The sequence below is a fragment of the Pteronotus mesoamericanus genome, unplaced genomic scaffold (assembly GCF_021234165.1).
Source record: "Pteronotus mesoamericanus isolate MK-2021 breed Mesoamerican mustached bat unplaced genomic scaffold, CSHL_Meso_final contig_33, whole genome shotgun sequence".
Lineage (NCBI taxonomy): Eukaryota > Metazoa > Chordata > Mammalia > Chiroptera > Mormoopidae > Pteronotus > Pteronotus mesoamericanus.
Genome location: NW_026555135.1, coordinates 12,352,250 through 12,596,042, shown reverse-complemented (window position 1 = coordinate 12,596,042; position 243,793 = coordinate 12,352,250). Strand labels below are relative to the sequence as shown.

The window sequence follows — 243,793 nt, the reverse complement described above, 5'->3', positions numbered from 1 at the left end:
CTATACAAAGAGGCACCTATTTTAGAAAGGGCTCCTATTTTTTCATCAGATTCTCAAAAGAGCCCAGGACTTTCCAAAACATTAAAAGCCACTGAAATAGGAAACCTGTTGACACTTTAAGCTGGCCTGCAGGGCCATAGTTCCGGAAATGACAGAACCTGATGATAATTCAAACCAATTTAGAAAAAAGACATTCTAATTTGAGTCTGGCCTAATACAAAATTAGCAGGTATCAGTTAAGATCAGGGAAGGAGATACCAAGTTATGAAACCCTGTTTAAAAAAAAAAAGTTCATTCTTTATTGTATGAAATCAGCTATTTTAATGAAGGACTATAATAAAGTTTGACTCTCAAAATGGTTCAACGGTAAAAACCGTATTACGTTTCATAACCTCACTCACATAACCAGGTCTCCATCTTAGCCTTGACAGGGAGAAGCACAGGGCCTTGACATCCCTTGCCATGATCCCTTATTACTCTTCGCCTAGTTCCTATTTCCTATCCTCAAAAATTTGGGGTAGGCCTCACCTCCTCCAAAAGCCTTCCCTCTCCATGCCAGGCAAAACTGACTACAAGAGCTCCATTTTGCTGTTCCGTAATATCAAATGCACGGTGCTCTTAGGGGTTTACCTTGTTAAATGGAGATCTCCTCGTCACTTCTCAGCTCCACACTACACAGTAAGTGCTCGGAAGGCAGGCGGGGACTGGTGACACCTTCATCTCCAGGTCACCGATCAGCTCGGTGTTAGGCACACATGAAGAGTCGGCAACACTACCAATGATGATAAATTGTAAGCACCGTTCTTCCAGTAAAAAATATCTATGAAGTTACATCTTTTCACCTAAACATATCAAAATTGCCTGAAGCCTTTTTTCTTTAATAAGGTCTATTTTTAAAAAATTAATGCAACACTTTCAGTCATTTATTATATATGAGAGACAAAGAAATATTCCAGTGACGCAGCAGATAGGGACCCCAGGCAAGTTAGGGCGTCCCCGGGAAAGGCTCTTGTTTTGAATATTGGTTGGTGACGATTGGATCTGCATGGAGCGATCTTCTGAGGAAATGGAAGGAAGTGGCAGAGCTGGAAGCTTGGAGGGAAAGGGTCCAGACAATTCCAGTCATCGGCAGCATGCTTACTGATATATAGAAAAAGACAACATTAGCAACGAACTGTGTCCAACATCAATTTGAGTGAACACTTTCCCGCGGAACTGTTTGGGGCTCAAAATATTCCTATTGTGTACTTGAGTAAGAAAAACAATGTTTCAGAAGTCTCCCCACATACACTTTCCCATTTTCTAAGCAAGGTGTGGCAGACAGGAAGTAAACACTCAAAGGGCCTTCCTGACTTTTGTATGTCAGAAACCTATACTCTGGCTCTACTTTGTTCATTGTTTTACCTGAGGTGGTTAGGACAGGGCAGAGAGAGGAAAGCTAAAGAGTGAAGATAAAAACGTTTTTTGAAAAAAATTTTTTTATCAACACCCATGCCTTCCCTGAAAATCAGTCCTTCGATGGGAATAGAGCCCTCTCCCCCAGCGGATACAGTTTAAGAAAGGGTACAAGTGAAGCCAGGAGAGGCGGTGGCACCGGGCGGGCCAGCCAGACTCCCCTCGCAGCACACACTTATCCCAGCAGTAACCCTACATCTGTGTGCGGAAATCACTGAACAGTGGCGTGCTCCCCAGAAGGTAAAAGGGAACATTGGCCCCCGAAGTCGGAACAAAGTCCCAGGTGTCATCAACCAGGAAACTCAGGAAGCATCCTCTGATCACCTGAGGAGTCTATATAGCCTAACCTCCCTCTGGGATATTCACACACACCCAGTCCTCTGGAAAAATCTAGAGCTGGGAGGAGGGATGGTAAAAAGTATCAGTATGAATTGTGATACACAGGCAGGCAGGTATAAAAAATTTATTATGACATTATTCATTACAGATGAAGAAAGGATACTGTTGTTTACACAGTCACAGGGGAGTGGCAGGGCTGGATGAGCAGCACCGCCACGGCCGGCCGGCCGGAATGAGGCTGGGTCCCATTCCCAGCTCCGGTGGCAGCGGGGCTCCATGGTGTTGGGAGGAAGACAGAAGAGGAGACCCGTCTACGTGACTTCAATAAGCAGTTAAAAGCAAGCTACTCCCAAAGGCACCAAAACCACACAACATATTCTTTCAAACATTAAAAACATAAAATCTTCTGCCAGGAATCACAGGTCCAAACTTTGGGTTTTACACAAACAACCGGGAGCCACGCAGGTGCTTGTTCAGCAGCCACAGGTTGCTGTTGCCCACGTTGGAGGTGCAGCGCTGGCACTGCCTGCAGCGCGGATACCTCTCACACTGGTCCAGGAGGAAGAGCTTGTCTGAGGCCCTGAGGAAAGGTGAGCAGAAGCAGCCGTTAGCAGGCGGTTCCTGCATTCATGCTGGGGACCTCGCTAGGAAGCCGGCGCGGTGGAAGGGACACAAAAGGAAAGTGACCCCTGGACCCTACCCTCTGGGAACCTACCACCCGCATGTCATCTTCTACCTGCGGTCTCTCCTCCTCCATGCCGCTACCTGAAGCTCACCCTAGCCTGGCATCTCCAGCTTCCAAACCTCTGGTGCCTCCTCATTCCCCAGTGAATTAAGGGTTTGAACCTGATGCCTTCACAGTACTGACCCACCCCTCCTCCCCAGCCACAGCCACCGAAAGCCTCAGAGAACACATAACTCGCTCAAGGTCACAGAGCCAAGCTCCCAAGCCTCTGTGTTTGCTGCTTTGCCATGTAGGTGCACCTTTACCTGACAGGCTCCCGGGAGACAGTTTGAGAGGGAGATCAGGCCGTTAAAGTGCTGGTTAACAGTTAACACCCAGCAGACAGTTAAGAGTTCACTAAAAGTCACAGGAGGCAAGAGGCCTCTGGAGAGTTGAGCAGGCGAAGGGAATGGAGACAAAGAGGGAGAGAACAAGAGAGGCTCGAAACAGAGAGGAAGGGGTGGAAGCGACGGATTTTCCACTCCAATAATTTTTCTTGATTAGGCAGGACAGTGCCTGGTACATTCCCCTACCCCAACAAAATTTCCACATGGGTGGAATTCTGTAGAAAGCAGCATCAAAGATAACCTTCAAATGAAAAAGAACTATCTTGGCAATAAGCAGGGGAAGACCTGCCTGGCTCACCTTGGCAACAGTATGGAGTATCATGCGCTAACTGCAGACTTCTGAACCTTGTGTTTTTTGCTTTGCTTTCTCTTTAAAACCAACCAATTCCTTCTTCCTGCCTGCCGCCTGCTGGAGTCCCTGCCCACAACTCGGCCTAGGTCCTCAGGGAACAGGCCTGCTCTGCCATGTCGTTGGAGCAGCTGCGTTATCCTGCCCTGCAAGGTTACTTCCGGCCGCCTCTATCCTTGGTCTCCATGTTGGCCGGACACTCTTCCAAAATCCAAGATCCTCCTGTCACTGATCTCACTGTCTTTTACCTGCTTTCCCCCAACACGGAGAAAAGGGCTTGAAATCTCCAACTCCCCTTTCCCGTCCTCTTTCAAACCACCACACAATCCCACTTTCCCTTTGGAACTTACTCTCCTTGTCCCAAAATACGGACTCTACCCATTACAAAGACATCCAAAAAATGCCTTAAAAAATCCAAAAGGAAAGGGAGAGTTACAGATCAACATCCATCATAAGAAATTTTACCTGTGATAGAAATTAGTTAAGAATTAAGATCTTATTTTGGTATATATTCAGGTATTTCTAACATTTGATTGCACAGGCTTGGCCTGTTTTTTCAAGTTTTTAACAGTCTATGAACTCATACCTTACATTGGCAAAGTAGTTCCACTTTTTTAAGAGTAGTACTTTTCTATCTCCTTATTTGATCCCCCAAACTCCTGTGTTAGAAGTCAGACAAGTGTTTACTTTCCCTATCTTACAAATAAGAAAGTCTTAGCTGCCTCGCCAAAGTTAGTGTTCATTTTCAAAGCTGTCAGTAGATTCCCTGACTCTAGATTGCAAAAAGGCAGCTGTGGAGAGGGAACAGGGATGGAATAATACGCTACAGAAAGATGTTTATGGTTGGTGCCATAATGGGTTTCTCACCGTTGCAGTCGCCAACCTCACCCAGCCCCTTGCCTCTGCTCTTAAACGAGCACTCTGTAAGCCTTGGGTGTGTTCAGATGGAAACTCAGTCTCCCTATCTTCACCTAGTTATTGCCAAAGGGAATTCCTTTCCTCCTCCCCCAATGCCTCCCCACTGTCCACAAAAAAGAAAATAAAGCCGCCTTATGCAGAGGCAAGATTAGGACAGAGATGGCAACTATATAAAATACCACACAATATTCTTCAATCCCATATTCATAACAAAGATCAGAGCAGTTTTTCCCACTGAACCTAGAATTATTTTCTCCATGAAGTCCTGTAAGCAGCCACTACTAATCAACTGGAGGTGGCACTCGAAGCCCATTTGCCCCCCCATTATTAGAGGAAAGTAAACAAGGAGCAGAGGGGATTTTCTTTGCAAACAAAGAACCTCTGGATCCGATCAGGTATTACCGCTCGAAAGCCTTCTCCTCCAGGTCCCGCTGCCTCTTCATTTCAGCACTCCGCTCCCAGTCCTCCTGCAAGTTTTGGTTCATTCTGTTCACTCGCTCCATCTCTGCATTTCTGTCTGCCAGGTGCCTGGGGAGAACAGAATAGTCAGGTTCCATTCACAACACTGGGAAGGGCATGCACCAAGCTTGGGAGCCCCCGCTCCTTTCATGGGAAATTAAACAAAAACCTTCTGGTTTTGTTTGCTACTCTTTGAAATGTACTAACAGGCATGAACACAGCTCTCAAATAATATATGAAGATCTTTCATCTTTAATCCTGGTTTAAGATAGCAAGAATGAAACCTTTTTCCAATTAGCAAATTCAACCTTTTAAGCTATTAATTTCCTTTGAGGCTAATTTAACTGCTCTGAAGAATCATCTCAAATGGATTTCTGACACTTTGTGTTTTTTACTGCTTATTCAAACCTCTCAGCTGTCAGTAATCAGCCTACCAGTTGCTATAGGCATCTTACAAGACAAAGTAGACAGGTGTACAAGAGAAACAAGAAACATAAGTGACCGGGCAAAAGAAAGTGGAATTGAGAAAATATCTAACATTGTAAACATGGTAAAACAAAAAACAAGGGGGATGAAGGTCATATCTTCAAAGGAGTGACTACTGTATAATATCTCTTCAAGTACAATGGTTCAGTATTTCCAATGTTAAGTGCTTCTATTACTGGTCTCCAAAGGTGTAAGTCATTGCTGTTGTGAATCACCTGAAACCTGATTCAAATTATTTATGTGGGCCTATTTCTTGCCAAACTGAAACTCTTACCATTAGTTCTTAATAAAGTCTTGAAGGGTCTTCGCTCTTTGTGACCCTCAATTTAGCCTGCTCTGAAGGACTTTGTGTTCCAGGGAGCAACCACCATGAGGTGTCAGGACCCTCCAGTAAAAATCAATAATGTGCTCTGTGCTGGTTCACTTTTCCTAGCAGCATGGCCACGTTTTCCTCTAACAAGCATAGTTCAGCAGTCATTATAAAGATTAAATGAAATAATATACAGAAAGTACCAATGCCTTCACACAATGGGAGCTCAATGACTGAATGGTACTTATTATAACCTTTTATTTTTCATAGTTCAATTGTAGTTAAAAACATATAACATAAAATTGAGCATCTCAACCACCTCTACGTGTGCCGATATATGGTGTTAATTGTATTAACATCATTGTGCAACCAATATCCAGAACTCTTTTCACCTTGTAAAAATGAAACTCTATACTCACTAAACAACTCCCCATTTCTCCCTCCTGCTGGCCCCTGGATATCACAATTCTACTTTGTTTCCATGAATCTGACTACTCTAAATACTATATATAAGTGAAAGCACATAGTATTTGTCTTTTTGTAACTTAGCCATTATGTCCTAAAGTGTCATCCATATGTTAGCATGTGTCAGAATTTCCTTCTTTTTTAAGGCTGAATAATATTCCATTGTATGTGTATACCACATTTTGTTTATCTAGTCATCTGTGGTTGAACATTTGGGTTGCTCCCATTGCTCAGCTATTGTGAATAATTAATGCCAATACGAACATGAGTGTGCAAATATCTCTTTAAGATCCTGCTTTCAATTTTTCTGAATGTACATCCAGAAGTAAAATTATTAAATCATATTGCAATTCTATTTTTAATTTCTTGAGGAACCATCAAACTGTTCTCCATGATGGTTGATGGGAATTTTAAATTCCCACAACAGTGCAACAAGTTTCAATTTTTCCACACCCTTGCCAACACTTACTATTTACTGCTTTTTTTCATAGTAGCCATCCTAATGGGTGTGAGATAGAAGCTCTCTCTCTCTCTCTTTCTCTCTCTCTCTCTATATATATATATCTCCCCCTTTGTCTTAGTTTTCTTTATTTTTCTTCTTTACATCATACTTGCATTTTAATGATTTTGTCTACCACTAAACAGATAATTTTATTTCTTTCTCTCTCATCTTTTGAATAATTTAAGAAGTACTTAAGTGTTTCATTGTGTGTGTGGTTTAAAAAAAATCTATAATTGTTCTTGATTTGTATATTTAATAAGGCAATCAAATCACATATATTATTCAAGATAAAGAGTGGCATATTTTATTTTTGTATTTGTGAAAAATTATTATACTGTTTAGCAAATGTATAAATGTTTTCTTTTCATAAGCCTTATATGTTCACATTACATTGATATACATATATATCTTAAAAAGCAAAAGACTTTATCATAAATCTACATAAGTGAGTTGCAGGGGAAAACACGAACAATTTGCTAACTGCTTATTCCATTCAGACCACCATAGAGTTGACACTCCAGGATATATATATGATCAAAACTAAATTTTTAAATTGTATAATATAAAACACATGTTTTAAATTTCTGCCATCTTTACCCTGCCATCTTTACCCTGCCATCTTTAATCACTGGAGTGGAAAATTGCTGTATATTAGGTTCTCATAAGTTAAACATTCAATAAAATATGAAATATCTCTTATTTGGGAAAGGCAGAAATGTAGTTAAATGCTAAATGACCTCTGTTTCAAACAGAGCAAATGATGACAGCTGATGGCTGAATAAGACTCACTACAGACATTTCACAGAACGTGGAAACCATTTGTCAATGAGCAGATATCTCATTGTGGTTTTGATTTGCATTTCCCTAATGATTAATAATGTTGAATATCTTTTCATTTGCTTTCTGGCCAATATTATACTATCTTTGAAAAGGGAGGTTAAAAAGTCAATTTAATTTAAATGCCTAGAAAGTAAGAAAATGAAGTAGGGTGAGCGGGGAGACAACTAGTATTCTCACAAAACTGCTGGTGGAAGCAAATTGCTATTCCTTTTTAGAAAGCAAACAGTCAGTATCTGGTAATATTTAAAATCTTCTTATAGGATTGATCTAGCAATCCCACTTTCAGGAATTCATCCAATAGAAAGCAAAACATGTGTGTGTGTGTGTGTGTGTGTGTGTGTGTATAAAAAACAAGTATATATTTAAAATGTTTAATAAAAAAAATTGTTACAACAAAATATCTGGAAACAAAATGTTTATTAATAGCACAAAAGTTAATTTATAGTAATTTATATTATTGATATTATTCTATTAAATTAGAAGAATGAATTTTATATATATGCACTGACATAAATATAAATTAATGATACATTATAAGATTAAAGAAAGGTTGGTTGTAATGTATAAGAGAGCTCATAGGTCTCATTTTCATTTACAAAACTGGAGGGGAAATATATGTGCATATTATTTTAATATATTTGTAAGAATAGGGAAAAGTATAAAAGTTTACATATTAACCTTAACACTGACAACACTTGGACAAGGGAAATTATTTAATCTGTTTTTTACTGTCTTGACCAATTGACATTTTAATTAGCATGAGTCGTTATATTTTTAAACAAAAACAGAAAAGTTCTTTTAAAAACAATAAAACAAGTAAAAATAACAGGCCTGATTACGCAGACTAAGTTACACACTCTGAAAGAAAATGACCTTTTTTTTGTCGTAGAAAGACCTAAGAGCATACCTTGAGAAGGACCAGAGGGCAGGGAGTTAGAAAAGACGAGAGAAGAGGGAGAATCTGGAATAAATAATAAAGGATATAGAACTGGAAAACAAGGCTCTGGCCCATACAGAAAACAAAGTCTAACTAGCTGTGGTCACAGAGGTAACCAAATAAAGACCACAGTTTGTATTTGTTCAGAGCTTTGAAGTTTCCGAAAATGCTCACACATCCATAATCTCATTGAATTCTCATAGTAAGGATAGGTAGGGCAGGGGTGATTATCCTTACTTTTCGTATGAGGAAAAGAGGGCTCAAAGATCTCGTGTGTGGTTGGGCTCAGATCCTACGGTGTCCGAGTGAGAGGGTTTACCCTCCTATCTCCAAGTTTAGGAGACTAACTAGAGAAGCCAAGGGCTAGAAGCAGAGGAGGCAGCTGCAGTAACCTCGCAACAAAACGCAAAGGGCGCTGGAACAGGCTGCGACAGCAGGCATGGGAAGAAGAGCCACCATGGGACGGACGGACACGAGAGAAGGCTGTTAGCTGTAGAACAGAAGCTATTTACAAGAATTATTTCACTTAACCCTCAAACACCCTGGAGGTAGATATTTGTATAATCCTGAACAACTGATAAGGAAACCAATGGCCTCACAGGTGTGTAACATGCCCGATATCCTGCTAGTGAAATGGCAGAACTACACCAATCAACCAGCACGGATGCTGGAAGTGGTCCTGGAGACTCCAGGTATGCATCCAGGCGGGGGAAGATCAGGTGGCGGTGGGGGAGGGGGCCCCAGGGAGGGGTTGGGGCAGCCTGGGCAGCAACGAAGGGCACTTGTGGTGCTTGAGGCAACAGCTCTTTTTTAAGAAGTATAAAAATATTTCAGTATTTTAAGAAATAGTACAGACATACAAATATGTATTGCCCTGGGCAGATATCCCACCCTGACTTGACGCTAAAAGCCATACATTTAATTACTCTTAGCTCCCTCAACTAACACAACCCCCCACCCTATCACCATGTACTCCGTCTTCCATCTACGGTTCCACTTACGTTTCGTGTCTGAGCCTACATCGTATAGAACATAACAGGCCTTTGCACCATCCCACTGACCATTTATAAAATTTTAATAAAATAACTTTTTTTCTCTAAGTACAACTGCCTTCTAAAAAGAGAACATTCATTTGAAGAAAAGCTCTTTTGAAACTCTGAGTACTTTAATAATTTTATAAAATCCCCATTGGCGGGGTGCCTAATTAGGCCTTTTAAGAAACTAGGTGCCTGGTGATTGAATTTGAAAGTACTTGCATTGGTATGGCACGAAGTCCTCCTCTGCCTACCTGTCGCCTTCACCACACGCCCCCCGCCCCAGCAATCTTCCATACAGCTTACTACGTGCCCAGCTCTCTGAAGGAAGGGGGTTTAGTGCAGGCTGAGAAAGGGCCCGAGTTTCACATCCGTGTCGACTTGAGCACAACCGCACACTTGTGCCTCACACTGTATTTCCAAAGGACAACTATTTGAAGATTTTGCACTGAAAAGGGAAGGGAAAATATAAAGAGGTAACTGGAGAGAGAAACGGAACCAAGAGAGTTTCAGTGGTTTTTTTCAAAGCTCATAACTTTTCTTCATAGGGTGAATTATGAGGATGAAACAAGATGAAGCATATAATAAGCTTAGCACAATATTCTGCACATAGTAAATCCTCAATGTGTTCACTATTATTATTCCTTCTCTGGGGCTGTATGAGAAAGAGAAAGAGTGAAGATGGAAGAAGGGAGAGAAGGTGGAGGGGAGGACGAGGAGGAGGAGGGAAATTGACCCGGGGTCTCTTACTCTTTTTTCGTCTTCTGAAGCATCTGCAGGTCCCGCTTTTGGTCCACCAGTTGGCTGAGGATGGCCTTCCTCTTGCGGCAAGCAGCTGCCTCCAGCTGGTGCTTCATGTAATGCTGCTCCCGCTCCCGCTTTTCTACCACCTCCAGCTCATCGTCATCCCTACCAAAGATGGGCTCAGAAGAGTCTGGCTCATAGATGGGCAGCTGGGGGAATTTGTTCTTTATCTGAAACAGGCACACACACAATGCAGTTACAATTATACCAGGGAACAAACTTTACACACAGGCTGGAGCACAGTAAAATACCAATACCTTACAGGAAGGAACAGGGGCCTCAAAACCACCAAATGGATAACACATTACAGTATTTGTACGTATTTTTAGAATGCTATTGGAGCACTGCATAATTTTTAACTTAATAATTGTTCCCTTACCTGTGCACTCAAAGCTCTCTTGTAACACTCTGTTTCTTCCATCTTATCTTGTATATACTTGGCTCTTTGTGCAGCAAGTCTGACAGTTAAGAATAAAAGAAGATGGGCCAAAGTTTGTTACCGAGTCTTTAGAAATACAGATTTTAACGTTATCAAAACGTGTCTAATAAGTATTAATAGGAACAAAAGCTTGGTAAATAAAAAGTGGTATTTCCTTCCAGCAGCTTTCATTTTAAGAAAGAAAAGAGTAATTCAAATCCATAGGCTAGTGGACAATGCACTGAACAGCACTGGACAGATAAGACAGGTATAAGCAGGTGACCAACCATATTATACAAATGCACTGCTAAGACAGGCACTCTTCTTCCCTCCATGCTTTCAAAAAAAAACCAAAAATCTAGATAGAAAAACAGGAAGTGTCTATTCATTCTATAAAATCATTCATCTTAAGATTCCTTTTAAAGAAAAGTGACCTTTCCTACTATGCATTATGATTTGTCTCCAAGGAACCCACAAGATCAATGCAATGGGTATAATGGAACATATGCATTCATAGGCATATAATTTTTTGGTCACAGAAACTAGTTTTATTTGTTTAGAAGTCTCTCTCACACTGGATTAGCCTTCTTAATTGCTCTCCTAAACTCAGTAGCGGGAGCATGGCCCCTTAGCAATGTTTGACCCCTGTGGCCCTGATCCTATCCTGGGCCCCAGAAGACCCAAGCAGGACAAATCAGATTCTCTTTCCTGAAAATCTAGAACTAAGACTAACACATCCACGTTTGAGCTGGAATAAAGATAAAGACAATGTCATTTAAGGAGCTGTGGGTGTGAGCAGAGAGAAAGCTTTTATTTCATGGCTTTTTAGTTCCCATACATTCCTGCCCTTGGTGTCCACAGGGCCTCCCTACCTACTTATCATAAAACCTCAGTTTCGCCTTGAAATCACCTGGGAATGGCTAAGAATCATGCCCTGCTCAAGACAAGTCCCTTCCAGCATTAGTGATGACAAAACAATACAAAATGAGACTCTATAATAATTAACGTAATTGTAGTTGGCAACCATTACTGCAAAGATAATTATAATGGTTTTTTCATTTTCCTACTGAAACCTTAGCTGCGGTACTGGCTGCTAGCTGGATTGGTTTGCTCAGTTGGCTACAGTTGTGCGAAACTACCAATGCTGATTAAATCCCACGTGAAAATAAGCTTCACGTGAAAATTCCAGTCCATTTTCCTGAGCGTGTCTAGCTAGACTCACTCCTCTGTGAGTTGCACTTGTTCTAGGCGTTCCATCAACTCTTTGTTTTCTCTTTGTTGTATTTCCTTTTCCCGTCTATTATCCATTTGTTTCAGGAGACTTTGGAAATATTTCTCTTGCTTTAAAGCCTTAATCTCAGGACTAAATGGCCGTTTATCAAATAGGAAGGATTTCTAGAATGAAAGAGAAGAGATTTATTTATTCTAGAATACCAAAAAGCAACAAAGAATAAAGGTAATCATTCAGAAGGTTAAAATCAATCAGGTAGTATTTACTAATTTGTAATATTTATAAATCCTCAACACAGTAACCAGCTAATAATGAGGTAACCCACAAAATAATATGAACATGCTCAAGGTTAAATCTGAGCAGCACTGACCAACGCCCACTGTCCGAGAGAGAGGGGAAAGAGGACTTCATGAAGGAGGTCCTGAGCTAGTACATACAACACAGAGGTGGAAAGGAGGAGGAGTTCTGAGTGAATGCAAAACATGAGCAAGGACAGAGAAGAGGTGGGGAGAGGGAGAACTGAACTCTCACTTTGGGCCTGACCATTCTAGACACCAGTGACTCAATAGTGGCCAAGGACAGAGACCCATAGCCAACCTTGCTGTCATCGAGCCTGCATTCTGGTGCAGGAGGCAGAAAGTGAACAAGTAATCAATAATATAAGGCAGTGGTAAATGCTATGAAGCCCTTATCATAGCAAGTGACTAGGTGGGAGTAGGATTAAATTGGTTGATTATTAGGGAAAGCTTTTCAGTGGAGATGACTGAGTCGCTGCCATTGCAGATATCAGGAGACCTTTGTCCCATACAGTAGAAAGAGCAAATGCAAAGACATTAGGTAAAAAATAAGCTAGGTATGTTTTAATAGCAGAAGGAGGCAGCTGAGGTATAGTGGGCAAGGGGAAAGTAGAAGTATAGGAGCCCAAAGAGGGTGGCAGGGGCCATATCATGTAGGACCAAATAGGTCAAGGTAAGTTTAAATTTTATTTTAATTCAATGGGAGGCCATTAGATGTATTTCGGTTAATCATTTTGAAAGGCTGCTGTGTGGAAAATGGTGGAAGGCTAACCGCCAGGCTGATTAGGGAGGGTATTGCAGAAGCTCAGCCTTATAATGTGGCTGGGACTAGGGTGGTAACACCGAAGATGAAGAGATGTTAGATACATTGCGAGTAAAGGCAGGCAGACTCGCAGAAGGTGGGACGTGGGGGACAGAGGAGGAGGAATCTGGAATCCGGTGCGTGGGACTCTCCACCTGGGGATGCCACTTACTGAGATGGAAAGCTGAGCGAAGAACAGGCTGAGAATCGGAATCAAAAAGTCCTGTTTTGGTCTTTTTAAGTTTAAGACGTCTACAGATACATCAAAGAAGAAATACTAAGTGAGCAGTAATAAATATAAGCCCAGAATTTGTATCTAAGAGTAAAGAGACACCACGCCTCACTCTCGAAAGCGCAGCGCTCCCCTCCCGCCTTCCCTGCGGTCCCTGCCTGGGAAGCTCTTCTCGCGTTCCTGTCTCTCCCTAACTCCTGTGTGTCAGAAGGTCTTTCCGGGTCTCGGGTCTGGGTTGAGTAACTCTCCTCTTTGCTTACCTACTGCTATATTTAACGGCGAATCATAGCACTTAGTATACCCCACTCTTGTTTCATTAAATCTGCATGCCCCCCTCTCCCCGCTGCCTTCTCTAGACCTCTTTAGAAGGGACACTTGTCTTATTCATCTTCGTATTCCTGGCCCCCAGTACAGTGACAAACACATAAAAATTCAGTAATAAGTGTTAGATGATAAATAAAGTATATTCTGTTAGATTTATGGCCAGAGTGCCAGACTACCACCTAGATAGTGAGTGAAAGGAGAATGATTCAGGCAGAAGTAAAAGTAGGCCCATAATGATCGAAAACATTAAATCAATGACAAACCAGGTAGCTCACAGAAATCTGAAGCTCGGTTTCTCAAACTTTAATGCCCCCACAGATAACCTAAGTATCTTATTCAAATGTACATTCCCATTCTGGAAGTGTGGAGTGGGACCCTAGACTCTGCATCTCCAGCAAGCTCTCAGGTGACTCTGGTTCTCTCTAGATCGGCTGTTCCTGGGCAGGACTTTAGTATGTTGCTCTTACCCCTCGCCCCCACCCCAGCTCCTGGTTGAGAATTTCTATCATTAGCAACCACTGTAATGACTAATAGGAACTATATTGGGAATGTGAGTGGTGTGGAGGCTGACACTGGACCACTCCTGCCCTAGAAGGAAGGAAGCTTCAGCCTTGCACAACCCACTTTTCACCTCTGCCAGTTAAAAACCGGCACAACCTGCCATGTGGTGGGAAAGAAAAAGGAACCATGTACCAAACATGACAAGCTCCGAGGAGCCACATGACGGGCCTTACAAATTCGGTGATCAAAAGTAACCATGCAGGATGGTCTCATCACAAGCTCCTAACTGGGCAGGTCAGGTAGCAGGTAGTCAGGATCCAGGCCTAACGCTTCCTTAGCAACGGTCAATGTTTACCTTAAGTAAACTCTGTCCATTGTTCTTATGCACCTAGGATAACATACCTTCAAAATTTCAGAGTAATTTTACCCCTTGAAAGCACTGGCACCAGAGCACGCGACCACCGAACCCCACATTGTCACCTTGCTCCCCGCCTACCAACTCAGTGCTGTGAATGTTCATTATTATCCTGCACCAGTGTTAAAGAAGCATGCGTTCCTCAGTTTTGCGTTTTAACCAGTCCTAGAGATTTCTGTGCTGTGCTTTCTCCCACCTCCTTAATCTACCACCAATCTACCACCCCCAATGGCTTTCAAGTAACCTTCCTATGATTCTGTCCTATGATTCTAATGTATAAAATAAGCTGCAAGATTGCCATTCTCCAGAGCGTTTTCTCAGTCCCTTCTGATTTTGCTCCTAAGCATGTCCTCAAAATTTTGGCTCTAATAAACTCTTAGGAAAGTTTTCTATAAGCTGGACATTCTTTTGTGGACAGCAGAGAGTGGACCCAAAATTCACAGGGTGGGTCAGGCATTCACAATAGAAATTCTAAAAAGACCCTTACGTAAAATTCAGGTTTCTCATTCTTCTGGATCCTCACAGCTTCAGCAACTCCAAGATTATAGGCAGCATTTTTTTGATTCTGTTCTCTAGTAGCCAGACTTCTCAACTTTAGGGCAGAAAAAAATTATAACACATTAGAATACAGCCTTTAAAACTTTTAATTCTAATACAGCAAAATAATCTAACCAAGGTAGGAACCAATGTCTTCATAGATTTATGAAAGTGGGTTGGGGGAGTTTTTTTTTTTTTATTTCCTGTACTTGGGCTTCAGGCACCACTGCAGGGACCCCAGTTAGGAATGGAAGATTTTGTAAGTGGTTACCTGATATCGCAAATGCAGGAAAGGGCAATGGGGTCAATTATTAGAGACCACAGACCAACTAGTGATAGTGCAAATGCAAAGGTGCCACACTGTCTTTGCTTCCTGAGATAGGCCATGAATTTGAGAAAAAAAGCCTTGACCAGGATTATATTTTACCAGAAATCAAAAAATAAAGCCATATAAATTCAGAAATTCCACCTTTAAAATTTAGTCCTTAGCTAGCTTCAATATTCATCCCAGTGTTGTTTATTATTAGCAAATCTAAGTTTTAGTTCTGTAGCACATAAACAATTAAATATGTTACCATACAGGCAATAGGATAGAACTTTTTTTAAAAAAAGATTTTACTTAGTTTTACAGAGAGAAGGGAGGGAGAAAGAGAGGGGGAGAAACATCGATTTGCAAGAGAAACATCAACGTACAAGAAAAACATCAATAAATCGCCTCTCTCATACTCCCAACTGGTGACCTGGCCTGCAACCCAGGCATGTGCCCTGACTGGGAATCAAACTGGCATCCTTTTGGTTTGTGGATGATGCCCAACCCACTGAGCCACACCAGTCAGGGCTGATGGAACTTTTAAAATGGTATTTTATAATCATGTCCTACTGACCCATGTTAAATACTCTTTAAACAAGGTGTTGAATTACCTGGTGTTTGACAAAAGTCTCTTGGTCTTTCAACATCTGATACTGCTGTAGGAGTCGCTCATCTTCCTCCTCTCTCCTCTTTCTCTCCTCACTGTAGTACAATGGGGAATTTCGTTGTGCTCGTTGCAAACATACGTAACACATCTCCTACAATAGCAAGTTTTAGGACAAATTAAGTTTTACCTTTTACTTTTTTGCCTTCACAAGCTCTCCAAAGGTTGGATGTATCATATTGGCAAAATGAGATTTGCAAAGTGAATCCCACATATATGCAAGAGGATTTACTGAACTTTCACTCAATAGATTGAAGTATCTATAGCAACTAAAAATTAGTAAGAGATTTCCCACCCCTATTTCTGTTAACTAGTTGATTTTGACTGGTAGATAGATCTATCACAGTCCAATTTCAGGTCCCGAGTGTAGGAGCCATGCCCATATATTAAAAGGGATTCCCAGAACTCTCACTGAGAAACAGAAGTCAAAGAAAGATTCTGATTAAGTTTTGTTTGTTTGAAGACACTGTACCTGTCCTGCCCTATTATGATCCTGGCAAGCGGTGGCTGGAGAAATTTTAGGTTTCATTTCATTGCCATTTTTCAGACACCTTGAAAATGAAACGGTATAAAAACAATGCAACATTAATGAACATTTAACACGGTGTGACATCTAGAGCAATGATAATTTTAGAGGCAAGTGTAAATATAAAATAAAGAATAAATATGTCACTGGTTTTCTTCAAAGCATCTGTATGTGTAGAGATTAAGAGCCTATGCTTTGTGTCAGGTACACGTGGGTTTGCCAAGGGTTTTTGCTTACAGGCTAACTGGCATTACACCAGCTGGGTAGTCTTGCAAAGCCTCAGTTATTAGTTCTGGGAAATGGGGATAAAAGTTATTCATCCTACAACAATTTATTAAGTGCTTACTATGTACATTGTTTTCAACGTGGGAGATGCAGTGAAGAACAAAATACACACAAAAAAAAACAACATTCTGATGGGGATAGACAGACAGCCAATAAACAAGAAAAATAAGTGAACTATATAGTATTTCTGACTGTGATAAGTGCCGCACAACGCTGGAGGAATGGCATCCTCGGCAGAGTCAATGAGTGCAAAGTACTTGAAGTGGGCGCATGCCTGTGCTCAGGGCAACTAGAGGGAGGTCAGAGATCAGGCAGGATCCCGCAGGCCATAACAATGCCTTTGGCCTTTCCCCTGGGTAAGAATGGGAAGCCACTAAGGGTAAAATGTCCAATATTAGCAAAGCTGTAGGGAAGACAGCAGTCCCTCCTATTATTCCTTCTAGAAAGGCAATTTGGTACAATCTTTTTGAGAAAAATTGGTAATGTGCACCAAAGGCATAACCAATGGTCTTGTCCCTTATCTCTGGAATTTCACTTTAAAGTTTTTATCCTGTACAATATTCAGGTATTCAATGTGCAAGGATAACATTATTTAAAAATGAAAACTCATCTAAATATCCAATAGAAGATTGATTAAGCAAAAGGTTTAACCAAAGAGAGGATATGCAATCATTTGTTTCTGTTCTGGAGCAGTTAAAGCCATGAGGAGCTCAACCACTTATTGTTAAGTGTAACAAAGGTTCAGATGATCTCAGTTTTATTTAAAATGGGTGTATATGTTGCAAATATATGTATATATTGTATAAGCATTACAATGGAAAACATACATCACAATGTTAACAAAGATTCCTCTATTTAGTGGGATCATGGGTCTTTTTTTATCTCTTGCTTTTTCTCATTTTTTTCAAAATGTTTGTGATAAACATGTATCTCTTTAGTAATCAGCACAAAGAACATTTGTTGGTCAACTTCTATAGGAAACCTTCACTAACAATCCCCAACAATTACTTTCTCCTCCTTGTAGCCTCTCTTGTTGTCTTTATCATGTGCATTACTTAGTGTCAGTCCCCCTACAAGACTATAAATTTTATTAGAGTAGGCTTATATGTCTTTTATATGCCTTATAGCTCTGTACAGTCTGTATTGGAAACTGCCAGGCACACGATGGTGCTCAGTGTTTGTTGGATTGAAGTAAATTACAAAGTATTAAATATTTAACTCTCAATTATATTTCATAACACTGAGGTCTAAAACAAGCATGCTCAGGGTTGGCACATGACTTTAGTAATCCAAAAAGTACATAAATTGCACACATGAGAGCTGATACCACTGTGACACATTAATAAATTGAAAGGTAACAGCACAGTACAAGGTACCTTACTAAAAGTACTCAGTAAATACTTGAGTATGGTTGACTGACTTGAAGTCTTAAAAAGTATCCTTACTCTCAAAGGGAAAAGGAGAAAATATAATTTTTTTGACATAACAAGAAAAAGACACAGCTATCACACGTTGCAATATATTCATTCACTCAAAGAGCATTTAGTGAGTCCAGCCATGTATGGCAAAACTGCGCTCTAATTTGATCTAAATATGAAACTGCGTCAAGTCATAATATCCAAGCACTTAGGAAATAGCAAGGGAAGTTTACCCAGATCCATAGGAAAGTTAGATATTCCCTCCTCTGTGCTATTTTGTTTCCACCTGTGTCATAACATTTAACCTACTGAATTTATTGCTTTATGTATTTCTGTCTTTCCACTGCATCGTGAGCTCTGACTGTCTCTCTTATCCCCATCATCTAGTACATAGCATGTACTCAAGAACACTGGATAAAGGAATGAATAAACATTTTATTAAATACTCTGAATCACGAAATGACTCAAAAATATATTTAGTAAAGTGTAACAGAAAAAAATACCAATGCATTACCTTTCAGGGGTCCTATTCTTCTCCTGTCTCCCACTCTGCTCGAACTTATTTGGCAAGTTGATGCCTTTCACTTCGTCAGAGGAGACAGCTTTTCTATCTGTAAGTTTCTTGGGTGATAAGATCTCTGCAGGATGATTGTAAGTGAGTTTCCTTTCACCTTTAAATGGGTATTTTGTACTTAACACAGATCTTTAAACTCATAATTTTACCAGAGAAAATCTTCACATAAGATACACTTTCTTATCTTTAACTTATTTTCCTTCTCCCTAGTGTGGTTTAAAAATACAGGGTGGAGCAAAAGTAGGTTTGCAGTTGTGAGTAATGAAACAGAGTTTATTCTTTCATTATCATTGATTATTATAATATTTTCCGTAAGAACAACTGTAAACCTACTCTTGCCCCATTGTGTATATGTTTTTGCTGTATACTTATGACATGCAAAGCACTGGCTGGGCACTTTAGAAAATACTAAGAGGCAAGTCTTCACCCTTAACTATCTTTCAAAAAAAAGCTATAAACAAAGGACATGAGAACTCCCATTTGTGGAGGTCTTACTATATGCCAACAATGTTAAGTACTTCATATGCATTGCATAAATAGCAACTCAGGACAATAATGCAAAATGTCTAAATCCAAAACACTGTTGTATTTAAGGGTCTGACATGTTCAGGGAAGAGAGAAGCTACTTCAGAATCCAGTGATGAAAGAAGTGTTCATGAAGGAAAAGAGATGTGAAAAAGGTGCGAAGAGGTGAGGAGGACTAGGATAGATTGTAAGAAAAGGAAGAGCATTCTAGGCAGAAGGAAAAAGCGAACAAAAGCATGAGGTCAGGGAAGGGGAAAGCATGTTAGAACATGAATAGACAATTTTGCTCAAAGAAGGAGTCTATAGGGAACAGTGACAAACAAGGCTAAGGAAGTGAAAGCATGTGACTATAAAAGCGTATCTGTGATACTGCAAGCCATGTTACAAACCAATGTCTACAAACCAATCTTTACCCATTGATGTGTTTTGTTTGGTCCAATCGGCCTTTTTGGTTTCAAGGTCAATTTGTTGTCAACATTTAAATGCAATAGATAGCAGGATCACTGCTTCACTTGAAAAATTAGAAAAATTGATACCACTTTGCTCACATTTGCACAAATCAACAATCTGATAGACGAAGTCCTCAACTGGTAGTCTGGCAACCCCTGCGAATGGATCCCTAGGACCCTTTGAAAAGTCTTTGAAGTTCTAGGTTGTTTCATATGCTTCAACCGAAACAACGAATCACAACAGATAAATGGAAACACAGATATGAGAATCCACTATCTTCTGTTAAGCCAGATATCAAAGATGAAAAATTGCCACTCTTCATTTTTCATAAAAATGATTATTTATGGTAATATGTCTCCCTATCATGTTATATCCAACCGATTTTACACATTTATGTTATCTGCCTGGACCCTGTAAGCATCTGAATTTTGACCCTTTTAGGGGAGCCAGCAAAGAGATCATAGTCTAAGAGCCCAAGAGTCATAAAGTGGTTAAGGTGAGATACAGATTCTAGGAATAGGGATGTTTGAGAGAAGAATAAAGCGATTATTCATGAATCTAACTTTATTTACTCTGGGCATAGGAGTTTCTAAGCAATATGGCTAGGTTCATTAAGCAGGAAAGAGTGACAGATTATACCACTGGCATACCTCTGACACCTCCTTTGTCTCTCCCGTCTTTTAACTCGCACTTTCTTGGCTCATTCTTTCCACCTTCTTCTACAATGGTCTCCATAGGTGGTTTGTTCTCCATCTCCTTAAGCTCAATCCTAGGAACAAACCAAGATGTTTGTCCATCTGGACCTGAATAGGTGACTGTGTGAACACTCAATTCTGAGCAGCAGCCCAGCTAGCTTGCTCATTCTGAAATAAGCCCACTTCTCTCAAGACAGGGAGTGTTTTGGTTTGCTACATACAGTTCATCAACTCACCCACTATCTTTGAGGCTAAGCCTGGGAGCTGACCAAAACCTTCCCCCCTCTACACTGAGGGCTCAAAAGCAGCCCTTGTGTAAATTGCTTTGAAGGCCTGGATTTAAGTTGTTCGTTTTAGTTTCAGTTTGAATTTGCCTGTCTTTACCAGTTCTGTAACCAGATGCCATAGGGGTGACAGAGTAAAAGGTGGTTGTTGGATAGTTTGAAGGCAAGGATTCACAGCCTCAGAAACAGACTATGCCCAGATATAACCATTACACCCCTCATTCTTTCTTCTCCCCATTCTCCATCCTTTCCCCTGCAAAACTGAGGGACTTGCAAAGGCACAATGGGAGAAGGGGTGTGTTTCGTTTGTGTGTGTAGTCGTAGATTTTCTTTGGTCTCAGGTATGGAGTGTTGGGTTAAAGTTTGGGTGGGGGTGGGGGTGGGCATGGGAAACTTCCAGTAAATTCAGGGGCCAAACTTCAAATCAATAAAACACCTACAACGGTTTTAAGTATTTGAGTCCTTGCATCCATTTCTAAGATTTCTAATTTTCCTTGACTGACCGTAATTATTTCCCTCCTGGAATATAATCCAAAACATGTCCAAGGGGAAAACCAAGTTTGCCTTCAAAAATATAATCATAAAATTATTTTTAACTCATTGATTTATGTTTAATGAGTAAGGTGATTTGGTACAATTCAAGAACACTGGGACAGTCAGGAGCCATAGCTTTATTTCTGGCTAGGCCACTAATTAGTTGTGTGACCATTTCATCTGGAAGACAAGGGGGTTGGACTAAAAAATCTCTAAGGCTTATTCTGGCCTTCACACTGATTTTGATGAGAAATGTGTCATACAGTCCTTCCAAGAAAAAGTGCTTCCAAGTCAACAAACAAAGTGTCACCAACTGAAAAAAATAATGAGAAAATAATATTCTTAGAAGCTGGTTGTTATTTCCTAAACTTCCTCCACCTGAAATGGACCCTAGTTAATGGTACAGAAATTAACATGGTTAAGGGACTTCCGGCCAAGATGGAGGCATAGGTAGATACACTTTTCCTCCTTGCACAACCAAAAAAAGGACAAGAAATTTAAAAACAAAAAATAACCAGAACTGTTAGAAAATCAAACTGTATGGAAGTCCAACAACCAAAGAGTTAAAGAAAAAACATTCATCCAGACCAGTGGGAGGGGCAGAAATGGGCATCAGGCAGAGAGGACACGCAGCAAGGCAGCAGCTAGAGGACCAGGCAGATGAGGTGGCAGCTGGCAGACCAGGCCGTCCCATGGTTGTGTGCAGATAAACCAGAGGAACAGTTGGGGAACAAGACAGACTGCACAATCCAGGGTTCCAGTGCAGGAAAAGAAAGCCTCAAAAGCTCCGGTCGTGGGGGTTGCGGTGGCAGGAGAATCTCCCTGCCTCACAGGAGAGTCAGTTAGAGAGACCTAAAGGGTCCTAGAACGTACACAAACCCACCCACCCATGAATCAGCACTAGAAGGGCCCAATTTGCTTGTGGGTAATGGGGGAACTGACTGAAAGCCAGCCAAGAGCTGAGCAAGCGGCATTCTTCCCTCTTGGACCCCTTCCTGACATAAAGCATCACAACACAGTGACCTGGGTTGTCCTGCCCTGGCGAATACCTAAGGCTCTGCCCCTCCGAATCTAGCAGGTGCGCTGAGACAAAGAAATCTGGCCCAAATGAAAGATCAAATCTCCAAAAATAGAACTAAGCGACAAAGAGATAGCCAACCTATCGGATGCACAGTTCAAAACACTAGTAATCAGGGTGCTCTCAGAAATGGTGGAGTATGGTCGCAAAATGCAGGAAAAAGTGAAGGCTATGCAAAGTGAAATAAAGAAAAATATACAGGGAACCAACAGTAAAGGGAAGGAAACCAGGACTCAAATCAATGATTTAGAGCAGAAGGAAGAGATAAACATTCAACCAGAAGAGAATGAAAAATAAGAATTCAAAAAAAATGAGAAGAGGCTTAGGAACCTCTGGGACAACGTTAAATGTTCCAACATCTAAATCATAGGAGTGCCAGAAGGAGAAGAGGAAGAACAAGAAATTGAAAACTTATTTGAACAAATAATGAAGGAAAACTTCCCCAATTGGAACAAGGAAATAGACTTCTAGGAGATCCAGGAAGCTCAGAGTCCCACAGAAGTTGGAACTCAAGGAAGGACACACCAAGGCACATCGTAATTCCATTACCCAAGATTTAAGATAAGGAGAGAATTTTAAAAGCAGCAAGAGAAAAGGAGACAGTTACCTACAAAGGAGTTCCCATAAGACTATCGGCTGTTTTCTCAAAAGAAACCTTGCCAGCAAGAAGGGGCTGGGCAAGAAGTATTTAAAGTCATGAAAAGCCAGGATCCGCATCCAAGATTACTCTATCCAGCAAATCTATCATTTAGAATGAAAGGGCAGATAAAGAAAGTGCTTCCCAGATAATATCAAGTTAAAGGAGTTCATCATCACCAAGTCCTTATTAAGTGAAATGTTGAAGGGACTTATCTAAGGAAAAAAAGATCAAAAACTATGAACAGGAAAATGACAACAAACTCACAACTATCAACAACTGAACCTAAAAATAAAAAACTAAGCAAACAACTAGAACAGGAACAGAATCATAGAAATGTAGATCAGAGGGGAGAGGGTGGGGGAGGAATGGGGGGAAAGGTACAGGGAATAAGCAGCATAAATAGTAGATACAAAATAGACAGGAAGAGGTTAGGAAGAGTATAGGAAATGGAAAAGCCAAAGAACTTAAATGTACAACCTGTGGAAATGAACTAAGGCGGGGGGGGGGCGGGGGGCGGACGCAGAGTGGGGGGGAATAAAGGGGAGGAAAAAATGGGACAACTGTAATAGCATAATCAACAAATATATATATTATATATATATATTATATATATATTTATATCATGATTAAGAACACACATGAGTGAATGATGGCCAAAATGGAAGTAAAACCCAAGTCTCCTGATTCTTAGTCCAGTGTTCTTAATATTGCACCACGTTGTTACACTTGTTAAAAAAATTAAAATTATAATTAATTTTTGTACCTCTATAAAATGGATAAAATTATAATACATACCTAAAATGGTTGTAGTGAAGATTAAATACAATAATATTTAGAAAGTGCTTAATAGTACCTGGCATCTATGAAGGGCTTCACAGATATTAACTAGTTTTATTATTTGCTGTTGTTATTATGATCATTGTCAGCAGCAGCCACCAGTAACACCCACCCCACTGCACGCTTGGGGTAAGTCTATTACTAAAAAGAGCACAAGCTACTAAAGGCTGAGAAACACTGCTGAATTAGAAAGGCACGGATTGCTGGTGCCTGGAGGAGCCTGTGAACCAAATCACTGACCTCGGAAATGCAAGCACATTGCTAGTCTGTCCCTTGAAGTTCTCTCTGCTCGATAACACCGAGTCCACTGTGCCAGGCCTCTGAGGGACAGAGACAGAGAAGGATGACGCCTGGGTTGCGGTCCAGGACACAGACAGATCAAAGCTACAGGGTATCTCAGAGTCAAGGCTACTGTGATAATCTTTATTGTTATATTTTTATTTTATTTTTTCTATCGTATTGTTGTTTTTATTTAGTGCTTAAAGTTTAGAGTTTCAAATCCAAGGAGGAATGATCTAAGTTGCCAAAATAGTCACCCTGGGTAGTCACATAACAATGCCAATGATGCTGCCTTTCCTCACACCATTTCCTCTTTGGAAATTGCCCTCAGAATTGGCAGCTTCTGGACACATCTTTAAGAGGATAGCCAACTTACTGAAACTCTCAGGAAGATGAGCAAAATGACAAATTCCTCTCTGGACTCAGATAACTCTAATATTGCACCTTGGATTTTAAAAGGAGGGTTTGGATCCAGGTGGACTCATACTCAAATTCCCACACTGCTAACAGCTATGGAGACCCCAGGTACCTGAGGATAATAATAGGGTCTAATTTATAGGATTTTTATGAGATACTCTTTGGAAGTGGCCAGCCCATAGTAAGCACTCAGAAAATAGCAATTATTATAATTATCATTACATTATAAAATAATCACACTATTACATTATACTAGTATAGAATAATATATAAAAGTATTCTTTTTGGATTAATGATATAACTCCCAAAAAGCTTTGAAGGGAATTCCTAGAAAGAGGTTTTTAAAATGTTTTGTGCAAAAGCAGCATCACTGAAATAAGCACACAGCTTCCCAGGGGAAGTACTCCGAGGTCAGCAGGTCAGGGCTCCGGTTAAGAAACAAGACATTTGCGGGGTGGGGTGGGGGCCACGGAGACCAATCACTCTCACCGCTTCACAGCAGTTTCTCAAAATGTGTTTTAGAGATGTTAATGAGTATTGGATTAACCTAAAGTTTCCTGATTAAATACATTCAGGCAGTTAAAGTGGCTTCTTTGCAGCCAGACTTCTCAGATCCCTCAACATGCTCTGTCCGTAAGTGTGATACATGCAACCAGCTCCCCATCTGCTTTCGCCTCCAACCCCGTTTTTCAGAGACTAAATCTCAGGACTAGTTCTTTTAGCAAAACGCCCCTTAAAAATTATGTCTTAGAGTGCAGCTGGTCAATTAAAAATGTCATCCTCTCTTTTAAACACATGTCAAAGCTACAAAATTCTGTAGAGTCCTTCCAGCGCTTTGGCCTTGCCCAATTTTGCAGGTCTTGCCTTGCATATTTATGGGAAAGAGAGGGCTGTAGCTGTGTGTGTCTCCACTTTCCACACACAGGCTTGACAGACCTCTTAACAATCCTGCATGAAGCCGCTTGCAGGGAAAACACTAAAGGCCCATTATGCGCAACCCCATCTCCCAAGTCTGCTCCATGAAAGAAGTTAGAGGGTAGATTTTAGGCCATATTTATAGCCTTTCATTTTATAGATTTTTCATTTAAAAGTCGGGCTTTTGCTCTAGAGGGACACAGAGTTATCTAACATTTGTGATAATGCAATTCACTCACACCAACTCAGTTCCCAGAGATGCATAGAAAGCACACTATTCAATTAGTCCTGTTGACTGATTATTTCATTGGCTCCTTAAACTCTATTTACAACTTAACATGATGGCCACATCAGCTACTTAATGGTTAACAATGGTGGGTCAATTATAAAATTTCTTCTACAACATGGCAAATTAAAAGCTAAAGATCCATCTCCATGACTTGATTCTGATTTTATTGTAGATTTTCATTAAAATAAAATAGTATAACCAGAAAAAAAAAAAGAGTGATTAAAAACCCTGGGCTTCAATTTCAGTTCCACTATTTATCAATACCCCACCTTCATGCTTCCCAAGAGACCTGTCTGAGCTCCTGTTTCTCTTATTTGTAAAATCAGGATGATGATAAATGCTGGTTTTATGTTCATTTGAGCTTTGAGACTATAATATAGTCTCAAATAATAATAAAAGGAAATAATATATGTGGAATAACTTTTTAAACTATAAAGTACTATAAAATGTTCACAATTATAACAGTTTCTATTACAATTTATATTTTTCAGTTGGTATTGACTCAAAACTTAAAGTTCATTTTCCCTTCTAAACTTTTTGTCAAAGAGTTAGCATCTATACATAAGCACTTCTTTGCACTTGGGGTAACTGCCATTTAAAATATGTCAACCTGAATTTTCCTTAATGAAGACACACAGGTGATTCAGAGCTATAATGGGGAAAGAGGTTAGGAGAAGGAAAACATTAATTTACATTTGCTAGTGCTTTTGCCAGAGCACCACTTCCATCCATTTTAAAAAGGAAGTCCTTCAAAAATCTCATCTTCACCCTGCCGTCTCTGATCACGAGGACCCCGATTCCTTTGAATGTAAACTCCACACTTTGTTTGATGGAAATGGATCGTGATAAAAAAAGCAACGTCTCCTTCACACATCCTTCCACTGTATCCCTGTTAAATGAACCCTGCAGGGATATCATCGCAAAATTAAGTGGAACAATTGGGATATCACCTAGAGGAGAAAAAGACAGTGGGGTGGGGGAAAGATGTGGAAATTACAACAAATCACATACACTTAGAAATCTTCATGTGCTTCTCAATACTCAAAAATAGAATTGTCAATATGAAGCCTTTAGTTACAGCCAATAAAACTAAGAACTAGCTATTAATACCTATTAATCAGTACAATTTTCCTAAAAATGTAATGTTTTTTGCTCAAAGTAAGAACAATTAGTTTTCTAAGCTATACTTCAAACAAGCTTTAGATTTTTCTCGTGGATACATAGCACTGGGTTGTCCGAAAAGTCCATTTTTCATTTTTACCACTAACTTTGATTTGGATATTTTGAGTATGTTGGCTATCTCCTGTTTGGTATAATGTTGATTGCTCTCAATTAACGTTTCAATTTAATTGCTATCTACTTCAGCTGTCCTACCCAACTGTGGAATATTGTCCTACGAGAAATCCCCAGGAAGAAACTTCGCAAACCACTTTCAACATGTTCCACATCAGTCACAGCATCTTCTCCATATGCTGCACAAATCTTTTTTTGTATTTCAGTTGCATTTATACCTTTCTTAAAATAATAAAGCAGAATATGCCAAAAATGTCACATATTTCTTCCATCTTCAATATTAAAATGGCTACACATTTTGATAATTTTATAATTCATCAATTTTGATAAGTTTTTTAAATGCACGCTGATATGGCAGCTGTCAAAATACAATCTAACAAAATTGTTTCAATTGAAGTTAAAGACAACTAAGCACTACTAGAGAGCCATCTTACAGAAAAAACAAAACAAACTTTTTGGCCAACCCAGTGAGAAACGCTCCTCGTCATCAGAGGGTTTTCTGAATTTTTCAGCCCCTTTCTCTTTCAAGACATGCTGCAGCAATATATGTCTCTCTCTTCCAGTTATCATATGGTTTTTAAATGATTATACATCTCTACAAACATTAAGTGTTTTGAAAAGATAGTCATCTTCACTAGACGTTACCTTTCAAATGAAAATGGGTCTCTTCAGAGGATAAGCTTGCAGAAAGATTTTGCCCTTTAACGAGTCCATAAATGACATTGCAAAGGAATATGCTCACACCTGGCTTGAAGGAAGCACAGGGTCTACTCAGCTGGAACAGTTATAGAGCTATGCAAGGTCCTCAAGTCAGAAACGGGGTAAACAGCAAGATCAACATGACAAATCCAAAAGAAGACATAAACAAGGCCCACTGATAAAGGGACAGGATAGAGACAAGATCACATTCTAAACAATCATTCAGCAAGCATTAATGTCCAATACTGCTGGACAGCAACGATTAACAACTCTGTAAGACACAAGTTTCCCTGTATTAGCCCACTGTCTCCTGCACAATTAATGGTGAGTCTATACCATCTCCCTCCATTCCATCTTTTAAAATAAACTTCTTAAAAGAGAAAGCTACATTGTCTGCCTCTAGATTCTCCCTCCCATTTACCCAATGCCTCTCTGCAACCTGTCTTCTGCTGTACTTACCTCAGGAAGGGCACTATCATCTCATGGTAAACAAGCCAATGGATATGTTGCAAATCTTACTGCCATGCCCTCACTTTAACTTCTGTTAACCATGGCCTCTCTTCTCTACTATCCATAGTGCCACTCTTGATTCTCCATTTTCTTTCTCATTGGTCTCTTTTGCTGGCTTCCTCCCTCTTCTATTTCTTATAAGATGGGGGCTTGCTTATTTTACAGGATTCTTCCTTTTCTATCTCTTTTATATTCTCTCCTGGGTAAACTTATCCAAATCTTGATCTCTAATCTCTACCCCTCTCCTGAGCTCTGGAATCATCTCTACCTAAATATCTCTATAGAAATCTCAAATTGCCCAAAAGCAAACTCATTACTCTATTTGCCAAAATACCTGCCTTTCCCCTTTCATTGCCTATGGCAGTTAATGGCATGAGTTCTCATCTTTTGTCCAAGAAATCTGAGTCATCCTAAATACCTTCCTTCCTCTTGCTACCCAATACTTCAGTTGGTAACCAAACCCCATCAGTCCTACATCTGAAATGTCTCTTGAGTAGATTCCTTCATCTTCCCCGAGTGCCGCTGCCTTCACCAGGTTTGTACCATATTTTACCAAACTCCTGTAATTAAAAGAGCTATTTTTCTAGAATAAAAACTGGACCAGTACAGATAATCTCCTGCTCAAACACTTTCAATTGCTCCTCAGCGCCTACCGGATGAATTCCAAAGTCTTTATCACATCATTTAAGGCCCCTCCCAACTGAACCCTACCCACCATTTTTGTTTTACCTCCCTCCACTCGCCTGCACATTCATGTGCCCTGGTCACACGGACATCCTTGACAGCCTTCACTTTTGCCTGAATAAGGACTTTTGGATTGTCCACACTGTTCCTGAAATATCTGCCACAGCTTCTGTACAAGCAAAGTCCTGTCATCTTTTAAGACCTCCTCACATGTTATCATCCTGAACGTTCCCCAAGCAGAGTTAGACAATTCTAGCCTTTGACCCAGTGGTGATCAAAGCTGCTCTGATAGCACTTAACCATTTTGTATCATTTGCTTATATATCTGTCTCCCATGCTAGGTTCTGAGTTATTCAAAGTATGGACTATGTCAATAATGCTTGGTTAGAAATCTAGTTAATTAATGATGAAGAATCATAATCCCAAAGCTAAACTGTGGACAGAAATGTTTTTGTGAACTAATTCAGTCATATATATTTAATTCTGACATTTTCTCAACTTTATGAAAAAAAATCATTATAGACCTCAACTACTTTTCTGGACTACATTACAAGATACCAAACAAAAAATAAGCTCTAATTCTAAGGCACAAATATTTCTGCCCAAAAAAATAGGCTTTATTTTTATTTCATTTTGTAAACTTTTGATGAATTAGGATATTTCTTCTGTCAAAACACTATAGGCAAAAATGGCTGAAAAGTCTATCAAATTCATTGTACTGAATACATGCATAATGAATTCTAAATATAGTTTATGTTTCTTCAGTATACTTTTTTGATGGAAAGTTACCCTGAAATTTGTCAGGAAACTTAACACAAAGTTGAGTGTCAATGTTTTCACCTGCTGACGTTGCAGGTAGACACTCTCTCTCTTCATCCATATGAGTCTGATGCGGAAGGACATGGTAAGAAAGATCAAAAACAAAGCCAGAAATCAGGCAGAAAGCCCTCCAAAGGCCTCTGAGTACCCAGGGCAGGTGTCACCAAGGCCACACACTAAGGGTGAAAGGTAAGCCCCCTGTAACAGGCATCATGTCCATTTATTTACCACTGTATCTCAAGCACCTGGACCCAGGCCTGACACATCGGTGGTCCTCCATAAATACTAGCAGAAGGAAGAGAGAAAGGAAGGCAGGGAGGGAGGAAGATTTTAGGGTGTGAAACGTATACAAGTTATTCATTTACTCTCTATGGAATTATTAACCTAACTTTCAAATTTTAGTAACTTAGATGATATATATGATAGATACACAGTTATTGATCTTTTTCTGTATTAATGACTGTAATTCTTCTCTACTTTATAACCATGTTTAATTTCTTAGGGTCTGAAATATGAATAAAGTCTGTACAACACCGTGATATGGCTTTTATATAAATTTGCCTTGACGTCACAACAGGTCTTCTCATGCCTGCCTGCCTCTTAAGCTACGGAGGTTTACCATGGCCTGCAGGACGACTGTGTGTTGTGTTTCTGCCTTAGCTCTCCCTCTGCCAAAGGTAACACATGAAGAGTAAACCCCAACGGACCAAGTTTTGTCCGCCATTCTCATTGCCAGGACAGTCACTCTCTGGGAAAATCTTAAATATTAAATGTATTTACCAGGAGTATACACTTTGTTTTGTTTGAGTCTGTGCAGCTGTACTAACTTCTCCGCCATGATAAATACGGGCCTCTGAAACAGAATAAACTTGTTGTTTCCCACCTCAAGTTTTTGCCTCATGAAGGTAAAAGTTCCAAGTCCTGGAATCTGAACCCCCTGAAAGGAAAAAAAAATAGCACTTTACTAAAGGGGTGAAGAAAAACAATCCTTAAGTACTGTTATCCAAAAAAACACTAGGAGAATTAATCATAACCCTTAAAAATTCAATAATCCTACAATGCGTTACAGCCACAGCTATAGTAAGTTTAGTATAAAATGTAGTATATCAATCCATGATGCTTTTGTGACATCAGATCCCTCATCTCCATGATGTTCAAAGGCTGTGAGAACTAAGAAAATGTGTATGGGATGCCATAACAGCTTTTAATCTATATCTAAGTCCTAAATTGTGGGACATTTTAAATTTTAATCATTTGCCATTGGAGGGAGAGAATTTAAAGGGTCATGAGAATCTCTGCTTTCTCATTCCTTCTCTTAAACTTTATGTCCCTTACCTAAAATCTGACAACCCAGTGCCAAGGCATATGCTGCAGTGTGGTGATCTTGGCGAGTGGAGAGAAACAAATGCTTTGGGTTCTCAAACTGGTTCTCTGTCTCTCTGGAAATATCATACATCAGGGTTTACAAACTCAAATGCCTACAGGGGCCAAAAAAGGATGCAAGCACGTGGGCAAAGGTATGCAGTCAGGGAAGGTGGCAGCTAGAGAGTGCATGCCCCCTCGAAAGAGGATCAGCCCATAGTCAGCTCCAGCCAAGTGGCAAATACAGGAATGAAAAACTAGTATTATTAAATCTGACTTCTGAGGAAAAAAATCCAAAGTTTTATTAAGCTCTCCAAATTGTAAGTGGTGATGACTAATTCAAATGATCAGAGCAAACAAAATTAGTTTGAAGGATGAATTCAGCCTAAAGGTTGTCACATAGGGACCTCTGGGTAGGGTATAAAAGTTTCACAACCTCCCTGCTCCCTCCAAACTCCCCAAATCTCTGTCAGGAGGAAACAGTCCACCCCTGAGAAAAGTTTCTCATTTTTGGCAAGTTGAGTTCATCCCTAACTGTCTTCTTATATTTCAATTAAAATCCACTCCCTCAACGAGGCAAAATAAGAAGTATTATCATATCCTTCTAGAGTTAAGCCAGGAACTATCTGATCACAGATAAACAGAATTCATCTAGTCCCTCTCCACACACACATGTGTATCACTAAAAGAGCAGAACATACAAATATCTGCAAGTCCTAAATGTGATCATCATAAAATGGCAAGACAGAAAGTTAAACTAGGTAGCTCTAAAGTCTGCTATCCTGCCCCCAGAAAAATCATGAGATTAAGATGAAAAGATTCTTTGGACTCCTACATTAAAATTAAAGTATAAACCCTACCTTGTGTAGGGATAGCTGTCGTTCCACAAATTCTGATACATGCTCCCAAATATTAGAGACCTCTGTAATTCAAAACAAACCAAGAATCATTTATTTAAGTACTCATGTGTTAGTATCTTACTGCTAATAAATAAAAATATAAATATTAAATAGAGGATCCCAATTAATTTATAATTAATAGAAAATAATGGCATTTCCCAAAATTAATTTTCTGGGTAAACTAGTGCTTACTCCTTTAAGTTCCAAAACTGTGATTAAAAAGCATAATAATTATAGCCCGGGCCAGGTGCCTCAGTTGGTTGGAGCCCCATCCTGTACACCAAAAGGTTGCGGTTCAACTCCCAATCAGGACACATACAGGAGACAACAGATCGATGTTTTTCTCTCACATTGATGTTTCTCTCTCTTTAAAATCAGTAAAAAACACATCTTCTGGTGAGGATTAAATATATATATATATATATATATATAATTACAATAAATTTTTGAAGAAAATCTTTCTAGAATAAGGGGAACTCTGTCACAAATTTCCCTTTATGCTATAAAGTTAACTAAGTATAATCTACCCTTTCTTAATGACCCACTCAACAAAATGTGCCATCTGACTAATGTGAACATTCATTCTTATACCATTCTATAACACAGGCATAAAGCCAAGGGACACTAAGACATGAAAGATTGTTGCCTGTACATTAACTGTCTCTATACTTTTATTTTTGATTAGTCCTTGATTTGGCTCTTCATTCTCATTTGTCACTGTTAGACTACCAACTTTCCCTTTTCTCTACTACCAGTGCTCTGCGGGCGTCCTGCCCAGTCCTTATTCACTGTTTCTGATCTCCTATGTTCTTGATTTCAACAAATATCCTATTACTATGGCTAGAAATAGTATTTTTTAAAATTATATCTTCTTGACTATGCTGTTCCAGTTATCCCAATTTTTCCCCTTTGTCCCACCTAGTACCCCCCACTCCCTCAATCAATTCCCTTACCTTTGCTCATGTCCATGGGTTATGCATATAACTTCTTTGTCTACTCCTTTTCCTACACTGTACTTTATATCCCCATGGCTATTCTGTAACTTCCTATTTGTAATTCTTAATCCTCTCACCTCTTCATCCATTCCCCCAAACCTCCCTCCCCTCTGGCACCCATCAAAACGCTCTCCATATCCGTGATTCAGTCTCTGTCCTTCTTATTTGCTTAGTTTGTTTTTTTATGCAATTGTTAATAGGTATGTGTTTATTGCCATTTTATTGTTCATAGTTTTGATCTTCTTCTTTTAATAACGTTTTTATAATGATGAACTCCTTTGATGAACATTAGTGTTTTCTTGTCTGGGAAGCTCTTAATCTGCCCTTTGATTCTAAATGATAGTTTTGCTAAGTAGAGCAATCTTGGCGATAGGTCCTTGCTTTTCATGATATTAAGTATTTCTTGCCAATCCCTTCTAGCCTGCAAAGTTTCTTCTGAGAAATCAGCTGACAGTCTTATGGGAACTCTCCGGTAGGTAACTAACTGCTTTCCTCTTGCTGCATTTAAGATTGTCTATTTATCTTTAACCTATGGCATTTTAATTATGAAATGTCTTGGTGTGGGTCTATTTGCAACCATCCCTCATTTGCGACTCTCTGTGATTCCTAGACTTGTATGTCTATTACCTTCACCAAATTAGGGAAGTTTTCTTTCATTATTTTTTCACACAGACTTACAATTTCTTGTTCTTTCTCTTCTCCTTCTGGCACCCATGTGGTGCAAATGTTGGATCGCTTAAAGTTGTCTCAGCACCTCCTAACACTATCCTCGTTTTTTTGTATTCTTTTTTTCTCTTGTTGTTCTGATTTGTTGTTTTATGTTTCCTTATGTTCCATATAATTGTTTTGATTCTCAGCTTCATCTACTCTACTGTTGATTCCCTGTAAATTGTTCTTTATTTCCATTAGTGTCTCCTTTATTTCTATGTGGACCATTTTTATGCTGTTCTGATATTCTCCAAGTTCCTTGCGCGTTCTTATAACAAGTGTTTTGAATTCTGTGTCTGATAGATTGCCCATCTCCATTTTATTTAGTTCTTTTCCTGGAGTTTGATCTGTTCTTTCATTTGGGCCACGTTTCTTTGTCTCCTCATTTTGGCAACTTCACTGTGTTTGTTTCTGTGTTAGGTAGAGCTGCTATGACTCCCTGTCTTGGTAATGTGGCCTAATGTAGTAGGCATCTAGTAGGGAACAGTGGCATAGCCATCCCTATCACCCAAGCAGGGTGCTCAAGGTGCATCCTTTTAGTGGGCTGAGTACACCCTCCTCTCATAGTTGAGCCTTGGTTGCTGTTGGCAGGTCTATGGGAGGGATTTGCACAGGCCACTCAGCAACAAGACCTGGCTGTGACCCCAACCACAAACCTCCGCCCTCCATAAAGGATCAGCTGTGAAGGGCAGGGCAGTGGTGCTCCGACACGGTCTGTAGCTGTCCGCTGGATACACAGACTCTGAGGTTTCCAGAGTTGTGTAGGCCAGGGTCAGCCACCACCTGTTTTCTGCCTAGGACCACCTAGCATGAGCTACCAAGCAATCTGCATATGGCTGTTACTTGTTCTGGGCTTAGAGGCTCCCAGGCAAAGTCAATTTGCGATCCAAAGCTGGCTGCTGCTAGTGCTGGGCCTGGAGCCACTTAGCCAGAGGCACAGGGTCTGGGAGCCTGCTGAGGCTAGCAGTTGCTTGTGTGAGAGGATTTAGGAAGATGTCTAAAATACTAATTTTTAAAGACAGGTCTTTGGGAAGTGACCTTTAGGGGCTTTCGCTTTACACTGAATCGGTGCATATATTTTGCCCTCTCTGTTTTGAATGATCAGAGGGAGACTTTCTAATTTATTTTCTTGTTCTGAGCTGTGTTTCAAGAACACTGTGGTAGAAAAATAAGTTATCAATAACTGAAGTGTTGATGTGTGACTTGAAGGTATACCCTAAGTATAACTAATATTTAGAATATAAAAAATTACATCTGTGTTGGCATCTCCATTCCAAGCCTAATCACATGTATTAAAGATACTCTTCAGTCAGGAACTCCTTGCAAATCAAAAGAGTATGATTTAATTCTCAGATTAAAAATCAAGAACAGTGACATTTATCAGGTTGCCACTGTGGGACATAGATGAAATCGGTAACAAAAGACCTATTATTTCCCCACTTGGGGAACTGCTTGATTTATTGGCATAACTTTTTTTTTTTCCTGATGGCTTAAACCACTATCTAAAGCAGGGAAATTGTAGTCTCTTAATTCCAGTACATCCATTAATAAAAATATAAATATAATTTTTTTTATTAATGTACCAAGGAAGGGACAAGTTAGACAATGAGAAGTAACTTTCATGGTCACCTAGGAACAACTCAGGTGATGTAAACTTATTCACTCACCAAGAAACTGAGGACTGCATGGTACAGAGAGCCAAAGGTCAAAATTCTGCCCTTCGCTCTGAATCATGGATATGCAGTTGACTATAATCAGGTATTTATTCTTCCCATCCTATTATTTTCCCCACTCCTCCCTGCCCCCATACGCAAAGTAATTCTACTGCTGGCTGCTAAAAACTATATTCTTTCACCCAGTCCCAACTATACATTGAATTAAAATCATGATGACCAAAAACCTCATTAATTCATTAATAATACAAAATCTCAGTATCTAGATTTACACGGAGGCCTTTCAGAGTTAGGTCAAAACTGTTAAGTCTTTCACCTAGACTCTTCACAAGCAGCTCAAATTTCAGAAAAACAATCTACACCGAAAGGAAATGAGTTCATTAGGGTCAGGAGAAACTATATAGCCTGCAACCAAACCTTAGTGAAAAGACTTGATGGAGTTCAATTGGGAATTTGAGGATAGTCTTTCTTCACTTATATGATACATTTAAGTCCACTGTGTTGTTTTACTCTATAAAATCTAATAGGCAAAGTTATATAAGAACAGAGTTTATCATTCTAAGCTGAACTTTGCTATTTCTCACTGAATAAGAAGGAAAACATGCAAATCATCCCCTTTAGGTAGTTTTCAGCCTTGTAATTCAATTAGAATAGATTTGGAAATTTTACACACTGTGAGTTCTAACTTTGATCTTTCTGACATCCTAAAGTATCACAGAAGCTATCACTAAATCTCAAAACAAAAATAATTTTAATCCACTCTAAAAAGCAAATTAAATAATATGCTACTCTATTATTTTAAGGAAATGGTATTATGTTAATCAAATACTGAAATACCAAGAATCACTATTATAAGGAAATAATGTTTATATTCAGTTCTAAAGTTTTTGCACTCGAAATTATATTTTAAACACAGTACCAAGTTGCAGGAATACTCTCATATGTGATCATTATAGAAAAGAATTAAGTACCCAGTGTGTGAATTATAGAATGACATAAATGCTTGAAATAGATGTTAATATCAAAAATGAAAAATAAGTTCCCTGACTTTATAAAAGATTTTATAAAATTAAAATACTGGTATACAAACAGAACAAATCATTACTGAGAAATCTGAAAACAAAAACAAAAACAAAAATGTGTTTCCAGAGCATAATGCAGTGGGAAGATCAGTGTGCTGCATGTCTGAAGACCTTCCTGCCTCCATAGTCTTCAATAGTTTCATCCAGTACACATCTGTAAAATGATGATGGGACCTTCTACATACTGTAATTACATAACATTAAACTTTGGTGGTGAAACATACAGAAGCAGTGGGACTTCATGTATACAATTGTGGAAAGTTAGTTTATGTGTTTTTCTGATGTTGGGAGTTCCTCACCTCCTTAACAATGGTCATTGGCAAAAGTTAATAGGTAGTAGTTTGATTTCTGCTTCTGTCATTCAACCAACAAAGAGCTCTTACTGAAGTCACCAATGGCCTCCTTATCAATAAAATCAACAGACTTCTTTCACCTATCTGACCCCTCAGTCAGCTCTGACACTGGTGACCACTTACTAAGTGTAAGTTTATATTAATTTCTGTATTTACTGAACGTGTATCTTTCCCCAGTAGACTGTAAGTTCTAAGGTTTTTGCTCACCATCAGTTCTCTAGCGCCCAGCAAGCACATAGCACATTCTAAAATTTATAAATATGGCAGATATTTTTTAAATCCATAAAACCATTATCTTTGATGTTTCTTTTAGAATTATGTTAACAGGGAAGAATAGGAGTGATGCAGAGAAAAAGAGAAAGAAGATGCATCTACTCATTTATTTGTCTCCCGGAAGCATTTGGTGAAAGCCGAGGCAACTTCTCTAGGTCACGGTGAATTGACAGTAACGGCAGCTTCCATTTCCGAGCACTTTTCTTCTCAAGGGCTCCTGTCTCTCACAGACCGATCTCAGTGTCACACTGGGGTGACTCTTCTAAGAAACTATGCTTTTAACCAAGCCTAGTAAGTTTCCTATGAAAAGCTGTTAGGTCTTCTTTCAAACACCCACTTCTTTTTATGACCATCTCACCTTCTTAACACAACCCCAAAATATCAAGGGCAACCAAAGTAGCTGTGTTTTTGCCTGAACTCTGAGAAAGAGCCGTTTGGGGGTGTTGTAATAAGCTAACATTTACTGAGCATTTATTTACTTTGTGCTAGTCCTGGAGCTAAGCGCTATGCATATATTATCTTGTTCAATCAAAACCCTCGGTTGGCCCTGCCCCTTATGAAGGCAATCATTAAGCATCCAGCCTGAGCTTGATGTGATTACCAGCTGGTCGACACGGCCACCCCAGCGGATAGAGAGGAAGGTCTTCCACTTCGGCCCTCAAGCAGATAAAGGTTCAGCCCCAGGGCCCCCACCTCAAGTAGCTTACCGTCCTGGCTCAGCAAGGGCAGCGTGGGCAACACATTCCTGCCCAGGTCCTGTAGGGAAGGGACGAAGGTGTCCAACATCTCCAGTCCCCAGCTGTCTCTTGCTCGGTCCTCAACGGTCCTTTTTCTGCTTTCTTTATATGGAGCTCATACAAAAGTGATTTTTCCCACCCTCCAGGCCCCTCTCCTCGGAGCTCTGGATGATCTTTAAATGAAAACAAATAGCAAATATTGAAATTTTTGCTTCTTAAACCTTTTTTCTCGCTGTTTCTCCCCCAGCTCGGGCTCTCCCTGGCAGCTCCCACCGCAGGAAACCCGAGAGCTGAATGGCACCAGAATCAGAGTGTGCAAATAAATCCAAGCACTGCGCGCCACTGAGAGGCCCGTGAGAGAGTGAACCCGGGCGCCGAGCCGGCCAGCCTAGGGTGGGGAGGGGCGCGCGGCTGCAACGCAACAAAGGGTCGTTCCGTTGCTAAGGCCTTGGTCCGCCCCCTAAGGTGGGCCCCAGGTTGTCCGCGTGATTTCAGGAGCTCCAGAGAGCGAGGTTGGGAAGTTAACTTAGATGTTTTTTGTTTTTCCCTTTCCCTCTTACCCAGGGCAGCAAAAAGACTCAGTCACTTCTGCAGTCACCTTATACAAATCTGGGAACACCTTTTGTCCCGGGTGATGGACATTTCAATCTCCTGATCTGTTTGAGGGTTTAAGTTTGAGCTGGAATCTGTTTCTCAGATTTGGTTTTTCCTGGGCTCCCCTCCTAGGAAATGAAGGACTAGAGGACTGGGGAGGAGGTTGCCCTTCTTAAAATTACAGTCACTTTTTTCACTCCCTGTACACTTTATGAACCTCATCCTTTGGAATGGTTTTTTTTACTCTCCCTCTGCTGATAATGGATTATCACAAAGTGAACACACATGTAAACCCCACCCCACTGGGATTCTCTCAGTAGCACAGAAGCGCATCTCATTCCCTCTCCAGACATTATGCCAAATAATACTATACACTCGTTTTGCCTGTATTTGAACTTTTAGAATTATATAGTATGTATTCTTTTGTGTGTGGCTCTGTCACTCAACATTTTTTGTGAGAGTCCTCCATGGTTTCTGTAGTAACAATTTGTTCATATTTGCTGTTGCATATTATTCCTCTGCATGACTATGTCACAATTTTTTTAATCCATTCTATTGTTAAGGAGACATTTGAATTGTTTCCGCTTGGGGCTATGAAGAATAATGTTGCTCCCTGGCTGGGTGGCCCAGTTGGTTGGGGCATCATCTCCTAGACCAAAAGTTTGCAGGTTCGATGTCAGGGCACGTACAGGCAACCCATCAATGTTTCTCTCTCATACTGATGTTTCTCACCCTCTCTCTCTGCCCCCCTCCCTCTTCTCTAAAATCCATGAAAACATATCCTCAGGAAAGTTTAGAAAAATAATGTTGCTGCAAGCATTCTTTTTTATTGAATTTATTGGGGTTACATTGGTTAATTATAGAGGTTCCAAGTGGACAATTTTATAACACATCATCTGTATATTGTATTGTGTTCACCATCCTTAGTCTCCTTCCCTCATCATTTACCCCCTATTTCCCCTCTTCTACCTGCCTCCACCCCCCTTTCCCTCTTGTAATCAACATACTGGGGTCTGAGTCTATGAGGTTTGGTTTTGTTTTTGCTTAATCGCTTCACCTATTTCACCCAGCCCTCTGGCCCCTCTCCCCTCTGACAGCTGTCAGTCTGTTCTCTGTATCTATGAATCAGATTCTATTTTGTTTATTTTGTTCATTAGATTCCACATATAAGTGAAATCACGCGTTATTTGCCTTTCTCTGACTGGTTTATTTCACTTAGCTTAACACCCTCTAGGTCTGTCCATGCTGTCCTGAAAGGTAAGATTTCCTCCTTTTTTATGGCTGAGTAGTATTCCATTGATAAATGTACCACCGCTTTTGTATCCACTCATCTATTGATGGGCACTTGGGTTGCTTCCAAATCTTAGCTATTGTAAATAGTGCTGCATTGAACATAGGGGCACACATATTCTTTCAAACCAGTGTTTCGGGTTTCTTTGGATATATTCCCAAAAGTGTAATCGCTGGGACATAAGGCAGTTTCATTTTTTAATTTTTGAGGAAACTCCATACTGTTTTCCACAGTGGCTACGCCAGTCTGCATCCCTACCAGCAGTGCATGAGATTTCCCTTTTCTCCACAGCCTCACCCAACACTTGTCATTGGTTGATTTATTGATAACAGTCATTCCAACAGGTGTCAGGAGATATCTCATTGTGGTTGTAATTTGCATTTCCCTGCAAACATTCTTGAACAAAACTTTTGATGCACATATGTACTCATTTTTGATGTGTATATAACTAGAAGTAGATTACTGGGACCCAGCAAATGCTGATTTTGACAGATAATACCAAGCAGATTTCCAAAGTGCTTGGGCATCACCATGGTGGTGAGAGGGACAAGCTGCTGGCACTTAATGTGAACAGAAACCAGGGGTGCTCAACGGCCTGCAGTGTACAGGACAGGTCTTCGTGGAGAAGACTGTTACACATTTTGTACCATTATTAACATATTGTCAGACTTCCATTAAGAAAAAAAAAAAAAAGACTGCTCATGAGCCTAGAAAAAAGTCCACTTTATGTATAAATACAAAGATGTTTTTGCTCAATTTAACATTATTTAATTTCCTAAGAATTCCATTCCAAGTAAATTGGGGCAAAATTTTATTTTTTTTAAGGATTTAGGAAACTGTATCACGACAACCAGTGAGGCTGGTGGCAGCTCAGCAGCCGACACACGTAAGCCAGGCTACATTCGTAGCTGTTACACTCACTGTGATTCTCCCTGTAAGTATGCGGTGACTTCATCTGCCTTCCCGCAGAGTCATGCCTATACATGGACATATTAAAATGTGTATTATTTTACTTACCTTTAATTTCTCTAATATGCTAGACTTGTGACTTTATATTCATTTTTACATAGTATAGGTAGGTATGCCTCATACCTGATATCCTCATATCAGGATAGCAACAAGACATTACAAAATATTTGTTGAATTTTTTTAAAAGTGTCTAATAGGACTGAGAACCTCTGTGTTAAAATATGGCAAGCTCTATAACTCAGCCTCTTTATCTTGTCTACTAAGAAGGTCGGAAGTAAGTTTTGGGCCTTTCTAAAGCTAGTTTCTTGGAAAAATAATTTCCTCCCAGTCTCCCTTTTACTGCCTGCCTCTTTTCCTCTATTCTGTTCATGGTGTTTAGTTTTGAAGCACTTGTTCTTGCAGAGAAGGCCATCTCAAATCCTTTGGGGAAATAGGCAGAGAATAAATATTTGTTGCATGGGTCAGTAGCAAGCAATGGGCAAACTACTGCCAAGCCAGCTAATTTTTAGTGGAAATATTAGCATTATTGTTCTATCTTAAGATAATCACGGAACTGTAAAAACATTAGTTTCTTAGATTAAATTCTGAGTTAAATATGGCGATGACCCTTTTAGTGTTTAGAGCAGCTGTCTTCAGTGTCAGAAGATGTTATGGATGGCTGCTAATTATTAGTGAAACACAGATGGTAAAAGGAGGATCTGCTAACAATCAAGACAAAGACCTTTCTTTCAAAGCCTCTTTTCCTTTTGTCATAGGTCTCTTGACAAAACAAGCTGTGGAGATACAGGTGACCCTGTGTTTACTAGCAACTTCCAATGAACTATAAACACTATATATCCTGAAAACATATACCCTTCAGTTGATAACAAAGCTCAGGGAAACCATGCAGTTCCCCTGCTGAGCACTTGCTCTTTAGATATAACTGAATGATATGTACAAAGACATATATATATGCAACATTGTTTGTAATGCTAAATCTTAGAATGAACCTAGGATAATCATCAAAAAGAAGTAGTTAAATTGTAAATCTGTACTTTGGAATACATATTTAAGAGTTTGCTTAAAAGAAAGCTATATAATTATGTGCTGATCTTTTTAATTTTTATTTATTTTGAGAAGCAGAGGGAGGGAGAAAGAGGGGAAGAAAAACATCAAGGTGAGAGAAACATCAAACATCAACTGGTTGCCTCTTGCACACCCCTCATTGGGGACCTGGCCCACACCCAGGCCTGGGCCCTGACCGGGAATCCAACCAGTGACCCTTCAATTCATAGGCTGACACTCAATCTGCTGAGCCACACCAGCCAGGGTTTATGTGCTGATATTTTTAAAGTTTCAAAATATATTAAGTGAAAGCCTGTTGCAGAATAGGAGTAATATGATCCTATTTGTTTCAAACATACATGTACATGTAAATATACATGCATATTCATGTATGTTTGTAAATACACAATATTTGAGGAAAGATACACAAAAAAATGTTAGTGATGGTTATTTTTGGAGAGTGCGAAATTATGTGTGGAGGTGGAAGAGTTCAGAGAACTTTTATACCTTTATTTACTGTTTACCAAGAGCATGTATTACTTTAATAATATTCTAATGATAATTCACCAAAGACAGAGAGACAGAGAGAGAGGCACAGGCAGAATGCAGGGATTTATGCAAGTACTGAAAGGAAGAAATGGGTCCAAAGTTTTCCCAAATACTACGATGTAAATATACTTTTCTACAAGTTCTAACTTGCCTCGCAAAACCCACATTGAATGAGCAGTCACTTTACCCAGGCCCCAAAGAGTACACAGTATTATTCGGTGGCTCATAGTACAGGCACTTAGAAATCTATTAAAAAAGAAAATATTTACAATACTCTGTTCTAATAATACACAGAACCAGAATAAATATTTGCAATAAATAATTTAACCCACGTCTATTGAGGACCTCATTTACATCAAGCACTTTGCTGTTCACTAAGAGAAAACGTTTACACGTGAGAAGTACACAATTCATTCACCATTTAACAAACATTTATTGAAGAAAGTTCTAAAACTAGGATTAGGCTCCAAAGTCAAAGTGTACATGGAAAATTGGATATGAGCAAAATTATTGTAGAAATAAATATCTTCTTAGAAAGACACCGTGTTGGAGACCCACGCACCATCTCTTGGTTCATAGACACAAAACGGCTCGTCTGTCCCTCCCACATTAGGTCAGATCATTTTCTTCAGGTGACCATGTAATGAAGCAGTTGGCTTCCAATTAGGAAATGAGTCTTACTAAAAAAATTCAACCTAATAGTAGAATTGCACCCAGCACTGAGAGGTACTTGGGAACTGCGACAGACTGAAAAATATACCAGATGCATATCTTCAGTCCCTTGCTTACTCAAGGACTTATGCAGAAGTGGACTTGTGGTTTTATTCCATGTCATTTAGCTGAGATAGGACTGCATTTCCCAGGATCCCCTTCCCTCTGTGATTCCAGATTCGGGTTAGTTAAAAGAGAAATTTTCATGAGATTTGGAAGGCAGCATTTGCAAAAGACATCATTATGCTCTGAAAATCACTGTAGGGTCAGACACCGGCCTGCTGGCTCAGGGTGCCAACAAGGGCCAGCAGCCTGCCGGTCCCGCAGCTCTCCAGCTCCTGCCAGGTCTCGCCCAGCTTCTCTGAATCCTCAACGAGGTGCCTGACCAACACAGTGGCCAAAGGCACTGCCTCGCCCTGAAAGCCATTTATATCCTTGCAGTTGGCTGTCATGAGAGACAAAAGCAGGTTCTAATTTGTTCTCACAGGTTCTAGTTTGCCCTTGTGGATTGCAGCTTGTCCTCACCAGTTCCAGCCTTTCCGTAATCTCCACCATGTTGTAACCATCTTTCCTTCCTGACTGTGGAGCCGGCTGCCTTGAGGCCCAACGCCAGACAAAGGCCAATACCACACAAAGACTGTCCAGCTCCCACAGTTATGTAAGAGCTAATGCCCGTAGCAGATCCCATATTTTCTATCATTTATAGGGTTCTGTTTCTCTGAACCCTAACTGATGCAGGACTGGTGGTTAAAACTCGAGTGTTTAAATTTAAATTATTCTCTTGCAGCTATACTTAAATTTGAATTCACATAAATTAAGTGTTTGTACATTGCAACTCTTGCAACGATACGTTAATTCATGTTAGAGGCATGAGGCAATGTAGAGAATACAGGGGAGGAAGGTTATTTCTGAGATGATTGGTCTGAAGGCTTAACAAAGAGATTCGGGCTCTATTTGGAAGGGGTAGATGGTTTCTGAAAGTCTTGGAATATGAAGATGACCTGATCTCTTACAGATTATTATGTACTCCACTATTGTATTAAAATGAACGTCGTTTCTCATTACGTCGTATAAAGAATCTATGTGTTAGATGGCAATTATAATCAGAGAGATTTCTGAGAGACAGGAGGTGAAGACACCAAATAGCTAAGGGGGTAAGTGCCGGTCATGGGAAGGCCGGCCATGGGATGATGGATGTCACTGAAAATGACAGCTGTTTATAAATTTTTGATGATGAAACAGAAAAGATGCAACACAATTGAAGAAAGGTAATTTAACCAATGTGACAAATGAGAATACTTTGAGACTAAGCTATGGAATGATCCCCCAAGGAAGAAATATAGGAAAACTCATCAAATCAGACTATTGAAACATAAACCATATCACATAATAGACAGCACATGGTCACCATTTTGCCTGGACTACCTGTGGGATAAAAGTCATACAATAGAACTTTTACATGTTTAATAGATGTGACCTCAATGAATAATAAATATAATAATGATATCCATGTACATAACATTATATATTTATGAATAGAAAGTTAATATTTATGCCATATTCACCTGATATGCCCTTTTTATAAATATTTTGCACCTTTATTTGATTTCACATATGGTAAAAAGAAATATTTGGCATTTGAAGACCTGAGTTTATACCTGATATTAGCATAATTTGTATGACTGAAAAAATTAATATTTCTGAGCCTCTATTTTTATTGATAAGATGGCAATAATGTCAATAAGTGTTAATAGAGGAAATTCCAGTTTACTTAAAGAAGCAATGGGAAACATTAAAATGTGGAATATTTTTGGCTTCCAAAAATTCTAAACCTGCAGTTACTCATCAAGTTTTACCATTGTATTTTATTCCATTCTGCATAGGCAAAACAAAATGTACATTCAACAGAAAAAGGAATAGCTCTTGACTAGTTTTGTAACTGGAGACCACTGATAAACATACTCCAAAAAACTGAAAATTACATGACTTGAGGCTATATATAATATGGTGGTCATCCAACTTGCCTCACACAATACATAAAGATTAACTTAAAATGAATCATAAATCTAAATCTAAAAGTAAACACTCTAAAACTTCTAGAATAAAACATAAGAGAAAAATCTTGTGATCTTGGGGTTAAGCAAATATTTCTTAGGACACAAAAAGCATAAAAGTTAAAAAATTAATAAATGGGACTTTATTAAAATTTAGAACTTTTACTCTTAATATGACACTAGTAAGAGATGCAAAGGAGCCCTGGCCAGGTGGCTTAGTTTGTTGGAGCATCATCTCATAAACCAAAAGGTTATGGGTTCAATTCCCAGTCAGAGCACAGATCTAGGTTGCAGGTCCAGTCCCCAGTTGCATGGGGCACATATGGGACTCAATTGATCAAGGTTTCTGTCTCACATATATGTTTTTTTCCTCTCAAATCAATAAACATATCCTCAAATGAGGGTTTTAAAAAATGAAATGAAAAGGAAAGACACAGAACAAAAAAAAATATTCACAATACCAATATCTGACAACTGCTATACAAAATACATATTTTTAAAATCTTACAAAGCTAAATATACATCTACAATAATATAAGACCCACCCATTCCAGTTCTAAGTATTCAATTGAGAAAAATAAAAATATAATGTTCACACAAATTGTTATACACAAATATTCAAAGCACTTTATTCACAATAGTCAAAAATGTAAAATGGCCCATGTATGTCCATACAATGCAACACTATTCAGTCATGAAAAAGGATGAACTTACTGATACAGGCAACAATGTGGATGAACCTCAAAATCATTATACTGACTGATAGAAAACAGTCACAAAGAGGCATACTATGTGACTCCATTTATATAAAAGTCTAGAAAATTAAAATCAATTTCGAGTGACTCAAGCAGATCAGTGACTGGCTGGGCTCAGGATTAAAAGGAGAGATGAACTGCAAAGGGAATGAGAAATCTTTTGGAGATCAGGGAAATATTCTGTATCTTGAGTGTGGTAGTAATTTCACAGGGTATACCACAGTAAAACTCATCAAAATATACTCTTTAAATGGGTTCAGTTTGTTGTTCATAAAATCTAAAGAATTTTTAAAAAGAAGTAATCCAGAGTTCTGGTGGAAGTAAGCTTAAATTAATTCATAAGCAAACTACAACTCAGAGGGGGATTTTAAGAGCAGACTGAAAACAGCATATGTTAGGATTAATTAACTTGAAGGAATTATCCAAACTGAACTGCAAAGAGGGAAGTAGATAAAAAGAACCTAACAGAGCAAGAGAAATGTGAGAAAAATGAAGTTCTAGGAATAGAGCAAAGAGAGAATAAGACGTAGTCATTTCAGAAATAATGGCTGAAAAGTTACTAAACTGATGGAAGACATTAACTATAGTCATATATTGTGAATATTTAAAAAAGGCTAAAAGTAAAGGCATGACAAAAAATATACCATGCTAACACCAATCAAGAGAAAACTGGAGTGGTTACATTAATATCAGGCAAATTAGATTTCAGAGCAAAGAATGTTACCAAGATAGAGTGTCATTTCATAGTGATAAAGATTCGACTTATAAAGGAGATGTAAAAATCCTAATTATTCTACTATTACATTTATATTCTTAATAACAGAGCTTCAAAATACAGAAGCAAAAACTAGTAAGTTGGGTATCACCAGTTTTCAATTCTCTTAATGTAAAGACATAGATATAGCTTATTATTTTAATTCATCACTTAAGATAAAATAATATATAATTTTAAAAATACAAAATACATCATAACCAAGAGGGTTTTATTCCAGGAATAAAAGGATAGTGTAAAATTTAAAAATTCCTACAGTATAATTCACAACATTACCAGAATAAAGAAATAGGGGTAAGCATAATCATCTCAACAGGTAAAAAAGGGACACAATAAAATATGCATTCTCGACTTAAGAAAATAAATCTCGACTTCTGGTCAAGATAGAGGTGCAGGTAAACACAGCTCACCTCCTCACATAACCACCTCAAAATTACAACTAAACTATGGAACAACCACTACTCAGAACCATCAGAGAACAAATTAAATAGAAGTTCAACAACTACGGAATTAGAGAACCCACATCCATCCCGACTGGTAGGATGGGCGAAGACACAGACAGATGAAGAAGCAGAATGGGCTGGTCCCACACCCACATGGTAGATAAAAATCGGGAGGGATATCCTTGGAGCAAGGGACCCCTGCCCCACAGCAGGCCCTCCAGCACAGGGTTCCAGTGTCAAGAAAACAAGTCCCCACAACTTCTGGCTGTAAAAACTAGCAGGAATTCAGTCTGTGGAAGATGCTGCTGCATTCCCAAGCAGTTCCTCTTAAAGGGTCCACACATAGACTTACTCATACTCCCTCCCTCTGAGCTCCAGCACCAGGGCAGCAGCTTGAAAGGCACCAGTGGCATAGAGGGAGGAAGTGAAGTGTCTGGCATCAGGGCGAGACCTGGGAGGCAGCTTTCTCCCAGACAGAACCACAGAAAAGACTACTGTTCCTTATGTGAACATTCATCCCACAGAGCCACAGGGCTGGCAAGGAGGTTCCATATCTCCTTCAACCTGGCTCACACTACCCTGGCGATTACTTGAGGCTCTGCCCCACCGAAGTTTTGGACCCACTGCTGCTGTTAACAATGGCTTTTCCATATGAATGGCTTGTCTCAGCTCCTGTGTCAATCTTCCTAAATCCTCTCAAACAAGCAGCATCCAGCCTCAGCGAGCCCCCACCAGCCATACCTCTTGCTAAGTGGACCCAGGACTGGCACCAGGAGCAGCTGGCCTCAGCTCACGGCCTGGCCTCACTTGGGCACCCCCAAGCTCCGCACAAGGAGCGGCCATCTGCAGGTCACTTTATAGCTTATACCAAGTGGCCCCAGACAGAACACAGGCAGTGGCTGTCTTTGGCCTGCATCACCTAGGAAACCTAGAGCCTCTGCACCCTCTGGAGAGCTACAGGACACATCAGATCACCACCACCCAACCACCCCGACAAGTGACACAAGGGGCAAACTCAGAGGGCTCCAGAGCCCTGCTGAAATAAGTCCTCCTCTGTGGAGTGGACCCCTGCACAGCTGACTTTACACAGAAGTCAGAGATTGATGGTCAGTGGTCACAACCAGTCCTTGCAGCTGACTGGCCGGGGTAAATCCCTCCCATTGACCTGTCAACAGCAATCAAGGCTCAAGTACAAGAGGAAAGTGTACTTAGCCCACACAGAGGGCGCACCTCGAGTATCCAGCTTCGGTGAAAGGTGAGGCTGTGCCACTGGATCCCACAGGACACCTACTACCGTATTTTGCTGTGTATAATGTGCTCCCATGTGTAATGAGCACCCATGATTCTGTGCGCGTTATACACGGGATTACTATACCAGTTATTATACCCATGGTATGTGATCATTATAACCATGTATAATGTGCAGCTTTGTTTTTCCCGCAAATATTTTGGCAAAAAAGGGAGCATTATACATGACAAAATACAGTATATTAAGCCACACTACCAAGACAGGGAGTCATAGCAGTTGTACCTAATAAAGGTATCCCTCCCGATTTTTATCTACCATGTGAGTGTGGGACCAGCCCATTCTGCTTCTTCATCTGTCTGTGTCTTCGCCCATCCTACCAGTCGGGATGGATGTGGGTTCTCTAATTCCGTAGTTGTTGAACTTCTATTTAATTTGTTCTCTGATGGTTCTGAGTAGTGGTTGTTCCATAGTTTAGTTGTAATTTTGAGGTGGTTATGTGAGGAGGTGAGCTGTGTTTACCTGCACCTCTATCTTGACCAGAAGTCGAGATTTATTTTCTTAAGTCGAGAATGCATATTTTATTGTGTCCCTTTTTTACCTGTTGAGATGATTATGCTTACCCCTATTTCTTTATTCTGGTAAAAGTTGTACACAGAAACAAACACAGGGAGGCTGCCAAAACAAGGAGACAAAGAAATATAGCCTAAATGAAAGAACAGAACAAAACTACCAAAAAAAAGAACTAAACAAAATGGAGGTAAGCAATTTATCAGATGCAGAGTTCAAAACACTGGTTATAAGGATGCTTAAGGAACTTAATACCAAAGTTCCTTATACTTCAGTACCAAACTTAATACCAAAGTTTGTTTATACCTCAACAGCAAAAAAAAATCCAATAAAAAACGAAGGATACACTAATTGAAATAAAAAACAACTTACAAGGAATCAACAGTACAGTGGATGAAGCCAAGAATTAAATTAATGATTTGGAACATAAGAAAGTAAAAACAATCAATCAGAACAGCAGAAAGAAAAAACCAATGATAGTGTAAGGACCCTCTGGGACAAAGTCAAACATACCAACCTTCATATCATAGGGATACCAGAAGGACAGGAGAAAGAACAAGAAATTGGAAATCTATTTGAAAAAATAATGAAAAAACACTTCCCTAATTTGGTGAAGGAAATAGACATGCAAGTCCAGGAATCACAGAGTCCCAACCAAGATGAATACACAGAGGCCCACTCGAACTCCCATCATAATTAAAATGACAAAGGTTAAAGATAAAGAGAGAATCTTAAAAGCAGCAAGAGAAAAAAGCAGTTAGTTACCTAAAGGGGAACTCCCATAAGACTATCAGCTGACTTCTCAAAAAAAACATTCAAGCTAAAATAATTGGCCAGAAATATTCAAAGTCATGAAGAGCAGGGACCTAGAGCCAAGATTGCACTACTCAGCAAAGATATCATTTAGAATTGGAGGGCAGATAAAGAGCTTCCCAGACAAGAAAAAACTAAAGGAGTTCATCATCACCAAGCCCTTATTATATGAAATGTTAAAGGGACTTTTTTAAGAAAAAGATCAAAACTATCGCCAATAAAATGGCAATGAATACATACTTATCAACACTTGAATCTAAAAAACAAACTAATCAAACAAGAACAGAGATAGAATCATGGATATGGAGAGTGTTTTGATGGTTGCCAGATGGGAGAGGGGTGTGGGGGATGGGGTGAAGAGGTGAGGGGATTAAGAAGTACAAATACATAGTTAGAGAATAGCCATGAAGATGTAACTAAAATACAGTATAGGAAATGGAGTAGCCAAAGAACTTATATGCATGACCCACGGACATGAGTAATGGTATGGGGATTGCCTGAGGGCGTGGCGGGGAGGAGGGTTGCCGGGTGGAGGAGGGCAAAGGGAGAAAAACTGAGAAATTATAATAGCATATTCAATAAATATAATTTAGAGTTCCGGCCAAAATGGAGGCACAGGTAGGAACATTTTATTTCCTCACACAACCAAAAGAAGGATAACAACCGATTTAAAAACAATAAACAACCAGAACTGCTAGAAAATCAAACTGCATGAAACTCCAACCAAGGAGTTAAAGAAACTTCATTCAGACCGGTAGGAGGGGTACAGATGGGCCGCCGGGCAGACAGTACCAGTGGCAAGGCAGTGGACTGCATGGGTGAGGTGGAGGATTAGCTGACTGGGAAACTAAAGACTCACAAAACTCTAGCTGTAAAAATCTGTAGGGGTTGCGAAGGTGAGAGAAACTGCCAGTCTCACAGGAGAGGTCGTTGGAGAGGCCCAGGGAGTCCTAGAATGTACACAAATCCACCCACCTGGGAATCAGCACCTAAAAGGGCACAATCTGCTTGTGGGAAGCGAGGGAAATGATAGAAAGTGAGGTGAGAGCTGAGTAAGTGGTATTCCACTCTCTGACCCCTCTCTGATCCCTTCCCCTCTCTGACCCCTCCCCCACAGACAGTGCCACAACACAGCCACGAGGGCCCCTCAGCCCTGGCAAATACCTAAGGCTCCATGCCTTACAATGCAACAGATGTGCCCAGACAAAGAAATACGGCCTAAATGAAAGAACAGATCAAAACTCCAGAAAAAGAACTGAGCAACAAGGAGATAGACAACCTATCTGATGCAGAGTTCAAAACACTGGAAATCAGGATGCTCACAGAATTAATTGAGCTCAGTTGCAAAATGAAGGAAGAAGTGAAGGCTATATAAAGTAAAAAAAAAAAAAAAAAAAGGAAAATATACAGGGAACCAACAGTGAAGGAAAGAAACCAAGACTCAAATCAACAATTTTGAACAAAATAAAAAAAAAAAAATTCAACAGGAACAGAATAAAGAAACAAGAATTCAAAAAAATGAGGAGAGGCTTAGGAACTTCAGGGACAACTTTAAGCGTTCCAACATCCGAATCATAGAGGTGCCAGAAGGAGACGAGGAAAAGCAGGAAATGGAAAACTTATTTAAACAAATAATGAAGGAAAACTTCCCCAATCCGGCAAAGGAAATAGACTTTCAGGAAGTCCAGGAAGCCCAGAGAGTCCCAAAGAAAATGGATCCAAGGAGGAACACACCAAGATACATCATAATTAAGTTACCCAATATTAAAGATAAGGAGATAATCTTAAAAGCAGCCAAGAGAAAAGGAGACAGTTACCTACAAAGGAGTTCACAAAGTCTATCAGCTGATTTCTCTAAAGAAGGCTTACAGGCAAGAAGGGGCTGGAAAGAAGTATTCAAAGTCACGAAAAGCAAGGACCTACATCCAAATTACTCTATCCAGCAAAGCTATCATTTAGAATAGAAGGGCAGATAAGGTGCCTCCCAGATAAGGTCAAGTTAAAGGAGTCCATCATCACCAAGCCCTTATTATATGAAATGTTATAGGGACTTATCTAAGAAATAGAAGATCAAAAACTATGAACAGGAAAATGACAACAAACTCACAACTATCAACAACTGAACGTAAAAACGAAACAAAAATTAAGCCAACAACTAGAACAGGAACAGAATTACAGACGTGGAGATCACATGGAGGGTTATCGGTAGGGAGAGAGAGGGAGAGAATGGGGGAGAAAGGTACAGGGAATAAGAAGTTTAACTGGTAGGCATAAAATAGACAGGGGGAGGTTAAGAATAGTATAAGAAATAGAAAAGGCAAAGAACTTATATGTACAACCCATACATATGAACTCAGGGGGGAAATGCTGGTGGGAGGGAGGGTACAGGGTGGAGGAGAATAAAGGGGAGAAAAAAATTGGAACAACTGTAATAGTATTATCAATAAAATATACTTAAAAATAAATATAAAAATAAAAGAATATATAATTTTAAAAAGTTAAAAATTTAAAAAGACCCTAAAGCTGAAAGAAAAACTCAACAAAGTCTAAATGGAAGAAAAATTCCTTGATCTTAAAAAGGTTATCTAGCAAGGAAATCCTATAGCTACATCTCAATGGTAAAATGGTCAACAGTAAAATAGTCAAAGCTTTCTCCCCAAGGTCAAAAACAAGATAAGGATGTCCTCTACCACAGTTTTTATTCACCAGTGTACTAGAGGCCCTAGATGGTGCTATAAGACTAGAAAGAGAAATAAAAAGTATAAGATTGGGAACAAAAAGTAGAAATAATTTTTATTTAAATATTACATGATTGTAAAAACAGAAAATTTAATAACTACTGAATCAATAAGTGAATTTAGCCAAAAAACCTAGATAAAAGGACAACATATTTTAGAAATCATATTTTTATATACTAGCAAAAAATGATCAGAAAATACAAATTTTTTAAATACCACACAAATTTAAGAAAAGTTCCAAAAGGCTAATATTGAAAACTACAAAATATTATTTGTATTATAAAGAGAAAATAAGGATGACCTAAAGAAATGGAGAGATATATCACGTTTATGAATCAAAAGACTAAATATTGATAAAATGTCAGTTTCCCCCAATTTGATGTATAAATTTTGATGCAAACCTAATCAAACACCCAGCAGGAATATATGGTAGATATTGACAGATTAAACCTTAAATTTATACAGAAATGTAAAAAACCTAAATAGTAAAGAAAAGCTTAAAGAAGAATAAACTTGGAAGATTTATATTATTAGAATTCAAGATTCACTGTAAAGCTACAATAATTAAGACAGTGGTATTAGCGTTAGAACAGACAAATAGCACAACATAACAAAACAGAGTCCAGAAATACTCCTCTACTTATATAGACTCACTTGGTTTATGACAAAAGTATCACTACAGTTAGCAGGGGAATGGTGCTTCAACAACTGCATATTCATAAGGGAAAAACAAAAAGCTCTACCTCACACCAAACTCAAAAATTAACTCAAGATGGATCACAGACTTAAATGTGAAAGTTAAAATATAGAGTTCTAGAAGAAAACATAAGAGAGTATCTTCACAACTCTGGGGTAGGCAGAGATTTCTCAAACATGTCAAAAAAAAAAACACTAACCTTAAAAGACAAATCTGATAAATTTGACTTAATTAAAATTGAGAACTTCTATTATCAAAGAAATCAGTACAAAACTGAATAGGCAAATAAATCACAAACTGGGAGAAGGTATTTGCAATACATGTATCTGCTATACCTTCATAACTCATAGAGAACTCTACAGGTCACTAAGAAAGCTTTTAAAATGGGCAAAGTAGTTGAATAGGCACTTCTCAAAAAAAGAAAAGCTAAACATACATCTCCCTTATGATGCAGCAATTCCACTCCTAAGTATATCCTCCTCTAAATAACATATCAAGTGCATATGTCTGTAAAAACTCATACAAGAATGTTTGCAGTGGCTTCATTCCTAATAGCTAGAAACTGGCAACAGCCTAAACGTCCAAGAACAGGTGAATGGATAACAAGTTATGATATATTTATACAATTGAACATGGCATAACAATAAAAAAGGTAAAAACTACTGATACATGCAATATAGGTAAATCTCCAAAATATTATGAGCAAAAGAAATGCCAAGAGTATAAACTATAAACAACATTTCTATAAAGCTGAAGCACCAGCAAACTAATTTATGTGATAGAAGTCAGAAAACTCACCTCTGCGAGATGGAGTATCAACTGGGAGGTAATACAAATAGTTTCCTTGGGAGCTAAAAATGTTTTATATCTTGACCTAGGGGGTGGTTACGCAAGATATGTATCTGTAAAAACTACATACATGCTTCAGATTTATTTTACTATATGTACATTAAACTCTTAATTTTTAAAAAGTGTGGACCAGTCATGCATATATTACGTGGCACTTTGCATGCATAGGCTTTGTGCAGCATACTCTTTGGTATCAGGACATTTAAAAATTAAACCTTCTTAATCCTATCTGGGGGTAGAATATAGCACAGTGGCCAACAGTTTGGGTTTGAGCATCAATCCTTCGACAAAAGTTATTGAGCTACTTACTATGTGCCTGACTGTGTTCTGCACAGTGGGATAACAAACAACCAAGAGCTCCCTATCAAGAGATCAGAGCCTTGTGGGAGATACCAACAACAAAATATAAACAGTGTAATAGTAAGCACTACAAATGAAAATAAGTCAGGACAACTGGATACAGACAGAGGAGGCCATATATGGAGGCTTCTCTGAGATTGCATTTGAACAGAGGCCAGAATGATGCAGAGAAGCCAACCGTGGAAAATGAAGTCCTAGACCTTTAATTTTCTATTCTTTAAACCTTGGACAAGCAACTTAACTTCTCTGGGTCTTAGTTGCGTCATTAGTAAAATGAAGATCATAACTCCAGTTTGTATTAAGAACTGAATGAAATAACATGTAAAGTGCTAACACAGTCTCTGACGTATCATAAGGACACAATAATAATTGCTTAAGCCATAGAATAAGATGCAAGCAGGATGAATACATCAGTTCTATTGGGTATGAGCTTTGTTAAATTCTTCTACATACACAGTGTAGGTGTTCCATAAACATTTGGGGTTCAGAGTATTTGGATGTAACACCTGTTTGCAATGAGTCTGTTTCAATACAGCTCTAGCACAGAAAAATAAAGGACAAGAAAATGGGAAAGCTGGGGAACAAGAATTGGCAAAGGAAAATGGAGAATTCCAGGGAATAGAAATCATAGTTATTCTAAACAGGCAGCTTGTTTTTCCAAGTTCAGGTCACAGGGTGCAAATTCAAATGAACTAGATAACAGGGGTAAAAATCAAATAGCCATAGTTGAATCTAAACTTATGCATACATATTTCACACCTTTGTTCATCCTTTCCTCCACTTAGAATATTCACCACATCTCCATTCCCAAACTACCTCCTACAATTCCTAAAGACACTGTGCTTTCCTCCAGCCTCTCTACCTCTTTGATGGTTCTTTTAACTTGGAATTCCCCTCCTAATTTACTATCATGCCCTTGTGCCCAACTCTGAGCTATTTTTAGGAAACCTTGCTCTCTCTATCTGTACAGAGAGGTTAGATGGCCCCCGTCCGGCCTCACATTTCTCATCTCTCAGAGGAGCTCAATGTTTCCTGAATGATTGTTACGCAAAAGCACTTAGTAAAGAGCAGGTGTTTGTGGACTGCCCCAGGATCCGTCACACCATATGTTAGAGCACCATCTGGTGGGGAAAAATGACTATACCTCCAAGTCGCCACGGTGAGCTTCCCGAGAGCTTTAAAGGTCATGTTAGACCGAAAAAAAAGAAAAGAAAGAAAGGAAGGAAGGAAGGAAGAAAAAGAAAGAAAAAAGAGGAAAAAAAAAGCCGATGACTTGAATATAGATGTATCTGTTGCCAAATTTTTTTTTCTTGAGGAAACGTGTCATGCTCTTTTACCTACCCCCATTTTTTTCACCCGCCGCCTATATCTTCCCATGCTTATTTCTAAACCCCTTTCTCCTGCTTTTCAACTGGACCATTGAAAACAGTTCTGGCTGAAATTACCTTTGTTTTGGCTGCCCTAAGAGCATCCAGATTTCCTTTTGGAACTTACACATCCAGACTGTGGGTAGCCTTGGTGGGGCAATAAATCCGTGTGACTACATTCCATTACCAAAGCTGAAGAAAACAGATCCTTACCCTCCTCATATTTTTACATACTAGCAAAAAATGATCAGAAAATAAGCAGGATCAGGGGCCAGCACGTGACTCAAGCTCAGATCTCTGCTGCTTTCTTGGGCCTAGACTGTTGAGCCAGTGACAGAAAGAAAACAGAAAAGTCTGGAATAAATGTGTTGCAGGATGGCACACACTCCTCACTATCCAGCTTTATGATGACTGCCAGGGTTCCTAATACCCAGCCCTCCACCGCCCCCTGGATTCCTACCCATTTCCCAGTCTGATCCTCCCAGCTCCCATTACTCCGAGAGCTTCCTAATACTCTTCCAATAACTCCCTGCTCAAGTTAGTCCAAGTCAGTACCTGTGGTCTTATCGGCTTACAAGTTTGTAAAGCAACTAAACATCAGATTAGAGTGGTGGCATAAAATGAGACTACCCATCCTCCCATCTTATTATCAGGGAATAAATTTGAGGATTACAGAAAGACACTTAAATCCCAGCTTTAGTTGGTCACATGGATTAAGCAGAGCAGTGCACTTAACGTGAAGGGCATTTGAAATAAAAATGAGAACAAAGGCAAATGTCAACAGGAAGATTGGACATTTCTACTGTAGATCAGATTGGGTAGTCCTGGGCTGAAATTAACCCTTGTAATAGCACAATAATTTGGAGTATTTTAGAGAACAGCAGCTGTAGCTGGGAAGCACTCAGTGGACTCCCCCACTTTAACACAACCTTCCTCCCTTAGAAACAAATGGGGTGGGGAACAGAAAGAACACGTGCCTCTGCTTATACTCACACGTGCCAGTGAGTATATCATACAGGAGAAATTATGAGACCCAAAAGAAACTAGGGGCTAAAACTTCTTTATATGTGGACTGAAGTGTCTCTGGTCCAAAAGAAACTTAGAGAATCTCTCCTGAAATCTTGTCACCTGATGGCTTTTGCAGTGAGGTCCTCCTGCTCTTAAGCAGGGCAGGGGAGAGAGTTAACCAGACCAAAGGCAAACACCTGCTCCCTGTCTATATTTGGAACATTCATTTAACCTGTTAGCAAAATTACCACGAGGGTCTAGTGTGTATGCAGAGAGAAGAACCTATTTGGAAAAGAACCCTACTCAATGGCTAACAGCTTATCACATATTTCTTTCATGGATCTTAATTTTGGTGTATCTAAAAAGTCATTGCCAAACACAAGGTGAAGATTTTTTCCTGTTATCTTCTAGGAGTTTATAGTTTGGCATTTCATATTTAAGTCTATAATCTACTTCAGGTTGGTTTTTGTGAAGGGTGTAAGATCTTATGTCTAGATTTTTTTTTTTTTTTTTTTTGGCATGTTGATGTTTAGTTGTTCTTGCATGATTTGTTGAAGAGACTATCTTGGCTCCATTGTATTGCCTTTGCTTCTTCAGTAAAAATCAGTTAATTGTATTTATGAGAGCCTATCTCTGGGCTCTTCAGTCTGTTTCACTGATCTTACTTGTCTTTTGCCAAAACCACAGTCTAGATTATTGTAGCTTTAAAGGAAGTCTTGAAATTGGGCACTGCCAGTCATCCAACTTTCCTCTTCTCCTTCAATATTGAATTGGCTCTTCTGGGTCTTTTAACTCTCCATATGAAATTTAGAATCAGTTTGTTGATATCCACAAACTTGCCAGGATTTTTATGGGATTGCATAAAATCTTGACAAAATTGCATCTTCCTACCCCATGAACATGAAATCTCTCTCCATTCACTTATTCTTTCCTCAGAGTTTTAGTTTTCCTCATACAGATAATGTACATATTTTGTTAGACTTATAGCTAAGTATTTCATTTTGGGGTGTTAATGTAAATAGAAATGTTTTTAATTTCAAATTCCGCTTGCTCATTGCTAATATATAGGAAAGTAATTGACTTTTGTACACTAACCTTGTATCCTGCAAACTTGTTAAATGATAACTTAGTATTCCAGGAGTTTGTCAGTTCTTTCAGGTATTCCATATAGATGACCATGGCATCACCAAGATTTTATTTCTTCCTTTCCAATCAGTAGGCCGTGTATTTCCTTTTCCTGTTGCGTTAACTAGGGCTTCAGTATGATACTGAAAAGGACGGTGAGAGGATATCCTGGCCTTGCTACAGACCTTAGCAGAAAAGCTTCTGGTTTCTTACAATGACGCATGATGTTGGCTATAGAATATTTGTACATGCTCTTTATCAGGTTGAAGATATTCCCCTCTATTCCTAGTTTGATGAGAGTTTTTATTATGAATGACTATTGGATTTTGTCAAATGCTTTTTCTGTATCTATTGCTACAATCATGTGGTTTTTCTTCTTCATCCTATTGATGTGAAGGATTACATTATTTGATTTTCAAATGCTGAATCAGCCTTGCATAACTGGGATAAATTCGACTTGCCTGTAGTATTTGATTCAATTTGCTTATATTTTATTAAAAACTTTTGCATCTATGTTCATGAGATATTGGTGTATGGTTTACTTGCTTGTAATGCCTTTGTCTGGTTTTGGTATTTGGATGACACCCGCCTCAGAACTAGTTAGGAAGTATTTCTTCTCCTTCTATCTTCTGGTAGAGACTGTAGATAATATTTCTTTCTTTCTTACATATTTGGTAATTTTACCAGCGAACCCGTCTTAGAAAAAAAAAGATGAATTGAACTATATCAAAATTAAAAACTTTTGCGCTGCAACTAACTCTCATCAAGAAAATGAAGACAACCTATGGAATAGTAGAAAATATTTGCAAATCATGTATCTATCTATCTAATGGGGAACTTGTATCCAGAATATATAACTCTTACAACTCAATAAAAAGACAGGAAAATCCAACTAAAAATGGACAAAGGATTAACATTTTTCCAAAGAACATAAACAAATGACTAATAAATCAATGAAGATATTCAAATCATTAGTCATTAGGAAGTTGTAAATCAAGACCAGAATAAGATACCACTTTATACCCACTGGATTGGCTAGAATAGAGTCAGTAACTAATGTTGGCAAGTATGTGAAGACACTGAAACCCTCATACACTGCTGATAGAAATGTAAAATGATGCAACTGCTTTTGCTTTGGAAAATAGTTTAGCAGTTCTTCAAAAAGTTAGCGTAACCATATACCAAATTAACTCCACTCTTCAGTATACACCCAAGAGAAATGAGACATATACCCACATAAAAACGTGTACATGAACATTCATAGCAGCATTAATTTATAATAGCTGAGAAGTGGAAATAACCCAGTGTCCATCGATATACAGATAAAGTATGGTATATTCATACATGGAATATTATCAGCAATAAAAAGGAATGGGTACTGACACATGTTATGGCTTGGTTGAATCTTGAAAATATGCTAAGTGAAGGAAGTCAGTCACAAAAGTCCACATAGTGTGTTCCATTTATATATATCACCTCAAAAATGCAAATCTATAGCCAAAAAGTAGGTAATTGCTGAGAGCTGGGTGTGGGGTTAAGCTGCTGAGAGCTGGGGATTAACTGCTAATGAGTACAGGGCTTCTTTTAAGGTGGATAAAAATGTTCTAAAATTAGATTGTGATGATTGTTGCAGAAAGTTGTCAAAGTACTAAAAAGAAAACCTGGAATTGTACACTGAGCAAATTTAATAGTATGTGAATTACATCTCAATAAAGTTTTTTAAAAAAATAGGCAAAGGCTGAAAGCAGGTGTGTATATAGAAGATATAGAAAAAGATGCAGAAATGAAAAAGTATTTGATCACTTTAACTCGTGATTATAAACCTAAAAACGAAAATGTCTTAACGGCTATGGAGTTAAGACAGTGGTTGTTTCTTCAACAAAATTATTTGCTGTCAGTTATCAATTAATTATTCATGTATTGCACTGTGATGATGCAAGTATAAGAACCAGAAAGTAATAAAAAGGTAGAATCTATTAGCGATGTATTTGAAATCTAGAAACAGCACTTGTATGTTCCAGATTCATCCATGACAACTGATGCATAGTTACATTCCGAAGACAATGCCCTTACTGGGTATACACACCATCAAAACTATGAAAATAAGAAACACATATTTGGGTTTACTATTTCATTATTTTAAGTTCTAAAAAAGTTCCTTACTATCCTTTTTTTTTTTTTCAGTAAGTTATTCAAAAAAGTAACGTAGCAATGCTTTTTAAAAATGGATCTACTAGGCACAGACAGAAATGCTATTATTTTTCCTGAATATAGATACTGGTTGAGACAATTTCCTTTGAATATTTTTACTTACGTTCTCATCTCCTCTAACAACTCAGTGTTGTCTTTCCCCAACTCAGGCATATAAAACTGTTAAGATGTCTTTTTTTTTGTCTAAACTCTTTGGGCATCCTTCCCTTTATAAAAGCAGTAAGAGGGGCAACTGTTTGGCATTTTCCAAATTTTGTTAATTCAAAACTATTTCAAGAGCTCTTTAAAAAACTCAACTTAAAAAATCTTGTCAAATCGTAAGTTCAGACTTCCTAGGTTAAACTATGCATGAGTAAAATTTGTTAATAAAAATGTCACTGTATCTTAGTCCAGTCAAGCAGCCATAACAAAATACCACAGACTGAGTAGCTTATAATCAACAGAAATTTATTTCTCAATTTTGAAGACTGAAATCCAAGATCAAGGTGCCAAGATGGTCAGATGAGGGCCCTCTTCCATCTATCACAGACTTCTCTATGTATCCTCACATTGTTTAAGAGGCAAGGGAGCTTTCTTGGCCCCGTAAAGGGATTAACTTCATTCATGAGGGCTTACGCTCAGGACCTAATCACCTCTCAAGGGTCCCACCTCCCAACATCATCACAATGGGCATTAGAATTTCAATGTATGAATTTTGTGGGGACATAACACATTCAGACCATAGCAAATGACTTTGTACGTTTCTGGTAAAAAGAAAAAAATTCCTGTTACTGTACAGACTGATACAATAACTGTCTACGAAAAGATATACTTTATAAACTAAATGACAATCACTGTCCGTAATGTCTCGTAGTTAATTATAACTTATATCAATCTTATAAATTAATTGTGCTCCACCTCAGTAGTAGATTCCACTCTCCTCCATTCTACAGAAACATTACTATCTTTAACATCCTCAATCTTCAGCAAATTTAGTCTTCTGGAAGAGACATCAGAGAAAAACTGCCCTCAATGAAAAATTAGCTCAACAGATATTATACAACTAGCATGGCAATAAAACTCTAAGATACTGATTCTGGATTCATTTTCCCCAACTAAATCACAAATATCTTCTCCAGACAGCTGGACCACCACTCTATCGTTACGTCCTTAAACCTGGGATTCTTAGGAATCCTCCAGAAGCCCACATCTTTGGAGGAAAGCTACTCACCAAGACCCTCAAGTCAAGCAGATGACAACAAAAAAATAGACAGCTTCTGCCCAAAGCAAAAAAAGGTTCATTTTCTGATACCTTTGCTCTTTTTCCTTCTTTCGCTTATTTTGGTTTGGCATTTCCTAAAGATCACCCAACAGGTTTCCTAATATACTGTTATATCTTTTTCATTTTACTCTTAATCCGCTATGGTCTCTATTGGTTACTTTAAGAAATGCAAACATTTCCAGCAATTTTCTCAGACCGCAGCAACTCTGAATCTGTTGAATTCCGCTGTAAAAGATTTAATAATCATCCCTTTAAATTCCTGGGATCAATTCCATCCCAAAGATTCCTTCTGATATTTGAATTTTCTTCATATCATTTGCCCCAATCTTCATCCTTATAAAAACTAAAACTCTTCTCCAAGTTAACAAAATGCTTATGTTATAATCCTTATGGCACTGTCCCAGAACCAAGCTCACCACAGGAAGGAGCAACACTGGAGCCAGTCATTTTCTCCTAAGACTTTCCAGATTTCCACGCAGGAACTGAACTCTGAGAATGTACTCACCTTAAGGAAACAATTATTGGCTCATCCCTGCTATAAAATATATTTATATTCCTAATATCATATGCAGCTGACCAGGGATTACTTATGTCAACAGCAGGCTTTCATCTACCTCTTAAACTCAAACACATCTTATGTGTTTAAAATAATGAAGAGATGTTCAGATATTTAAAGCCCTTTCCTCTCCTGTGTAGTTTTTCTTGAAAAGGATAACTAGAAGCTTCCAAAATGAAGCATATATTGGCTACTCCAGAGGACCCTCAGAAGAAATAAGTAACTCACTTTATGTATACTATGCAAGACTACCTATTCCAACAGCAAGAATACTACAACTAAAAAAGGTGGTCCAAATTTTAACATCCTCTGCTATGGAAGGTGGTTCTAGTTTTGACTCACTCTCTGCTGTGCAAGCCCAATAAACCAGTTTACATTCACCACCCAGAACTGTCATGGAAAATCACACACACAGCATTTTATTACCTCTCAGCAAGCCAAGTAACAGTTTGTATTTAGCACTTCCTGTTGTAGCTCTATGAAGATAACTAGATATATGGAAGAGTCTTTGACTAGGCTAAAGGAAAATTAGACTGGACCCAGATGGACTATGGGACATGTTATTGTATCGAGGGTTCTGGCTTTGCATTCTAGTAAATAAATAATCATTCTGCTTCTATTAATTTTATTACAGTTGGCTGATGCATTTTGCACAGTCTTAAGTACTGCTGTGTAGCCACTGTCAAGTTGCATGATTCATCAATGGCCAACCATTTTTAGCATAAAGACTTGAAGCTAATGACTACCATCGAATATTTGACACATAGTAAATAGCAATACAAATCTGAATTGATCGTAACTCCAGAAGATAATGGTCTATCCTTTAACTTAGGCTGAGGAAAGACCAGAAGGGAACTGGGAATTGAGAAAGAAAGTACATTGAAAGAGAAACTACAATTTGCAAAAATATACAACTTGCAATATGTGTAAGTCTACCAAACTATAACAATGCAAAATATAACCTAACCTCAAATTCTTAACACCAGCTCAATCAGATACATGTTTCAAGACCACGTACTGACCTAACAATAATCCTGCATAGGTTCAAATGTTCTTAAAGAGAGTGACTCTACCAGCAACTCTCTACTTGCCAAATTTTTACCAATCTCTGCTAAGATAACCCAAAACTAACTGCAGTCCCAAGGTCCCAAACTCTTGTATGTACCCTTCCTTTGGTGTCACTGCACAGTTTACACACACACACACACACACACACACACACACACACACACACTCACTCTCCCTCTCTCTCTCCCTCTCTCTCTCTGTTTGGTACAGCAAGCTAATAAACCTAGCTTTGACTACAGGTGAGATCCTGGTGGTTTTGGTCAATGGAAGTCACCAGTGCAAATGAGTCAGAGTTCCCTTTTGAATGAGACTCAACAGCTTTATCTCCATACACAAGGTAATGAATCCTATATTCTTAACACAAATGTCTAACAACATTGCCAGTATTAAATAAAATCTCATCAGTGTTAACCTTGGGAATTTTGTTAAATAAATGCATATGTATGAATTTGCAGATATAAAAAACTGACAACCAGCCTGTATTAACTAAAAAAAATAAAGCCTCTAATCTTAAGCAATACTAACTGAAAGTTATTTCTCCATATGTAAAATTATGTATTTGATATTTTAAAAAATTCCCCCAAATTTTGACATGGTTGGTTTTTAACTATTCTAACAATCTAGTATAAAAATAAATAAAAGATTATAAATGCAATGGTATTTGACACTATCATTTTAAATATGTTTTCTTTTTAAGTAAAAAATGAATTGTAGCCAAAACAAAATGTTTTGCCTCTGAGTAGTATTTGAAGCATAACGGGAAAAAGTCACTAATGAGAAACATATTTTCATTTTCAATGTTTTTAATTTTTTATAAAGATTTTAAATATGCTTCAAAGTCACTAAGCAGTTTTGAAACTTAGGTTTCATGACCCTTTTAATTTCATGCTTTTAAATGAAGTCATTATCTTCAAAACATGACAAATTTCAGAAAGCTTTAAAAATTATTTTATTCAAATTATGTTTTCCAAAAGAGAGGGTTCTGTGCCAGTCGTCTTTGAAAGTTTTCATACCTACAAAAGGAAAAAAAAAACATTTATAAGAAAATTATAGTTTTTCATAATTTTCTAAATGACTTATCAAAAAGCAAACAATTTTACATGCCATTTCTAAAAAGCTAAGAACTTAAAAAGCTAGAAAGTTAATCTGAAAGTTTAACTATTAATTTATAAGAAGATAGCAAACAGTGATTTAAGTAGAACCGGCTTGTATCAAAAAGCACAAATCGTAATAAATTTTATTGTTTATCTTCTGCAAATCGGAGAGCTAGAAGGGACCTAAAGAAAAAAATATCAAATCTAACTCTCCTTTCCTCATTTCACAGCTAAGTATATACTATTCAATATATTATAAACAATTATATAATATATTAAATTATATAATATATTCAAGGTCAGATAGCTACATTGTAACAAAGCTCAAACCTAATACATTTCAGCGCTATTCATGCTTAACCATGCTCCAGCTTCTCAATAAACTCTCCCCATGCATTCCCCCACCACTGGAATAGTCTAAGTGGAAAGAAATATCTAGAAAATGAAAACACGGGAAAGCTGGGGAAATACATTTATTAATCATTCATGTACAGGGGGTAGTATAAACCACCCTGATGCCTTATAGATATTTATTTTAGGTCAAGACATTCTAAACTTACAAAAAATTAGGTTCTGATTGGTATTTCAAGCCTCATATATGGTACTTATAATTCAAAATATAAAAAAATTACACTCTTTAATTGCAGTCTTTAAAACACATACAATTGTGTTGTTATTTCTTTATAAATTCAAAATGACCACTATATGAGAATATTTAGGGTTAAGAATCATTCCTAATCTGAATCTATAGTATATACTTTTTAATGGCATGCAAATGTTAATATATAATGTCCACAATAAAAGAATGTTTAAATGTCAAAGAAGAAACACATTCACAGGCAAAAAAATATATATAGTTACCAAAATATTAGAGACAAAAAATGCCCCATACCATTTCAGAACCACATTTGCTGGAATGAACATTTCAGATGGACTTGGTGTCATCTGGGCCTGAGAGATAGCAAATGATGAAGCGAAATTGTAGAAGTTGTCCAACATCTTTTGTGTGAACTGAAAGTTAACAATGAATAGATTAGTGTATTACACTAAATACTCCATTTAGATCTCAATATTTTAAATACAATGCCCTGGCTGGTGTGACTCAGTGGACTGAGTGCTGGCCTGCAAACTGAAAGGTTGCCAGTTCAATCCCAGGCGAGGGCACATGGCTGGACTGCTGGCCAGGTCCCCAACTGGGGACAAGCAAAAGGCAACTATCAATATGTTTCTCTCCCTCTCTTTCTCCCTCCCTTCCCATCTCTCTAAAAATAAATAACTAAGAACTTTAAACTTAAGATATTCCTGCATTAACTCAGTTTTAAGGACTGAGTTCTAAGTTTAATGTTGGTTCTAAAGTTAAAAGAGGTCATAAAATGACATCATGGCAAAAATATAACAATCTGCCTTTAGTACATTCTTTGTTACCTAAAAGAATTTCTGTTACCAAATATTTTATGCTCCTAACATTCATTTTGGGGGAAAAAATGTTTTTCCTTCCAAATATCTTCTTTTATCCCCATCTCTATATCAATGATGATCATCTCCTCAAAAATCACCCTCCTCAAATCAACCTATTTTCTCATATAAAGCAGTAACCATGTCCAAAAAATTTTTTTCTTGTCCTGGTTGGTATGGCTCAGTGGATTGAGCGCTGGCCTGCAAAACAAAGGGTCGCCGATTCAATTCCCAGTATAGGGCACATGCCTAGGTTGCAGGCCAGGTCCCCAGTAGGGGGCGTGCAAGATGCAACCACACATTGATATTTCTGTCCCTCTTTTTCCCTAAAATAAATAAACAAAAATCTTTTAAAATCTTTTTAAAAAATCTTTATTTTTCCCTTCTCTAAAAATAAATAGATATCTTTTTAAAAAATAAAAAGAAAGAAAAATTTTTTTCTTGCCAGAAAGATAAAACAAAAAAAAAAAGGAGTAACTGGTTACTTGCCATCAACTGTGAAGAAAAGAAAGGTAACACTATTCTATTTCCTGGCCTGTTTCTTCTCATTGATCTTCAAATGGGCAAATCCACTAATATTCCTGACATCTGGTTTATGCACTAAGCCCAAAAGTAAATGAACTGCTAAAGATAATACTACCTTCAATTCACTCAAAAATAATCTTCCTAACACCACTTTCTCAGGAACACAAAACTAGCCAATAAGGCTCCTTCTGTCTCTTTTCTAACATGAGAGGAAATATCACATTAAGGGTTTTGTTTGTTTAATAATACCAAGGTAATTTAATCCAAGAGGATCTAGTATTAAGACACTTGAAATATTGGGTTGGCCAAAAAGTCCATTTAGTTTTTGCCGTAAGATAAAAGACACGTTTTTCATTTCCACCAATAACTATTTATTTGGATATTTTCAGTATGGCAGCCATCTCCCGTATGGTAGGACGCTGATTGTTCTCAGTGAATGTCTCAATTTGATCACTATCAACTTCGACTAGTCTACCCAAATGTAGAGCATCGTCCAGTGAGAAATCTCCAGCATGAAACTTTGCAAACCACTTCTGACAAGTTTGATTAGTCGTAACACCTTCTCCGTACACTGCACAAGTCTTTCTGAGTTTCAGCTGCGTTTTTCCTTTCTTGAAATGGTAAAGTATAATATGTCAAAAATGTTGCTTATATTCTTCCATCTTCAATATTAAAATGGCTGCACAAAAATTCACGGATTTTGATTTTTTTTAATGCACACTGATATGACCGCTGCCACAATACAATCTAACAAAATTGTTTCCAATGAAGTGAAAGACAACTAAGCAATACTCAAGCCATCTTACTAAAAAACCAAAATTTGTGGCCAACCCAATAATATCAGAGTTCAGTAAGAGCACAAAAGGATCAGTATAAGCAAGGGGGGTGGGGGCATCAACAGCAACTCTACACACTAGCAACAAAAAAATTTTATACATTAACTTTAAAAGATCCAATTAAGAATAAAACAAAATTTTTAAAATACCTAAGGGGGAAAAAAAGATTAAAACAAGCTGATAAAACTTGTGGAAAATATTCTAATACTCTCTTGAAAAGAAAACAAATGAAAGGACCTAAATACAATGTTCAGTGGAAGGATAAAACATGTTCATAGGTAGGGAGGCTTAATGTGTTAATGGTAGCAATTCTCCCTAAACCTATAAATCCAATGTTATTTCGAACTAAATTCCAAGGTTTTTCATGGAACTCAATATCATGTTGTTAAAATTATTGTGAAGAATACCTAAGCCTATTTTGATAATTAGGAGAAGGGGCTTAGCCTATCAAGCCTTAAGACTTTTACTGGCAAAGGGACAGGCAAATAAACTAATTGGAATAAAAGAGAGAGCCAAGAAACAAACCTAAGCATTTGTGACAACATGATATACAGGGTCCAGCAGGAAGTAACGTCTGCTTCAGTGTGGTTGGTAGGGTAAATAATATGGGTATAAAAATTTATAGGTTTTATCTGATCATTTCACCTAAAATGTCATATGGTGTGCTTGAGTGTGATATTGCTATGTTACAGAATTACATGCTTATGATTTTGTAATAAAAAATGGGCATTATTTATACCAGACCCTGTATAACAAAGATGCTATTACTTAGAGTAAAAAAATAAAATAATTGGACTAGCCATTTAATTAATGGGACTAGGACAACTAGTTTTCCATAGAGGAAAATGAATTTAGATACGGGCCCACACCATGCATGAATGCAATTCAAAAGGTAGCTCAATAATGCTTTAAGAACTATAAGAGAACATAGCAATAACATCTTCACATATCAAGGTAGGAAAAAAATTTCTCAAATACAACAAAAATCACAAATTGTAAAGGAAACAACTTACAAATCTGCATAAAAATATATTAGGTCTGTATGCAAAAGATACTATACACTATATTAAATGACAAGGAACATGCTAGAAGAAATTTGCAACATATGTAACAAGATTATTATCCTGAACACATAAAGTCCAAAAAGATACACTAAGTGCCCCCCAAAAAAACACACAATAGAAAACTGGGCAAAATATATAAACAATCAATTCCTATTAAAAAAAATAAAAATATGGACCAGAATATGAAAAGAAGCTCAACTTTACTAGTTGTGAAGAATTACATACCAAAACAATGGTTATATTCTAATTTCACCCATCAGTTGGGCAAAAATTTGAGGTCTAATAAATATTACTGAAAATGTATAAACATCTATCAGTATGGAAATTAAGAAACCAACTATGGCCCTGACTGGTGTGGCTCAGTTGGTTTGAGTGTCATCCCTCAGACAGAAGTGTGGCTAGTTCAATTCTACGACAGGGCACATGCCTGGGTTGGGGGTTCGATCCCTGTTTGGGGCGTGTATGAGAGGCAACCGATCAATGTTTCTCTGACAACATCGATGTTTCTCTCACTCTCCGTCTCCCTCCCTTCCTCTCTGTCTAAAAATAAATTAAAAACAAACAAACCAACCAAGCAACCTATGGCTCATTCATACAATGGCATACTATACAAGTAAAACAAACCGTATGTCTGCCATGTATCAACACAGATAAATCTTTAAAATAATGTTAATATTGAGTGAACAATAGCAAGTTGTAGAAGTCTGTGCAGTTTAACATTTAACATTTAACATTAATATATGTTTAACATATATTAACAAAACATATAAAAGAGTAAATGAGAGGAACCAGAGAACAAAGGATTCAACATAGAAAAGAAATAGAAGGAATTTCTACAGTGACGGTAAAAGAGAATAATACCTTGAAACAGCGGTGCAACAAATAATCGGTCAACAGCAGAACAAAAAAAGAAAAAAAAAATATTTCCAAAGAAGATGCTTTGGAAAGACAAATTTTAAATTGCTATGTTTAAATATGCTGAATGGGAATTTACACTTGGCAGAGTTTGGGCATAAAGTAGAAATGAAAATAGAAATCCATGCAAAAGTGATCCTTTTAAAATTTAAGTTAGATTACATTTCTCTTTTGCTCAAAACTCTCTTTCTTATGTTTTCTCCTCCAAACAGAATATAAGCCAAAGTCCTTAAAAAAAGCAATGAGGTCCCATATGATTTATCGTGCAGCTACCTCCCCCATAATCTCCAACCACATCTCCCATGACTCTCCCTTGCTCATATTACTCCAGCCACAAGGACCTACATGTTATTTCTCAAACATAACAGAATTCTACCGCAGGATTTGTGTACTAGCTATACCTTTGCCTAGAACCTACTCTCCTTCTCAGGCTTTTGCCATACAGAGGTTAAAAGTCAACTCTTACAGGATTATATCCCTTTAAGTTCCATGAGGACAAGGATCTTGCTTATCAGGTTCACAGCTGTATACCCACTATCTAACATACTAATTGTGGGAGGGGAAAAAGAAAAACTTATAATTAAACCCACATTTATCACTATAAAAACATAAGTCTCAGATATCCAGCCAAGATGGAGGCATATGTAGATACACTTTGCTTCCTTGCACAACCAAAAGAAGGACAACACATTTAAAAACAAAAAACAACCAGAACTGCCAGAAAACTGCACTGTATGGAAGTCCAACAACCAAGGAGTTAAAGAACAAACATTCATCCAGACTGAGCCACAAGGCAGAGATGTGAGTTGTCCCACCCTGACGAATACCTAAGGCTCTGCCCTTTCCAATGTAACAGCTGCACCAAGACAAAGAAATGTGGCCCAAATGAAAGAACGGATCAAAGCTCCAAAAATAGAACTAAGTGACAGAGAGATAGCCAACCTATCAGATACACAGTTCAAAACACTGGTAATCCAGATGCTCACAGAAATGGTTGAATATGGTTGCAAAATGGAGGAAAAAATGAAGGCTATGCAAAGCGAAATAAAAATATACAGAGAACCAAAGTAAATATACAGAGAACCTATACAGTAAAGGGAAGGAAACCAGGACTCAAATCAACGATTGGGAGCAGAAGGAAGAAATAAACATTCAACCAGAACAGAATGAAGAAACAAGAATTCAAAAAAATGAGGAGAGGCTTAGGAACCTCAAGGACAACTTTAAATGTTCCAACATCTAAATCATAGGGGTGCCAGAAGGAGAAGAGGAAAAGCAAGAAATGGAAAACTTATTTGAGAAAATAATGAAGGAAAATTTCCCCAATGTGGTGAAGGAAATACACTTCCAGGAAATCCAGGAAGCTCAGAGAGTCCCAAAGAAGTTGGACCCAAGGAAGCACACACCAAGGTACATCATAATTACATTACCCAAGATTAAAGATAAGGAGAGAATCTTAAAAGCAGCAAGAGAAAAGGAGACAGTTACCTACAAAGGAGTTCCCATAAGACTATCAGGTGATTTCTTAAAAGAAACCTTACAGGCAAGAAGTGGTTGGAAAGAAGTATTGGAAGCCATGAAAGGCAAGGACCTACATCCAAGATTACTCTCTCCAGAAAAGCTATCATTTAGAAAGGAAAGGTAGAAAAAGTGCTTCCCAGGTAAGGTAAAGTTAAAAGAGTTCATCATCACCACGCCCTTATTATATGAAATGTTAAAGGGACTTATCTAAGAAACAGATCAAAACTATAAACAGTAAAATGACAACAAACTCACAACTATCAACAACTGAATGAAGTGGAGGGAAAAAACAGGACAATTGTAATAGCATAATCAATAAAATATACTTAAAAAAATATAAGTCTCATGAAAGCACTTACAAATTTTAAAATACCTATAGAGAAAGCAGACAAGCTGAAAATGTCCATGGAATCCAGTAACTTATGTCATATACAGGGTGGGGCAAAATTAGGTTTATAGCTATGAGTACACAAAACAGTTTCTCTTGTATTATTCTTTATTAATTATTGTAATATATTTTCCAAACAAACAACTATAAACCTACTTTTGCCCCACCTTGTATGTTGGCCCGTATTTTCACACGTTTTCTACCACCAGGCCAATTTTTAATGCACATAATTATTTAATTATTTTAGAAAATAATAAAACGTGAATTGAATTACCTGAGTGAATGAGTCAACTGAGGATACAGCAGCATTACCTACAGGAGTCTGCTGAGCCAGACTGTCCAATAATTCCACTGAAATTCCAATCTGAGCAACAGATGGAGTCCGGACAATATTCATGGCTCCAAAAGGGTGTTGGCTTCCTTCTCCTGAAAAAAATTAACATGTGCCACATATTTCAAGTTTAACTTGTATTCCACACAAATTGCTTTGTAAATATGTAAAGACTCTCTCATCTATGTCTCAAAACAGTTCTGCTACAAGAAAACTTGTCTCTTCAGATAAATGTAAAAGCTACCTAGTTTTTACCCAATTAACACAGAGTAAGAAAACTAAAATTTTCCCTACCAGAAAAAAGCTGTTACCTTTCTAAAGCATTAAAATGACTGCATCTTATTAAAAAACTTATCTAATGAACAAAATAAACTGAGAAACAAAACAGAAACAGAGGCAGGTATACATGGAACGGACTGACAGCTGTCAGAGAAGAGCAGGGAGAGGGGGTACGGGATGAGAGGAGGTAAAGGGATTAGCCAACAAGAACATGGACACAGAAAACAGTGTGGGGATGGCCAGAGGGAAGGTCAGTGGCGGGGGGTGGGGGGTGGGGGCAGGGGTTGGGTGCAGGTGGGCAAAGTGGGTGAAATGATGACATCTGTAATAGTGTCAACAGTAAAAATAAAATTTAAAAAAATGTTAACAATTTTTAGTGGCGGGGGAAAAATATTATGATTAAATTTCCATTAGAAATAAACAGAATTAGAGAGAAATAAATGAAAGAGCATTAACTAGATTAAAGATCCTCAATGCTAACTCTGAGGGAATATTTTTTAAGAGCTTTGGAATTAGCTTTAACATTTTCTGATTATTCCACTAAAGATCTTTACATTCCATTACTAATAAACAACATGGCATATTTTACTAAATGTCATGGATCACTCCCCCTTAACGCCTGATGATCTGGAATCAGATAGGCAATAAAGAAATTTGCCACTTATTCACAAAACATATTTAATAGCCTTCCCCTTTATATTTGATATTTTATCCTTTAAAATATATCAAGGATACATCTGATCCTGTAAGTGCCAGCTAACTTACACATAAAAAATATAGGTCAATTTTATTAATCCACATAAGACATAATCAGAAAAGTTGGCCAGATGATAGGGAAAAAAAATCATACAATAAATAGATTCTGGGATTATCTGCTATTTCTTACTGACTATAAAATAATTAAATAATTAATAATAAAATCTGGGACAATACACATTACTAATAACTAGAACTCATTCCAACAATCAAAACTCTTCTTAAGTTTCCAAGCACAGGAATAAAAATTTATTAATGTATTTACCGTGCTTACAAACTACACAAACACATTATCACTCACTAAGACTAGCTTAGATATTCTCAGTATTTTTAGACTGTTGAAATTTCCACGCATTTGTGAATTTTCCCAGATTTAATTCAATTATTTCGCATTTCTATCGATGTGGTTGGACACATACTTTGTAAGATTTCAGTATTTTAAACTACACTGACACTTGTTTTGTGGCCTAATACATGGTCTATACAAAAAAAGGTTCCATGTGCATTTAAAATGTGTATTCTGCTATTGTTAGGTAGAATATTCTATATAAGTCTGTTAGGTCTAGTCGGCTTATAGAGTTGTGTAAGTCTTCTATTTCCCTAATAATCTTCTATCTAATTGTTCTATTCTTTATTGAAAGTAGGGTATTGAAGTTTCCAACTATTATTGCTGAACTATCTTTCTTCCTTCAATTCTGTCAGTTTCTGCTTTATTTATTTTGAGGCTCTGTTGTTAGGTGCACAAAAGTTTGTAATTATTTTTTTTCTGTGGACTGACCCTTCTATCATTATACAATGTCCTTGTATCTCCCATAACAATGTTTGTATTAAGTCTATTTAGGCTTATTTTACTACTGCCACTCCAGCTCCCTTTTGGTTTCTGTTTGCATATATATATATTTTTTTAATCCTTTACTTTCAACAATTTGTACCCTTGCATCAATAGTCAGATCATCTTATGTTATCCATTCTACAAATATCTGCCTTTTAATTGGTAAATTTAATTTTACATTAAACAGAAACTTGCTAGTGTACCACTTTTTTATTATGTATTTTCTGTTGTTTTCTTAGTGTCTGCACTGGAAATTACAATTAACATCTTAACTTATAACAACCTAGTTTAGATTAACACCAATTTACGTTCAATAGTATACAACCATGCTGCTCCTATGTAACTCTTCTTCCTTGTTATTGTCACAAATTACACATTTATATATAATATGTCAATAAACATAGACTTATAGTTTTTGTTTTATGCAGTTGTCTTTTATATCAGGAAAAAAGAGAAATTATTAACACAAAATGTACAGTACTTTTATAATTACCTAGTTACCTTTACCTGTGTTTTCTCAATGTGAATTTGAATTACTGTTTCATATCCTCGCATTTCAGCCTGACATTCTCTTTTAGCATTTCTTGTAGGCAGAGATCTTCTAGCACAAATTTCTGGTAAGAAATCAGCTATACTCTGAAGGATCCTTTTATGTAATGAGTTGCTTCTCTAGCTGCTGTCAGGATGCTCTCTTTGTCTTGGGCAGTATGATTACATGTCTTCATGTGGAGTTTACCCTACTTCTAGTTCATTGAGCCTCTTAAGTATGTAAATTAATGTTCACCAAACTTAGAATAAGTGTGAGGGCATTATTTCTTCAATATTCTTTCCACCTCTTCTGTTTTCTCTCCTTCTGGGACTCCCAGTATACATATGTTGGTACACTTGATGGCATCTCATAGGTTCTCAAAGCTCTGTTCATTTTCTTTTATTCTTTTTTCTTTGTGCTCTTCAAACTAGATATTTCACTTGGCCTGTTTTCACTGATTCTTTCCTCTGTCTACTCACATCTGCTATTAAAACACTCTAGTGAATTTTTCAGTTATATACTTTTCAGGTATATAATTTCCATTTAGTTCCTTTTTATAATTTCCCTATTGATATTCCCTATTTGATGATACATCATTCTCCTAGTTTCCTTTAGCTGAGTATATCTGAGAGAGTTTACTTTATTAAAGTCTTTGTCTATTGAATCCAATGTCTCTGCTTCCTAGGGACAGTTTCTTTTCATTTCTTCTGTGAGATGGCCTTTCTTTGTTTCTTGCACACTTTTTGTTGAAAACTGAGTATTGAATATTATAATGTGGCAACTCCAGCAATCACATTTTCCCTTCTTCAGGGTTTATTGTTACTGTTTGCTGTAGCTGTTTCTTGTTTAATGACTTTTCTGAATACTGTGAAGTCTGTATTTTTTTATTATGTGTGACCACTTAAGTCTGTTTTATTAGCTTACTGGTCAGCTAGTGATTGGAAAGAAATTTCTTTAAAAGCCTGGAACAAAAAAATCCTCCCAGTCTTTGCAGGTGGGCCCTGCGTGTTCAGACATGCCTTCAGTACTCAGGCAGGCAGTTCACTCCTGCTTACGCTGAACCTCCATGTCAGCCACAGGTGAGATCACAGGACTTTCTCAGTTCTTTCCCAAGCACATGCACAGCTCTGGTCAAGTGTGAGGTCCTTTTAGATTCCCAGGTCAGAATACTTCAAAGTCCTTATTCCCTTTCCTCCCAACCTTTTTGGTTAGTGTATTTTTTTTTTCCTTAACTGCTGTCACTTTCTCAGGCAGCATTTGCTTGTAAATATTTTTGACACACACTCCTATGGTAGTCACTTTAGCACAGGAAGAGTTTCAAGTTAGGTGAGATAAAGGCCAATCTTTTGTATAAGTTTTCCAGGGAGCCACCAGACAGAGCAAATTAATTACAGTTCATTGTGGATAAAGTCCATTCTGCTCCCCCTATTTACCAGTACCAAGAACATGAGCTGTTGTTTACAAGGAGACCGTTAAGCTGAAGAGCAGGGGATGGGACTTAACCAGGGTAAGTTAAAATGCCATAAAGTTCACTATTTTAAGCAAGATTCAGTGGTTTCTCTGGACTAAATGTTCCCTTGGTTGTTACAATCTTTTGGTTAGTTTCCAAAGTCCTGAAAAAGTAGATTCCAACAGTTTTGGCCAGTTTTTGTTGTTGTTTTTACAGAGGGATGGATTTCTGGTGTTCCTTATTCTACCATTTTAATTGTTTTAAGTCCAGTTACGCTTAGTTCAGAAAACGCACTCCTATTTGTCTGCATAACAGAGTCCAATGATCTTAGCCAAGGGAAGTGGTTCAATACAACCTTCTATTGTCTTATAACTATATAAGGAGTGATCTGCCCGAACAGAGCGCCTTGTCATCTCCAACCACCATCTTTTATCACACACAAGCTCTTGGTAAATGAGTAAGGCTCCTAAAAGTAAAACTGGCTAAGACCCATTATAAAAGATGGAACTAAGAAAATACTCTGACTTCTTCACTTTAAAGCTCTCTGGAACTAAGACAACTTAAGAAGAAACAAATGACTCAAAAGTCTTCAGCAATCTTTATATTGTCAGAGATCCACTGTGCAATTATATCATTCCTTTAATGACTGTTTATTCTCAAAATGGGCTTGACACAACTGATACTCTCAAAGGTTCTTATTTGCAAATCATAAAACACTGGGAAGAAACTCTGGAATGTAATATACAAATTTACATGTTTAATTTTGGATCTGAATTCATGACAGCCAGAGTTTAAATAAATAAAAGAAACCACGTCAGATGATCAGTTATACTGAGTAGTATTGCCAAAAATTAAAAATTAGCTCTGGCTGCTGTGGCTCAGTGGATTGAGCATCAGCCTATGAAATGGAAGGTAGCTGGTTCGATTCACGGTCAGGGCACATGCCCGGGTTGTGGGCCAGGTCCCCACTTGGGGATGTGCAAGAGACACCCAGTCAATGCTTCTCTCACACATTGATGTTTCACTCCCTTTCTCCCTCCTTCCTTCTCTCTAAAAATAAATAAAATCTTAAAAAATAAAATTAAAATGTCTTTAAAAAACTAAAACAGCTGAGAAACTAAAACATGTGAGCTGGTCTTCAAATACAGAAAGGAAATAATACAGTAGATAAAGTCCTTAATAACATCATAATAGTAAAAGAAGAAGCAAATTTTTTAGGGCTGTTTCTCAAAGTGTCTTTCCTCAATGAAAGTCAAGAGCCTAACACAAGGCACAACTCAAAGAAAGGAAACCTACAGGAAACTAGTCCTTTACAGTTGGTAACAAAAAAAAAACAAAAAACAAAAAAAAAACCCAGCAGCCATGATCATTTACTACCTGGGTCTAAAAGGACTCTTTTTAATTATATATACATTTTCCAAAGAATTATACAACGGGATTTTTAAAAAAACAAACAAACAAACAAAAAAACAGAGGCTAAGAGGCAAGACACTTGGGTTTTATTTCTCCTTAACATTAACTGGCCTTTATACTGTTTGTTTTCTCATCTGTAAAATGAAGCAGTTGTAGTAGATGACTTCAAAACATCCTATCCCAGTTTTGGTGATTTAAAATAATACCCCAGTCTACTCAAATATTTACCTATCCCATTAAACCAACACTTTCTAGAATAAAAATGAAAACAACAAGTATTTATTAATCTCTTCATAAGAGCCAAGTATTAATATATCAATTGCTGGGGAAAATACCCCAATACAACACAATGCAATCCAAAAGAATGCTGGGTTTCAATTTTTAAAGTGTGTGTTTAAGAGTGTGAGGTGGGGGCAAGCCCTATATTTCTTATTGACATTCTATAATAAATTGATATGATGCATCAACTATACATACACACACTCACATACACACATATTTTAAGTCATTTTACAAAAAAAAAAGTTCTGAAGAATAAAGAGTGAAAAATAACTTTACTAGAATTTTACGTAAGCAAACCCAAATATTCATTCCACATTTCCCTGGTGTTTAAGTTATACATAGCCAAAATGAACCACGTTCTCTGAAAACAACTGTTCAGCAACTCTCATGGCTCAATGTGGAACATATTCATCTTATAAATCGGACTCCCAATTTTAAACATATCTCTAAAATAGATTCCAGCTTATCATTACTTCTGGTTCTTTTTCTGGCAATTGCATTATCAATGTGCAATACCCAAAACCTTGAAATTTTGAAACTTTTTAGTTCTTTTCTTAGTGCTCTTTAAACATCTTTACTGTATTTTTCCCCATTACCATTTGTCCTCCTTATACCCTCATCCACCTCCACCCACCGCCCACCCCCCTACAATCACCACATTGTTGTCCATGTCCATGAGTCTTCTTTCTTTTTTGCTCCATACCTCCACCCCTTAACCACGTCCCCAACCAGAGCTGTCAACTGCTCTCCATCTGTAAGTTTGTCTCTATTTTCCTTGGTAGTTCAGTGTGTTCATTAGATTTCACATGTGAGGTATTTGTCTTTTTCTGACTGGCTTATTTCATTTAGCATAATGTTCTCTTGGTCCATCCATGCTGTTGCAAAGGGTAAAATTTTCTTCTTTTTTACAGCGGAGTTGTATTCCATAGAGTAAATGCAACCAATCTTTTAAGGGCTCATGATTTCTTAACGAAAGGATGGCCATCTTCCTTGACCCATAATTTGCAAAACATTGTCGCTTTTAGATATATAAACATTATTTAGAATTGTCCAATTTATTTTTTTTCATTTATATACCTTTTGCCTTTATATAAATACCAACTTTCATCATTTACACACTGTATCCAGTCAATTTTGGAGCACAAACATAAGAGGTAGAAGAATTATCCTTTTACCACATGTCCAAGATTTTGTCACAAAATTTTGATGATTATTTCCTTCTTGTTGAATGATGAAATAGGTAAGAATACAATCTTCTTTTGGTCCTTAGAAATATACTGATCATCACTTTTCTTTTTTAATTTGAGAAAATTCTCCTGAGAGATTATCACCTGAAGACTCACAATCTGAGATTTTGCTATGATCAGCTTCATCATCGTTAGTGCCTAGAAAACTGCTATTTTCCTCTTTGTATTTATTTTCTGATTCATGCAATAATTGGGAAACTTATTCTTCTGTCAATTTTCTTTTCACAGCCATTATAAACAAAATATGAATATTATGAATTCCTCGTTCTGCTCAATAACAGTGAAAAGCATACAATTAAGATGGTGTCCCCAGTCTCCTCTTATATTTCTTGAAAGATTACATAATACTTTGGACAATACAATATGAAAACTATGGGAAAATGCAATGGCAAACTAAAGTACTCAGGCTAAATCTGACCTATGACCTATTTTTGTACAATACTAAAATTTACTGAATATGTTCTATATGCTAAGAGCTAAGTATAAGAATGGTTTTTACATTTTTTAAAGGGTTGTTTAAAGAAGAGCATGACACAGAGACCGTATGTGGACCACACAGCCTAAAATATTTACTGTCCTACCCTTAGAAAAATGTTGGCCGACCTCTGCCATAATTCACCATCCTTCCTATTTCTTATTATTTCAACCTTTTTTTTCCCATAGTTGAGAATGACCGGTGAGTAATGATAAAATAACTCTTTCAATGAAATAGCAAGATGTAGGAAAAATAAGATCACTCATATACCCAAATGTATCTTAAAATTATAAATGAAGTTGTCCAGTGGACCCATATAGTAATTGGTAAGATAAAATGAGTTTTTAAAATATAAGTAAATGTTCTCTTTGTTCTTTGGAAGACCTCCACAAAGGATAAAACTCATGAAGTATCAATCTTTCTAAGAGTTATAAGTGCCCAAAAACCAAAAGTGAGCCCTGGCTGGTATGGCTCAGTGGACTGAACATCAGCCTGCAAACCAAAGGTTCGCTGGTTCAATTCCCAGTCAGGGCACATGCCTGGGTTGCAGGCCAAGTCCCCAGTAGCGGGCACACAAGGGGCAACCACACATTGATGTTTCTCTTTCTCCCTCCCATCCCCTAAATATAAATAAATAATCTTAAAAAAAACCCAAAAAACTAAAAGTGAGTCCACTCATTAAGATATTGTAGGTATTCATGGCAGCAAAGAGAGGAAGTCTAATAAAAAGTTATGTCAAAAGTAAGTCATTTATTCTGAAGTGACACTTGAATGTGATATATACTAAAAGGCTATTTAAAACCAGCTTAATTATGTCTGTTTAAAAGCATTCTTAGTATTGAATATTTCATAAATATTTAGAAATCACATATACAGGGTAAGGCAAAAGTAGGTTTACAGCTCTTCATAGAAAAAAAATAGTTAATAATACAAGAATAAACTGTTTCACATACTCCAAACTATAAACCTACTTTTGCCTCACTTTGTATTTCTGAAGCCTCTTTCCTTATTTCCATTGATAGCCTGACAAGCCTGAAATTATACTTTGCATATTCTAAGAGCTATGTGACTCTCCAAGGTTTATCGACAATATTTAAAATCATATAAAATGATAAACTTATTTGACACTGTAATATGTCTAGAATTTGGATGTCTGAAATTTATTTAAACAAGCGCTATTTTCCAAGTATCTAAAGCCAATCACTGTGTTCTATACACTCTAAAGAACATAAAAGCTACAAACAGTCCCTATCCTCAAGGAGTTTACACTCTAATGAGGCAGTAACAGTTACTGAACCTTTCTGCACAGGTTTCATTATCTCGGTGATTTTTAAGATCCCTCTTAGAGCTATCTTTCTATTCTTTTATAAAAACATAATAATCTCAAGCATGAACTATGTGTTAGGTGCTGTTCTATGTTTTGCATTCATTATCTCTAATGCTTGTAGAAACACTTGAACTGTAGGTACATTTTAACCGAATTCTTCTCTAAGGTAAAAATAACTTGGTCAAGACTACCAGCTAGTAACAAGTATCACCCAAATTCAAAACAGGTCTGTTACTCCCCATAGGTGATGCTCATCACAGTTCATTATCCTACCTGTTTATACCAAATTTTAAGATATAAACTCTTAACTGATTGTAATTCATTACTCACTTCACAATAAACCATTCAAGAAAGCAAGTCAAGAAAAGTCAGGAAGTAAAAGTTCCCATTCTGGCTCACTAGCTCTGCTTCATGTCAAAAGAGTAACCAACAGTATTAACTTTAGCTCTTCTTGTCCTTTCTAATCCCCTTGACAAGCTCAACCCATTTTTAAAATGAAAACTAAGTTTAAAAGTATTGGATGGGCCCAAAAGTCCTTTTACTTTTTTCCGTACAATAAAAGACATATTTTTCACCAATAACTTTACTGATTTGGATATTTTGAGTATGTTGGCTATCTCTCGTATGGTAGAACACTGATTTTTCTCAGTTGATGTCTCTATCTGATCGCTATCAACTACAACTGGTCTACCTGACCATGGAGCACTGTCCAGCGGGAAATCTCCAGGATGAAACTTCGCAAACCAGTTTTGATACATTCAGTCACAGCACCGTCCCCATACACTACACAAATCTTTTTCTGAGTTTCAGTTGCGTTACATTTCTTGAAATAATAAAGCATAATATGCCAAAAATGTTGCTTTTCTTCCATCTTCAATATTAAAATGGCTATACAAAAATTCACCAATTTTGATGAGTTTTTTTAATGCACGCTGATATGACAGCTGTCACAATACAATCTAAGAAAACTGTTTCCATTGAAGTTAATTAAGTGCTGCTAGAGCCAGCTTATAGGAAAAAAACAAATTAACTTTTTGGCCAACCCAGGATCTTCCTGGCAACTGAACTAAATGAAAAGAAAGGAGACCATATATTCACATGTAGAGAAAGCCAAAGCAATGACATTAAAGTATGGCAGCAAGTCTAAAAACAAAAGAGAAGAATTATAAAAAAGAAATTCAAACAATGATTTATAATAAACTTTAACATTCCTTAAAAATTTCTCTTTGGCGTTAAGCTTTTTTTCATGTCAGTATCATGAAATACAAAGAAAGACTGGACAACTGTGGCAGACTTAAGACTACAGAAATATGATAATTAAATGTAATGCATGATCCTGACTGGATCCTAGATGAAGGGAGGGGGGAATTGTTATAAAAGGCATTATTGGAAAAACTGGCAAAAAACTTTAATACACACAGTATGTTACACAAGAATATTGTATTAAGTTTGCTGAATATGATAATTACACTGTCATTATATAAGGGAATACACTTGTTCTAGGAAATACATGCTAATGTATTTAAGAGTAAAGGGGCACGATGTCTACAACTCATTCTCAAAAGTTTCAGGGAGAAAGAAATACACACACATCTCCAAAGAATAATAAATAACGCAGCAAAACTAATGAATGTGGGAGAAGAATATAAGAAATTCTTTACACTATTCTTATAATTTTTATCTAATTATCAAATTATTTCAAAATAAAGTTATTTTAAATTCCTAATGCAAAAAAAATTACTTTAAACATAAGAACTGATTCTTTTAGAATTTCATTCCAAACTAACACAACCTGACAGTAAGGCCTTAACCAAAAAAAAAAAAAAAAAAAAAAAAAGAATAAAAGGTAAAACCCTACCATTAAAATGCCCCACTCTGAAGGCCTAAAACATAAAATACTAATTAGTCTTTTTTTTTCATAACAAGAATATTCTACAAAGCTCTGCCACATTCATTACATTACTGACAAGAACATATATAATCCCTCTTCTTTAAACCACAGGTGATTTGATCAACTATTTCTTATTAAGTATAATCACATATTAAAGTGTTATGCATACAATAAAAAATATTTGTTAAGTTTCACATAAGTGTTTTTATTTTATCTGACCTAATGTCCTACTCCCCCACCTGCTCTTCCAATCTTGGCCTCTTCTGTTTCCCATCTCCACATAATTCTCCATTGCAGATGTTACTGGAATTCTCCCTGCCTGAGGCACTGAGCCATTTCCTCATTGGCTCTTGAAACACTTTACAATTATTTAACCTACAGAGAAAAGGAAGGTTTTCAGTTGAACTTTGTGTATATGAAAAAATATGTAGATGTGGCTTTAACAAACTCTGAATAACATATGAACTCTACAAATATTTACCTTTGACACATATATGCATATAAATGTGTATAATATAAATTCAGTTACATGTATTTGGTAAGAAACTGCTTCCACCTTCCAATTTCAGAATCAAGTTTTCAAACCTTAATTTAAAAGACATTGTACTTATGTTCCTTATACACCAGGAACCAAAACTTTTTAAAATTAACATTACATGACATCTCACAATTCATAATTGTTACAGGTTTTATCAGATGTTTAAGTGATTATAAGTAGACACCAGCACCCAGCTGACCTACTATATGAATGATGATTATTCTTACGCATCTTACAGTTTAACGATACTACTAAGAATAGATACCACTTTCAGCTTTAGGCCCTGAAGCTCTACACGTTCAGCTGCTTTTAGCAGGATGAGCTCAATAGGCACCGGGTATGACCTGTTAGCTTCTACATTCTCTCCTGATGGAAGAGTTTTTCAAATTGAATATGCTATGAAGGCCGTGGAAAATAGTAGCTATTAGAATCAGATGTAAAGATGGCATTGTCTTTGGGGTAGAAAAATTAGTCCTTTCTAAACTTTATGAGGAAGGTTCCAACAAAGGACTTTTTAATATTGATCGGCATGTTGGAATGGCAGTAGCTGGTTTGTTGGCCAATGCTCATTCTTTAGCAGACATTGCAAGAGGAGAAGCTTCCAACTTTAGATCTAACTTTGGCTATGACATTCCCCTAAAACATCTTGCAGACAGAGTGGCCATGTATGTACATGCATATACACTCTACAGTGCTGTTAGACCTTTTGGCTGCAGTTTCATGTTAGGGTCTTACAGTGTGAATGATGGTGCACAACGCTACATGACTGACCCATCGGTTGGTTTCATATGGTTATTGGGGCTGTGCTATTCGCAGAGCCAGGCAAGCTGCAAACACAGAAACAGAAAAGCTTCAGATGAAGGAAAAGACCTGATGTTGTTAAAGAAGTTGCAAAAATAATTTACATAGTGCACAACAAAGTAAAGGATAAAGGTTTTGAACTGGAGCTCAGCTGGGTTGATGAAATAACTAAAGGAAGACATGAAATTGTTCCAAAAGATATAAGGGAAGAGGTGGAGAAATATGCTAAGGAATCTTTGAAGGATGAAGATGAATCAGATGATGACAATATGTAACATTTACTTCAGCATTTATTTTAAATTTCTAATACTGTCCCCATGTAACTATTTTGCCTCTTGGATTATTACATACCCACTCACCAATTCTCATTAAATTTTTCTCTCGTAAACAACAACAACCAAAAAATAGATACATTTTCAGGAGTTAAGACATTTTAAGAAAAAATTTCAAAAAGTACTGCAAAATCTAATAATACTAATATCAAAGAATTAGAAATACTTAAGTGTTTGTGGAAAACAAACTTATAACTCTAATTACAGCTGCCTCTGTGTTAATGAGGTGGAAAAATATCAAAAAAAGCAGCCTATCTCCCAAAGAACATCACTGAGACAACTAAAAATGCAATCCATTGAGAAAATTCCCGGTCCAACCTGAAGCTTATCGTGAAATGCTGCTTTTTTTTTTTTAAGATTTTATTTATTTATTTTTAGACAGGGGAAGTGAGGAGAAAGAGAGGGAGAGAAACATCAATGTGTGGTTGCCTCTTGTGTGCCCCCCTACGGGCAATCTGGCCTGAAACCCAGGCATGTGCCCTGACTGGGACTTGAATCAGCAACCCTATGGTTCACAGGCCGGCGCTCAACCCTCTGAGCCACACCAGCCATAGCATGAAATGCTTCCTTAGACCTGATAAAGTCAAAGTAAAGGTGAGTATATACTCCTTGCCTATGTGCTGAAGAATGTGAAAATTCTCAACTTCGAGGAACATAGAAGAGTATTTATAATAGCCCTTTTGGCTTCCTATTGTCCATATCTGACTCTCGCATGCTATTAAGAGTTACACTGTTGAACACTGGTATGAAGATAATGAGGATGGAGATCAGTATCTTTAATCCAAAATAAATCACCAAGATGTGATTTTTGCCCTAAGGTTTTTGTCATTATATTCAGAATTTCACCAAGTAGATTGACATAGCAAGAAAAGCTGAAAATGAAAGCTCTATAAAAATGACCAAATCCAGGGTCATAATGGTCATAGATGTTTGTTAATATTAATTCACAGTACACTGTGGAAAGTTAACTGAAACATAATCTACCATAATCCCCAGAAGAACCACTAAAAAACTAATGCAAAGGTAGATAATTAAAAAAAAAAAGCAGAAGAAATAAAATTTAAAACTAATCCAAAAGAAGCCCCTCAAATAAGTAAAAAAAAGAAACAAAAAGGTAATTCTAAAATTACCATATCGATAACATTAAATATTTATTGACTAAGCACTTCACTTAAAAGGCAGAGACTGTAAGAAGAGGTCAAAATAAAGAGGTAGCACCTAACTATATACTGTGACCACTAATCCTAAGAATGCTGGAAAACCTACATAAGAATTAGACAAAGTGAACTTTAAGTCAAAAGCATTATCAGAACAAAGGCCATTTCATATTGATGAAAAGGCCAATTCATCAACCTTGCTCACTCATAAAACAGAGGAAGAGAGAACGACTGCTATGCCTTTTATTGCTTGTATTCAACATGGTGCTCAAAGAAGGCCCAGGCAATTCAATAAAAAGAAATAAAAGGGCCCTGTCTGATGTGGCTCAGTGGTTTGGGCGTCGCCCTGCAAACTGAAAGGTCACCGGCTCAATTCTAGATCAGGGCACACATCTGAGTTGCAGGCCAGGTCCTTGGTTGAGCGCATATAAGAGGCAACCTACTGATGTTTCTCTCCCTCTCTTTCTGCCTCCCTTCCCCTCTCTCCAAAAGTAAATAAAATCTTTAATATTAAAAAAAGCATAAAAATTTGAAGGAAAGAAGTAAAAAGACTTTCCACAGACATTATAATTATCTATATAGAAAACCCTAGAAAGCTACTAGAACTAGTAAGAGAGTTTAGCAAGATATTCTACATACAGAGGAATAGGTTTACAGTTGTTTGTGTGGAAAAATAATACAAAAACAAACACTGTGTTTCATGTACTCACAACTGTAAACCTACTTTTCCCTACTCCTGTCATTACCTTTTCTTCACCCTTCAGGATACAGTCAATATACAAAAATAAATTGTTCGACCACACCAAATGCTGACAAGTACGTGAAGCAACAGGAACTCTCACGCACTAATGGTAAAAGTGCAGATTGGTACAGCCAGCCACTTTGGCAGACTCATAAAACTAAACAGACTCTTACCAAATGATCCAGAAATTGTACTCCTTGGTATTTACCCAAAGGAGCTGAAAAACATCTGTGCACACAAAAACCTTCACATGGTTGTTTAATGCAGCTTTATTCATGTCAAAACTTGAAAGCAACCAAGATCTCTCTTTGTAGGCAAATAGATAAATTCGTATATTCAGACATTGGAATATTATTAAACATTTCAAAAAATGAGCTATCAAGCTATGAAAAGACATGGAAGGATCTTAAATGCATTTTACTAAGTGAAAGAAGCCAATCCGAAAAGCCTTCATACTGCATGATGCCAACTATATGACATTCTAGAAAAGGCAAAACTATGGAGTCAAAACAAAAAGTCAGTGGTTGCTGAGAGTAGGGATAGGGTGAAGCAGTGAATAAGCAGAACACAGAGGACTTTCAGGGCAGTGATAATACTCCATGATATCATAATTATGTATACATTATACATTTGTCCAAACCCATACAATCTGCAACAGCAAGAGTGAACCTTAAGGTAAACTGGAGACTATGGGTAACTGCAATGTGTAGACGTAGATTCACCCTTGGTAAAAAAAAAAAAAAAAAAAAATGTACCATTCTGGTAAATGATGTTGATAATAAAAGAGGCTAAGTGCGTGTGGGAGCAGGGGTATAAAGGAAATCTATGTACCCTTCTCTCAATTTTGTTGTAAACCTAAAACTGCTCTAAAAATAAGTCTAAAAAAAAATCAGTTGTAGCCAATGCCACCAACAAGACCAAGATGGCCAGGAGACTTGCCACCTTTCTCAAGAATGAATGCCTCAGCCAAGAAGCCGGTGTTGGTGGTGCCCTTCACCATCAGGGGCCTCACTGTAATTGTGCCGCCTCAGCACCCACAGCATGTGTGCTGCCGGGGTCAACTAGGTCACACCCTACAACTACCCAGTGGCCATCCATGACGATGGGAACATGCCCGACGAGCCCCACCGCCCCCAGGCCTCCCGAGGCCCAAGCTTGGAGTGGCTAAAAAAACTGCAAACACTTCCCGTGATGTGGGTCCCAATAAAAATGTGAAAACCAAAAAACAAACAAACCCCAACTGTACTTCTATGTACTAGCAGCAAACAACTGGAAAAATAAAGTATGTTCAGAGATTTGGGGGGAAAGAACCAAATGCCCGACAAAGAAAAGGTCATCAAACTATAATTTATCAACAAAATACTATACTATACTAATGGAAAAAAGGGCAGCATGCTCTATCTACTACATCAGTGTTTCTGAAGCTCATGTCATTAAATAAAAATAAATGCCTTTTCTTTTTAAATAAAAATAAAAATCTCATCTATTTCCTATTAATAGTAAAGGAGGGAAAGAAAACGTTTAATACTTTTTAAACACATCAAAATTTCATAATCCATTATGAAATATTAAGTAAAAATTGCAGATATACACATAAAACAAAGGAATTTGAATGTAATTTTCTCCTTAAACTCACTGTGAAGTTTCTTCTTGTTGTTGTTGTTGTATGTGTGTGGTTTTTGTTTTTTTAGAGCGAGAGGAGGAGAGGGAGAAAGAGAGGAAGAGAAAATCAGTGTGAGATAAACATAGGTTGCCTCTTGCACACCCTCAACCGGGGACCTGCCCCACAACCCAGGTATGGGCCCTGACTGGGAACTGAACCTGCGACCCTTTGACCCTTTGGTTCACAGGCCAGTGCTCAATCCACTGAGCTATACCAGCAAGGGCCTTAAACTCACTTTGGAAGAGGAAAAACCCTACTAACTTAGAATACTAAACTAAAATGAGTATCTGGATCCTAACCTCTGCTCTATATTAGGAAAACATTCTAAAACTTTCTAGATCTCAAGAGTCTCAACAGTAAAGTGAAGGATTAGGTTAAATTATTTTTAGGGTCTTCCATTCCATATACTCAATGGCTTACTCTGTTAACCTACCTCACAAGAATATGTTCTATTAGTTTTTTACATAGTACCAAGTACACTGTACCTTTATTAGGACTTTCTAAAAACTGCCTGAAAATTATGATCGATTATCCACTTTCAGTACCCTTTTACCAAGCCTCCTATACCATTTTTTAAAAGGCCATATTAATTCAAGAATTCGGTTCCTCTTCTAAGAGTTTCTTCTACAGAAATACAGTGCTAAAAATATGTATAAAGATATGTGAAGAATATTTATTGTAGCATTGCTTGTAAAATCATAAAAAATAGGGAAACAACCCAAATTTCCATTAAGAGGTATTAAATTATCGATTACCAAATAATATAAAACTGTCTGAAAGAGGTAGACATATATATATACTGCCTAAAAGTTAGCCAACTTTCTACTTTGAACAAAAGATTAAATTTCTCTCACATGTAACCTCTTGAAAACTAGACACTGATAATAACTACCTCTAAATGCTGAAGATTTAAAAAATAACACACATGAAAGCCTAACCGTGTGCATTGCACAGATATTCAATATGTTAATGCTTTCCTTCATCATTCAACTATTATAAAATCTTCCTGACTGACTTTCCTGGCTCTAATCTCAACAAGACTCTCCAGGCCATCCCAGACAATGATTTTCCTAAAATAACATTTTTAATTACCTGACACAAACTACAACATGACTCTAAAATAATTACGCTGTGTGAAAGAAGCCAGGTAAAAACAAGTACACACTGTATTTCATTTATATAAAACTCTAGAAAATGCCAAGTATTTTATAGTGAGGGAAAGGAGATCAGCAGTTGCTTAGGGTGAAGGCGGAGATAGGAGAGGGAATTACAAAGGAGCCCTAAGAAACATTTGGAAGACACAGATGCATTCATTATCTCGTTTGTGGTGATGATTTCTCAGGTGTATACATATATCAAAACTTTCAAACTGTACATACTTTAAATATGTGTAGTTTATTCAATCATAATTCAATAAAGCTGTTAAACTGTTAAAAAACAAAAAGTTAATTTTCTCTGTTCTTTGGAAGATTTTTTTTTTTTGAAAGATTAAGTCATGAAATATCAGTATCTGCCTAAAAAAAGAGATGAAAAGTGAAAATCGGGTCCAATGGATCCTGATGGCATACCAATCGTAAGAACACCTCAATATAAAAAATACACACAGTCATATACCCGTAATTACATAATTCTTTAAAAAAATATTAACTGCTTCTGAAGGTTAGGGATCAACTCACTTTTTTGACCATTGGTATATAATGAGAAAGAATCAGGTATTTATCCTGCCTTTCCTTAATGACTCTTCCTCTGGATAACCAAATAGTATGCAAGTGTCTCTTTAGAGCTAGTAAATGAAATGATACAATTAGAATATGATCACTTTGAAGCCCTACTGAATTAGCAAATCTAGGCATTGCATATAAATGGCTAATTTGACAAAAAGAGAGATAACCATAAATGTACTTCCTGATCAAAAAACACACCACTATATATGATAATCCTCCCAAAAAGTTTTAAAATTGAAATAAAATCTGATTAAACCTCTTAATCCACTCAGAGAATACATTTTATCGTTTTTATAAACGGTACTTGAGAGAGCTATCAACCAACTACAATGCAAGGACCTTACAGATGGTGGCTGAAAAGTATTGAAAAAATTTAAAATATATAAAAATAAAACTTCTGAGACCATTGGAAATCTGAACGCTGATTAGATAATCAACATTCAGGAATTACTGTTTACTTTTAAGTATGATAACAATATTATATTTATGTTTTTAAAAAAGACCTGTTCTTTTATTGGCACCTACTAATATATTTACAGATTACATGCTGCAATTCTGGGATCTGCTTCCAAGTCACATGAGAAGGAAGAAGTGTGTGAGAATATAAATGAAATAGCATTTTCCATGAGTAGGCCATTTTTGAAGGTGGATGATTAGAGAGGGGTTTAATATTTCATTTGATCTTCCTTTGTATATGCTTGAATTTTCCATAATGAAAAGTTTTAAAAAGTAAGATACTTTGTTAAATTTACTTTGTAACTTTTTTACAGACATAGATGTAAAAATCCAAAATAAGTAATATTGGCTTAGGCCAAATTTCCTCTCTCATATTGCCTTTGTCCTTTTTGATACAAAGGTTATAATAGCTTCAAAATACAAACTGAGTAACTTTGCCTCTTTTCCCATTTTCTGACAGTTTATAAAAGATAAAAACAATTTGTTTCATAAAGGTTTAGTGGAACTTTATAAAACAGTCTGGGCCTGATATTTGCTTATGGAAGCGAGAGGTATATTTTCAATAACCAATTTTAACTTTATTGATATTATATCTATTCAGGATTTTAACTTATTGTTTACTCAGTTTTCAGTATATTTTTCTAAAAAAATAGCCAATTTTATCTGTTTCTTTGTCATTCTCAAATGTACTGGCATAAAATTCCTCATAAAAATTATAATCTAAATCATCATTTGAAAACTTTTCTTAAAAATAAAATTCTACTAAATCACTGTCTACTAATCTAAATCATTTGAAAACTTTTCTTAAAAATAAAATTCTACTGAGTCTGTCTACTAACCTAAATCATTTGAAAACTTATCTTAAAAAAATTACTGTATTTATAGTTATATCCCCATTTTTATATTTTTAAAATTATTTGTACCTTCTTTTTCCTCAATATACCTCTTGAGTGGCTCATCATTTTATTAGCATTTTCAAAGAATCAGATTTTTATTTAAGCCCCTCTGTTGTTTCTTTGCTTTCTGTCATTAATTTCTATTCTTAACATTATCATTTTCTTCTATTATCTTTGGGTTGCTTAAGTTAAATAGTTAGCTCACTCATTTCAATCTCTCTTTTTACATATATTTTTTACGCATATTTAAGCCTATGAATCAATCGCTTTAGTGTTATCCTGCATTCAAAACATCTGATTTGTGATGGGGGGGTTTTGTTTTGGTTTCTGCAAAAGTTTATTTTCCATAATCACTTCTTCTATGACCCATGACTTATTTTTAAATATTTTTAAATTTCTAAACATGACAATATTTCATCTTTTGATTTGTAATTACATCACATCGTGCATTGTATGACTGTCTGCCATTTGCTGCTGCTTGCTTTGTGACTTGGTATGTGGTGAAATTTTCATAAATGTTCTGTGTATTAAAAATGTACCCAGCCCTGGCTGGTTTGGCTCAGTGAGTTGAATGCTGGCCTGCAAACCACAAGGTTGCCAGCTGAATTTCGTCAGGGCACATGCCTGGGTTGCAGGCCAGGTTCCCTGTTGGGGGCGTACAAGAGGCAACAGATGGATTTTTCTCTCCCTCTTTTTCCCTTCCTTCCCCCCTCTCTAAAAATAAATAAAATCTTTAAAAAAATGCATAGAGTGGGGCAAAAGTTGGTTTACAGTTGTGAATCTGCGAAACACACACATTTCGTATTATTATTTTATTCTTGTATTATTATTTATTATTTTATTATTTTCCATACAAACAACTGTAAACCTCCTTTGCCCCACAATGTATGATCAGTTGCAAAAGTCTATAAATATCCATTAGTTCAAGCCTGTTAATTCTTTTATTCAAATCTTCCTTCTTTTTTAATAATTTACTTGATGTTAATTATTAAAATGTATATTGAAATATTAACATTAGGGTTGTCCATTTATCATTCTGCCAGTGTTTTCTTCTTTAAATATTTGAAGTTATGTCATATATATACAAACTCACCTTTTCCCGGAAATACTTAAATCCTCCTAGTGAATTCTCATTCCTAGTGAATAAATCTCTTAATTTTTGATAATGCTTTGCTTTACTCTAAATTTTCTTAAGATTAATATACATATGGCATCATTTATTTTTGGTTCCTTATGTTACAATGTTTTAGACCCATGACTCATAAAGAGCAATGTACAGTCATACCTCAGTACTCATCATACTCATTGGCTCCAGAACTTGTCAAACTCTGTATCTGTGCATTTTGACAAGAAAAAAATGTTTCAGCACACAGCGCTTGCTCAGGACTCATTGCTCAGGACTCACTATGTTTGCTTGAACTTGTATGAGTCACGATGTCACAATGCTATCCCCCCACCAAGAGAAAATGCTTCATCACTCTTTGCTTGTTTGGTACTCGTCAGTTTCAGCACTCCTCGGGAGTTCGGGAACGAATTAATGACGAGTATCGCGGTACCACTGTATCTGTTCACTGCCTAAAAAAAAAAAAATATTCTCCCACCCTATGGTCTCCACCTTTTCTCTGGTAAATTTAGTCTGTTTGTATTTATTTTGATAATTAATATAGTCGAAATTATTTCTGGCACCTTATTTTGTTAATATATTATGCTATTTCCCTCCTTTTTTTCTAGTTTTCCTTAAAATTTTAACAGAATTACAATATTATTATTCTTTCTAAACAAAAGCACCTCAGAAAGCTTTAACTCAGATCACTACCCCTCCTGTCACATATGCTGTTTTCTAGTACAGTATTTAATTCTGTGCATTTATTTATTGTATTGTTCTATAAAATCAGGTTGTCCAAATTTGCCTACATGTTTACGAACTTCTTTGCTAACTTTGTCTTGCATCCTCTTCTACATTCTGGGTCCCATTTCCTCCTGTAAGTACAAATACCTTTAGTAATTCTTTCAGTAACGGTCTATGAGTAGTAAACTCTCTTATCTCCATTTGAAAATACATTTCTCCCTTGTTTTAAAAATGAGTTTTCTCACCCTGGCTGGTGTGGCTCAGTGGACTGAGCGCCAGCCTGTGAACCAAAAGGTCGCCAATTCAATTCCCAGTCAGGGCACATGCCAGGGTTGCGAGCCAGATCCCCAGTTTCTGTGTGAGAGGCAACCGATAGATGTCTCTCTCGCCCATCCATGTTTCTCTCCCTCTCTTCCCCTCTCTTGAAAAGTAAATAAATAAAATCCTTAAAATGACAGTCTTCAGAATTGTTTTATTTTTCCTTGGCACTTTGAGGATAGTAATCTATTGGTTTTTTTTATCTCTATTTATGCTCTTGATATATCTGCTAAACTAACTGCTGTTCAGTTATAAATGACTTGGCTTCTCTCTCTGGTTCCTTCATTACTCTCTCTTCGTATATAATGTTCATTAATTTCACGAGAATGTATTGAGTAGTCTATGTTTTTCCTACTTACAGACTGCCTATTTAGTATTTCTAGGCACAGTCACAAAGAAGAGAAAAACTGATCTGAGATTGACTGTTTTGTTAATTTCCGTAAAGTTTGTTTAGAACTAATACTATGCAGTATGTAAAAGAGGCATTAATTCACTGCATACAATGGATGCCCTCGGGCAGTGGTTCTCAAACTTTAGCATGCAACACAAACACCCAAGAAACTGATGTAAATACAGACAACCAGACTTCATTCAGTTTCTGACTCAGTACATCTGGATTCTTACCAAGAATACACATTTTCCATAAGTTTCCAGGCACTGCTTATGCTGATGCTGCCGATGAGGCAATCAGGCTTTAAGAACAACTTCCTTAGGGATTGGGGATACTAATCTCAGAGAATAGTCATTGAGAAGGACTTGGGGATTTGACCTGCATCTGAAATCTAGAGTTTAGTATTTGTCCCAAATCCTAAACAATTTTTAGCTTTAAATATTGCCCTCTCCCATTTCTTCCTATACAATTGCAACTATATAAAATCATCGCAGCTAACAGTCCATCGTCGGGCCTGAAGTGCTCCAGTTCCTTCTTCACACAGTCCTCGGAATAAAGAGTATTTGATCATATCATTCTTCTACCCAAAATTGTTTACTGGCTCCTCTATACCTACCAGAGCAGTTCTTTATGGGGAAAGATACAAGGATGGGCTTCAGAGTACTTGCAAAATTTTTAGTGTTTCTATCATGTTACACATACTTTTTAAACTACTATCAAACAAGGTTGTGATCTAAGCATGTTAAAAATTGCTGACTTACTAAATTCAAATGAGTCGATGTGATACATATAGCTTTTCATGATCCGTGCCTGCTTATTCCTACCTTCATATACCCTGCCTGTGCCATCCTGATCATGTCATGCTTTCACACTTTCAAAATTATATCCCTTTCCTCCACCTATGAAAAAATGCCCAACAGGCCTGACAAACTCCTCCTTATCTCCAGAAGAGGTCCAATATCATCTCCTCCAGGAAACGTTTCCTAACGTACTCAGGAGTTATTTGTTCTCTATTCTAGGCTCTCAGCACTTTGTATAAACGTCCGTTATGACTTTATACCCTTCTAATTACTGGTCTACAGAACTATCTTCCTTTAGGAATGTGAGTTATCTCAGGCAACAACTTAATATCTGTAAATCCCCACAACAGATACCCAAATGTTTGTTAAATAAATATGTTACCTAAATATATTTTTCCTTTGGACTCTATAGACAATGTCTAGGAGAATGTATATTTATATTCTAAGAATCTCTGCCTGTTTTCATTTAGATTTTCAAAGCAACCAGATATTCAATGGGAATAAATGGTACACCATTTTATTCTTAAATTTCTTCACAAAATAACTCAAAAGCATCAAAGCAAGGATTATGTCCCTTTACAGTCTAAAATCTGCAACACCAATACAACCAACAGAACACTGAAGGAGTAATCAAATCTAAGCATTTAAACATCTTGATAGAAAAAAATGACTTATTTTATTTCCTATATGAGTCTATTGGGTTTATCTGTTTAGTTAAAACACAGATGTACATATTACAAATTATGACAAGGTTCCTCTTTATTAAAATACCCATTAATTCAGAAAAATTCCTTCACAATGGTATATACCACACAAAGAGAATGACAGTGAGTGGTTCTCTCCAGGAAAAGAGGATGGGAATGTGAGGAGCTAAGGCATTTCATTTACTATTTTTCAAATGTTTCAGGATCACCTTTTTTTTAAAAAAAAGTTATATATTTCTACAGCAAACAGAAAAAATATATTGAAGTTTTTTAAATGCCATATTCTATGGTATGGTGTTTAAGAAAACAGTTTAATTATGAAACTATTTCAATATATTATTCTTACCGGATTTAAGACCTGAAATTTTGAAGATGGCACTCGGTTTCCCGTTCGTGAGAAATCCTAGGAGTTGCCATACTGGCATTCCATTTGAATCAGGATAGGAAAAGTAGACAGATCCTCCCATTCCCTCAGGAAATGGGATTGTTCCCAGCATAAAAACCACAACATGGTTGATATTTTCATAATCAGGCAAGTCAAAAACAAATTTATCTTCTGCCACTTGCTGTGCCACTGTTTGCACCTAGAAAATAAGAAACTTGTCTTAGTGCAATAGTTTGATGAGTTTTTATAACCCTTATAGAATTGCTATAAGCTGTTACCACGTATAATCAATTACAGTCATTATATCAAGTATAACTTTGGGTTAATCTGAGACTCTAATTATGGAATTACCAAATATAACATAGAATACTAATATTAACAGTGAATTCTATTAAAGCACGGGATGTAAAATACAGCAACGGGAATATAGTCAATAATAGTGTAATAACTATATATGGCGTCACTATGTTGTATACCTAAAACTAATATAATATTGTATGTCAACTGTAACTGAAAACTTAGAAATAATTTTTTATAATAAGGAATCTGAAAATACTTAGCCTTAAAATAATTTCATTAATGTAACCTTAAAAATATAACTGAATTATTTCAGAAGTTCCCTGGAAGGATTTTACATATGAAAGTAAATCACCACAGCTTCAGAATGTTATAAAAGTGAAAGGCGGTTCGCCCTGGAGAGGTGGCTCAGTTGGTTGGAGCACCATCCCTTACACCAAAGGTTGTCGTTCTGTTGATTCCCAGGCAGGGCACATAACTAGCTAGGTGCAAGTTCAATACCTGGTCAGTTGGGGTGGTCGAGCCTACAGAAGGCAACCAGTTGATGTTTCTTTTCCTCTCTCCCTCCCTTCCTCTCTCTAAAATTAAGAAATATATCCTCAGGCTAAGATTTTAAAAAATAAAATATTAAACATTTGGATTTTTTTTTTAAGATTTATTTTTAAACAGAGGGGAAGGGAGGGAGGAAGAGAGGGAGAGAAACATCAATGTGTGGTTGCCTCCCACGTGCACCCTACTGGGGACCTGGCCCACGACCTTGGCTATGCCCTGACTGGGAATGGAACCGGTGACCCTTTGGTTCACAGGCTGGCGCTCAATCCACTGAGCCACACCAGCCAGAGCAATAGTTGAATTTTTCTTAAATGAAAGACTGTTCAAAACACACTACCAAACTTTTTTCTTCTAATTTGAAGGTAAAGAAACTCAGGTAATTAAAATGGGTAAGCAACCCAGAGGTATTTAGTCAATCCTCATTATTTGCAGATTCCTTACTTGCTAATTTGCCTAGTCACTAAAATATATTTATAACCCCACAATCACAATTTGTTGCACTTTTAAAGCAGCAAAAAATTTGAGTTGCCTGATGGATATGTACCCATCTGCGGAACAAAACTACATTGTGTCTTCGGGTTTCAGCTCTCATACTGTAAACAAGTGTCCTTTTAACAGTCTATTTAGTGCCATGTATGTTTGTATTTTCATCTGTGATTTGACTGTTTAAAATGGCCAAGCTGAAATAGTGCCCCTAAGGCTAAGAAGGCAGTTAGGTGCCTTACTGAGAAAATATGTGTCGCATAAGTTTCATTCAGACATCAGTTACAGTGCTATTGGCAGAGTCCAATGTTAACTAATCAGTAATACATATTAAATAAGATGCCTTTAAAAAGGAACACACATAAAACAAGAGAGAGAAAATTGAGACCAGACGCTTGTAGAAACCTAACCCTGTATTTCCCCTAGGGAATTATTTACAAATAATTGTTTAACAATTCAACGCTCAAAGGAACTTTATAGAGCAAAACTACTCTAAATAATGAAAACAGACTGTATATAAAATGTAAAAATTCTACCTTGAATGTGCTAAGTAGGTATTTTGAAAGTTTTGACTCATTTGCTAATCTAATTTTCTGTCCTACAACTGAACATCAATTTATAAAATGATATCTTACTTTGAAGTCTAAGAAATCTTTCACAATGAAAATTCATTTTAACAAAAATTTTAAGAAAATTACCGCTACTTCCTATACAACATCCAGCAAAAACAAGTATCAATTTTGACTGCACTGTGGTCAGTACGCTGTGAAGAGTTTACCTTCCCTAAGGTTTTTATATTGTTTTTTTAATTGCTATTGCCTTTCTATTCACCAATATACTGCTATGTAACTGCATCTATGTATCAATGATAAAGTAATATGAACTGCCCTAAATTTATTACCAAGAGACCAAGGATGTGTGTTCTTGTCAAGTTCTGATTCCCTCTTCTGAAGTTTTCCAACACAATTAAAAACTCTATGGTTAAATATAGAGAAACACAGGAAGAACAAATATAAACCAAACTGCCTGTATCAGTATTAAATTCAATTTCACCAGGTCTTACCATGCACATAACACTAAAAGGCAAATGAAATTATGGTACAAGTCTTGAAATAATTTGGCAAAATATTTCTTAAATGTCAACTCTGTATCAGACACCAGACATTTTGTAAATCTGGACTATGGCACTCTAATCATGGACCTTAAGAAAACATGTATAGGTATGTCTTGCCATGGCCCAGTAACTCAGTTGGTTAGAGCATCATCCCCATTACACCAAGGCTGTGGGTTCAATCCCTGGTCAGGGCAGATACAAGAAGCAACCAATGAATGCATAAATAAGTGGAACAACAAATTGATGTTTCTTTCTCTCTCCCTCTAAAAATCAATTTAAAAAAAAATTTTTTTTTTTAAACAGAGACCTGGATGGCGTGGCTCAGTGGATTGAGCTCTGGCCTGCGAACAGAAAGGTCACCTGTTCAATTACCATTGAGGGCACATGCCTGGCTTGCAGGCCAGGTCCCCAGTTGGGGGTGTGCGAGAGGCAACCAAATGATGTATCTCTCACGCATCGATATTTCTCTCCCTCTCTTTCTCCCTACTTCCCCTCTCTCTAAAAATAAATAAATGAAAAGGAGAAACCTGGGCCCCTCCCTTTAACTACTATGTACAGGGCAAGGCAAACTAAAAAAAGAAAAAGGAAAAAGGTATCTCTTTTATTTAAAATTTTTTCTTCAGGAATGAAAACAATTCATAACTTCAGATAAGTGAATTTTTGTAATAAGAGAATAATGTAGCTAGTCTTGAGGTATTGCTAGGTCTATCTGCCCTTCATTTTGATTAACCTGTTCTAACACTCCAGAATTAGTTTACAACCCCCCAAAAATCTTCAAGTAGCTTTTACTGGATATTCATTACAGAAATGTTAGGTAAGTAAACAGGTATTGCTATAACAAAACTTCCTTCCAAATTAGTTGACAACATAAGAGATACATGGATTCCATACAGCCTTTTATCCTTTTTAAGAAAACACACATATTTAAAAAGTCGCTCACTAATGACACTTATTCTGAGTCTCACATTCATTTCTGGCTGGTCCTTTTTTTGTTTTTAAATCAAAGCAAGGTCAAAGTTGTGTCCCAGTACTACTATATTTTGCCATGTATAATGTGCTTCCATGTATAGTGAGTGCACAACCATGTTTTTGGCCCAAACTTTCAGGAAAAAAAAAATCTTTATTTTAATTTTTCATTTATTTATATTTAGAAACAAAACCGATTATCATATTCCAGGGTATTATTTTGCATAAGGATATCATTATTGCTTTCTAGAGTTATACTTTTAACGCATAAGCATAAATAAAAGAACTTAAAACATTTCTATAGATGCAGAATTAGAACTATCCATGTATAATAAGCATCCTTAGTTTTCCCTAAAGAATTTGGGCAAAAAAGTGCGCATTATGCACAGCAAAAGACAGTACCAACGATCACCATCACCAAAAGAGGCTACCCAATCATTCGAGAGAGACAAAAAAAAATTCCTCAGGCCAATTGTCTCCAATCTGTCTCTATGATTCCTTATAACTGTGTACATAACACATTACCAAAAACTTATCTTAACATTCCACAAAGGAGCTGCAACATTTAACAAAGCAGGGAGAAAAAGGTAAGAAAAAGAACTCCAGGCGAAATAAAGGTAGGAAATGAATCTCTAGGTGATTCAAGCAAGCAAAATACCGTACACCTTCCAGATTACTCCTGAACAATTTCAGGTGCTGGTCTCATTTAATTCTAATTTTCCGGCAAGTGTCTCTCTTCTGACCAATCAGGAAACTCGCTGCTCACATCTTTCCAGAGTCATCTCAGATTTGGCTCACACTTCTATTTCAGTCGTTTCTATTAGCCAACTTACAATTACTTTTAACCATATTTTTACTAGAGTCTTTCCAAAAGGACCCAAGCAAACAAATACTGCCGGAGCACCTTCATCTTGCATACGCAGGACACTAGAGATTACATTAAAATGCCAAATTTACGTCCAATTCACTCTATGAATTTAGGCGTGTGTTTATACTACTGATTGAACTTCAATTCCTCAGCTGCAAAATGGATCGAATGATAATAACCACCTCACAAATTGCGAAGGTTAAACCTGGGGTGCCAAATAAGCACCAGAGAGAAGGCTAAAATGACGAGCGGCGGACAAAAGGCGTGCATTCCGCAAACGGCAGCTAATATGTGATTACTCAAATGACCGAGCAGGGGGCAAAGCAGAACGCCCACCGTCCACTCTCCACTCCACACTCTAAGCCGGAAAGCAGAGCGGAGGGGTCTTCCCCGAACCTCTCGGTCCCGAGCACCCTCCCCTTCCCGTAGCCTCGCCCTCAATGTCCTGCCCCCTGCCTGATATCACCCAGCCCCAACCTCACCAGCCTCCCCGCCACCAAGCAGCCAAACATGGCGGCGGCGGCAGCTCCGCTGAGCCCGAAGCCGGCAACTAGAAGTCCTGGTACTACTACACTGGCGGAGCCCAAGAAACTTCCAGAACATGAAGAGCACCAGCCACGCCGCTACAAAGCATCCATGCAAGCGGTAGGAATGCCTTGTGTCTCCGACCTCTGATCCACCCTGCCCAACCAGCGGCCTCTCAGGTGACAAGTACTTCCGGGGCTTACACCCAACCGCCCCAATTAAGGGAGAAAGACGGACCAGAGCCAGCGCAAGACTACAAGTCCCAGCGGGTCCTGCGCGGATTTCCGGGAAGGGCCCCAAGAGTATTTTCAGCCGTTGGGTTGATGGTCCTGATCCTAAATTTCCGAATCTAATGCAGAGAGGCGATGTTTCTTACAGTGCGCTTTTACGATCATCACTTTACTAGAGCCTTACAAAAATCTTTTAAGGTAGGCATTGTTATCTCCATTCTGTGGGCGAGGAAATTGCCCAGAGTGACCAGCCCCAAATCTTAACACAGCAGTAAGTATTGGAGTCCGAATCCAAGTCCTGACCCAAATCGTGTCTTTTCCTGCTGTGCAATAGCTCAGTTCTAATTTTTAACCAGCTGTTTTGTACTTATTGATAACTTCTGTAGTTCCAGCTTCACCTAGCTCCCTCACTTATTTACAGTAAAACTTGTAGCAAGTTATATATTTAGGCTTTAATGTCCCCATTTGTAAAATAAAATTAATTGTGCCTCTCTCTTAGGGATTGTTGTGAGGATTAAATGAATTAATATATATACAAAACAAATTAGAGCATGGCAGTGTTTAATTAATGGGAGTTTTATTGTAAAATGTCTTTTTTTATACACATTTTAAGAAAATGTTCATAAGAAATAAAAAACAGCCAAAACAACTGGCATCAAGTACTGATTGTTATCAATACTTATTCTCCCTTTCAGAGCACAATTCCCTTTCCCCTTGTATAGGAAGGTAGGATAACCCCTCTGGGAAGGTCTCTGGCCAACTTAAAATATCTGAGTTTAGTCTTCCAGCCATCAGCCTATCTGTCCTCCCAGCCCCAGATTACATGGAGATCAGTGTTTGGAACAGTCCTCTGGCCTCCACGCTGGCTCCGTAAACTTGGACCGCCTACCTATTTCAGATACGCCTTTGAGGTAGCCAAGCCAAAGATGAAGAGATAGAAGAGGATCTTCCCACCCATGTCTCCAACTTTCTACTTACAAAGTCCCAGAACCAGGGGAGTGGGTGAAGGTGGGAGAGGACATGGGTAGGGGATAAATGGTGATGGAAAAATAAAATAAAATAATGTTAAAAAATGAAATCCCAGAACCTTCAGAATTAAAAGGCCATTCATGATAAGACCTCTTCATGAGGGATAGACAAACTGCCTGTATTCAGAACCCACTTCTGACATTTATTAGCTATGTAACCTTAGACTAGTTAACCTAATACTTCATGCCTTCACTTCCCGATCTGTAAAATGCAATAATAATAGTATCTACATCATAAGGTTGTTAGGAAGATTTTTACATGTAAAGTACAAAATAGCCAAAATATAGCTTAATAAAATATTAGCATTTAGTAGTATTATTGCCTTTGCTGACTACTTTTCCAGGTCTTCATACCCACCTTGAACCCTGTGGAATAATAAATACAATGCTTACCAGTGTAGCTCAGTTGGTTGAGTGTCGTCCTGCAAAGTGAAAGGTGGCCAGTTCTTTTCCTGGTCAGGGCACATGCCTAGGTTTCAGGTTTGGTCCTGGTCAGACCGCATGTGGGAAGCAACCGTTTGATTTTCTCTCCCTCTCTTCCTCCCTTCCACCTCTCTCTTTAAAAAAAAAGAAAAGAAAGAGAGACATAGGTCTCTGTCCCTGTTCCTAACTCAGCGCTCCTGAAACACTTGTAAATTCCCAATGGGTAAGAGCCCTAGGAGCATCTTTTTTCTAATAATGTGACTCGGGGTGGTCTTCTGGATGGATGCTAGATGGAGTGTGGCCACCAAAAGACCAAGCCATAATTAGAAGCTTAGACTTCAGCACCACCCCACATTATCCAGATAGAGGAGAGAGACTAAAAATTGAGTTAATTGATCATGCCTACATAAGGAAGCCTCCATAAAATCCCAAAAGAATGGAGTTTGGAGAGATTCCCATTTGGTTAACACACCCATGAACCAGAAGGGTGATGCACCCCCGACTCCGAATGGACACAAGCTCCTGCACTTGGGACCCTTGTAGACCTTGCCCTATGTATCTCTTCATCTGGCTAATCATCTGTATCCTTTATCACACATTCTTTAGTAAACTGGTATATGTAAGTGTTTCCCTGAGTTCTACAAACTATTCTAGTAAATAACTGAATTCAAGCAGGACGAGGTCATAGCAACCTCCGATTTGTAGCCCTGTTAGACAGAGTTTGTGGATAACCTGGGCACCAATTACTTGCACTTGGCATCTGAAGTGGGGGGCAGTCTTATGGGACTGACCCCTTAACCTGTGATATCCCATGCTGTCTCCAGGTAGATAGTGTTAGAATTGAATTAAATTATAGAAGATCCAGCTGGTATCACACAATTGTTTGGTGTGGGAACTCTCCCGCCCCAACATCTGGTGTCACAAGTGTTGTGAATGTGGCAGTAGTGAGAGTAAGGGAGAAACACGGAGGGAGACCAGGTTCTTTGGTTTTTCCTTTGCATATCCTAACCATATTATTGATTCTCTGAACAACACATACTTTTCAACCTTTCTTGTTTGTGCAGCTAGTTTTATCTACCTGTAATACTCACTTGGCAATTTCTTACACATCCACCCAATTGATTCGCATATTTCCTTCAGGAAGCTTTCAGTGACCTGATAATTAGTCATTCCTTCTATTATACAGCAATCTTATGTAATGGACTGAGAGCTGACTAGCCTAGAATTTTTTTTTTTAATAAACTGCAGTTGCTGTTTATTAATTGTCCCAATCTTTGTTATGAGGGATTTTAGTTTTTTCCTGTTTTTCTGGTGAACTAATTCTAGGGCAGTGAGTTTAGTATCCTAAGGAGGGCAAAACTAGATACAACGTATGAAAGCAAAGAAAAGTGTTTCAAAGGGAAAAAAAATCTTTTCAATAATCAGAGCTCCCTGAAGTTAGAGTAGGCAGACATGGGATAGTGAATTCTCCCGTTGTCATTTACATTTTAACCATTGCTAAGGAGATTCATGGAAAACATGAGGAAAAATGGCGTAGGACTTCAAATGTACCTGCCAGCTCTCAAACAATATGCTTCTATGGAGGAAGAACAAATTATAGTTGAATTTTGGCCAGGGAATCAAGTGCTGAATTCATGTTAGCTCCTTTGTTAACTAGCCTATGCATGAAAAAAAATTACATCATTTTGGGTATTAGGTTTCTACACTTCTAGAAAGAGGGCATTAAATTCTGATTTCAAGAGCACAAAAATATTTCTTCTCTTCTTCTAAGGTAGATTTTCCTTTCCAAAAGTAGAAAAACAAAAAATAGAAGCACAAACTCCATCTTATTTGAACTAGGAGATACTTGTAACTCCAAGTCTCAAAGATAACAATGGAAAGTGGAAAGAGAAAAAAAATGACAACACAGCACAGGGAGGTTGAACTCAGGTACCTCTATACAAAAAGGGAGTAAATACTAGAGAAGCTCAGGAATTGGAGATACCAGAGGCCACAGAGACAGGGGTATGTCAGTAGACTGAAAACAGATTGATTGCTTAAACTCAGTCAGATTTTTTTATCTGTCCCTCATCCACACCTCACTCATTGGCATGAAATCTCCGGGGGCGAAAATCTGAATAGGAGAGGCCCCAAGTACTGAAAAAAGGTGATTAGGGGGCAAGACCACCATAAACAAATTAGCTCTCGATTACGGGCACTCAGGTGAGAGAAGCACTTGGCTCACCAAGTCAAACACACCAATGTGGGACTGTGTCTACCTGAAGGGGGACTGGCTTTTTCTAAAATATCCACTTGGAGGTGGGATATGCCTTTTTCTATATCATTCATGCAGAGAGGGCTGTCTTTCACTAATTCATCCGTAGGAGAGGAGGGTAATTTTTTAAGGATCACGTAAAAATAAAAAAATAAAAACACCTTTTCATGATCAAAAAGTATTTAATAAACTAGAAACAGACTGGAACTTCCTTAATCTGATAAAGAGCATCTACAAAAATCTCACAACTAACATCATACTTAATGGTACTAGATGCTTTCTTCCTAAGATCACAAAGAAAACAAAGATGCCTGCTCTAGCCACTTCTATTTTACATTTTACTGGAGCTTCCAGCCAAAGCAATTAGGCAAAAAAAAAAAAGAAAGAAAGAAAGAAAAAGTATCCAGTTGTGAAATTAAGAAGTAAAACTGTCTATTTGTGACATGATCTTTTATGTAGATCCTAAGTGATCCACTAAAAAAATAAATTAGAACTAATGAGGAAGTTCAGCAACATTGCAGGATACAAAATCAAAATACAAAATTCAATTTTATTTATTGTATTTTTAAACACTTGCAATGAAAAGTCCAAAAATTAAATTAAGAAGACAATTCCATTTTCAATAGCATCAAAAAGAGTAAACTATGTAGGAATAAATTTAACAAAAAAAAGTTTAAAACTTATACTATTAAAACTACCAAACATTGTAAGAAATTAAAGATTTAAATTAATGGAAAACATCCCATGTTCATGGGTCAGCAGACTTAATTTTGGTAAGAACAATATTCCCTAAATTGATCCATAGATTTAATGCAATCTCTATTAGAATCCCAGCTGCCTTTTTTGCAGAAATTGACAACCTGATTTTAAAATTTATAAGGCATTGGAAAAGACCAAGAATAGCCAAGACAATCTTGAAAAACAAAAAAAAATGAGCAAGCAGAACAGAAGCAGGTTCACAGATACAGAGAACATTTTGACAGCTGCCAGATGGGAGGAGGTTGGGAGAATGGATGAAAAGGGTGAAGGAATTTAGAAGTACAAATTGGTTGTTACAGAAGAGTCATGGGGATGTAAAGTACAATAATATTCTAATTATGGTGTCAGATGGGTGCAAGATTTATCAGGATGATCACTTAGTAAGTTATATAACATCTAGTCACTGAGATGTACAGCTGAAATTAATAATGTAAATCAAATATAATTGAAAAATTTAAGTTACATGAAGATGATCACTTTCTCTCTCTGTATACTGACATCTGAAAGTGACACGTGGAGTTGTGGCAACCACCTAGCCAGCACAACCAGGAAAGCAGAGCAAAGGGGTGAAAATAACTTGAGTCTTTTTAATGTCTTGTGCTGTTAAAACAACCAGCTCCTACAGAGGTAGGAGCCTATCCTACCTCTGTACTTAATAGTATACAAAATAATTATCTATTGCTTAAGCCAATTTTAATTGGCCATTTTTACTTAAAGCTGATGTAATAATTAATACGACTCTCACTAAAAGATAAGTTCCAAAAAGGCAGGGAATGTATTTGTCTCATTTACCATTATATTTCCAGTGCCTAGCCCAGCATGCATCCCCTAGCAAGCACTTAATAGTTATTCACTGAATGAATGAAAGTATATTATATCAATAATCACTTAATATAATAATAAATGGTTATTGATATAATATACTGTAATTGTCACTTGACAGTATAGAGATCTAATTGGGGAGCCTGACTACTCTTGACTGTGAGCCCTAAAGGAATAGAATTCTATCTTTGCTCCCCAGTACCCAGCATACAATAGATCTCCACACATTTGTTGAATAAATGTTGTGTCTCAGAATTCTGCTAACCTTCCAGGATGGGGTACACACAACCACATGTTCTGGGCCCTAGGAACTTTCCTTTATCAGCTCATCAGCCTCCCCTTTGCTGTCTCCCTCTCCATCTTCCTCATTTGGAGCCAGAGACCACAGCAGTGCCTATGGGGAGCTCAGGATAAGGGACTTTCCATTTTTAGAACCTCAGAGTCTGTCCTGTCCCAGCTTCTAGCTCCTGTTAGAGAGGGCCGAGAACATGCTTCAGTTGTCAAAGGAAATTCTCTTCAGTTCAGGTTGAAGCAAATGTTTTCTGTAAAAGATCAGATGGTACGCATTTTAGGCTTTCTAAGTCATCAGGTCTCTGCTCTGCCATGCCCTTGTAACACCAAGAACTGCAGAATCAATCGGGCATGGAGCCTACTCTACCTCTGTACTTCCTGTTAAGCAAGATATGTATGAGGGGGGACCCCCGCTCCAGAAACAGAATTATCTTCTGGAGGGCAGGCCCTTTTTAGTATAGGTTTCCCCTGTTAGTTGGGTGTTCTAGGAACCTATCTGTATCAGTGGTCCAGCTGCTCTTGTTATGAGAGGCTGTGTTTGGCTTCAGTGAATTTTTTTCTTTTTGAAGACTTTCAATGCATTTGCTATTTCATCATGGGTGATTTATGAGTGCACTTGCACACACCAAGCTTAGTGTTCAGCAGCTTTTGACCAAAAAACTGTGTCCTACCCTCCCTGTTCACCCAATCTTGCTCAAAATGACATTTTTGTTTCCATGGATGAAAAATGTCCTCAAAGGAAAACGTTTTGCTGATGTGGAAGAGGTGAAACAAACAAACAAAAATGGCAGAAAGCACTAAAAGGCATCAAAATCAATTAGTTCAAAAACTGTTTTGAGCAGTGGAAAAAAAAAGTCTTGATAGGTGTATTGCATCAGATGCAAAGTATTTTGAAGGTAACTGAAGTTTAAACAGGTAAGAATAAATACACTTTTTTTTAATAAATAAATTTCAGGGTTTTTTGGCCCCCCCCCATCCCCTGTACTCCTTTATAGCTTAAGCCAATTTTGGCTGGCTTTATTACTTATAGCTGAAGATACAATTAACGCAATCCCATAAAGAAACCATAAGCTCAAAGAGAACAAGAAACTTAGTAAGTATATAAATAAAAGAGTAAGTAAAGAAAGGGGTGTGGCTGTGTTCCAAAAACTTTTAACAGCTGGCCAGGTTGGGCTGAGCCCTGCTTTAGCTACACAAGGCTCTGCCTAACCCAGTGGTTTTCAAACTTGAAAAGTTGACCAGAATAACCGGTATGGCATGTTAAAACACTGATGGCTAGGCCTCACCTGAATTTCTGTGTCAGTCGATCTGGAGTGAGACCCCAAAATTTTAATTTTTAAGAGGTTGGGATTGTCAAATAAAATACAGAATGCCCCATAGGTCTTAAATTTGAATTTCAAATAAATGGCGAAACATTTTTAATTGTATGTACCAAGTTTTACATTATTTCTCTGAAATTCAAATTTAATTTGGCATCTTTTTTACTTGCTACATCTAGCAACCTTAAACAAGTCCCAAGGTGATGCTGATGCTGCTGGTCCAGGAACCACACTTGGAGAAATACTGGCCTATATAATCTCATGTGTATAGGAGCTTTGCTAGTTTAGAGGTCTTGAGCTGGAGCGAAATATTTAGCCACCTTCCCAATTTAAGAATCTGAACATTCAGTCTGTACATGTGAACATGTTCCTACTTCATTATTTCATTCACAAAAGTAATCCGCAAATTAGATACCTTAAATATGCATTACTTTCTAACAATTATTTATTTATTGAACCCCTATGATGTGTAAGATGTTTTGTAGGCTCCCAAGATAACACAAGGAATAAGGGTGTTCGGGCCCCTTGTTCTCCTACAGCTGACATTTGGTGGTTGCTTGGGGGTGGATGTGATTCGGCATTCATCCGAGGAGTTACTCTACTGCATGTTGTCAGGTATTTACTTAAGACACATAAAGTATATTGTATATTACTATGGTTATAAACATGGACCCTGAAGTTAGAAATTAGTTCGAATCTCCACCCTGCCACTTATGACACTGGATGTTATTTTAATTTTTTAATGTTTATTTTTTGAATAAGTTACTTTAAAACCTTAGTCCTCAGATTCCTCATCTGTAAAATAGGGATAATAATTTGTATTTCCTGGGGCTGTTGAATAATAAATAACATATAAGGAACTTAACACAGTACATGATAGGGAGTAAAACAGTACTTAAGTATAGCTACTAGTATTGAAAATGCAGTGGTTTTCAGTGTGTGGTCCTTGGGCCAGCAGCACCAAGGGACCTATGAACTTGTTAAAATGCAAATTCTCTGGCCCCGCACCCCACACCTACTGAATCAGACATTTTGGGATGGGGCACAGCAACATGTGATTTAACAAGACCTCCAGATGGTTCTAATGTATGCGAAAATTTGGAAAACACTGTCAAAGAAAATATAAGAAGTCAGGCTCTGTGCATGCTGGGGGCTAAGGATATCAAGGCCAATAAGTTACAATTCTTTCCTTTGTTTTCCCAGGCAGCACTACAAAGGGAGTAGGCCTAGTGGTATTCACCTCTGTATATATCATACTGCCTGAAACTCATCAGTTCATTTTTGCAAAAATAGCTTAGTTTTTGCCCATTCAACATTTCATCAAATACCTACTATGAACCAGTGTGTTAAACACTGGGCTTCAGACCTGGTGGATATGGCTCAGTGGACTGAGGCCTAGCCTGCAAACCTAAGGGATTCAGAAAATAAAGGCTTCGAGGGCCCTTTATCAGGCACTGATTTTACAGTATAGGACACCAAGAACTAGTCCCAAGGCCACCAGAAGGAAAGACACAGGGGCATAGGCCGATGAGGGACCCTGGCCAGGAAGTAGAGACTCCAGTCTATGTGGGACCTTGAACCCTTGAACAGTCTCCTTTTGCAGCTGTCTTTCCTGTATGGCCTGAGCTTGGTTGTGGCCCAAAAGACTAGAGAGCAAAGCCGTAGAAAGGAATCCTGGCAGGAAGCTGAATTAGGCCCAGATATGGGACCTAGGATGGAAACAATGCTAAATCCCAGACACAGAGGTGATCCAACACACAGAAGAACTATAAACAATTCTTCACCTCTCCCACTGGTAAGTATCCTTGGCCATGAGTTTGGGAGGCACAGTAATTAGCCGCAGTGAGGAAGTTTCTAATGACTGGAACGTTATGCTGGGCTGGGCTAAAATAAATTTAATCTGTCTATTAGAATCATCTGGGCAAGCTTTTTAAAAAAATAAACCTGAATTCAGATCTCTGAGGTTGGGATTCAGAGATCTGCGTTATGTTTCCTGAATGATTCTTTTCCGCAGACCCATATTTGGAAACCATTGCATGGCACAGGTTGCTACAGGGCCCTAAGTAATGCACCTGGCCATTACTTCATTGGCCATTTCATTGGCCAATACACCTGGACAATGAAATTACAAATTATTTTCTTTGGGCTACTTGGAGCTCAGGTTTTATGGCAAAGGTAAGAAATTATTATTTTGGAGGGCCCTTGACAAAGAGTTTTCACTTTCAAGCATTACAAATGCTGGTGCAGGCAGTTTTATTCAGGGATTTGAGGAAAACAATGCAGAACACTTACTCAGAACTGGGATTAAGCCTTGCCTCCCAGTCCTTCAGAAAGATAAACCAAACCTTTTTTAATACAAAATATCAGCAGTTTAAAAAGTAATTGTGCATCAAAACCAAAAAATCAAATAATGGCCAATACAGTACTATGAATTTCTCACAACCAGTGATTTTCTGACAATTCACAATAGTTAAAACACAACTTAAAGGTAAAAACAAATACACACTCCCTCACTCATTACACAAAATGCAACAGAAATCATGCAGCTTTTTACACTTCACATCCGCCTGGGGTAAATGAAGCAAGAGGTGAAATGAGTCTGCTTTCATTCATCTGAAGTCTTGCTCTACATCAGAAAATAACCACAAAATACCAAGAATCTTTTTGAAATCCACCAGTTCAATTCCAAAATGATATTCATTTTCTACAAATCACAACAGGGGGAAACCCTCATGTGATAAATGAAAGTAGTGAAGTTATAAACTTTATAGTGTTAGAGCTATGTTCTGTGGTTAGAGACCATGTAGCATTTCTATGTATGCCATATTTCTGATCGCGTGGGTCCTTGGTGAAAGCTGTCTAGACTCATTTCCCCTAGACGAGTGTGTTTCAGATTGACAGTTGAGATTCATTATTGGGTTGTGAAATAAATTTAGTGAGTCGCACTGCATTCACATACCAAAAAAAAAAAAAAAAAAAAAATTCAGATTACATCAAACTTAGTGTATTGTTTCACAGAACATTTTGTTTACATTTATGTGTGAGATTGGCATTTAATATATGTAGTCTATTTCTTACTGTGGGTAGCATTTTTTTTTTTTTTTGGTTTAAAAAGTACTGTTTTAGACCATACCTCATCTAAATGTGAAGATGCAGTTAAGCCAAATGACTCTCTCCTTTGTCTTAATGAGTATTTTAATTCTTTAAGCATTTCTGGTCAAGCTGACCATCAATTCTTTAGACTCCCACTGTTCTCAGGCATTAGCTTACAAAGCAACTTTAAAATCACCTAATTTTTATCCAGTCCTTTTCCAAAGCCTCAAACCACAAAGCCACATTCCAGGCCTTTCTAGGCCCATTTTTTGCCCCATCTGAATGCCCTGAGAATTTATTGTACTTACCACCTCTGCAACAGCAACCATCTACTTTCTCTGCCTCAAAGAATTCTTCAGCCTGAAGTTCCCTCCCCACAGAGCACAATGTCACTCGTAGTTACTCCCCTACTTTCCTATTGTTGAAACAAACACTAAATTATTCCTTTTGGGGGAAAATGTGGGGAGAAGATGCAGAATTGTTGTATTCATTTTACTTAAATGGACCAAAGAAACCAAGATGGAGACACACGGAGACTGATAAGACTAAATAGTTTAGAAAAGAAATGAGAACCTATCAACAGAGATGTCAGTGCCAGACGGCAGCTACTGGGTAAAGGAAGGCACATGACCTCAGGGCAGCCCCAGACAGGGTCAGCTTCATGGGCTTGTAACCTATGGTGTAGTACATGGCACTAAATTTAGAAAGACTCCATGCTTGGTTTAATGCTCTGCTGTTCCTAACGCGACATTCTTAATAATTTTATTTTTGAACTTATTATTAAGTCCTATGAGACAATGCAGCACTCATGGACAGATCGGGTAAGTACAGTATGCATGTCCGCTGCTCCTTTCCTCCCTATTCACATATAGTATTTGCAATTCCCTGTGAGCACAGAATTCCAATGGACTCATGATGTGTGGAATTTTCAGTGAGACTCAAAACAAGTGTGTCACATCTAAAACTGAAGTAGGCAAGGGTGATGACAGTCCTGAAGCCATGCTCTCTCTGAACCAGAACTTGGTTTGAACAAAGACAGGACATTTTAAGAAACTCAACCAACCAAGGAACCTTATCCTTGTTTACGTTACTTCTTTGTATTAGCCAACCACTTACACTGAAGATAATGACATAAAAGAAAAGGGAAAGGTAAGGCAACTGACAATTTTTCCTTTTAGTTTGTCCTTCCACATCTGTACATCAAATGCAGAGAATGTAAGTAGAATGTGTGGTACCAGGAAGTAAAAGAGCCCTGACTGGTATGACTCTGGTGTCATCTCACAAAACTAAAGGTTGCCAGTTCGATTCCCAGTTCGGGCACTTGCCTGGGTTGCAGGTTCAGTCCCCTGTTGGAGCATGTGAGAGGCAAACATCAATTAATGTTTCTTACCTTCTCTTCCTCCCTCCCTTTCCCTCTCTCCAAAAATAAATTTAAAAAACCTTTTTAGAAACATGAACAATTTTTTTTTTAAAGCGAGGTAAAAAGTTGAATTACTTTTGTCCAGTATTACCACAGTACTGATAAGAACAAAATACACACAAATATATGCACTACAAAAAACCAATTATGTAATTTCAGTGATTCCACATGGGAGTTATCTTTTAGGTTAGCATTGAACATTGCCATTACACAATACGAAAACATTAAAATTCATGCTAATATTTTAAATTTTAACTTATGACATTAAAAAGCAAATTTGAAAATACCGTAAGTTGCAAAGAAATCACAGAAAGGAAAAGCTTTATTTCAGTATTTTGACCCACCTTTTCCCTGCTTTTTAAACAAGAAGCTTGCATTTTCATTTTGCACTGGGCCCTGCAAATTATGAAGCTGACCATCTTCAGGACCAGAAATAGGACCAATAGCATACTGTTCCTCTTGAATTAATCTACATTTCTTTCTTAAAGAGCTGGCTGTGGAGTCCATGAAGCACAGGGGGCTCCAGAAAGACTTTGTTCTGAAATCCGTGGGTGAGAGTCCTGTGTCCCTTACATGGCCAAGCTCTGGCTTGTATCATGACTCTGGCTCCCTTGGGGGCAATAATGATCTTTGCCTGCATGGAAAAATGTCACAGTGCTTAACACCTCTGCCAAACAGGGTTTGTTGTCCACTTTGGGGATGGGGGTCCCAGTGAGTGAACTGTGCACTTTCAAAAGTGCCTTCACCATCCAAAGTGCAATTGTAATCCAGGAAGAAAATGGGCTCCATGATATGGAATTAAATGGAAAACTCATGGCTCATCAAAGCACTGGAATACTTCTGGTAAATGACTGGCAGAGGAAGTTTAGATCAAGCATTAGGCCCTGGATAGATCCACAGTATAAGGATACCAATGGTTCCCATTGTTCGAGAAACAAAAGCACCCAGACTTCCAAATCTTATTGTCCTACAAATTTTAAGTTGCCTTTAAAAAAATCTGTCCTGGTAAAACACCTTGCCTCACCACAATACATTAGGGATATGGTATCAACTGGCCCTTGGTCCAACTTGAAGCTGTGAAAGCTTTTTCTCAGGACATGATGTATTTATCAGGGTGAAAATCTGGGCTTCATAGACTGAAGTGACTGGCACATTAAGTGGATCTGACTGCAATGGAAGGTGCGAGACATGATGTTAGGATGCCAGAACCAATAACCATCTCCTAGTTCTATCACACATGCCCAGGTGGCCCTTAGTTATCATCGCAGCAAGTAAAATAATTCTCCAAATATATCATTAAACCTTTTCATCTTACCCTTATTGTTCTAAAACCTCATCCCCCATTTGATTCTCTATGCCACATTCAAGTAATTCTCAGGATTTCTTCCAGTTCACTAATCTCTATTCACTCTATAGGCTATCTGACCAACCCACCGAGTTTATTTCAATTACTGTATTTTTAATCTACAAGTTGTTTTTCAAGTCTTTGACAGTCTTGGTAGACTCTTACTGGTTGCTCATTTTTGTGATTGCCATGTTTTGTTTCATCAAAGTATTTACTGAGCACCTATGTGCATTGTAATATTCTAGGTGCTTGAGTTATATGTGGAACAAAACTACTGCAACAAACCCAAAAGACTCTTTTATATTCTCAGAAAGACTCTTTTATATTCTCAGATAATTCCAAAATCAGAAGTCTTTGGTGGTCTCTGTAATTGCATATTGCTTCCACTGGCAGAGCAGTTTGTCTACCTGGTGATCGATTGTGAGCTATTTGGTTGACCTAAAGTTTCAGCAATTTGGAGGCCCGCCCGCTTAAGGGTTGTTTAATATTTAGTATCCTTGATTTTGCTTTATTGGAACACAGCCGGGCCTATCGCTTTACATGTTGTGTCTGCTTTCATCCTATAGCAGCAGAGTAGAGTTGACGTAACACAGACTATATGGCTCACAAAACCTCAAATATTAACTATCTGCCTTTTTACAGAAGATTGCTGACCTCTGATCTACACAGAAACTAAAAACCAAACTGAAATGGGCACTAACCTAGACAGTTGGAGCCAAGTGAATTGGCACAACCTTAATACATTTCTCAGAGGGGCAAGAGCTGAGCAAGCAGCACTGTTCCCTCTCTGACCCCTTGCTCACATACAGCCCCACAACGCAGGTAAGTGGGTTGCCCCACCCTGATGAATACCCAAGGCTCCGCCCCTTACAATGTAATGGATGCGCTGAGACAAAATAGATCAAAACTCCAGAAAAATACCTAAGTGATGAGGAAATAAGCAAACTATCAGATGCAGAGTTTAAACACTGGTAATCAGGATGCTCACAGAAATGAGTATGGCTGCAAAACAAAAGAAGTGAAGGCTATACCAAGTGAAATCAAAACATACAGGGAACCAACAGTGAAGCGCAGGGAACCAGGATGCAAATCAACAATTCGGAGCAGAAGAAATAAACATTCAACAAGAATAGAATGAAGAAACAAGAATTCAAAAAATGAAGAGGCTTCGGAACCTCAGGGACAACTTTAAGCGTTCCAACATCTGAATCACAGGGATGCCAAAAGAAGAGGAAGAGCAAGAAATTTAAAACTTCTTTGAAAAAAAAAATGGAGAATTTCCCAAATCTGGTGAAGGAAATAGATATGGAAGTCCAGGAAGCTCAGAAAGTCCCAAAGAAGTTGGACCCAAGGAAGCACACACCAAGGTACATCATAAGTTACCCAAGATTAAAGATAAGGAGAGAAACTTAAAAGCAGCAAGGGGAAAGGAGACAGTTACCTACAAAGGGGTTCCCATAAGACTATCAGCCTATTTCTCAAAAGAAATCTTGCAGGCAAGAGGCGGCTGGCAAGTACTGTCATGAAAGGCAAGGACCTACATCCAAGATTACTCTTTCCAGCAAAGCTATCATTTAGAATGGAAGGCCCCGTAAAGTGCTTCCCAGATAAGGTCAAGTTACAGGAGTTCATCATCACCAAACCCTTATATATGAAATGTTAAAGGGACTTACCTAAGAGAAAGATCAAAACTATGGACAGTAAAATGACAACAAACTCACAACTATCAATAACTGAACCTAACAAAACCAAAAACAAACTAAGCAAACGAGGACAGGAACAGAATCGCAGAAATGGAGATCACATGGGTTAGTAGTAGAGAGGGGGCATGGAGAGAATAGGGGAAAAGGGACAGGGGGTAAGAAGCATAATTGGTAGGTAGAAAATAAACAGTGGGAGGTTAATAGTAGTATAGGAAATGGAGAAGCCAAAACACTTATCTGTACAACCCACGGGCATGGGTAAGGAGGTGGGGAATGCTGGAGGGGATTAAAGGGGAGAACAAATGGGACAATTTTAATAGCATAATCAATAAAATATACTTAAAAAAATACACTTTTTTAAAATCCTCAGTTGAGGACATTTTCTCACTGCTTTTAGGGAGACAGAAAGGGAAACTGATGAAAACGATAGGCATTGACTAAGTGCCTCCTGTATGTGTGTGGCTTTGGTTATGGGACAAACCTCCAACTGAGCCACAGGGGCCACGGCAAAAATACACTTTCATTTAGTAAGTAATTCTGACAAACAAGTAATCAGAGAGGTACACAAAGATGTGTGTCCTAGGTTGTTAAGCAATTAACATATCCAAAAAGGTATTAAATAATGGTATGAAAAAGTTTATAGAGAAAAATAATAAAAACTTGACAAAATTCAGTCTTTTATATGGTACCTTGGCTCCCCTTACCTTACCTATTTTTTTAAAAAAAGATTTTTTTTAGAGGGGGAGGGAGGGAGAGAGGGAAACACCAATGTGTGGCTACACTTCATGCACCCCCTCTAGGGACCTGGCGTGCAACCCAGGCATGTGCCCTAGACTGGGAATTGAACCAGCGACACTTTGGTTCGCACGTCAGTGCTCAGTCCACTGAGCCACGCCAGCCAGGGCACCTATTTATCTTTATGATCACCCAGGCTTTCTTCATTCCCTGTTTCAGGTTAACCCCTCCATGTGTCATCTTGGTCGTAAATCTCAGGATTTTTCTGGACTTTTATATCTCAATTTCATTCTTGCTGTTTCTTGTCCATACAAAGCACCCTATATTTGGGACAAAATAGTGAACTATTCTCAACCCCATGACCTCTCCAATCTATTTATTTCTCTTAACCAATAGGGGACAGAAAAAGGGACAGTAACTTGCTGTACAAACATACTTCCCAGTTCTTTGATTTTTCAACCCGTGACATTTAAGTTTCTATGTCCTACACTCCCATGCTCTAATGATACTATGTCCACTAAGATTACTAATGGCCAAGGTGTAAACTAAATGCAGTACTTTAACTGTAAAGAGGTTATTAAAACATTACTGTTACAATGCTATAAAATTTTAAACATAATTACTTATTACTTTATACAGTATAGGTCTCTCCAGTTAAGCAAACTACAAAAAATGATCATTACAAAAAAATAAGGCATAATTTTATTACTTTAAACATTTCTTTTCATTACAATGAAAATAAACTAAAATAACACAGCTTTATAAAAATAAAGTTTTATTAAAAGCAGTAGAGTCTGAGCAGGAGACAGTACAAAGTGTAAACAATGTAAACATCACTACATTCAGCTCAGCCTGATTGAATGCTGAAAGACAACTCTAAATGCTCTAAGCGCCTTTACTAGCAAGATACATTAATTCTATTGTACACAGAAAACACACTCTAATTTGAGTAGGAGAAGCATTTTTATCGAAGTCGGTCCCATCGCCAAATGCTGGCATCATCACAAACAGCTATAAGAATGCTGCTGTCCCTGCTAAAACTGGTTTGTCGAATTGCAGCAGCACACTTTTGATGAGTCAGTGTTGTACATCTAGGGAGAAAACATAACAACAGGTTAAATATTGTATGGACATTATGTTGTATCTGACTTAAAACAATGAATCAGAAAATGAGTAGATGTTCCAAATAATACACAAAGTATTTGAAACCAGAATATACTTCACTAAGATTTCAATCTCAAATTTCATAAAATTTGGATGTATTTTAAATTCAAGAGGCACCACATAACTCATATAAAAAGAAGTTACTTGTTTTCAAGGTACTCATGAAAAAATGATCATTAGAGTAAGAAAATACTTTGAAATACTTTGGGACATGTAAATGTTACAAATGATTTAAAGATGGCATTGTGCCATGGCTGGTGTGGCTCAGTGGGTTGAGTGCCAGCCTGTGAACCAAAAGGTTACAAGTTTGATTCCCAGTCAGGGCACATGCCTGGGTTGCACGCCAGGTCCCCAGTGGGGACTGCATAAGAGGCAACAACACATTGATGTTTCTTTCCCTCTCTTCCCGTCTCTCTAAAAATAAATAAAATCTTTAAAAAAGAATAAAGTAAAATAAAGATGGCATTGCAACTATAAATTACTTCCTCTACATTTGGCATAACATTAATTAAGACAGAGATGATAAATAAGAACTTTTAAATACTTACTTGGCTTTATGAGGATCTTCTACTTCTAAATCCCAAACATAAAGTTTGCCAACCTGATTGCCCAATGCAAGCATCTGTATAAACATTTTTTAAAACACCAAGTAATTAAAATGAAAATAAGCTTTAGATTTCAAGCAATCCTAAAACATCTCTCTTATTTGGGGAAAACCTCAGATCTAGCTTTTGGCTATGCTCGCTTATTTCTTTGCATTTTACATTTCTAGTTTGTAAGTGAAGATAAGGAACCAATGTTTCATAGAGGCATCTTGAGTAAAATAAGAAGGCATGTTGCAAATTTATAAAGGGCTTTACAATTTATAGTATACACATGCATTATTTTTTTCTGCCTTAAAGAATTATAGCAAAAGCTGTAAGAAAGCTATAGCAAAAACTTTCTTATAAATACCCAGGTGATTCATTACTACAAAATTTAACACCAAATTTCTTTAAAATTTTAGGTAACTAGTATTTTGTCTTTTCCCATGTTGGATTTTTTTGAAGTTCTTCTGGGGAAAAGCCACATTTTGTATTTAATTACCAAACACGAAGTATTAGTAAAAGATGTTGTACAAAATAAACACCTAACTGCCACCACTGACACCTGTCAATTTCATTTATACTAAGCACTGCAGACGGTGTTCAGTGTCACAAGGACAGAATAACATCAAAGGCCAAAGCAATTAATACAAAAAATGAAGACAGATTATTTTCAAAATGTAAAAACCTTGTTACCTTTTGCCAGAAATCCATAGAAAACCTCATGTACCAAATGTCACACTGGCTGTAATCAAATCGCCCAAGAATAGTCACATTAGACTCACTGGGCTTAATTTTATCTATATCATCTTCCATTTTGCCAGGTTTCCAGCACACAATGGCATTTTCACAAGACTTGAAAAAAAAAGGCGAGAAAAAAATATTATTTGTAGAACTTACCTATAAATATTGAAACAAAGCCTTTTCTCTATTATCATTGTAGAATCGACAGCTCATAGAATCTGGTTATCCATCTACTTAGTACAGTGATATACATTCCCTTATATTTATGGAGTCAATGTCCATATTTGAGGACAAAAAGTCTGATTAATAACATGTTTTTGACAATACAAAAGCATTACGCTGTCTGGAGGTTATTCATTTTGGAAGTCACAATTTCTCTTCCAAACCAAACCAAATTCGATAAGTATCGATACTTTAGCATCCAGGGACTTGAAGTGTTTTACAGCAAAGGTAAAATTACAAACAGTATATTAGAATACATGGCTCTTCAATATGGCTCTTGCTTGCTTCACTATTTTCATCTTTCTCTATGGGTCCCCTATTGATCCTATTAATCCTTCATCCCCAGTGTCCACGCTATGTGGTAGGTGCTCAACAGGAAGCCTAATGAATGCACAGAAAGGGCCTTAGAGATCAGATTATATAGAAGGCATAAAAGCAGTGGTTTATCGTTAAGACACTGATATGGGAATGGGATTGAAATAGACCGAGTTATACCTTCCCTATCATCTCTAACTTCGAAACTTTGCACACACTTTACTTAAGCAGCAAGTGGTAGAGAATACAAAGGACAAAAACTTGCAAAACAGTGCCCACTACTCAAATTACTGGGTAAGTCCATGGCTTACCAGTTAAGAGACATCTGGCAGTATTCAGTAGAATACTGAATAGAGGCCAGAGATGCTGCTGAACACCTTACAAAGTACCTCAATAGGTGCCAGGACTAAAAATTCCTGGTGTTAAGTGAAGACTGCCTCCTGAAGTTTCATAGGAAATGCCCTGAACAATCACATGAGTCAATCATGTGGTGTTGACCGGCATTTAAAAAGCTGGACAGTAGGGCCAAAGATTAGGGTAGGGTCAACATGCTTTTTTTCTTCTCTGCCTTTCATAAATTATATAAAACCCCAGGGCTATATATTTACAAGTTCCTTACTGTGAAGTACTAGACACCAGTTGGTCTGAATACTTTTAACTGTTAAGACTGAAGACTCTTAACTAACAGTACAACTGAGTCAACAGCTTGTAGTTTTCCCAATTCATCTTGGCCCCAGTCCTACTGAATCAGAATATCTGAGATAGGAGGCTGAAGCTGAAGTGTAAAATAGCTGTTCAAGTGCTTCTTAGTGACTCCACTGGTAAAGGATCCTAGTGGAGCCTTCTCATGGACAACTACAGCGTAGGGAGAAAGCATCTCCCCACACTAATGGATGGGTGCACTTGAAATCCCCTAAAGAGCTTTTAAAAATACACATCCCTAGGTCCTTGTGTCAGATTTAGAATTTGTGGAGTAAGGTCTAGGAATCTATTTTTACAATATTCCCTACTGATTCAGATGCAGAGCCAGATATGGGATCACCAACATATTGGTTTGGCCAAAAAGTCTGCTACGTTTTTTCCATACAATAGCTCTAATAGAGTGTGTGGTTGTCTTTAACTTTATTCAAAACATTTTTGTTAGACTGTATTGTGACAGCCGTCATGTCAGCATGCACTTAAAAAAAAACTTATCATAATTCGTGAATATTTGTGCAACTATTTTAATATTAAGATGGAAGAACATAAGCAACATTTTTGGTGTATTATGCTTTATTATTTCAAAAAAGGTAAAATTGCCAGTGAAACACAAAAAAAAGATTTGTGCAGTGTACGGAGAAGGTGCTGTGACTACCTAAATGTGTCAAAAGTGGTTTGCGAAGTTTCTTGGTACTATTCACATTGGCCAAATAATTCTTTGCTGTGGGGCTGCCTTATGCACTCGAAGATGTTTAAGCAGCCCCCCAGCCTCTACTCACTGGAAGCCAATAGTGGAAGACAGCCTACATAATCAAAATATCTAAATCAATAAAATTCTAGGTGAAAATGAAAAAAGGGTCTTTTATTTTACAGAAAAATCATAATGGACTTTTTGGCCAACCAAGAGTTGGCTCAGTTTATTTAGTTTCTCACCTAAAATGCAGAAATCCTTTCCTATCATCTAATTAAGTTCTAAGAGCAGAAATTTTACAGCATTTTTTACTTCTAAAATGACAGAATAAATAGTTGTCTGAGTACAACTTAAAAATCTGAAAGGCAGAGAGGAGGCAGACTAAGAATCCTGTAACATGCAGGAAACTGAGTTCCCTGGTTTTCTTTTCCCTCATTTATGTATCTCAGGCTTGATGTTAGAAAAGTCAGCAACTCAACAATTCTAATGGGCAAAGACAAATAAATAAATAAAACCAATCTCTCACTCCCAAAAGCCTGCTCTCTACAAGAGAACAGAATATGGCAACCTAGCAAGGAGAGTAGTTTCAGACAAATGCTCTACTATGGCTAAATACCACAGAAAAAAAACGGTGGACCTGCCCACATATGAACCAGTAAAGGCCCTGTGGGAATCCCTTCTCAGGTGTGGTAACTAAGCATCTTCGTACAATAACCCTGACTCCTTCTGCCCTTCAGGGTAATGAGATGACTCCTTCTCTCTGGCTGGAGTGGTCTCAGAGGAGGCCTAGAAGAGACAGGATGTTCACAACCACCTACCAACCTGCAGTGTCAGTGGAGATCACCTGAGCAGCAGTAATGAGCCTTGTCAGCCCCTTCTGCTAGGGTAGGGGTAGTATCACCTCAAGTGCAGTGGAATGCCTGAACTACACCCCAGCAGCAATGAAACATCACCAAGTCAAGAGAGTGGGGAACCTAAACTTTCCTTGTTACCCGCCAATCATGAGGCAGTGCTCCTCTTCCCCAGCTGAAAATTTATCAGAGCAAGCCTGCTGTAGAAGATCTAAGTAACATCCAGAGATGGTAACATCATACCCAAAATATCCAGCTCTTAATAAAAAAACCCCTGGTCGTACCAAAAAACAGTAATCTCAGTGCCTTCCTTGGAATGTGCCCCTGCCCTTCTCTGCGGGACCCTATGGGATAAGCAACCAGGGGGACAGCGGCAGCAAAACCCATGAACTTGTCTCCAAGGCGCCTTTTCTCTGACTTTTCAGTGAAGTCAACAGCAGACCCACCGTGGCTCACTTTAACATTTCTAGGGAGCCAAAGCAACCCCACCTAGGCCCCTCCTTTGTTTCTCAGTCCCCAGCTTTGACAAACATACTCTCAAAATAATTAATTACAAAGAAACACGAAAATTTCAACTTTAGTGAACTGACAAGAATTTTAAAGCAGCCATCATAAAAATGTTTCAATGAGCAATTTATAAACACAAGAAATAAAACCTACTCCAAGTTTAAGAAGTTCAGTAAAACACAAAAAGATAAACTCAAAGAAATCTGTATTAAGACACATCACAAACTTACAAAAAACTAAATACAAAGAAACAAATCCTGAAAGCTGTTAAGACAGAAGTAACAATTCCTGTAATGGCAGATTTCTCATTAGAAACCAGGGACACCAGAAAGAGGGGGCACTACATTTTACAAATGTTTAAGAACTGCAATACAAAATCCTACATACACTAAATATACCTTTAAGCAATGAAGGGGAAATGAAAACATTCTCACATTATGAAAAGTTAAAAGAATTTGTCACTAGCAGACCTACCCTAAAAGAATGGCTCCAGGAAGTTTTATGAATATAAAGGAAATGATTTAAGAAGGGATCTTGAAACATCAAGCATAAGGAAGAACAAATTAAAAAAGCAAAATGAGTAAATACAATATTCACCTTTCCCTGTTGAGTTTTTATGTTTTGATGGGTGAAGCAAAAATTGTAATGCTATTTGATGTAGTTCTTCATTGTAAAGGAAATATTTAGGACAATTATATAAATAGAAGACAAAGTGAAGTAAAGAAAAGAAAGGTTTCCACACCTCACCTGAAGGGGTAAAATACTGATACAAAGTTAAGTAGACAGATTTATAGTTGACCCTTCAGCAACAGGGGCTTGTGCACGTCCACCAACATATGGATTGCGATGGGGCAGGGGAGTGGGTGTATATTTGATCTGCATTTGGGAATCCACATCCACATATACAGAGGGCCAACTGTAATTATACACGGATTTTTGACTGTGTGGGGGTCAGAATCCTTCCAGCAGTGTTCAACCCATGGCCTGCATGTGGCCCAGGATGGCCATGAATGTGGCCTAACACAAAATCATCAATTTACTTAAAATCTTTTTTTTGCTCATCAGTTTTCATTAGTGTTTGTGTATTTAATGTGTGGCCCAAGACAACTCTTCTTACACTGTGGCCCAGACACCAAAAGGTTGGACACCCCTAAGTGAAACCATCATGTTGGTCAACAGTCAAATGTATGTACCACATATATATTATACGTACAGTAACATCTAGGGCAAACACCAAAAAAGCTAAACAAAGAAATACACTCAAAAATACTACAAGCAATTCAGAAAGGAATTAATATGTTCACATAATCTATAGGAAGTTAGGAGGATATACCCCACAGAAATTAAAAATTAAAGAAAAAATTAAATGGCAAACACTGTGATAATTGATAATGTTAAGTCTCAAATGAAAATGGTCTAAATATAGCAACTGAAAGTTAGTGTGGATTAAAAAAACATGACCCAGCTATACACTGCCTACAAGAAATTCACTTCAGATATAATGATATATGTACATTAAAAGTAAAAAGTTGGAAAAGGATATATGCGAACATGAATCAAAAGAAAGTAAAAATGACTAAGATGGATTTTACATAATGATAAAAGGGTCAAGCCACCAAGACATAACAATAGTAAGTGTATAATAAGCACCAACCAACAGAGCTGCAAGGTATCACAGAACTGAAAGGGAAAAATCCACAATTATAGCTGGAGACTTCAACAGCCATCAACAAAGATATAGAATACCTAGTAACTAAACAACATACATGTCAAAATTTGTGAGATAATAGCTAAAGCAGTGCTGGCGAAAATTCACACACCAAATGCTTAGGAAGTCTCAACTAAATAACCTAAGAAAAGTCAAGCCAATCTAAACTCTCACCTTAAGAAACTAGTAAAATAGCAAAATACGAGTGTTCCTATAGCAAACAAAAAGATTTTTTAAGAACTACCACAACTCACCAATATTAAATAGTTCATTTGAACAGCCTTTTAGCTATGAAGGAAATTAAATTTGTGATTTTAAAATTCCCCCTCAAAGTTTTCTAGGCCTAGATGATTTGACTAGAGAATCCTATCAATCATTTAAAGAATTAATACCAATCTGATATAATCAAGAAAATACAAGTATAGATTTGCAAATGATTTTATGAAGACAGTATTCTTGATTCCAAAACCAGATAAAAACAGTATAGAGAGAAAACTTCAGATCAGCCTCATAACCTCATGAATACAGGCACAAAAATCTTTAACAAAATATTAGCAATAAGAACTCAGCAACTTATAAAATAATTATACGGAGTGACCAAATAATCTTATTCCAGGGATACAAGGCTGTATCAATAATCAATGATCAATCACTGAAATCAACTGCATCAACTGGCTAAAGAAACCACATGATCATATTAACTGATGCAGAAAAAACATGACAAAATTCAACACCTATTCATGATAAAACTCAAAAAATTAAAAAGGGGACAGTTCTCGATAGAGAATATCTACAAAAGACATACAGCTAATATACATAATTGTGAAAAACGAAATTTTCCCTCTTAATATCAGAAATTAGTCAAGGATATCTACTCTTAACACTACTAATCAAAACAGTATTGGAAGCTTGCTACTGCAATAAGGCCAGATAAGGAAAGAGCATCCAGATCAGAAAGGAGGATATAAAACTGTCCCTATTTGCAGATGGTAAGATGATCTATGTAGAAATTCCCAATTAACAACAACTACACTCCTAAAATAAGGTCTAATAGGTCACAGGATTCAAGACTAGTATACAAAAATCAACTGTATTAATATATAGTAACAATGAACACACAGAAATAGAAATCAGAAATACCACTTAAAACCACTCAAAAAAAAAGGAAAAAATAGTTAGGTCTAAATCGAACAAAGCAGGTACAGAACTTGTATGCTAAAAACTACAAAATGCTGATCATAAAAATCAAAGACCTGAATAAATGGAGATACCATGTTCATGCTTTAGAAGACTTAAGCAGAGTAAAGGTACTAATGCCTCACCAAACTGACTCACAGATTTAACAATTCTGACCAAAATCCTCCCTCCCCCAAAATAACTCCTGAAAGATTTTTAATAAATGTAAACAAGATTCTAAATTTACATGAAAAAGCAAAATAACTAGAATAACTAAAATAATTTTGAAAAAGAATAAAACGGAAGAAATCACTCTACACATCCCAAGACTTATTACAGAGATACAGTAATCAAAACTGTGTACGTAGTACTGGTGGAGTACTGGAATGAAAAAGAAAAACCAGAAACAGCCTCACACAAGTATGGCCAAACAATTTTGACAAAGGTACGAAAGCAATTAAAAGCAGAAAGAAAAGTCTTTCAATAAATGATACTAAAACAATTGGATATCTACAGGCAAAAATTAAAATTCTACCTAAACCTCAAATAAAAATTAACTTTAAATGGATCATATTATTTAATACAAAACATAACAGTATGAGACTTTTTCAAGAAAACACAGGAGAAAATCTTTAGGATCTCTGGCTTGGTAAAGAGCATTTAAACATAACATCAAAAACATGATCCATAAAATAATTTTTAAAAATCAATAAATTGAACTTCATCAAAATTAGAAACGTGCTCTGCAAAAGACCTTGTTAAGAGGATGAAAAGACAAGCTACAGACTGGAAGAAAATATTTGGAAACTACATATCTGACACAGGATTCATATTTAGAATATATTAAGAATTCTCAAAACTCAACAGTAAAAATAAAAACAAAAACCAATCCATTTAGAAAATGAGCAAAAGATATGAAGAGACATCATCGAAAAGGATATATGGATGGTAAATAAGCACATGAAAGATGTTCAACATCACTAGCCATCAGGGAAATGCAAATTAAGACCACGATGAGATATCACTACACACCTATCAGAACAGCTAAAATAAAAAATAGTGACAATACCAAATGCCGGCGAAGATTCCGAGACACTCGAGCTCTCTTACATTTCTGGTGGGAATGTAAAATGGGACGGCCACTCTGGAAAATAGTTTGGCAGTTTCTTAAAAAACTAAACACACTTAACCATGACCCAGCAATTGCCCTTCTAGGCATTTATCCCAGAGAAATGAAAACTTACAAGTAAGTCCACACAAAACCTGTACACGATTGTTCATTGGCAGCTTTATTTGTAATAGCCCCAATCTGGAAAGGACCAAAATGTCCTACAATAGAGGAATGGCTAAATAAACGGTGGTACATCCCATACCATGGAATAACTACTCAGCAATAAAAAGGGAGAAGTACTGATACACACAACACCTTGGATGGCATTAATGAGTGGAAAAAAAAAAAAGTTTTAAAAGGCCCCATGCTGTAACTTTCTGGACGTGACAAAATCACATGTGATAAAATGACACACACATTATACAATGTCAATTTCCTAGATTTGATATTGTGTTATAATTCACATAACGATTGGGGGAAGGGCAATATGGGGCCTCTCTACATTATCTTTGAAACTTCCTGTGAATCTAATTTCAAGATCAAAAGGTAAAAAGAAAAAAAAAAAAACCAAAAAAAAAAAAACCCAGGTGAAACTATCTGCAAGATCAAGAAAAAAAATAAGGCTCTGCCCAAGAAAACATGAAGTGCCCTAAAATCCACACAAGAAACTGGATAGCAATTTCTCCAAATTTGACAATCCTAAATGTTCAGATGACGTCATCAACAACTTCTCTAAATTATCAGCAAAAAATAAATATATATACATATACATATCAACATTCTAGAGAAGGGGTTGGCAAACTATACAGCCCATGAGCCAACTCCAGCTGTCTGTGTTTATATGTAAAAGTTTGCTGAAATGGACACAAACATAAAAAAACAAAACAAAACCCTATTAGTACTGGCTTTAAATATTGGTTTATTTTACAGTAACACTGGGTATCACAATATCATCTTACAAATTAACATTTTTCATTTTATTGGAGCACAAATTATAATTCATTAGGATGTTTTAAGCCAGCAACTTTCCAACCCTATCAAAATATGAGACTTAAAAAAAAAAAAAAAAAAAAAAACACAGCAATTTCCCATCTGCCATCCAATTTACCAAACTGCATAAAAAACCGTGCTCCCTAAAAAGATCCAACTCACACGAACAATGGAAGTACAGCTTAACAGCAATTACCATACCTTGGAAAGTATCAAATCACCTAACCATCGCACACAATCAACATAATTCCTATGTATGTCTCTGGTAGAAAAGTCAGGAAAGTGAATTTTCTGAGAAATAAATGGCCTGAAATGGAAATGTCAAAAGTTAAGAGAAAAAAAGTATAGTAGAATTACACTAATTTTTCTTTTTGGATTTATAAAATTTTGAAAAATAAAATATGACCATTGATTTTCCTTTGTTCCTAGAAAACTGAATACCTTGTTGTCTGTTTATTCAGAGCTATAGTCTTACTCCATTTTTGTTTCTATGTTTTATTCCATTATCAGCTGTCAATTCAATTGTTTTTACCCTATGAAATTTCATTTATAAAAACTGGAACTTCTGGGGTATAGGGGGATAAATGGTAATGGAAAAAATACAATTAAAAAAAAAATGCAGCTTCCTACCTTCCTATATACTATATATAGGCCAAATTTAATCAATTCTGGCTATCTAACCAATGATAAGCAAAGACATCTGTTTACAGAACTAAAAGTTTTTCACAGTAAATACCTATTCAATCCTTTAATATTAGTCTATGAAAGTCAACACATCTGAATTATTTCAAAAGATAGTCATTTTTCTAGGAACAATGATATCATTCCAAAGGCTGCTAAAATTATTACATGAGAGTCCTGACTTGAGCAACCATTTCTGAAAATGGTTATTGACAGGAATTTGACATTTATTAGTTAGGACTTTTCCTGTATTTAGGGGGGGAAAAAAGTATGGTGTCATTTTTTCCCTTTAAAATGTTTGTGTGAAACCCTGGCCAGGTAGCTCAGTCGGTTAAAGCAGCAATAGGCCAAGGTTGCGATTCAATCCCCTGTCAGGGCACATACAAGAATCAACCAATGAATGCATAAATAAGTGGAACAACAAGTCGATATTGCTCTAGCTCCCTTCATCTCTCTCTCAAAAAAGAAAGTTTGCATGAAGACCATAAACTAGAAGTTGATACCAATTCTATAGTTAATTAAAAGTATACCCAACATTTCTTATGTAATGATTCACTTTTTGTGCTGAAATAACTGTAGAAGATTTATATGCCATGAATTATGTCTTGGCAAGTCACAGGTCCTCTCTTTACTTTTCTCACATATGTAAAAAGGGATTTTGGGCTGATTCATTTCTAACATTCCTTCCAATACAAATTCTGGGATCTTTTCTTTATGAAAACATTAAAATGTTATTAATAATCTGATGTAAGTTCTTAGCTCTGCTCTAATTGTTAATTGTTTTTAAATCAAATACATATTATAATCTATCGTTAAACTTCTGAAGACCAATATAACTCACGATTATTTTCTGTAAATTGTGAAATATAATTTCTATTTAATCCAGAGTTCCAATATTAAAACATAAATTTGGTATTGTACTAACTCTTGGGTGTTTTAAAACAGAAATCTGAAAGTTGTATAAACCCTTAGAGCCACTGAGGTTTGATGAATGTTAGTGCACTGAAATGTTTACTCATGACTACGAATTTAACCAACAATCCATTAATAGTCTGGCTTGGTAACCAGAAAATAAATTCTAGCTCTTTGCTTAAAAAGAAAAAAAAAAAAAAAAAAAAGGGCAACAAAGCTAACATACAAACATATGACAGTTAAAGTGAAAGTGTTAGCATTTCAAAAATATATTAAGAATGCTGTGGCTGGGTGGCTCAGTTGGTTAGAGCATATTCCGATATACCACAGTTGCTGGTTTAATCCCTGGTCAGGGGACATATAAGAATCAACCAATGAATGCATAACTAAGTGGAATAACAAATCAATGTCTCTCTCTCCCTCTCTCTCTAAAAATAAACACATTTAAAAATGTAAATATATACACAGGGTCTGGCACAAATAACTCCCCTTCATTATTACAAAATCTTTTTTTACACAATCATAAGCATGTAATTCTGTAACATAATATCATCACACTTAAGTGCACCATATGACATTTTAGGTGAAATTTTCAAATTAAAACCATTAATTATTACACCTGTATTATTACCTTACCAACCACACTTAAGTAGGCGTTACTTCTGCCAGACTCTGTGTGTATGTGTACACACATATATAAAAATATATATTTTTTCTATATATATATATAGATACATATCTATATATATATATATAATTGCATTATATAGCAAAGTGCCCACCTCTTAGTCCCATTGGAGAAAGGCCCTCACTTTTGAATTTTCTCCATTTAGTGAAACAAGTGGCAGTCAAAAGGAAGCATTTTATTATCATGAATTAAAACTAAGAATCCCACTTAAAAAACCTGGCTGGTGTGGCTCAGTGGATTTGGTGCCGGCCTGCACACCAAAACGTCACCAGTTTGATTCCCAATCAGGGCACATGACTGGATTGCAGGCCAGGTCCCCACTTGGTGGGGCATGTGAGAGGCAACTGATAGACATTATCTCTTGCACATTTAGATTTCTCCCCCTCTTTCTCCCTCCCTTCCTCTCTCTCTAAAAATAAATAAATACTTTAAAAAATAAAATTAAAGATTTACTGTCTTGAATTAAATTTTACACTGTTGACTAATAATGCTAATAACATTCTAAAGGGTCCTTTGCTCTATTCCACAATTACGTTAAGAGACTTAAAATTTTTATAAATTAAAAGGCCCACCATATGCATACCTCAATAAAAATAAATGAAATGTGCTACAAAGTTAAAGAAAACACAATTTAAAGAGGATTTTGAAAAAATGAACCACAAATAAATTAGATTAAAATCAGTGAAGTTATGGTATGTAGATTATTTTAAAAAAAGGGGCTCCTCAACTCAGTGTTGGGGACTTTCGAAAAAGTAAAAGTAAATAACAATTTTTGAAAAAGTAAAACTATTCAATAACATGAGAATAATACTTGTTTTAAATGTCACAATGTTACCTGTTAGTTTTATTTGGGTTATAATCATAAGATTCCTTAATTGCATTAATCATTCTCTTTGAATTAATCCTCCAAAGTTTAAGAGAGTGATCCATACCACAGGACATTATTTTTTCACCCAAAAGATCATAATCCTGTATGTAAAACAAAAAAACTTAAGTTAACTATTTAAATTATTTTTCTAATTATCTACTCAATTTTCACCTGATGCACAGTATTGTGAAAACTGTATTTCAAACCACAACACTAACATTTTGGGATTCATCTACATATGAAATAAGAGTTTTTTACTGCTTTCAAGATTTAGTTTTACATGATTTGTCACCATCATAGTAAATGAGTTTATACAACAGGAAAGACAAAAAAGCTGTATTTCATTTTATCTGTCAATGAACTTTAAAGTATTTCCTTTGCTTGATTTTGAAGATAAATTGAGTAATGAGGTATGACACAAAAACCTGAGTAGTTGTATTTCTTTTCTTTGTCCAACCCTAATCAAGCAATGAAACTGACATCTGTATGTGAAGCTCTGAGTCCTTGAACTGAAATTTCATCTATACATTTAAAGTCAAAAACTTCAGTTATACGGATCTTAAGAGTTCATTTTTTAAAAATTCCTAAAAGAAAATAACATGTTTATAATGTTACTTACAAAATTTTTAATATGCATCTAACAGATGATCTATTATAACAACCCTATTTCCACCTTATTTCATGGATAAGACACGGTGGCACAGATATGTTATTTAATTTAGTGCATGGTACACACGTTAACGAAAATTTCACACATTTGTCTCTCTAATACTGAATTCTGTATTATACAGAAGAAATAGACTGTCACCTGATCTTGTTTTAAGAAAAACAAAAACAAAAAAAAGGAACAGTATATGGTGATGGAAGATGACGACTTTGGATGGTGGAACACACAATACAATATACAGATTATGTATTACGGAATTGTACACCTGAAATCTATATAATTTTATTAATTAACGAATTCACAAGATGGCTGCTACTACTTTTCCTAATTACCTCACTTGTCAACAGCAACAAGGCACTGTTAGAGCCAGTAGCTCTAATTTTAAATTCTTAATAAAGAATGGTAATCTTGGCTTTTTCACATATAAAGCCAAATGAAGAACGCTACTTCAACTTTTAGAAAAGCCAATTTGCGGGGTTTCTTAAGGTAGGAATGATTCCCACAAAAGCATACAAGCTGCAACTACAGGAATATTTATTACTTCCAAATAAAAGGCTACACTATTTAAAATATGGTGCCCCTTTATGTAGTTTAATGAAAAAAACAAAACAAAACAAAACTGAACATCTGTAAAACTACGAAATGATTAAATTATAAATGAAAGATATGTAAAGCTAGTATCAAAATCTGAAACCTAATTAAAAACACTTATAAGGTAACACCATGCCATCAACAAGAGTTATCTAAAACTCAGTATGAGCACAATAAAACACATCCTGCAAATGAAAGATGAAATTTCTTAATTGCTAATTAATTTAACCTTTTCCTTTAAAACTGAGAAACAGCAAAACAAAAGTTAACTCAGTGATTTTAAATCAATAAAAGAAAAAAAGCAAGTTCATAGTATTCTTCCATAAGACCCATGCACAGGTATAAAACAGTGCATGAGTACAGGTAAAATACAAAGAACCTTATTTGCTTTATTCCTTCACCTGTAAGATAAAAACCTTGAATGTCACAAGTAAATGGCATGCCTGCCAGCAGGCTATATGAAAAGAAACCATATGCTTTATGCTAAGGAAAGAGTTGGGGTTTGGGTGAGATTGTTCACAACTATGTGCACCTGAAAGTCACTGCCTGCAGCTTTCAACTTACAGCACTTAGAACTTCATCTCTGTGCCCTTCGACACCTCCAAATATTGCCACCAGAGTGTCCGTTTGGATATTCCATAATCGTAAAGCATGATCTAGTGTAGACAGAACAAAATTAAGATAAATTTTTATCATTCATTTACTGTGGACTTACAAAACCTCTTTAAAGAAGTTAAAGGTACGAGTTTGGACTTAACGCAAATGAAGATGACTTTTTCTATTATCACTTAAAATATTCACATCACATATACAATTAGCTAGGTATCAGCCCACACTTTCAAGAAAAGAAGTATCTGTGGTCTTAAAAATATTTTTAACTTATTAATTTCCTTTAAATAATACCTTACCTTGATATAGATACATTGTAAGATAAGAAAATACATAGGGATTTGATGGAAGTTTTACATTATGCCACAGAACAAGACATTAACTTTGCCCTCCCCCATATCCATTTATGTATTAAAAAGACTGAGTAGATTTATAAGATTTCTACAGTAAGTCCAAAAACAATCAAAATCTACATATATGACAATTTTATAGTATTATAGACCTTTTAAAAATTATAACCATATGGGGTGGTGAACACACAGCAGTGTACAGAATGTTTCATGGAATTGTGTACCTGAAACCAGTATAAATTTGTTTTCCAGTGTTACCCCAATAAAAATCAATAAAAACTGCAAAAAAGTAAAATTCTTTACTAAAGACCTCAAAAAACTGGTAACATGACAGTTGGCATTCTATTTCTTGCAAATCTAAATAAAGCATACTGATAGTGAGAAAAAAATAAAAATAAAGTTGTAACTAATTCAAGCAATCTCATTTTCTATTTTAATAACAAAATAGGGTACAGCAATAAAAAATATAAATCATATGGTGTGCCTGAATGTGATAGTTATGTTACAAAATTACATGCTTATGATTTTGTAATAAAAATCATAAAACCCATAAACAAGGGGTATTACTTCTGCTGGACCTTGTATTACACACTAGCTTCAATGCACACATTACACTGTACAATGTACAAATTATACTAATTACAATGTACTTATTACTAATTGTTTTATACATACTGTGCTAATACCTTATAATACACACTGTGTTAGTATGTAGTGGAATTTAACACTGCCATAAAAATGATTTGATTCCAATCATTTACAAATTTTTACATAGGCATTTGTTACATACACCACCCTGGCCCCCACCCCCAAGAATGGTAACTCTGTTTAACTATTTAGGAACTACCAGACTATTTTTCAATGTGGCTACAGTTTACATTCCAACCAGTAATATGGGGGAGGAGGGTTATCTCCACATCCTAGCCAACACACTTTATTGTGTTACAGGTATTCTAGCAGGTGTTTTTGATCTGTATTTCCTTAACGATTAATGAGATACTGAATGCCTTTTCCTGTGCTCACCAGACATACGTGCATGTTCTTTGGAAAGATGTCATTCAAAACTTTTACCCTTTTTTTAGTTTGAATGTCTTATTACTGTTGAACTGTAACAGCCCTTATTAGATAAATGATTTAGAAATAATTTCTCCTACTCTGTCATTTGTTCTTTCACTTTTGTGATGGTATTGTGTGCAGCAAAATTCCTATTCATTTGAAAAGCTGTTTGATGAAAGTGCTCTTACTGACACAATGGGGGAAGAGCAGGGTTACAATAAAAGTTATAATGGTTAAAAAGTTACAATAGTTAATACAAATAAGGTATTATGGCCTCTATCACTTGTAAAATAACACCTGACCCCAATTAATATTATCAAGAAAGTTATCAGGCCCAAACCACGGTGGCTCAGTGGGTTGGCATCTTGCAAAGGGAAAGGCTGGCAGTTCAATTCCAGGTCAGGGCACATGCCTGGTTTGAGAGCCATGTGCAAGAGGCAGCTGACCAATGCTTCCCTCCCTTCCTCTCTCTCTAAAGATAAATAAAATCTTTAAAAAAAATAGTTTATCAGTGTTTAGGTGTCAATTTCCAAAAACAAACAATTTCCTAAGAGTTTTAATTTGAACAGACTGGGGAGGAGGGGTTATATATTTGACAAGTCTTTTGGAAATTAAACAAGGCCTTGGCCCTGTAGTTCAGTTGGTTAGATTGAACCTGCAACCATATATCAAGGTTGCAGGTTCAATCCCTGGTCGGGGTACACACAAGAATCAACTGATGAGTGCATCAATAAGTGGAACAACAAATTGATGTTTCTCTCTGCCCCCCTTCCCCTCTCTAAAATCAATCATTAAAAATTAAAAATAAAGAAAAGAAACTTGTCTAGAGTAATAATTTAGAAGTAAAAGAGAAAGGATAATCAGGAACAGAATGTAGCAGTAACAACCCAAACCATTCCAAAGAGCTCAGAAAAAATTAAGAAGCCTGTCTGAACCAGAACAAATTTATAATGCTGATAAAGGTATACAGAGAAAGGCAATGATAAAACAAGTATGAAAAATATATCAAAGAGCTTATGCTGCATAACTTTGCTTTTTAAGAAATTCTATAAAGAATCCATTATAAAACAAAAGTTTTTATATATAAAGGCAACATGTATTTTCAGATGCATTATTTCTTATATTACTGCAGAGAGTGATAGTTGCAAATCTATCTTGAAAATGCAATATAGTAAATAAGGGTAACATAAACTAATCCCCAGTACCAATTATTTTATTTCTACCTAATTTAACAGTGTATTTCATGGTCCCTTTTCCCAATTCTTGGTTTGGGGATGCTAATATAGCCTGTAATTTTTTTTTTCCTAGTAAAACTTACTGTTATAAATTACTTTTATACATGGCCTTTTTTTCCTTCGAAGTTTGTCCCTTACAAAATAATAATTTCCTTCTCTTACCTTTACTGACTGAAAGGAGAAGATTTGGATCTCTTGGGTGGAATTTCAGCTCATTGATCGCATTTCCATGGCCAACATAGTGCTACAATAAATTGAAAACATATCAACTTTCATATAAAAATAAATTCTATTGTAAAATATTTAATCTGTGAGTAAATGTTTGCTAAGAAAAATAACTATAAATTGTTTTTCATTAATCTTAGGAGAATGAAAAAATAGTTTCACTTATAGTAGTGGTTCTCAACCTTGGTTGCATATTAAATCACCCAAAAAACTTGAAGAAAAAAAAGGTGCTCAAGTCCCACATGCTGATAGTCTAATTCGATTGGATTAGCAAAGGCAAGGCAAAGATTTAAAAGATTCTCAGGTAATTCTGTGTCCTTGCAGTAAAAAAATCTTTTAAAGTGATATGTAAAACTTAGTATCAACTTCCAACATTTCAACCCTAGTTAAGGTGGCTTGAAAAATGGACTCACACTTCTGTTATTCACTTAGAGCTTCTCAGAATAAGGCAAGGCAGAAGGAAAGAAAATAATGCAAATAGCCCTGGCCAGGTAGCTCAGATATTAGAGCATCACCAGATTCGCCAAGGTTGTGGGTTCGATCCCTGGTCAAAGCACATACAAGAATCAACCAATGAATGCATAAATAAGTGAAACAGTAAATCAATGTTTCTCTCTCTTTCTCTCCCCTTCCCTCCCTTCCTCTCTCAAACAAATTTTTTAAATGATGACTTGTCTAAATGATGCAATAAGCAAAATACAACCAAATTAGAAATTGTAGGCATTAATTCTTTTAGTTTTAAATTCAACATGACAAGTTTTCTCAGATGTGCATTTGAAAGCAAGCAGATCTACAATTTACCAGAAAACCCACCTTTATGCACTGCATTGTTATGGGATTTATTATCCTGATTATGCCTCTAGATCCAGCCACAGCCAGCAGAGGATGGCTTGTATTGCTGTCATATGTCCATGCACAAGTATAAAAGTTTTCATCAGCCTACAAAATGCTGGTTAAGAAATATAATTTGCTTTTGATAAGTAAACACATCAACGATTACAATACATGGAATCCTCCAAAGAACTGCTAAAGTTTTGACATGTAAGTTCTTACTATTCTTTATACTACCAGATTTAAGCAATGGTGACTTTTAGGTTTAAAATCTGTGATCAAACAAAACCAGTCCTTCCACTAAACTTTGATCACTATGTAGCTGTTTGCCTAACTGTTTTTAAAACAGCTAGACAGTATGTCTAAAGGATTGGCATGGCTGTATCCAAATAAAATCTGATTTACAAAAGCGGGTGGGTGGTCCATTATCTTAATTAAAAAACAAAAAACAAAACAAACAGATGGCCAGACCCAGGGGTTATACTTTGCAGACTTTTGCTCTATGACACTACTTCTAACTATGTGCCTCTAGACAAAGACCATTATTCAGTTTTCCACTTTTTCCTGTGTCAGACCTTCCCAATGTGGCTACAGGTCACTTCTTTCCTTATCATCCAGGGAAGACTGAAAATCTTGTCTTGTTCACTAAGTTTTCAAATAGATCTATCTATTTGAAACATCTTATCATCAAGCTTTTCTATCTAACCCTTTGGCTTTAAAAAAAGTTTTCTTATGAACCCATGTTTTGCATTATTTTGTTTCCTAAACAAACTGGACATGTGTGTTTTTTTCCCTGTAGGCTTTGTGGATCAAATACTTGGTAGGACTTCCAGTCCTAGCTTCTGATCAACCCAAATTCATCTATATAACTACCCTGAAATGATAACATTCTAAGCAAGGTAAAAACAAACGAAACCACACACAAAAAAACAGAAGCATGCCCACACCTTTCCCTGTGCCCTCTTCTCCCCTCCAAGTGTGTTACCTTTGGCTTTCCCTTTCTTAAGGGCCAAGGGCCCTTCTGCTTCTGTAACTTGTTTCCTGAGCCTATACAACCCAGCTGGCTCACTTCTACTGCCTCTGTAACCTTCTAAATAAACTTTCTTATAATCTGAAAACAAAACAAAACAACAACAAAAAGAAGGTTTTAGCTACTCTCTTATCATTTGTCTACTACTGCATTTCCAACACTCACCTCTAGCCACCCATACCATCCTCTCTCTTATCTACCCCACAATGCATTTCTAGAGATTAGGAAAACTAGATACCTAGATACCAGAAATTTCTTAGTTGGTAGTAAAGGAACAGCACCGGTTAAGGTTAAGAAAGAATAATATAACTTTAGGGAACTAATTAATTTAGAAAAGGTTCAGTGTACTTATGAAAAGTCAATTTCTTTACCCAAAGATATGGAAAACTCAGGAAAGGATACATCAGCATCCACATAGGACTGCAATAGCCGGATTTCTCCTTGTGAGTGACATTCATATAAGGTAACCTAATGAAAACAAAACACAGTAAATTTTATCTCAAACACAGAAACGCATTCTTTAGCTTTTAAACATATTTTAGTCACAGTTGTATATTTAAGATACTACGAAAACTACTGTTTTAAAATAGCTCCTTTAAGCCCTGACTAGTATGACTCAGTTGGTTGGGCACAATCCTGTAAAGCAAAAGGATGCCTGGTCAGGGCACCGGCCTACATTGTGGGTTCAATTCTTGCTCAGGGCATGTATACGAGGCAACCGACTGATGTTTCTCTCCCTCCGTTTTTCCTTCCTTTCCCCTCCCTCTTAAAAAAAGAAAAAGAAAAAAGAAAATAGCTCCTTTAATATAAGGAAAACATTATAAAGTCTAAGGTATTACATAATTTCCAGAATATATTATTAAAATACTAACTCCCTGTTAGCAAGTTAATTTTGAGAACAGAATATCAACACCAAGAAAAAACATTGTGGGCTAGTGTCTCTCTCCATACCATGCCCCTCTCCTTTCTTGGAAAGCAAATAAAATCTTTACACTTTGTTCTCTTTGTGAATTCTTTCACAGCCCTGTCACCAACTACCCTATCATTTTGGTGGTCCATATGGGGACATTCTCTATTTCTCCCTCTCCTCTGGCCTCCTGAGACTTGGAACTAGAGGAGCAGTGGGCAGCGGAAGCTGGACCCAGGCTAACCCCTTAACCCTGTCTCTGTGAGGTTTAGGTTTAGGAAGGAAGGTTCTAATCCTTCTCTTGTCTCTCTGGACTCTGTGTCTCTCGGGACCCTGAGGACAGCCTCCTCCTTGTCCATCTTCATGGCCAGAGGTCAGACTGGAAATTACTGGAAACAAAAACAGAACTAACCACTAACTGTTCCCTGCAGCCACAGGCAGAAGATAACAGTGGAACTAACTGCAGCCTCCTGTTACAATAGCCCAACAGCCCAGGGGTCACACAACAGCAACCTCCACCCTTTTTTAATCCAATTATAATCCAATACAAGCTCAAAGCTCCAACCCCTCAATGCTGGTGTATCTCTTCACACCATGCCCCCCTCCTTTCTTGGAGTGAATATAAACATTACTCTCTACAAAACAAACAAACAAAAAAAAACACTTTATGAACCAATGTCACCCCAATAAATTCAATTTAAAAAAAAGAGAAAACAAATACAGGTGTATAGAGGTGGATCTGAACAAAAACCATCTCCATCTGTTTCCTTTCATGCTCTCACCTTTGACCAACCTCAATGTCCTTAGTAAGCATATGAAAGCTTTCTAGTTAATGATTATCTGTGTTCCCTAAAATGTGACCCTAATACTTTTGTTAGTAGTGGTCAGGATGAATAACAAACGTGACAGTATTGACCACCAGAAGTATGGGCCCAGGCACTATTGCATTCTTTGTCCCTGTCTTGTCAATCAATAGTACCTGAGTTGTATTATAAAAACAGTACAGGAACAGGAGTCTTTAGCAGAAAATTGTGCAAAACTGGGCAGTCTGTCTACTCCAGCCCAATCTTCCCACAAGTAAATTACCCTATAATAAATTCCATTTTATTCTATTAATTCTGCATCCTCTTTTGGTCTGAAGATAGCTTCCAATTACAGTAGCCATTAGACAGTAAGTAACTGCATTAAAAAAGCACCACACTACGTTAAAAAAAAAATCACATTCTCTTAGTTGTTTTTTCTTTTTAAAGATTTTATTTATTTACTTTTTTAGAGAGAGGGGAAGGGAAGGAGAAAGAGAGGGAGAGAAACATCAACGTGTGAGATACATGGTTGCCTCTTGCACGTTCCCAACACAGGCATGTGCCCTCACTGAGAATCGAACCAGTGACCTTTCGTTTTGCAGGCCAGCGCTCAATCCACTGAGCCACACCAGCCAGGGCTACATTCTTTTATTTCTTTAAGAAGATTAGCACAATACTAAAAAAGCATAAAATTTTATTTTACTCAACTAAAATAACTTACAGAACATTTCTCAGATTCACCTCATTTTCCCTCTTGAGCTGAAGGTGAGCAGCGTGACTTGTATTTGTCAGTCCATATCCAACTAGTCCATTCCCTTCATCTTTCTTTTCTGAACACACCAACCTATTTCTATATTATTCCTCTTGACTCCTACTACAGTACTGATGAATACCCAGAACGTTGCCTAATAAAAACTTAGAACGATTTCCCCCTGAAGTGACTTCAATTTACTGTAAAACTCCTGAGACCCTGTAGAAAGCACTAGGGAGCACCCTGTTTTCCACTCACTTAGAAGTAAATTAAATGAATGAATAAATCTTTACAATCCACATGTTAAGTCCCTGGTTCAACTAAAAAGTTAAATAATGATTTACATTAAAAACGTGCCTAGCACCCTGACGAGTGTGGCTCAGTTGGCTGGGCATCGCACTGCAAAGCAATGGGTCTCTGGTTCAGTTCCCGGTCAGGTCAGGGCACACGCCTGGGTTATGAGTCCAGTCCCAGTTTGGGGCACGTGCAAGAGGCAGCCGATCAATGTTTCTCTCCCTCTTTTTCTCCCTCTCTTCTCCTCCTCTCTCTAAAAATAAATAAATAAAATCCTAAAAAACAAAAAAAAGTAAATGCACAGCACTACTTAGGAAAAAAGTGCCCAGCATTGTTTTTTCATGCGCTTTTCTCAGTTCAAGATACTCAAAAATAAAAACAAATCAAATGTTTACTGCAAACAATTAAAATACTTTCAACAACTATTATGTATATTCAGTCATGAATTCTAGGTTTAATTAGACAACATTTAGAGAGCTTCATTTTGAAGAAAGGAATAATAATGTCTAACTAGCTATATAAAATTTATCTCAAAATCATGACACTTAGGTCCTGGTCAGGGAGGTGAGCTGGTTACAGCGTCTTCTCAATATGCCAAGGTTGCAGGTTCAATTTCCAGTCAGAGCACATACAAGAATCAACCAATGAATGCATATATAAAGTGGATGTTTTCCTCTCTCTCTAAAATCAATATAATTTTTTTTAAATGTACCCTTTAAAATAAATTACACTTATTATTTAACACCAGAATCTAGTGTAATAGTCTAACCAAATGCCAAACAGATCCCTTAATACTCACTCTGTTGCTTCCCACAGTTGCAAACACTAGTGGATCCCCTTCTTTACTGTGCCAGTTAAACTGAACTCCAAACAATGGTTGATTATGATCTTCCTATAATCATGAAATAAGAAAAATATATTTTAGAAACCAAAAAATGGTAGTAAACTGATCATTCCCCTTATATTTTTCTTAAATGGAAGCCACTACTTTCTGATATAACACATAAATGGACTTTTGACTGTAAAAAAAATATCCATTTGTCTAGTTTTCACATTTTAAAATATTGGTATATGATAAAATTTATAACAGACTTTAACCAGAAGTTAAGTAGTAAGCACTGATCTATAAAAATATTTTGGTATTTGCCTTCTATTTTCTTACATCCAACCATATTTTTCTATATCAAAACAACAGGATAATTGTGGCAGATGCATTTCTCAGGACTTAAGGACACAATTTATTTTTCTGAAACTGGAAACTAACAAGTGACCTAAGGATGAGTTGCTACAGCTTTTCTAGTAGTCACTAAACTTATATTGGGTTTAATTTTTCCCTTGTAAAATGAAGCCTATCAGATTCACTTAAATCACTACTTTCCATGAGTGCTATAGAAAAAATTTTAAATAACCTTAAATTTGGGTGCTAAAAGAAAAAAATCCCATCCTGGCTAGTGTGGATCAGTGGACGGATGGAGTACCGGCCTGCAATCTGAAAGGTCGCCCTTTTGATTCCCAGCCAGGGCACATGCAAGAGACAACTGGCATCTTGATCATCTCTTGCACATGGATGTTTCTCTTCCTTTTCCCCCTCTCCCCCCCCCCCCCGCCGCCTCTAAAAATAAATAAAGTCTTAAAAAACAAAGAGAAAAAAATCCCAGATTTTGTAATAAACAAGTTTAGTAATTGAACAGTGGGGGCCAGGGAAGACCATGGACTACACCTTCAGTTACCAGGGGGCTGGCAATAAAGAGGTGTATAAACAACAAGTACTCACTTTTGTTCACAAAGTTATTTTTCAGTCTCAGGATTTTATTGGCAATCTCTTAGCATTTAATAGTAACTTTCACAGTCACTTAAAGGCACCGTTTTCACTTTTAAAGTCTAACAACTTTTATTTCTTACCCTTTGAAAAGTCACAGCTTTAAGCTTTGAAATATTTAATTGAAATATTTAACCGATGCTTAAAGCAACCTTCCATACATACTGTCTAAAAATACGTTGATATAGTATTAACATGAAACCGTAACGGACACTTCACCCTTCTAAAAAATATATACTGAGATTTATCTCCCACCTTTAAGAGAGTATAATTTGACAAACACCAAACAATGAATTGTGCTACAAATAATCTGCACATAGTTGCTTATGCTTTCTGAAGACTTTATCTGAAGGTATTCTTAGATATTTAGAAAAGATTTTAACTTACATATATGTAAGATAATGTAATGCATATTTCTGCTCAGCATAAGGACAATAACCCCAAATTTAAAACAAAAATGAATATATGTAAAGAAAAAGATTTTAAATAAATACCAGTAATCCCTTTTATAAATGAGGAAGCAGTATTTTAAATAACTCCAACTACTTTTTTCCTACAAATACTGAAGTCAAAAATATTTTAAAGACCCTGGCTGGGTAGGTCAGTTGGTTAGAGCATCATCCAGATAAGCCAAGGTCGTAGGTTTGATCCCAGGTCAAGGATCGAGAAGCAACAATCAATGCATAAATACATGAACAACAGCCCTGACTGGTGTGGCTCAGTGGAATGGATATACAGCAAACCAAAAGGTCGTGGTTCTATTCTCAGTTAGGGCACATGTGGGGGTTGTGGGCCAGGTCGCTGGCTGGATGCCTGGGAGGGACAACAGGTCAATAGATTGATGTTCCTCTCCCTCTCTCTCGCTCCCTTTCCCTCTTTCTAAAAAATAAAATCTTTAACAAAAAAACTGGAACAACAAATTGGGTTTCTCTTTCCCTTCCTCTCTCTAAAATCAATAAATAATTAAAAAATAATTTTAAAAAAATTTATACCTTTTTCTTAAAAAAAAAAAAAAAATTATAAATAAAAGATAAGCCCTGGCTGGTGTGGCTCAGTGGACTGAGCACCGGCCTGCAAACCAAAAGCTCGCCCGTTAAGATTCCCAGTCAGGCCACATGCCTCGGCCAGATCCCCATTTGGGGGCATGTGAAAAACAACACAGCAATTGATGTGTCTTGCACATAAAAACTAAGGCACTCGTTTCCATTTATGTTGGCTCAAAGTTAATGAGTTCTTTTTAGTAACAGGTACCTGCAAGTGGCTTGTGTTTTTATCCATTTAAGACAAAACAAAAAATGCTAAACAAATGAGGAACGGATTATAATGACTATGCAGTATGCAGTCTGCACTATAAAGTCAAAATTTCAAAGTACTGTAATTTAAAAATGTTTTCAACCTGACAGTATCTTGGGCATAAAAACATTACCACTAAGAAATAATTCTGCAGCCCATTATTCAGCCAACAGGATATGTATTTTTGCACATTACCTTAAGACTATTTACACATTTAAAAGAATATTTGCATTTCTTTGACTTCCATTTTCCCTTCCCCCAACTTTTTCTTCCAGGCGCATTTGGCGTGTTTGTAGGTGTATCAGGACGTTCAGCATTTGTACCACTTTCTATACTGACAGCATCATCCTGCAGGCAAAATTAGAAAAAATTACATGGAACAGCCATACTGTACTTCAGCAGCAAATGACCTTTTTTAGTGGGCAGCTACTGAAGAAATAATTAATTAATTCTGCAAGTAATGGAAAATTTTATTCCTATCTCCAAAGGAAAACAACAAACCAGCAACACATTATGATTTATGGGTATTTGATTTTAAAAAAAGCTCATCAGAAAAAACAGTAACGGTAACACTGTCTTTAACAACACACTGGTCCTTTTTAGCTCTCATAGAAGGTACTGTTAGAGAAGAAGTGAAAGAGAAGCTGCCCTGGCTGGTGTAGTTCTGTGGACTGAGCATTAGCCAGTGAATGGTAAGATCACTGGTTCGATTCCTGGTCAGGGCACATGCCTGGGTTCCAGGTCAGGTCCCCATTTGCGGGCGTGCAAGAGGCAACTGGATGGTGTTTCTCTCCCTCTCTTTCTCTCTCCCTCCCCTCTCACTAAAAAGAAATAAAAACTTCCAAAAACTAAAAATAAAAAATACGATAGTATAAGAGAGGCTAAGAAAACAAATAGAAAGAGAACTAAATACAAGAAAAACAACAAGAAAGAGAGCCTAAGAAATCCTTTGCACATTAGGATTGAAGGGGTTCAAACCCAGGGCTATGACTTCTGAAGCTGACTTAACTTCATGTCTTGTAATTTGTAATATATTTTAATATAATTTACAAAATATTTACGTAACTGTCACTCAGTTTTGAGACTTGGGGAAGGGGAGTGGCCATTTGAGGCTGTAGTATTATTACTTCCTACTTTAGATGTAGTTTCTGAAAATCCTGTTATTCAAATTATGCTTATAATACAAACCATTCAGAGTTTTTAAAAAGTCCTATATATATACTGTACAGTGAAATCTGACTCAGCTCTAAAATAATAAATTAATAAAACAGGTTTACAGTTGTTCTTATGGAAGATAATACAATAATTAGCAATGATACAAGAATGAACTTTCACATACTACTCAACTATAAGCCTATTTTTGCCCCACCTTGTATAACTCCAGAAACTCTATAAATTCCTTCCAAATGTAGGAATGGCAGCAGAAAACCTTAAAAATTCAACTAATTTATACATAATCTCCAATGGGTATATTAATGACTCACTAATTTCAGAAGATTTCGCTACCTCCTTTGATTACACATTCCAGTGTCTTCTTAGGAATAGAGATTTATTTAAATCTATCACCTTAGGACAGTAGTTTCTAAATACATTCCAGAGGAAGCCTTTTTTCATGGAAGTGCATTATTAACGTCTTTGAATACAGTCTAGAAACCAATGCCTAAGGGCATATTTCTAAATTATTGCTTCCTAAAGCTGGTTTCATATTGTAAAGGTTAAAATTAACTAGAGTAGCAAAAAGTATATAAAAATTTCACTTAAAAACAAAAATGTATTATACAGTAGTTCTTGGGGGTGGTTTTCAAAACCATAAATGGTTCCTCCCAAAATGACATGCCTTTTAAATACACAGTTATGGAATATACTATTATCTGGGGTGAAAGAAAAAGGAACAAAGTAGAGACGGCACAGTAAGTGCTCAATAAAAACCTGAATTATAATTTAATGTAAACATAATCGGCCTTTACAGAGATATAAAACTAACATTTTTAAGTTCAATTCCTAGGTTGAAATTAGTTTTTCTCTCTCCCAATTTCTCCCCACTTTTCAGATGTTATTTACAGTTGAAATCTAGTGTAGAGAACAATTTTGGGTTTCAGTGGAAAACTATGCATTATCTATAGTACGTTCTTCCATGTTACCAGATTATACCCCTCTTAGTTGCCTTTGAACAACCTTCTATCTCTTTTTCACGTTGTAGTTAACTGATAGTGCTAACTCTGTCTCTAAAGTACAGGTTCAAAATGTCTTCCCTTCTACTCTAAAAAAACAAAACAAAACGTTTTTGTCTCTATTTGCAATTTCACCTCAACACTGTTTTAATCCTTATAAATTGTACTGTTTGATTTACACTTGCCCAGTTTCCTCACACGAGTAAAATAAAATGTTTACCCCGGCTGGTGTGGCTCAGTGGACTGAGCGCTGGCCTGCAAACCAAAAGGAGGCTGGTTCGATTCCCAGTCAGAGAACGTGCTTGGGCCAGGTCCCCAGATGGGGGCATGTGAGAGCAACCTATCAATGTGAGACATAGCTATCTCTCACACGTTGATATTTCTCTTCCTCTCCTTCTCTCCCTCCCTCCCCCTTGCTATAAAAGTAAATAAATAATACCTTTAAAAAAAACCAAATGTTTAGTATGTTGCCCTGGTTGGGTACTTCAGTTGGTTAGAGCCCCAGTATGCCAACGTTGTAGGTTCGATCCCAAGTCAGGGCTCATACAAGAATTAACCAGCGAATACATAAATAAGTACAACAAATCAATGTTTTTTTCTCCCTTCCTCTCTCTAAAAAACAATTTTAACAAAAAAATGTATTCATGCCCTGGCTGGTGTGGCTCAGAAGGCTGAGCACCAGCCTGTGGACTAAAAGGTCACAGGTCTGATTCCCAGTCAGGGCATATGCCTGGGTTGCAGGCCAGGTCCCCATGTGGGGGTGTGTGAGAGGGAACTGATGGATCAGTGTGTCTGTCTCAAGCACACTGATGTTTCTTTTTCACCCTCTCTTAAAAGGTAAATAAAATCTTAAAAAGAATAAATGTGTTCATTTACCTTTTTCTGAAAATGATCTTTTAACACTAGAGAAATGAAATAATCGACTGCTAATCAAAAAGCCACACAAAACTGTCAATAATAGGGCACATTCCATTTTTTTCTTTCTTTACTTTTCCCCCCAGTCTTTTAGTTTAATGTACTAAATGTAACATTAAAATATAACCGAATGTATTAACATTTAAACTCTCATATTTAGCTTATATAGAATACCAAAACCAGTAACATATTTCCCCCCAATATCTTGAAGACATATTTCAAAATATTCTTTGTATTTACTGATTTTTTAAAATTACTATATGAAATTTATAGTTTTTCTAAATGGATGTATCGATTTACTCTTCCTTTGCTTTTGACCACTTAATTTACCCATCTTCTCCAAACGTAAATCAAGGTAGAATCAAATGGAAATACAACTCCTCCATTTTAACTTTAAATTAAAGCTTTACTAAGTGTTTAATATGTATACAGGCTAATTTCCACCTTGGCCCCTCCTCAAAGTACAGAATGATATCGCACAGCAGTTATGGTACTACCATCTTCGTTTGCCCAACAAGGAAATGGAGGAATTTGTCACTTAATCTTGCCATCAGTTATTTAAGCAAACGATAAGTCTCTAGCCCTGGCTGGTGGGTTCAGTGGGTTGGGCATCATCCCACAAACCGAAAGGCCCTGGGTTCAATTTTCAGTCAGGGCACATGCCTGGGTTGTGGACCAGGTCCCCAGTTGGGGGCATGTGAGAGGCAAATGACCTGTGTATCTCTCGGCACATCGATGTTTCTTGCCCTCTCTTTCTCCCTCCCTTCCCCCCTCTGCCCCCGGCCTCTAAAAATAAATAAAATCTTAATAAAAAGTTCAGTAAAATGGCAGGTACATACAAAGCAGACTAAAAATGTCGGATGTTAACTAAGACATTGTGGCAATCATTTCACAATGTATACAAATATCAAATCGTTATGTTGTATACTTGAAATTAATATGTCAATTATACCTCAAAAATAAATTTAAAAGTTTTTAGCCCTGTCCGGTGTGACTCACTGGGTTGGGCATCGTCCCACAAACTGAAAGGTCCTGGGTTTGATTCCTGGGGAGGGCATATGCCTGGGCTGCAGGCCAAGGCCAACCAGGTCTCCAGTTGGGGCTGCGCAAGAGGCAACTGATAGATGTTTCTCTCCCTCTCTTTCCCTCCCTTCCCCCCTCTCTAAAACTAATAAAATCTTCAGCACCAACTACTCAGGCCACTTTAATTCCTTCTCAAAAATACCATTCTTTCCACTTGCTTTCGGCCTTGTTGTCAATATTCGGCTCCCTCAAGAGTAAAACCACGGCCCTTGTTAGCTTTTTCTAAACTCATTTTTATAGGGTTCTCTAGTCCCTTTTTTTACTGTTTTCCCTTAACCTATGTCTTATTCTGGGGTCCCTGGATGAATTAAGAGGGCCTATGAATTAAAATGGCCAAAAAGAGGCATTTTAATTTTCACTATCATTATCTGAAATTTAGCCCTTCCTAGCACTATAAGCAAGTAACATACATCCAGACGTTAGTGTAGCTGTGATTCTCACCAATGGAAATCAGGTATTTATTGTTGTCACTTTGTACTTGTAGATCTCAAAAATTGTCTATGCCTATCATTACTATCAGATTTGCTGTTACATCTAGTTACTTAATGTGCTAATAAAGAAGCACTTAAGCACCTTGACAACAGTGTGGTGATTGCTGGGTGGAGGGGGGTATAAGAGGACTAAATGGTAATAGAAAAAAATAAAGATTAAGTAAAAAAATAAAAAAGCACTTAAGCAAAAAAAAACACAACCATATGACAGACAGACAACAGTGTGGTGATAGCCAGAGGGGAAAGGGGCGGGGTAAGAGTAGGGGAGAAAGGGGGGGATAAAGGGGAACAGGAGACTTTGCTTTGGGCAATGGACTCACCATGAAGTGCGCAGAGTCCTACACTTGAAACCTATATGGTTTCATTAACCAATGTCACCCCAATAAACTCAATTAAAAAAAAAAAAAAGAGAAATCCAACAAAAAAAGAGGTATGGTAGATAGAATAATGCTAAAAGTATTTGTAACAGAAAAAAAGGTTTATGTTCTGATTTGATAAAAGATATTTACTTATAAATTTAAAGAAATTAGAAAAATAGTTTATTAAAACAAATCTCAATATTTTTATAACATTTTATAATTTTTATCATTAATATTTGTAACCTTTTCACTGTATTTTATACATTTAAAAATGTTACTCTGAGAAGGCTTCACAGGATTCATTAAGGTGTCCAAGAAAACAAAAAAGGTTAAAGTCCCCATCAGGAGAGAAGAACCAAAACAATGGCTTAATCCAATCATTTGGTTTTTTGAATAGCTTTCTGTGCAAAAACATTCCCTAAGAGTCTGCAAAAGGAAAGTATACCTTCAATTTATTTGGTCTCCTGAAATTTTCCTCAGTCTAAATTATTTGTATTTTCTTTACATTTCTGCATTATTTAGTATGCAGAAGGGTCAAAAGCATAAACTTATATGTGATCACAAAATAAGTAATAGTAATTAAATAACACTGAAATAGTACTTATTATGAGACAAGCCTCTTTTAAGTACTTGTACTTAATTCTTACAAATGCCCCTGAACGTAAATACTATTATTATCTCCATTCTTAAAATAAGAAACTGAGGCAACTACCATGTCAAGTACATCAAGGTCAAGCAAGCAGTAGGTAGGAGAGTGAAGATTTAACCTAACATTTGGATCCATTCTGTGCTTCTATTACTAACCTAATCTGCCCAAAGAAATTTAAGGCAGAAATAAAACAGACTCCAAGGACTGGAATGAAAAAGTAAAAAATGTTATTTATACAGTATATATGCAATGAGATTGGAAAGAAGAAACAAAAAAAGATTTAAAGTACCATTCAACACCTAGGCTTTCAGAAATTTCAAGTCCAAATTCCACAAACTGACAATCCCCTAAATATCTTTCTTCTATTTACAATGAGTTCTTTTCCCATCTGCTCAGTGAAAATTCTGGTCATGACCCCATGCCATATACATGATCCAATCAGTGATGTAGGAAGATGTAGAATTTAAGAACTGGATGTGTAAGATGTTATATTTATTCCTAAAACTAACCAAAGTGAGAAAATGAATAACTTACACCACTGTTCTATAACACTTGAAAGACTTTTAAAGATACTCAGACTTCATAAAGATTTTTAAAGATATTCAGAAAAAGGACTCGGATTTTGGAGTACTGTCTTTGAATGAACTGTCAAGACATTTTGCTGACCTTACTGGGTATATTAAAAAACTGAGAATTAATGTCAGATCAGTTACTACTGGCATCTCACCTAAACACAGTTGGGAGTAGGTAATTACCAAGATCCATTTAACTCCAAAACGCCAAACACTTGCGAGATCAAGAACCCACACCTACCTTTACCACCGTTCCTAAAACCTTCCAGGTTGGCCCCTTCATCTTAATAAAAACTTGCAAAAGATTAACCGTCCCTTCTCATTCCTTCCTCAAGGATGGTTTTCCCCTTCAAGTCAGAAGACCCTCTCAGTTCGGATCCTCAAGAAGAGCCGACAGACTGTCCGGCATGCCCCATCTCCACAGACAGGACAGAAGTAGACACAAAACTCCCTTTTGCATGTCACCGAAACCCCTTAAGTTAAGATCTACTCTTCCCATTCAGCTGTAAGGGCTAGGAGTGACAGTCTCTCAATTCCTTTAAAACAGTCCATAACACACGCTGGCCTCTTCTCCCAACTTTCTCGGAAAAACTTCTAACTTGCCTTTTAAACAACTGGAATCTCAGCACCGCACTCTTCCCAAATCTCCCAAAGGCCCAAACACGCCCCATGCACGCAGAAGGATCTGAGCAGACCCTCAGACCCTCTGCGCTCTCTCTTAAACCACTCTCCACCAAGTTTCTGCTTACCCACTGCCCCAGCTCAAAGTCCGCTGAGACAAGTTCGATTTTCTCTTCCACGCCCGCGTTTTCCTGAGTAGAGGGTGACACCTCTCCCTCCCCCCCACCAGCCACCCGCCCGCCCCCGCTCCTACAGTTTAAAAAGAATTTAAAACTTTCACTACGGAGTCCTGTATGGACTGCTCAGGGCTCCACTCACGTTCTCGTCTCCAGAAAGGTCCGGGTTGCTATTCTCGTCGCTGCTCAGCTTCTGCTTCTTGGCCGCAGGCATGTCTGTTCCCGCCGGGGCTGTAGACACTTCCCTCTCGGACATATTCCTCCGCCTCCCTCCAGGTTCCTGCCGCCTAGGGCGGGGCCTCCGCCACACCGCCGTCAAGCAAGCCCGGCCGGAGCTTGCCGCAAAGCTGCCACTGCCGCCGCCACCTCCACCGCTTCCCCCACTGTCGCAAACTGCGCCCAGCCGCCGAGGCGGGCGTGCGTGCGACCCCGCCACACTGCTGAAAAAGGGGCGCGCGCGCGCGCCCTCCTGCGTGGCTTCCTGGCTCCTTCCCTCTCCTTACTCCCGTCTTGCCCTTTTCCCGCCGCCCTCCGGGCAGTTTGCACGGAGAGGTGTGATCCGTTGGCTATCGAGGGCAGTATTTCCTACGTCCCCCTTCCCCACTACCGCCTTGAAAAACGAGAGGCGGAACTCAAAGGGATGCTCCCTCACCCCCTTCCTCCTTCCAAAGACGTTTCAGTCGCAATTAGCCCAATCCTTCGATCAACGACCCGCTGCAAGGACTCGAAAGTCTGTGGAATGGACTAGACCACCAATGTCCCAGGGGACGGGGAAGATACGAGGGTTAACCTTTTAAGTTAGCGGTGTATGGCAAACGTTCTTAATTTTGAACTCGGAGAATAAGGCTCTCAAGTTATCCACGATATTGTTCGCAATTTAATTTTTGGTTAAGGACAGAAATCCAAGAACTGTAGATTGCTTTTCACTTTCCTCCCCCATATAGCAAATGGAAGTTACCAGCTAAGAAGTACGCATGCGGAGCGTATTCTCGCGCTGGGTTATCCGGAACCGCCTCCTTCAAGCTCCTCCTCCTCGAAGTCTTGTTTGCTGAAGTAGGTAGTCTTCATCTGGCTTCAGTAGCTCAGGGTGGGTTTGAAAGTGCTGCCAAATTATAGTTTATGGACGCGTCCTTTATTCTTAATGAATATTTATTGTAATTAATGATTACCCTCACCCAGCTGGTGCCAATATTGGGTAAGGTTTAAGTAGGGCTATCCTAAAATAATGATTTTAGACCCCCAGAAAGTCCAGCCCAAAGTGCCCTTTTTAACCGTTAAAGGATTGTCAAGGCCCTGAATAACGCCAACGCCCAAAAACCAATGGTCATCTCCAACTTCGTATGAGACTGAGACTTAAACGACAGACAATATTTTTTGGCACATCAGATACAATAAAATTTTAGGGGAAGGCAACAAAAGTGTTAAGGTTCACCAAGATGTTTATCTCTGTAAATGTTACCATATTTAGGTACTTGACAGAAGTCAAGTATGTTGGTGAGCCCGGTGGATTTGTTACATAGACCATTAAGCCACAAAACCGAGTAAGCAGCAGGAAAAGGAAAACGATGACAGCTATGCAGAGACCTTCTTTTCCTTTTTTTCTTTAGAACTTGGTTATAAATACTTATGGGAGGCAGGGGGAGACTCATTGTCCTCATCTGTAAAAATGAGATAGGGAGGAACCTAAACTTTGGTGAACAACTGCTTAATATAAGTATTTTCTCTTTTAGACCTCATTACACTGTCCAGTGGATAACCAGTATAGAGTGCCCCCAAATTCTAGTGTACGACATTACTTCTGCATGATGCCTTAACAGACAAAATACCATTGTCTGAGTCACCCTTCCTTTTGGAGATTCCAAGTCACTCTTCCTTTGGGAGATAAGAGAGAACTCAGTTGAGAGTAAAGCAAAGGCAGGGCAGAATAAGAGGTTTTTGCAATGAAGCCTCAAGAAAAATAAGGCAGTTAAAAAATTATTTTTAAAGATTTTATTATTTGCTTTTAGAGAGAGTGGAAGAAAGAAAGAGAGGGAGAGAAACAGCAACGTGGGAAAGAGGCACGGTTGCCTCTCTCATGCCCCCAGTTGGGGACCTGGTCCGAAACGCATGTGTGTGCCCTGACTGGGAATCGAATCTGCTACCTTTCAGTTCGCAGGTTGGCATTCACACTGAGCCACACCAGCCAGGGCAAAAAAATTAATTGCAGTTATTTGTTGAACTCTTCTAACGTGCCAGGCATTGCTAAGCACACTTCAGTTGGTGATAGTTGAGACTGGTATGGAGTCAGTCACTGAAAAAGTAAAATATGCTTTGTTATGACATTTTCATGAGCAAAGATCAACATTCTCCCCTTTTCTGTTGAGAAGCATATTTGTAGATACAACTTTACAAATAAAGGATAATCAACTAAAGCATATCCAAACCAAATTATTCTACATATCTGGGATTGGTGGGAGCTAAGAAGTAGGTGCCAACTACTACTCATAAAATTAGAAAAGTGCTGAACATTTGGGCAAAAGACACATAGAAGTATAATGCCTTTCAGCATGTATGTTATCCATAACAAAGCAAAAATATTTTTAAAGACTTTTAAAAATTAACACTTGGAAGAATATTTTAAAATTTTTCTGGTGAGTCAGGGATAATAAATAGAAATCAGTTAATATTTATTATTACTAATGTTAAAAATTATTCTGACACTTGCTAAACACAGTAAGGAATTTTATTCAAGGCTATTGTAATAAGTGGCGAGACTATTGCAGGAGAGAGATAGGGCTCAACTCTGAATACAGTAAGGGATTTATAATCAAGGAGCAGAGTGGGCATGACAGAGTTCAGGACGTACCATCCGCAATGTGCTGCTTGGGTCTGTTGATTGTTTTGAGCTGAAGGCACTTTAAAAACAGGTTTTCTATAAACTCCCCTTATCTGCTTAAAGACAAATCCTCCAAAAGAAACTCAACTGTCATAAATCCTCTTTGCAGGAGTTTCATCAACCAGGGAAGACTGACTTTTATCACAGAAAAGGAGATTAGAAGTCCACACCACATCCAAAATGTAATAGTTTGTGATTATTACACCTCCTATCTATTCTAAGGGCTCATTCATTTTTCCAAAGTATTTACTCTCTCTTTGCAGTGTACATCCCTCCTCCCCTTCCCCTATTAAGGTAGTATAAGCTCTCAATTCTCACTGCCTTTTGGGGTATTCACCTTTTCCCCTATAATGCCTGTATACATGTAATATTAAAAATTAATAAATTTGTATACCTTTTCTCCTATTAACCTGCCTATTGTCAGTTTATTTCGTAGACCCAGCTATAAAACAGAGGGTAGAGGGGAGTCTACTCTCCTGGGAGCAGGGTGGAGGTGAGGGGACGGTGGATGGAAACACACTAGAGACATAGGATAGAGGGAATTTTTCCTAGAGGAACTTGCCAGGGTGATCACATATATCAAGGATGGGGGTTAAGGAATTTGATCAAATATCCAGGGTGATCAGGTATCAAAGGTAGAGGATTCTCTCCAAACTGACTTGGCAGAATTTTTGCTACAACTGGACTAAGCAGGCCAAAGACCGAAGGATAAAGCCTCGTGTAGAGGAGGGCTCAGGGAAGCCTAGCTAAAGTTTGTTCAAGGAGAGTCTTTGTCACAAATTTAACATATGTAAAATATCACAGGTTGTTTATTTAGAGTGTTATCTTTATGACATTAATTTCATACTTACAAAAACCTAGTTACCTATTTAAAATCCTAAGTATTTAACACTGAATTCTACCATGAAGAGTTTCAGGAGCCATCACAATTGAAGAGGGCTTATCACCCTTGTATTACAAATGTGAGAAACATGGCTAAGTGTAATTAAACAGTTCAAAGACACACAGCTCTTTAGAGTGGCAGAGCTAAGAATGTTATTTAAGTCTTCCTGGAAAGCCGAAGTATTGTACTTTTGCCTCAGGATGAAGGATTCAGTCAGCTCTAGATTTACTTAATTCTAACCTGAGTTCGATCTTTAAACCAAAAGTCTGCAGTTTACTTAATAGTTATGTATATTTCAATTTCTTAATTTTGACAAATGTACCATGGTAATGTAAGATGTTAACAAAGGGAAACTGGGTGAGCGGTATATAGGAACTCTTTTTACTATTTTTGCAAATTTTCTGTAAAATTATTTCCCTCCGAAACCTTATTTTTAAAAAAAAGAAATTGATCTACTATTAGACTGTTGAGAACTCTAGTCAGAAATACCTCTTAGCTTTCAAATAAGTGGTTGTTCTGTCTTGGAAAATTTTCAAACATCATTTATTTATAAAGGAAAAGAAAATTCACAGCCTCCTTTGGTATCGTCTCCTCGTGTCTTGTAAGCTTCGTGTCAGGAAATGAGATTCAAAAGCTAAATTAAATCCTTCCCATTTCAATTGAAGTCTATTTCTCATTCATTCAATTTTTTCTTTTTGTCTTTTCGGCTTCATAAATAGCAGCTGTTCATCATCACTCATGCAGTGTGTAATCATATGCTTCAAGATCCAGTTTTGTATGAACAGAACATCATGTGGATTCTTTGAACATTTTAAAATCAATCAGGAGGAATTTACTGAATACCATTTATGTGCAAAGCAGTATGGTAATTGCAAGAGTGGAGGAGATAAAAAGGGAAAATTAGACACAGTCCCTACCTACAAAATGCCTAATGTTTTTCCAACATTAAAAAATGTCTCACCCTGACTGGTGCGGCTTAGTGGGTTGGGTGTCATCCACAAACTGAAAGGTCTCCTTCCTGGTCAAAGCACATACTTGGGTTGCTGGCCAGGTGCCTGGTTGGGGGCCTGTGAGAGGCAACCGATTGATGTATCTCTCTTGCATATTGATGTTTCACTTCCTCTCTTTCTCTCTCCCTTCCACTCTCTCTAAAAATTAAAAAAAAACAAAAAAAAAGTCTCATGCAGGCCCTGGCCAGGTAGCTCAGTTGGTTAGAGTGTCGTCCCAATATGCCAAAGTTGCAAGTTCTATCCCCGTTCATGGCACATACATCAATCAGCTAATGAATGCATAAATAAGTGGAACAACAAATCAATGTTTCTCCCCCTCCCTCCTTTCCTCTCTCTCTTTCTCAAGGCAATAATTTTTTTAAGTCTAATGCATTTAATAAATACTTACTGAATACCCATTATGTGCCAGGCACTGTTCTAGAAGCTGGACATTCTTGATAATAAGTAAAACCAGACAGTTTCCTACAGTCATAGAGCTTATTGTCTACGGGGGAAAACAAATATTAAGCAAATAATCACACAAATACATGTAAAATTACAATTGTGATAAGTACTGTTAAAGGGAAGTACAAGGTCACGGCTACTGCTTGCCAACATTGTATCTTTGTACTATTTTTAAAAAGGTGTCCCCATGCCCTGACTAGGTAGCTCAGTTGGTTAGAGCATTGTTTTGATATGCCGAGGTGGCACGTTTGACTGCCGGCCAGGGCACATGTAAGAAACAGCTAATGATGCAGAAATAAGTGGAACAACAAATCTCTCTCTCTTTCTCTCTTTCTCTCTCTCCTCCTTATGCTCTTTTTTAAAAATCAATCAACAAATAATTAAAAATAAATAAATAAATAAGTCCCCCAAACAGAAACAACCCAGACTAGTAGAGCTTGGAAAGTAGACTACACCTTCGATGAATTAGAAAAAGGCAGCCCTTCTTCTAGATTGCCACAACCCTGCTCCATGTGCAAGGCTTTGTGAGTGCAACACAGTCTGGATTTCAGCTGTTACCACGTCAGCTAAGAAACCTTGGTTAGAGGAAAACTCTGCACAAGCATACACAGCAGTCCTACAAAAGTTTCCATGGACACTTATAATAAAGTGAGATTTGGGACAGTTTCCCTAAGGAACAAACAGAAGTATTAGAACTGAAAGAAGAATAGGAGTTAAACAAGTGAAAAGAAGGAGAAGCATTCTAGGGAGAAGTAACAGCATAAGCAAAGGCCTTATAACAGGATAGGAATATGTATCATTGGGAAACTGAAAGCTTAGTGCTGGTGAAGGTATAAAAAGTGACAGAAGCTTGGTAACAGGTGATATTAGAAGAGTTAAATAGGGGGTCAGATCATGTAGCACCTTGTAGACCATCCAGGTTTAAGATTGTTATGTAAAAATATACCTCTTGCTGATAAAACTTACACAGAAATAATTAGAATGGCATTAATTTACTTTATTTTAATTTTTGTTGGTATTTTATTTATAAAGAGTGAAATGCACAAATCTTAAGTATACAGTTTGATAAGTTTTGACATACGTGTACACCCATGAAATCTACATTCCATCAAGGTTTAGATAAAACTTTCCAGTACTTTAGAAATCTCTCTCATGCCTTTTCCCATTCAGACCTCTCTGCACCCCAGGCAACCACAATTCTGGTTTCTTTTTGATTGATCGATTTATGGATGGGTGGATTTTGGAAAGAGAAACATCGATTTGTTGTTCCACTTATTTATGCATTCATTGGTTGACTCTTGGATGTGCCCTGACTGGGACTGAATAGTCAACTTTGGTGTATTGAGAGGACACCCTGACCAACTGAGCTACCTGGCTAGGGCTCACTATTCTGATTTTGAATAATCTATGTATGCTCTTTTGTCTCCGGTTTCTTTTGTTCAGTGTAGTGTTTTTTGGATTTAGGACGCGGTGTTAATACTGTCTATATCAGTGGTTCTCAAAGTGTAACAAGCATAAGAATCATCTGAATAGCTCATTAAATCATAGTTTGCTGTGCCTTTACCCAGATATACTAGGTTGCATGGGCATTTCTAACAAACTCAAGGTGATGCCCGTGCTGCTGATTTAAAGTCCACACTTTGAGAACCACTGATCTAGATGATAAAATCAGAAATGTATCCATTTACATTTCTTTCCATTCATTCAATAAACACTTTTTTAAGTAGTATGTATTATGTGCCAAGCACTTTTTGGGTGCTGAGGGTTAAAAAAAAATAATGAGCCCTGGCTGGCACTGCTCCGTGGGTTGGAGCATTGGCCTGTATAACTGAAAGGTTGACAGTTCAATTCCTGGCCAGGGCACATGCCTAGGTTGCAGGCTTGGTCCCCAGTTGGGGAGAGTGCAGGAGGCAGCGAATTGGTGTTTCTCTCTCACACTAATGTTTCTCTGTCTCTCTCCGTTTCCCTCTCTCTCAAATGACAATAAAACAGACCTTTAAAAAAATAACGAAAACATCATGCCTCTCCTCTAGTAATCTGTAGTCAGAAGACAGAGGTAAACCAAATGAGTACTTCTAGCTGTCTTAGAAAGTCACTAAATAATGGATAAAAGGCTTTAAAAAGAGAAAGTGCTCTTGCTATCCAAGATAGATAAACCACTAAGAATAAAAGCAACGCTGTATAATGGATCCCATCCTAGACATAAGATTACTCAGTGCCAAGCTAAATGCAAAGATTATCCATAAGATGTACTTTATTGAATGTTTTTCATGTGTCCAGTCTGGTGCGAAGTGCTTTCCATGTAGTGTGTCATTTTATCCTCTCAATAACTCTCTGAAGCTGATACCATATTATCCACATTTTATAGATCAGGGAACTGTTGCTCAGAGTGGTTAAGAGGCTAGCCAAAGGCCCCACAATGAGTAGGTCAACTTAAGAATCATCAAAACCTGTAATAATTTTCATGAGTTTATTTGAGCTAGACTGATGAGAATTGCCAGGAAACAAAACCTCAGTGAGCTGAGATAATGTTCCAGAGAATAGCATGTTTGCACCTTATTTTATAAATTACAATCAAAAGAGGAGGCGAGGTGTAAGGGTGTTTCGTGAAATCCATTGGTGATAGTTTAGGGAGGTGGGAGGAAGCAAAGCAAGGAAACCTCTGGGGTTGGATATAAAAGTAAAATGATAGATACATCTTTTACATAGGTGGGTACAGGATAGGTCAACAATTAATGTGATAACAATAACAATGAGGGGATTTGTGGCCTCCCTCAGGTGTGGTGCCTATGCTTTGAGGGGTCCAGGAAAAGGAAATTTGAAATTCCAAAGGAGTGTTATCATAGATCCAAAAAGACAACAGATAACACTCAGTTAAGGGAAAGACTGACCTTTGTTAGGGAAAAATATTGCCCTAGGACATGACTACCTGCCTGACCTGCTTTTAGTTAGAAAGTTTTAATTTCAGACGATCCTAGGTGGTTATTTTGGGCCTCTGAGTTTGTAAGGCAGCCACACAGACCTCCCCTGAGCTCGTCAGGTTTATTATGTGGGCCCTTTTCTTCCACAGTGCATAAAAAAATTGTTGAATGATAAATTCATTTTGGTTTTTAAAATAAAAACTAGTTCTTGCTTTAAAATCATCAGCCTTGATTAAAAAAAAAATATTTTATTTATTTTTTAGAGGAGAAAGGAAGGGTAAAGAGGGAGAGAAACATCAAATGTAAGATCAGTTACCTCTCACACACCTCCAAGTGGGGACCTGGCCTGCAACCCAGGCATGTGCTTTGACTGGAAATGGACCCGGCGACCTTTTGGTTCACAGTTCGGTCTTCTACCCACTGAGCGACACCAGCAAGGGCTCCAGTCTTGATTTTAGGAATAATATTTTATCCACGATTATCCTCTTATACAATATTTTAAAAAGTAAGAAAAAATATTTTGATTATGTGACTTATCTAAGGCTCTCAGTACTCTTTTCAAGTGTAAATCAAAACTATTAATGTTCCTATTTGAAAACATTAATAAGGACCTGGGAAGTTGAACTGAAAATGCTTAACATTCATCGATGAGTCGTTGTAAGGTAGGCACATTGATCACTTCATCTAACTTAATTTTCACAGCATCCTTGAACTTCTATTTTACAGATGAGAAAACTGAGACAGAGAAGTTAAATTACTAGCTCAAAGTCACAGAGGTGGTAAGTTGTGGAGCTAGGTTTGAATGCACACAGCCTAACTCTGAGAGCCGAGTTCTTCATTCCAGAACCATATGGCTTCACAATGTGTTGTCAACATGTTTATCTCTGGGTGGGTAGACCTGAGTGTGTGTGTGCGTGTGTATGTGGGTGTGTGAGAGAGAGAGATCTTAGAGAGGGAGAGGTAGCGGTGGAGGGGCAGAAAGAGAGAAAGGGAATATCCATTTGTTGTTCCACCCATCCATGCATCCGTTGGTTGATCCCTACCAGGGATGGAACAGGATGAAGCTCCAATGAACTGAACTACCCAGGTAGGCCTCTGAATATTTTCTTTTCCTTCCTTCCTTCCTTCCTTCCTTCCTTCCTTCCTTCCTTCCTTCCTTCCTTTCTTTCTTTCTTTCTACTTCTCTATATTTTTGGTAATAAGCATATATTACTTCAGGGTTGAGAAAAAAGGGTCATTATAATTTAAAAAGAAATTGATAAATAAATTTATTTTAAATAGCCCATTCTCATTCATTCCCTGAAAAGAGCACTTCAGTATCTAAATTTGATTTCAAGTATTAAGTATATTGTTGTTCAAATGCAAAGCTCCTTTTGTCTGATGCATGGTTCACATTATGTTCTTATTTCTCTGAAAAAAATAGACTACAATTATTGCCAGGTTAATTAACTATAAATATCTTAGAGTCTGAAATATTATTGGTATATGTGCAATTCTGAAATAAAACTTTAGCTTCCAATACCAGAGAAAATGGAGTTTAAAAAGAAATTTATAATCTTTAAATTAGTATTTGAAAGATTGTATTCAACTATAAGAAATTTACTCCTATATATATAACTTAAAAGTCAGTACCCAGACAGTACTGAGATCTGAAGTTTAACTTAGAACTGTGAGGTTAGCTCCATAAGAGTGCAAAACTACACTTTAATTTCTTTGTCAATATTTGGTTTTCCTTTTTCCCTCGTGTTCATATTTACTTGTTATTGCACGATGTCTCAGGAGCATTAGTGTGTTAGATGGTATAGTGCTGTTTTTGCTGGAATAAGGCTACATCAGGGGAATTTTTGTGTTGAAAGGCTGATTACATGTATTAAATTACACGGACTTTGCAAAACAACATGAGGCACTTAAAGGGAAACACACACACACACACACACACACACACACACACACACACACCTCTACAAAGGCTGCATTTTGACCCACTGACCTTGACACTAATTCACCACCATGTAACCTTGGTTACATATAACCAAAGCAAGAAAATAAATATACCTAATATATTTTTTGCAAAAATTACTTGCTACTTTTGGTGTGAAGACTGCGTGTGTGTGTGTGTGTGTGTGTGTGTGTATGCATCTAAGAGAGAACTTTGAGCAGATTTCGGATTTGAGACAGTTTCTCTTTTTGTGATGAAGATGTGATAAGTAAAAGTAAATGTGCTTTAAAAGAGGGAGTAAGCAAGTAAATGAGAAATCACACATTTTTAATTTACTTCAATTTGGATTCCTTACATTATTTCATTTCTTTGAGAGAGTAAAAGGTGACTTCTCTTTCTTGGAACAAAGACTTAATAAAGCTAGTTCAAGCATCCAGAAGGATCAGAGTGATAACTGTGAAAGATTTTGATGAGTTAAGTGTAAATGAATTAGAAACATATGGATGATGCTCTTCAAATTGCACATGAGCTAAAAAATGCAGAGTAAAAAAAGAAAAAGAAATAAAAATGAAGAAAAAAGAATAAAAGAACTAAAATATATTTTAAAAAATAAAAGTGCAGAAGAACATATGCTCAGTAAAACATTCAGTGGCATTGTAAAACTCAAACACTTGACATGTTTCAAATTTAAGTTGTGCACTTAACGAGACCATGGCTATCGACATCCAGGGTAAATGTGATAATATGCATAAACTGCATTTCTGCATCCCATGTTTTCTGATCTTATGGCCAAGAATGAGGGTACCATATTAGTCAGGGTTCTCTAGAGAAACAGAACAAATATGATGTATGGATAGATAAATAGATTTATTTCAAGAATTGGTTTACTCAGTTATGGAGGCTAGAGTGAAAATCTGCAGTTCAAATTTAAAGGCAAATTCTGATGGCAGAATTTCTCTTGCTTAGGGAAGGTCAGTTTTCTGTTTTATTAAGAACTTCCATTGATTGGATAAGGCCCCAACCACATTATGGAGGGTAACCTGCTTTACTAGAAATCCACTGATTTTATCGAAAACACCTTCACATAAAACACCTAGAATGTTTGACCATATATCTGGTCATCATGGCCCAGAAAAGTTAACACATAAAATTAATCATCACAGATGCCTGACATTTAAGGTCCTGGCTGGGTAGCTCAGTTGGCTGGAACATTGTCCAGATAGGCCAAGTTTGTGGGTTTGATCCCTGGTCCGGGCACATTCAAGAATTAACCAATGAATGCATGAATAAGTGGAACAACAAATCGATGTTTCTCTCTCTATCTCTCTCTCTCATCCTCTACTCCTCTTTCTAAAAATATAATCATTAAATAAAAATAAGAAATAAAATTGACATTTAAAATATTAAAGTAAAGCAATGCCAGTTCAAATGAATAAATAGAATTCACCAAAAAACATCAGGAGCTGGAAAGACCACTAGAGACCATCTAATAGTATTTTTCAATGAGGATGCTGTTAGCATTGGAAGCAGAGTAATTTTTGTATGTGGGGGATTGTCCTGAACATTGCAGGGCATTTAGCATCTCTGGCCCTAACCCCTGAATTTTAATACATCTCACAATCATCATGATAACCACAAACCCATCTCTTAGATTTCCAAACACCTTAGTCTGGGGCTAACACTCTTCATTAAGGGCTACACCCTATTCTCTTTTAGAGGAAGAGATAGATTTTAAAAGTTGTGTGGGTTTTTTTTACTGTATCTTATATATGGAATATTACTTTCCCTCTTTTTCCCTGATTTGACAGTGAAGTTAATTGTACCCAATTATTTTACAATAAATAATGTGTGAGTCTATAATTAAACTACCTAAAATAAGGTATAAAATATAAACCATGAATAGTATAGCAAGCTATAATGTACAAAGTTGGGTAAGAGTGTCAGTCATAAAACCTACCAGGGTTTTGGGTAACACACATACGTGTTTTTGGTATTAAACTAAACCCATGGATAAATTGAACCGATTTTGAAAAACTGATTAGTTGGGGAAGCATTAGTCTAAAAAAATGTATGTGAACATACTGGATGTCAAAAAGGGAGCATTTCTGGGGTAACAATTAGCTGCGTTTTGCTTAACTAAAACTCTCTTTAGATAAGAGCTTCGATGTTACTTGCTCCAGGAAACCATTGCCAACCATGCAAATGCTCTTCACTGACATCATATGTTGACTGCACCACAGAAATCATCATCACAGTTTGCAGTTGGCTTTGCTATCTCCCCTAATGAACTGCAGGTTCTGTGAGGTCAGGCACTCTGTGAAGGCTATGCCGGCCTCTGTACTCCTAACATTGAGCTAAATGCCTGGCAAACAGTAGAAGCTCAGTAAATATGTGTCGGAGTAGGTGAACTGGGAGAGGGCAGCATTAAAAAACAACCCAACTCTATTTTTACTGAAAACACTGCAGATATTATTTTCAACTGTGAAGCCTAAGGAACAGTGGTATTTTATCATCTGTGTGTTCCACAAATTGTTAGTCCTGTACCTGGTACACATAGTATCTCTGACATTTTATTGAGGTATAATTTATATGAATAAACTGCATTTATTTAAAGTATACAGTTCAATGAGTTTTGACACTAGTGTAACCCTTGTCACCGAGAGAACATTTCAATCATCCCAAAAGTTCCCTAAGTGCCCCTTTGCAGTCATCTGGGGTACCCTCCACCTCCATCCCAAGCAATCACCTATTTTCTTTCTGCTACTGTAGATTAATTTAAATTTTCTAGCATTGTAAATAGATGGAGTCACACAGTATGCACTCTTTTATATATACATATCTCTTGAGATTCATCCATGCTGCATGCATATGTAGTTTGTTCCTTTTTTTTGCTGGGTATTTCATAGTATAGACATATAATAATTTGTTTACCTACTTACCTGTTGATGACCAATTGGATTATTTACAATTTGGGGGTCTTATGAATAAAGCTTCTATGGATATGCATGGACAAGTCTTTGTGTGGACATGTGTTAATTTCTCTTGGGTGAATGTCTAGGACTGGAATTCTAGATTGTATGTCAGGTGTATGTTTAACTATAAGAAGCTATCAAAGCCCTGACCAAGTAACTCAGCTGGTTGGAGTGTTGTCCCGATAGGCCAAGGTTGCAGGTTCAATCCTCTGTCAGGGTATGTATAAGATTCAACCAATGGATGCATAAATAAGTAGAACAACAAATTGATGTTTCTTTCTCTCTTTCCCCTTTTCTCTTGCTCTAAAAATCAGTTTTTTAATTAAATAATATAACAAAAGCTATTAAACCATTTTCAAAGTGGTTGTATCATATTTTTGTTACCACCAGCAATATATGAGAATTCCATTTGTTCTACATCCTTCCTGGTACTTGACATTGTCAGTCTTTTTAATTTTAGCCATTTAGGTAGGTATCGAGTGGCATCTTATTATGATTTTAATGTGTAGTTACCTGATAACTAATAATGTTGATTACTTATTGATTATCTGTATATCTTCTTTGATGAAGTAGCTATCCAAGTTTTCAGTCTATTTTTTTCCTTTGGATTATTTGCCTACTTTTTTTTCATTGTAAGAGTTCTTTATATGTTCTGGATACAAGTCCTATGGTTGATATATGAGTATATAAAATGTTTTCTCTAGTCTCTATCTTTTCACTTTATGAACAATGTCTCTTAAATAGCAAAGGTTTTGAATTTGGATGAAATTCTATACTAAAATAATTTTTTTTTTCTGTTCTGTATGTGAAATCCTACCCCAAGGTCACAAAATTTTTCTTCTAAAGGTTTTATAGTTTAGCTTTTACATTTATAGCTATATGATTGTTCGTTTGTTTATTTATTTTGACGAGCTCCCACCTGTTGCCCCAGAAATTTATTGTCTCATATTCTGGATGGCCGCTGTCTGAAATCAAGGTGTTGGCAGACTTGGTTCCTTCCAAAGGCTATGAGGGAGAATCTGTTCTATGCCTCTCTCCTAGTGTCTGGTGGTTTGCTGACAAGTTTTGGTGTTCCTTGACAGTGGCAGCATAATTCCTGACTTCACATGGTGAGCTCCATGTGTCTGTCTGTATGACATTTTGAGTTAATCTTTATGTATGGTGTGAGATAAGGATTAAAGTTTAATTTTTGTCATGTGTATATCTAGTGATTGCAATACCACTCATTGAAAGACTTTCCTTTCCCCATTGATGCTATAATACCTTTGTCAAAAACCATCTGACCATACATGCATAGTTCTACTTCTGGGCTTTCTATTATATTTCATTGATCTAGGTGTCTATTCTTTCACCAATAGAACAGTGTCTGCTTTTTTTTTTTTTTTTAAGATTTTATTTATTTATTTTTGGAGAAGGAAAGGGAGGGAGAGAAACATCAATGTGTTGTTGCATTCCTCATATTGGAGACCTGGCCCACAATGCAGGCACGTGTCCTGACGGGGAATTGAACCAGTGACACTTTGGTTCAGAGGCTGGCACTCAATCCACTGAACCAGAGAAGCCAGGGCTGCTTTTATTTTATTTTTTTTTTAACACATTGGCTTAATTTACAAAACGTATCACTTTATTTTTTTCATAGGCAGCCATGCATTATAAACCTTAGGCACATGACAGCCACACGATTTCTTCAGTCAGCCCAGGGCTTCCACATGCTTTCCTGGAACTTATAGCCAGAGCAGTCCTGAGGACTCAAATACTAAAGCTTTCTCCACAGCCACAAGTTCCTTTGGTGTTTGGGTTATGGAACACAAACTTAGTGGATAATTCACCTTCAAGAGAGTCCATTTTTGTTCCTAAGAAGTGTTAACTGTGCTTCCTTTTCCATGAACACTCTGACTCCATCTTGAACAACTTCATCAGAATCTCCTCTTGTCTTTGTATATTTTAGAGTATAAGAAAGGCCATTGCAATCCATGGTTCAGACACCAACTTTCACACATACATGTTCAGGCCTATATTTTTTAATTAAAAATTCAATTTTTATTTAAATTTAAATTTTTTTTGAGAGAGAGGGGAAGGGGGGAAGAGAAGAAAAGAAACATTGATGTGAGAGAGAAACACCAATTGCCTGCCCCATATGCCCCTACCCAGTCAGGGACTGAACTGGGAACCCAGGCATGCACCCTGATCCGGAGCTTCCCTCCAACCCTCTGCCATGTAGGGCAATGCCCAACCAACTGAGCCATACAGGTCAGGGCCAGGTTTGTCCTTAAGAAGGTTTTGTTTTGTTTTATCTTATTTTTTATTTTTATTTTTTATTGATTTGAGAGACAGAGAGGAAAGGGTACAGGGAGAGAGAGAAAGGAAGAGAGAAAGAGAGAGAGAGAGAGAGAAAGAGAGAGATCAATTTGTTATTCCACTAATTTATGCATTCATTGGTTGATTCTTGTATGTGCCCTGACGCAGGATCAAACCCACAGCTTTAGCATATCAGGGTGATGTTCTAACCAACTGAGCTACCCAGCCAGGGCCAAGAGGTTGTTTTATCCTGTTTACTGCTGGAGGTGTCAGGGTGAACATGGCCCAGGTGCCCTGCAGCTTCCTCTTGCCCACAGCCTGGACACTGGCTGGAGTCAACATCCTCAGGGTCCTGGTGCCCTGGTACCTTGGCCTGGTGCTTGGCTGCCTCAGTCTCTCTCCGTGAACACGGAGGGCCCATTGATGCCACAGCTCTGGTCAGAACATACAGTTTTGTTTATATATATGTAAACGTATATTTACACATATTTTTTATGTCATTTTTTTTTATGTCATCTTGGAGATGATCCTACTCACCAAGACCAAGCATAACCTTGCTAACTTTCATCTTCCCTGATGCCTCAGAGTCTCTATATAGCTATAAAAAGAAAGGGTCATGCTTTTCTTACTCTATTATTTCTACTTTCTTCCTCTGCCCCAGAAGACCACTTACATTTTGGCCAGGAGGTTCTTTGACTTAGCAATGGCTAGAACTATATTTTAACTAGAGAATGTGGGGGGTCATGAGATGGGCAGAGGGGGTACTTTTACACATGCTCAGGTGAATTGCAAAAAGAGATTCCTGTATGATATTACAAAAATGACTTGGGGATAAAAATTATAATAAACAGATGAAATGTCTTTATTATTCATAAGCTAAATTTAAATTTCTTTACCTGGCATTCTTGTCTCCTAAAGACCATATATATATATATATATATATATATATATATATATATATATATATAATGCCCAGGAAAATTGTTTAGCACCTGTGTTCTATGGCTTCCTCACCTCTATGCACCAACATTGCCATCAACTGAAATACCTCTACTCTTTATGTTAGAATATCTAAGTTTTCTCCTTCTACAAAGTCTTTTGTCATCTACTCAACCAGGAGTGATTGTGCCCAGGTTAGGTCTCATGATGCCTATTTTTAATTCTTTTTAAAAAGATTTAATTTTTTTATTTTCAGAGAAAGGGAGGGAGAAAGAGAGGGAGAGAAACATCAATGTGTGGTTGCCTCCTGTGCACCTCCAACCAGGGACCTGGCCCACAACCCAGGCATGTGCCCTGACTGGAAATCGAACTGGCTACCCTTTGGTTCATGGGCCAGTGGTCAATCCACTGAGCCACACCAGCCATGTTATTTTTAATTTTTTATTGTATTTGTCACAGTAATATAATAGCTTGCATTATTGATTACTTACTATGTGCCAGACACTGTGCTACGTACTCATCATGCATTATCATTTTTCTTTTTTAATAGAATTTATTGGTGTGACATTGGTTAATAAGATTATATAGATTTTAGGTATACAATTTTATAATACATCATCTGTATATTGTATTCACCACCCCAAATTAAGTATCCTTGCATTATCATTTTTAAACATCATAGAAACATTTTAAGGTAGATATTATTGTGATCTAATTGATATATGAGGAAGTTGAGACACAAAGAAAGTTAAGTAATGTATCCAAGGTCACACAGTTAGTACTTTTCAGTATTAGGATTCTAACTAAGGTTTGTTGGGCTGCAGAGTCGGTGTTCCTAACTGATAATGCTGTTCTATCTCCAAACAGGCTCTTTTTCGCCAGCCTCTCAAAGAAACTCTGGGATATTACTGAAGGCCATCAATAATTATATTTATGCCCTGGCTGGTGTGGCTCAGTAGATTGAGCAACTGGCCTGCAAACTGTAAGATCCCCGGTACGATTCACAGTCAGGGCACATGCCTGGGTTGCGGGCCAGGTCTCCAGCTGGGCCCGTGCGAGAGGCAACCACGTGTCTCTCACAGACTGATGTTTCTCTCCCTTTCTTTCTCTCTTGCTCCCCTTCTCACTAAAAAAGTAAATAAGTAAAATCTTAAAAAACAAATTCTGTTTGCACATGCCCACCTCGTGTAGCAGAAAAGGTGGCAAAGACTTTAGCATTGCTTGTGAGACCCTAGGGATACCATAATTAAAAATCCTTGAAAAATGACAACAAAAAAATGTTAGAAGACTCCATGCTGCTTCTTGTGAGTATGCCCCATAAAGGATGGGAACTGACTCTTTGGGCCTAGCTACAAGTTCTGTGAGTAATGTTTTGAGTTGGCACAGTTAGCACCACAAAAATAGCCTTCTGTTCCAGCCCTTGGGGAATTTGGTGAAACTTTTTTGTCAAAAGGAAATACAAAATAGGAAGAACTACACCACTTCTTGATCTTTCTTTTAAAAAATAAAATTTGTTTCAAATAATGAAAGTTACACATGTATATTTTGGATAAATTGGAAAATACAAGAAAACCACAAAGAGACTCTCCTGTAATCCTACTACCCAGAGGTAACCACTATTAATATTTGAGTCTTCTACTCTTCCGGTTTTTGCTGTGTATACACAAACATGAATACATACATATTTGAAAAATATAATTGATACTATGTTATAGTTTTGTACACAATTTTTACAGTATCATATGGTGAATATTTTCCTTTTTTCCCCTGAAACATCACTGTAATGGCGGCATTGTGTTACATCATAAGGTATCAGTAATTTACTTAACCACATCCCAATTGTTCGGCATTTAAATTGTTTCTGATCTTTTTATATATATGCACATACATGCTTATATCTGTCTCTGATTGTTTCCTTAGGAGAGAGAATAGAGAGGGGAGCTAAGTCACTCCTTTAAAGTCACATTTTACTGTAGGTAAGTTGTACCAGTTAACGCTCTCAATGTGGGATGACCATCTGATGACTAAAAGATTTATAATCATCCAGAGACTGGATCAGGAAAAGGTGGCCAGTACTGCAGGGAGAGATCCCCCACGGGGAGCAGGAAGAGCAGTCACTCCACGCAGCAATGAGAAAATACCAACCAAACCTTTCCATTTTCATGCCACCTGTTTATTGTATTAAAATACCTGTACTTTAAGTTCTCAACAGAGATGTCAGACTTTACCCAGCTAAGCAGCTGTGCCACACCTGTACCCCAAGCTTAATTACTCATAAACAGATTCCATTTCTTTTTGTATTTTTATTTTTTAAAATTGATTTGAGAGAGACAGAGAGAGAGAGAAACATCAATTTGTTGTTCCAGTTATTTATGCATTCATCTGCTGATTCTTGTATGTGCCCCGACAGGGGATTTAGCCCGCAACTTTGGCCTGTTGGGACAATGCCCTAACCAACTGAGCTACCCGGCCAGGGCCAAGCTCATTCTTCATCATCAGTGTCCCATGGCCCGTTCTCCTGTCCCACTCTGTGTCTTATGGTCCTTCAACCTGTCCCATACAATATCCTTTGGTCCATCAAAAAAATAAATTCTCTACAAGTCTAGATGTTTCTTTTGTCAATACTGCATATCCTTAAAGCCTTTCATTTTGTCAATCGCTTTTCATTCTTCTTGCTTATTATTGTTGATGGCATAGATATATGCACGATTGTGTCTTTGTTCTTCAGAGTTGTCATTATTACTGAACAATTTATCCTATAAGTACATATGTTTGTTATTTTCAATTTTTTAAAAATAATTTTCAATTACAGTGGGCATACAATATTATATTAGTTTCAGGTGTACAACATAATAATTAGACATTTATATAACTTAGGAAATGATCACCCTGCTAAATCTAGTACCCCTCTAAGAATATACTTGACTATACTCCCAATGCTATATTTTATATCCCCAGGGACTTTCCGTAACTACTAATTTGTACTTCTTGATCCCTTCACCTTTCTCACCCATTCCTCCAACACCCCTCCCATCTGGCAACCATTAAAATATTCTCTGCATCTATGAGTCTGTTTCTGGCCTGCTTGTTCATTTATTTTGCTTTTTAAATTCTACATATAAGTGAAATCACATGGCATTTGTCTTTCTCTGACTTACATCACTCAGCACAATACCCTCTAGGTTCATCCATGTTGTTGCAATGGCAATATTTCATTCTTTTTTATGGCTGAGTCATATTGCATTGTATATATGTACCACCTATTCTTTTTTTTTTTAATCCTCACTAGAGGACATGTTTATGATTTTAGAGAGAGAAGAAGAAGAGAAAGAGAAACATTGATAAGAGAGAGAAACTTCAGATCAGTTACTTCATGTATGTGCCCCATGGAGGGATGTAACCCGCAACCTAGGTATGTTTAAAAAAAATGTTATTTTTATTTTTTTCAGTTATGTAATTAGGTTTTTCCAAGGAAATTCAGAACTTCATTTTGTGAGGATAAAGCCCTTTTGTGAAAGCAAACACAGAGCAGAAGTAGCCTTGGAGCTGAGGAACAGCTTTGATTTTTGGCAGAATTTGCAAGTCCACAGCTTTCTGATCAGCCTTTTGTTGCTCTGTAATCTCGTATTTCTCCTCAGTGTCCGAAGATCTCTCCCTCTTGGTGTGTGGGTTTGTACAGCAGCTTCTTCTGGAAGTAAGCATCAGTGAGGTGCTTGGGGATTTTCACACCACTGATGTCAATTTTGGTGGAGATGGTGATGACAAATTTCTGGTGTGTTCTGTGGAAAGGAACTCGATTAAGGGCCAGAAGTCCAGTCACAAGTAGCAAGCCACTGCTCAGCTGCTTCAGGAAAACCACCCTCTTGCCTCTCTGGTGCCCAGTGAGGATGATGAGAATGGCCCCGGGAGTGATGCTGGCCCGCAGTTTCCTCACATGCCGACTGAAGAGTTTCTTGCCGTGGCTCAACAGCTTTTGGGGCACATCTTCAGTAGGACAGTATCTAGGCATTTGGAGAAGTTTAACCACTCAGGTACCCCCATCCTTGTCACCACCAACTGGTTTTGTGATAGTAGCCAAAACTTTCTCCTTTCTCCTTTCAATCCTGGATTTCGCTGCAGAACACTTCTTGTACATGGCCTTTTCGGAATGCACAGCTGACCAGGAATACCTGTCAATTCCTCTGACTGCGACAGGGTTTCGGCTGCAGTGGAGCTTCCCCGTAGGCATCTTGGCCTTGAGGTTACCCTTCTTAACTTTGCCACTAGTATCAGCCTTCTTGGCTTCAGGTTGCTTCTCCTTAGTATCCAGCTTTTCAGTTTTTTCACCTGCCATCTTGCAAGATGGGAAAAAGCTAAAACTAATGTAACTTTTAAATGCAAATGGATTAAATGCTGCATTGAATTTTTTACTACTTTTTTTTTTTTGGCCTCTTGCTACTAATACTGCAGATGTGTTTGTTCTTACTGAACAGGAAGGGTCAATAACGTTTGTATTTTTGTAAAACATTGAAAACTAAAAGTAAACATATCACCTATCCAAAGATTAAAGGTCACAAAGCGGTGGTCCGCAGACTGAATTCTGCCTGCTTAAGTTTTATGCTTGTTTGGCCTGGATAAAATGTTAAAATTTGAATGTGGCATCAACATTTCAAAACTGAAGGAGTGTTCTGGTTTGCCTTGAGAGGGGAAAGGCATGGCAGCACTGAGGCTACTTTCGGCCGAAGCCAGCGGGGGCCTTGGGCTGCCCCCCCCTGTGGGTGGACAGGCAGTTTGCCTCCCATCTCACACTCCAGTTCACCTCCACCGCTGCCCTGCCAGCTTCGCTCAGGAGACATTTGAGTTTGCCTGGGCTGCGAATTAAGGAACTGATGAAATGGGTCATGGAATAACCCAATCGAATAATTAAATGTATTAAGGAATAATTCCACGGGCATATGACTGGGACTAAAATGACCTCACCTGACCACCAGCTCATTCGGCCATGTTTAAAGGTGTTGATACACCTTCGTTTGGAAGCAGAGCTTTGTATTTATGAATGTTCATAAATTGAACATGTTTAAGTAAAGATTTGTAGTGAATTACTTGTAAGGTTCCTGATTGTGAGCTATTTTATATATATATGTTTCCTTTTATTTAAAATATCCTCTCCTTTCTATGTCAGCCTTTTCATGTAACTGAGCCTTTAAATTTTAGCTTCCAGGAACCCTTTCCAAATTCCCCAATCTGATTTGCCTTTTTCTCCACCCTTCTGTAGAACGTTTCTCCTCTTTAAAAAAAAAAAAAAAAAAAAGATTTTATTTATTTTTAGAGGGACAGGGAGAGAAACATTGATATGTAAGAGAGAAACATTGATTGGTTGCTTCACACCCTCAACCGGGGACCTGGCCCGCAAACCAGGCATGTGCCCTGACTGGGAATCAAACCTGTGACCTTTCAGTTCTCAGTATGACACCCATCCCACTGAGCCACACTAGTCAGTGCTGTTTCTTTTATCTTAGCATTTAATTATAAATGTTGTTCTACAATATGTTCTTTAACCTTTTGTTATAACAAAATTGAAAACTTCTTGAGGGTAGTTTGTACCCTCAATGTTGAGTTCATTTAATATCGTATAGGTCTCTTATTTTCACCTTATTATAGAGGTCTTCTGTATGTGTAGAGAAAGATTTCAACAAATGCTTGAGAGAATAAACGGTTGAAGGTCTCAGTCAATAGACTGTGTATGATTTACTATTTATTACCCAGCCAGCAACTATTTTGAGGTGGACTGTATATATTGACAAGGCTTAATTTATTCCCTTATATTACCAACGTATTTACAATTTGTACTGAAAAGTATTTTTTTGTTAAGTGTTAAGTATTTTGTTAAGTGTTTCAGAAAAGAAGCAACTTCTTGTGGAACCTAAGATGGCTAAAAGACATCTACTCCTCTCTTCCTAAAAAAGCCATCACAGTGCCAGCATATTTAATTCAGTCACACTTTCTCATGAGTGTCTGTAATGTCTAATTATCAAATATATGACTCAGAGTAAGATGGCATTGAGGCTAGTTAAAGTGGGGAGGAGAGTGCTATAATTATGGAGTGAAAACCTGCTCGCGTCATTCATTTGCCTATTTAAGAAAATAGTGGAAAATAAATTTCAATGAAATACAATGTAACCTAATGACTTATTACTACCTTTGAAAACTTGGTTAACAACACTGTTGACATCATCATTACAAACTACTTATTAACTGTATACACCCTTAAATTCATTCCTACCCTGTGGTATCATAGAAACATTTGTTTTTGTCTTTGTTCCTGGCTCCTAAAACCCTCGGAATTTCCTGAGTGATAAGGGTGATAAGAGTGTCTTAGTGGGCCTCTAGATCGCTTCAGGTTGGCTGCTGGGTGACTGAAAGACCAAACCTCGATTAGAAGCTTAGAACTTTCAGCCCTGTCTCCCAGGAAAGGAAGGGGGCTGGAGACTGAGTTTAATCACCAATAGCCAGTGATTTCATCAATGATGCTTATGTCATGGACACCTCCACAGAAACCCCTAAGTGACAGGGTGCAGAGAACTTCCGGATGATGAGCATACAGAGGTGCTGGGACGGTAGCATCCCCTCCAACTCCGTGGAGACCGAAGCTGCTGCACGTGGGACCTTGCCCTATGTACCTCTTCATCTGACTGTTCAGTTGTGTTCTTTATAATAAACCAGTAAAAATAAATAAAGTGCCTTCTTAAGGTCTGGTCAAATATTGAACCCAAGGAGAGTGTTTTGAGAATCCTTGATTTGCCTTTGGCGGGTCAGAATCATGAGTAGCCTGGGACTTTTCATTGGTATCCAAGTGGGGGAAGTCTTGTGGAGTGAGCCCTTTAAATCCAGGACCTGATGCTCTCTACATGATGGTAGATAGTGTCGGTTGAATTGAATTGTTGGACACCCAGTTGGTGTCAGAGTTGAAGAAGTAGTTTTGGAAAAGACATCACCATATATGGTGTCAGGAGTAAAAAACCTCTTATTCCATTGTTTATTCTGGCTATCACATCACATTGATCATTAGTCCCTTTAAACTGGCTTCAATATCCTTCACCCTATTGCCTTTTATGCCACCATATTAATTTGTTCTACAAATATTGAAATCTCATTATGTGCCAGGCACTTTGCTAGGACCTAGGGTACAGTGATTAGCAAAACTAGATATAAATCCCTGCTCTCCTAAGACTGGTCGTGGAAACAGACATCCAACAAAGAATGCCACGCACAGATAGATAACTGCTGTAAATGGGAGGTATAATGTGCCATGATTGTTCTCATCAGAAAGAGCATGACACACTTTCCTGAGAAAGCTGAAATCTGAAGAACTGTAGGAGGATAAGTAAGTGAAGATGTGGGAGTGGGTAAACTTAGACCTTGTTTCTTGCAAAGTCTTCTGAGTGTGAGAATTCTTTATCTTTAATCTCCACTTTCAGCACCTTCCTCTTCTAGATTTCCACCCCCTCCCACAATTTGGTTCCTGTTAAGAGCCTCTCAGAATACGCTCAGAACACCATCAGAAGAAAACATCTATTTTTTAAAAAAAACAGGTAACAGTATTAGATGCTCATTAAAGAAAGACCCCTAAATTCTCATAATTAAGTACTGCCGTCCTAATCATTTTCCCTCTCCCTTCCCATGATGACCCCCAAGTGGGTGCACCTGGCAATCATCCAGCTAGGGCCTCAGTGATTTTGAAAATACTAGAGGGATGAGCCAAGACTGTAGGATGACAGTGGAAGCAACTTACTTTTCTGCCTAGAGATGTCTTCACCGAGATGTAGCAAAGGTTTGAAAGGAGGAGGGAAGAGGAGGAGGACTCTAGGAGGAGGGAACCACACCCACAAAGGCACAGAGTTGTAAAAGAACACCACAAATTTGCAGGGCCTGGAGCAGGAGGCAGTTTAGAAATCTCTTAAATAAGTCAGGAAAACATTATAATAAATAGTGCAATTAAATAAGCTTTTTATAAATAGGAAGAACTAAACTTTAGTTAATATAAAAGTCGCACACATAGAACTCCTCATTTGTCTAAAATCCTTGATAGATGAGTTGTTACTACATGTATTGATCTGAAATCTGCAACTGTCCTAAGTTCCAGAAACTTTAATTCCTTAGAATCTGTTTATTTTCCTGGTGTGGGGAAGGAACAAATTTTTCTCTATCTTCAGCATTCTGCTGGCTAGTCTAATAATCAGATAGACATTAGCCAGATTAGCAAAAGAAAATAACCATATTTAATACATACATATGCATGGGCATCCCACGTACATGAGAATGTCAGAGACCTCAGAGAGTTTTAGAAATATTGTAGAAAGGGAATACGGGTGGTATAAGACATCCTGAGTTAAGGATGAAGGAAGGTGCCTTAGGGGATGATAAGAGCTGACCTTTAGTAAAAAGGAGATTGCCTTGCCCTGTAGATAGGTTAGAAGAAGTTATCTCTGATAATCTCTTAAGGGGAAGAATCTAATTGAAATTCTTCTAGGTAAAGAAAGGGAGGGGCAGAAGTTTACCTTGAGCCTGCAGTTAAAGTTGCCTTTGGCTCAAAACAATCTGCATATCACGGTAGCACACCTTGGGGTAACCCGTTCTAGACCCTCACACTTGCACACTTTATTTATTTTCTTTCCCAATTTTATTGACTTCCAAGTGTTACTCTTCTATCTTGCTTACCATATAGAATGGTCTTTGTCAAAGGATTTTTACATCTTTCCAGTCTGTCGTGGGGATTCAGAATGAATCACCCCAAGGTGTGCTTCGATAGTATAGGGATCATTTTTTATCTAAAGGGCTCAAGAGAAACTTCTGTCCCTCCCTTAACATACTAGAAGAACTTGAATTAAGGGCCCTCTCCATAATAAGAGATTATCGGGGATAACTTGTTTTGACCTACCTACAGGGCATGGCAAACTTCTGTTTACTAAACATCTGCTCTTTTGCCCCTGCCTGGACCTTTTGAAACTCCCAGAGTCCCTAGCATCACCTTGCCCCTAGCTCACGAGGTCTTATATACCTTGATCCCTCTTTCTATTTCTGAACGTTTACACATGTGGCATCTCTGACTCTCATGTACGTGGCTCCCATACATGTGTATGTATAAATTTTGTTATTTTCTCTTGCTAATCTGTTTTACATCTATTTGATAAATAGACTACCCAAAAGAACACTGCAGGTAGAGGAAAGTTTCTTGCTTCTCCACACCATGATGTGGTTGACTAAGAACTTGTTTTAGCTTACCTCCTTTTCAGTTTCCCTCCAGTTGCTGAACGGGAACTTATATACCTGAAATGACATATGGCAAGAGTTACAGGAAAAAATGATGAAAAAACATTTTCAGCCTATTGAGAGACCCAGTCACCAAAAGGTTCTTTCATAAAGTACACATCTGGAGGGTAAAACACATGTTTCTGCAATATTTTTGATTAAACAAGTTGTATAGTTCTCTATTGCCATATTATGAAGCAGATATTCCTACACACAACTGTCCTCAATGGATAAAGACAAACTTTTTCCTTTCTTGAAATTGAGAATGTTGCAAAAACAGTTTCATTATGTATGAAGAAAATAGGAACTAACATTTATTAACATACATATTATGCTAGGGTCTGTAGCTAGGGTAGGTGCCATCTGATGCTATCTTATTTAACCAGCTATCAGTGTGCCTAAATGGGGAGATGGTCATACAAGTTTAGTATGGCAACAAACTTCAGACTTCAGGTAACCTCTTGCCTTGATTCTTAAGGGAGTACTTTAGTGGTCACTTAGTTAATTAACAGCCAAGTGAGCTGTGATCCAGGTTCCTGATCCTCAGTCGAGTGCTCTTTCCGCAACACATTGTGAGTCTCATGACATTTATCTTCTTGTCATTTTTCTCTTCGTTCTCCCTCCTCCCCTCTTTCTTTTTCTTTTTCTTTTCTGTTTTTTTTTTCTTTTTATCAAATTTATTGCGGTGACACTGGTTAACAACATTATAATGGTTTCAGGTGCACAATTTTAAAATTTCTTTCTTTTTTTAAATGCTGTAGTTATCTTTATTCTTTGAAAATGGGATTTTTGAGGCCTTGGCTGGGTAGGTCAGTTGTTTAGAGTAACCTCCAGATTATGCCAAGGTTGTGTGTTTGATCCCCAGTAAGGGCACATACAAAAACCAACCAATGAATGCATAAATAAGTGGAACAACAAATCAATGTTTCTCTCTCCCTTCCTCTCTCTATAAAATCAATAAAAAAAGAAAATGGGAAGTTTTAAATCATCCTTCAACATCTTAATTCAACATTTATCTAATGATTGTCTTATGCAAGCTAGACATGACATGCTGTGTATTTTGTTGACACAGCAAGGTAAGCTATATAGAGATAACTAAAAGAGAAAGCAGTGCATAAGTGCTTTGTGAGTGACTTCTATAGGATTTCAGAGATGGGTTGGGGCAGCTGGCCTGGGACTTAGGGCTTTTGAGGAATGGAAAAGATTTTCATAAAGAACTAAGAGCTGAGGGGAGAAAAAGAATTCTAGGTAATATGAAGAGCAATAATAAGGAAATGGAGGAAGGGAACATGTTGAAGAGATGTCAAGTAGGAATCATATGTGTTAGAGGAGAAAATGGAAGAAAAAACTGAGAACACAGACTGTGCTGTTTATGCGGCAGGACAAGGGACCCTTTATATTATCAAGCCTTGAGTAGCTAAAATATAAATAGGATGGAACCTCCAAGTCAGGTGTCATGGAAGCTGTAGGCAGGTCACCTAGAAGCTGACTGCAAATGGGTGAAAGTCAACCCAAGGGGAACTCAAGGTTTCTGTCCTTCATTGCAAAGAAAAAGGAACTCAGAAGGGGGTCTAGAACAAAATGGATATTTTATAGAAACACTGATTCTGCAGGAAATTCTGCTGGAGGAATAAAGTCATTATACAATAAATGGAAGTGGGCTGAGAGACTATTTTCCCCATCAGCATTGCTTATCTCTGGGAATGTTCGGTTTTGGTTAGCTCCTGTAATGGTCTTATCTTTTCACCTCTTCTCTGCTTACCCAAGCATTATTAGTGCTTGGGATATTCTTAAGTCCGAAGGACAAAAGTATTTCCTTGGGGAGCCCACATTTCCTAGTCCAGCTGCTGGAGCAAAAGACGCAATAGGATTTGGGGGCCAGTGTGAGCTAGCAATAAAAAGTGGGCATTTGCCAGAACTGCCCTTTTTGCATCTGTCTGGTGAGAAGCTTGTGCAGCTGCACGCATGATTCAGGACCCTGGTCAGACAGTTTCCACATAGCTGTGCGTGATTAGCATGTGGTGTGGTCACCCAGGGGACTAGCATTAAGGAAGCAGGATTTCATGGCTGGTACTCTTGCTGAGAGCGGATCTTGCTCAAAGCTTCAGGTAGAGATTACCAATAGTCAGAGGTACCAGAAAAAGTACCCTTGAAAAGCTCAAGACTACAAAGGCACCTAGGTGCACATTGGTGCAGCTCCGTACTCGTGCTGGGAGCGGAACCTGGCCTTGGCTGGCACTCACTTCTTGGACTATAACAGTCTCAGCTGCAGAAGCCTGGAATCTGAAGAAATGCCAAGCCAAATGTGACGCACATATCTTCTTTAAAATGAAGCCTGCCGTGATGAGTAGAGCTGCCCACAGTTAATTTAGGAGTCAGGAAATGGAAATGCTAAGAGAATGGCGTGGATCTAGAGCCCTGGAAAGGTATTTAATTTACAGGAAGGGAGGAGGCCTGTCAATGACCTAGAGGAGAGATGTCGGTATTGTAAATTCTTAGTTTTGCTAATTCACAGTGGCATTTAGGTCTAAGCGCCTCCTGGGAGGGCAGACAGCCTACGCAAGTGTTGGACTTACCCTAGCCTTATTTTTTCTACATACATTCAGAAGGCATTTTTCCTCTGTTCCCTTCTACATTTCAGTTATAGGAGCCACATTATTATTCTAGCATGCAACTGACTTTCTAATATGAAGACATATGTGTTCCAACCCAAATAATTTCTTATTCTATCGCTTACATCTAACTTTTCTCAATTTATTAAATAACATTTATTTTAAAATCTCATTATAAAATTCATGATCAATGAACACACACAAAACAACACAATATAAAACAAAAATTAGCCATAATTCTATGACTCAAAGATAAGCACTATTAACATTTTGGTGTTATGTGCTTTCACTGTTTCTTACTAAGTATGTACATATTTTAACATTAAAATCATAATATTCTGTTCTGTAGCTTTTCCCCCCCTTAATAATCTGTTTGTGGGACTATTTCTATGGCAATAAATAATTTACATCATGATTTTTCTTTATAGTTTTTTATTTTACAATATCCTTGTTGTGAGCTTAGAAAATGGAGAAAAATTATACCAAAGAAAATGTCAGCTAGAATTCTGTCATCAGATATTAATTGCTTTTTTTTTTTAATCTTAATATATTAACAGAGTAGTCACTGTTCAAGGTTTATTTGGTGTTTTCGTTGGTATGACACTTAGATAGTTGGCTGCATTATTTATATGTAGACTTTGTTTTTACATCATATGGCCATGTATAGTAATCTGATTCATAGAGTACACAAAATAAGATCCTGAAGAACAGTTAGGCACAAGTCATGCAATACTGGATTTATACATTGGATCCCAGGATGTGATTGACTGGAGAGAAAAAGTTGGACTAGGCACGTTGGATAAAGGAACCACACGTTATATAACACACAGTGAACACACATCTAGTTTGAAGGGCACCTGCAGCGTGTGCTGCATTGGCAGTGGTGCCCTTGAGGAGGTGGCACTGTTTCTCACCAACCAGTTCAGGACCACACAAGGTGAGTACCATCCAGCATCAGGACAGAGATGCAGGGTTTTATGAACCATTACTATTTCTATCTTTAGGAAATCGATGTTTTTAGTCATAGATCAGATAAAAGGGACACTATGCACAATCTCCAACTAAAATCCTGTTGTAGCCTAGGCAGTGAGGGGGTACATTAGGAGACTCTAAAACTGCAGCTCCTTCTGGGTCCCCCAAAGTGTATCTGCACTCTTCTTCAAACGGGCCTCTTCCTCAGGTGTCAGAGTCACCTTCACGACATCTGAGATTCCATAGAGACCCTTGATCATGGTGGAAATTGGATGCACCCGCCTAAGATTCTTAATCATACTTTCTGCTAAATCTGCCACGGATAGTCCAATGGCCCAGGATGTGTAGCCTTTCAGTTTGATCACCTCATAAGCACTCTGAACCACCTGTTTGCCAACTTCTTTCCACTGTTCCTTGTCTGCATCAGTGCCCAGATCAGGGTGCAGAGTCTTCAGGGAGACACCGGCAACGTTCACTCCACTCCACACAGGCACACTAGAGTCTCCATGCTCCCCAAGGACCCAGCCATGACAGCTTAATGGGTGAACATCCAGCCTTTTCCCCATTAGGTAAGGGAACCCGGCTGAATCCAGATTGCAACCACTTCCAATAACACGGTTTTTCGGAAAGCCACTTATCTTCCAAGCCACGTAGGTCAAGATATCCACTGGATTGGAAACAATAAGCAACTTGCAGTTGGGACTGTATTTTACAACATTAGGAATGACGAATTTAAAGATGTTCACGTTACGCTGGACCAAATTAAGACGGCTTTCTCCTTCTTGTTGACGCGCCCCAGCTGTGACAATAACCAGCTTGGAGTTTGCAGTCACATTATAGTCTTTGCTAGAGACAATTTTTGGTGTTCTAAGGAAAAGGCTGCCATGTTGGAGATCCATCATCTCTCCCTTTAATTTGTCTTCCATGACATCAACAAGAGCAAGTTCATCTGCCAAGTCCTTCATTAAGATACTGATGGCACAGGTCATGCCAACAGCACCAACCCCAACGACTGTAATCTTATTCTGGGGGGTTTGTTCTTCCTTTAGGAGATTCACAATCAGCTGATCCTTGAGAGTTGCCATTTTGGACTTAGAGCCGAAAGGAATCGGGTGTGCACGGCGGAGGGGTCTCGGTGGTGCGCAGCGCTGGATCCGGACTTGGCGGTAGCGGCTCTGGTACTTACTAATTGCTTTTGATACTTTAGTTTATATCCTGGCAATCTGTGTTTTGTTCTGGCAATCTGTTCTTTAAAGTTTCATAAATAGTAAGTAATGCAATCTTACTACAAAATTTCAAAAACTACAAAAATATTTTATTCTTTTTCTTTGCATGTAATAATCACTTCGTTGTTTCCTATAATAAAATTTTAATCTACTCATATATATTTTAATTAAATACAGAAAAGTATAGAAGGCATAAGTCACATTATACTATCCAGAGGCAGCTATTATCAAAATTTTAGTAATTTTTCAGATAATTTTCTTTGCTATTACTGATAATTTTGCCTAAATTATTCCATCGAATTTTTACAGCATCACTGAGGGGTAGGTACTGTTTTAGGGAGGGGTACCACACCCCGTGCAGAGTCCCCCCAGGTCACTGTGGATGGAGGAAAATAAGTCATTCCAGACACTCTCGGTCTGACAGGAAAAGAGGGTGGGACTCCCTTTAGTGGAGAATTGCCCCAAGCTCTTCTTTTGAAATGGCTTTTATTGAGAACTGATGTATGCAGGGGTATACAGCATGCATGCAAAGCTCATCAATCAATGTCAAAAGGTTCTGTTTACAGAAAACAGATAGGGATCATAGATAACAACTGAAGGAACACAGAGATTTGCCTCAGGTCAGGGTCTGGTAGACAGGGTAGGGTCCATTGGGCCCTGAAACCTGGGAAACTGATCTCAGTCCATGCTCCACCCCAAACATCAGTACTCATTAACTCTAGGGCATTCTTAACAAAGTAAGTTTCAGTGGGATTTAATGCATTCTTTTTCCAGGCCTAATTGGCCCTGGGGAACCACCCAATCCAGTTCAGGGCTGTACCTGCCTTTACTATTGTTTCACTGACCCCGTCACCTGGGTGGAGCGGAGCACCCAAGAGATAAGGCAATTTCTTTCAGATTGAATGAGGACTCCGGCTATGACAAAGGTGAGGGGTGAGGGAGGGTCTTTGGCCCCTTCTCTGTGTCCTCCAAGTCCTTCCCTGATGGTCCCCATGTGACTGTGCCCCACTTAGGTCGCCTCTGCCATCGAGGGGTCTTATCCGTCATTGACTAACCAGCCATCCTCTGGGGCCCAGCAGGTTGATGTGAGGGGCACAGCCCCTGCCAGGGGGACAGGTTTTGTCTCCTCAGTGGCCTATTTTCCCAAGGCCTCCTTGCTCAGCTCCAGCCTTGGGGCCCTCTTGCCTGTCAGCGAAGCAACAGTCCCTGAAACCAGGCGGGATGGTTCCCAACAACTGTTATTATCTTGAATTTATAGATGAGAAACTAAGGCCTAGGGGAAATTATATAATGTGCCCGAGTTTCCACAGTCAGGAAGAGTCTGAGCCCACAGCACTGAACATAGGTGTCTGTTGCTGAAGCTTTGGCCTTGACCCCTATATAACACTGCCCCTCATGTCTGAAAGCTCATTTGACACAGGTTGTCTTATAACTTTATAATCTGACAATATGTTGTAAAGATCTTTTCATGCCAATGAATTATAAAATATTTCATTTTGATGGCTTTATAATATTTCATTGCATGGTGTCCTAACATTTATTTAATCTATCTCCTACATTTAGATTATTTCCAGTTTTTCCTATTGTAAGTAAGACTGCAATATACATTGCTGTACATTGCTAATTCCTCTGTATTATTTTCTAAGGATAAATTCCTGGGAGTGGAATTGCTAGTCAAAGAGTATATGTATTTTAAGTTTCTTGATGTACATGGATACATTTCCCCATGAACTGTCATATTCATTTATACAAGGATAACCTTTGTAGGAAAGTACTCCGTTTCTCCAGATAAGTGAATGTGGGCATTTCTTCTTAATTTATTTGATTACTGTTCATTGTGAATGTTTTTGAATATTAATTGGCCATTTGTATTTTTTAATCCCCCGTTCCTATTCATTACCTATTGTTTTATTAGAATGTTTGCTTATTTCATCAGAGTATATCTCATTTGACAGTAAAAATATCAACTCAATTGTCATATTGTTGCAATTTTTTTCCCTCTAATTTCTTATCATTTACCTTATAAAGTTATTTTTTAAAAGACATTTGAACCCTGGACAAGTAACTCAGTTGGTTAGAGCGTCACCCGACCCACCAAACTTGTGGATTTGATCCCAGTCAGGGCACAAACAAGAGTCAACAAATGAATGCATAAGTAAGTGGAACAACAAATGGATGTTTCTCTCTCTCTCTCTCTCTCTCTCTGTCTCTCTTTCTTCTCTAAGTACCAGTAAGAATAAAAAATTAAGAAAATAAAAGACATTTGATATCTTCATGTTATTTCACTTTTAATATACTGCAGTAACATAGTCATCATTCAATTTTTTCATTTTGTGGATAATTTAATTGTAAAATTCTCTTATTTTTGCTTAATATTCTGTTGGGAAAAAAACTGGTACCTGGGACGTGAGACTTGTAGTGCTGTAACTGAGACATTTAGTCACCCTGTGCCTCATGCCAGCAATGTGACTCTGGGTTATATATCAGGGGGTTCAGCACTTTTTTGTTTGGTTGTTTTTCTGTTTTTGTTTTTTTTTTTATTTGAGAAGTAACGCTGTCAGACAGTGAAATGAATAAGTCTTACATGTACAATTTGATGTTTTGGTTGGGGCTTCAGCTTTTGCTTTGGAAATTTTATTAGGGAAACAAGGCAATTATAAGATATTATAATTGTCTGTGATATGGTTCTTTGATTTCATTTTATTTATGTTTTGGTCTTACATTTACTGGTGATATGTATTTACAGGTATTCTGATGGCTCTATTAACTCAATGGATCTTTGAGTAACAATAGAGACTTCTTTTTCTCCTGAAATTAATACTCTTGAGTAACCAACTCATCCCGGTTTGCCTGAGACTTTCCCAGTTTCAGCCCTGAAAGCCCTGCATCCATGGAAACCCTCTGTCTTGGATCACTTTCTTTCTGGGCAATGGTCTTGACTTTATGCTTATAGGACTTTGACCAATACAGTGGCACATGTTTAAGGGAGGTTCATCTGGTAGTGGTAGGCAGGAGGGCTGGAATGGAAAGCCCATCTGCTCCCAAGGCAATGAAGGCTCAGCCCACTTTAAAAATGGAAAGGAAAAGGGAAAGAAAGATTTAGAGAATAACCCCGAGAATACTGGCTTTTGTCATTATGGGATAACTGCTTTTTTGAAGTTCAATAGTAATCCTTTACCATAATTTTAGCAGCCTCTTTTTATAATTCCCCTTGTTTCACTTCTCTAATTCATTTCACCTTGTTAAAAAAAAAAAACTTCTTGAACTCTCCCCACCCACACACCTCCTTGATCTAACATCCTTCAACATCCTGATTACTAGTCTTCCTTTACTGAGACTTTTTCTCATCCTGGTCACGGTGCTCCTCTGGCCTGTCTCCCCTCTCTGTCCCAAATTCGTGCACGCTAAACAAACTCAGCGTGCCTGTGGAATACCGACCCATGCACTCAGTTCCCAGTTCCATGACCTCCTGGCACCGATGCCCTTTGTCATCATCCTACTTAACCTACTCAAGTCATTCCTGGGGACCTTCACATCACTCACAGTAGCTCCAATCCTTACACTATGTCAACTCTTAAACTCCTCTCCAGCTTTTTTATTCCTTGGCTTTTACTATTATCTCATTAAGATCTCCAACCCCTTAATCCTCCCATTTCTTTTTAGTCTGAGCCTCCAGGCTTTAAGACACTCTCTATGTAGCATAAAGAGAGTTCAATGATCCAGACAGATTAAATGGCCATGCCATTTCTAAAGATATAGAGAAATTGGTAAATTTAACCTTTTTTTTCAGTGTCCTAAAAAACTTTTCAAGGTTTTGCAAGTTTTAAGGGCATCATATGAAGACCATCACTGTACTGAAGATCTCAGAAATATTGATTAACTAAAGGAGAGTTTTGGTTTATAATATTTTCTTTTCCATTAATTATTGAGAGAGAGTAAAAGAAAAGGGAGAAGAGACAGCATTACCTCAAGAAGCCTAAATCTTCTAAAGAACTCTTGGAAAATGTCATCTGCTGCTGTTGGCAAAAATGGCTTCCTTTCCTGGAAAAGAGTAATCAGAGTTATTTGAAATTAAGCTGAGCATGCAGCAGTGAGTAAAAGGCAGTAGAAAGATGTTAGGAGCATGGCTGTTGTATTAGTTTTCTGTGGCTACTATAAAAAAAATTACCACCAAGCTGGGAGGCTTAAAATAGAACCCAGAGAGAGGGTTTATCTGCCACTGTCCTGGTGGCCAGAAGCCTGAAATCAATGTCACTGGGATAAAATCAAAGTGTCAGCAGGGCCACTGTCCCTCGGGAGAAAGTTCTATGGAAGAATCTGTTCCATGCCTTTTCCAGTGTCTCAGGTCTTCCAGCATTCTTGAGCTGTGGCTGTGTGGTTCTAATCTGCAAAGCCAGCATCTCCTAATCTCTGTTCTATCTAGCTTCACATCACATTCTCTCTGGGTCAAATCTCCCCTTGCCTCCCTTTTTGAGGACACTTGTGATTGCATTTTGGACCCACCCAGATCATCCAGGATAATCTACCCATCTCAAAAGCCTTAATTTAAACACAGCTGCAAAGCTGCTTTTTCCAAATCAGGTAACACTTTTGGGTTCCAGGGATAATTTTGGGCCATGATTCAGCATATTGCCGCTGCCATCATTGGGAAGAGATGGGAATTCTGTGAAGCAATGAGGGAGGGATGGGGGAAGCTCTTCTAAGGGCACCAACCCTAAAGTCAGTTCTGTTTCCGGGGGGGAGGGGGCGGGGAGAGGAGCCCATAATAACCAGGGTCAATACATTGGATCAGGGAGAAGAAAAAGGCAACTATGCTGAGGGAATGGAAGTATAGATTTGATTTCCTGTCAGTTAAGGGTTTGGGTGTTTTACATGTAGATCGTGGGTTTCAGAAATCTTAAGTTGCTGAACACTTAATGCTAGTTATTGATTATATTTTGCTGATTAAGTTTGTAATAATCTTGTTTTAAGTGGCATAGCAAAGGGTCGAGCCAGACCTGCCTGTCTCTTCATGTGCAATTCTCAGGAGTGTGGGAGGGGAAGTAAGCTGATGGGGTGATCATCTTTAATAGGTGACTGGTGCCCGGAGGACCTTATTGGAAGATACACCAAAAACAAGTGTTCCATGTGTACATCCTTCTGCAGGCTGAGTCTGTCATTCTGATTAGTTTGGGGAATTTTAGGGATGGGGGAAGGGAAGGAGAAAGAAAGGGAGAGAAACATTGATATGCAAGAGAAACATCAATGGGTTGCTCCTAACTGGGACCTGGCCCAAAGTCCAGGCATGTGCCCTGACAGGGAATGGAACATAGACCTTTCACTTTTCTGGACAACATCCAACCCACTGAGCCACACGGGATGGCAAGGTGTGGGGTGGGGGGTGGGGTATTTTTCTCCAAGGCAATAGAGCATTTTGGAGGGTTTGAGTAAAGGGGTGTGAAATATTGGGTGTAGGTGGGGACATTTACTTCAGCCACCTCTCCCCACCAAAAGCAACCAGTGGAAGATCAAGCTCTTCTTGCAAAGGTCGTTAGAGATGACTGAGCTGGACTTCCCCAGCCACATAGAAGAGAGGCCTCAAGGAAGAGGAGTGGTGGAAACGCTGTGGGTGACCCTGAGGCTTTCACCCTCCTTCACCATGGCACCAGGCATTTCCTCCAGAGAGAGGCTCCGCTTAGGGAATGAGCATCGTGGGCTGTGCTTTTGCTGCCCTCAAGGGGCTCAACTATTTCCTGAGTAAAATAGAAAAAGATTCAATGACTAAGTGAAATGGAGACAGGGTTGTGCTGAAACAATGACGGGCCCTATGGCGGGACTTTCCAGCCAAGAAGTTAAGAGGGGGGAGCTGATAGCTCTTGTAGCGTTAAGAGAAAGAGAGCACACAAGACCCAGAGCTTTGGGACGGCTTATAAACTTCAGGTAATCTTAGACGCCAGAGAAAGGACAAGGAAGGAACCTCCACTTTACCAATCTCTCTCTTTCCTTCAACACTAAGTACTTTCAAAGAGAAAATACATTGATTGTACTCCATTAGCTTTAAAGCCATAATAATAATAATAATAACATTTATTGAGAATTACTATACATAGATACTGATCTAAACACTTTACGTACATTATCTCATTTAATCCTCATAAGAATTTTGTGACGTAAGTTTTACTATTCCTGTTTTACTGATGAGAAAATCAAGGCTTAGGAAAATCAAGTTTAAGGTGCTTGCTCAAGGACATGTAAATTAGTAAATGATAGAGTCAGGATTTGAAACTGCTAGCTCCAAAGTCCAAATTATTAACCATTTATTTTGCTGTACTGTTTTCAACCTTATCACATAAGAGTAAGTATAGGTAAAACACAGACACCAGCAGAAATAAGATTTGATTAAAAACAACAACAGTAAAAGCCCAATATGCAATGGATGAGAACAGATCAATGCAAAATCAATGTAAGGAAGCAAAATAGTACCCAGTCCACAGTCAGGAATCTTGACCCTCCCCCAGGTCCCTTCCTCCCAGGCAGAGTCCTGGGGTAGCCTCTCCCATCCCAGGTCTCCATGAAATGCCCAGAAGCTGGAGTGCCCATGTCTTCGTTTCACAGACTCTGCTCTCTTTCTGTGCTGTGGCTCCCAGTGATATTCTCAGATTGTGGGGTTTACCACGGACCAGCTGAGTTCAGGCCTCCTGTCTTCAACCACGCTGCCCTGCTTGCTGAGGCTGCTTGCCCTGAAGTAGTGGAGAGTACTGAGCAGGTTGAGTCATAACTACTAGTCTCCCAAATAGGTTAATCTTGCTCTTGGGCTTTCACAGTCTCCCAATAATTAAATATCCCTTAGGTCCATTTCCTCAGTTTCTTAAAGAACTTGGTCAAGGAACTTGTATGGTCTTCCCAACAGCCAGAGTTAGGAAACATTCGAATTGCACTCCTTAGTGTCTGACTAAAGAGAATCCCTGTTCATTAATGTTCAACTACTGCCCCAGGACTGAGCTGGAATATCTGATGCCTTTCTGATCCTGAGTAGAATCCTTCTATCTGGATCACTCCCTAGAGGTAAGAGGCAGAGTCTGCCCCAGACCTTCCACTGCTTCTAACATGCCCTGCCACTAGCTCCCCAAGGTAGGGAGTTACGATTTCATACACCTAGAAACCTTGCACTTGTGTTCAACATGCTACTGGATAGCAAAAGGAGCCAAGAGAAGGGCTTAAAGAGCAGGCTCCAAGGAATAAGAGTCCAAAGAAATTATTCCAGATACACACCAGAGTTTTGCCAGAACAAGTCAAGGACCTCAGCCCCACCAGCACTGCAGTGTGGCGCTGCCCTTGGGAGATTTGCATATCCTGTAGAGAGTAGGGTGTGTATCATACAATCTTCTCATTCCTGAGATGGTTTCAGGATGGTTTTCCATCCCATCCTCCTCCTCTACTCTCTATCTACTTACGATATTTGGGAATTACCTCAATAAATTTCTGAGGACTTTTGGCCTAGTCTTAGCATAGACTAACAATCTGGGAATCTAATTTTGATTTTGACCCTGATTTACTTTCTGGTTGTCAATTTAGTATTCTTATCCAAGTTAGTTGTTTGGCTTGGCCAAATTAACCATTAGTTGCTAACACTCTAGATCATGCTGTTTAGAAACAATGGACTGAAGAAATGGCCAAAAAACAATCAAGCAAGCAAAATGAGTTAAAAAAAAAAAGCCACTTTGAGTTATCAAGCTGGATCATTTACATTAATAAAAACTGATGAACTTTTACTTCATTTTGTGCTCAGAGACTCCATAAACTCTTTTTCCAGTAACACCAATTAGTGGTGAGAAGTTGGTTAAGTTACCACAGTTATCTTCAGGATAATCTATTACTTTAAAGATTTTATTTATTTATTTTTAGAGAGAGGGGAAGAGAGAGAGAAAGAGAGGGAGGGAAACATCCATGTGTGAGAGACGCATCAATAGGTTGTCTCTCACAGGACCCGAACCAGGGACCTGGCCTGCAACCTAGGCACGTGTGCTGACCGGGAATTGAACCAGGGACCTTTTGCTTTGTGGGATGACTCACAAGCCACTGAGCCATCTATTAGTTTAAAATGAACATTTAGATGTATGCCATGTGGGCTGTATGTTGAATGGTCACTTTTTTTTATTCATTCATACCTGCTCTTGCTCATAGATCCATTAAGCATTTTACTAACAACCTGCTTAGCCATAGAAAGAGTTCTTTGGGCAAACTTAAGAGGTAGTGCAATGTGAGGGAAAGTGCCTGGACTTTGAAGGAACACAAAGCTCTGTTTAAATTATGGTGCTTCTCCCATTAGCCATGTGACCTTGCACCTTGAACCTTCAAGTGTCAGTTTCCTTATCTGTAAAAACAATGGTGGGAGGGGAAGATAATTTTTAAGATAGATGTAAGGACTAAAAATTACATTATATTGTATAGGTCAGATATATAAATATATTTTGTAGCACGAATATGGTTGGTAGTAATTAAATGCAAACCTCCTTTCCCTAATATTAACTTATAAATGTATACTTTTAAAAACCAAGAAATTAATACATGTCTCTTTGAAAATAAATATATAAATATAAGTCCTGGTATATAACAGAAATTCAATAAATTCTTGTCAAGTAAATGGACAAATTTGGGATATTTCAAAACAGGGCCACAACACATAGACAAAGAAGAGGTAATAACTTTTTTTTAATTTCATTTTTATTGTGGTAATAACTTTCATGATTTGCCAGTGGAATTTATAGGCTAGCTTGCTCCCAAATATTTCCTATCTCATTTGGCTTGAAAATTGTATTGCTAAGATCATGACACAAAGACAATCATTCATTCGTTCATCACCATGAATTGAGAAACCTACTTTGTACAAGTTGTGGGATTGCACAAGTCCCACATCTCTCTCCTGAAAGGATTTGTAATTTATAGAAGAACCTAATCATAAAAACAAGACAATTACTATACTATATGTTTCTATATATTTGTGCATTGATGGCCAATGTTAGGGGCATTTCCCCCAGAAATTTATAATAAATATGCATGAATGTTATTCATAAATGAGTCTTCTAACACTTTTCCACTAGTTTGTTGATAATAATTATATTGATAAATTCAAAGACCTTACGTTTAGAATTTATGCTTTTCCTTTTCCTAGAATGCTCTTCTTCCCATGAAAACCACTCATTCTTTTTTATTATTATTATTGTATTTATTTATTTTTAGAGAGGGGAAGGGAGGAAGAAAGAGGGAAACATCAATGTGTGATTGCCCCTCGAGCACCCCCTGCTGGTGACCTGGCCCACAATGCAAGCATGTGACCTGACTGCAAATTGAACCAGTGACTCCTTGGTTTGCAGGCTGGCACTCAATCCACTGCGCCACACCAGCCAGGGCAAACTTACTCATTCTTAAGCATACAATTTTATCTCCCATATGTATTCCATTGTAGGGGTTCAGAATATGTCATCCCAAAATATTACTTATGCATACTGACTATTTTGGAAGGCAGCTCTGCTAACCACTATACCACCAATGCTGCACCACACACGGACTATTTTGAATTAAAGGTACTTGAGAAACAGCTGGTTCAAGAAGACACTCTCATCCTTCTTTGTCCCTCTAAAAGCAGGAGATAAATCTCCCATGAAAAAGTTACATTCCCTGTATCAGAAGGTTAGAAGGCATCCTTAGTCTGACCAGAGACAGGGAACTTAGGGTTGAGAAGGCTATGTAAACAAGTCTTGTTACTACTTCACCACTGTACCATGCCTGGCCCAAAGCCCTTTGTTTGTCAATTCTTCCCCAAATTTACTGGGGGGTTTTGTCTAAAAGGTATGAAAGTTTACTGCTCTGGTCACATCTTAGAGTCTCATATTTTCATGGGGCTCCTGGACACACAAAATTAAATTTGTTTTTCTCCTGTTAACCTGTCTTCTGTCAGTTTAATTACTAGAGAAGCCAAAGAACCTAGCATGGAAGAAGGGAAGATTTTTCCTCCTCTACATTACCCAAGTCTTCCAGGTTCCTATCATCTTTCTACTCTAAACTCATTATTTGATTCTTCTTTACCCTGGCAATCAGCAAAATTCTTAAGAAAGGTTTAGAAATTTTGTATATCTCAGTCCCACCCAGATTTACTAAATTAGGTGGGACACAAGCATTTGCAGTTTTTAAAACTGCACAGGTGGTTTTACTTCTGGGGCTGATAATCACCGACTATATCATAGCGTAAGCAAAATATGAACTACTGGAGTAAAAAAGCTGTACCACTTCTGTTTCCCTAGCTCATAGCATTTTGTAAGCATTCAGAGATTTAAAAAAATACATTGAATAAATTAATACACAGGTAGAGCTGGAAAGCATATGATGTGGCAGAATAGGTTTTCTTTTCTCTTCAAGACATTTCTTGGCAGAGTGTATTAACGAAGGACTCATTCTATGAGGCAAGACGGGGGTGGTGTGTATGTGGGTGGCAATGAATAAGGTATGAGTTCAGAACGCGAAGTCTAGAATGAATCAGGTCTTGGGGCATGAAAAGAAAGAAATGGGGGTGAAAGACCAACTAGACCTAGTCTGCATTCTTTTGACATAAAGTTGTCCCGCAGTTGGATTGGGATGATATTTGAATAACCTTCTAGTCAGGACTGGAAAACAGACATTGTAGCAGGTGCTTTTACTGGAAAAGAAAAGAGATGCTAACAAGTAGGAGTTTAAACTCTAGCTAAGACCCCGTTGAAAAACATTCACAGAACAACAGGACAGTTAAACTTAATGTTGCCCTTTGTGGATAATTACTATGTGCCAGTCTTTGCCTTAATTAAAAACCATTACTGTTGCTCTTGGTGAGGAGAAGCAGGCTTGTAGAGGATAATTAACTTGTTCAAGATCACACAGCTCAGTAAGTGTTGGAAACTAGATTTGGACCCAGGCTGGGCTGTCCCCAGAACCTGTGCTTTTGTGCGCTACACTGCTAGCCTCCTTCCCCAAATCCATCTTTTGCATAGCCTCTGGCCTAAGTGGTTACCTAAAATCACATGGCAAATTTTAATGTGTCTTCAAGGCTTAAAACGATTCTTTGGATCTCCACTGCTTTACAGAGTGTGTTAGAAAATGGAGCATCTAACCTGGTTGGTGTGGCTCAGTAGATTGAGCGCTGGCATGTGATCTGAAGGGGCTCCGGTTCAATCCCCAGTCAGGATATATGCCTGGGTTGTGAGTCAGGTCCCCCGGTTGTGCAAGAGAAAACTGATTGATGTAAATATCGTTTTTCTCACACTTTGATGTTTCTCTCCCTCTCTTTCTCCCCGCCTTCCCCTTGCTCTAAAATCAATGAATGAATGAATTAAAAATCAACTGTTCCTGCCTTTCAAAAAAAAAGAAAAGAAAGAAAATGGAGCATCTGACAAAACAAAGTAGAGAGGTAAATGAGTGGGAAGGGATTGATACTGGAGAAAACTTGAAATTTACTTGAAGGAGGTAAGGAATATGGAGGAGAAAGAACAGACCAATGTTAATATAGACCTAGAATATTGAGGACAAAAAACTCAGATCCACCTCTATATCTACCAAAATATCTACCAAAACCATTATTCTGAACCACTCATGATCTCTCTCCTTGTCCCTCTCTCTCTCTCTCTCACAGAACCTGTGAGATTTTGCTAAATAATTTTTTAACAAAGACAAGCATAAGATTTTAAAAATATATATAACCAGAGTGAGTTGTTTTTACGTACAACACTATAATGCTATGTTTTGTTTTCTCACATGAACCAATTCTCTGACTCTCTGGACACAAACTGGGTGTCCTCCAATTCAATTCTGCATTGACGCTAATAACCTGGAGTTAATGTCAGGCTCCACAGGTTTAAGGGCTCAGTCCCGTGAGACTTCTCACTTCAGATGTCAGACGCAAGTATCAGATCACCTGTACTTCTAACCAACCAGCTTTATAAATCAGGGATTCCCATTACCTTCTCCTCAGGTTCAATAGCTTGCTAGAACAGCTCACAGAACCCAGGACGTCAGTTGTGTTTACTGGTTCATTACAAAGGATAAAAATGAACAGCCAGGTGAAAGGGTATGTAGTGCAAGGTCCGAAAGAGTCCTGAGCGCAGGAGCCTCTGTCTCCATAGAGTTAGACTGTGCCATCCTCCCTGACCTTCAATGTGTGCACCATCCTTGAACCTATCCAAACCTACAATTTAGGGGTGTTTATGGAGGTTTCATTACACAGGTATAATTAATTAAATTGCTGGCCATTCTTGAGGGAACTCAATCTTCAGCCTCTCTTCCCTGCCTGGGGGGTTGAGGGGAGCAGAATAAAGCTAAAAGTTTCAGACTTCTAATCAAGGCCTGGTCTTTCTGGCCACCACCCCGATCCTGAAGCTATCTACATGGCCACCAGTCAATACTTATTAGTGTACAAAAGATGCTTACCACTCCAAGGGTTCTAGGAGCTATGGGCCAGGAACCTGGAACAAAGACCAAACACTAATTTTTTTTAAAAAAATATTTTATTTATTTATTTTTAGAGAGAAGGGGAGGGAGGGAGAAAGAGAGTGAGAGAAACATCAATGTGAGAGAGAAATCATCTATCAGTTGCCTCTCACACCCCCAACTGGAGAACTGGCTCGCAACCCAGCCGTGTGCCCTGACTGGGAATCAAACCAGTGACCTTTCAGTTTGCAAGCTGGCGCTCAATCCACTGAGCCACACGAGCCAGGGCCAAACACTTATTTTTTTATGATACCACAAGGCTTATCTTTGCAGAAAAATAATGCTGCTTTCTGTTCTCTGCTGATGTTAAGTATAAGAAAATCATCCTCAAATCTGAAGCAGGAAGTTCATATAAAAAACTAGAATCATAATACAGGTTTAAATGCCTGTTGCACATACCTGCAGAGTATATTTGATGCCTGTGCTGGGAAAAAATGGTCATCGGGAGGCTCTGCAGCTCTTAGCATTTTGTATTTCCTCCTTTGCTTTTTATATTACATGAACTTGTCTCATGATGGCACCATTGTGACATGTCTACAGGCTGGTCACACCCCCGCCCAAGTGATATTTATTTAGAGAGCCTTCTCTCCTTGGGGACCGTGTCAAAGTGCACGGTTCCCTCAGTTTTAGAATGGCAGGCAAACAGTGAGTCTTCTCCCCAGGAGGTTTTAGCTCTTGCGATGGCCATCATGACTTTTAGCCACTCAACTTCAGTTATGATTGGCAACTCATACACATCCACACAAGATGTGTGAGTGGTTTTGTATTGTTCAAGCTCATGTTTTACAGTCATCTTAGCCACTGTTTCTGGGTTCCTGTTGTTATAGTGATTTATACCACATGACAGCCAAACTAGTTGTGTTATATTGTTCTTATGTTTTACTTAGTTCTTTGGGGGGTTCCTTTTCTATTGTTGTTTTTCTTAATGCATATGATATAAATTTGCATGCCTGTGACACTGTTGACTAAAGAGGTTAGTGTTACATTTGAATGGCTGGTTAAATAATATGATTCCAGCTGACATTTGTTAAAAATAAATAAAAGACTGAGTTCTGGTGGATTTATATGAAATTAATTTTCCTGTGACATTATACTCATATAACATATGAATAGACTAAACAAAAGCATTCTTGTACTTCACAATTAGCAGCAAGCACATATCATTCACTAGATATTTCTTGAGGGTTGCGTCTGGGCCTGATGCATGCTGGGGAGGGCTCTCAGGACAGGCCAAGGTGTGGGCCTAGAGTTAAGAAGAGAGCCTGAGTCCCTGTCACTCTTCTGCTTAAAATCCTGAGAAGGCCTCAGGCTTATCCTAGTTCAGAGTTTTCTTCTCCCACCCAGAGACCTGGCTGAAGAAGCCCAGAAAGGGGAAAGGAGGCTTTCAGAAATCACATCTCTGGCCCTCTGTTTCAACCTTTTTGCTCTGTCCTGTAGTTTGTGTTTCGTATTCATTATTCCTGACTTTTCCTCTAAATCTGAATAAATCCTGGATTTGCCCCTGGGCCTTCACATTCAGATAATCTTAGTTCCATTCCCTGCACCTTCTGGGGAAGTCTCACCCTACCCATAACCAGACCCAGCTTCTGGAACTATATCACAGAATGGCATACTATATTCCACTGGGAGAGTTCAGACATGCATCGTAGCTTTGAAGTTAAAATGCCTTAGCTTAGCACACAAGCCACTTTTAGATCTGACACCTGTCATTTTTCCAGCTTCATCTGCCACCCTTCAACTTATATATGTTTCAGTCATATTGAATTTCATGAGCAGTTCCTAGAGCTTGTAACTTTCTCCCATCTCAGTGTCTTTGCACATGGCACGTTTCCTCCTCACAAAGAGCCCTTGTTTCACCCTAATTTCCTACCTATCATCTTTTAACCTCAAAGCTATTCCAGGGATCTTATCTCCCATGAAGTCCCGGTCTGAATTTGGATGCCACGGCATTTATCACACTGTAGCAATTGCTTTACTTATCTGCCTCCCACATACTGCCAGATTTTGAAAGAGGCTACCTTGTCTTGTTAGACTTTCTCCCCATCTCTAGCCCATAATAGGCACTCATTAGTTATCTATTGAATAAATCAGTGAATGAATGAATGAATAAGTCAATTTACTGCCTCACATCTATTCAAAGGCCTTTGGGAAGTAAGCTGTAGTATGAATAGTAAACGAGCAATAGTACTACAGTCTAATACGAGAGGTATAAGGTAAAGAAGTCATCAATAGAAAAATACTGCGTATTCCTTTTTTTCCTAGATATAAACAAGAGTCTAATGAGTGCCATTTGCTGAATCAAGATGTATCCAAATGTGACCAAAACCAATGGTCAATTAAGTAAAAAATAAAACTCATCAGTGAGTTTCCAATGATTGAATATCTATTGTGTGCAAGCAGATCACAGCTTAAACTGTAAGAATATCATGATTTAGTGAGGGAACATGTACAAAAATAATCCTGAGACAGAGCAGACTGTGATAATCATATTAGCAATTAAAACAACATTCTATGGGATTCTGATGGAAAAAAAAGATTAATTCAGATAAGAGTTAGTCAAGTCAACAATTTATGGGTTATGCACAAGTAATGAAAATTGGGGCCACCAGCTAATTAATGTGGAACAGAATAAATAGTGGGTTGAGTAATATCTATTACTTGTCAGCTGGGTGTTTTGCTCTGGGATGGCCTTAAACTTTGAATAAGGAAGTGGGAAAGTAGAAGAAGGAAGTGTGACAGGGACTAGAGGGAAGTAATTGATTCTTGAGAAAGAACTAAACAGGAACTACAGGGAGCAGAAAGAGGGGCAAAAATTGTTTTGATTGTAGGTGTAGCATTTTCTTGAGTCTTCAGTTCCAAGAATCAGGAAAGGAAGGAAAAAAGGGAGCCAACCATGGAACCAATGGAATACTTAGCATCAAAATAAGGAGAAAACAAAGTGAAAAGAAGCAGAAATGTGTTTACATAGGACTTATGCTGTGTTACCACTGGTTTTAAAATGCTGATACCAGGAACATTTAGGGATGATACAGATAAAAGGGTGGAGGAGGCATGGTTGTAGATAGAAGGAGTCTAACGACAAATTGTGGTTATTATGGCTGTTGCTAGAACCGTCCACAAATATTCCCACTCCCAGTTAGTGAGATTATTGAACTTGCCACCTCTTTCAAAGATTGATATGGCTATGTGATTTTCTTTGGCCAATAAAATGTGCGTGGAAGTGGGAAACAGAGTGAATAAGAACTAACTTTCAGACACTGAGACTTTGAGTGTTAAGTATAAGCTAATCTATTTTACTAATACAATTACCCAGAGATGAAAAAGATTGCTAACATTCATGCAAAAGAGAGAAAGATGGAGAGGGAGAGGGGGACAGAGAGAGAGATTTGTGAGACAGGTGAAAGGAACACCATAAAAGATGGAAATAATATAATGAAAGTTAACTTGGAATCTGGAAATTGGAAAAGACTTATTATTCCTTTTTGTCTTCCAATAATTTGCCTGTATGTCTTTCTCTTTGCAATATTTTGCTTCACACACAGTATCTTTTTTTTTATGGTTTTGACTATTGCCTTAGTGTGAATGATTAAAAACCCTATATATCTGGCCTGGCAATTATGTTCTCATTTCTAACTGCCTACAAAGACATGATCATCTTAGAGGACTTCCAGTAAAACTATTTAGGCGTGTTCACGTCTGAACATGAGTCTATGAAATTCCCCAGCAGACCAACTATCCCCCAAAGAAATACCCTCCACCTTTGGGGTGAACTTAGATCGCTTCCTCCTTTTCCCCCTCTTTATTCAAACCCTCCTTCAAAACTGCTCAGATTTTCCACTTCCTCTTCATTCACGCTTCAGCTACACTTGCCCCAAATTACCTAACTCACACCTGGACCACTGTCACAATCTCATCTCCCTTCCAACATATTCTCTCTCCTGTCCGTCTGGCCCGCAGTTCCCAGACCACCCCTCCCTCCTCAAGCACCCTCTACTGCCCCTCGGTCCTGCACCGGCACCCTCCACAGCCTGCCCACCCAGTTCTCTCCTGCTGCTCCCCAGCTGTCGCGCTCAGGCAAGTGTGTTTGCTGTGCTGTAAACCACCCTGCTCATTCCTATCCCCCTTCTTGGCTGATGACTTTTACCTCCAACGTGGCAAGTGTTCTCAATCTTTTCCATCAAAAATCCCATCCATGCTTAAGCCTTATCTTCACTTTTTTTTCCTCGAAGACTTACCCAACAAACTCCACCCAAATAGATCTCTCCATTTCTTCCTCTACGTGGCACTTAGCCACAGAGTTCTAAGTTCTCTTAGAAATCATATAGACCAATCCTCCAATTTTATGGTTGAGGTTCAGGGAGCTGGTACGTCCTTCAATCAGTTGGTGACTGCTAGAACTAGATCTTGATTTTAGTTTGCTTCTCACTATACCTTACTTTTTTTCTTTTTGTTTAATGTTTATAAATGGTTCATCCTTGATTAGGTTGCAAGTAGCTTAGGAAAAGTGAGTTCTGTTCATATTAGGTGACAAGCCTTTACTTTTAGGTTTCTTGGGCTGAGCTACAGATAAAAGGAAAATGCACAGCCAAGCCATTAAACCAATACTTTTTGGAACAACTGGGAATCAGCCAGGGACACGAACAGAACCTTAGAGAAAAAGTAAGGTAGTAATATAAGGTCAGGAGCTTAGAAGATCAGAGTCAGGAAAAATGAGAGAAATTCCGGAGCACCAACTGTTTGACTGAATTACAGATGATCAGAGAGATTTGGATCAAGTGATGGGTCCCCTTACTCAACTCCTAGAAAAGGGGGAATAAAGAGAAGAAGAGAAAAAACACCAGAAATCTCCACAACTTGTTCTCTGTCTAGAGAAGGTGACCCCTACAGAGGACACCAAGCGTGGGAAAGCTTGGTTTTTAATTATGGAAGGTTTGCCCAGTCAGAGAGAGGCTGAGCGAGGAGGGCCGAGCTGCTCTGACCCAAAAAGCAGAAGTTCTTAGTTGGCCGTTAGTGCAACCCTGGCCTTGCTTCCATCCTGGCAGCTCCAATTGCAAGCCCCTCAGTGTGGCCTTGCCAGATCCCACCCTTCCTGAGTACTGAAGCCTGTGCCTCTCTATCCTGTCCTGGTTGCAGGGCAAACAAACCAGTCTACCAGATTTTGCTGACCTGTGCTGACTCCTTTTGTCTTATTTACATAAACAACTTAGCATGGAGTATACAGGATTTTGCACACTTTTATCCCACTTTTCCATCCCAATTTTATTTCCCACTGTATCCCTTGCAGCCACCCAGCAGCCACCATTTCTCACATCAATGTGAACTTTCACACCTCTGTGTCTTTGCCTTTGCTGGTGCCTCTGCCCAGAGTGCTGTTCCTGTTCTCCTGCCACACCACATCTGACTGACAGAATCTCATTCATGTTTGAAGATCTACCTCACATGTTCTTGCTTCAGTTAAGTGTTCTAAGATCCACTAATCAGAACAGAGCAAATTGTTCCTTTCTCTGGATTCTCATAACCAGTTCTTTGTGTCTGTTTGTAGCTCTTTAGCAATTCTATTTTACAGTCGGTATAGTTTTATATCTTCATCATGTTATATTTAAGCTCTTTGAAACACAAACTATATTTTTTTAGACCAGGAACTGTCTTAATTACCTCTGCACCCTCATAGTACCTAGGCCATTGTGTTGGGCATAATAAAAATTGAATAAATATGTTGAGCTCAGGCTTAAATTGGTGTCATTTCTTTTATTCTCTATTTTTTTAAAATAGATTTTATTATTTTGAGCAGTTGTATATTTACAGAGAAGTTGAGTGGAAAGTACAGAGAGTTCCTCCTCACCCACCACATGGCCTCTCCTGCTACTAACATTCTGCAGCACAGTGGCACGTTTATAAGAATTGAAAAGCCTATCTTGATACATCATCAGCACCCAAAGTCCATAGTTTATATTACAATTCATTCTTGGTGTTATACATTCTGTGAATTTTGACAAATATATGGTGATATATATTCACCATTATAGTTTTACCACCTTAAAATCTTCTGTGATCTGCCTATTCATTCCTTTCTCCCCACTCACCCTTGGCAACCACTGATTTTTTTACAATTTCCTTAGTTTTGCCTTTTCCGGAATGCCATTTTTGAGATCATACAGTATATAGCCTTTTCACTTTTGTATTTAAGTTTCTTCCATGTCTTTTCATGTCTTGAGAGAGTTCACTTCTTTTTAGCACCGAGTAATATGCCATTGTCTGAATGTACCACAGTTTATCTGTTCACCTACTGAGGGAGATCTCAGTTGTTTCCACGTTTTGCAATTATGGGTAAAGCTGTTTTAAAAATAAGTGTGCAGGTTTTTGTGTAGAATGAATTTTCAATTCATTTGGGTAAACACCAATGGTCACGATTCCTGGTTCCTATGGTAAAAGCATGTTTGTTTTTGTAAGTAGTTATGCCACTTTGCATTCCCACCAGCAATGGATGAGCATTCCTGTTGCTCCACATCCTCGCCAGCATTTGGTGGTGTCAGTGTTTTGGGTCTTTGCCATTCTAATAGGTAATGGTATTTCACTGTTGTTGTTTTTTTCAGATTTATTTATTTATTTATTTTTAGAGTGAGAGAAAGGGAGGAAGAGAGAGAGAGAGAGAAACATTGATCAGTTGTCCTTCACACACCCCCAACCTGGGACCTGGCCTGCAACCCAGGCATGTACCCTAACTGGTTCACAGGCTAGTGCTCAGTCCACAGAACCACGCCAGCCAGAGCTCACTGTTGTTTTAATTTACAATTTCCGTACAATGTATGAGGTAGAATGTCTTTTCGTATGCTTACTTGCCACTTGGATATCTTCTTTGGTGAGGTTTTATTTTCTATTTTCTATATAATAAAAATAATGCACGCTAACTGTTCAAATAACATACAAGTTTACAAAGTATAAAAAGTCAATGTTCTCTGTGCCTCAGTCTCACATCCCCAAAGTAATCACAGTTAACATTTTCTTTGTCTTTCCTCAAGACACTTTTCTATGCATTTACATTCCTACACACACGGGGTCCAGCAGAAGTAACACCATGGTATGTGGCTGGTATGGTACATGAATGTCTCGCACGAGATGGATGGCAATTTGAACATTTCACCTAAAGTGTCATATGGTGTGCTTCAGTATGATATTGTTGTGTTACAGAATTACATGCTTATGATTTTATAATAAAAGATTTGGTATAGATTACCAGCTTATAAAAAAATAGGACGTTATTTGTGCCAGATCCCTGTATGTATGTATGTAAATGTATGTATTTACACAACCATACTGTTTTTTCCCCACACAGTCCCTAATGACTATAACAGATTTGAAAGAGAATTGACTTTTTTCCAGCCTTTGCAAAAGAAGCAGGCAAAAGATAAGCAGGTTGGGAGTTGACGTTGGGTGAGCAAACCACTGGGCTCTGCTACCAAGTGCTAACCATACTATAGACCAAAGACTAAAAATGCAATTAGAAATAAGGTAGTTATTACGCTTAACATGTTAACAGTTGAAAAAAGACATGTAAATAAAGTTTTATGGCAATGAACTTTTTTTAATTTTTAGAGTACATTTATTAAAACGGGACAGTGAAACAAGGAAGGCTTGGGATAGAAGCAGCAACAGGAGAGCCTGGCTGGGCTGCCTTAGCTCACTGGGAAGTCAGAGAAAAGGGGGCCTTAGGGACAGGTTCGAGGGTTAGCCCCTGACAGCTGCTGCTGCTCATTTCTACCTTGGTTACAAGTCTCACAGGAACCCTGGAGAGTTTAGGAGATGCACGCTTGAGAGGGAAGGAAGGCAGAGGTATGCTCCCAGGAGAGAGAGTACACTGCAATGAACATTTTTGTTGAATTAAATGGTGCAATAAAAAAAGTAAAATTGGTACAAAAAAATGTAGAGGAAATACTAGAAGCCCAAAGGAGAGAATGGTTGATTCTAGCTAAAGTGAGGAGAGATGGGAGGAGGCTAGTCTAGGTAAGGCTTCATCCAGGAAGTGACATGTAAGCAGTCTTAGAGAAGGAGTAGGTGCTCACTGGGAACTCAGAGGGTGAAGTGTCTTCCAGGCAAAGGGAACAGAGACACAGAGGTGCAACCCACTGGGTGGTTCCAGGAGCTGCAAGCAGTTCATTATGACAGAAGAGGACGTTTGGGGGCAGGTGGTGGCAAGGGAGGCCTGACAGCCGTGACACTGGAGATTTGTGCGGGGGCCAAGCACCAGAGGGCCTCCTGTATCCAAAAACAAGGAATGTTGAAACTCTTATGACTTGAACAGTTAGTTCACTGAGACTGTGCCACCACAAAGTGGAAGGCATGTGAAAATAGTTTAAAATACATGTGGCCCCCCACTGATGTTGGCTTTTCCTCTTTCACCTGGATGCAGCCACACTGTATTTCCTGGGTGACTTGCACACATGCTAGCCCCCCTGAGTACTTGTTGGATTAAAATATGCCACCAACTTCTAAGGGAAGTTACTGCACCACTCTGGGCCTCAGTTTTTTCACCTATCAAACAATATTTATCTTGTGTGTTGCAAAACTTTACTTTTTATTTCCCAGTGTTTTCAGATGCATAATTCATGAGTATCAGCCTGATTTAATTAAATGGAAAACAACAACAACAACAACAAAGACTTTTGAATCAGAAAGCCCTGTGTTTGAACCCTGGCTCCCTGTGTAGTAGCAGAATAACTATGTGACAACTCTCTGAACCATGGTTTTCTCATGTATAAAATAGGGAAAATGCACCTACCAGTGCTTGGTGCATAGTTAGTGTCCAATAAGTACCAATATTTTTACATTTTTTAAAAAATTTTATGTTTACCCTATAAGATAAGTGAACTAGGTCTAATGTTACCCTTAAATTGAAGATAGAGAGGCTTACAGATATTGGTAGTTTGCCAAAAGAGCAGCCAGCCAGGTAAATGATGGAACTGGGCTTAAAGCCAAGTCGTGACTAAAGTTAGCACTCTTTCCATTAAGCTGTGCAGCGTCTCTTCTCCAAGTGAAAGGATGGGCTTTAGATGACTGTGATGCCTGTCAAGTGAATGATTTCATGAATGCATTAGATAGCCCCACACCCTTCTCAAATCTGTGCTCAAGGAGCATACAGTCTCAAGTAGCTTGATGTTTAATAATAATTTCTGAGCGTGTGACAAGGGTGCTCTAGCTCTCAGTCTGGCTTTAACTTGACTGTAACCTGTGAGGACAAGGAGCACATACTGACTCTATCTGTGGTCAAGGTCCAGATATCCTGGTGACCGAAGGGCTGTAGTACAAGGCGTAAAGGGAAGAGTGGGACTTCCCTTGTTATGGGTAACATGATGCAGCTTTCTGCAAAGCTTGCAGTAACTCAAATTTTGGGAAAAAGACAGTCACTCTTAAGAAATAATAAAAAGATGGGACCATGACACAGAAAGTGATGACTCTTACTAGGAGGAAGTAGAAAGAAAAAAGGAGGAAGTGGCTAGAGCAAAGGAAGACCAGATGAAATTTGGCACAACAGGGTCAGTTTTGTTAATGCTGCACTTTTATTTAAATAAGCAGATGAAATATTTTTAGACTGGTACTGCAGGAAGATCATAATGGAAGGAATGTGTTACAGAAATATCCTGAGAATAGAATTAGCATGTGTTCTCCTAAGAGTTATTTTCCTATGTTGCCTCAATAAATATTAACCTGCAGGTACAAACCCTGTGCTAGACATTATGGATATGGACATGAATGATTAAGCCCTGATCTTAAAGAATGGTCAGTACAGCAGAATGAACAGACAATTTCAGGAAAGGTTCCTACCTTCTGTGCACTGGTTGCTAAAGGGGACAGAGGAGGAAGTTCTTACATCACATTGGAGGGGATGGTCAAGAAACACTTACAATGATAATTATAGATGATTTATTTGTGAGCACTCAACATCTGCCAGGCAGTCTGCTGAGTGCTTTATGTGCATCACATCATTTGATTTTTACAGTAATGTATGTAATATTTTACTATTTAATCCTTTAGGTATGAAAACTGAGACTTACAGAAGAGAAGTAACTTACTTAAGATCACAGGTAAGTGGTGGATTAAAGGTTTTCCAAGAAGAAAACTTGGGCTTAGTGCTAAAAAAGAACTATTAGAATTAGCGGGGTGATCACATTGTAAGATATAAAAATATCAAATCACTATATTGTGCACTTGAAACTAATATAACTAATATAATATTGTATGCCAACTATATTTTCAAAAAAAAAAAAGAATTGAGAGCAAAGAGGGATGTTGAAGAGGGGAAATGAGAGAGTATATTCTGTGCAGCAACAACAGTCGGGAAGAGGGTCATCAGCAAGTGAGAGCAGGTTGACACTGAAGAATTGCAAGCGGTTCAGTGTTACTGGAATGTTCAGTGAATGTGGGGCAGTAGAAAGAGTTGGAGCTAGAAATGTAGACATGGGTCAGATCACAATAGGCCAGCCAAGTCTTGCAAAAGAGTTTGGACTTTATCATGAAATTGCTGAAGGATCAAAAAAAGGAGAGCATTGCTGTGGTCTTCATGATGATTATCATCATCGCATTTTTATTGTAGTAGGCAAAATAATGATTGTCCAAAGATGTTCAAGTCCTAATTTCTGAAACCTGTTAATATGCTACCTTGCGTAGCAAAAAGGACTTTGCAGATGTGATTAAGCACCTTGTCACAGAGAGATATTCTGGATTATTTAAGTGGGACCAATATAATCGCAAGGGTCCTTCTAAGAGGAAAAGGATCAGAGTCAGAGAGGGAAATGTGTCAAGGGTAGCAGAAGTCAGAAAGCAAGACAGAGAGATGGGGACATACTACACTGCTGTCTTTGAAGATGAAGGAAGGGACCATGAGCCAAGGCATGCAGGCTGCCCCTAGAAACTGGAAAAAACAAGGAAATAGATTTTCCCCTAGAGCTTCTAGAAGGAATGCAGGCCTGCTGACATTTTGATATTAACCCCATAAGACTTTTGACCTACAGAACTGAGAGATAAATTTGTGTTGTTTTGAGCCACTGAGTTTGTAATAATTTGTTATAGCAGCAATCAGAAGCTAATACAATTATTATAGCTATAATTTAATGAGCATCTATTCTATACAATGTATTTTATACACATTAACTCTAATTCCAGGGTCAACTTCATGGGTTTTCTGGATCATGCAAGGCCCCATGCTTAGAAGGGCCCTGCACTAGGTTTAATGTTCTGCTGTTGCTGTCTTATAACTCTTTTTTTTTTTTAGATTGATATCATCTGTTTTTAAGCTGTTTTCTTAGAAAGTAAAGCTTTTAAGGGAAGCTTTGTAGTTTTGTAAAATAACAAAGGCTGGAAAAGACTGGGAGCCAGTGGAGGTATAACAGGAGGACACCAAATTTGGAATCTACAGGCCTGGTTCCATTCTTAATCCAGCCATTTCTGATCACGTCACCTTGGGCACGTGATGGAAAGTCCTCTGATCCTTAGTTCTTCCATTTGAACTATAGGGATATTGTCCCCTATTATACCCTACATGGTTACTTTGAGGCATAAGTGTTTATAAGTTCATTTTTCTGCCCTTTTGCATTGTTTAAGCATGAGGTTAAAAAATGTGGCAATGAAAAGTGAGATAACATGTAAAAGGGATTTGGAAGTGAAATCTTCCATTAAAGAATAAGATAGTCTGGATCCTGATCCCATACTTGTGGCTTAGTAAACAGTATTAGCATAGCCTCAAACACAAAGGACCTTTCCTTTGTCTGTGTGCCTTGGAAAATGCTTTATGACTGGCTGTGTGGAAATTTTTTAAAAAAAGCCTTCCATGTTCTGAAACTGTACACTAGTTATAAAGGTAATTTGGGGGTGACACAAGGAGCCAAGATGTGTTAATGTTGAGTTTCTATAGCAACATGTTCTGCTGCTCTATCCTTCCCAATCCTGAGCTACCCCCGGATGAGACGATGAGTCCAGTGACACCACAACTAAGCCATTCTATGCAAAATGGTTTTCTCCATACACAGGTAGGGAGACATTCTCACTTCTCCACAAAGACATCTGAATGAAGAAGCCCTCTGAATTTTTACAAAACAAGAACCTCTCCTTCCTTCAGAATCAGAATCAAGATTCCCTATACTCTTCACAGTGCCTGGTATATGGTAGGTACTCAATATACTGTTGTGCAATAAATGAATAGTCAGAATTTACCTAGAAATCCAAGGTTGGAAAAAGAACATCATACTTTATTAGTAAGAAGAGACTAATAAATTGTATACTAGGAATTTCAGGAAGGAGATAAATTCATACTTCACATAATTTTGTGTCTGTTCCAAGCCACACAGCATTTTCACATCTGGATCTGCCCCATTTATTAAACTGCTTCAGCCTGTAGAAAATTCCCCATTATGTTTATTATCCTGAAAGGACATAGTGTTACTCCACCAGTGTTAATCAACCTGTTACATTGCACACAATTCTGAATGCTGTGCACAAACAGTACATGAGAACGGCTGGCTAATGGATATGCTATCTTGATCTTGTCTTGATCTTGATAGAGAAGGGAGCCTGACCAGGCCCACATCTGGGTAGACCATTTCCTCTTCAGAATGGGCAAAGGCAAGCATCCTTAGTGCCAGAAGGGCTGTTTTTGAAATCATTCTTGTGGGATTGAAAAACTTTAAAAAAAAAAAAAAAAAAGAAGAAAAAATTTTCAACTCCAGGAGCCAGACTCTTGGTCCCAGCATGGAGTCAGGCTTTGAAAGGGGTTCAGATCAAGATGAACTTGGTGTCTATTTCCTCCTCACCCCAATGTGATTCTCAAATTCTAGGTGAAATCTGTGGGTCCCTTCTCTCCTGGAAGACATTTCCTTCTTGTGATCTCCTTAGCCAATGGATGAAACCTTTTAGGGTCAAAAGGGAAGGACAGAGAGGCATCCTCCTTATCACCAGTCTTGCAGAGAACTGCCTCAAACCGGTGATCACAGCACCTACTCACCTCTGAATGATGGCAAAGCTGATCTCAGTTCACCCCCACAGCTGCCCTGGAAAATGAGTACTTTTGAGGAATTTGGGCGTCTCTAGCACAAAAATTGTGATAGCTGTGAGGCTACAGAAGAAATGTCCAACTTTGAAACAAAAGATCGGTTCTGAATACTTCTTCTGCCATGTATTAATTGCATGACCTTGAATGGAGTCACTTATAAGTTTTTGAGCCTGTTTCCTCAACTGAAAAAATAGAGATAATACCCCTACTTCAAAGGTTTCTTTTTATTCACTTACTTTAAACATTTTTTAATTTTTTTTGAGATGATCACTAGGCTGGGCCAGGAATGTAGAAATAAAAGATACAGCCCCTGCTGCAGAGATGTTTACAATCTAGCAAGAAAGACAAGTAAGAAAGCAAGTAAGTACGGTTCTAAGTGATACACAGTGAGAACAAGAAGCATGTCCCCATTAGGTGCCCTCCTTGAGAGCCCCCAGTATGTGTGTATTTGGGTGTGGGTTTGTGTGGTGTGGAAAGAAAAGGAAGAAAGGAGAACAGTGAATGCTTCCGAGAAGAACTAAACCTAGGCAGAGGCTCAATAGGTAGGGAGGTATTATTAGGAGACAAATGTGGGGAAGGGGAAGTACACCCACGCAAGAAGGGCAGCAGATGCTGAGGCATAGACATGTGAAAGAGATTGGTCATTTCAGAGTGCCCACGGGAGAGCAAGGCTGGAGGAAAGAATGCACAAATACGCCTTTCCTAGGGCTGCTGTAACCAAGTACCATAAACTGCATGGCTTAAAGCAACAGAAATTTATCGTCTCTTAGTTCTGGAGGCCAAAAGTTCAAATATCAAGATGTTGGCAAGATCACGCTTCATATGAATCCCGTAAGGGAGGAGCCTTCCTTGCCTCTCCCAGGCTCCTGATGGTGGCCGTCAATCTTCGGCATTCCTGGTGTGCAGCTGCGTCAGTCTGATCTCTGACTGTCATCACATGGCAGCCTCCCTACATATCTTTGTCTCTGTGTCCTCTTATCAGTCCCTGTTTCCAAAAAAGGGCATACATATTGTACAGGCACAAGGAATTAGGACTTCCATATATCTTTGGGGTGACACAATTCAACCTACAAAAATGGTCTTCTGCCTGGAATTCTCTTCCCCCACTTACCTGCATTTCACACCCTCTCCTTCTTCGGGTCTTTACTCAAATGTCACTTTCTCAGTGAGGACTTCCTTAGCCACCTTACTTGAAATGGCAACATCCATTTCCCAGCATTTCCTAGTCCCCTTCCCTGTTTTAATTTCCTCTTTAGCACTTGTCACTGCATCCTGTCTTTCACATCATTCTATTGTGCATTGTCTGCCTCCCCTGGTAGAATGTAAACTCCAGAACTGCAAGGATTTTGGTGGGTTTTGTCCACTGCTGCATTGCCAGCGCCTAGAACAGTGCCTGGCACAAAAGATGTTTGCTGAATGTACACAAGAACCTCCTTTTCAGCCCAAGATGGGTGGCTCAGTTGGTTGGAGAGTTGTCCTGTATACCAAAACGTTGCAGGTTCGGTTCCCAGTCAGGGCACATACCTAGGTTGCGGGTTTGATCCTCCATCAGGGCCCTCATGGGAAGCTACCGATGGATGCATCTCTGTCACATCGATGTTTTTCTCTTCCTCTCTCTTTCTCTCTGTTTTCTTTCCTTTCTCTCTAAAATCAATAAACATACTAATTTTTAAAAACCCCTCCTTTCTGAAGGCCGTCATGGGGTGTGTTTAGAGCTCTAAGACTGCTGCTCCTTCCCTATGGGTCAGAGCTCCAATGGACCCTCAACAGCCACAGGCCTTAATTCCCTTAGCATGAAGCCAGTTGCCTCAGTCCCCCATATAGGGGAGTCAGGAGGGGAAATATTTCAGCCCTAAAGGGCTGGTTGTTTGAACTCTGTTCCACAAGCACATCCGAAGGAAGAGCAAGGCAATTTTTCCCTTATTTGGTCTTTGGTCTTCAAATTTTCCTCCTTTTCATCTATGAAACAGAACAGTAGGAAAAGCATTAGGGCTAGGGAGTCTCTAGGTTTGCCAAAAGAAAGCCCGCTTCCGATGGTCTTTTCCAGTTGTAACATTTTTGTCCGCCTGATGATTTTTCCAATTTTGTCAGGCTTCCTTCCTTCTCCCCTGATGCTGATCTCTAGTTTCATGAGGGCTTTACATCCATCGTTCCAGCAGCAACTTACACCCATGTGGCTACATCAGGAATCTGGTATGATTCTCGGGGCTGTAAAGAAACTTCAGCTTATACTATTATGATGGTTAATTTTATGTCAACTTGGCTGGGCCATGGTGCCAAGGTATTTGGCCAAATGTTATTCTGGATGTTTCTGTGGGGGTATTTCTGGATAAGACTGACATTTAAATCAGTGAACTTTAATAAAGCAGATTGCCCCCCATAATGTGGGTGAGCCTCATCCAATCAGTCAAAGCCTGAATAGACAAAAGGCTGACCACTCCCTAGCAAGAGAGAATACGGCCAGCAGATGAACTGCAACCTTGGCTCTACCCTGGGTCTCCGGTCTGCTGCCTACCCTGAAGAATTTGAACTTGCCAGCCTCCATAACTGCATGAGCCAGTTCGCCAAATTCCCTCCCCCACTACTCTCTCTCCTATCAGTTCTGTTTCTCTGGAGAACACTAACTAATATAAATATTATCAGTGTTTATTAAAGCATAAATCTTTTAGACAACAGTGAAACAGAACTTCATGGTATTTTCTGACAGAGAGTTAACATTCTGCTTCCTGTGGAAAAAAAATAAAACAGGCAGCATGTTTTTCCTGGTCCCGGGGCTGCGGTTATAAGACTGAGAGCCTCTGTGGAGATGGGAGGTTTACAAAGGACATAGAAGACAGAGTTCCAGAGAATGAGGAAGCTGGTTTATTACTAACAGAGCATGCTTAGTTCCAGAGACGACAGGGTAGGAAAACATTTACTTTCTCCAATAATCAAGAAGCCAAAAAAGAGATTTACTGAGTTGGGACAAGAGGGAAGGAAGATAATGCTTTTTTTGGCCTCCTGGATAAACTCAGATCAGGATCTTAATTGAAAAGTAGAAGAACTGTTTTCTTTATCTGGCTTTGCCAAGGACTGGCTGTGTGACCTTCAGCAAGATATTTACCCTTCTCTGGGCCTTCTGCTCACTGTTAGGATGAGGCAGTTGAATTAACCACGCCAGCCTTATGTTGCTTTAAACTCTAACCTCTGTGAGGGTGGGATGCCTCTTGTTTGCTTTTGGGTACTCAGCACCTAGCATAAGACCTAACATGGCATCACCTGCCCCATAGTGGGTCCTATAGATATTAGTATAAACGAACAAGTGAGGATTAAAAAAAGAACTATCTAGGTAACTTTTGAAGAAGAGGGGAAAGAAATCAAGGAATTTTATCTGTGGAGTCATTTAAAAGATGTTTTTTAACAAACCTGAAGTAGTCATTGTCATTTCCTGAAATTTGTTATATATATTCAGAGCACTGGACAATAGGGTACAAAGTTACTTAAATCAACTCTGTGCTCCTGAGTGACAGGAAATGCATACCAAAGACATTAAAAAGAAGGAACTGGAAGGAATCTGCAGAGCCTGGCCGGTAGTTGGTTTGTTTGTTTGTTTTCTTTTTGGCCAGTGGGTTTTTATTCTAAGGTCTCACAGTTTCCAAGGTTCATGGATAAATCTGAGGGGAAGAGGACGAGCTGAGTGACCTCCTGTGGTCCCAGCTCTTCCTCTCCATCTTCTTGACAACTTTTTCTTCATCCTAAGCAGACCAAACAGTGCAGCATCTGAGTACTCAGGTGCTGGCCTACAGACCCTCCGTAGCCTCAGGCAAATTAAAACAAAAAACAAAAAAAATGCCCTCTGCTCTTCTGTCCTGCCCCAGATTCTTTAGTCACATCACACTTTTGCCCAATTCAAGCCGAGAATCGCTCTCTATCAGCTACTCCCCGCAAATTGGCTGACTAGTGGTTTTCTATCTTCATTTTTACAGCAGTCTAGAAAAGTCTTGAGCTATGGAGAGTTCTTCTGAGTCATGACTCAGAACAGCCTCTACATGTCATCTTACTTGATTTTATAAGGGCCTTCATCTCTGACCAGAGGAGCTAGCTGCCTCCTGGTCTTAAGTGAAGTGAATGTGGCTCAGGACCCGAGACAGGCAGGCCTGCCTTTCAGTTCCAGTGTCACAACAGTGGGTGTTTGACATATTATTTCTCCCCTCTGAGTCGTAATCATCTCTGTAAAGAAAAGGCTGTAACAACAGCACACACACACATATACACATACCACTCCTAACCTAACCTCAATGCCAACTCAACCCCTGCAACATGGTTATTCTAAGAATTAAATGAGATCATATATATGATGATGTTCTGCACTATGCAAATGTAAATTCTTTTTTTAAAATCAAATTTCAGCTTCAATGAGTCATTTCAGACATCAGTGCTTGATGTATGTGTCCTTCACTTAACTGTACTACCAAATATTTCTCCTTATTTTCCTTTTCTTGTTTCCTGGAAAAATTATAAAGTTGGTTGTGTGCAAACTCCTGATGGGGTCTACTCCTACACCTTATCAGATGTTTTTCTAGCTCCATTCTCCTTTCTCAGTGGCTCTATCAGCTCTTACTCCCTCATTTTGTCTGTAATTATTCAAGGCGGTTTCTTCCAGCCTGCAGTATCACTATGGACACCTGTATATCTGACACTGACATATTTAATGTTTGACCTAGTTGTTGTCATGTAGAAACCTAAATAATGATAGACAAAAAGTCTAGAGTCCTGTGTTCCAGAATTCGCATTGTTTTTTGGTTATCCAGGGAGTTTTGGGCCATTCAATTTGATAAACATCTATTCAGGTCATGGGATGGGGAGGGGATGTTGCTTGTTGTGCTCAAAATTTTACAGGTCACACAGATAAGTAAACCTCCAACTCTGAATGATGTGCTATACAGTCGCACGCACACACAAATACTATGGCTATATTGAGGAAGGAACAATTTAATCAACCTTCAAATATTGTAAGCCTCCACTTCAGAAAGAAGGTAACGTCTGAGCTAAGCCTTGAAGGATGACTGAGATTTTACAAGACCAGTAAGGAGGCCAGGTAGAAGGAAGAACACTAAGATGTAATAAAAATAGCAAGATGTGCCCTGGCCAGGTAGCTGGGTTGGTTGGAGCCTCACCCAGGTAAGCCAAGGTTGCAGGTTTGATCTCCAGTCAGGGCACATACAAGAATCAACCAATGAATGCATAAATAAGTGGAACAACAAATTGATGATTTTTAATCTCTCTCTCCCTTCCTCTTGCTCTCTAAAAAAGTCAGTAAAGAAAAATTAAATCATGGACACAGACAACAACATGGTGATTGTGGCGGGGGGTGGAGAAAGGGGGATGGAAGTGGAAGAAGGTATAGGGGGATAAATGGTGATAGAAAAAATAAAAAATAAATTTTAAAAAAAGCATTATGAAGAAATGGGAAGAGTTTGGTGTGGCAAGAGCATAAGATGTGTGGAAATAAGGACAGAAGATGAGACTAGAGGAAAGTTTGGGCTGAGGATATGTGGGACCTAGTATGCCGGGCTTAGATATTTAGGTTTTAAGCCCTCTTGACTTAAGGCATTCATATGCAAATCAATTTCTCTTCTGTATACCTAGAACAATACTCATGAAGTACCATCCTTGAAAGAACTGAGAAAATAGTCACTCAAATAATTTTCTGTAGAGCTTGACTCTCCGTTGGAAGCCCCATTGAGAAAGGCTGCTAGGCAATGGTAAAGCATCCAACATTTATGGAAAGCAAGTGACATCCTTCTGTATCATAGAAACATCTCTCTCGTGACAGTGAGAAGAATGCATTATTACAGGCAGAGAGAGAGAGAGAGAGAGATGAACCAAAAATCTGTTGCCATAATTCATGTGGGTGATGACCGGGGTTCAGAATGATGACAACAGAAATGGAAAAGGAACATTCAAGAGACACTTGGGAGGCAGAATGGATGGAATACTTCAGTGATGTCTTCCCTGGCTCCCTAGCTATGATCTGGAGTCACTTGCTCCCTCCAGCTACAGGCTGGGGCCTTCCAAAAATGGCGAGGAGTGCATCAACTCCACCTTGGGGGTGGAGAACGCTGCTACTAATCCGGACTTTATGATGCCTCTGGTGAACTCTGCACATAGTGATAAACTCTGAGTTATGACTTTTTCTCTTCACACTCCATTGCCTGCCTGGGCATGTTGGTTCAGTCCTCACAACTGACCTTCAGCCCAATTACCCTGCCCAGCCCCACATTCTCCTGTGGGGACAGAAGCCCTGCCCTGAACTCCAGACCACTTGGCTGGGATCCTGACACTCTGCCTCCCTATGCCAACCCAGTCTTCCCGGAGGCTGGGTCTGCTCCCTGAGCTCACCACAACCTGTGTGATCCTGCAGGGGCGTTAGTATTGCCAGCTCCAGGGCAGCTTCACCCCATCTTCCTCCTTTCCCTCCCCCTGACAGGCCCCGATTGCTGAGGTCCCATCATGCCTCACACCCAAACCCACCTGCATGCAGACACCACCGAAACTTGTCTGGGGCCCGTGTTCCCATTTGTAACATGAGGGGGTTATACTAGGTAACTTCTAAGGTAGCTCCCTTCCAACACTAACATCCTGTGTTTCTAAGTAGGCCAGCTGTAAAAGAAGTCTGCATTGGCATAGAACAATTGAGGCTGGGAGCGAATGAGTCAGACTCAGCAAAAATGTCAAGCTAACTGGAAGACTGGAGATTAGAGTGCAGCGTGCCTCTGGGCAGACAGCAGCTAGAGACCTGAGCCACAGATTGGCTACCCAGACAGCTGTGTGGATAAGATGCCTGCTGCCACACCCAGAGCATTAGTCATATGCCTGTTCAAGGAATTAACATCATTTTATGCTCCCCCAAAGACAACATTTATTTATGACCTAAAGCTATTTAGTATCCTAAATGTCATTCTAGCGTTTCTCATGGTTAGCGCTGGTGATTTTGGAATCAGTATTATTCCATTAGAGTTTTGCCTGATTCCTTGAAATAGAAATAAGCATCCAGCGACTATTTCCTATGCATCTGGCTTTACTCTCAAGACTTCCTAAATCTCTCCCAGGTGCTTCTCATGGTGCGTAAAGGAAAGAATGCAGGTCTTTGGAGACCAAGGTTTAAACTCCACAGCTACTTAGTCGTCATGTGATTTGGAAAAGTTAGTTAATCTCTTTGAGCTTTGGAAATAGGATAATACCTGCCTTGAAAAGTTGTAGCCCAGATTGAAAGTGCCTGGTGTACAGAAGGTTCTCAAGAAAAGAGTTCCCCCTCACACCAACTCTGCTGCCTTCCACTTTCAGAAGTCTCTTTGCCCTCAGGATGGCTTCTCCTGGAGTGTCTGGCTTTTTTCCTCTTTCCTACTGGAGCCTAAAGGTCCCTGCTGGTCCACACAAGTTCCTGCTCCAATTCTAGACCTAGATCACGCTGAGTCAGTACCAGCACTTCCTGAGGTAGGGGCTTTTGTTGTTGTTGTTCAGGGCTGAGCCAAGAAAAATCTTGATCAGTAGATGAGATCATAGCTGACGGCTCTAAGAGCTCCATTGTCTCAGCTCTAGGGTCTATTATATTGAAGATGAAAATGCCAGTGCAATGATTAAGTGCAGGGCTGGTCATGCGATTCCTAGAGATGGCGCTGAAGTGGTGGGGCGGGTAAAGTAAGGAGGTCTCCAAATTGCTGGGCACAGGACTTAGTTGTTGGACACACCTCTTTCCTGGCTACAGGTTAAAAGTCTTGTTTTTTCTCTCAAAGGGATTCTAGTATCAGGAACCAGTATAGCCGTAGCCTGTAAGAGCCTTAGAAATAATTTAGATCTACCTTCTTTTACACAGATGGAGAAACTGAGGCCCAGAAGAGAGAAATGACTTTCCCAAAGCTACAGAGAGACTAAGGCCCAGAACTGCACCTAAACTTAAGTCTCTAGATTCTACGTCCATAACCGTTTTCATTACCTTGTGAAAAAAATAGTGATTGTTAAAATTCACCATGTTGTGGACACTCAGTAAATCTAATCGTTGAATAACAAGTGGAGGAAATGTTTGCTAAAAGGATGCTTAAACAGGAGAGCATTCACTAACTCATCAAATAATTGTTGAATTTCAGAAAGTAAGGAAAGGCCAAACTGTGAAGAATATTGACTGCATGCTTAAGGGTGTGAACTCTATTATGTTAGCAACATGAAGCCATCAAAGAGTTCAGAGTAGAGGACTGACATGATGAGTTGTTGTTTTTTTTTTAATCCACACCCAAGGATGTGTTTATTGAATTTAGAGAGAGGAGAAGGGAGAGAGAGAGAGAGAAACAGTGATGTGAAAGAGAGACATCAGTTGGTTGCCTTCCATATGTGCTTGAACTGGGGATCGAACCCACAACCTAGGCATGTGCCCTGACTGGGAATCGAACCTGCAAACTTTTGATGTACGGGATGATGCTCCAACCAACTGAGCCACCTGGCCAGGGCTGACATGATCAGTTTTAGAGAGATCATTCTGGTAGCAGAGGGAGGATGGATGGGAAGGTGTCAGGTTAGATACATGAGGACATGGGGAGTTTTAGAATAGTCTTGGCAAGAGATTACTGATGGAGATCTAAAGAAGGGCAGTGGCACTGGGGACATGGAGGAAGCAAGAGACCCAAAGGCATTTTATTTAATGCAGCCAATGGGACCTATGGTCAGCAGAACCACAGGTGGAGCTGGGCAAAGCAGAATGCTGGGCCCTAGGCTTACTGAAGCTCAACTTCTCAAGACCCTAGGCTCCTGCCCGCGGTCCCAGACAAACCAAGCAGGCTTCACTCATGGCAGGGCAGCTGTTTGATAGCCAAGCACCGGGCAGTCCCCAGGCTGCTAACCGTCATTAACAGTCACTGAAATGTTAACTTTGTGATAAACTAACGGTGACTGATTTCTCTGCAAAGTGCAGCAAAATCCTTCAACAGAGGACTGGGTAAAGAAGATATAGTACATATATACTATGGAATACTACTCAGCCATAAGAAAAGATGAAATATTGCCATTTGCACAACATGGATAGACCTTGAGAATATTATGCTAAGCGAAGTCAGTCAGAAAAAGCTAAAAACTGTATGATTTCACTCATGTGGGATATAAAACTGAAACTTAGGACACAGACAGATGGAAGGGGGCAGGGGGATAGTAAATGGTAAGGGGGCTAAATATATGGTGAGGGAAGATTATTTGACTTTGGGTGGTGTATTGCACACAGTGTATACAGATCGTGTATCATAGAGACATACCCTTGAAACCTATATGGCCCTGTTAACCAATTTCACTCCAACAAATTTAATTTAAAAATTAAAAAATTTAAATAAATTTTTAAAAAGTGCAGCAAGGATGGTTGCTTATGACACACAGGAACACCTGTTAGAAGTGTAACCTACCTAGAGGCTTTCAGTAAGGGTAAAAATTCTTAAAAATTAAGATTCCTTATTTTTACACCTTGGCTGGATAATTAATATTTCCTGGTAAAAAGTTAAGTTTTGCTCACTACTACCTGCAGGGATCATGTATTGTAATAGTTAATAATGCGGAATTTAGTGTCAGGTGGTCCTGGGTCTGGGTCCAGACTGGTACTCGCTAGCTGTGTAACCTCAAGCAAGTCACTAAATGTCTTTAAGTTTCCTCAGCCGTAAAGTGGGGATAGTAGTAGTACCATCGTGAGGGCTGCTGTCCTAACATTTGAGATAAAGCATTTTAAGTGCTCAGCATAATGCTTACCTCTGTGCTCAAACAGTATCAGCTGTTGTTAATTTTAATAACTTTAACAAATTATTTTGTAGCATGGTATATTTTTTAAAAGCTCACTTTCTAAGTGAACATAAAAAAATGGTGTCCAATTTTTTTTAAAGCCTCTCTTTTGGCTATTACGTTTTAACCAAATTTAAAGATTTATGAAAGAATGATGGAATAGTAGAACATTGAATATATCTATAAGCCGATTTTTTAAATGTGCAATAAAAGCATTTGTTTTATTTTCCAAAATTTTGTGTTCAAAGCATGATTTCACTATTGACCTGCTGGGTGGCTTCCAGTAACTCCACTTAACCTTTTTAGCTTTTTTTTTCCCTTGCTTCCTCTTGCAAAATAATAGACTACATAGTTTCTAAAGATCCTACCAATTCTGAAATAAATACACAGATTTATTTTACACTCTAATTATATATTACCTGAATAGCTGTAAGAGTAATTCAAACCCCAATTATTTCTAAAGAAGCTCCAAAACACTTCATGATTATCAAGGATTATTGCCAAGAATCTGACTACCATCTCATATAATGTCTGCACTTATTTATCTAATGATTTGACAGAGTATAGCTGACCTGCAACATCTGGAAGGATAGTCACACGTGACAAACAGAAAACTGGAGCAAGAATTGAGTCCCCTTCTACTTGAAGGTCCTTGTGGGAAAGTGACTTTTTCTTTTTTGAAACTGTCTCTTCTGTTCATTTGTATTGCCAAAGCTTCTCTCTGAGAGTTTCTTGGTGATAAGTTAATGAGTTTAACTTGGGAATAGGTTAGCAAAGATCATCTTTATGAGCAAACCGTTCAGGTCTAGCTCCCCCTAACCCTCCCAGCCCTCACTACTTTGCGTATGAACACTCTCCTAGGGGTGTCCAACCTTTTGGCATCTTTAGGCCACACTGGAAGAAAAAGAGTTGTCTTGGGCCACACATTGAATATACAAACACTAAAGACAACTGATGAGCAAAAAAAAAAAGGGTAAATTTATGATTTTGTATTAGGCCGTATTCATAACCATCCTGGGATGCATGTAGCCCATCAGCCACGGGTTGGACACCCCTGAAATCAGACTGATCTTGGCTGTTTCCTTAGATCCTGTGTGTTTACTGCTCCATGTTTTACTAATGCTCTCAACTTTGAAACACTTTTTGCTTAATTGATCTTTCATTCTTACTACCAGTATTTGTTTGTGCAGATTCTCTTCATCCTTCAAGGCTTAATGCAAATGTCACCTGTCCACAAAGTGTGGGTAATCTTTCTCCCTGGGTGCAGCAGATTTCTCACTCAGGTGAGCTCCCAGAACACTTTTGATATGCACCTCTCAGATAGTCCCTGGCAGGCAGAATAGCTCAGTAGTTAAGCACACAGGATCTGCAGTTGTACCACTTGAGTTCAAATCCCTATTGTTACCTTACTGGTGGTCTTGGGCAAGTTATAAACTTCTTCATGCCTCAGTTTCATCATCTGTAAAATGGAACTACTTGTAGTACCTATCTCATATGGCTTTTCTTAGGTTTAAATGAGCTAATAAATGTATAGAATTTAGAATAATGCCTTACCCATAGTATTTAATAAATTCTGGCTATCATTATTACTCTGCTCCTTCTACCTAACTTTACAGATATAATACCCCAGTCTTATGTTGCCTCCTAGACTCTACATTCTTTGAGAGCAAGAGGATGTGTGCCTATTCATATATTCATATGAATATATGAATATAATATATTATGAATATAATATAGAAAAAAATATATATATATTTTTTTTCTTGGTAGCTCCTGCTCTCCCTAGAACTTAGCACACAAAACTAGTTATCTGACAGATTTTGGAACACTTAAACTTTAGTCCTTCCTCTTTTTTCATCCCTAATATTCACAAGATGATTTTAAAAATAAAAAAAGGATTTCATAGATTAAAGAAGCTATAGTGATTAAATTACATTAGACTAAATAGTCTGCAGTCAGTTGCATGCTAATGACTGGGCTTTTTAAAGAATGTTATATAGGGCATACAGCTATTTGACCCAAGGCCCCAATCCCTAGTCCTGGCCCCATGCCATGTCTCCAAGAAGCCAGATTCTATCACCTTTGCTTCCCATGCTGTGGGTCAGCCTGGCTCCAGCTGGCCATGCATGACAACGATGACCAAAGCCACCGTAGGGTGCAGCTCACCCTGCAGGGACCAGCCTCACCCACGATCCATGGACAAATTGGTGAACAAATATGTACTAAAGGAAAACACTATGGATTATTCCTGCAGAACAAAGTTCAGTTGTAGACAAGATTTCAGGTCAAATTCAGATCTGTTTTTGGAGATATTTTCCATAGATATTTCTCACATCTTTGCAGAGACACTTCTTGGTCTATGTTCATGGATTTGTGCCAAACAGCAGTTTACCCAACACTGTGATTCATTTATTTGTTTTCTATACACTGTTTGACTTTTCTCATATTTGGCTTGGGATGAGGACTCTCAGCATATGTTTTACATGGCTAGTCAGTCAGACTTTTTAGTATTTTTGGATCTTAATACAAAAAAAAGAGAAGAAGAAACAAAATAAGAAAGAAAAATTCAGACCAAAAGCCAGGATATTTAACATAATAAACCAGTAACTACTTATTTTCTTTTTAATGAGCATTAACTTCAATTTAGTTCTTCTCTTCTGTGAAATTACACAGCATTAATGTTAAAACATAATTGAGGTCAAGTATAATATCAGCTTCTGGTGTGTCATTAATAGATCCTAGTTTATGAATAAGAACCACACAAAGTAGCACAGGCCCACAAAAATGGGCCTGGAGAAATTAGGCCAGACAGGGCTCAAAGAAATTAAGGTGTAAGATACTTCCTGTCTCAGGAGCGGCATTTCTCTTCTCTCAACAAACCTTAGACACAGGCAAAGTAGGCACCGGCCCATAGCGAAGGCCTACGCAGAAGCTCTCAAACGCTGGTTCTCCAACCTGCCTGCTACACTTGCCATTCCTACCTCTAGAGTGTCAAATTCTATTGGCAGAAGTTTGTTCTAGAGACTTCAGTCCATTCCTTTAGTGATTTATTCACCAGATGTTTATTATTGCCACTGTGTGGAAGGACTGGGAAGAGAAAAACTGAGTAGCATCTAGAGCTTTTTGTCTGGAGAGAAGATCAAAATAGGGAGATGGTTAAAACTCTGAGTGTTTGATAAAGGTTTACCTATGGGGCTGCCAGAGAAGAAGGGAGGTGATTGCAGAGAACGGAATGTCACTGATAACTATGAGTGGAGGAATGACGATGTCATGCACCTCACAGAGGACAAGTGAGATGAGGAAAGAAATGTTGAGTGCAGACACCTCTGACAGGGTAATACTCTAAGTTGGACAATAGTTTTGAACAAAGTAATATAGTTATGAACAATGTAAAGCCATCTAGAAACCCGGACAGAATTTGATGCACAAGCTAAGACTTGATAGGGAAGAGAGTGAGAATGGACAGAAACTGGGAACCTGAGCCACTGCCCAGGAGGGGCTAAAGTCGGCTTTTGGTTGTTGGAGGGATGACGTAGGGCACTGAGGCGAGCAGAAGTCGAGGTGCCTTGAGACAGGCACTGGAAGAGGAGGTCAGGAAGTGTCAAGAAAGTTTGCCTTTTTGGCAGTTTTGGGGAAAGTGGGCACAGACTTAGTCTTGTATAGTGAGATGCCAGAGGGAAGCCATAAATTATATCTGAATTAATGCAGTTTATGTAGTTAAAATAGGCATAGTGTTTGGCTTCATGACTAGGAAGACAGTTGTTTTCTTGAATTTTAATCACTTTCACCATTGCACTGAAACCCGAACAGCATACACTCTTCTTTCTGCTTAGAGTACTTTTGTACCCTCTTCTTTGACCTTCGTGGCTTGACATAGGTATCCCCTTCTTTTGTGATGGGGATACCTATGCCTGCTCCAAGCACCCGTAGCAATTAGTACATACTTCTCACTGGATTAGCACTTGTTACATTGGATTGTTCCTGTCTGTTTTTCTGTCTCCCCCTCCATGAGGCTCTCAGCTCCCTGACAGCATAGATTGCCTTCCTCTCTATACCTCCAGGACTTAGCCAGACTAGAACATAATAGCTGCCAGTGCATTTCTGCAGATGGATGGCGGGTACCATGGTTCTGTGGATGGGTGGGGTGATTGAAAAATGGATGAATGATTGGCCCAAATCAATAAGCACTTGTATTTTCCTTAGATGTACACACCTGACAGAGTGGATGCTCAGAAAAATACTTAATGCTGTGGTAGATCATGGACAAAAAGCAGGTGCCTCAGTCCAATTCAAACCCAGTTGCACTTTTGCTTGCTTTATTGTCTTGTTCACATGAGCACTGTAACATTAGGTCAAGTTTTGCTTAGTAGGCAGGTTTCAAAGATGTGAAAGGAGGAGCAGTCTAATCACAAGCCTCCAACCAGGAGCCAGGAGGTCTAGCCTCTCTTCCTGATCACCACCAACTTCCTGATTATGTAACCCAGATGAGCTTCTTATCTCCACACGCTTCCAGTCTCCTGGCCTGCTGTCCTCCTTTTTAGCATTCCATCCTCCACCCAGTTACCTTTCCTGAAAACAAATTAATCACCTTATTTTTGCTTGAAAACCCCTTTGTTGCCTGCAGAACGAAGTCCCAACTCCTTAGCAAACAAGGACTTTTTAGTACCTCTCAAGGCTCCGGTCCTTTATCATGTCTCATATCCAGTTACTCCATGGTTCCAATTCCCCTCACAAAGCTCTTTCCTGTCTCTGTATTTTTTGCACACACTGCCTCCAACATCAGCAGTGACTTTCCACCCCCACTTCACCTGCTAAGCTTCTGTTTGTTCATCTTTTAAGACTCAGCCAATGGAGCTCAAGAGCTGCTTCCTCAGCAAGACCTCTTCTAACTCCTTCAGAGAATGTAAGCACTTCTTCCACTCCGCTCCCATCGCATTTTAACTTGTTTATCTCAGACCACTTATAATCCTGGTAGAAATTATTTGCTTACTCATCCACCTCAGTTGCAAAACTCTGAGTTCCTCTAGGTCAGGGGTCATTGTTCTTGTATCTCCCCTCTGGCTGCTAGCACTTAGGAGGTTCTCTAATATGTACTGGTTGGAAAGAAAAATCAAAGGAGTCATATTGAATTTTACATGTGCTATCTCCCTAACTGTGTCTGCTATTCACCTCTTCTCCGTCTCCCCATGAAACCTAATAATGAAGATTGGTTTCTGAGCACTGATTAGGCAGCATGCATTATTCTATGTCCTTTATACATAACTTTATTTAATTTTTACCTCAGCCTTGAAAAGAAAGTACTATTATTACTATTACTATTATTATTACTATTACTATTACTATTATTATTACTTTACAGATAAATGAACTGAAGCCCAAAGAGGGTAAGTGTCTTTCCCAAGTCATAGTTAGTAGGTGGTAGAGCTAGGATTTAAACTCAAACTTCAAAGCCCATCATCTTTTCCCAACATCACCTACTTCCTCAAAGGCCTGACCTGGTAGGTTCTCGCTTGGCTATTAAATTGTTCCAAAGTGCATTGAATAAGACCACACAGGTCAGGCTCACTCTAATTTGCAGCTGGGGCTGGCCATCTCCACAGCCATCCATGAAACTCAGCCAGCTACGTCTATGTGCTGGTGCATATGGTGACAAAGCCCAGATCCTCTTCTTGGCAGGAAGCTGTCTTCTAGCACACGGAACGGGAAATCCATTTCCTGGGATCAGATGGAGCCCTCAGTGCAGACGTCCTCACAGTTCGTTGGTTTGTCCCTGATGTTCAGCCCAGAAACTGTCTGCTGCCTGGATCCCTGGAGAATGAGAAATTACTGGCCTCTGGGATGTTTTTCTGGTCGCTGAGCCTTCAAGGGGAAAGGTCTGTTGCATGGAAGTGAACAGGCCAAGTTTATCCAAACTTTATCGGGGCTGCTTGGCGTCAGGCAGCCTCGAGCCACATTCTGTTAGGACCCCAGAACAGCTGGGGCTTCTGCGCCTCTGCATGATACCTGCCCTCCGAGGATGGAGGTCTTCCTACCCCACTGCTCAGCTGACATAAAGCAGAAATCCCACTGTGAGCTCCCTTCAGGCTGGAGGCTGCACAGAGCCCTCAGAAATTTCCCCTTTTCCCTCTGCTTTCCACTGCCACTGCTAAGCCTTCAGCTGATGGGAAGAAGGGAGGCTCACAAAATGATGTGCCCTCCTGTCCTGAAAATGTCTCATAGGAATAGAAGGGAGAGCCAGAGGGGAGAAGAGTATTTACATGCTTGTGAATACCTGTTCTAAGCCAGCCAGTTTACATATACCACATTTAATCATTGATATAGTTATTTTTACCATTTTAAAGATGTGCAAACTGAAACTGCTCTAATTACAACAGCATATTTGCTGTTATTCATAAAAGGAATATTGTGAAACCTTTAACCTTGGGTCCAAAAATTAGTGACTGGAACTCAGCATGAGGGTGAGGTGGGACATAGCCACACATTTAGAATCCTTGCATTAGTCACGTCTGCTCATTGTCTGAGACTGTGATATCTTGCTCCATGGGGCCCTGCTAGAATCAGGAATTCTATCTGGACTCCAAACCCCACTGTCTGGTTCTGGGAAAAGGAAGTGGTCTGAGTACTTTAAAAGAGCCTTGAATTAGGAGTTTGAATACATTTGCTTGAGTCCCAGCTCTATCACTTAACATAGACAAGATCTTGATTCGTTTTTTTTACCTTTAAAGTGGGAATAAAAACAACTGATTTGCTATCTTAGAGTTTTGGGTATTTGGTTTTGTTTTTGTGTGTGTGTGTGTGTGTGTGAGGATTAAATGAAATATGGAATGTGGGTTGCAGCAAAGGCCCACAGAGACCTGGCCTATTTATAAGTGAGCCACACTCTTGTCCCCCTCTATGGAGCTCCACCATCATTGGACAGTACCCCCTCTCCAGATTAATTTTCTCCTATCCTCATCCTGCCCCCCGACTACCCAAGCTTAAATGAAGAACAGTTTGGAAGGAGCACATACTAGGAAACGTATGACTTGAGTCTGAGTCCTGATTTTATTACTAGCTGTGAGATATTTAAGTGAGTCACCAAGCCTCAATTTCCTTACCTGTTGAATAGGAATGATACTAGTACTTACATCCCAGTGTTCTCAGGAAACTGTATGAGAGAAGGAATGCACCAATGCCTTGCCACTTCTAATGTGCTACACGAATGCAAAGTTTTTGACCATTTGCCATGGGCCAGGCATGTGCCAGATGATGAGGTTACAAAGACAACAAGACAAGATCTCCGTTAAGCTCACGGTCTGAGGAAGAGACCAACATGTGAACAGATAATGACAACACAGTGTGGGAAGTGCCATGGCAGAGGAGGAGCAGAATGCTTGAAGCCCAGAGGAGAGGCGCTGTGTTAGCTACCTATTGCTGGTCAATGAAGACCCCAAAGAGTCAGGAATTTAGGAATGGCTTGGCCAGGTAATTCTGGCTCAGGACCTTTCATGGGCTCAAACTGTTGGCCAGGGCTGTAGTCTCCAAAGACTTGACTGGGGCTGGAGAATCCACTTTCAAGTTAACTCACATTGCTGTTGGCAGGAGGCTTCAGTTTCTGCCATGTGGGCCTCTGTGTGGGTCTGCTCAAGTGATGACTTTACCCAAAGCAAGTCATCTGAAAGAGAGAGAGTATATGAGAGAGCACCAAAGATTATAACCTAACCTTAGAAGTGCAGTGATAAGTATTTGATTGTCTAACTACAGTGCTGTACATCTGAGACCAATACACAATAATATCGAATGTAAACTGTAATTGAAAAAATAAAATTAAAATTAAAAAGAAGTGCAATGGTATCACTTTTGCCATTTTCCATTGGCCACAAAGACCAACCATGGTGCAATGAAGAAGGAAAATACAGAAGAGTGTGAATTGCAGGAGGCGGGGATCATTGGGAGCTATCTTGGACGCTGGAAGAAAAGAGGAGCCAGGAAAATTTTCTGAAGCATAAGCCCAGGTGCACTTTCACTGCTTCTTGTAGTTTCTTTTGGATACTGGACTGGTAAGAGAGAACTTTATTTTCTCTTCAGATTTTTTCTGCTGTTAAATAGAAATTATACTGTAGGTAATATAGAGCAAGTTCAGTGCTATCGAGAAGTGATAATGACTTGCTGGTGGGAGCGTCTTCCAGCTGGGTCTCCAGGGCAGCCTTGGGGCCCTGGAGATGTCCGGCCCTATAGGCACTGGTATGAGCTTGCAAGTCCACAGTGCACCCAGAGCTGACCGCCAATAAACACTGCCCATCCCTATTAACAGTGCACATCACCCTGTCCCCAAGCACGTGTCTGCATGTCTGACATCCCTCTAGACTGCCCTGAGCAGGCAGGGGGAATGTGTCTGGTACTTGGCTGTGTCCAGCATCTAGCATGGTGCCTGCTACTGTCTTAATCGTTTGATAAAAATTCATGGGAACTCAATGTATATAAGGTACACTGTAAATGTCATAGGGTCTATGCAGTAATTATCACAGTCTTTAAGGAGCTATGCTAGATGTTTCCTGAGTGTCAGGCCCTATACTACATGCTCTACATGTATTATTTTCTGTATACTCACAACAATCACATGGTAGATATTATTATCCTCATTAACAGATGAGGAAATTAAAGTCACACAGTTAGAAAATGGCAGAGCCTGGATTTGACCCCAGGACTGTCAGGCTCCAAAGCCTTGCAACAAATCATGTAACATCTGGCAGCAGATCTTCTTAAACAAATAAAAATTTGCAGAACTGAAGGACTTTTGGTGATTGATATTGACCAGCTGAAAGAAAGTTAGACAAGTTTAAGGAACAATTTTATTAATATCTAAAATCCAGGTGTTTCCCCTTTACACCTTTGCACACATCTTATTTTTCTAAGAAAGCCCAACTTAGGTCCCACCTCTTCCAGGAAGGCCTCTTGATTCACAGTGATGCTTGTCTCCCTTAAACTCCTGGGGTATTTGTGACCATGCTGTTCAGCTGACACTATATGTAGTCTTGATTTGCAGTTTTTTTTTACTCAGGTTCATGATTTCCTTCTCTATACATGGAGGGAGGTGGACCCATTCTTAAAGCATTTTCTGACTCCCCACTGGCCCAATCACCTCCTTTCAGGGAAGGCCATGTTGCACACAGAAGGCTCACACTGAGAGCAGACCTTTCATCTGATTGCATTGGAAGAGCATGTGTCTACTGTTTCCTGACTACCCTGTCCGTAGTTGGGGACTACTTACCATGTCCCAGCACCTGGCACAGACCTAAAACACAGTAGGCTCTCTATAAATGTTTTCTGGATAAATACATGTGTGAGTAAATAAATGAAGTGGTGGTGAAGACTATAACCTTAATGAAAGCCTCTACTACTGTTGGCACTATTAAATTGACGGTAGTAATTCCCTTTACTTGTTTGGTGCTTTGACCTTCCCCAAGCAGCATCTCCTTCAGGCCCTTCTCCTCACCCCAAGACTTTCTGTCTACAGTTACAGATGGAACATGCGGTTTCAGAGTGGACTGAACTGTAGACACATGGGCGAACTTTGACTCCGCTTGTCTGAGACTGCCTGCTGACTCATCACCATTCTGTTTGGGTCTATCACCACATACTTTATTGCAAGATACTTCTATACCATGAGACCGTGCCCCTGCTTACAACTTTCTCTGCGCTGTTCGCATATATGATTGGCTTGCTCTCGGGTGCCATCCCCCATCTCTGGCAGTGGGGAGAGGGTTATGACTTCATCTCAGCAGTAACGTTTCCCCTGGGTCCCACTGTCAAATGGGAGCTCTTTAATAAGCCTCCTCCAGCAGCTGCTCTCCCACACTGGGAGACAGGATAATGGGAGCCCGCCTACCCACCTCCATGGATGCCTCCGATCGGACTTCTGCTTGTTTAACCTTTTACTATTTTCTGCTTTACTACTGGAAGGGAATAGAGTGCAATGAAAAAGAGCACAGGTTTTGCAGTTAGAGCTGGATTTTCACCCTGGTTCTCCCTCTTATAGGCAATGCCTCTTGGGCAAATTACTTAACTTTTTTAGGCCTTACATTTCTCATTTGTAAACTAGGAATAATAATATTGTCTACTTCATTGGGTTGCTGTGAGGATTGAGTTAATACTGTAAAGCGTTTAGAACAGAGCCTTCAACTAGCACGCCCACAATAAATGTTAGCTGTCATAATTAGCTATTATTTGGTGTGTCCATTGCTCAGACTGAGGACAGTGTGTGGGCAGTAGAGGTTACAGGTGGGTTTTCATCACTACCATCTGTATTTTGATGGGAAGAGAAAGAAATTCAGATTTCTTGAATACTGGCCTGAAAGCTTCATTCACCTGAATTCATTTAATGTTTAGAAGAACCCCCACCTTACAGGCAATGCTCAGGAGGTTAACGACTTGCTCCACATCACATCGCCAGGGTGAGCAGCAGGTCTTTCTGACACACATTCTCTCTCTGTTCCCCAGCAGAACGCCCTGGGGCCTGCTGGAGTTTTTCATTTTCTCCTTCTCAGTGATCAATCCTTGCATTTACCTTGCACCCTTTTTCACACTTAAAACTAAAACTACTGGGTACATTTAGTTCTTACCTTTCTCCCACTTCCTTTACTGGCCCCAAGACGGTCTGCGAGTACTGCTCCAACTTCTCTTTTCCACTCAGCCTGTGTCAGTCTGGTTTCCTGGCAAACTCTTTCCTCTTTCTCTTGGTCTGTCACAACCCCGTCCTCTCTGTACACAGCAATGTCATTTCCATGGCCTCAGCTTACCCTGTGCCTGGGACTGTCTGCTAGCCTCAGCAGGACTGGTATCAGTGGCCCAGGCAGGGCTGGCTCAGCTGCTCACAAGGGGTGAGATGAGGGAGGGAAGGGTGGGAGGGATAGTGGGGTGTGCGGCAGGTGCAGGTGACCGAGCTTGGAGTGGGGGAGGCCAGTAGGAACTGGGGGACTGATAGAGAGTCAGAAAAATAGCTACTCCCTCAGGCAAGGGCAGACAGTGTACCTGGGGATGCTGCTGAGGCAGCTGAGAAGCTCAAAGTACTCTATCAGGGCTCCTGGCAGATCTCGGAGGCAGCAAAGACCTTGGACTTGGGGGAGTTAAAATAAGGCACACTGAATGATAGGTTTTAAAGCTGATATCATTCAGGAGGAGTTCAGTTTCAACAGGACCCAAAATGGAATGGTATTGGGGATTTAAGGACAGGCCCAGTTTGAAATAGTCTACTTGTAATAATAAACCATCAGAGTGTCCCAGAAATTCCATTATTTTGGCATCTAGATTGGATGTCCCAGGCTGTCTTTTCTATTCAGAAGTTGCGCCAAAAATCCTTTGGCAGGCACTGGGTTCTGATTTTTAGTTCTGAAAATACCTAACCCATACTCCATAATCTATACTGTTTGGTGCAATGGCTATATGGTGTCATTGTACTCTGTTTTTCTGACTTCCTGGAATAAATCCTGCCTACCATGTGCTTTTTTTTTCTTTTTTCAAATTAAAGAAATTTTAAGTATACAAGCAAGTAATTATAAATAAGCGAACATAGTCTTTGTAAAAAATTTTAAAAAATAAATATGTAACTAGTAGAAAGTAAAATCCTTACACATCCCATTTCTTTCTGTAAATTATTTTCCTATTTAGTAAGTACTGTACATTTCTGCCATAACTTATTTTATACTCTTAGGAAGATTCAGTGGCACCCACGGATAGGGGTTGGGGGAAAGGAGGAATGGGCTGCCCTGGCAGGAAGTAGTGTTTTATCACTGTCATTGTTTGCTTTCACTGCCCCTGGTGATAATAAAAAGCAGACAAAGAAGGTTTTATTATTATTTATTATTGGTTTTGAGTTATTGTTTAAAATTATTCTCAGTTGATGAATCCACTTATTGCCTACACCCAGGGCAGGCAGCTCTTGGAAACTTTTTTTTGGTACCTACTTCCGATTGGCACTGCCAGAGTTTGGCAGAGTTCGGGGCCATTGCCCCAAAACCTTGCGAGTGCTGGATTTTAGCAAGTTTACCCATTTTTGGCAAACCAAAGGGTAAATAGAAAACATCTTCACTTTGTTCTCTCATTTGAATGCTTGTTTGGTTAAGCATGACGCATAAGTCTAGACTCAAAATTATTTTCTTTCAAATTTTGAAGTTATTGCGTCATTGCTGCCCAGCATTTAGAGTTAACTTTTAGAAGTCTGAAAGCCAAACCCATTTTTGCTCCTTGTAGGTAAACTGTTTTCCTCCTATAAATACTTTTAGGCTTTTCTCTTTGTCCCTATGGCTCTGAAATGTCCCTAGTATTTGTCTAATTGAAGATTTTTTAAAATTTTGCATTGCCTGACACTTGGCAGGGCCTGTGAAGTCTTGAGTCTTTCTTTGAGTCAGGGAAATTTTCTTTTCTTATTTCTTTGTGGATTGCTATTCCACATTTCTCAGTGCTCTCCTGGCGCTTTTTTCCCCCTTTTTTTGAATGAATGGAGGCCCTTTGGAATACATTCTTTGTGTCTCTCTATTATCCTGCTTGGGCTGTCACAACAACATATCATAACTGGGCAGCTCAAACAATATAAATTTATTTTCTCACAGTTTTGGAGACAAGGTCAAAGTGCTGGCCAGTTCGGTTTCTAGTGAGGGCTCCCTTCCTGGGGTACAGATAGCTGCCTTCTCACTGTGTTCTCACAAGGAGACGAGCTATCGCTAGTGTCTCTTTCTCTTCTTGTAAGGGCACTAGCCCTATGAATTAGGGCCCCACCCTTATGGCCTCATTTAAGCTTTCTTCATCAGCTCTTCAGAGGCCCTGTCTTCAGATACAGTCCCAGTTAAGGCTTCAACATATGAATTTGGAGGGTGGGGTGGGGACATTAATTCCATCCACAGCAGTGTCTTCACTTTTCTCTCAACTCTTCCATTCCCTATCTTTTTTGTATGTTCAGGGAGAGTTTCTCATGCTTAGCGTCTGGATAACATACCCAGTTTTTGTCCCATCTATTCTATTATTCATTCCATCTATTTCTTTTCTAGTTTTACTGTCATACTTTTACATTTCCTTTTGTTGTTGTTACTGTTTTTCCTTTGTCATAGCAGTTCTTTGTTCCTTTGCCACAGTTGCCTGCTATAATATCCTCAAGCATCTTTCTAAGAATGATGCTGTTAAGAATTTTTAACACATTCTTTTATGTTCCTTTAGCTGTATTTTCTCTAAGGTCAATTTTTAGTTTGTTCATCTTAGTTCTTTTCTTTAGAATTGTTGAATTTCCTCAAGTATCTGGTGATCCTTCATTTTCCATTCACATCTACTTTTGAGGAATAAGTTAATTAGTAGTTATTTTAAGTTTTCTTCTCAGTTTTGAACTATCCATTTCCCTTACCAGCTCCTTTGGTCACTGGAGGGTTCCCTGGGGCCCTGTGAGTAGGACACTGACTTCCGACTTCCCTGTCAGGTGCTTGGAGCAGGCAGAGAGCAGATGTGGGGACCATCCCCGTCCCCATTCGGTCCTTCACCCCACCCCAAATGCCAAAATAAGGAAGCCTTTATTTCGATGCAGCTGCAGTTGACAGGCTGGGCAGGAACAGCTTTTCCTTTTCCTCTCTCTGTATCTGGGGAAGGTGACTGGTTACTTTCAGTCTGCTTTTCTCACAAGTCCTTACAACCCAGCAGGCACCCTTCTCAGACAGGTGACTTCCTTCCTTAGCGTGAAGATCTGTGTTTTATCCCACCCCCACCCCCATCACTAACCACTCCCTAAAGTGGAGGGAAGAGAGAGGTCTGTTGTTCAGAGAGCAGTTTAAAGATTAATAACCCTGATGACTGCTTCACACTCCTCCTATTCTTTCTATTGGCTTCTTTTGAGCTAGGAGACTCTCTGTTCCCACCTTCAAAGTAATTTCTCTTACGAGTGTTTGGATACTCTGAGTTAATACTCTGCTCTGGGTTCTCTGTTAGTCTGATCCCAGCTGCTTTCTATCCAGATTTTTATCATAATTTCTGCCTCCTCTCTGGTTTGCTGGTGCTGGTAAGGACGTACTGATTTTAAAATCTATTTTTTCTGTCTTTGAAGGGTTTTATGGTGGAAGGGCAGGTGTGTGTGCTCGGTCCTCCATCTTAATTTGCTTCCTCCTAGTCCATTATATCTCTCCTTTTGATAAAGAAATTTCTGACAACAAAGTATGCTGTTGGAACACAGCTTCTTTGTTAATTAAAATGATTTAATTTAATAAAAAGTGTCAGACACTTACATATATTATTGCTTTGAAGCCTCACAACGATCCTGTGATTGAGACATCAAAATCCACATTCAGTCAATGAGGAAGCTAAAACTTAGGGAGGTTAATTGAATTAATTGGTGCCATACTGTTAATAAGAAATAAACCCAAGTCTGACTCCAAAGCTCACGTTATACTTCCATATGCTATTTAAATGTTTCTATTATATTTACTTTCTCTAATTTTAAGTATGTTTATCTTTAATTCCTCCATTAAAATATAAGTTTGGTGAAAGTAGGGGACCTAGCTATGGGCTCTCATTTCTATTGTGAGGTCCCTGACAATGTTCTATAAGCAGCAGTGAGTTTAAATTTTGTAAACCAACGAGGTAAGGCAGTTAATTACAATTATGCGCATAATTAAATATTACAGTGGTACAAATGCTTTGTTTGAAGCCTTTAAATGTTTTATTACATCCACTAAATTAAAGATTGGGTTGCAAATCAAAATGAAAACTGGAGGAAAGGTCAAAGTTCGGCTTCTTGCTAGAGTTACCATGGCAACTCTCTGAGGAATAAGTCTGCATAAACAGAAGGCAGAACAAAAGAAAATACCTATTGATCTCTAATACTAGTTGTAGCAAATTGTTTTTCTCTCTCTTCAAGATTGCAATAGGTTGAGATGCCTAGAATTATAATTCTTCCATGTATTCCATTATATTTACTGTCTTATTATTCTCTTTAAGCCTGCCCCAGGAAGAGCCAACTTTCTAGGAGACAGAATTACATTAACATTCCTAAGGATGGAATAATCTGAGTTTGTTCATTTTGACCGCATTTGGTTCATTTATTCCACAAATACTCCTTGAGCGCCTATGACATTGGCTGCATAATAAAACCACCTGGGAAGTTTTCCAAAATGCTCTGACCAGAATTCACTCCTAGAACAGTGGAGCCCAGGCCCATATATTTTCTTAAATCTCTTCAAGCAGTTATGATGCATATGAAGGTTGTAGAACCACTGACCCATGATACGTTGTAAACTGTGCTAACCACTGGGGATGCAAACAGAAATAATAATTGCTAATATTTATTGAGTGAATACTATAAGGCACTGCTCTATGTGCCTTATATATCTTGACACTTAATCCTCTCAAGAACCCCAGAAGTTAGGTATAACTTCGGTTTATAGATGAAGAAACTGAGGTATAGAGGGGATAAGCAGTTTCGCCAAGGTTACACACTTAGGAACCAGTGGAGTCTGGCTGAGGAGTCCATGCTCACTGTTCTACAGCCTATCAATAGTATTCCAGTCTAGTAAACAATGGAAGTGCGAGCAGGGGGAGGAAGGCTCCCTGTAAGAGGTGGTACCTCATCTGAGAAGAGGAAGAATGGGAACCACAAGGAAAAGTGGGGGAAGAGATTCTCAGATTCCTGCCTTCTTTGTCTTGTTAGACAACCTGGCTCCTCACCTCCCAGGAGTTCCTTCCCCCACTTCCCAACACTGACAACATTGGAAAGTCCACAATCATCCTTAACACGCTTAACATTTCAACTGGGAAGACTGAAGTCATGCACAATTACTCATGCAATCTTTCCTCCTGACAATAGGTTCTTCTGTGTGTTTCTCATTCAAACGTATAAAGCTCCCCTCTGTTGTTTTCAAAAAAGCCTTTGTTGTAGGAACAATTCACAAACGTGTCAAACACGCATAGGCTTCCCACCCCCCTCTCCTGTCCCCTCACCTGATCCAGAGGCTGGAAGACAACCCCCTGGCTTGCCAGGGACCTGTGCCTGCTTGCCGACTGCCCAAATGGAAGCTAATCCCGTACTTCTCATTGCTTTTCACCAAGTACGGCTCTAAGTTTGAGTTTGAGGTGAACCTCAGGGAGCATTTAGCCACACCTGCCTCCTCTGCCTGCCCTTGGGGGCGAGCACAGACTTTCTGTTGAGGAAAGGGAAGTGCTCTGATGCTGCTAATTAACTGTGGGAGGAAAGGAGGCCCTTTCCAGACACCAGAAATACCAAGGAAGCACGTTATAAAAAGCAGCCTTTGTACCAGCCAGCCCCATCCTTCAACTCAGCCTCGGCTGGGGGTGGAGGGAAAAAGAACTCCTGCAGCCTGCAGGTCTCTGTATCCCAAGTGGGCTCCTCAGGAGGCCAGGCCCTAAGGGAGTGTCTACTGGGAGACAGGGGCTCAGGAACAAGGTTGGAGTCTGACTACCCTTCCTGGTTGGGTTAGGCAAACTGTAGGAAACTGCCTGAAGCTGGCATGTTTGTAGGTGACTTAAGAGTCTCTGCTAAGAAAGCCACAGGCCTGGTTAGTAATTTAAAGCTTAACGACTACATGTCTGTTGAGGTCTGAGGTGGAGATTGCCTCAGAGTCTGGGTAATCTCACTGCAGCAGGTCCCTTGCCCAGCCCATGTTTATCAAACTAGGGTCTGATCACCACGGTGAGGATAGGACTACCTAAAATGTAGAGAAAGAAGTGTCCCTATCTGCCCTGCCCACTTCCCTCAGGCTTGGCTGCTACAGTCCTGAATAGAGTCCTCAGTGTCTGGGAGACTCAGGATCCCGGTTGCTACTGGGAAAACGGTTGAGTTGCTACGAAAGTGGGACTTGGCCACTGGCTGGAAATTGGAGGCTTTCCCAAACAGGAAGGCAGTAGGGCCATTTGGCTGAAACCTTAAGCTCAAGAAGCTTCAGAATTTGGCGGCTGATCAGTACAGGGGAATGAGGTAGAACCTGAGGGCCCCAAGGATTGAGGACCTTAGCATCTGAAAGCTGCCAGAGCCACATTGAGATTCTTGGAGAGCCTGTTTACATGGTCTGCCTTATTTTACAGGCGCTGGGACAGATTCCCAAAACTCTAAATTGCCAAGACCAGGAAGTCGTGGTACTAGGATTTCATACCAGGCAAGTTTCCCAGCCTCTCTCTCCAATAACATTTTTGCGTCTGGGCAGACGAGGGGAAAATTCCTCCATTATTATATCACATGTTCAGGATCCTTGGCAGAGATGTGTGTGGTGGCACATCTTTCTTTTTCATCCCTGCCTGCTGATACAAGCTCTCCTTTACGGATTCCTCAAGTGTCAGAGCTGAAAAGATTTTAGAAGCCATGGAGGTCATTTCTTTTATTTGACAGAAAAGGAGAAAGAACTGGAGAGAAATGACGGGCACAAAGGCACGCAGCTAGTTAATGAAACCAGGTCTTCTGACACCGAGTCCAGGGCCTTTTCCAGAATACCGCCTCCATATGCCGAATAACATTTGTGCATCAGGAGCTCCTGCCCATCCCATATTCTGTTTCCCATTTTACTCACTTCCATGCATAGGGCCTTGAACTGTACTTTGCAATGTGGTAACATGTCTTTCTGAAAAGTTTCTACTATTTGGTATTTTGACCAAAAAACCATTAAGTTAGAAAGAAAAAAGTTATCACAGCCAGAGGTTTCTAAAGTGGAATGCAGTTTGACCAGGGTAGAAAAGCAAATTCCCTTACTCTGAGGCCTTGTTGCACAAACTTGTCCATGGACCAGCAGCATAGGTATCACTGGGGAATTCCATCCCGGATCTGCTGATTCAAGAGCTGGATTTTCACATGATCCCCAAATGACCTGAATATACAGTAAGGTAGCACTAATTTAAGGTAAGGCTCTGCAAAAACTCCACCCCTGTCCCATCCAGCTCCTGCCCAAATGCTTAGCTTTCCTTCTCCAACCTCCCTCCTGTTCCTCCATCCCCCTGCCCCATTCCTAAACATCACTCTGTTAACCTAGTTCTGCCTTTTCTCGGAATCTAAAGCCCCAGGGTGAGGGCCCAGGGCGGGGGTGGGGGGGGCGGGCGGTGCGGTAAGCGGCTGTTACATTTTTAAAGGGGACTCAAATGGAATTTTTTTAGAAAAATAAAATACAGCCAATTTGAAAGAACTTTTGCAGTTCTAACGTCATGATGTTAATGTAGAGGTATAAACATCGACCATGTTTATATTGGCTTGCTTGTAAAATCGTCATCTTTGGTTATATTTAGGAACTCAATAGCTTGGAAATTATACTGAAAAACTCTAAGACCAAAAGTATTTTTTCCCTTAACTTTCTGGAAAATAAGAAAATTTCTTTAAAAATTTCCAATAACATCTTTTCCCTGCATTATTATCCACCGCTTTGCATTTCTTCCTCTTAACTTTCTCATTATTCCTAGTTCAATTTCCTCATATCATGTTTATTTTTTTAAACAGAATTTTTTCTTATTACTTATTCCTTATAGGAAAATCAAGAAATAAAGAAGGAAAAGAAAACACAACCAGAGTCCCATCGATGTAGAAACAATTATAAACTTTTTATATAAAATTATCTTAAACATTTTTGTGCGTATATTTTTTAACAAAAATGGGATAATTTAGAACATATTAATTAGTATCTACTTCCTTTTAAATTGAAGTATAGATTACTAATTTCTTTACATCTGTAAACATAAAACAGCATCATTTTTATTAAATTCTGTCACATGGATAGTACCATGCTTGATTTAATATTTCTATTGCTGGATATTTAGGTAGTTCAAACTTTTCATCATTAAAAATAGAATAGTGCATCATTAATAATTTTCTTACCTTAAAAATTGTTTAATTTTTAAATTAAATTTTAACACAGAACGCATTTTTACACTTGTGAGAAAAAATTTAGATACAGATAACACTCAATTCTTTTTGACCATCATTCCCAGCCTTGGTCCCCTTCCCCTCTTTCCAGAGGTAATTACTATTACCAGTTTCTATGCATTTAATGCTTATATATCTAGCCATAGGAAACAAATTGCTATTTCAGGTTGTCATTTTGTTGTCGGTTATTTTTTACACCAGTAGTGTAATACCTAACATTCTTTAAATTGCCTTTCTCACTAAACAATCAGTCTTGCACTACCTTCTGTGTTAATGCACATAGATCTACTTCTTTCATTTTAGCTGTTGCATAGTATTCTCTGTTACGAATACACCATGGTTTATTTAGCATGTGTTGTATTAACGGACTTTAGACTGTTTCCATTTTTCCTCTCCTGTAGGAAGGACATGCTTATACATTCTTCTTTGTGTATGTGTGTGAGTGTGTCTGTAGAGTAGATACAGAGAAGTGGCTTTGCTGGATCTTAGGATCACCTACTTCTTTCTGTGTGTGAATGAGAGGGAAAACTCCTCTAGAGATCCTGGAGGAAAAAGTATCATCTCAGAATCCTGAAAAAGATCCCTTCTCCCCCCACATTTTGTCTTTGGCTTCCAGTATTATCTGGAGGTTTCTAGCTAGGGTGGCTGGGCGTAACTGAAAAAGAAAAAGGACATATAAGACTTTGCGGGGCAAGCAGTGAGCAGGTTTGGCGGTCCAAGATCTGCCTACTCTCTTACCGGCGGGAAGAGAGCCTGTGGCGAAGGGAGAAGAAAAGTCCTGTCCTTCCTCCCTTCTTCAGGCTGCCTCACTCTCACTGCATACAGCTCAGGGAACCCAATTTTCAACTCGATTTTTGATGGGTGCGCCCAGGGTACAGAGCGTAGAAACAGGTAGTATAAAGATTTTGGCAGATGACTCAGTCTCTGCTCCTGTGAAGGAGAACAGACATCCACTGATGGAGAGATTCAATAGCAGTTACAAGCCATACACTGTACTACCAAGTGCAACTTAGTGTCAGGCCCTCTGAGTACAGTCAGGAGTACTGTTGGGTAAAGATCAAGTCTTCTTCACCTTTCACTTGGGTTATTGCCCTGGGTTTTTACTTGGCCTCCTCACCTATAATCTCTCCTTTTCAACCCGTCCAATGGACTGCTGATAAACTAATCTCAGAGGACCACTTTTATGGTATCTGTGATCTTGTTCATTTGCTTCTCTTATTCTGCCTGGTAAACTTTCCCTCATTCTTCAAGACTCTGCTCAATAATGTTATGGTGGTAATGATTTGGAATATGTAAGTGTCTCAAATCAACACAGGGTACACTTCACATTCACACATTGTAACATGTCAATTATATTACAATAAAGTTGGAAGAAAAGACTCAGCTCAAACTTTTATTCACGTAACATGTATCACTAGACATGTATTGAGCACATACTATGGGCCAATTACCTCTTCTAAAAACTGTTCCTGACTCTAGGCTCTGTGAGTTACTCCCTTCTTGATTCTTCTCTTGTGATAAATCTTATTTTTATTGTGATTCCTTATTCAACTGTGCCCATCCAGCACCCAAAATGTACATGGTTAATGCTTGATAAACGTTTGCTCAACTCAAAGAATGAATAAACAAGCTTCCCAGAAATGTGTACACTGGTTTTCAATGTACTTTTAGAATTTGAAGGTTAATTCTTGCATAGAGAAAGAAGAAACTGTATTAGGTGGCTGGAACAGAGATAATCTTTGAGGTGACTTGTCCTAGATCCTGAAGATAATAATGGGAGAAGCTGGCATTTGCCTAAAGCTGTTTGAGCACTTCCCATTACTCTTAGGATAAAGTTTAAATATTTTAACTTGACTTGCAAGGTTTCATATGGCCTGGAGCTGCCTACTTCACCTGCATTTTTTCCACATCATTCTTCCTGGAGCTCTTTACACTCCAGGCACACAGTCGTTTCTTTGTTCCTCAAGCCGCCAGGCTTCCTCATCAACGATGACCCACACACAGGCCTCCCACCTCATCCCAGTCACCTGGTTAATTGCCACTCCTCCTTCCCATCTCAGCTTGGCTGTCACTGCCAGGGACACTTTCCCTCAGCCATACAGGAGGCAAGCTCAACCTATTGTACACTTGCATAGTGCTCTCTATTCTTCCTTTATAACACCTTGATATTAAGTGTGTAATTACTGAATGTTTGTTTTTCACTCCCCACCTCCTAACTCCAGACTATAAGGTTTCTGAACAGGCAGGCTGTTCATCTGTACTGTTTATGCTTTATTGTGAACAGAACACAATATGTAGGGGCTTTACGTCCATAATTTTATTTAATGTCACAATCCTGTGAGATAGCCTCATTCCCTTACTTGACAGAGGAGATGTGTGGTAGAGTCAAGCCTTGAACACAGTTACATCTGCATTATTGAAGGATTAGAAGGGCTAAACATTAATTTATTTGGTGTTTAGATCTTTAGGACCTGAACTGGAGTCCCAGTTATACCCCTTGGTAGGTTTCTAATTCTGGGCGTGTCTCCTCCTCTGTACAATAGAGGTATTATTTACCTTACTTACCTCATAGTTGTCCTTAGAGGATCAAATGAAATAATATATATATATCTTGGTTGGTAGAGCATAATCTTCTATGGATATAAGTGAAACAAGTAGCATTTTCATCAGACTCGAGTTGGTAACGGCTGCTGCTTATCAGGTCTACCCACTCTGGGGATTGGTATCTTGAATAAAATGGTTAGTTTGGAGACACCGAGTCCAGATGTCCCTGTATGTTATCTAGAGGTGGTGGTTAGCCCAGACTTATATTGACAACTAACTGATTAATTTAGAATAACATTCATCTTATGAGACCAGAACTTATACATTTAGTTTTTACATAAATATAAATAAAAGATAATAAATAATATGCAGTGTGTTTCTAGTACTTAACCTCTAGTCCTTGCTCACCAAGGAACATATGTAATGGTTAGGCAAGTGTAGTTAATGATTAGCATTAACGATTAAGAGCTTAGACTTTGGAGTCAGAGAAACTTGGGCTCAATTCTCTCAGCTCTACATTTACCAACAAAGGGGACTTGGGCAAGTTATGTAACTTCTCTAAGCTTCATTTCTACATTTTTAAAATGTACCTACATTTCAGATGTACCTAATCTGTTGTAAGATTAAAAAGAATAACGCAAGTAAGTGCCTGAAACATAGGAAATGCTCTGTAAAAGTAGAGAGTTGTTATTACCGTCTCAGTCTGCTTTCTTTCCTGGTTTGCTGATCCCTATACACCTATTTGTTCTGTTTTCCTTCCATTCCACTTGGAGTGATGACTTTCAGGTGTTACAGTCTTAAGTACGGATGCCAGGAACTCTGCCTCTCAGTCTGCAACTGCTCCCAGTGAAGCCAAACTTATATAATGGGGAGAGTTCTCCTCCCGTCTAGCCTGTACCATGAGGGAGAATTTTATTCTCTCTGGCTTTGGACAACAAAAGGATGTGCAATTTGGAACCTCAGAAAAAGGAGGTTATTGTTTAGTCATTCCATGGCTGCTATCACATTCACTATATAAGTGAATTGATTCATTATTAATTTTAATAGGCACCTTTCTGCAATTTTGAAGTTGAAGTCAGAAATTCTAGCCATAGCCCTGTCTGGTGTGGCTCAGTTGGCTGGGCATTGTCCTGCAAAGCTAAAAGTTGTGGGTTCAAATCCTAATCAGGGTACATGCCTGGCTTGCGGGTCTGGTCCCTGGTAGGGGTGCTTACAAGGGGCAAGGGATCGGTGTTTCTCTCTCACATCAATGTTTCTCACCCTATCTTTCTCTCTCCTTTCCCTGCTCTCTAAAAATAAATAAATGAAATCTTTTTAAAGAAATTCTTGCCATAGTATCGTATTTTGGTTTGTGTATACGTTTTCACTTGAAATGCGCTTACTGAGACCTTACTGTATTCTGTCTTCTGGGGAGGAATACAAAGATAAGTAGATTATTTTTCCCTCAGAGGAACTTAAATAATATGAAGGAGACAGAAAAGCACACAAACAGTGGAAGAGAGTGAACAAGTAGGGGAGGAAGGACGACCTGAGCGTGGGGCCCTCTAGTCTGAGCTGGGATTCATGTATATGGGGGGTAGTGGGGTAAGGGACTTAAAAGATCGTGCACACTGGATGGGGCCCAAATCCTGGCACTTGCACTTAGTAAACTACCCTAAGCAAGCCTCTTGTCCTCTCTGAACCAATTTTCTCATGTGAAAAAAGAAAATAATGTTTACCTCAGAAGACTGTTGTGAAGACTGAGATAAAGTACCTACCAACCACCATCATGGGCTAATTGTAGATAATAAACATTAGCCACTATAACTCTCATTATGATTAACACACCAAACATAGATAGTATTTAAAAATCTTGTCAGCACATGGGATCAGTGGAAGAGGCTTAGTGAAAGAGATCTCAACTTTCATTTCAGCATCATGGTGGACATGGGGTGTTTTCTCAGAGACACATGTTAAGTCCTTCCTGCTAAACATTTGCCTCCTTTCTGACTCAGATGATGACATCCTGTGGTCACTCCCCTCCCCTAGGGAGTTGTTAGGTGGTGGCTTCATCACACCCTGCCCAAGATGGTGGATTATCTGACAGTAACAGAGAAACAGGAAGATCAGTGGTTTCAAACTGAGCAAAGATATTATGTGTTTTACAGTAAGTAACGTTTTCATTTTTATCAGTTCCTTGACCAAACACTGAGCAAATTGTGATATGAAATAATAAGGAAGCCAAGGCACATATTTTGGAAAAGCTGAAAGCTCCTTGGCGTCGGAAGCACATCCTATAGTCCATAGCACGCTGACTAAGATGATGGCTGAAGACAACTCTGCGGACAGAATAACAGCTCTAGCAGATGGACTGAAGGAGAAAGGAAGCTCGCACTTTCCTTGATGAAGCTGCTGTTCTGCATTAGAATCTCCTGTTAAATTTGGCCAAGTTAGGAAATTAATCCAGATTTATCTTATTTTTTTGCATTTATAATATCCTATTAAGAGTTTGTTATAAATTTGTTTCACAGGACACAAGGAATTGAAAGGACTATGTACAATCTTCAAGGAAACAAGCAGGGAGCTGAGAAGGGCCAAGATGAGCCTAAGGCCCTGGTGGGTGCATTCCCAGGGGAGGGGGCCCTGTGAGGGAAACCAAACAGTCTGACGAGACTCAAATGGCGTAACAAACAGGTCTGTGGTAACATGGCCCTAGGGAATGGTGTACACACATCTGTGGAGCTACTTCCGTAACTGTGGCCAAGGGTCAAAGAAGGCCTGGCATTCCTGGGGGAGAGGGCCACATTCCTGGAAGGGATGAGCCCACTGGAGTTCCTCATCCAAGGGGGATTCCCACTGGGGGACCTATGGGAGCCCTCATACAAGAAAATGGGCCCAGTATGTCCGGAGGTGGTGTCCCTTGGCCCACAGGTTGGGGAGGAACTCCACAGTCAGGTGCATACTGGGTAGAAGCCCCTGCAATACTGACTGTGGCAGCAGCTGCAACAGTGCCTCTTCCTTGTGGGGTTATCACTTGCTGGGATGGCCCACCAGCCCCACAAACTAGCCCAGCAAGTCCCGCAGGGGCCTGGGGCATGGGAACACCAGCAGCCCTGCTGATCCGGGGGCCCCCAGCAGCTCCAGGAAGTGGCTCAGGCAATGCCAGTATCTTTGAGAGGAGGATCCTCTACTGTCATTGAGACCAGGTTCTCGCCTGGAAACAGCACCAAATCGAGGACAAGCTTCTCTTCCCTTTCTGCTTGTTTTGAGTTCTTTGGCTTGATCTTCCTGAATTCATCACAATCACATAGGATGATATTCATAGACTTGGTGAAAGCCGTGAGGGTGCCAATGAAGACACAACCATCTTGTAGGATGCACCTCATCCTGTAGTTGACATGCAGCAGCATCTTGCTGCTCTTGCCCACAGTTGTGGTGGCAGTTCTGATGGCTCCAATTCCCCAGTAATCCAGATTTAAATAAATAACTGCTGTGTGAAAGCTAACTCAGCTCATGTATCATAAAACTCCCTGATTTATGGGTAATAAGGGGTTTCTAGGAGGAGGAAATGAGACAATTTGTGATACAATGGTTATTATTCATAAGAAATACCACCATGATGTTTACTTGGTTTCTTTTTTTTTTTAAATATATATTTTATTGATTATGCTATTACAGTTGTCCTATTTTTTCCTCCCCTTTATTTCCCTCTGCCCTACACACCCCCTCCCACCAGCATTCCCTACCCCCCCAACCTTTGTTCATGTCCACGGGTCATACATATATGTTCTTTGGCTTCTCCATTTCCTATACTATTCATAACCTCCCCCTGCCTGTTTCGTACCTACTATTTATGCTGCTTATTCGCTATACGTTTTCCCCCATTCTTCCCCCTCCCCCCATCTCCATTTCTATGATTCTGTTCCTGTTGTAGTTGTTTGTTTAGTTTGCTTTTTTTCTTCTAGGTTCAGTTGTTGATGTGAGTTCGTCATTTTACTGTTCATAGTTTTTGATCTTTTTCTTAGATAAGTCCCTTAAACATTTCATATAATAAGGTGTTGGTGATAATGAGCTCCTTTAACTTGACCTTATCTGGGAAGCACTTTATCTGCCCTTCCATTCTAAATGATAGCTTTGCTGGATAGAGTCATCTTGGATATAGGTCCTTGTCTTTCATGACTTTGAATACTTCTTGCCAGCCTCTTCTTGCCTGCAAGGTTCTTTTTGAGAAATCAGCTGATAGTCTTACGGGAACTCGTTTGTAGGTAGATGTCTCCTTTTCTCTTGTTACTTTTAAGATTGTCTTCTTATCTCTAATCTTGGGTAATGTAATTATGATGTGCCTTGGTGTATGCTTCTTTGGGTCCAACTTTTTTGAGACTCTTTGAGCTTCCTGGATCTCCTAGAAGTCTATTTCCTTGGCCAGACTGGGGAAGTTCTCCCTCATTATTTGTTCAAATAAATTTTCAATTTCTTGCTCTTCCTCTTCTCCTTCTGGTACTTCTGTGATTCGGATGTTGGAACATTTAAAGTCGTCCCAGAGGTTCCTAAGCCTCTCCTCATTTTTTTGAATTCTTGTTTCTCATTCTGTTCTGGTTGAATGTTTATCTCTCCCTTCTGCTCCAAATCATTGATTTGAGTCCCAGTTTCCTTCCCTTTACTGTTGGTTCCCTGTATATTTTTATTTCACTTTGCGTAGCCTTTACTTTTTCCTCCATTTTGTGACCATACTTAGCCAATTCAGTGAGCATCCAGATTACCAGTGTTTTAAACTGTGCATCTGATAGGTTGGCTGTCTCTTCATTGCTTAGTTCTAATTTTGAGCTTTGATCTGTTCTTTTTTGGGGGCCATATTTCTTTGTCTGGGCATACCTGTTACATTGGAAGGGGCAGAGCCTTAGGTATTCACCGGGGTTGGGGGCAACCCAGGTCTCTGCGTTGTGATGTTGTAGGTGGCGGAGGGGTCTAAGAGGAAATAATGCCATTTGCTCACCTCTCAGCTGGCTTTCAGTCACTTCTCTCCCCAACCCCACTCACAAGCACATTGGACACTTCTGGTGTTGATTCCCAGATGGGTGGGTTTGTATACATTCAAGGACCCCCATGGGTCTCTCCAACAGACTCTCCTGTGAGGCTGGGAGTTTCTCCTGCTGCTGAAACCCTCATAGATTTTTACATCCAGAGGTTTTGAGGCTTTCTTTTCCTGCACGGGAACCCTGGATTTCATGGTCTGTGTCTCTCCCCAGCTATTCCTCTTGGTTTATCAGCACATGAATGTGGGACTGCCCAGTCCACCAACTGCCACTGCCTGTCTCTGCCCCTCCTACCAGTCTGGATGAATGTTTCTTCCTTAACTCCTTGGTTTTTGGACTTCCGTAGAGTTTGATTTTCTGGCAGTTCTTGTTATTTTTTGTTTTTAAATTTGTTGTTTTCTTTCTTTTGGTTGTACAAGGAGGCAAAGTGTACCTACCTATGCCTCCATCATGGCTGGAAGTCCTATTTTTCTTCTGTTTCTAAAAGCATTATTCTCATAAGGAAATTATAATACCTAAGGTCTTCATTGGTATTAAAATGGTGTATCTGTGTTCATTGTGATGATGAACATAACAGTGGGTACCATTTTTAAGCTCCCAGTTTAGGTCATGGGGATTCCTGAGCTTCAATTCAAACTTGCATGATCCTTGAAAAGATGCTTATCTTCCATCTTCAGGCTGTAAGCTCCATGAGGGTAGAGGTCTTTTCTATCATCTTCAGGATTACATCCTACTCAGAGCCCAGCATACTGTCCAATACATGGTGAGTGTTCCATCAGTATTGTTGAAATATTTAATTCAACATTTATTACTTCTTTTAATACTCAGAACAACCCTGAAACCTCAATATTATTAGCTCTAGTTTATGAACAATAAATTTGGCCTGCTCGTTTCAAAGCTAAAGAGTTAAGTAATGGGGTGTTGCAGGGGTGGGAGGAATTTGCTCCATGATCACATGATCTTGGAGCATAATATGGGAGAATCAAAGGGAATGATAGTGTTTATGTGAAGATTCTGTTTATGCTTCCAGAGAGTGGGTGGGAGTAGCTCTATTGGCCATCTGACTAGAGAAGGCGCTCATAACCATGTTTATAAGGAAAAGTGGAATCAAGTGGAGATGTTTGGTGTGGAGAAGACAATGCTTGGGGGGCATAATAACCACCCTCACATAGCCCAGGGCCAACTCAGAGCTGAAAAGGCTGTCTTGACCTATGCAGGCCAAGGGGGACGAACATACTGCAAGTTTTAAGGAAACCAGTTTTGGTTTGACAAAGGGAAGAATGTCCTAACTCCTTCTGTGAATTTAAAATAGAATAGACCACCTTGGAGGTAGTAAATCCCCTGTTATTGATGTCCAAAGTAGGATTACATGATCACTTGACAGGAGTATTTTAAAAGGGATTTAAACGTTGGCAAAGAGGGGAAAGGCACTGGGCTAAGTGGGTATCTCCTTCCTGTTTCCTAAAATCTATGATTCTCTAACCCTGCATTTGAAATTTGTAAAGATGGTATCCAGAAATAAATGTATTTAAAAGGAAACAAAGTGATAGGTCAGATGCCATTAGCTTCTAAGTTCCCTTAGGGCAAGATAGCTATCCATGTGACAGAGCATTGTGTTCCCAGCACCCATTGCCATACCTGGCACACAGTAGGCATTTATTAACATGCTCTAAATGAATCTGTTGGAATCTTGGGCACAGTGGGGAACCAACTTATCATGCTCTGAGCATCAATGTCCCAAGAAGGTATGAAATGTGATAGGGATGAAAACTGAACCAGACCAACTTTCCTTTTTCCGTTTCTATGTAGATTATAAATTTGGTCTAGAGGGAACTATTTCTACCTATTTGTGTTTTGAATGTTGGGTTCACATAGAGTGTTTGTTTTGATGTGCATATTTTCTGTTGGCTTGCTAGCTCAGAAGCTGTTTGTAAATACAAAAGTCAACTCGTGGAATGCTGGGATGAGAGGACAAGCAGAAGCCTGACAGATGCTCTCCTCTGTCTGCAGAAGCGACGGGGACATAAATTAACAGGCAGAAAATCATGATTCAACATGGGGAGCCAACCTCAGAGGTGACACTGGAGAAACCCCAGAGGGAGACCATGATTGTGTCTAATGCTGTGTCTGGCACCCATCAGGGTCTCAATGCAATACAGCAAATACAGGAACAAATGGAGCAGGTTGGTGTTCAGGAGCAGTGTTAGACTTGGGGCCAGAAAGCCTGGGTTCTCTTCTGGATTTGTCTGTCCCTCTCTGCCCATGTGACCCTTACATGTTCCTTATCCTCTCTAGTTGTCATCTGGGGCTACCTGGCATTCAGACAACTGCCCTGTTTGGGGGATAGCTATTATAGAGGCAGGAGAGCATGATTGTCTCGACTAGTTGGTAGCAGTAGAAGTTGATAGCTGCAAGGGCCATTTTAAAGTAGTGGAGGAAGTGGGCTTGCATATATTCTGGATGTGAGGTATGAAGGAGAGGAAGTGGTCAAGGGCCACTCCGAGGTTTCTGACTTAGGCAGCTGGGTGGATGGCAGCAATGTTTGCTGATGCAGAAACCAACATGCAGGAGTGGTTTTGAGAGGAAGCTAATGAACCATACCTCGTGCTCTGAGGAGCCCACATACTCAGAAAGATACTGGACCTTTGGCTCCTCCCTACCTCCTTGAGTGAACATGGGCCCCTTGCATGAGAGGGAGGGCAGTCCTGGTAGCTTGAATGTGACAGAGCCCCCTGGTTATGCTTCCTGGTGCTTCAGGGATGGTGTAGCTCAGACCAAAATACCTACATTCTTCTTTTCTCTTTTTACTAAGGCAGTCCTGGGATGCACAAACCTAAAATTATAAAGAAAAAGAAGTGAACCAGGGGAAGCTTCAGAATTAGAAGCTGGTTTTCTGCCAGAATTTTGCTTTGTTTAATGCACCCACACTCTCCCTGGTTTCCAAAGACCAAATGCAGACTTGACTCCTGCAGCCTATGTCAGTGCCCCCAGGCCTCAGTGCTGAATAAATGAAACTAGAAGGATAAGAAAATGGAACTCCCTGAGGACTGGGGGTGGCTGGGAACTTCCAGCTGAGTGGCAGACTGAGGGAATGGCAGGACAGAAATCAATAAGCAATGGAGAGAGCAGAGCTCCCGTGGGCTCAGAGCTACCACTGATCTCGGCCTCATTTAAGTGCTGCAGGCCGGGTAGAGTGAGCTCACCCCAGAAAAGCGAAGCTGGAGTATAGAAGACAGCAATCATCACATGGCATCTTTTGAATATCGCTGTGTAGAGAACGACTTTGATATTTTTTGTTTCTAATTACAAAAAGATATATATGCTCATGGTAGAAAATATAAGAAATTCAGAAAATAAAAATAAAGACTCAACTGTAATCCCACTAACCACTTTGGTCATTTGATGCATACTTGCTGAATGCTGACGGGTGGAGGCACAATTTAAGGCCCAGTCAACCCCGAGATTTACGTAGCATTATTATTCCCCTCTAATCAATGAAGGAACTGAGGTTCAGAGAGGTTGACATTTGCCTGAAGACACACAGCTAGCAAGCGATGGAATCTGGGTTTGAACCTGGTTCTGTATCCCATCTTCTCACAATTCTTTTAACTGTCTTTATCCATGGATAACACCAGAGGTAATGCCACTTTGTCAAATAATCCCAATTTGCCACAGCAAAAAGAGACTGCGTGAAGATGATTAAAAAACACGTCTTGTCTTTCAAGTCTTGAAACACTTCCTGCAATTTTATAAATTCATCTACTGCAAAAGTGGTGTTTTGATTCTTTGCCCTTTCTGACAACCAAAACAGAAGGCAACTTTTCTTTCATTACTTGGCTTAAGGCGTCTTTCTGCTTCTGCCTAAGACAGGCTGTGGTTAGCACTCTCTGCTTAACCTCTTCTTCCAGCAAGCCCCTCTTTGAAGAAGAACATTTTATTTCAACCTTTTTGACGCCATGGACACTCTGTGACCCTAAATATCAAGCCAATCACTTATAAAAAAGGAACGAATAATGTAATAGCCTTACCCCATTTCTAAGCTTCTAAGATCCACCATCTCTCTCCGCATCTCCGACTCCAGCCGCATT

General features: G+C 38.6%; 4 protein-coding genes and 5 pseudogenes across 6 annotated transcripts; 2 read left to right on the top strand and 7 right to left on the bottom strand.

Annotated features, from left to right (window-relative positions):
* Nucleotides 1–2,232: 2,232 nt before the first annotated feature.
* Nucleotides 2,233–37,581, bottom strand: CCDC81 (coiled-coil domain containing 81). Its single transcript, XM_054576390.1, has 15 exons — nucleotides 37,503–37,581; nucleotides 31,673–31,734; nucleotides 30,231–30,387; nucleotides 26,139–26,395; nucleotides 23,786–23,865; nucleotides 20,128–20,246; nucleotides 18,443–18,566; nucleotides 16,172–16,265; nucleotides 15,647–15,793; nucleotides 14,676–14,780; nucleotides 11,610–11,782; nucleotides 10,349–10,427; nucleotides 9,916–10,139; nucleotides 4,535–4,660; nucleotides 2,233–2,374 (listed from the first exon to the last, which is right to left on the bottom strand). The coding sequence occupies exons 1-15, from the start codon at nucleotides 37,579–37,581 to the stop codon at nucleotides 2,233–2,235; spliced, it is 1,968 nt and encodes a 655-aa protein (XP_054432365.1).
* A 25,927-nt stretch (nucleotides 37,582–63,508) lies between these two features.
* Nucleotides 63,509–100,424, bottom strand: HIKESHI (heat shock protein nuclear import factor hikeshi). Of its 2 annotated transcripts, none has more exons than XM_054576396.1 (5): nucleotides 100,406–100,424; nucleotides 93,911–94,148; nucleotides 70,656–70,807; nucleotides 64,570–64,688; nucleotides 63,509–63,596 (listed from the first exon to the last, which is right to left on the bottom strand). In XM_054576396.1, exons 2-5 carry the CDS (start codon nucleotides 94,059–94,061, stop codon nucleotides 63,542–63,544), a joined length of 477 nt encoding a protein of 158 aa, XP_054432371.1. In that variant the 5' UTR covers nucleotides 94,062–94,148; nucleotides 100,406–100,424; the 3' UTR covers nucleotides 63,509–63,541. The 2 variants fall into 2 exon arrangements, with proteins under 2 accessions (XP_054432371.1, XP_054432370.1); XM_054576395.1 differs by lacking the exon at nucleotides 100,406–100,424 and adding an exon at nucleotides 98,712–98,939.
* LOC129072812 (proteasome subunit alpha type-3-like) lies at nucleotides 82,030–82,807 on the top strand (annotated as a pseudogene).
* Nucleotides 85,686–85,978, top strand: LOC129072667 (NADH dehydrogenase [ubiquinone] 1 alpha subcomplex subunit 3-like; annotated as a pseudogene).
* Nucleotides 100,425–114,949: 14,525 nt separating the features above from the next.
* EED (embryonic ectoderm development) lies at nucleotides 114,950–148,303 on the bottom strand. Of its 2 annotated transcripts, XM_054576392.1 has the most exons (13): nucleotides 147,728–148,303; nucleotides 140,744–140,896; nucleotides 138,236–138,328; nucleotides 135,084–135,149; nucleotides 133,634–133,759; nucleotides 132,758–132,839; nucleotides 129,910–130,001; nucleotides 128,055–128,188; nucleotides 125,140–125,245; nucleotides 123,907–123,981; nucleotides 116,621–116,779; nucleotides 115,889–115,962; nucleotides 114,950–115,267 (listed from the first exon to the last, which is right to left on the bottom strand). In XM_054576392.1, the coding sequence occupies exons 1-13, from the start codon at nucleotides 147,839–147,841 to the stop codon at nucleotides 115,141–115,143; spliced, it is 1,401 nt and encodes a 466-aa protein (XP_054432367.1). In that variant the 5' UTR covers nucleotides 147,842–148,303; the 3' UTR covers nucleotides 114,950–115,140. The 2 variants fall into 2 exon arrangements, with proteins under 2 accessions (XP_054432367.1, XP_054432368.1); XM_054576393.1 differs by lacking the exon at nucleotides 123,907–123,981 and having other exon boundaries at nucleotides 114,951–115,267.
* A 14,075-nt stretch (nucleotides 148,304–162,378) lies between these two features.
* LOC129072704 (iron-sulfur cluster assembly 1 homolog, mitochondrial-like) lies at nucleotides 162,379–163,269 on the bottom strand (annotated as a pseudogene).
* Nucleotides 163,270–167,343: 4,074 nt separating this feature from the next.
* Nucleotides 167,344–168,199, bottom strand: LOC129072810 (60S ribosomal protein L6-like; annotated as a pseudogene).
* Nucleotides 168,200–176,758: 8,559 nt separating this feature from the next.
* On the bottom strand, nucleotides 176,759–177,903 carry LOC129072809 (L-lactate dehydrogenase A chain-like). Its single transcript, XM_054576394.1, has one exon. It carries the CDS (start codon nucleotides 177,821–177,823, stop codon nucleotides 176,876–176,878), a length of 948 nt encoding a protein of 315 aa, XP_054432369.1. The 5' UTR covers nucleotides 177,824–177,903; the 3' UTR covers nucleotides 176,759–176,875.
* A 59,374-nt stretch (nucleotides 177,904–237,277) lies between these two features.
* On the bottom strand, nucleotides 237,278–238,097 carry LOC129072817 (small nuclear ribonucleoprotein-associated proteins B and B'-like; annotated as a pseudogene).
* Nucleotides 238,098–243,793: the final 5,696 nt, after the last annotated feature.

Coding starts and splice junctions, on each gene's coding strand:
- CCDC81 (XM_054576390.1), bottom strand. CDS start 37,581: ATGTTGGACACCTTCGTCCCTTCCCTACAGGACCTGGGCAGGAATGTG. Junction 23,866..26,138: donor TGGCAAAAGCACTAGCAAAT/GTAAATTAATGT, acceptor TCTGTCCCTCAG/AGGCCTGGCACAGTGGACTC. Junction 10,428..11,609: donor CAAGTGCAACTCACAGAGGA/GTGAGTCTAGCT, acceptor CTTAACTGTCAG/ACTTGCTGCACAAAGAGCCA.
- HIKESHI (XM_054576395.1), bottom strand. CDS start 98,741: ATGTTTGGCTGCTTGGTGGCGGGGAGGCTG. Junction 94,149..98,711: donor GCTTGGTGGCGGGGAGGCTG/GTGAGGTTGGGG, acceptor CTTATTTTCTAG/GTGCAAACAGTGGCACAGCA. Junction 64,689..70,655: donor CAGTTGACTCATTCACTCAG/GTAATTCAATTC, acceptor GTTAACTTTCAG/TTCACACAAAAGATGTTGGA.
- EED (XM_054576392.1), bottom strand. CDS start 147,841: ATGTCCGAGAGGGAAGTGTCTACAGCCCCGGCGGGAACAGACATGCCT. Junction 140,897..147,727: donor ACCTTTCTGGAGACGAGAAC/GTGAGTGGAGCC, acceptor TTTTGCCTGCAG/GATGATGCTGTCAGTATAGA. Junction 135,150..138,235: donor CAACTGTGGGAAGCAACAGA/GTGAGTATTAAG, acceptor TGTTTTCATTAG/GTTACCTTATATGAATGTCA.
- LOC129072809 (XM_054576394.1), bottom strand. CDS start 177,823: ATGGCAACTCTCAAGGATCAGCTGATTGTGAATCTCCTAAAGGAAGAA.